General features: G+C 44.3%; 2 protein-coding genes across 2 annotated transcripts; both read left to right on the forward strand.

Annotated features, from left to right (window-relative positions):
- The first annotated feature begins 39,089 nt into the window (after positions 1–39,089).
- Positions 39,090–167,676, forward strand: LOC141141324 (uncharacterized). Its single transcript, XM_073628997.1, has 6 exons — positions 39,090–39,228; positions 43,915–44,055; positions 55,935–56,075; positions 101,260–101,397; positions 154,299–154,460; positions 166,746–167,676. Exons 1-6 carry the CDS (start codon positions 39,159–39,161, stop codon positions 166,769–166,771), a joined length of 678 nt encoding a protein of 225 aa, XP_073485098.1. The 5' UTR covers positions 39,090–39,158; the 3' UTR covers positions 166,772–167,676.
- A 31,569-nt stretch (positions 167,677–199,245) lies between these two features.
- LOC141141325 (WAP four-disulfide core domain protein 12-like) lies at positions 199,246–217,725 on the forward strand. Its single transcript, XM_073628998.1, has 3 exons — positions 199,246–199,341; positions 206,061–206,213; positions 217,627–217,725. The coding sequence occupies exons 1-3, from the start codon at positions 199,272–199,274 to the stop codon at positions 217,644–217,646; spliced, it is 243 nt and encodes an 80-aa protein (XP_073485099.1). The 5' UTR covers positions 199,246–199,271; the 3' UTR covers positions 217,647–217,725.
- The last annotated feature ends 39,360 nt before the right edge of the window (positions 217,726–257,085 follow it).

A 257,085-nucleotide genomic window follows, 5' to 3' on the forward strand; every position in this document is an offset into this window, starting at 1 on the left:
TAAATTAAATCAAATAACACTGTCTCTCTGTCTATCTATCTCTCTCTCAATGCCGGAACACACACTACACAGGGCCGCCGTGCTGGCGGCCTTATATAGTGTAGGGCGTGTACTAAATCCCCTGAGCCATAATTGGCCAAAGCCTCCTTGGCTTTGGCCAATTACGGCTCTCTGTTCAGACGGCACTGTGATTGGCCAAGCATGTGGGTCATAGTGCATGCTTGGCCAATCATCAGCCAGCAATGCACTGCGCAGTGAATTATGGGCCGTGACGTGCCAAACGAATTTGGCGCGAACGGCCCATATCGTTCGCAATTTTGCGAACAGACGATGTTCGAGTCCAACATGGGTTCGACTCGAACACGAAGCTCATCCCTATAAACAATAAACAGATCTACATACAACTCAATATTAGAAGATACCAGTTGAATGTAAAATTATATTTAATATGTAATTCAGCTCTAACTGTAAATATTTAATGTCTAACATTGCAGAATAGCAGACATTACTCATACTCCGATGAAATGTCTTTGTTGGCTGAACATGCTAACAAAACAATAATATGAATGACATTATAAATAACCACTACAGCATAGTTAGAATACTTCTACTATTCGTCTGTCGCACATAAAATGTACAACCACGCTAATTCACAATCATGCATTGCTTCCCTAATTGGGATATATAATGGCCATTTTTTTGTATTTTTTTAAATCTCTTTATTAATTTCTATTACAAAACATTCTACAACTTACATTTCTTACATTTCTCTTCTTTTTTTTCCCCTTCCTTTCCCAATCTTCAGTTTATCCACTCTCACAGGAGCTACCATATACTTTTTATTAATAATCATTACATTGATAAAAAACAATTAAACATAAAAACATTCATTCTTCCCCTTAAACCCTTTGGCTCAGTTTCCACTATTGCAACCCCAAAGTCACGCGATTTACAGTGTGACCTTGCAATGCGATTTTTGATGCAATGTCACATGACCGGTGAAAACCATGTGAGAACAAGTCGCACCGAAGTCGGAACAAAGTAGTGCAAAAACTTTGTTTTGAGTGGCACCAATTAGAACGGGAAACATTGAAATAGATGGGTTTGGACTTGTCATGTGACTTCACATGTGTCAAGTCGCACAACAACTCGCAGTAGTGGAAACAGAGCCTTAGGATAGTGGCCTATTCTCTAAGTGAAGCTGTTCGAAACAAAATAACACCAAGAGGGACAGCAAAGTGTACCAATCTGATGACTGTATAGATCACTTTATACTGTGCTTATCCAGTTCCTTTTTATCATTTCTCAAAGCCATGATTTTAACAATGTTGTCCCCTGACACATGTCTCTCCAAATGCTATTACCACATACCTAAAATCTAACAACTGTAAAGACACATCACCTACCCCTGCCTCTGTGATTTTTCAGCTGTCTGCATGCAAGCACACATGTCCACTGCTACAAAAAGCAATTATACTTGGTAATAGGTTCTCCTTCAGTCAGGTTGCATTTTCCCAGTTTCCCATCTTTCCCGATTTCTGATTGCAGCTACTTCCTCTTCCAGGTCATGATTTTTTTGAAGCCACGGTTACAATGCTGTTTAACTACCACATGTCTGTCACTCTGATACTCCCACCAAAAGCTTGCACAACATGTCTGTTAACTTAAAGAAAGTTCCGTTCACACATATGCACATTGGATCTGTGTTTCCCCACTAGGGATGAGCTTCAAGTTAGAGTCGAACTCATGTTCGACACGAACATCAGCTGTTCGCCAGTCCTCCGAACGGCGAACAATTTGCGGTGTTCGCAGCAAATTCAAAAGCCGCGGAACACCCTTTAAAAGTCTATGGGAGAAACCAAAGTGCTAATTTTAAAGTCTTATATGCATGGTATTGTCATAAAAAGTGTTTGGGGACCTGGGTCCTGCCCCAGGGGACATGGATCATTTCCAAAAAAAGTTTTAAAAATGGCCGTTTTTTCGGGAGCAGTGATTTTAATAATGCTTAAAGTGAAACAATAAAAGTGTAATATTCTTTTAAATTTTGTACCTGGGGGGTGTCTATAGTATGCCTGTAAAGGGCGCATGTTTCCCATGTTTAGAACAGTCTGACAGCAAAATGACATTTCAAATGAAAAAAGTAATTTAAAACTACTCGCGGCTATTAATGAATTGCCGGTCCGACAATACACATAAAAGGTCATTGATAAAAACGGCATGGGAATTCCCCACAGGGGAACACCGAACCAAAATTAAAAAAAAAAAAGACACGGGGGGTCCCCCTACATTCCATACCAGGCCCTTCAGGTCTGGTATGGATTTTAAGGGGAACCCCGCACCAAAATAAAAAAAAATGGTGGGGGGGAAGAGAGAGTGCCCCCCCCTCCTGAACCGTACCAGGCCACATGCCCTCAACATTGGGAGGGTGCTTTGGGATAGCCCCCCCAAAACACCTTGTCCCCATGTTGATGGGGACAAGGGCCGCATCCCCAGAACCCTTGCCCGGTGGTTGTGGGGGTCTGCGGGTGGGGGGCTTATAGGAATCTGGAAGCCCCCTTTAACAAGGGGACCCCCAGATCCCGGGCCTCCCCCCTGTGTGAAATGGTAAGGGAGTACCCCTACCATTTCACAAAAAAACTGTCAAAAATGTTAAAAATGACAAGAGACAGTTTTTGACAATTCCTTTATTTAAATGCTTCTTTTTTCTTCTATCTTCTTTCTTCTATCTTCTATCTTCCTTCGGTTTCTTCCTCCTTCTTCTTCTGGTTCTTCTGGTTCTTCTGGCTGCTCCGCATCCATGATGGCATGGAGGGAGGCTCCTGCTGTGTGACGCTTCTCCTCTTCTGACGGTTCTTAAATAATGGGGGGTGGGGCCACCCATGACCCCGCCCCCCTCTGACGCACGGGGACTTGACAGGGACTTCCCTGTGGCATTCCCGTGATGTCAGAAGGGGCAGGGTCACCCGTTACGTAACCCCACCCCTTCTGACATCACGGGGAATGCCACAGGGAAGTCCCGTCAAGTCCCCATGCTTCAGAGGGGGCGGGGTCACCGGGTGGCTCTGCCCCTGTTATTTAAGAACAGTCAGAAGAGGAGAAGCGTCACACAGCGGGAGCCTCCCTCCATGCCATCATGGATGCAGAGGCCCGAGGAGAAGAGGAGAAGAAGACGCCACGGAGGAAGATGCTGGACGAGAACACCGGAGGAAGAACCAGAAGAACCAGAAGAAGAAGATGGAGGAAGAAACCGAAAGAAGATAGACGATAGAAGAAGCATTTAAATAAAGGAATTGTCAAAAACTGTCTCTTGTCATTTTTAACATCTTTTAAAATTTTTTTGTGAAATGGTAGGGGTAAAAGTACCCCCTTACCATTTCACACAGGGGGGAGGGCCGGGATCTGGGGGTCCCCTTCTTAAAGGGGGCTTCCAGTTTCCGATAAGCCCCCTGCCCGCAGACCCCCACAACCACCACGCAAAGGTTGTGGGGATGAGGCCCTTGTCCCCATCAACATGGGGACAAGGTGTTTTGGGGGCTACCCCAAAGCACCCTCCCATTGTTGAGGGCATGTGGCCTGGTATGGTTCAGGAGGGGGGCGCTCTCTCGTCCCCCCTCTTTTCCTGCGACCTGCCAGGTTGCATGCTCGGATAAGGGTCTGGTATGGATTTTTGGGGGGACCCCACGTCATTTTTTTAAAAAATTTTGGCGCGGGGGGTTCCCCTTAAAATCCATACCAGACCTGAAGGGCCTGTTATGGAATTTAGGGAGGCCCCCACGTCATTTATTTTTTTTTTTTAATTTTGGTTCGGGGTTCCCCTGCGGGGAATTTCCATGCCGTTTTTATTAATGACCTTTTATGTGTATTGTCGGACCGGCAATTCATTAATAGCCGCAAGCATTTTTAAATGACTTTTTTTCCTTTAAAATGTCATTTTGCTGTCAGACTGTTCTAAACACGGGAAACATGCGCCCCTTTACAGGCATACTATAGACACCCCCAGGTACGAAATTTAAAGGAATATTACACTTTTATTGTTTCACTTTAAGCATTATTAAAATCACTGCTCCCAAAAAAACTGACGTTTTTAAAACTTTTTTTTGCATTGTTCCATGTCCCCTGGGGCAGGACCCAGGTCCCCAAACACTTTTTATGACAGTAACTTGCATATTAGCACTTATGATTATTCATGTTCATGTCCCATAGACTTTAACAGTGTTTACGTGTTCGAACAAATTTTATGCCTGTTCGCAAGTTCTGGTGCGAACTGAACAGGGGGGTGTTCGGCTCATCCCTAGTGATTACTGACAGCATGCTGAACCATCTCAAAATTGGTTAATTTTTGCTTGGTAAGAGGCTGCAATTAGTGGTGGTGGGGAAATGTTAAGGCTGATTATTGTCCTTGCCCATGGGAAAAAAATGTCACTGTAACGAGCCCCTGCTCGCTCGGTTCCACTCTCCCGACACTCCTCTGTGACTATTGAAACAGATTGCAACGTCTGATGATTCGGTCATCCGATGCTCCGGGAATTGGGCAGGCTGTATGTAAGTTCAACCAGGAATCTCTTTTATTGAAAGGAATACAGGCTCTTTCATACAGTAAAAGAGGAGGTGCATACCTCCTGCTCATATTACTCTGAACATACACCTGTGAAAAGAAACCTAATTAACATGGGCTAATTAACTAATCCCTTTAGATAGCCTAGATGACTCAGTCATGACCTTTAGGCCAGACTGGCTGTCTTGTAGCTCAGAAAACACAATCAACATTATCACAAATCAACACAGAACTCTTCTTCACACAATAGCAGAGTCAATTAACACAAACAACAATGGGGATCTAATGACTCTTAGATCCCATACTAGACTTATTTACAATAAACACATTCTAGCAGGCAACAGACAGACAGGTGGCTGGAATTTTACATCAGCATCTCCTAACAGTATTTGTCCCAGCATTATGAATCAGCCACTATTTCTAATATGGCAAATCCAGGGTCCCCAGAGTCTGTGTCTCTTGGGGGGGATATGGACCTGAATCCAAAGTAACACCACCTCAAGGGTCCTCAGGCATACAGCTCCCAAAGAGCACTGGTGGTGCAATGGTGGTGGGACCCTCCGACACATAAATACTACATTTAGACTTAATTAATGAAAGGACCTAAGTCAGGAGTTATACTCAACAACATAGGGAGGACATTCAACATGACATGGCATGCTTGGGATTGGAACCGTCAACCCCAGTGCTGCTAGGTAGAAGTGCTAACCATTTATCCACTGTGCTGCCACATGGATGTGAGGAGGCATCTCTGTGCTTTCAAACAGTCCTATGTCTCAGGGGTGCCATGAGTTAATCAATGCAGATGTACTGTGGAAGGCCAGAGAGCCATTGAACAATCTGTTTCCAGCATATGCCATGTGTTTTGAAGGCTCGGTATGGGTGATTACTGACAGCATGCTGAACCATCTCGAAATTGGTTCATTTTTGTTGGTAAGAGGCTGCAATTAGTGGTGGTGGGGAAATGTTAAGGCTGATTATTGTCCTTGCCCATGGGAAAAATATGTCATAATTTGCAATGGTGGTGGAACCTGCCGATACATAAATACTACATTTAGACATAATTAATGGAAGGACCTGAGTCAGGAGTTATACACAACAACATAGGGAGGGTAGACAACTTTTCAACATGACGTGGCATGTTTGCGATTGGAACCATTAACCCCAGTGCTGTTAGACAGAATTGCTAACCACTTAGCCACTGTGCTGCCACATGGATGTGAGGAGGCATCTCTGTGCTTTCAAACAGTCCTATGTCTCAGGGGTGCCATGAGTTAATCAATGCAGATGTACTGTGGAAGGCAGTGGTGTTGTTAGGTGGGTGTGGGGGATGCGGGCCGCACCTGGGTGACACCCGCCAGAGGGGTGACACCCGTAGGTAGCGGCGCGCATTGCTAACACTGCCTGGTGCCCGCTCAGGTCTTGGGCTGTGTCCCTCAGCACAGCGGACTGAAGCCGCCTCCCCCTCCTCTCTGTTTTTTCCTCACACAAGAGGAGGAGGAGCCCGAGGGACACACATGGCTGTGTGTATCTGTCCGCGCTGTTCTGAGGTCTGTAAACTTTATGTATATGTGGGTGCAGGGGGTGTCTATACTAATGGGGGCTCTGCACTGAGGGGGGTGTCTATACTAATGGGGGCTCTGCACTGAGGGGGTGTCTATACTAATGGGGGCTCTGCACTGAGGGGGTGTCTATACTGAGGGGGAGGCGTCTATACTAATGGGGGCTCTGCACTGAGGGGGGTGTCTATACTAATGGGGGCTCTGCACTGAGGGGGGTGTCTATACTAATGGGGGCTCTGCACTGAGGGGGGGTGTCTATACTAATGGGGGCTCTGCACTGAGGGGGGTGTCTATACTAACGGGGGCTCTGCACTGAGGGGGGATGTCTATACTAATGGGGCTCTGCACTGAGGGGGTCTATACTAATGGGGGCTCTGCACTGAGGGGGGTGTCTATACTAACGGGGCTCTGCTCTGAGGGGGGTGTCTATACTAATGGGGGCTCTGCACTGAGGGGGGTGTCTATACTATTGGGGGCTCTGCACTGAGGGGGGGTGTCTATACTAAATGGGGGCTCTGCACTGAGGGGGGGTGTCTATACTAAATGGGGGCTCTGCACTGAGGGGGGTGTCTATACTAATAGGGGCTCTGCACTGAGGGGGGTGTCTATACTAATGGGGGCTCTGCACTGAGGGGGGTGTCTATACTAATGGGGGCTCTGCACTGAGGGGGGGTGTCTATACTAATGGGGGCTCTGCACTGAGGGGGGTGTCTATACTAACGGGGGCTCTGCACTGAGGGGGGATGTCTATACTAATGGGGCTCTGCACTGAGGGGGTCTATACTAATGGGGGCTCTGCACTGAGGGGGGTGTCTATACTAACGGGGCTCTGCTCTGAGGGGGGTGTCTATACTAATGGGGGCTCTGCACTGAGGGGGGTGTCTATACTATTGGGGGCTCTGCACTGAGGGGGGGTGTCTATACTAAATGGGGGCTCTGCACTGAGGGGGGGTGTCTATACTAAATGGGGGCTCTGCACTGAGGGGGGTGTCTATACTAATAGGGGCTCTGCACTGAGGGGGGTGTCTATACTAATGGGGGCTCTGCACTGAGGGGGGTGTCTATACTAATGGGGGCTCTGCACTGAGGGGGGATTCTATACTAATGGGGGGTTCTGCACTGAGGGGGTGTCTATACTAATGGGGGCTCTGCACTGAGGGGGGTGCCTATACTAATGGGGGGCTCTGCACTGAGGGGGGATTCTATACCAATGGGGGGCTCTGCACTGAGGGGGGATTCTATACTAATAGGGGCTCTGCACTGAGGGGGGGTGTCTATACTAATTTGGGCTCTGCACTGAGGGGGGTGTCTATACTAATTGGGGCTCTGCACTGAGGGGGGTGTCTATACTAATGGGGCTCTGCACTGAGGGGGGTGTCTATACTAATGGGGGCTCTGCTCTGAGGGGGGGGTGTCTATACTAATGGGAGCTCTACACTGAGGGGGAGTGTCTATACTAATGGGGGCTCTGCACTGAGGGGGGATTCTATACTAATGGGGGCTCTGCCCTGAGGGGGGATTCTATACTAATAGGGGCTCTGCACTGAGGGGGGATTCTATATTAATGGGGGGTCTACACTGAGAGGGGGATTCCATACTGATGGGGTCAGCACTGAGGGGAGTGTATGTACTGATGGGGGGTCTGCATTGAGGTGGGAGGTTGATACTGATGTAGGGGGTCTGCAGACTCTCCACTGAGGGAGGGTGTCTGTACTGATGGGGGTCTGCAATATGGGAGGAGAGTCTGTACTGAGGGAGGGGGTCAGTACTTCGTGGGGGGTCTATACTGAGGAAAGGGGGTCTGCACTGAGCGGGGGTCTATATTGATGGAAGGGGGTCTGTACTTAGGGAAGGGAGCTATATTGATGGAGTGGGGTCTGTAGTTAGTTGGGGGGGTCTGTACTGAGGTAGTTGGTGGAGGAGGGGGTGACACCAATTTTTTCGGCACCGGGTAACACCAATCCTAGTGACGCCAATGGTGGAAGGCCAGAGTGCCATCGAACATAGGCGTGCACACAGGGTGTGCCGGATGTGCCTGGGCACACCCTAATCACCCCATGTGCATTAGTATTATTCAGGATCAGCACCAGGTGGGTAGTTGGGGGTGCCAGTGGCCAGTGTAAATGCCCCCATTATATTAAAGTCTAGGTTCAATAGGGTGTACTGTAATGTGCTCTCAATCAACTGTCTCCCACCTGTGACAGCAGGTGGCGTTAATGTGTGTTTGAACTTTGGGGTGCACACCCTAATGCAATAGGCTGTGCACACCTATGCCATTGAACAACCTGTTTCCAGCATATGCCATGTGTTTTGAAGACTCGGTATGGGTGATTATTGACAGCATGCTGAAACATCTCGAAATTGGTTTGTTTTTTCTTAGTAAGAGGCTGCAATTAGTGGTGGTGGGGAAATGTTAAGGGTGATTATAGTCCTTGCCCATGTAAAGAATATGTCACGATTTGCAATGGTGGTGGAACCCTCCGACACATAAATACTGCATTTCTTTGGACATGTATACCTATAGGTGGTGAAATAACATCAGTGAGGAGTAATACTTCTTGATTTGTTCTGTAATATTTGATTGTTCTTGGTGGGTGAGTGTAGAATGTTGATGAAGTGATGTTACCCTCAGAATTTTGGGAATGACGTTTTGATTTCTGATGTTGGCCTCAAATTATGATCATTTGTAAATTCTAAACATCACACAAAATTGTGACTCATTTTAAATTTTTATCTGCAATGGTATTGTTTGTGGATTATAAAGACACCTGTGTGAGTTTGGGGTATAAAGATTGTTGTGAGATGAAGAGTAACAAGTGAAAGTGACAGAGAAAAATACATTTTACCAAAACATCAAAACATTCCACATTCTAGTATTCTTAAATCAAAATATTTTAAGTAGAAGCAACAATGTTGCAAAGTAAAATTTATTTCACAGAAAGATACATTTCATCTCAACATTAAAAGTTTTTTTGTGAAAGTTAGAATTGTTCCATTAGAATCAATGGCTAATACTTGATTTGGACTAGAATAGAGCAGATCTTCACTTCAAAAAAATGCTCTCTAATTAGCTCTCATTTTGGTATGTACTATAGCACCTGCTAAAAAAGACACTTGAAATGAGAGTTATTTTCAGGTCTGAGCATGCTCAGTTGTGTTGGCACCTAGTTTTCCAAAACAGGGAATTTTTCACTTCTCAGACTTTTAAAGATATTTCAGTGTAGAAATCACTTTTTCACACAGATTATAATATAAATAATATAATGCATATTTCAGTACCATTTAGGCAATTATATCTTGCTCTAAACATTATTTCCATGTGCAATTCTCCAGCTTTTAGCAGAGTAAGGATTTGGGTGCTATTTCATTTCAGGGAACTATAGTAAATTAGATTTTGGGAGTAATTTCTCACCGGGAGGCTCCCGCTGTGTGATGCTTCTTGTCTTCTGACAGTTCTTAAATAACGGACGGGGGGCCACCCGGTGACACCGCCCCCTCTGACGCATGGGGACTTGATGGGGACTTCCCTGTGGCATTCCCCCGTGATGTCAGAGGGGGTGGGGTCACCGGGTGGCCCCGCCCTCCGTTATTTAAGAACCGTCAGAAGACGAGAAGCGTCACACAGCGGGAGCCTCCCATCATGGTGGATGTGGAGCGGCCCGATAAGAAGGGAAGAAGAAGCCGTGGAGGAAGATGCCGGGCGAGAACACTGGCGGAAAAACCAGAAGAACCAGAATAAGAAGAAGATGGAGGAAGAAACTGAAGGAAGATAGAAGATAGAAGAAAGAAGATAGAAGAAAGAAGAAGCATTTAAATAAAGGAATTGTCAAAAACTGTCTCTTGCCTTTTTTAACATTTTTGACACTTTTTTTGTGAAATGGTAGGGGTTCCCCCTTACCATTTCACACGGGGGGCGGGATCTGGGGGTCCCCTTGTTAAACCAGGCAAGGGTTGTGGGGATGAAGCCCTTGTCCCCATCAACATGGGGACAAGGTGTTTTGGGGGGCTACCCCAAAGCACCCTCCCAATGTTGAGGGCATGTGGCCTGGTACGGTTCAGGAGGGGGGCGCTCTCTTGTCCCCCCTCTTTTCCTGCAGCCTGCCAGGTTGCGTGCTCGGATAAGGGTCTGGTATGGATTTTTGGGGGGACCCCACGTCATTTTTTTTTTATTTTGGCCGGGGTTCCCCTTAATATCCATACCAGACCTGAAAGGCCTGGTATGGAATTTAGGGGGACCCCCACCTCATTTTTTAAAAAATTTTGGTTCGGGGTTCCCCTGTGGGGAATTCCCATGCCGTTTTTATCAATGACCTTTTATGTGTATTGTCGGACCGGCAATTCATTAATAGCCACAAGTAGTTTTAAATGATTTTGTTTCCTTTGAAATGTCATTTTGCTGTCAGACTGTTCTAAACATGGGAAACATGCGCCCCTTTACAGGCATACTATAGACACCCCCAGGTACGAAATTTAAAGGAATATTCAACATTTAAAGGAATGTTGAAAAAAGGAGGGGTGTGGAGGCGCCAACTGTGGTAGCTTGTTTATGCAAAAATAAAATCCAAGCCGGAAACAAGATAACAGCACATCCCAGGACAATTTCCATCTCAAAGAAACACCTCCACCCTGCGAACTAATAAGTGTAATTGTTACACTAACTTTTATTTTTGCATAAACAAGCTACCACAGTTGGCGCCTCCACACCCCTCCTTTTTTCAACATTGATTATCAACAGAGGTAATGGACACCCTCTGAGGATGGCTGCCTCCTCATTCTAGAATTTACCTGCCTTATTTTAATGTGCTATTATAGCTACCATTGTACTATTTACCTTAGACATCACATGTTGCGGAGCGTCGGAAACCCCCCCTTTTGTTTCTCTCTTAAATTGTTATCAGCAATGGTATTGTTTGTGGATTATAAAGACACCTGTGTGAGTTTGGGGTAAAGATTGTTGTGAGATGAAGAGTAACAAGTGAAAGTGACAGAGAAAAATACATTTTACCAAAACATCAAAACATTCCACATTCTAGTATGCTTAAAATCAAAATATTTTAAGTAGAAGCAACAATGTTGCAAAGTAAAATTTATTTCACAGAAAGATACATTTCATCTCAACATTAAAAGTTTTTTTTGGTGAAAGTTAGAATTGTTCCATTAGAATCAATGGCTAATACTTGATTTGGACTAGAATAGAGCAGATTTTCACTTCAAAAAAATGCTCTCTAATTAGCTCTCATTTTGGTATTTACTATAGCGCCGGCTAAAAAAGACACTTAAGTTAAAATGAGAGTTATTTTCAGGTCTGAGCATGCTCAGTTGTGTTGGCACCTAGTTGTCCAAAACAGGGAATTTTTCACTTCTCAGACTTTTAAAGATATTTCAGTGTAGAAATCACTTTTTCACACAGTTTAAAAGCAGATTATCTTTAAATAATATACTGCATATTTCAGTACCATTTAGGCAATTATATCTTGCTCTAAACATTATTTCCATGTGCAATTCTCCAGCTTTTAGCAGAGTAAGGATTTGGGCACTATTTAGTTTCAGGAAACTATAGTAAATTTGATTTTGGGAATATTTTCTCACCAGGGCTATAGTGCATACTGTTTTAGTGCTAATTAGCGCTAATAACGCTAATTAGCGCTAATTCATGCAAATTTGCGCAAATTAGCGCCGAGGCACTATAGTTAATTACTCCCACAGTGTCACAGCTAAAATTTATGGTGATAGACGGTATTTCTAAAACCAGACATGGAGGCGATAGGGAAATGGCTCTGAGAAAGAGAGAAGTCAGCTGGATCCATTGATTGGATACACTCCAGCTGAAGGGGTTAAACTACGACTTTGACTTATACCTATTTCTTTGAATAAACAATATTCTTAAATGGTGATGAATGTTTTTATATGTTCTCATATAGCATATTCTCTTTAGATAAAATTGTTTTCTTTGATAAAATTACTCTTTTTGATAGATTGTTTTATGTGTTGCCGACTGTTGGTATGATCCGGTGCAGAGTGCATGCACGGGGTTACTCATATGCACATCGGCAGTCACTATTTTATATGTGGTATGGTGTCCATGTGTATAGTTATGTGCATGTGGTGACATATGCACATGCATACATATGGACAGCCATGTCACTTGTTAACATAATTATTGTAATTTTATTTTTTATTTTTATTATTTCATGTTTTCCTAGGATTCCTGATTATCACATTCCATATGGTGTGAGCTTCTTTGATCTCTACCCGTGACTTTTGAATCCAGTATCACAGAAAGAATTTGTATTTAAAATTGATGATTTATCTTGATGTCTTTGGGGGTCATTTACTATAGCACCAAAAAAACTATACTGCAGTACCAAAAAATAACTCTCAAAAAAGGCCAGAAAGACTTCAACTCTCAGAAAGTCAGCGCTAATGGAAATAGAAAGCAGCGCTATTGCCGGCAATAATGCCTGTCAGATCACATATGCTGGAATAGTGGAAGTCAATGGGGCTCCAACCTGCAAAATTCTCACTGAAGGCTTATATGCAAGTTCTTTGCCATAAAAAGTGTTTGGGGACCTGTGTCCTGCCCCAGGGGACATGTATCAATGCAAATTTTTTTTTTTTAAAACGGACGTTTTTCGTGGGCAGTGATTTTAATAATGCTTAGCGTGAAACAATAAAAGTGTAACATTCCTTTAAATTTCGTACCTGGGGGATGTCTATAGTATGCCTGTAAAGGGGCGCATGTTTCCCGTGTTTAGAACAGTCTGACAGCAAAATGACATTTCAAAGGAAAAAAAGTCATTTAAAATTACTCGCGGCTATTAATGAATTGCCGGTTCGACAATACACATAAAGTTCAATGATAAAAACGGCATGGGAATTCCCCACAGGGGAACCCCAAACCAAAATTAAAAAAAAAAAATGGCGTGGGGGTCCCCCTGAATTCCATACCAGGCCCTTCAGGTCTGGTATGGATATTAAGGGGAACCCTGGCCAAATTTTTAAAAAAATGGCGTGGGGACCCCCTCAAAATCTATACCAGACCCTTTAGGTCTGGTATGGATTTTGAGGGGAACCCCGCACCAAAATAAACAAAAATGGCATGGGGTCCCCCAAAAATCCATACCAGACCCTTATCCAAGCACACAACCTGGCAGGTCGCAGGAAAAGAGGGGGGGACGAGAGAGCGCCCACCCTCCTGAACCTTACCAGGCCACATGCCCTCAACATTGGGAGAGTGCTTTGGGGTAGCCCCCCAAAACACCTTGTCCCCATGTTGATGGAGACAAGGGCCTCATCCCAACAACCCTTGCCCAGTGGTTGTGGGGGTCTGCGGGCGGGGGGCTTATCGGAATCTGGAAGCCCCGTTTAACAAGGGGACCCCCAGATCCCGGCCCCCCCTGTGTGAAATGGTAAGGGGGTACAAAAGTACCCCTGCCATTCTGCCATTTCACAAAATAAGTGTAAAAAATTTTAAAAATGACAAGAGACAGTTTTTGACAATTCCTTTATTTAAATGCTTCTTCTTTCTTCTATCTTCCTTTGGTTTCTTCCTCCATCTTCTTCTTCTTCTGGTTATTCCTCCGGTGTTCTTGTCTGGTGACCCCGCCCCCTCTGACACACGGGGACTTGACGGAGACTTCCCTGTGGCATTCCCCGTGACATCAGAGGGGGGCGGGGTCATCGGGTGTTCCCGTCCTCCGTTATTTAAGAACCATCAGAAGACGAGAAGCGTCACACAGTGGGAGCCTCCCATCATGGTGGATGTGAATCGGCCCGAGAAGAAGGGAAGAAGATGCCGCGGAGAAAGATGCCGGACAAGAACACCAGAGGAAAAACCAGAAGAACCAGAAGAAGAAGATGGAGGAAGAAACCGAAGGAAGATAGAAGATAGAAGACAGAAGATAGAAGAAAGAAGAAGCATTTAAATAAAGTAATTGTCAAAAACTGTCTCTTGTCATTTTTAACATTTTTGACACTTTTTTGTGAAATGATAGGGGTACTTTTGTACCCCCTTACCATTTCACACGGGGGGCAGAATCTGGGGTTCCCCTTGTTAAAGGGGGCTTACAGATTTCGATAAGCCCCCCGCCCGCAGACCCCCACAACCACCAGGCAAGGGCTGTGGGGATGAAGCCCTTGTCCCCATCAACATGGGGACAAGGTGTTTTGGGGGGCTATCCCAAAGCACCCTCCCAATGTTGAGGGTTTGTGGCCTGGTACGGTTCAGGAGGAAGGGCGCTCTCTCGTCACCCCCTCTTTTCCTGTGGCCTGCCAGGTTGCGTGCTTGGATAAGAGTCTGGTATGGATTTTTGAGGGGTCCCCACGCCATTTTTTTAAAATTGTGGCACAGGGTTCCCCTTAAAATCCATACCAGACGTGAAGGGTCTGGTATAGATTTTGAGGGGGACCCCACGCCATTTAAAAAAAAAAAAATTGGCCAGGGTCCCCCTTAATATGCATACCAGACCTGAAGGGCCTGGTATGGAATTTGGGGGGACCCCCTTTTATTTTTCTTTTAAATTTTGGTTTGGGGTTTCCCTTAATATTCATACCAGACCCAAAGGGCCTAGTAATGGTCTATGGGGGTATCCCTGGCCATTTTTATCAATGAACTTTTATGTGTATTGTCGGGACCGACAATTCATTAATAGCCGGTATCTTGCTGAGAAAGTTCCCCCGGCGGATAAGGACCCCCCTGTACTGCGCATGCGCTGTGCTTGCACAGTACAAAAAACTACGGAGCCGCCGAAAGTCTCAGAAGTTGAACAGCTGATCGTCAACTCTACACGGCGCCTGCGCACCACATTCTGCCTTGAGTAAAGGCAGAGTTCAAGCCCCACCATCCAAGTGGACATAGAGTTAGAATAAAAATATGCTGAACGAAGCAAGGCCGTGCCCGAAGCGTGGCGAGCGAAGCGAGCCCGTGAGGGGCCCTGTTACAGGCGCCCTGTACAGCTGACTCACAGGTGTTCAGCTTCAGCTATTTTCGGTGTCTCGTACTGAGCAAGCGCTGCGCCTGCGCAGTACAGGGGTGTCGTTATCCACCGGGGGGAACTTTCTCTGCAGAACATCGGCACTAGCGCTAGCACTTTTAAATGACTTTTTTCTTCCTTTAGAAATGTAATTTTGCTGTCAGACTGTTCTAAACACGGGAAACACGCGCCACTTTACAGGCATACTATAGACACCCCCCAGGTATGAAATTAAAGGAATATTACACTTTTATTGTTTCACTTTAAGCATTATTAAAATCACTGCTCCTGAAAAAAATGCCATTTTTAAAACTTTTTTTGTATTGATGCATGTCCCCTGGGGCAGGACCCAGGTCCCCAAACCCTTGTTATGACAATAACTTGCATATTAACCTTTAAAATTAGCACTTTCGATTATTCATGTTCGTGTCCCATAGACTTTAACGGTGTTCGCACAAATTTTTTGTCTGTTCGCATGTTCTGCTGCCAACCTAACAGGGGGGATGTTCGGCCCATCCCTAGTTATCATTGAGAATCATGGGGTACAACTTGTCAAGGAACTGGGAGGGCCAAAGTTTCCCAACTGTGAAACAAGTCATATATATTTTAATAGAAAGGAGCTCTCATTTATACTTGCATTTACATCAGCAGAACAAATGCAGGAAGTGATGTATGCACATGGGCCAGAAGCAAATGTGTGGGGATGCCAAACAAATCAATGAACCCCACCCACCCCAAATCTAACTACCACATCCACCCCACATTGATTAAGCACAAGTACATATCATACCCTTATCCGGAAAATGAGCAGCACCTTCTCTTTGCTAAAGAGGGACCTCGCCATGTCCACCTAGATGGAGATCCTGACCAGCACAGGAACTTCCGGGTGATTAAAATGACTTATTTCTGGGTCAGAGGGCGAAACCACACTCTTTTGATCGCTGCTGCGAATATTTGATCGCACCCATGATTAGAATTTTATTATTTTTGTTTATTTGCAGATATGTAAATTTGTATTTCTACTTATGATATTTAACCACTTGCTTACTGGGCACTTAAACCCCCCTCCTGCCCAGACCAATTTTCTGCTTTCAGCGCTGTCGCACTTTGAATGACAATTGCGCGGTCATACAACATTGTATGCAAATGAAATTTTTATCATTTTTTTCCCACAAATAGAGCTTTCTTTTGGTGGTATTTAATCACAGCTGGGATTTTTATTTTTTGCTAAACAAACAAAAAAAGATGGAAAATTTTGAAAAAAAAAAATCATGTTTCATAGTTTGTTATAAAATTTTGCAAACAGGTAATTTTTCTCCTTCATTGATATGCACTAATGAGGCAGCACTGGTGGGCACTGATAGGCTGCACTGATAGGCACAATTAAGGGGGCTTGATAGGCACAGTTAAAGCGGCACTGATAGGCACAGTTAAGGCAGCAGTGATGGGGACAGATAAGGCGGAACTGATGGGCACAGATAAGGTGGCACTGATGGGCACTGATGGGCGCTGATGGGTGGCATTGATGGGTGGCATGGATGGGTGGCACGGATAGGTACCACTGATGGGGGCACTGATGGGGGGCACTGATAGGCACTTATGGGCACTGGTAGGTGACACTGATGGGCACTGATAAGTGGCACTGATGTGCAGCACTGTTGTTGTGGCAATCATGTGGGCGCTGATGGGTGGCACTGTGGGCACTGATGGGTGACGCTGGTGGGCACTGGTAGGTGGCAGATGATCGCTGTGATCGGGACTGATGTCCCTCTCTCAGCCGCCGGTGATCGTTTTTTTTTTTCCTCCTCACGCTGTCAGCGCGAGGAGAAAAAATAGCTGATTACCGGCTCTGTTTACATCACATGATCAGCTGTCATTGGCTGACAGCTAATCATGTGGTAAGGGGTCGGGATCAACCCCTTACTCTAAACTGTGATCAGGCGAGTCTCATAGACTCGCTGATCACCGAGTGCACCCTGCAGGGGGCGCGCAGGCTGCTCGTGCATGGGACAACGTCAATAGACGTTGTCCCGGCAATGTAGGTCTGCGCTGTTGCCGTCATTTGGCAATAGCGCGGATCTGAAGTGGTTAAAGGCATTCAATAAGAAATGGTGTCCCTGGGTTAGCAGCAGGTGAAAGACAAAAACAAAAGGCCCAGTTTGAGCTCTGGTTCACACTGACACAGAGAGGAAATCGTTCAGCTGAAATCACACAATTTCATTCCCACATGTCAGTCCCGACTGCAGGGGGAATTTCAGAGAAATCTGTGCAGGTTTCTGCACTGATATCAATACAAATTGCACCCCAAAGTCGCACCAATTAAAACAGTGCAATTGTCACCACTTTGACATGTCAAATCGCACCAATGTGAACTAAAGCTGACACATACAACACTGCCCATCTACCAGCTGAATTCATTACCTGCAATTCTCCACAGCTGTTATATATAAAGATTCCACCTTTATCATTTACTTGCAGGTGTGCAGAAGCCTAGGTTTACATTGGAGCGATTTGTCATGCAATTTGAGAGAGATAAAATCATATGACTATTAGCAGCAATGGCACTGTTCCAATCAATTTGACACCAATTTTGTGGCGCCGCACCAATTTGCTAAAATAGTTCCTGCACTACTTTTGCCGATTTCAGGTGCGACTTCAATAGACATTTGTGTATGAAGCCACACGGATGTCTATCAAGTAGCACCTGAAATCACGCTGACCTTGCTACTTTATAATCGTGCTACTTCAAGTGAAGTAGCACGATTTCAAAGTAGCATCAATGTGAACCAGGGCAAAGAGATTCGTTTTTTGGTGCACAAAAACATTTTGAAATAAAATAAGAGATATTGCACTTTCCCAAAACCACCACCGACAAAAACTAAAGAGAAAGAAAAGTAGAAGAAAAAAAAAAAAAAAAAAACAGATCTCAATAATGTACTTTTATTTTACCAGCAGAAAATAAATAAATAAACGTACAATTCATTTACTAGCTTCAAAACTATTTGGACAGGATTTATGTTGCTACATTTAACATTGGGATTTTAAGGGCCCTGCTCATAGGAGCTTACAATCTAAAATTTGACAAAACCTTAGAGTGGACACAGCTTTAATTTCAGTGTATAATGGGGAACACATCACATTTTTATCTGCAAGATTATAGAAACATACTTAACAGTCATTCTTACAAAGCATTCCAACAGAATATTACAAAAGACTTATTCAAAACACCCACCACCAGCCCACAATCCACACATACATACATTGGTGACCATGTTCTGCTGGAAACTACATTTCGGTGTACACGATTAACCACTTCAATACCAGGCACTTAGACACCTTCCCGCCCAGGCCAATGTTCAGCTTTCAGCGCTGTTGCAATTTGAATGACAATTGCGCGGTCATGCTACACTGTACCCAAACAAATGTTTTATCATTTTGTTCCCACAAATAGAGCTTTCTTTTGGTGGTATTTGATCACCTCTGCAGTTTTTATTTTTTGCGCAACGAATAAAAAAAGACAGAAAATTTCGAAAAAAAAACAAGTTTTTCTTTGTTTCTGTTAAAATTTTTTGTAAATAAGTACGTTTTCTTCTTCAATGATGGGCACTGATATGGCTGCACTGATACAGCGGCACTGATGGGCACCAATGAGGTGGCACCAATGAGGTGGCACTGACGGGCACTGATGATGGGCACTGATAGGTGGCACTGGTATGCGGCACTGATGGGCACTCATATGTGGCACCGATGGGCACTCATTGCAGCACTGATGGGCACTCGTAGGTGGCATTGATTGGTACATATGAGTGGCACTGATGGGTACTTATGGGTGGCACTGACAGGTGGCACCGATGGGCACTGACAGGTGGCACTGAACACACTGATTGGTGGCTCTGATAAAACATATTGGGGGCATTGCTGGGCAGATCTGGAACATAATGGTGCCAATTAGTGCCCATTTGTGGGCACTGATTGGGCACATGTGGATGGCCATGGGGTACATACCTGGCCATCCACATGTTGCCCCTTCCCTGGTGGTCCTAGTGGCGATCCCTGGTGGTCCAGTGTGGTGATCTGTGGGGGGGCTGCGCTGATAAACAATCAGCGCAGACCCCCCCGTCAGGAGAGACGCCGATCGGCTCTACTTGCGTCTGTCAGATGCGAGTGAGGAAAAGCCGATCAATGGCTCTTCCTATTGACAGCATGATCAGCCATGATTGGACACGGCTGATCACGTGGTAAAGAGCCTCCGCCGGAGGCTCTTTACCAAGATCAGTGTAGCGGTGTGTCAGCCTGACACACCGCTCCACAGATGGGTGCGCGGTGGCATGTTATCCTGCTGGACGTCATATGATGCTCAGTCAGGATAACTGAACCACCGCCCGGCCGTCATCTGCTATGGGCCGGGCGGGAAGTGGTTAAACAACAAGATCAAAAAGAGTAGGTCAGAAGATGCTTCCAAACGATGTTTGCATGATCAGACAGGAACAATACACACACATTGACAGCATGGCCACATAAACCCACTTTTGATTGAAAAAATGCACAAGAATTTCATCAAATATCCCTAGTTGGGCATTTGTCAATATGCACAATATCATTCCTTCTCCCCCACAAATCACAGCAAAAAACCTGACCTTCTGAGGCCAAACGAACCCCCCCTACTGCAGGCCTTTATATAAGAGAGGTTGTATTGTTAGCACACTGACACACCCAATAGAAGTACACGCCCACCAGTATCTTTCAATCTGTCTCTTCATGTATGTCTAAAGTGATTGCACCTGATGAGCAGGAACACATAATACTTTCTTACATTAGAACCTATTTCGACAGGAGACAAATAAAATGCCAGCATGTCTTTGGATTGTGGTGAGAAACCCACACAGGGAGAACATATAAACTTCAACACAAGGATTAGCATGTTGGGGAATTGAACCAACACCCCAGGTGCTGCTAGACAGAACTGCTACCCACTTAGCCACCAGGCAGACCCACACATGTTCTCTGCATCTCTGTGGTGTGAACCAGCCCTAAGTCCATAGCCATGCTTAGTGTCACAAGCAATATACAATATATTGGCCTAAGTATTGGGAAGCCTGCCTTTAAACGCACATGAACTGTAATGGCATCCCAGTATTAGTATTGGGTTCAAAACTCATTTGGCCCACCCTTTGCAGCTATAACAGCTTCAACTCTTCTGGGAAGGCTGTCCACAAGGTTTAGGAGTGTGTCTATGGGAATGTTTGACCATTCTTCCAAGTGCATTTGTGAGGTCAGTCACTGATGTTGGACGAGAAGGGCTGACCTACAGTCTCCTCTCTAATTCATCCCCAAGGTATTCTGTTGAGGTCAGGACTCTGTCCAGGCCAGTCAAGTTCCTCCACCCCAAAATCACTCATCCATGTCTTTATGGACCTTGCTTTGTGCACTGGTCCAAATGATTTGGTGGAGGGGGGATTATGGTGCGGGGTTGTTTTTCAGGGGTTGGGCTTGGCCTCTTAGTTCCAGTGAAGGGAACTCTTAAGGCGTCAGCATATCAAGACATTTTGGACAATTTCATGCTCCCAACTTTGTGGGAACAGTTTGGGGAAAGCCCCTTCCTGTTCCAACATGACTGAACACCAGTGAACAAAGCAAGCTCCATAAAGACATGGCTGAGCAAGTTTGGGGTGGAGAAACTTGACTGGCCTGCACAGAGTCCTGGCCTCAACCCGATAGAACACCCTTTGGCTGAATTAGAGTAGAGACTGCGAGCCAGGCCTTCTCATCCAACATCAGTGCCTGACCTCACAAATGCACTTCTGGAAGGATGATCAAACATTCCCATAGGCACACTAAACCTTGTGGACAGCCTTCCCAGAAGCTGTTCTAGCTGCAAAGGGTGGGCCAAATCAAATTTTAACCCTACGGACTAAGACTGGGCTGCCATTAAAGTTCATGTGTGTGTAAAGCCAGGCGTCCCAATACTTTTGGCTAAATAGTGTATCTGGAAAAGACTTAAAATGGTGGTGGAACCCTCCTACACATAAATACTATATTTAGACATAGTTATAGGATCTGGGAGATGAAACTTCTCTACATGAAGCAACATGTTCAGGATTTGAACCCAGACCCTCAGGGATACTATGCAGAAGTTCTAACCTCTAAGCCACGGAGCTGCCACTTCTGAGACCCTCCTACACATAACTACACATAAAAACACATAAATACTGCATTTCTTTGGACATACAGGTGATGGAATTACATTATTCAAGAGTTATTCTTCTTGATTTAGTCTGTGATATTTGGTGTTTTTTTTTTGTGGGTGAGAGTAGAATATTACCCTCAATTTTTGGGGAATTACATTTTGCTTTCTGATGTTGGTACACAGATCACATTTTTTGGGCTCAAATTATGAATATTTGGAAGTAATAAAAAGCACAAAAAAATTGTCATTCATTTTAAATTTGCATCAGCAATGGTATTGTTTGTGGATTATAAAGACACCTGTGTGAGTTTGGGGTAAAGATTGTTGTGAGATTGAGAGTAACAATGAAAGTGACAGAGAAAAATATATTTTACCAAAACATCAAAACATTCCATGTTCTAGTATTCTTAAAATCAAAATATTTTAAGTAGAAGCAACAATGTTGCAAAGGAAAATTTATTTCACAGAAAGATGTGTTCCCTCTGGAATGTACAGGATAAAAAAAATGTATCACCAGTATAGGTAGAATCTTTGGATATGCCGTACATGCCCCCAGAGGATTCAGACTGCAGGCTCTCTAGTATAGATTTAGCCTTGAGATTTTGAAAATCAAAATTGTCCAGAGAGTCTATGCCATCATGAGCCTCAAGGTGGGCAGGCACAGGTGTATCAGTGGTAGTAAAAAAGTGTTTTTTTAACAAAATATTGAGAACAAACCTGTTGATGTCTTAAATGGTAAAAAAGACATCAAAATGAATAGTGGGACAAGTGGGTAACTTGTTCTTTGTCTTTGGAATCATGGGTCCCCCTCCTTGTTTTCCTTTTCTGTCTCTGGAATCCTGGGTCAAAGAGGAGTTTTTTGATGGGACGATGCTAGAATCTTCTTTGAAAAAAAAACAGATGACACGGAGGCGCGTGATGAAAGTGAAGAGCCAACACCAGCTACATCTGACAGTTCTAATGATGAATCAGAGTGATCCAGGGAGCTGAAGCTCACATGTCTGTGAATGTTACGTCTGCGTCTCTGTCTGTTTTGGGGTGCGGCCTCTCAGCTTTCTTGTATGAGTAGACTTCCCCCTGCTCATAGTCTTGCAAATCACAGAGATATTTATGTCTCTTGGTGTCCATGAGTTCAGCTTCCAATTTATCTGTACGAGCCGTAAGGTCATCTAACAAAGTAGCATAAGAGCTCAATTGTTGTATTGGAAGAAGAGATTCCTTCAAGGACTGAATTTCAATGGAGATGGTTCTGAGCAGTGCCTCCTCATGTGAGACAATTAGACTAATTAGCTCAAGTGAGCATTTGGAAAGTATCGTGTTCCACTCTGTGAGAAAAGATTCTGAATATAGTGTGGAGGGGATATTTTTTTATTCTCAACCCTCTGGGAATCATTGATTCATTGATGTATTGTAAACCAGTAAGATCCCACCAGATCCTGATTTCCTTGCTGGATAATGTTTCTGTTTTTGCAAACTTGATTTGATTGTAGCCGTATTAGTGCAATTGTGACAGAGAAAACTGAGTACTGTCCGTGATACTTTTTTTATTTGCACTAACATACAATTTTTCAGGACAAGCTTTCGGGGTATGTCCCCTTCTTCAAGGTCCAAGCAGTACTGATTCACAAATTTTTAAGCAGAATCTGCTTAAAAATTTGTGAATCAGTACTGCTTGGACCTTGAAGAAGGGGACATACCCCGAAAGCTTGTCCTGAAAAATTGTATGTTAGTGCAAATAAAAAAAGTATCACGGACAGTACTCAATTTTCTCTGTTTTTGCAAACAAATTTTGCAAACAAGTAATTTTTCTCCTCCACTGATCCACGCCAATGAGGAGGCACTGATAGGTGGCACTGATGAGGAGGCACTGATGAGGCTGCACTGAACTAATGGGCACTGATAGGCACTGATAGGGGGCACTGATGAGGAGGCACTGATGAGGCTGCACTGATATGCGGAACTAATAGGCACTGATAGTCAGCATTGATGGGCACTGATAGGGGGCACTGATGGGCACTTATTGTCAGAAACCATGAATCAGACTGAGACAGAAGTACAGTTGAATCACACTTGTTTAATAATAATAAAAAAAGGTAAACAGAGTAAATTAATCAAAACATAGACAGAGTTCAGGAACCAGAACGAATAGTTAGACAAGCCAAAACGTCAGGGAGCCAGAGATGAGCATAGTAGAACAGCAAGCAGGATCTGAAGCCAGAAGGAATGTCAGCCAAGCAAGCCTTTAATTACTTCAGCACCGGAGGGATTAACCTCTTTTCCGACCAGAGCACTTTTTGCAATTCGGCACTGCGTCGCTTTAACTGACAATTATGCAGTCATGTCAATTTTGTTTACCCACAAATAGAGCTTTCTTTTGGTGGTATTTGATCACCTTTGCGGTTTTTATTTTTTGCGCTATAAACAAAAAAAAGCGAAATTTTGAAAAAAACGCATTATTTTTTACTTTTTGCTACAATAAATATCCCCAAAAATATATTAAAAAACAATTTTTTTTCCCTCAGTTCAGGCCGATATGTATTCTTCTACATATTTCTGGTACAAAAAATTGCAATAAGCAAATATTGATTTTTTACAGTGTCTACAAAATAGGGGATAGTTTTATGGCATTTTTATTTTTATTTTTTTTATTCTGCAATTTTTATCGGGACTGTGACATTATGGCAGACACGTCGGACACTATTTTGGGACCATTGTCATTTATACAGCAATCAGTGCTATAAAAATGCATTGATTACTGTGTAAATGACACTGGCAGTGAAGGGGTTAACCACTAGGGGGCGATAAGGGGTTAAGTGAGTCCTAGGGAGTGATTCTAATTGTGGGGGAGGGGCTACTACTGACATGACAGCGATCACTGCTCTCGATGACAGAGAGTAGTGATCTCTGTCCTATCACTAGGCAGAACAGGGAAATGCTTTGTTTGCAAAAGCATCTCCCCGTTCTATCTCTCTGTGACACGGGCACCCGGCGGACATCAAGTCCGTGGGACCCACGGTCACAGGGAACATGGCGGGCATGTGCCGCCTGTGCCGCGTGCGCGCCTGCAGCACGGCTTCTTAAAGGGGGCATACCTGTACACCCTCTTGCCCACCAGCACCATTCTGCCAATGTATATTGGTGTGCGCTGGTCGGGAAGCAGTTAACAGGAACACAGGATAGCGTCTCTAGAGATGTGACCAAGGAGAAGGAAGAGATCATCTGGACTGGATGGCCTAAGTAGGCAGGACTGATGAGCAGGATATCATCAACAGGTGAGTCACTGTGGAGATGTAGGAGCTGGCAATTAGCTGACAGTTGAGCGGCCAGCTTTGAGAAGGAAGGGCTGAGCCCAGCCCTGACACTTATCGACAAGAAGAGGTTTATCTGTATAGTCCCCTCCTCTGAGTTTCAAAAATATTTCTCTTTGCTCAGCTGTTACCACCCTAGGATAATGAGTACAATAAATACTATGTGTACCATATGTATGCATACACATTTTCTTTTAATTTCTTCTTTATAGCTGACAGAGTTTTAGATCTCCGCCATATTGTGAAATATACATATTTATTTATTATTATGAGACTTTATTACGTGTACAGTTATTGCTAACACTTCATTTTTATGTTTTTTGATTATTTAATGTCATTTTTTTAACCATCCACAGAATAAGCCTACAGTGGAGTGAGATACATCGATGACAGACCAACACTATCATCCTGAGCCCTTGGTGTTCACATGGAATTTATTTTCACAGATAACCCCATAGCTAATATAAATGATAAAGTGTTATCCAGTATCATACCAGATTTGTGCTTTTATCTATATAATTATCTCACTGAAACAGTCAAACTTCTGAACTACTCAAGCACCATGAGCAGCTTTTCAGAACCCGATGGTCAACTTGAAATGTTTAAGAAACTGTCCACCCAAAAGAGTATTTAAACTGCCTGTTTGGCTTAATCACTGATGGCTTCATATTAATTGGGGAGCCCAGTTGTGAGATCTCCAGTCCCTGACTCCTTTCAAGCCCTTCTCTAGGGGCAGAGTCATAAACTCAGCACAGGGATAGTGGAAACCCCTAATAATGGACACAACAGGTGTACATACCCAGGAACTTAGTCCAGACATGGTGAGATCCCCTCATAATGAGCACAGCAGGTGTGCAGACCTAGGAACTCTGAACATAGATGGTAGGAACCCCTCATAATGGGCACAGCAAGTGTGCAGATCCAGATGCTATGTGCACAGATGGTAGGAACCCCCAATAACAGGCACAACAGGTATCCTATGCATCCATTGGTTTTATAATTTTCAATAAAGGAATCTTATCATCATTTTTGTGTAGGTGTGCAGCTGATCCAAAGTCTTCCGTTCTATGTCCTATGCACTAGTTAAGTCCCTGGCTCCTTCTGCCCAATGGAGTCTAAATTCTTGATGTCATCAAGACAGATGCAGAGTCCATAACCTTCCACAGGGCATGAACATGCCAAAGGACAGTCCATTGCAGCACTGGCACTGTCTACTGTGGATGCGGAGGATCGGGTAAATAAAAGTGGATTTATTCTCCCCTAAACTAAACACGCAGTTAACGCTTGTGAGAGCAGCTCCAGTGCAAAGGATAATTCAGATATTAATAACATAAATAAAGTGTGACACTACTAATATATATTAAAACATATTGGTGCAATCCCAAAGTACAAAACTCCAACTGAGTTACATATACCTGTGAACATAAATGTGTCCAAACCAAGAAACGTTATGAAAAATTATGAAGAAAAAAAACAAATGTGAGAAACGTTAAAATAATGAAAATACGGAAATGCCAATAAATACATAAAAATGCTCCATCAAAGTGTCCAAAAAGCTTAAATGAGCCCCAAAAACTGTGATCTGATTGTTGTAAAAGTGCACAGTACAAGATCTATATCAAAGTCCACCACAAATTCTTGCACAATTCCAGACTTCCAAGTGCTCTTCAATGGGATCTTCCCATGCATCAAAACAGAATTCTTACGTTACAGGAGGTCTACGACTGTTTGGTTCTTTTAAAGAGTTACATTTACCAGCTCCTTTTAAAGTAGAACTAAAGGCAAAACCTTTTTTTCATTTTGAATAGAGTAAGGGAAGGTTATAACCCCTGTCAGAATTTTTTCCGCCATCTGTGTTCCATTGCAGAGACTTCCCTTCACTTTCTGCCCGATAGGGATGAGCCCGGTATTCGAGTCCAGTTGAGTCATTTTCTCGCAAACACACCGAACATATGGGGCATTTGCGGAAAATTTGAGCACAGCAAAATGCCCCATATTGCACAGTGAGATCGCAGTGCATTGACATCTGATGATTGGCCAAAGCATGACCTGCATACTTTAGCCAATCACAGTGTGCTCTGCTGCGAGAGCCATAATTGCCCAAAGTCCGCACGCCACACTATATAAGGCTGCTTACATAGTGACCTTGTATACTGTGTGGACAGAGATAGATTGAGCTAGATTAGGCAGTAGGGATGAGCTGAACACCCCCCTGTTTGGTTCGCACTGGAACATGCGAACAGGAAAAAGGTTTGTTCGAACATGCGTACACCGTTAAAGTCTATGGGACACGAACATGAATAATCAAAAGTGCTAATTTTAAAGGCTTATATGCAAGTTATTGTCATAAAAAGTGTTTGGGGACCTAGGTCCTGTCCCAGGGGACATGGATCAATGCAAAAAAAAGTTTTAAAAACGTCTTTTTCAGGAGCAGTGATTTTAATAATGCTTAAAGTAAAACAATAAAAGTGTAATATCCCTTTAAATTTCGTAGCTGGGGGGTGTCTATAGTATGCCTGTAAAGGGGTGCATGTTTCCCGTGTTTAGAACAGTCTGACAGCAAAATGACATTTCAAAGGAAAAAAAGTCATTTAAAACTACTCGCGGCTATTGCATTGCCGGTCCGACAATACACATAAAAGTTCATTGATAAAAACGGCATGGGAATTCCCCACAGGGGAACCCCGAACCAAAATTAAAAAAAAAATGACCTGGGGGTCCCCCTCAATTCCATACCAGACCCTCCAGGTCTGGTATGGATTTTAAGGGGAACCCCGCGCCAAAATTAAAAAAAAAAACGGCGTGGGTCCCCCCAAAAATCCATACCAGACCCTTATCCGAGCACGCAACCTGGCAGGCCACAGGAAAAGAGGGGGGGACGAGAGAGTGCCCCCCCTCCTGAACCGTACCAGGCCACATGCCCTCAACATTGGGAGGGTGCTTTGGGGTGGCCCCCAAAACACCTTGTCCCCATGTTGATGAGGACAAGGGCCTCATCCCCACAACCCTGGCCGGTGGTTGTGGGGGTCTGCGGGTGGGGGGCCTATCGGAATCTGGAAGCCACCTTTAACAAGGGGACCCCCAGATCCCGGCCCCCCCTGTGTGAAATGCTAAGGGGGTACAAAAGTACCCCTACCATTTCACTAAAAAACTGTCAAAAATGTTAAAAATGACAAGAGACAGTTTTTGACAATTCCTTATTTAAATGCTTCTTCTTTCTTCTATCTTCCTTCATCTTCTTTTTCTTCTTCTTCTGGTTCTTCTGGCTCTTCTGGTTCTTCCACCGGTGTGCTCATCCAGCATCCCCTCCGCGGCATCTTCTATCTTCTTCTCCTCGGGCTGCTCCGCACCCATGGCATGGGGGGAGGCTCCCGCTCTTCTTCTTCTCTTCTTCTCTTCTTCATCTTCTTCTCCGGGCTGCTCTGCATCCATGCTGGCATGGTGGGAGGCTCCTGCTGTGTGACGCGACTCCTCTTCTGACGGTTCTTAAATAATGGGGGGTGGGGCCACCCGGTGACCCCGCCCCCTCTGACGTATGGTGACTTGACGGGACTTCCCTATGACGTCACTGGGAATGCCACAGGGAAGTCCCATCATGTCCCGTGCGTCAGAGGGAGGCGGGGTCACCGGGTTGCCCGCCCCTGTTAGTTAAGAACCATCAGAAGAGGAGACGCGTCACACAGCAGGAGCCTCCCACCATGCCAGCATGGGTGTGGAGCGACCCGGAGAAGAAGATGAAGAAGAAAGAAGAGAAGAAGAGAAGAAGATGAAGAAGAGAAGAAGAAGAAGAGAAGAGCTATTTGACAGGGATCTATTAGGCAGGCAGGTTAGTTAGTGGCGTGCACGCAGTGTATTTAATATATAGTTTAATATATATGCATTTAGTGTAGACTAGTGTAGTGTAGTGTAGACCCCCCAGATCTACAGCGACTGCACTTCCAAGAGCACTTGTAGTGAAAAGTGGATTTTCCTTTAGTAAATAACCCCCTATATATTCAGTATAGACTCTATATTGAGTCAGTGCTGGCAGTGTATTTAGCCCCGGAGGATTTGGCAGTTCAATGGCCAGAGGACTTTTTACAATTTGGCACTGTGCTGTTTTAACTAGTAATTGCGCGGTCATGCAATGTTGTATCCAAATGAAATTTGCGTCAATTTTTCCCCACAAATAGAGCTTTCTTTTGATGGTATTTGATTGCCTCTGCGATTTCTATTTTTTGCGATATAAATGGAAAAATGGAAAAAGACCAAAAAATTTTTCTACTTTTTGTTATAAAATTTTTTTAATAAACTAAATTTTAGTCATACATTTAGGCCAAAATGTATTCCGCCACATGTCTTTGGTTTGCGCAAAAGTTATAGTGTCTACAAACTAGGGTACATTTTCTGGAATTTACACAGCTTTTAGTTTATGACTGCCTATCTCATTTCTTGAGGTGCTAAAATGGCAAGGCAGTACAACCCCCCCAAAAAATGACCCCATTTTGGAAGTAGACAGACACCCCAAGGAAATTGCTGAGAGGCATGTTGAGCCTATTGAATATTTCAATATATATCACTAAATGATATATTGCTCACACATGGCATGTTTATATGTGGAATTACACCCCAAAATACATTCTACTGCTTCTCCTGAGTATGGGGATACCTCATGTGTGAGACTTTTTGGGAGCCTAGCCGCGTACAGGACCCCGAAAACCAATCACCGCCTTCAGGATTTCTAAGGGTTTCAATTTTTTATTTCACTCCTCACTACCTATCACAGTTTCGAAGGCCATAAAATGCCAAGATAGCACAACCCCCCCCAAATGACCCCATTTTGGAAAGTAGACACCCCAAGCTATTTGATTAGAGGCATGTTGAGTCCATGGAATATTTTATATTTTGCCACAAGTTGTGGGAAATGAAATTTTTTTTTGCACAAAGTTGTCACTAAATGATCTATTGCTCAAACATGCCATGGGCATATGTGAAATTACACCCCAAAATACATTCTGTTGCTTCTCCTGAGTACGGGGATACCACATGTTTGAGACTTTTTGGGAGCCTAGCTGTGTACAAAACCAATCACCACCTTCAGTATTTCTAATGCCGAGTACACACGGTCGGAATTTCCAACAGAAAAAGTCCAATGGGAGCTTTTCATCGTATATTCTGACCATGTGTATGCCCCATCTGACTTTTTACGTCGAAAATTCAGATGGACTTAGATAGAGAACATGTTCTATATTTTTCCGACAGAACAAATTCCTATCGGGAAAACTGCTCGTTTGTATGCTGTTCCGACGTACCAAAAATGACGCATGCTCTGAAGCAAGTACGAGACGGAAGCGCTCAGTGTGGTAAAACTAGCGTTTGTAATGGAGATACCACATTCTTCACACTGCAAATTCTGTGATGTTTTAATGCAGCGCATTCTTTTGTTCTTTAGAATGCTAGAATAATGAAGTTGTTTTGCTGCTGATAGATATTCACACAGAGTTCTCAAAAACTTATTTCTTTATTATTTCTCGTGATCTCATGAATAATCTTTTATTTTTTAAAAGCCAGATCTCCATAATAATGTTTAGAATATTTTTTTATAGTCATCTTTTTTGTATTTGTTTTATTTCATCAAGATCTCCTTTTATTTGGATTATTGAAAAATGATCACAAACTGAACAGCAGTTAAAACAATCTGAAAAGCACGAGTCTGAAAAGCGCAAATCGTCTCTCACCAAACTTCTACTAACACGAGATAAACACAAGATTAGCAGAAGGAGCCCAAAGGGTGGCGCACTGGGTATTGAACTTCCATTTTATAGTCCCCTCGTAGGTGTTGTACGTCACCACGTTCTTGATGGTCAGAATTTAGTGTGACTGTGTGCACGCAAAACAGCTTAAGCGGAATTCCGTCAGAATTCCGTTGGAAAAACCTTCAGAGTTTATTTTGACGGGAAAACTGGTCTTGTGTACAGGGCATAAGGGTGTAATTTTTTTATTTCACTCCTCACTACCTATCACAGTTTTGAACATCATAAAATGCCAAGATACCCCAAGCTATTTGATGAGAGGCATGTTGAGTCCAGGGAAAATGAAAAATTTTTTTTTGTTGCACAAAGTTGTGACATTACACCCCAAAATACATTCTGCTGCTTCTCCTGAGTACGGGGATACCACATATGTGAGACTTTTTGGGAACCTAGCCCTGTACAGGACCCCGAGAACCAATCACCGCCTTCAGGTTTTCTAAGGGTGTAAAATGCTGATTTCACTTCCTCACTACCTATCACAGTTTCGGAGGCCCTGAAATGTCAAGATAGCACAAAACTCCCCCAAATGACCCCATTTTGAAAAGAAGACACTTCAAGCTATTTGCTGAGAGGCATGTGGAGTCCATGGAATATTTGATATTTTGCCACAAGTTTCGGGAAAATGTAATTTTTTTCTTTTTTTACACAAAGTTGTCACTAAATGATATATTGTTCAAACGTGGCATGGTTATATGTGGAATTACACCCCAATACATTCTGCTGCTTCTCCTGTATACGTGGATACCGCATGTGTGAGACTTTTTTGGAGCCTAGCCACGTACAGGACCCCAAAAACCAAGCACCGCCTTCAGGCTTTCTAAAGGTGTAAAATTGTGATTTTACTCCTCACTACCTATCACAGTTACGGAGGCCCTGAAATGATAGCACAACCCCCCCAAATGACCCCATTTTGGAAAGTAGACACCCCAAGGTATTTGCTAAGAGGCATGGTGAGTATTTTGCAGATCTCATTTATTTTTGAAAATGAAGAAAGAAAAGAAAAATGTATTTTTTTTTCTTTTTTCAATTTTCAAAACTTTGTGACAAAAAACGAGATCTGCAAAATACTCAACATGCCTCTCAGCAGATAGCTTGGGGTATCTACTTTCCAAGATGGGGTCATTTGGGGGGGGTTTGCTATGTGGGCATTTCATGTCCTCCGAAACAGTGATAGGCAGTGAGGAGTGAAATAAAAAATGTACGCCCTTAGAAAGCCTGAAGGCGGTGATTGGTTTCGGGCCCCGTACGCGGTTAGACTGCCAAAAAGTTCCACACATGTCGTATCTCCATACTCAGGAGAAGCAGCAGAATGTATTTTGGGGTGTAATTCCACATATAACCATGCCATGTCTGAACAATATATCATTTAGTGACAATGTTGTGTAAAAAAAAAATTGTAATTGTCCCGAAACTTGTGGCAAAATATAAAATATTCCATGGACTCAACATGCCTCTCAGCAAATAGCATGAAGGGTCTTCTTTCCAAAATGGGGTCATTTGGGGGGGGGTTGTGCTATCTAGTCATTTCATGGCCTCCGAAACTGTGATAGGTAGTGAGATAGTGAAATCACCATTTTACGCCCTTAGAAATCCTGAGGGCGGTGATTGGTTTTCGGGGGCCTGTTCGTGGCTAGGCTCCCAAAAAGTCTCACATGTGATATCCCCGTACTCAGGAGAAGCAGCATAATGTATTTTGGGGTGTAATTTCACATATGCCCATGGCATGTTTGAGCAATAGATCTTTTAGTGACAACTTTGTGCAAAAAAAAAAATTTCATTTCCCACAACTTGTGGCAAAATATAAAATATTCCATGGACTCAACATGCCTCTAATCAAATAGCTTGGGGTGTCTACTTTCCAAAATGGGGTCATTTGGGGGAAGCTATCTTGGCATTTTATGGCCTTCAAAACTGTGATAGGTAGTGAGGAGTGAAAAAAATTTTCACTCTAATGCCCTGTACACACGGTCGGACATTGATCGGACATTCCGACAACAAAATCCATGGATTTTATCTGACAGATGTTGGCTCAAACTTGTCTTGCATACACACGGTCACACAAAGATGTCAGAAAATCCGATCGTTCTGAACGCGGTGATGTAAAACACGTACGTCGGGACTATAAACAGGGCAGTAGCCAATAGCTTTCATTTCTTAATTTATTCTGAGCATGCGTGGCACTTTGTGCGTCGGATTTGTGTACACACAATCGGAATTTCTGACAACGGATTTTGTTGTCGGGAAATTTTATAGCAAGCTCTCAAACTTTGTGTGTCGTAAATTCCTATGAAAAATGTGTGATGGAGCCTACACACGGTCGGAATTTCCGACAACAAGGTCCTATCACACATTTTCCATCGGAAAATCCTATCGTGTGTACAAGGCATTAGCAATCCTGAAGGCGGTGATTAGGGATGAGCTTCGTGTTCGAGTCGAACCCATGTTCGACTCGAACATCGGCTGTTTGATCGTTCGCCGAATTGCGAACGATATGGGTCGTTCGCGCTAAATTCGTGTGGCGCGTCACGGCCCATAATTCACTGCGGCATCGCAGTGCATTGCTGGCTGATGATTGGCCAAGCATGCACTATGACCCGCATGCTTGGCCAATCACAGCGCCGTCAGTAGAGAGAGCTGTAATTGGCCAAAGCCAGGGTGGCTTTGGCCAATTATGGCTCAGGGGATTTAGTACACACCCCACACTATATAAGGCCGCCTGCACGGCGGCCCTGTGTAGTGTGTGTTCCGGTATGCTGAGAGATAGAGAGAGAGAGAGACAGTGTCATTTGATTTGAGTTAGATAGATTAGGCAGAACAGTCAGTCAGTAAGCTGCACTTACAGTGTATTGTGTATATATATGCATCCCAGGTGTTGCATATATATATATATACACTGTATTCAGTTTAGCTAGATCCGTTCCTGTTATCTTCTATCTAGACTATTTACATTTAGTGCAGTGCGTCCTGCTCACAGTGTTCAGCTAGATCCGTTCCTGCTATTTACATTTAGTGCAGTGCGTCCTGCTCACAGTGTTCAGCTAGATCCGTTCCTGTTATCTTCTAGACTATTTACATTTAGTGCAGTGCGTCCTGCTCACAGTGTTCGGCTAGATCCGTTCCTGCAATTTACATTTAGTGCAGTGCGTCCTGCTCACAGTGTTCAGCTAGATCCGTTCCTGCTATTTACATTTAGTGCAGTGCGTCCTGCTCACAGTGTTCAGCTAGATCCGTTCCTGCTATTTACATTTAGTGCAGTGCGTCCTGCTCACAGTGTTCAGCTAGATCCGTTCCTGTTATCTTCTAGACTATTTACATTTAGTGCAGTGTGTCCTGCTCACAGTGTTCAGCTAGATCCGTTCCTGCTATTTACATTTAGTGCAGTGCGTCCTGCTCACAGTGTTCAGCTAGATCCGTTCCTGCTATTTACATTTAGTGCAGTGCGTCCTGCTCACAGTGTTCAGCTAGATCCGTTCCTGCTATTTACATTTAGTGCAGTGCGTCCTGCTCACAGTGTTCAGCTAGATCCGTTCCTGTTATCTTCTAGACTATTTACATTTAGTGCAGTGTGTCCTGCTCACAGTGTTCAGCTAGATCCGTTCCTGTTATCTTCTAGACTATTTACATTTAGTGCAGTGCGTCCTGCTCACAGTGTTCAGCTAGATCCGTTCCTGTTATCTTCTAGACTATTTACATTTAGTGCAGTGCGTCCTGCTCACAGTGTTCAGCTAGATCCGTTCCTGTTATCTTCCTACTGACAGGCAGGCTTGTCTGGTTACAGTATATAAAGCTACCTGAAGAAAATTACAGGTGTTCTATTTGATCCTATTAGTACCACGGTCAGGCAGCTAGACTATTTACATTTAGTACAGTGCGTCCTGCTCACAGTGTTCAGCTAGATCCGTTCCTGTTATCTTCCTACTGACAGGCAGGCTTGTCTGGTTACAGTATATAAAGCTACCTGAAGAAAATTACAGGTGTTCTATCCCAGCTTAGTGCAGCTACAGGCCATTAGTATGTCTGGAAGGCCAAGAAGGAGAGGCAGACAGTCACAAGCCAATAAGAGAGGGCAAGCAGGCTCTGTGTCTAGTGCTGGTCGTGGAGACGGTGCATCCTCATCAGCACGTGGCCATGGGACACGCTTGGCCTTTTTTTCGGCAGCTGGCCGTGTTGAGCCGCAACATGCGGAAGACTTGGTCGAGTGGATGACCAAGCCGTCCTCATCCTCCTCATCCTCTCTCACCCATGCCCAGGGTGCTTTGTCTGGCAAAGCAGCGGCCTCTTCCCTCAGCTCAATGTCATCAGTGACTCCTTCCCTAGCTCCACCATGTCCTCATGAGGATTCCCTCGAACTGTTTGACCACAGTGTTGGGTACATGCTCCAGGAGGATGCCCAGCGTTTGGAAGGCTCTGATGACGATACTGAGCTCGATGAAGGCAGTAACATGAGCACGGACAGAGGGGGTGCCCAAGAAGGACAGCAATCTGGCAGTCATGCTCCCCCTGCTGCAGCATACTGCCAGGTTTGCTCCAGTGATGAGGAGGGAGGGGATGATGAGGTCACTGACTCAACGTGGGTGCCTGATAGGAGAGAGGAGGAGGAGGAGGAGGAGGAGGAGGAGGCTTTCCAATCCTTGTTCCACAAAAAAACCCAAATTTTCAAAAAACATTTTTCATTGGGACAAAAAAGTGAGGTGAAATCTTCTGAAGAGGAGGAAAGACAGCAAAACAAATGTCACAGGGGTGATAACCCTTCCCTATGTTTTCCAAAAAGCTTAGAAAAGATTTTTTGGCTGGAGCTAAACACGTTAAAAATGTTCAAAATTACAAAGAGATTCTACTTAACAACAAACCTACAGTCCCTGTCTTGTTTGCACAGCCTGTATACTGCTGTTCAGAGTATATAGGGCCTGGTGGCCCCACACCTTTCCTTATTTTAATTTGGGTGCGGGGTTCCCCTTAATATCCATACAAGACCCAAAGGGCCTGGTAATGGACTGGGGGGTACCCATGCCGTTTGTCTCACTGATTTTCATCCATATTGCCATGACCCGACATGACATTAAACCCGCAAGCAGTTTTAAATGAGATTTTTTCCTTTAAAAATGACATTTGGTGCAGGGACTGTTCTAAACACGGGAAACACGCGTCACTTTACAGGCATACTATAGACACCCCCCAGGTACGATATTTAAAGGAATATTTCACTTTTTTTTTTTTTACTTTAAGCATCATTAAAATCACTGCTCCCGAAAAAACGGCCGTTTTTAAAAGTTTTTTTTGCATTGATACATGTCCCCTGGGGTAGGACCCGGGTCCCCAAACCCTTTTTAGGACAATACCATGCAAATTAGCCTTTAAAATGAGCACTTTTGATTTCGAACGTTCGAGTCCCATAGACGTCAATGGGGTTCTAACGTTCGTGCGAACTTTCGGTCCGTTCGCGGGTTCTGGTGCGAACCGAACCGGGGGGTGTTCGGCTCATCCCTAGCGGTGATCAGCAGAATGTATTTTGGGGTGTAATTTCACATATAACCATGGCACGCATGAGCAATATATCATTTAGTGACAACTTTGTGTAATTTTTTTTTTGTCATTTTTCAATCACTTGTGGCAAAAAAAAAAAATATTCAATAGGCTCAACATGCCTCTCAGCAATTTTCTTGGGGTGTCTACTTTCCAAAATGGGGTCATTTGGGGGGGTTAGCACTGCCCTGCCATTTTAGCTCCTCAAGAAATGAGATAGGCAATCATAAACAAAAAGCTGCATAAATTCCAGAAAATGTACCCTAGTTTGTAGACGCTATAACTTTTGTTCAAACCAATAGATATATGCTTATTGACTTTTTTTTACCAAAGACATGTGGCTGAATACATCTTGGCCTAAATGTATGACTATAATTGAGTTTATTAACTTTTTTTATAACAAAAAGTGGAGAATATAATTTTTTTTCAAATATTTTGGTCTTTTTCCCCTTATATCGCAAAAAATAAAAATCGCAGAGGCAATCAAATACCATCAAAAAAAGCTCTATTTGTGGGAAAAAAATCACGCAAATTTCATTTGGGTACAACATTGCATGACCGCGCAATTACCAGTTAAAGCAGTGCAGTGCCAAATTGTAAAAAGTGCTCTGGTCATTGAGCAGCCAATTCCTCTGGGCTGAAGTGCAGAGCGGGTACAAGGCAGGGGCAGAAGGGGCAGATGCCCTGGGCGGTACAATTTGCAGGAGAGAGAGGGGTGCAGGTGAAGTGTCGGCAGTGTGTTTCACAGTAAGCACTAGCCGGTGCCGCTAATAGCTGTGCCTGGACTGCAGTCCTCTGTACCTGTCCCTGTAACAATGTGCCAAGTACGCTCCTTCACCCGGCACAAGCCTAGACAGAGACAGACCGCACTAGCCCTACCCCGTCAGCACTTCACTCCCCTATCAAGACGCTTCATAGTCCCGTCCCGGCAGCGTGACGTCACTCACGGCCGGAGGCAGCATGGGAGGAGCTTAGGGAGCTGCTGCTTAGGCTGCAACTAGGAGGTGGAGGAGCCGCCGAGGAGGAACCAGGTCAGCAAAGTGTGTATATGATTCCACCAAATTAAGCACTAAACAGAACGATTGTCAAATGCCATCTGCAGATTAATAAATGAACTGTCTGGATCAGATGAGGGGAGGAGGCTGGGGGGGGATAATTACCAATGCTACCCATTTTTAATTTTGGTAATATGCAGCATGGAGGGGGTTAATGTACTGCCACTGGTCACTGATGCATTCGTGACTGACCAGGTGCAGTACATTAACCCCCCCCCATGCTGCATATTACAGAAATTAAAAATAGCAATGGTAATTAACCCCCCCCCCCCAGCCTCCTCCCCCCATTCGGATCCAGACAGTTCATTTATTAATCTGCAGCAGGTTCATAAACAAACTGTCTGGATCCGATTGGGGGGGGGGAGGCTGGGGGGAGGTTAATTATCAATGCTATTTTTAATTTCTGTAATATGCAGCATGGGGGGGAGGAGGGTTAATGTACTGCACCTGGTCACTGAATCTGGCATCAGGTGATGGTGGTAAATGACAGGGGGCATCTGGCAGCAGGTGATGGTGGCAAATAACACGTGGCATCTGGCAGCAGGTGACAGCGATAAGTGACACGTTGCATCTGGATCTGGCAGCAGGTGATGGTGGTGAATGACACGTGACATCTGGCAGCAGGTGACAATGGCGAATGTCACCTGGCATCTGGCAGCAGGTGACGGTGGGAAATGACCCCTGGCATCTGGCAGCAGGTGATGGTGGCAAATGACCCCTGGCATCTGGCAGCAGGTGACGGTGGCAAATGACCCCTGGCATCTGGCAGCAGGTGACGGTGGCAAATGACCCCTGGCATCTGGCAGCAGGTGACGGTGGTAAGTGACATGTTGCTCTGAGCCCTGTGCTGATAATTAATACAGGGCTCTTTACAGAGGGAATGATCACTTTTTTCACACAGGAAACATAGTTGATTCCCACTGACACTGACTCTTTCTTTACACCTGGGAGGGGGGGGCAGGGCGCAGTTTGCCAGCTTCGCCCTGGGCACCAAATTACCTTGTCCCGGCACTGCTGAAGTGGTTAATATGTGATATGAAAGCGCTGATGTGGCTCTTGAAAAAATATGTAAATATGGACGCTCTACGCCTTGAAAATATTGCAGACTAAGAAACCAAACCAAACCAGTTCCTATTCCTAACATCAAATATAAACTGCACTAAGTGCAATAATAATCAAACAAAAAATAGTGAACATATAGTGATGACAGCAGTACTCATTTATATCTGAATACCCCAAGATCCACCCTCAGAATAAGCATGCAATGTGTTGCACTGTTAAAAATCCATAAAAAAAAAAAAATCAAAGAGATCATTTTAGCAATTCCCCTGTGAATTATAGAAAAAGTTCATATTAAATAAACATTCCAAAAATCCACTTTGAAATTTCTATTCCTTTCACCACTTTCATCAGTTCCAGTGCTCCTGGCCACCACCACGTCAATCAGCTTGCCAGTACATTAACCAGCAATACAAAGTCTAATATGGCTTTACGCTGCCCAAAGAGGGATGAATGGCTCTCTCCCTTGTGTTTCTCCTAAGTGGCCACATGCACTAGAAGCGGATCTCATATGCAGGAGAAGAAAGAAAAAGAATCCATATAGCATAGCAGTTTTCAGATCGTTTTATTAAGAAAAAAATAGTCACGTCAAGTGAAGGATTAACATCAAGCATTAAAACCAATAACCCCTGGCCATCCAAGCCAGCTTGATGATGTCACAGTGTAGCTCCAGCCTTGTGTGTTTTGTCCTATAGAACGTCTTCTGAGGGATGCCTCCTTCACACCTGGACTCCATAATAGTTTATACCCCACCACTGGTTAATCTTTTACAGGAGAGTGATGTCATCATTGGATTTAATAATAGGTGAAACCAGGAATGCCACAAACGTATGTGGCAATAATAACATCTCTGCCAAATATACCAGCACCAATCCTTTTATTATTATTTACTGGGGAATGGGAGTGGAAAGACATAAAATAAGTAAAATCTAATATAAAAGAGCTGGCATGGCTGCTGGGAAAAATAAATGATAAATATTATGTAAATATGCACGCTCTTTGCCTCAAAATATTAAAAAATTATTGCAGACTAAAGAAACCAAACCAGTTTCCATTCCTGTCCTGATTCTTTCCTCCCATTTGACTTTCTGATATAAATACCAGAGGTGGAGCTACGACACAGATATTCACTCAGGTAAGCAGCCATGAGACCGTTCACTGTTGGGGCCCTCTTCATCCTCTTGGGGATTATCCTGCTTCAAGTAGCTTTTTCCGGTAAGTGGGTTAGTGATGGAGAGGAGATTGGACACATTGTTCTTTAGAAATTAGCTTTCCAGCCATGGCCAACTCGTCAGCTTTATTTGTTCTTGATATGTGGTTAGGAGTATCTAGTACAGGCTTTCATCTTTCTTGAAATTTGTATTTAAAATGTATATTTGTTAAGAGCATCTGATAAAGCCAACACATTTCACAAAGTGCTTCCTCTTCCTCCGGGCTAGAACTTATAATACAATCTTGATTACATAAATTGAGGATGAATTTTGGCTAGCTCGTCCTATTGTTAATGTGACCAGTCGGTTAGATCAAGCCCAAACAAGTTGGTGATGTACATGTTCTTTCCATATAAATATTTTAAATTAAGTCAAGCAAGAGGTTATACTAGGTGCTCCTAACCACATACCAAGAAAATGTCCATCAGTTGAGCAATATGATTATTGTGACTAGGGATGAGCTCAAGGTTCAGTCTGTACACAAGAGTTTGGTATGGATTTCCTGGAGGATGTAATGGTCACACAGAGGGCTCAGATCGCCGAGCCCCTGCAGGAGCGGGAACATGTTATATGTTCCACCTTAAAAAACATTTTCCTTTGTAAATGTCAGCCAAAGCTGTCAAAGCTATGTGACCACTGTGACAGCCAATCACATGGTCATGTAATCGGCTGGTCCTTCCTGCTCCCTTGATATAAAGACCCTGTTAAAGGGACGCTGGGGCTGGGTGGGATTAAATGGAGAAAAAGTAAACTGGCAAGTATAAAGTTTGTTTGCATCTCCAAGATCAATTTCTCCTGCTTTTAAATAAAACAAATGCAAGAGGCTCGTGTAAATTGGGACTGTGCTGTCATCTACAAAGGTTTTTGAGAATTAATGACTTTTTAAGGTTTTTGAGATTAATGACTCACAGTAGAAGTAGCTACAGAGGTCAATCATGGCTTGTTTTAAAGCTCTTTTACTGACTGTTAAAAATATGTAAATACAATAATGTCCATAGTCTGGGCACGGGTTGAGTCTTGTACCCTACCAGGCAGGACTGTGTTATGTGGCAGAGCTGTGTCAGAAATGCCACATAACACAGTCCTGCCTGGTAGGGTACAAAGAGATGTTTTATTACTTAGAATAAACTAAAATAACTGAAACTAAAAATAATGCTTGAGAACATAAAGGGAGAAAAGAACCTGGGAATTGTCTGGTTAACACAGAGATGCGAAAGGCTACAAGATTCAGGGAACCGGAACATTCCCTAACATTCGATCCTATGAGTAAAAAGCCTCAAGAACATTTAGTAAGAGAAACTGTAAGAAAAATGTAAGAGGAAATAGCCTAACACTATAGGCCTAGAAATTTTGACTAGAAGGGAAAAAAATATGAGGGAGACCTCCTCACTGTGTACATTGTGTATGAGCTGCAGATTCAGCCACTGTTTGGAAGGTTCTGTGAATGGACGAACAAATGGGTTTTCAGTCGAGCAGAATTTCCGCCTACAGTAGGAAATGAAACATTTAGCAGAAATTTACTACAACTGTGTGAAAGCTTTCTGCTCAGGGCTCCTGGTTGTCAGAGAGCTAGCACTAGCCGGAATCCCAATAATCAGTAACTCATCCCCCCCAATACATTCAGAGGTGGGCACAGTGTGAAAAAAAATGGTGTGGAGTCCCACTCCTTTCAGGTCTGGTATGGATTTTAGGGGGAACCCTATAAAAAAGAACAGAAACAAAACTGATGTGAAGTCCCCGACAGTTAATACTAGGCCATTCATGTCTTTAAATGGAATTCCATTAAAAAATGGTGTGGGCCCCTCCAAAATGACATACTGAACCCTTTGGTCTGATTATGGAACTTGAGTGGAACCATGCAAAAAAAAAAAAATTTATACTAGACTCTTCAGGTCTGATATTGATTTTAAAGGGCACCCCATGAAAAATTACAAAGCAAAAAAATGTGTGGTGTACCCCCCAAATTCCATCCCAGACCCTTAGTGTTTGTTATGGATGGCACGTGTATGTCCTGCAAGGTTGGCTCTACAAACTGTTTTAATTCAATGTATCCAAACCCTGTTTCCTACAACCTTGTCCTGTTTTTAGATGGTGCATGGACTTCCACATATATACTTAAAGGATAGACGTGTTTGAGGAGGGGGGCAGCATTGGCACCCCTTTCTGCAACTACAGATGTCATATTTCCGTTATCACACAGCCACTATCACATTTGGATATTATTATTATTATTCAGGATTTATATAGTGCCAACAGTTTATGCAGCACTTTACAATATAAAAGGGAGACAATACAGTTATAATACAATAAAATACAAGAGGATTAAGAGGGCCCTGCTCAGAAGAGCTTACAATCTAATAGGGTAGGGCAGGTGGTACAAAATTACAAAAGGTTGTAACTGTGGGGAATGAGCTGGTGGAAGTGGTAGGAGATTAGTTGGAGATGTGATGGGTTTTCCTGAAGAGATGAGTTTTCAGGGATTGCCTGAAGGTAGCAAGAGGAGGGGATAGCCGGATAGATGGAGGTAGCGAATTCCAGAGGATGGGAGAGGCTCTGGAGAAATCCTGGAGACGAGCATGGGAGGAGGAGATGAGAGAGCTTGAAAGCAGAAGGTCTTGAGAAGAGTGGAGAGGTTGATTTGGGTGATATTTGGAGACAAGATTAGTGATGTAGCTCGGGGCAGAGTTGTGAATGGCTTTGTATGTTGTGGTTAGAATTTTGAATTTAATTCGCTGGGTGATTGGGAGCCAGTGCAGGGATTGGAGTAGAGAGTTGGCAGACACTGAGCGGTTGGTAAGGTGGATAAATCTGGCAGCAGCATTCATGATAGACTGAAGAGGGGATAGCTTATGGAGAGGTAAGCCGATGAGAAGGGAGTTGCAATAGTCAAGGCGAGAGATAACGAGGGAGTGAATGAGGAGCTTGGTGGTTTCATTTGTTAAAAAGGGGTGAATTTTAGAGATGTTACAGAGGTGAATTCTACAAACTTTTGACAACGATTGGATTTGAGGCTGAAATGACAAGTCAGAGTCTAGGATTACACCTAGTAACCTGGCATGAGGGGAGGGACTGATGGTTGCATTGTTGATTTTGATGGAAAAGTCATGGAGGGGTGCACGGGCGGGGGGGGGGGGGGAATATTAATAGCTCTGTTTTAGAGAGATTTAGTTTAAGGAAGTGGTGTGACATCCATGCTGATATGTCAGTTAGTAAGTTAGTAATGCGAGAGGAGACTGAAGGAGTGAGGTGAGGAGTAGACAGATAGATTTGGGTGTCATCAGCATATAAGTGGTATTGGAAGCCGTGGGCAGTTATTAAGTGACCGAGGGAGAAGGTGTAGATAGAGAAGAGAAGGGGTCCAAGAACCAAGCCTTGGGGGACCCCCACAGAAAGGGGCAATGGAGAGGAGGAGACAGAGTAGTAGGTGACACTGAAGGAGCGCTGTGATAAATAGGCAGAGAACCAGGATAGAGCAGAATCTTGGAGGCCAAGGGAATTGTAGCTTATTGAGAAGGAGCGGGTGGTCAACAGTATCAAAGGCCACAGAGAGGTCAAGTAGTAGGAGTATGGAGTACTGGCTGTTGGTTTTAGCAGTTAGTAAATCGTTAGTGAGTTTTAGTAAGGCAGTTTCCGTGGAGTGCTGCGAGCGAAAGCCAGACTGTAAGGGGTCAAGAAGGTTATTTTCATTGAGGTAGGAGCTAAGACGGTTGTAGACTAAGCGTTCTAGAAGTTTAGAGGTGAATGGGAGCAATGAGATGGGTCTTAAGTTGTTCAGGTCGGTAGGGTCCAGTGAGGGCTTTTTAAGATTGGGAGTGATCTGCGCATGTTTTAGAGGGGAGGGGAAGATGCCACTAGAGAGGGAGAGATTGAAGATGTGGGTGAGGGAGCATAGGATAGAAGAAGAGGGTGACCGTAGTAGTTGTGAGGGAACAGGATCCAAAGGACAATTGGTTAGGTGGGCATCCAAGAAAATTTTTGTAACCTCTTCCGTAGTAGCCAATTCAAAAGAGGAGAGTGTTGAATGTGCTGCTAGGCAAGGTATGTTGGGTGGGGAAGACGTACGCACAGTGGAGATGTCCTCACGAATTGCATCGATCTTGTCTTTGAAGTGATTGGCAATCTCTTGGGCAGTGAGTGAGTTAGTGGGTAGAGGGGGTGGTGGACGAAGCAGAGAGTTAAAGGTTGAGAAGAGAATAGAAAACATGTGCAGCTGGAGAACATTACTGACTGCCCATCTCTGTCTTCTTCACAGATAAACCTGGAAGCTGCCCAAATATAAAACCAGTACAGTAGGTGAATGAGTCTGGCCGAACCATTCTTGATAGACTGAAGGGGCAATAGACTGTGTAAAGGTAGAGTAGGTCATCGAGGGTGGAGTTTCAATAGTTGAGGTGAGAGATAACAAGGGAGTGAAACCAAATATACTATCGGTAAGATGGTCAGGTGTCCCCAAACTTTACGACATATAATGTATACTGTGTTGAAGGAGCTTTTACAGTGCGTGTTTTTGAATGTTAGCGCATCATGTTCAGGTGATTTTTTGGTTGTGTTCTGTCCCAAGGGAATAATGAAATTCTTTATACAATTGCATGAAGTGCTCAAATCTTGAATGTTATAAATGTTATACACAATGTATTCCTATATAATTGGAGAAAAGCGCTGAACATCAAAACATTTCCTTTGTGTGCAGATAAAGAAGGAAAATGTAAATATTCTGAAACCTTTGCACCGTGCAGAATATTACAAAGAGGGTGCCAAGGAGATGGATCCTGTCGAGGCAGGGAGAAGTGCTGCCAAGCTGAATGTACGATGGAATGTGTTGGTCCTGAATGTAAGTGGTTCCAGATATTTTCTTTGTTTATACATCATATTTAGTAATAAATATATATGAGCAAAGCTAGCAGTTCATGCTGGAGACATTTCAGCAAAAATTGGGACATTTCACTCTATTGGAGAAATTAATTAAAGTCATTTGGGAAGGTAGAAAGGGGGAAGGGGGGAATAGTTGTTTTCAAGGGTTTAATTAGCTTTACCTAACTCCTTCTGCCTCGTACACATGATCGGATTGTTAGCCACCAAATCGGTGGAATTTTGTCCAAAGGGTGTTGGCTCCAACTTGTCTTGCATACACACGGCCACACAAATGTTGGCCAACAATTACAAACGTAGTGACGTACTACGTTGTTTTTCAGCTCTTTAGCGCCACACTTTGGGCTCCTTCTGCTAATTTCGTGTTATGTCGCGTACACATGATCGGAAGTTTGGCCAGCAAAAGACCGATGAGAGCTTTTGGTCAGAGAATGCGACCATGTGTATGCTCCATCGGACTTTTGCTGGCCGAATTCCAGCCAGCAAAAGACCAAGAGCATGTTCTCAATTTTTCGGTCAGAAAAAAGTTCCTATCCGAAAATGCGATTGTCTGTAGCAATTCCGATGAGCAAAATTCCTACACATGCTCAGACACAATTCAACTCAAGCTTAGAAGCATTGAACTTCATTTTCTTGACTCGTCGTATTGTTGTACAGTACGTCACCGCGTTCTTGATGGTCAAAAGTTCAGCGAACTTTTGTGTGACCATGTGTATGCAAGGCAAGCTTGAGCGGAATCCCGTCAGAAAAGCCGACATATCTTTTTCGACCAAAATCCTGATCGTGTGTACTCGGCATTAGTAGAAGTTTGGGGAATGTTAATTTGCGCTTTTCATTTTGTGCTTTTCAGTTCATTTTTGAACGGACGTTCGTCAACCAGACATGTTGCGGAATCGGAGGAGATAACGTGTTATTTATTATTGGCCTTGAAGTTATTGCTTGTTATTTTTCAGGTTGAATAATGATTTGATTTGGTATATTTTCCATATTTTTGGATGCATAGAATGCACTTTTTGGTTAAGTTCTATTGGCAGATAGCATGTCTATTTTTTTTTTTTTCAATGCACAATAAAAAAATTGTGGAGAATAATACTTGGCTATGTGTTTTACTTCAAATGACAGTTTGGGAGTAGGCAGTTACATTTATAAAATACAATGTAAAATTGACAAGGAACACCAACATAGTTGTATCTTTGATCTTAAAAACTACGGGATAATGGTGTTGTGGTAACTTGCACCAAAAAAAAAAAAAAAAAAATAACAAGCATAATAATATTATTCTTGATATCACTAGAAAAAAAAGCCTTTGAAACATCATTTGCAATAATTCAGTATCACCAGATATATCAGTATCACCAGCAAAGCAGCTTCATTATTATCCCATTAAAGAAGAAGAGAATGTGCGCTGCATTTGGAGATTTCATAATTTGCCGCATCACGAATGTTAATTCTCCATTACGAACGCTAGTTTACAAGACCAACCGCTTCTGAGCATGCGTGTTTGTATTTTTGTCCAACGGACTTGTGTACACACGATCGGACAATCCGACAACAAACATTTGTTGGCGGAAAATTTGAGAGCCTGCTAGCCAACGTTTGTTGGCGGAAAGTCCGAAACCAATTTTTTCGATTGAGCATGCACGCGGTCGGACTTACCGCCAACAGCCTGTCATCCAACATTTCCTGTCGGAAAGTCCGATCGAGTGTACGGGCCTTTCTAATTATCCTGGACCTGTTCTTGAACAACAAAAATGCATGCTCATTAACTACCTACCGACCCGCCCGCCTGCAGTAATTTTAGTGAGGGCAGGGCAGCATGCACAGGCATCATCACGTACCTGTACATCAGCACCTTCTTCCAGGTTCAAGGCTGGATTTTTGTCAGCAGGTTTCAGCCAATGATTCACAACTGAGACCTGCTGATCAGCTGTGTCCAATCACAGCCCAGAGCCCTGTATTGACAAACGCTCAGGGCTCTTTACAGAGGTAACAAGCTCTCTGTTTCTTCTCACGGCAAAGGAGCGAGCAGGAACAAGCTGATTTTTAGTAAAAAGCACTCTCGGTTACCCATATTAACACTTGTTAGGCACACACTTACCCCCTTGATTACCCCGAGATGTTAATGCCTTCCCAGCCAGTGTCATTAGTACAGTTACAGTGTATAGTATGATCACTGATTACTGTATTAGTGGGACTGGAGATGTTAGTTAGTCAGTTAGTCTACCTCCTGACCAGTGTTAGTTAGTGTCAGATTGCTCACCGTACTATCACAGTCCCACTATAAGTCAGGGATCACCGCCATTACTAGTATTAAAAAAAAAAACATGTAGTAGAATATATACTTTGTCCTAAATTTATAAAGAAATTAGATTTTTTTTTAAATTCTTTTATTGAATATGTTTTATAGCAAAAAGTAAAAATATTGTTTGTTTTTTTTTCAAAGCTTTGTTTTTTCTGTTTGTTTGATTAAAACAAATGTTAAAATGTTAAAATGTTAAAATGTTAGATTCAACTTTTAAATAAGTTGCTTATATTTTATATTGCTTTGCCAAATTATTGCTTCATATAAGAAAGATGACACGGAGTCAGGTATGTCTGTATCACAGTTCTCAGCATAAAGGACTGCCGCTCTTTAATCTTCCAAAGGCCTTTTATAGACAATTACACAAACAATAGCATCAGCACAGCCCCCCCACACAGGGCAAGGGTAAACAACAACAGGAGTCACCTGGGCTACGAATACAAGCTTCAACACCATGGCAATACAGTTACAAGAAAACAAAAGCAGCTACAATTGAGTTCAACAGCCAAAAAGTTACATTTAAACACAGATTTACATGTAGGCATCATATTAAGTGAGAACTCTAAATTAAATCCCTGACCTTATCAATTTCCCCCTTTGACATCATCCTCTCCTTCCCCCTGGGTCCTCATGAATAAGTTCTAGTCAGTTTTTCCCCAGAGTCCTTTCCCTGACCGCGAGTTGTCAGAGGGGTAGAACCCATCTCCCTAGGTATTACTAACATCTTAAATTCAAGAAGAGGAGTTTAGCAGGAGTGGGTGATGTCAATACACATTGATCAGTATGCCCTGTCTATTCTCCTAATTTTCCTATTTATTTTCCTGTATACACATATATTCGTGATTGTACTTGTGTCCTTTAACAGTGTAATTACCTACATCATAATACTTATTCATCTCATATCCTGAATCATTTGCTACTTTAGGATCATCTACAACCCATTTAAAATTTGCTGTTTCCTCTACCTCTATTACATTAATACCAGGAGTCCATGCATGTATTTGTAAAACAACAATCTGCAACAAACAATATGTAAGTAAATATTTCATCATGTTGTTTTCTCGGGTTGTTTCTTGCAATGTGATGCGTGTATCCAGGTAGGCTTTCCTTCCAGCTTTACTGAGGTGGCCGTGGTCAGAAGCACTTGATAAGGACCTTCAAACCTTGGCTCCAATGTCTTTCTGGTGTGTTTCTTTACATATACATAATCCCCTGGTAGCAGCGTATGTGTACCTGTTATTGAATTAGGGTCTGGAAGAGAAGAATACACACTTTTGTGGATCTTAGTTAGACGTTGTTGTAATTGTATTACATATGCAGTCAAACTATCACATTGCAATTGCATACTCTGTGGAAAGTATAAACCTAATCTAGGTGCACTACAAAAAAGTATTTCGTATGGGGATAATCCCGTTTTCCCTGTAGGGGTGTACCTTATAGAGAATAAAGCCAAAGGCAAACATTCAGGCCATGGCTTGTTTAACTCCTGCATGGCTTTTTGTATTTTTAACTTTATTGTCCCATTTACTCTCTCCACCGATCCCGAACTCTGTGGGTGGTAAGGGGTGTGAAAACTTTGTTGAACCCCTAACATGGTCATTACATTCTGCATGATTTCTCCTGTAAAGTGTGTTCCCCTATCTGATTCTATGGTTTCAGGAAGACCAAACCTAGGTATTAACTCAGTGATCAGTTTCTTAGCTGTGGCTTTAGCTGTAGCCGATTTTACTGGATAACTTTCGGGCCAACCTGAGAATAAATCGATACACACGAGAACAAATTCAAAGGGGCCGCTCTTGGGCATTTGTATGTAGTCAATTTTCAGTCTCTGGAAGGGGTATTGGGCCCGGACCTGGTGTTTTCGTGGGGTTTTTACTCTCTGTCCTGGATTATTCAGGAGACAGATTTGGCAGGCTGCACAGTAGTTTCTCGCAGTACTACTGAATCCAGGGGCGAGCCATCCTTGGTTCACAATCCTATACATGGAATTGGAACTGACGTGTGTGGGTAGGTGAACTGCCACTGCCATTGCTGGGTACAGAGAGGCAGGCAGGCATATTTTGCCCCCTTCCCTCCATACATTGTCAAGGTCTGGTGCTGCTCCCATACTGACCCACTTATCTTTCTCGCTCTCCCCTGCTTGCTCCTGTAATTTACTCAGCTGCTGCCATGTTGGTTCTGGGATACTCACCTCTACCGCTGCTAAGGTCTCAGGGCTTCCTTCCCCTAGAGCTGCCTGTTTTGCAGTCAAATCTGCAAATGCATTTCCTTTTGCCTCAATTGTTTTTGCGCTCGTGTGTGCCGCTATTTTCATGATGGCCACTCATTTAACCTTTTGAAGATTGTTCAGGACTCTCTTAATCCCTTCTCCATGTTTTACAGGAGTACCTGCTGCTGTCAGATAACCTCTAGCCTTCCATATATGGCCATAATCGTGTGCTACGCCATAAGCGTAAGCAGAGTCAGTGTAAATATTCCCTTCTCGTCCTTTTAAGTATTCTAGGGCTTGTTCTAAAGCTTTTAATTCTGCCTCTTGTGCTGACATGTGGGCTGGTAAGGGCTGTGCGTCAATTACCTGTGTATCAGTCACTACGGCATAACCTGTGTGATATTTACCCTTGTCATCAGCAAACCTGCTACCATCTATGTACAAAGTGTGCTCAGCGTTTAAAATTGGTGTATCTATAACATGTGGGAATCCCATTGTCTCCTGTTCCATGAGCTGAAAACAATCGTGTTCATTTACTTCCTCAAACAGAAGAGTGTCAGTGTGCTCATCTCCTTCCTTATTAGCACTATTATTCCCCCTTGCCAAATCTGATGACTGAAGAGGCAAAAAGGTAGCCAAATTTAAGGTTGTACAGCGCTGAAAAGTGACATTTGGGGGTAAAAGTAAAGTACACTGTAACCTTAATTGCCTAGCCATGGAAATGTGTTTGGGCTGAACTTGAGACAAAATTGCATGTATGTCATGTGTGGTATGCACTACAACTGGATTGTCTAGAACAATTTCTGATGACTTATCTATGATAATTGACACTGCAGCTACCGCCCGTACACAGGACGGTGAACCTCTGGACACTGGATCTAATGCTGCTGAAAAGTAAGCGATTGGTCTTTGTTTTACATGTGCCTGTGTCAGTACACCTGTGGCGTGTCCAGCGATCTCAGCAACGTATAGATTGAATCTCTTAGTATAATTCGGAATACCAATGGCCGGGGCAGAAATCAATAGCTTTTTCAAAGTGACAAACGACTCATAAGCTACTTCTGTAAGCACATACGGTACAATTTTCAAACAATCGTATAATGGCTGCATCAAAGCGCTAGCATGTGGTATCCATTGTCTACAATATGACACAATACCCAAAAACATACGCAATTGTTTGAAATTCCGTGGGGGTAACATTCCCTTTATCACTTGAACCCTCTCCTCAGTGAGATGTCTTGTACCCTGTGATATACAATGTCCCAGAAAGATAACCTTTTCCTGACACATTTGTAACTTTTTCCTATTAACCTTGCAACCTTTTTCTGCTAGAAATCGCAACAAATTAAGGGTGGTGGCCAAACAAGTTTCTTTGTCAGGGCAGCATAACAATAAATCATCCACATATTGCAGCAATACACAAGAATCTGGTGGTACCCATTCTCCCAACACCGTTTGCAATGCTTGCGAATACAAGGTAGGTGAGTGCGCCATACCCTGAGGTAGGCGTGTCCAGGTCAGTTGCCGATTTTTTATTGAAAATGCGAACCATAGTTGGCATTCTTCAGCAAGTGCGACAGAAAAGAAAGCATTTGCTAAATCTATAACCGTAAAGTACATACTAGTTGAGGGTATTTGTGACAGTAACGTATGTGGATTGGGTACTACAGGTGTCATTGGGGCTAGTATTTTGTTGATTGCTCTGAGGTCTTGGACCATCCTATACTTGACCGGACTACCGGCTATCGTTTTCTTTTTTACCGGGTACAAAGGAGTATTTGCCGGCGATTTTACTTCTTTTAAAACTCCACTTTTTAAGAAGGATTGGACCTGCATTTCAATGGCCGCCTCTTGGGGTGCACTGAGTGGATACTGTTTTTGTTGGGGTAGCACTGCTCCTGGAATCAGCTGTAGGGTAACCGGAGGTACGGGCAAAAGTCCAACATCAGCTGGATGCTTTTCCCATAGTTCTTCCGGAAGAGATGACAAGACCTGATCCAAATCTGGAGGTGATGGACCAGACAGTTCTGATTCCTCCTCCAGGTATTGTATCAGGTTACACATCTCCATGTGTTCTTGATCATCGTTTATAGCTAAGGTGACAGTACCATCTGGGTGATAGGTAATATTAGCTCCTATTTTCTGCAAAATGTCAGCTCCTAGCAAATTAGTGGGGGCTCCTCTAGATACCAGAAAACGTGAAAGGAACATATGGTTCCCTATTTTAACTTTTAAGGGTTTTGTGAGCGGCGCGTCGGCTAAAATGCCATCATATCCAGTTATCAATAAAGTGTCAGGTGATTCTTGCTCAGGGAGTAGTTCAGAATCAGAAAGTAACGAACGTGAAGCGCCTGTATCTATTAGACAAGAGATTTTCTTATTACCAACCGTTATAGTAGTCTTAAGCATCTTAGTTTTGGATCTTTCTAAAACTGGGGCGAGTCATGCTCGTGGACCATCTCCCTGCCGTCTGACTTCATCATTATTGTTGTCCCTAAACCAGTTCCTTCTCTGATTAACTTGGTAATCAACAGCCTCCTTTCCCTCATCTCTTATTCTCTTTCTGCAGTGGCGTCTGATGTGGCCAGTCTTGTTACAGTAATAACAATTAAGGGGTTTGCGCTAGGAACCTTTGCTTGGTTCTTGGGAATCTACAACCGTATTGATTGCCGGATGTCTTCGACTTTTGTTTTCTGCTAAATCTGCTTCTATACCTTGTGCCTTTTGTAACAACGACCCTCTATCTCTAATTGCCCTCCACTCTGGTGTGCAGGCTTTCAGTCTTTCACTTATCTGTGGAATTAATCCTTCCATAAACTGTCTGTTGAAGGTTCGGATTGTAATTGGCAGTGCTAAATCCATTCCTTCATCTGCCATCATACTTTCCATTGATAAGTAAAAGTCTGATACTGTCTGCCCTGGCAGTTGTTTCATGGGTGACGTGGATCCTCTCTCTTGGTGTTTTGCCTGACAAAAAGCTTCTAATCTTACAAGAAAGGGCACTCGTGAGTCTATATGTCTAACATGTCCAGCTGCCAGATTGCCATCTCCATCAGCTACTTCTGGCGGTCTATGTGGACCTATTTCTGTCATAAACTGATTGAACATAGTTAAAGTCATTTTATGTCTACACAAGTCTTCCCCGTCCTGCCAAGTTGCTCTATGTGTATTCATTAACTGAGTCACAAATCTACTAAAAGCAGCCGGCTTGGCTACTGGGTCTGGGGCATTCTGAATTAGAGCCATGAGTGTGTCTGCCGACCATGGTTTCCAGGTATGTACGGCCACATTGCGATTAACCACGGCTGGCGCATTTGGATGGTCTGGGTCCCCGTGTTGGAGATTTGGTAATGTTACTGTTCGTGTGGTGACGTGTACTGGGGCTAAAGGTTCTGGGTGAGGTTTTTGCGCCCCACAACGTACACATTCTTGTGCCCATTCGGGGTTTTGTGATCCACAAATCTGGCAAACCCATCCTCTACCCTCAAGTACAGGATATAACCCTGATTTGTGTGAATTTTTCTCTATATCAGTGTATGGGGGTGGGATGGTTGAAGTAATTTTATTTAAGCTTTCAACATTTTTTGTTCTTCTATCTTTCATGTCCCAACCATTACAATCTGGATTATATTTCCACCCCTCTTCTTTCGCTCTATTTGAAACCTTAATTAAGCATTGAATCTGACGCATCCATTGCTTCTCTAACACCTCCCCTTGTCTGTCCCTTTTTATCTCATTCCATACATCCGGGTCTAAACCCGCTGCTCCTTTCACCTTAAATTTACGAAGGACATCCTTTAAGTCCCGTGCTTCATCTTCCCCACAGATGTTTTTAATTATCTGTGGCACCGTGTAATGTGCTACAATTCCCTGACGGGGTTTTGTGTTCCTCTGGCCCATTCTGACAGTCCAGCCTAGGTGGCGTGTGGGACACTTAGTGTACAATATAAAACACTTAACCAAGTTACACTAGTTCCTCGTTGCCTTTTCCTCCTAGGATGCCAGAATACTAAAAACCTCTCCTAAATGAGATTCTTGAAACCGAATTACTTTATATGCTAGTCAACTGACAAAATATTGTGATCAGACTGACGACTACAACATATACAAGCATTCCTTGAAGTGACCAGGTATCCGACTAGATCTCCGGGCTTTATAGAGACCTCATTCCCCTCCCGTATCTGGGAATCCCTCTCATACACTCTTATCCCTGCTTTATGGAGCAGACAGGGCTTATACGTTCAACCCGTCTATGGTTTATGAGTTAGATGTGAGGTTAAGCATAAGCGTCAGACCCCAAAGCTCACAAGCCCTCAAGTTCCCAATCGTGTGAGGTAAGGTGCATTCTGTTGCTTAGTTCGGCAATCCCCTTCTAACTCATACCATCCTTGACAAGGCTCATTCACTTTCTCAACAAGACAGACAAGACAAACACAGATAACAACAACAAACAAATAATTCCAGCAATATAAACTAAAATATGCAGTAATTCTAGACTCACCACTAGAGAGGCTGGTGTTTTAAAACCAGGAGAACCGTAACTGACAGAACGGATAGGCACAAATCAGGGGAGCACAGAATATAAGAAAAATAAAGCTTTTTCTTACCTGGCCAGGTTTTTTTGATCTGTGGTTCCCGGAATGCCTATTCCTTTTTGTTCCGTCAGCCGCGTAGCTCAGCCACCTCTTGTAGTATCTTGGTGTGTCCCTGTTCGGGCGCCAAAATGTTAGATTCAACTTTTAAATAAGTTGCTTATAGTTTATATTGCTTTGCCAAATTATTGCTTCATATAAGAAAGAGGACACGGAGTCAGGTATGTCTGTATCACAGTTCTCAGCATAAAGGACTGCCGCTCTTTAATCTTCCAAAGGCCTTTTATAGACAATTACACAAACAATAGCATCAGCACAGCCCCCCCACACAGGGCAAGGGTAAACAACAACAGGAGTCACCTGGGCTACGAATACAAGCTTCAACACCATGGCAATACAGTTACAAGAAAACAAAAGCAGCTACAATTGAGTTCAACAGCCAAAAAGTTACATTTAAACACAGATTTACATGTAGGCATCATATTAAGTGAGAACTCTAAATTAAATCCCTGACCTTATCAGTGATCAAATACCATCAGAAGAAATCTTTATTTGTGTGCAAAAAAAAATCTAAATTTCATTTGAGTATAGTGTTGAATGGCTGTGCAATTACCAGTTAAAGTAGCGCAGTGCTAAATAGTCATGGTTATGAAGCGGGTAAAACCTTCCGGAGCTAAAAGGGAACATGATGTTGGACATTAAGGAACACTAATACGACCAGAACAATCTTTAAAAATATCCCCACCACTGGAAAATATATATAATTGTATAGATGTCCAGTAGGTTGAATTCATAGATGTATAGCACAGCCCTAACCCATAATAAAATAACATTGAGTATAAGTCAATATTTTTTGACTTTCTAAAAAATTCTAATAAAATACAGTTTTGTCATAAGTTTAGGCCAAAATGTATTCTGCTACATGTTTTTGGTAAAAAAAAAATCTCAATAACTGTATATTAATTGGTTTGTGTGAAAGTTATAGAGTCTACAAACTATGGTATATGTATTTGAAAATTGATCTCAATTCTTGAGGCCCAAAAATGCCAGGACAGCACAAACACACCCAAACGACCCTTTTTTGAAAATAAAGAAATTGAATATTTTTTTTTTTATAATTTTTTTTCACATACTGTCATCAGTGAAGTACAGTGTCATCATATGACTGGTGTGGTGAGGATCGGGGACACTGACTGGTGACAGTATGTAAAAAAAAAAAAAAAACATGAAATCATTTTTTTATTACATTTTTTAAACTTTTTTAAATTTTATAACATTCTTTTCATTTTTTTTTAAAGTCACATCATTTTATCAGAGTAGTTCTATGTCACCCTAGTAGCACAGTACTACTCTGGGGGGGGGTTACACTTTGCTGTCACAGTGAAGATCATTGTAACAGCAACATTTTCAACTGTCATAAATGGGTTAACTATTCATGACAGCTGTGATTACTAGTGATCTGTAATTGGCTACAGCTAATCACATGATTCTATGATTGGCCCATGTACCATGTGATAGCTTTTGGGCCAATCAAAGCAACAGCTTTGTTGACATTGTGAGGTGGCCGGCTACCGGGATCTGCAATTCGCTGTGTCCGGTGGAGCACAGCATCCTCCTAGACCCATGCGGGCAAAATGATTTACATGTACTACGGCTGGTCGGCTAGTGGATAATGTTGCTTTCAAACCCGCATAAAAATAACAGCAAAAAAGCATGCGGTCCCAAGAAAAGCAATACCAGACCCTTATTATGCAGCCTGGCAGGTCAAGAAACAGACAAGCATACCCACAAAGGGATTGATACTACCGCATCTGAATCTGCTGGAGAAATCTGATCACTTTTAAGCTAAATTATAATATATTATTTTTTTGTTTCAATTGAATTTTCAATAATCTATGTTGAAGCAGTTTGTATTGATTGATCAAACTCATGGGTGGTAGGGTAGTTGGTTTCAGACAACCTCCTTAGGTCGTATGTTTGATTCCCAGTAAATCAAAAATGATGGAAAAGTTGACTGAAAGTTGCCACGTGTATGTCCTGCAAGCTTGGCTCTACAAACTGCTTTAATTCAATGTGTCCAAACCCTGTTTCCTACAACCTTGTCCTGTTTTTAGATGGTGCATGGACTTCCACATATACACTTAAAGGATAGACATGTTTTAGGAGGGGGGCAGCATTGGCACCCCTTTCTGCAGCTACAGATGTCATATTTCCGTTATCACACAGCCACTATCACATTTGGATAGCAACACGTGCAGCTGGAGAACGTTACTGACTGCCCGTATCTGTCTTCTTCACAGATAAACCTGGAAGCTGCCCAAATATAAAACCAGTACAGTAGGTGAATGAGTCTGGTAGAACCATTCATGATAGACTGAAGGGGCAATAGCCTGTGTAGAGGTAGAGTAGGTCATCGAGGGTGGAGTTTCAATAGTTGAGGTGAGAGATAACAAGGGAGTGAAACCAAATATACTATCGGTATGATGGTCAGGTGTCCCCAAGCTTTGGGACATATAGCGTATACTGTGTTGAAGGAGCTTTTACAGTGCGTGTTTTTGAATGTTAGCACATCATGTTCAGGAAATTTTTTGGTTGTGTTCTGTCTCAAGGGAATAATGAAATTCTCTATACAATTGCATGAAGTGCTCAAACCTTGAATGTTATAAATGTTATACACAATGTATTCCTATATAATTGGAGAAAAGTGCTGAACATCAAAACATTTCCTTTGTGTGCAGATAAAGAAGCAAAATGTAAATATTATGATACCTTTGCACCGTGCAGAATATTACAAAGAGGGTTCCAAGAAGATCCATCCTGTCCAGGCAAGGAGAAGTGCTGCCAAGTTGAATGTGCGATGAAATGTGTTGGTCCTAATTGTAAGTGGTTTCAGATATTTTCTTTGTTTATACATCATATTTAGTAATAAATATATATGAGCAAAGCTAGCAGTTCATGCTGGAGACATTTCAGCAAAAATTGGGACAGAAGTTTCACTCTATTGGAGAAATTAATTAAAGTCATTTTGAGAAGATTGAAAGGGGGAAGGGGGGAATAGTTATTTTTAAGGGTTTAATTAGCTTTAGCTAGCTCCTTCTACCTCGTACACACGATCACGAGCATGTTCTCAGTTTTTCGGTCGAAAAAAGTTCCTATCCGAAAATGCGATCGTTTGTAGCAATTCCAATGCGCAAAATTCCTACGCATGCTCGGAAACAATTGGACGCATGCTCAGAAGCATTGACTTTCATTTTCTCGGCTTGTCGTAGTGTTGTACAGTACGTCACCGCGTTCTTGACAGTCGAAAGTTCAGCGAACTTTTGTGTGACCATGTGTATGCAAGGCAAGCTTGAGTGGAATCCCATCGGAAAAGCCATCATAACTTTTTCCGACCAAAATCCCGATCGTGTGTATGCGGCCTTAGTAGAAGTTTGGTGAGTGTTGATTCGCGCTTTTCTTTTTGCGTTTTTCATTTCGTGCTTTTCAGTTCGTTTCTGAACGACCGTTCGTCAACCAGACATGTTGCGGAATAATAATGATTTGATTTGTTATATTTTCTCTATTTTTGGATGCATAGAATGCACTTTTTGGTTAAGTTCTATTGGCAGATAGCATGTCTATTTTTTTTTTTTTTAATGCACAATAAAACAAAATTGTGTAGAATAATACTTGGTTATGTGTTTTACTTCAAATGACAGTTTGGGAGTAGGCAGTTACATTTTAAAAAATACAATGTAAAATTGACAAGGGACACCAACATAGTTGTATCTTTGATCTTAAAAACTACAGGATAATAGTGTTGTGGTAACTTGCACAAATAAAAAAAAAAAAAAAGCAAAATAATATTACTCTTGATATCACTAGAAAAAAAAGCCTTTGAAACATCGTTTGCAATAACTCCATCAGTATCACCAGCAAAGCAGCTTCATTATTATCCCATTAAAGAAGAAGAGAATTGTGCGCTGCATTTGGAGATTTCATAATTTAATTTGCCACATCACAAATGTTAATTCTCCATTACAAAGATAGTTTACAAGACTGACCGCTTCTGTTTCCGAGCATGCGTGTTTGTACTTTGGACTTTTGTCCGACAGACTTGTGTACACACGATCGCAAAATCCGGCAATACACATTTGTTGGTGGAAAATTTGAAAACCTGCTAGCCAACATTTGTTGGCAGAAAGTCCGACAACAATTGTCCGATCGTGCATTCACACGGTCGGATTGTCCGCCAAAAGCCTGACATCCAACATTTCCCGTCAGAATGTCCGATCGAGTGTACGGGCCTTTCAAGTTATCCTGGACCTGTTCTTGAACAACAAAAATGCGTGCTCATTAACTACCTACCGACCCGCCTGCCTGCAGTAATTTTAGTGGGGGTGGGGCGACATGCACAGGCATCGTCACGTACCTGTACATCAGCACCTTCTTCCAAGTTCAGGGCTGGATTTTTGTCAGCAGGTTTCAGCCAATGATTCACAACTGAGACCTGCTGATCGGCTGTGTCCAATCACAGCCCAGAGCCCTATGTTGACAAACACTCAGGGCTCTGTACAGAGGGAACAAGCTCTCTGTTTCTTCTCACTGCAAAGGAGCGAGCAGGAACAAGCTGATTTTTAGTAAAAAGCACTCCACATTACCCACATTAACACTTGTTAGGCACACACTTACCCCCTTGATTACCCCGAGATGTTAACGCCTTCCCAGCCAGTGTCATTAGTACAGTGAGAGTGTATAGTATGATCACTGATTACTGTATTAGTGTGACTGGAGATGTTAGTTAGTTAGTTAGTCTACCTCCTGACCAGTGTCAGTTAGTGTCAGATTTCCCACCGTACTATCACAGTCCCACTATAAGTCAGGGATCACCACCATTACTAGTATTAAAAAAAAACATGTAGTAGAATACATTTTGTACTAAATTTATAAAGAAATTAGAATTTTTTTTTAATTCTTTTATTGAATATGTTTTATAGCAAAAAGTAAAAATATTGTTTTTTTTTTTTTTTTTTTCCAAAGCTTTTTTTTTTGTGTTTATTTGATTTAAAAAAAAAATCTAATGGTGGTCAAATACCATCACAAGAAAGCTTTATTTGTGTGCAAAAAAAAAATATCTAAATTTCATTTGAGTATAGTGTTGAATGGCTGTGCAATTACCAGTTAAAGTAGCGCAGTGCTAAATAGTTATGGTTATGAAGCGGGTAAAACCTTCCGGAGCTAAAAGGGAATATGATGTTGGACATTGAGGAACACTAATACGAACACTCTTTAAAAATAGCCCCACCACTGGAAAATATATATAATTGTATAGATGTCCAGTAGGTTGAATTCATAGATGTATAACACAGCCCTAACCTGTAATAAAATAACATTGAGTATAAAATTGGACATCCTCCATATACAAAAACTATAATAATATTTACATTATTTGTATAACCACTTGAGCTCCGGAAGATTTTACCTTCTTCACGATTAGGGATGAGCCGAACACCCCCCTGTTCGGTTCGCACCAGAACATGCGAACAGGAAAAAAGTTCGTTCGAACATGCGAACACCGTTAAAGTCTATGGGACACGAACATGAATAATCAAAAGTGCTAATTTTCAAGGCTTATATGCAAGTTATTGTCATAAAAAGTGTTTGGGGACCTGGGTCCTGCCCCAGGGGACATGGATCAATGCAAAAAAAAGTTTTAAAAACGGCCGTTTTTTCAGGAGCAGTGATTTTAATAATGCTTAAAGTCAAACAATAAAAGTGTAATATCCCTTTAAATTTCGTACCTGGGGGGTGTCTATAGTGTGCCTGTAAAGGGGCGCATGTTTCCTGTGTTTAGAACAGTCTGACAGCAAAATGACATTTTGAAGGAAAAAACTCATTTAAAACTACCCGCGGCTATTGCATTGCCGACAATACACATAGAAGTTCATTGATAAAAAACGGCATGGGAATTCCCCAAAGGGGAACCCCGAACCAAAATTAAAAAAAAAAAATGACGTGGGGGTCCCCCTAAATTCCATACCAGGCCCTTCAGGTCTGGTATGGATATTAAGGGGAACCCCAGCCAAAATTTAAAAAAAAAATGACGTGGGGTTCCCCCTAAATTCCATACCAGACCCTTCAGGTCTGGTATGGATTTTAAGGGGAACCCCGCGCCAAAAAAAAAAAAAAAAAACGGCGTGGGGTCCCCCCAAAAATCCATACCAGACCCTTATCCGAGCACGCAACCTGGCAGGCCGCAGGAAAAGAGGGGGGGACGAGAGTGCGGCCCCCCCTCCCTCCTGAACCGTACCAGGCCACATGCCCTCAACATTGGGAGGGTGCTTTGGGGTAGCCCCCCAAAACACCTTGTCCCCATGTTGATGAGGACAAGGGCCTCATCCCCACAACCCTGGCCGGTGGTTGTGGGGGTCTGCGGGCGGGGGCTTATCGGAATCTGGAAGCCCCCTTTAACAAGGTGACCCCCAGATCCCGGCCCCCCCCCTGTGTGAAATGGTAAGGGGGTACATAAGTACCCCTACCATTTCACGAAAAAAGTGTCAAAAATGTTAAAAATGACAAGAGACAGTTTTTGACAATTCCTTTATTTAAATGCTTCTTCTTTCTTCTATCTTGCTTCATCTTCTGGTTCTTCTGGCTCTTCTGGTTCTTCTGGCTCTTCTGGTTCTTCTGGTTCTTCCTCCGGCGTTCTCGTCCAGCATCTCCTCCGCGGCGTCTTCTGTCTTCTTCTCCTCGGGCCGCTCCGCACCCATGGCATGGGGGGGAGGCTCCCGCTCTTCTCTTCTCTTCTTCTCTTCTTCTTTTCTTCTTTTCTTCTTTTCTTCTCTTCTTCTTCATTTTCTTCTCCGGGCCGCTCCGCAATCCATGCTGGCATGGAGGGAGGCTCCCGCTGTGTGACGGCGCTCCTCGTCTGACAGTTCTTAAATAACAGAGGGGGGCGGGGCCACCCGGTGACCCCGCCCCCCTCTGACGCACGGTGACTTGACGGGACTTCCCTGTGACGTCACGGGGAATGCCACAGGGAAGTCCCGTCAAGTCACCGTGCGTCAGAGGGGGGCGGGGTCACCGGGTGGCCCCGCCCCCCTCTGTTATTTAAGAACTGTCAGACGAGGAGCGCCGTCACACAGCGGGAGCCTCCCTCCATGCCAGCATGGATTGCGGAGCGGCCCGGAGAAGAAAATGAATAGGAAGAAGAGAAGAAGAGAAGAAAAGAAGAAAAGAAGAAAAGAAGAGAAGAAGAGAAGAGCGGGAGCCTCCCCCCCATGCCATGGGTGCGGAGCGGCCCGAGGAGAAGAAGACAGAAGACGCCGCGGAGGAGATGCTGGACGAGAACGCCGGAGGAAGAACCAGAAGAACCAGAAGAGCCAGAAGAACCAGAAGATGAAGCAAGATAGAAGAAAGAAGAAGCATTTAAATAAAGGAATTGTCAAAAACTGTCTCTTGTCATTTTTAACATTTTTGACACTTTTTTCGTGAAATGGTAGGGGTACTTATGTACCCCCTTACCATTTCACACAGGGGGGGGGCCGGGATCTGGGGGTCACCTTGTTAAAGGGGGCTTCCAGATTCCGATAAGCCCCCCGCCCGCAGACCCCCACAACCACCGGCCAGGGTTGTGGGGATGAGGCCCTTGTCCTCATCAACATGGGGACAAGGTGTTTTGGGGGGCTACCCCAAAGCACCCTCCCAATGTTGAGGGCATGTGGCCTGGTACGGTTCAGGAGGGAGGGGGGGCCGCACTCTTGTCCCCCCCTCTTTTCCTGCGGCCTGCCAGGTTGCGTGCTCGGATAAGGGTCTGGTATGGATTTTTGGGGGGACCCCACGCCGTTTTTTTTTTTTTTTTTGGCGCGGGGTTCCCCTTAAAATCCATACCAGACCTGAAGGGTCTGGTATGGAATTTAGGGGGAACCCCACGTCATTTTTTTTTTTAAATTTTGGCCGGGGTTCCCCTTAATATCCATACCAGACCTGAAGGGCCTGGTATGGAATTTAGGGGGACCCCCACGTCATTTTTTTTTTTTAATTTTGGTTCGGGGTTCCCCTTTGGGGAATTCCCATGCCGTTTTTATCAATGAACTTCTATGTGTATTGTCGGCAATGCAATAGCCGCGGGTAGTTTTAAATGAGTTTTTTCCTTCAAAATGTCATTTTGCTGTCAGACTGTTCTAAACACAGGAAACATGCGCCCCTTTACAGGCACACTATAGACACCCCCCAGGTACGAAATTTAAAGGGATATTACACTTTTATTGATTGACTTTAAGTATTATTAAAATCACTGCTCCTGAAAAAACGGCCGTTTTTAAAACTTTTTTTTGCATTGATCCATGTCCCCTGGGGCAGGACCCAGGTCCCCAAACACTTTTTATGACAATAACTTGCATATTAGCCTTTAAAATTAGCACTTTTGATTTCTCCCATAGACTTTTAAAGGGTGTTCCGCGGCATTCGAATTTGCCGCGAACACCCCAAATTGTTCGCTGTTCGGTGAACTTGCGAACAGCCAATGTTCGAGTCGAACATGAGTTCGACTCGAACTCGAAGCTCATCCCTATTCACGATAAGAGCATTTTCCTTATTTAGTACTGCACTGCTTTAACTGATAATTGCGTGACCATGCAATACTGTACCCAAATTTAATTTGTATAATTTTCTTCACACAAATAGAGCTTTCTTTTGGTGGTATTTGATCACCACTGGGTTTTTATTTTTTATTATATAAAAGAAAGACATTTTTTAATTTTGTAACATTCTTTTCATTTTTTTTTTTTTTTAAAGTCACATAATTTTATCAGAGTAGTTCTGTGTCACCATACTAACGCAGTACTACTCTGGGGGGGGGTTACACTTTGCTGTTACAGTGGAGATCATTGTAACAGCAACATTTTCAACTGTCATAAACGGGTTAACTATTCATGACAGCTGTGATTAGACATGTGCACACTGAAATATTTCGTTTTGGAATTTCGTTTTCGTCCGAAAAATAAAATTTAGTTACTCCCGAAATTCGTTTTTATTTATTTAGTTTTTCGTAAAAAATTGCATTAGTCCGAAAATCCAAATTAAGGTCGAATCTGTCATTGAAGGCTTATGGTGTCTGTCAACACCGTATAGTTTACCTGCTCTGTCGAATCTTCTTATAACTTTCAACAGACACCATAAGCCAAAGTACGTGTGTACTTAGTTCTAGCTATTTTACTGCTCCTCCTCTTTGGTTACAATCAGCCAATAACATTCATCATCATCATCATTATTTTTACTAATCTTTTCTCCCCTACGTCGAATCTTTTCTCTCTACGTCGAATCTTTTCTCTCTATGTCGAATCTTTTCTCTCTATGTCGAATCTTTTCTCTCTATGTCGAATAATCTTGGACTAATAGAGCTAAGGTTAGGCACATTCGACCACAGGTTTGATGGACACAGATTGTTATTGTCATCATCATGTTGAATCTCCGAAAATAAAGCATTTGTTTATGTTGGATCTTTCGTTTTTCAGATTCTGCACTTTCGTTATCGTTTGTTAAAACAATAACGAAAATACCTGAAATTTGGACGAAAATGCATTCGGACAAAAACGAATGCACATGTCTAGTCATTACTAGTGATCTGTAATTGGCTACAGCTAATCACATGGTACAGGGTTCTGTGATTGGCCCATGTACCATATGATAGCTTTTGGGCCAATCAAATCAACAGCTTTGTTGACATTGTGAGGCGGCCGGCTACCGGGATCTGCAATTCGCTGTGTCCGCTGGAGCACAGCGCCCTCCTAGACCCATGCAGGCAAAATGCTTTACATGTACTACGGCTGGTCGGCTAGTGGATATTGTTGCTTTCAAACCCACATAAAAACAACAGCAAAAAAGCATGCGGTCCCATGAAAAGCAATACCAGACCCTTATTATGCAGCCTGGCAGGTCAAGAAACAGACAAGCATACCCACAAGAGATTGATACTACCGAATCTGAATCTGCTGGAGAAATCTGATCACTTTTAAGCTAAATTATAATATATTATTTTTTTGTTTCAATTGAATTTTCAATAACCTATGTTGAAGCAGGTTGTATTGATTGATCAAACTCATGGGTGATAGGGTAGTTGGTTTCAGACAACCTCCTCAGGTGGTGTGTTTGATTCCCAATCAATCAAAAATTATGGAAAAGTTGACTGAAAGTTGCCACATGTATGTCCTGCAAGGTTGGCTCTACAAACTGCTTTAACTCTATGTGTCCAAACCCTGTTTCCTACAACCTTGTCCTGTTTTTAGATGGTACATGGACTTCCACATATACACTTAAAGGATAGACGTGTTTGAGGAGGGGGGCAGCATTGGCACCCCTTTCTGCAACTACAGATGTCATATTTCCGTTATCACACAGCCACTATAACATTTGGATAGCAACACGTGCAGCTGGAGAATGTTACTGACTGCCCGTCTCTGTCTTCTTCACAGATAAACCTGGAAGCTGCCCAAATATAAAATCAGTACAGTAGGTGAATGAGTCTGGCAGAACCATTCATGATAGACTGAAGGGGCAATAGCCTGTGCAGAAGTAGAGTAGGTCATCGAGGGTGGCATTTCAATAGTTGAGGTGAGAGATAACAAGGGAGTCAAACAAAATGAGCCACTTTACAGGCATACTATAGACACCCCCCAGGTACGAAATTTAAAGGGAATATTACATTTTTATTGTTTCACTTTAAGCATTATTAAAATCACTGCTCCAGAAAAAACAGCCATTTTTAAAACCTTTTTGCCATTGATACATGTCTCCTGGGACAGGACCCGGGTTCCTAAACACTTTTTATGACAATAACTTGCATATTAATGTTTAAAATTAGCACTTTTGATTATTCATGTTCGTGTCCCATAGACTTTAACGGTGTTCGCACAAATTTTTTGTCTGTTCACATGTTCTGCTGCAAACCAAACAGGGGAGATGTTCGGCCCATCCCTAGTTATCATTGAGAATCATGGGGTACAACTTGTCAAGCAACTCGGAGGTCCAAAGTCGCCCAACTGTGAAACAAGTCATATATATTTTAATAGAAAGGAGCTCTCATTTATACTTGCATTTACATCAGCAGAACAAATGCAGGAAGTGATGTATGCACATGGGCCAGAAGCAAATGTGTGCAGATGCCAAAGAAATCAATGAACCCCACCCACACCAAATCTAACTACCACATCCACCCCCACATTAAGCACAAGTACATATCATACCCTTATCCAGAAAATGAGCAGCACCTCCTCTTTGCTAAAGAGGGAACTCGCCATGTCCACCTAGATGGAGATCCTGACCAGCACAGGAACTTCTGGGTGATAACAATGATTTATTTCTGGGTCAGAATACGAAACCACACTCTTTTGATTCTTGCTGCGAATATTTGATCGCAACCACTATTAGAATTTTATTATTTTTGTTTATTTGCAGATATGCAAATTTGTATTTCTACTTATGATATTTAAAGGCGTTCGATAAGAAATGGTGTCCCTTGGTTAGCAACAGGTGAAAGACAAAAGGCCCAGTTTGAGCTCTGGTTCACACTGACAGAGGGAGGAAATCGTTCAGCTGAAATCATACACTTTCATTCCCGCATGTCAGTCCCGACTGCAGGGGGAATTTCAGAGACATCTGTGCAGGTTTCTGCACTGATATCAATACAAACTGCACCCCAAAGTTGCACCAATTAAAACAGTGCAATTGTCACCACTTTGACATGTCAAATCGCACCAATGTGAACTAAAGCTGACACATACAACACTGCCTATCCACCAGCTGAATTCATTACCTGCAATACTCCACAGCTGTTATATATAAAGATTCCACCTTTATCATTTACTTGCCGGTGTGCAGAAGCCTAGGTTTACATTTTAGCGATTTGTCATGCAATTTGAGAGATCAAATCACATGACTATTGGCAGCAATGGCACTGTTCCAATCGACGCAACACGGATTTTGTGGTGCCGCACCAATTTGCTAAAGTAGTTCCTGCACTACTTTTGCCGATTTCAGGTGCGACTTCAATAGACATCTGTGTATGAAGCCACACGGATGTCTATCAAGTCGCACCTGAAATCACACTGACCTTGCTACTTTGAAATTGTGCTACTTCAAGTGATGTAGCACGATTTCAAAGTAGCATCAATGTGAACCAGGGCAAAGAGATTAGTTTTTTGGTGCACAAAAACATTTTGAAATAAAATATAAGAGATATTGCACTTTCCCAAAACCACCGCCCACAAAAACTAAAGAGAAAGAAAAGTAGAAGAAAAGAAAAACACCACAACAAAGCTCAATAATGTACTTTTATTTTACCAGCAGAAAAACAAAAACAAAAAAAATTTACATTCATTTACTAGCTTCAAAAAAATTTGGACAGGATATATGGTGCTACATTTAGCAATGGGATTTTAAGGGCCCTGCTCATAGGAGCTTACAATCTAAAATTTGACAAAACCTTAGAGTGGACACAGCTTTAATTTCAGTGTATAATGGGCAACACATCACATTTTTATCTGCAAGATTATAGAAACATACATAACAGTCATTCTTACAAATCATTCCAACATAATATTAAAAGACTTATTCAAAACACCCACCACTAGGGATGAGCCGAACACCCCCCTGTTCGGTTTGCACCAGAACATGCGAACAGGAAAAAAGTTCGTTCGCACACACTAACACCGTTAAAGTCTATGGGACACAAGCATGAATAATCAAAAGTGCTAATTTTAGAGGCTTATATGCAAGTTATTGTCATAAAAAGTGTTTGGGGACCTGGGTCCTGCCCCAGGGGACATGGATCAATGCAAAAAAAAGTTTTAAAAAAACAGCTGTTTTTTCAGGAGCAGTGATTTTAATAATGCTTAAAGTCAAACAATAAAAGTGTAATATCCCTTTAAATTTCATAGCTGGGGGGTGTCTATAGTATGCCGGTAAAGGGGCGCATGTTTCCCGTGTTTAGAACAGTCTGACAGCAAAATGACATTTCGAAGGAAAAAACCCATTTAAAACTACTCGCGGCTATTGCATTGCCGACAATACACATAGAAGTTCATTGATAAAAACGGCATAGAAATTCCCCACAGGGGAACCCCGAACCAAAATTAAAAAAAAAAAAAAATGACGTGGGAGTCCCCTTAAATTCCATACCAGGCCTTTCAGGTCTGGTATGGATATTAAGGGGAACCCCGGCCAAAATTAAAAAAAAAATGATGTGGGGTTCCCCCTAAATTCCATACCAGACCCTCTGGTATGGATTTTAAGGGGAACCCCGCGCCAAAAAAAAAAAAAAATGGTGTGGGGTCCCCCCAAAAATCCATACCAGACCCTTATCCGAGCACGCAACCTGGCAGGCCTCAGGAAAAGAGGGGGATGAGAGTGCACCCCCCCTCCTGAACCGTACCAGGCCACATGCCCTCAACATTGGGAGGGTGCTTTGGGGTAGCCCCCCAAAACACCTTGTCCCCATGTTGATGAGGAAAAGGGCCTCATCCCCACAACCCTGGCCGGTGGTTGTGGGGGTCTGTGGGCGGGGGGCTTATCGGAATCTGGAAGCCCCCTTTAACAAAGGGACCCCAGATCCTGCCCCCCCGTGTGAAATGGTAAGGGGGTACTTACCCCTACCATTTCACTAAAAAACTGTCAAAAATGTTAAAAATGACAAGAGACAGTTTTTGACAATTCCTTTATTTAAATGCTTCTTCTTTCTTCTATCTTCCTTCATCTTCTTCTTCTGGTTCTTCTGACTCTTCTGGTTCTTCCTCCGGCATTCTCGTCCAGCATCTCCTCCACAGCGTCTTCTATCTTCTTCTCCTCGGGCCGCTCCCATGGCATGGGGGGAGGCTCCTGCTCTTCTCCTCTTCTTTTCTTCTCTTCTTCATTTTCTTCTCCGGGCCGCTCCGCACCCATGCTGGCATGGAGGGAGTCTCCTGCTGTGTGACGGCATCTCCTCGTCTGACGGTTCTTAAATAACGGGGGTGGGGCCACCCGGTGACCCCGCCCCCCTCTGACGCACGGTGACTTGACGGGACTTCCTTGTGATGTCATGGGGAATGCCACAGGGAAGTCCTGTCATGTCCCGTGCGTCAGAGGGGGGCGGGGTCACCGGGTGGCCCTGCCCCCTGTTATTTAAGAACCATCAGACGAGGAGACGCCATCACACAGCGGGAGCCTCCCTCCATGCCAGGATGGATGCGGAGTGGCCCGGAGAAGAAAATGAAGAAGAGAAGAAGAGAAGAAGGAGGAAGAGAAGAAGATGAAGAAGAAGATGAAGAGAAGAGCGGGAGCCTCCCCCCATGCCATGGGTGCGGAGCGGCCCAAGGAGAAGAAGATAGAAGACGCTGCGGAGGAGATGCTGGATGAGAATGCCGGAGGAAGAACCAGAAGAACCAGAAGAAGATGAAGGAAGATAGAAGAAAGAAGAAGCATTTAAATAAAGGAATTGTCAAAAACTGTCTCTTGTCATTTTTAACATTTTTGACACTTTTTTCGTGAAATGGTAGGGGTACTTATGTACCCCCTTACCATTTCACACAGGGGGGGGCCGGGATCTGGGGGTCCCCTTGTTAAAGGGGGCTTCCAGATTCCGATAAGCCCCCCGCCCGAAGACCCCCACAACCACCGGCCAAAGTTGTGGGGATGAGGCCCTTATCCTCATCAATATGGGGACAAGGTGTTTTGGGGGGCTACCCCAAAGCACCCTCCCAATGTTGAGGGCATGTGGCCTGATACGGTTCAGGAGGGGGGGCCGCACTCTCGTCCCCCCTCTTTTCCTGCGGCCTGCCAGGTTGCGTGCTCGGATAAGGGTCTGGTATGGATTTTTGGGGGGACCCCATGCCGTTTTTTGTTTTTTTTTGGTGCGGGGTTCACCTTAAAATTCATACTAGACCTGAAGGGTCTGGTATGGAATTTAGGGGGAACCCCACCTCATTTTTTTTTTAAATTTTGGCCAGGGTTCCCCTTAATATCCATACCAGACCTGAAGGGCCTGGTATGGAATTTAGGGGGACTCCCACGTCATTTTTTTTTTAATTTTGGTTCGGGGTTCCCCTGTGGGGAATTCCCATGCCGTTTTTATCAATGAACTTCTATGTGTATTGTCGGCAATGCAATAGCCGCGAGTAGTTTTAAATGGTTTTTTTCCTTCGAAATGTCATTTTGCTGTCAGACTGTTCTAAACACGGGAAACATGCGCCCCTTTACAGGCATACTATAGACACCCCCCAGCTATGAAATTTAAAGGGATATTACACTTTTATTGTTTGACTTTAAACATTATTAAAATCACTGCTCCTGAAAAAACGGCCGTTTTTAAAACTTTTTTTTGCATTGATCCATGTTCCCTGGGGCAGGACCCGGGTCCCCAAACACTTTTTATGACAATAACTTGCATATAAGCCTTTAAAATTAGCACTTTTGATTTCTCCCATAGACTTTTAAAGGGTGTTCCGCGGCATTCGAATTTGCCGCGAACACCCCAAATTGTTCGCTGTTCAGTGAACTTGCGAACAGCCAATGTTCGAGTCGAACATGAGTTCGACTCGAACTCGAAGCTCATCCCTACCCACCACCAGCCCACAATCCACACATACATATATTGGTAACCATGTTCTACTGGAAGCTGCATTTTGGTGTACATGATTAAACAAGATCAAAAAGAGTAGGTTAGCAGATGCTTCCAAACAATGTTTGCATGATCAGACAGGAACAATACACACACAACATTGACAGCATGGCCACATAAACCCACTTTGATTGAAAAAGTGCACAAGAATTTCATCAAATCTCCCAATATCATTCCTTCTCCCTCACAAATCACAGCAAAAAATCTGACCTTCTCAGGCTAAACAAACCGCCCCCCCCCCACTGCAGGCCTTTATATAAGAGAGGTTGTATTGTTAGCACACTGACACACCCAATAGAACTACACACCCACCAGTATCTTTCAATCTGTCGCTTCATGTATGTCTAAAGTGATTGCACCTGATGAGCAGGAACACATAATAGTATTCGCAATTGTGTTAGCCCTTGGCTATGTGCATCAAATCTCCAACTACAGGACAAAGATCAAAGTCCATTTGCATCCACATAAACAAAGCAACAGTTTTCTAAGCATATTTACCCGTGCAGTGTAAACCCTAAAATTTGAAATGTCCAAGTCCCTGGGCATTATTAGTGCTAATAAACATTAACATCAGTCCCTGGCTGCAATGAGCTTCCAATATAAAGTCCAAAATGAACTTTCTTACATTAGAACCTATTTCGACAGGAGACAAATGAAATGCCAGCATTTCTTTGGATTGTGGTGAGAAACCCACACAGGGAGAACATATAAACTTCAACACAAGGATTAGCATGTTGGGGATTGGAACCAACATCCCAGGTGCTGCTAGACAGAACTGCTACCCACTTAGCCACCAGGCAGCCCCACACATGTTCTCTGCATCTCTGTGGTGTGAACCAGTGGTAAGTCCATAGCCATGCTCAGTGTCACAAGCAATGTACAAACAATATATTGGCCTAAGTATTGGGACACCTGCCTTTAAATGCACATGAACTGTAATGGCATCCCAGTATTAGTATTGGGTTCAAAACTCATTTGGCCCACCCTTTGCAGCTATAACAGCTTCAACTCTTCTTGTCCACAAGGTTTAGGAGTGTGTCTATGGGAATGTTTGACCATTCATCCAAGTGCATTTGTGAGGTCAGGCACTGATGTTGGACGAGAAGGCCTGACCTACAGTCTCCTCTCTAGTTCATCCCCAAGGTGTTCTGTTGTGTTGAGGTCAGGACTCTGTCCAGGCCAGTCAAGTTCCTCCACCCCAAACTCACTCATCCATGTCTTTATGGACCTTGCTTTGTGCACTGGTCCAAATGATTTGGTGGAGGGGGATTATGATGTGGGGTTGTTATTCAGGGGTTGGGCTTGGCCTCTTAGTTCCAGTTAAGGGAACTCTTAAGGCGTCAGCATAGCAAGACATTTTGGACAATTTCATGCTCCCAACTTTGTGGGAACAGTCTGGGGAAAGCACCTTCCTGTTCCAACATAACTGCACACCAGTGCACAAAGCAAGGTCCATTAAGACATGGATGAGCAAGTTTGGGGTGGAAAAACTTGGCTGGCCTGCACAGAGTCCTGGCCTCAACCCGATAGAACACCCTTTGGCTGAATTAGAGTAGAGACTGCAAGCCAGGCCTTCTCATCCAACATCAGTGCCTGGCCTCACAAATGCACTTCTGGAAGAATGATCAAACATTCCCATAGGCACACTAAACCTTGTGGACAGCCTTCCCAGATGCTGTTCTAGCTGCAAAGGGTGGGCCAAATCAAATTTTAACCCTACGGACTAAGACTGGGCTGCCATTAAAGTTCATGTGTGTGTAAAGTCAGGCGTCCCAATACTTTTGGCTAAATAGTGTATCTGGAAAAGACTTACAATGGTGGTTGAACCCTCCTACACATAAATACTACATTTATGCCGCGTACACACGGTCGGACTTTTCGTCTACAAAAGTCCGACAGCCTGTCCGACAGACTTCCGGCAGACTTGCGGCGGACTTGTGGCAGACTTTCTAACGAACGGACTTGCCTACACACGACCACACAAAAGTCCGACGGATTCGTACGTGATGACGTACACCAGACTAAAATAAGGAAGTTCATAGCCAGTAGCCAATAGCTGCCCTAGCGTCGGTTTTTGTCCGTCGGACTAGCACACAGACGAGCGGATTTCGGGGTCCGTCGTAGTTACGACGTAAAGATTTGAAGCATGTTTCAAATCTAAAGTCCGTCGGATTTGAGGCTAAAAAAGTCCGTTGAAAGTCCGGAGAAGCCCACACACGATCGGATTACCAGCAAGCTTTAGTCCGTCAGCGTCCGTTGGACTTTTGTAGACGAAAAGTCCGACCGTGTGTACGCGGCATTAGACATAGTTATAGGACCTGGGAGATGAGACAACTTCTCTACATGAAGCAACATGGTTGGGATTTGAACCCAGACACTCAGGAGTGCTAAGCAGAAGTTCTAACCTCTAAGCCACAAAGCTGCCACATGTGAGAACCTCCTACACATAACTACACATAAAAACACATAAATACTGCATTTCTTTGGACATACAAGTGATGAAATTACATTACTCAAGAGTTATTCTTCTAGATTTATTCTGTGATATTTGGTGTTTTTTTTGTGGGTGAGAGTAGAATATTACCCTCAAATTTTTGGGAATTACATTTTGATTTCTGATGTTGGTACACATATCACATTTTTTGGGGCTCAAATTATGAATATTTGGAAATAATAAAAAGCACAAAAAAAAATGTGATTCATTTTAAATTTGCATAAGCAATGGTATTGTTTGTGGATTATAAAGACACCTGTGTGAGTTTGGGGTAAAGATTGTTGTGAGATGTGACAGAGAAAAATATATTTTACCAAAACATCAAAACATTCCACATTGTAGTATTCTTGAAATCAAAATATTTTAAGTAGAAGCAACAATGTTGCAAAGGAAAATTTATTTCACAGAAAGATACATTTCATCTCAACATTAAACCTTTTTTTTTTGTGAAAGTTAGAATTGTTCCATTAGAATCAATGGCTGAAACTTCATTTTGACTAAATTAGAGTAGATTTCCATAAAAAAAACAAAAATGCTCTCTAATTAGCTCTCATTTTGGTATTTACTATAGCGCCGGCTAAAAAGGACACTTGAGTTAAAATTAGAGTTATTTTCAGGTCTGAGCATGCTCAGTTGTGTTGGCACCTAGTTGTCCAAAACGGGGAATTTTTCACTTCTCAGACTTTTAAAGATATTTCCTGGACCTCCCCATGTCAGCCTACTATGGATCAGCTCCCTCTGACCCCTCCAGGACCACCTCTTTTCTAGCCCATAAAGGGCGGCTGGCTGCCCACACCAGTGTTCTTTTTTCGTCCTTGCTCCGGACGCCTTTTAAAGTTTATTTTTATTTATTTTTTTCGTGTCCATCCATCCTGTCGGGTTCAGCCTCTCCCAATTCAGAAGACCCCCCCATATAGGCTGTAAATCTCCTGAGGAGGTGGGTTCCCATGGTGCTGGGATTGTATAGTACAGTATAAATGACTGTGTATTACTGGCAAAGGTCACTGGCAGTATAAATGACTGTAAATACCTTCGTTAGGCCGGTGCTGGCACTCTCTCCTTCCATGTTTTTGTGTGTTCATGGTTTGGCTCACTGGGTCTTGTAGTTCACCTCCTCCACATGTACTCCTTTCAGGAAGCTCAGAGTTGTGCAGGTGAGGTCAGAGGTAGCTTCCTCTTTGGGTTGTCTAGCAAACACCAGAATGCTCACTGTTGATTCTGTCCTCTAGGCTAATCTCAGCCTCCAGCTGGTCAATCTGCTTCTCTGCTCTGCTCTAGTAAGCCTCCTTCCAGGTCTCTCATTACTTTCTGCTGTATTTACTTGTCTGTCAGAGTATTTTTATTATCCTGTACCTTCTAGGACTGGGGAATTATGCTTGCCTGCCTAGCTGCCTTAAGCACCGAAGATTTGGATGGAGAAGTTTATTTTAATTGTAGTTATTTATTTTTTTTAAAGAGAGCACATTCTCTGTGTTTTACAGAGAGAAGGGCCCACTGTGAGATAAACTCCCGCAAAGAGGTTCCAAATCAGCATTCCAGCCTCAAAAGAGTAAAGAAGGGACTAGACATGACAAATCGCAGAGTCGCATGCAGCTGGATAGATGCCTTTTGTCACAGCATTCCAGATCTCCCTCGTTCTTACCTCACTTTAGTCGCTTGGACCCAAGCCAAGAGAGGTCAAGACATCAGACGGCTCAGGACAATGATGCGAAAGCACGCCAGGTTAAATCCTACATTAAGCACGCAGTCAAGGAAGGGTTAAAGAGTGTTTCAAGGAATCCTGCTCAACCTGCTGTATCTTCACCATCTGCAGATTCAGATCATGTGTTTTCAGTGCGTTTTAACTCTGAAGTCGATAGTGATTCGGATCCATCTGAGGCTGAGATGGTCTAGGAATCGCATACGTTTGATTTTTGCACTGGTTCATCCCTTGGTGGAGGCCGTTAAGGAAAGAATTTTTCACTTCCAAATAAACAGTAAAGATACTACCCATATTTAAAGAGCTCGTTACCCTACTTCCCATTTCATTTCTGAAATTAAAAAAGTAATTAACGATGAGTGGGGGGGGGGCTGAGAAGCTCAATGTGCATAATGGTGTATCGAAGCTGTACCCGTTGGGACACTACGCCTAAGGTGGATGCTTCATTACATATATTCGCCCGCCACATTACGCTTCCGCTGGAGTATTTGGTCTCTTTTAGGAATCCTATGGATCGCAAAGTAAACGCAGACCTAAAAGGTCATATAGTTTGGACAGCAACCTGCAGACCGGCAGTAGCACTCACTCCTGTGGCAGCAGCACTTGGGCTGGGTTAGCACCTGTGCTTTTTTTGGTGCTTTTTGCGGATTTGCACTACTGTCCGTTTATCATGGTCTCCTATGGGACACATTCTGTGGAATGCACTGGGAGTGCATGGGTGTGAATCCAGCCTTAGAGTGTGGGTAGCAGAGCTGGTGGATGGATGTTTGGATGAAAGTCTGGGAAGTGGCAGTTCTTCTCCTTGCAGACTGCTGTAGAGTTGTGGCTGTCGACCAGGTCAAGATGACCGCAAAGATAATGGCTGTTTAAGACACAGCAGCCCTTTCGATTTAACAAGAGATCCAAAGAAGGATTCAGAGAGGCCAGGGCTTACAGACAGTTTTTCAGAGAGTGGAGAGGAGCTGGTTCAACCTTCCAAGCCCAGGGCCATCAAAGCTCCTGGGGCTGTTAACACTGCTGCATCCCCAGAGTTGTGCGATTTACACTGCGATTTTACTGTGCGATTTGTGATGCGATATCATTCGACCTGTGAAAACCATGTTAGAACAAATCGCGCAGATGTGGGAACAAAATAGTGCAAAAAACCTTTTTTGGAGTTGCTGCGACTTAAGTCGCACCAATTAGAATGGGGACCATTGAAATACATGGGTTTTGACTTGTCATGCAACTTTGCTTGTGTCAGGTCCTAAGGCTTCAAATAAGTCCTTCTGAAGCTGTCTCCGCTTAACCCTCTCAAGTAGGAGCAAGACTAGCCCAATTCAGGGGGGGGTTGGGCGGACAAATGACGTGATGCCTGGATTGTAGCCATCATTCGATCACGTTATCGTCTCGAGTTCAGAACAAGGCTCCTTCAGACCTTGTTCATAGAAACTGGACTTCCTAGGGATTTGGAAAGGAGGCAATGTTTGCAAGGATATATAGGGGAGCTGTTGGCAGCAAGGGCCATCCTTCCTGTTCCAAGGCACGAATTGGGTCAAAGAGTATGTTCCACCTCTGTTTTTGGTCCCAGAGGCTTCAGGGGGTTTCAGACCAGTTTTTGACCTCAAAGTCCTGAATTCTTACATGAAGGTTCCACCATTCAAAATGGAGTCTTTGGAACAATGTTTCGGTTGTGGAGTCAGGAGACTGGATGATTTCCATTGATCTGGTGGATGCGTATCTTCATATCTCTATAGATGCATCTCACCATCGCTTTCTCAGGCCTTTCATGGAAAGCTTTCATTTTCATTTTTAATCTCTCCCATTTGGTTTCTGCACGACTCCGAGAACCTTTTTTTAAAGCTACTGTCTGCTGTCGTTGCGACTCTCAGGGTCAAGGCAGTGCAAATATTTCATTATCTAAATGACATGCTACTTCTGGGTCTGTCAAATGAGCTCCTTCTAGTTCATGTGAATTCACCTGCAAAACACTAACTCGTTTCGGTTGGCTGATCAACTTTCGGAAGAGCCAGATGCATCTGACCCAAATGTTGGAGTATTTGGGAGTACAATTCAACACGGATCAGGGTCGTGTTTCTCTACCTCAGAGGAAGGTCCAGGGGATCCAGTCTCTGACAAAGCAGTGATGGCCAGGCCTTCTATGATGCTGAAGGAATCCATGCAGTATCTGGGGGTTTTATCAGCCACAGGTCCAGTAGTCCCATGGGTCATGTGGCGCAGAAGGTTTCAATGCAACTTCTTCAGTGGGATCATCTGCCAATTCCGATAATCTGGTCCCTGGTTAGTGGTCAGTAGCTCGCAATTCCGTTGAAGACTTCAGAACAATAGTGGTGTCGACCAATGCGAGTCTGGCAGGGCACACTGCCTGGGACAGCAGGTTCAAGGCCAATGGTACCTTTGTGGGGCGAAGAGTTAAAATTTCCTGGGATTGGATGCTGTCAGATGCGCTCTTAGTGTTCCAACCTATGTTGCGAGGTCGAGCTGTCAAGATTCTTTTGGACAACAAAACTACGGTGGCTTATGTGTCTCATCAAGGGAGCACAAGAAGTCACCCTCTCCTTCAGGTGGCATGTCAATCTTCCTCTGCACATAGAAGAATCTCAGCTCTCTTACAGCATCTTAACTCCCAGGGCCTGGCAATGTTTTAGCAGATCGCTTAAGTCGAGGCTTTGGGGATCACAACAAATGGGGCCTCAACCCCAAGTACCCACGCAAGATCTTCAGGATCTGGGGGACGCCTTCGATAGATCTTATGGCATTGGAGAATTGTCAACTGCTTTGCTTCTTCACCCAGACCTAGCATCCAAAGGCATTGGGTCAGGGTGCTCTGTCCAGGTCTTGAAACTTCCCCTTGGTGTATGTGTTCCAGCTGCTTCCATTGGCTCTCAATATCCTGCTGAAGATTCCGCGAGAAAGGGTCACAGCAATAGTAGTCCTACCTTACTGGCTCAGGGAGCTGTGGTTCCCTCTGGCTTGGAGGAAAAAGTTGGGCTCACCAATCCTTCTGCCTCCTTGTCAAAATCTCCTTCTGCAGAGTGGGGCCTGACACCCGAACCGCAGGAGGATAAAGTTAATGACATTATTACAGGATCGGCAGAACGAATGTAACCTATCACCGAATCTGGAATACTATGGAAAGGGGTTGGGACCGTGGATCTCCTTCAGTATCTAACATTTGGAGTTTCTGCAGAGTAGTCTCCAAGGGTTAGCTTATTATTCCCTGAAGGGTCAAATCCCTGCCTTGTCGGCGAAGTCGTGTACAAGATATGCTCTACATCCGTTGGTGATCTGATTTTTTTAGGTGCAGCCATAGAAATCAGACCTCCATTCAAATCGTTTTTTCCAAAAGAGGACTTAACACTAGTCTTGAACATTGCTGGTTCCTCCGCTTTGATCAAGCTTTCTCTTGTTCATTATTTCTTTTAACAGTTTTTTTTGTTTTACTAGCCGTGGCCTCGGCCAGAAGAGACTCCAAGTTGTGCGCCTTCTCATCTAAAGAACCATGTTGTTGGGTGCTCCCAGACAAGGTAATCCTTAGGCCGATACCGAGCTTTCTACCTAAGGTGGCCACATAATTTCATATGAACTGGAAGGTCTTTCTCCCAGCCTTTCCGGCGGATACAGCTGATGATGAGTGGAGTAGGTTAGACCTGGTCTTTGCGGTTTCAACCTACCTGAAATGGACTAAAAGCTTTGGCAAACAAGATCAGCTGTAGGTTTTCCCAATGGGGCCTAAAAGGGTATGCCAGCAACATCCAGAGTTGGGTCTTCCTGGTTTGTCAAGACCATGCATATTGCATACAAAACGCTGGGCCTTCTCCTTCAGGGATCAAAGCACATTCGACGAGAGGTATGGCAGCATCCTGGGCATACGCAAAGGTCGCCCCTGAGGTAGTTTGCGGAGCAGCAAGCTGGAGCGTGCCCAACACCTTTTTTATTAGGCATTACAAGCTTAATATGGCTTGTCCGCCTGAGGAAACATTTGGCTCTACAGTATTATGGCGGCTGTTGCCCATAAAAAAATTTTGAGTAGCATTGCATTGAGGGTTTGGCTTATTTTTTATTTTGTCTTCCCTCCCTTCTTAATATTGCTTGATACATCCCATAGTAGGCTGACATGGGGAGGTCCAGGAATAAGGAAAATTGTTTCCTTTCCTGGATCCTCCCCATGTTAGCCGGAGGATTCCCACCCAGTTTTTCCGTCGCGAGGCGCGGTTTTTTTGAACACTGGTGTGGGCAGCCAGCTGCCCTTTATGGGCTAGAAAAGAGGTGGTCCTGGAGGGATGGAGCTGACCCATAGTAGGCTGACTTGGGGAGGATCCAGGAAAAGAAAATTACGGTAAGTATGGACAACAATTTTCCTTATTCAGTGTAGAAATCACTTTTTCACACAGTTTAAAAGCAGATTATCTTTTTTTTTTTTTTTAAATTCTTTTTATTGCTTTTTCAAGACAAACAATACAAATACAACTTAACGACTAAAAGAGAAAGAAAAATCTCTGGTGCTTATACAGAATCTCCTACACATCGCAAGACAAGATATTATAATTTGTGTTATTTATCTTATGATGAGTTAACCTATGGCTCGCTTCTTCTTGTGTTTATTTAGAGGTCACTTAAGACGTCAAGTCCTCCCTCCAATCGTAACCAATAAATTCTCACTGTTCCCCCCCATCATATTATTTGAAGTCTCAAACAGCTGTTTCCACATCTTCCAACCATGTACGCCAGACTCTATCGTACTTCATCGGGCATCCTCTGTTGAAGTATGTGTCTTTATATAAAGGAAGGTTATTATTGACCAGACTTTTCCATTGTGTCAATGAAGGGGGGGAGGGCTTTTTCCACCGCATGGCAATGTTTTTCCGGGCATAAAATAGCAATAACCCGACCAGTGTACGTTTTGCCACCGTTGGTACAAGTGTTTCAATTAACCCCAATAGACAGATTTCCATGGCATGTGGCAATGTAGTCGATGCGACTCTATTTACCGTGTCAAGTACCTCACTCCAATATCGCTGGATTTTAGGGCAGTGCCAAAAAATATAAGAGAAATCTCCTGGGGAGATTCCACATCTCCAACACTCCGATGGACATGTAGGGTTCATTTGATGGAGTCTATGTGGAGTAAAGTACGCTCTATGCACTATTTTAAATTGGATCAGCCGATCCCGCATAGAAACTAAGGAGCGGAAGGGGAGATCCCAAACATCATCCCAATCATCATTGTCCAGCGAGGGTATATCAAGCTGCCAGCGAGACCAGAGCTTATCTAGAGGTGGGAGAGACACATAGACCAAATGCTCATAAAGCTGTGAGGTAGGTTTCTCTGCACACTTAGTTCTGAGTGTCTTCTCTAGTCCTGACTGGACAACGATGCAGGAGGCGCGTGGAAACTGCGCAGCAAAAGCATGTGACAATTGGAGATAGCGAAATTGGTAATGATGAGGTATGTTATACATGGACGAAAGGTGTGAAAAGGGAGATAATGACATTTGTGACACTATGTGAGAAATTATTTTTATACCATACTTAGTCCATGCAAAGGGGTCCGGAAGTTTGTAGATGTGTGGCAAAGTAGGGTTCAGCCAGATCGGGGTGTTAGGAGAGATCTCGGTTGATTTGTATTTTTCTATATCTAGACCCGCCCGCCAAGCCCGCAGGGTGGTACGCATAGAGGGTGTCAAATGATATGGGGCTCGAGGGCCTCTGAATATCAGGAATTGCAAGGCTTCGAAAGAGCCCACTATCGTGGCCTCCAGGGCTGTGGAAGAATTAGTTTTGTCAGGGTGCAGCCACCAGGCCACTGTCACCAGTTGGGTGGCTAGAAAATATTTGTAACAATCAGGAAATGCCATACCACCCTGCGTTGTCGGCCGCATCAAAGTCGACAGCCGATACCTGGGCGGCGAGGAGCCCCAGATAAAGGATGAGAACAATTGATTCATTGTATTAAAAAACGATTTAGGTATCCACTGAGGGGAGTGGCGGAACAAATACGTGAATTTGGGGATAATTTTCATTTTGAGGAGATTCACTCGTCCCCAAACTGATAAAGGTAAATTACTCCATGTTTTAAGTTTTGCCTTAGTGTCTACGAGTATAGGGGTAAGGTTAAGTGAGATGAAGTCTGCTGCTTGTGTGGATATATGGGCCCCCAGGTACTTAAAAGTTTCCACCCATTTTAGTGAACAGTCTGGGGAGGAAGTAGTTTTGGCCGCCTGGTCTATCGGAAAAAGTATGGATTTGGACCAGTTGACCTTCAGTCCGGTGACTCCTGCAAAGGTGTCTAACACATTCAGAACACCCTGTAAGGATGGGCCAGCATCATTGAGGAACAGTAGCATGTCATCCGCGTACAGGGCCAGCCTCTCCTCCAGCAAGCCAATACGGAGACCTTTAATATGCGGGGACGTACGGAGCGCCTCCGCCACTGGTTCAATAGCTAAGGCAAATAAAGCCGGAGAGAGAGGACAGCCCTGCCGGGTCCCCCTGGTGAGCCCAAAAGGGGCCGATAGTCCACCCCCCAATCTTACCGATGAAGTGGGGCATTTATACAATATCTGGAGCCATTGAATAAACAACAAGGGGAATCCCATTCTACGTAATGTTTCCCAAAGAAAAGGCCACTCTACGGTGTCAAAAGCCTTTTCTATGTCAAGTGAGGCTATAGTTCTCGTACCCGTGTTGTGATGTTGGGCATGTATGTTGGTGTATAACCTTCTGAGGTTGACATCAGTGGATCTACGGGGCATGAAGCCAGTTTGGTCCGAATCAACGACTGAAGGCAGTAGGGGATATAGTCGTAGAGCAAGTAGTTTGACCAAAATGTTAAAGTCGTTATTTAACAAGGCAATTGGCCGGTACGAGGCGCAGGAGGTTGGGTCTTTAGAGGGTTTGTGTATTAGAGTCAGATATGCAAGATACATTGAGTCGGGCAGTTTGCCATCCTTCAGGCATTTATTATATAGCTGGGCCAACAGGGGTGCCAGAAGGTCTCCATGCGACTTATAAAAGTCAATTAGAAGGCCATCCGGCCCCGGCGCCTTACCCGTGGGGAAGGATTGGATGGCATTTAGAACTTCTAGGGTCGTAAATGGCCTAACTAGTGTCTCACGCTCCTGATCCGACAGCCAGCCCAGCGCCAAGGGGTCTAATAGGTCCCGTAGCCGCCCAGGCTGAAAGTCGGAGGGCAGGGTGGAGGTATACAACTTTTCGTAAAAAGCAGTAAACGTTTGCAAAACCTCAGAGGGTGAAGTCACCATGTCCCCATCAGCAGTCTGCAGAGTGGAGACAAGTGTGAGTGGTTGGTCGTTCTGTGCCAATAGGGCCAGCAGGCGACCATTTTTGTCACCTTGTTCAAAAGTTCTTTGTCTGCCCCTATGAGTTTCAAGTCGTGTAACCTCTGCCAAGTGAAGATTTAGTTCTCTCTGAGCTGCCATAAGTGAGTCAAAATGAGATGGTGTGGGGTCTGAGCTATAAGTAGAGGTGTGATTTGTCACCGACTGTTGCAGTAGTTGGGTCTCCTTTAATTGTTTCTTTTTAATATGGGCAATAGATGAGATATATTGTCCCCTCGTATACGCTTTAAACGCATCCCAAGTGATTTCAGAGGAGGAGGATCCAGTGTTCCGCTCCCAGAAATCAGCTAGCAGGGGGGGTATATTCTCAGTTAAGTCTGGATGGGAGACCCAATGAGCCCCTAGTCTCCACAGTGCAGCACTCCGGGATGCAGGAGAGCGAAGCGTCACCACCAAGGGGCTGTGATCAGACAATCCACTTGGCAAATAAGATGCCTCTAATACATCCGCCAACAATGGGGTGTTAGAAAAGGCCAGGTCTATACGTGATGCAGTTTTGTGGGATGCTGAGAAACATGAATAGGCTCTGGTTGTAGGGTGCTTCCACCTCCAAATCTCCTCTAGGGCTACTGCCTGAGCCCAACCAGAAAGATCTGTGCAATGATGCTTTGGTGGGGCAGGTCTATCTAGATCCGGGGACATGATAGCATTAAAGTCTCCCATAATTAAGATTTTCCCAGGGCAAAAGGGTGCAATCTTTTCCATAACCGCATATAATATTACAGGTGAGAAAGGCGGGGGGATATACATATTAATGACAATGTACCTGTGAGACCATAGTGTAAATACAATAATAACAAATTTACCCTGTGGGTCCGTGCACACCTCTTCAATCACACATGGGAAGTTCTTGTGTATAAGAATCGACACCCCTCTTGCATACGTAGAGTATGTGGCATGTATAGCCCTCTGTATCCACGGTTTTTTCAATGTCAGGATTTTGCTGCCCATTAGATGGGTCTCTTGAAGAAGAATGAGTTGGGGGGATTGGGACTTCAGGTACTGAAAAAGGAGAGCTCGCTTGAATTTTGATCCAAGGCCTCTCACATTCCAGGAAAGGATCGGCACGGGGATTAGCCATTTACATTAAAAGGTGGGAAACAACTGGGATGAATGAGAGAGCGGACCATGAACAGCAAAATCCTCGACATAGCACACCATGTGTTAGCAGCTGTTATATTTATCCAATATCGTGCACCAAAAAGGAAAAAAAGTAAGAAAACCTTTAGAACATTTTTAAACAAACCCAAGCACAATGTGCCTTTCCTACTATGCCCCATCTCTCTTCCGAAACGAGGGAGAAGGATGGGGATAGTTTTACCCCTAAACAAGAAACCTTGTAACTGTAGTGGCAACCTACAACTCAGTGCACTACACTATCATGCCAGTCCAGAAACCCTTGAACTTGACTCGTATGGTCACGTCCTGGACCAGGATGAGGGGGGTCGCTGTAGCTGGCAAATGTCCTCGTCTGAACCTGAGCGAGGGGGAGGGGGGGTGTCAAGGCAAAACAAACAGGGACGGATCACCGTTTGGGAGTCAATGACAAGAAAGTCTGTATGAAATTTACTGGAGCTCCTCAGACAGGAGGCACTAGTTTCAGTTCCATTCGCAAAAGATGTATAGTAGAGGGTGAGGATGATGACTTGGTGTCTCAGTGCAGAAAGATGTGGTGGCTGAGAATGAGTTGTGCTGGAAGTCCACATGGGGTAGAAGGAGGATCATTGTAGGAATTTGAGGTACTTATCTGAACCCAACAGATCGTGTATTCAACACCGGTTCAATTCCCATTATGACACTAATGGGTGTCTAACCATGCCGCAGCAGCCTCAGGGGTATCAAAGAAACGGGTGTTGTCCCCATCCGTGATCCTCAATCTGCTGGGGTATAAAAGGCCAAAACGTATTCCCTTCTCTCGGAGTCGACGTCTGACATCTGTGAAAGATTTGCGGCGCTGCTGTACCTCTTGAGAGTAATCAGGAAAGAAAGATAACCTGGTATTTTCATATTTGATTTCCGGCATGGTTCGGGCCGCCGCCAGGATACGGTCTCGATCACGGTAGTTCAGTAACCGTAACAGGAAGGGACGTGGAGGGGCCCCCGGTCTCGGAGGAAGTGGCGGGACCCTGTGCACTCTTTCCACTACAAAAGGTGGGCGACAGATCCCCCAGATTAAACAGGGTGGATAATAATTGCTCAGTGAATTCAGCTGGCCTGAGACCTTCCGCTCTCTCAGGCAAGCCAAGGATGCGAATATTGTTGCGCCGAAGGCGGTTCTCGGTGTCTATGGCTCGTTCTTGTAGCGCCTTCACTTGGAGCTGTAGGGCCCTCACCTCTCTGGAATCTGACCGGACCACATCCTCCACCGTGGAGACTCTGTCCTCCACCTCAGCAATACGGGAGCGGAATTTATCCATATCTTGGCGGATAAGACTGACATCTACAGTTAGGAAGTCTATTTTAGCAGTTAGGGTTTCTTTACATGCCGTAATAGCCGCCAGGATCTCTGCTCCCGTGGGGGACTCCGCAGCCGCTGATTCCACCGCCGCCTTCGCATTCGCCGACATTTCCGCTGCCGGCAAGCGCCTGGTCACTGATGGAGCGGTAGGAGAAGCCTTGTTTTTTTTTGAATGAGAGTAACGGGTCCTAGGAGGGCCCATCCGCAACGTGTTCTGCTCTGGATACGGGCTGTGTGGTTGGTGAGAGGCAGCAGACAGGCACCAGAACACAGTGGGCAGGATAGAGGATACACAGGGTCAGGGCTTGCAGGGCACAGGTTCTGCAGGTATAGTGATTTGGGGAAGGCAGCACAGCACTGTTGGGACACGGCACCTGTATATGGGGGATGCTTTAAACACCATAGGCCTGGAAGATGGTAGCAGGCCTCAGCACCTCCGTCTCCTGGGGTCTCCGGGTCCCCACACCGATCGACAGGCTCCCGGGGACCACCTCGGCAGATGTGGATGTAGCGGCCGCCTCCCGCCCCGCCGATCGCGGAAATCCAGGCCGGGGATGCTGGAGGCTCCGTAGGCCTCAAAACGGTGGCCGGCCGCGGCGTCCGGAACGAATCCTCCGGCGGTTATCCGGCCTTCCTCCCACCTCAGACACCTCCCAGGGACCTCCGCTACAAATGTTGATGGAGCAGCTGTCCGCTGCTCCTCCGATTTCGGCACTTTAGCCTGGGGCTGTTGGAGGCCTAGCAGGCCTCAAGATGGCGGCCGGCTGCTGCTGTGTGGAGCCGGTCGCGGCCCCGTACACGCTCGATCGGCCGGCCGAGCTCCACAATTTCCCCAAGGGCTGGTATATAGGATGTCTGGGGGTAACTGGGTGAGATTTCGAGGCTCCCCAGGCTGTGTGTTATTCAGGATGCTGATGGATTTAGTCAGGATCGCGGAGCTCCTCAGTAACGCGTCCTGCCTTCTCTACATCCAGAAAAGCAGATTATCTTTAAATAATATACCGCATATTTCAGTACCATTTAGGCAATTATATCATGCTCTAAACATTATTTCCATGTGCACTACTCCAGGTTTTAGCAGAGTAAGGGTTTGGGCGCTATTTGGTTTCAGGGAACTATAGTAAACTCGATTTTGGGAGTATTTTCTCACCAGAGCTATAGTGAATACCGTTTTAGTGCTAATTAGCGCTAATTCGCGGTAATTAGCGCCGCAGCTCTATAGTAAATGACCCCATAGTGTCTGTAACAACCCATGATATATTAATCCCACTCTTCCCTTATCTCAATTTTCCCCTCCTCCTCCCCCCTCTCCAACCCCCATCTCCATATCAATATTTTAGTCCTTTCTTCTTATTTCTTCAATTTTTTTTTTAGAAAGTCTATTGATCTTTTCACCAAGATTTATTAGGTGTTTCAAAGTATTTTCTAGGCCAATACGGCAAGTTAACATCAGGGAGCCGGAGAATCTTTAAAAATTCAGGTAGATCCTCCATGTCTCTGAATGTTGCTGTTAATCCTTCATATTGTGCTTGAAGCTGAAATGGAAATTTCCATCTGTATTGAATATCTCTTTTTTGAAGATAATCCAGGAGGGGTTTCAGTGCTCTTCTCAAATTCAATGTATGTTTAGAGAGGTCCTGAAATAATGTTATTTGTGTCCCTTCATACTGTATATTTTTACTTTGTCAGGAGGCTAACCTGATCTTCTCTTTTATTTGAAAATAATGTATCCTGCATATTACCTCTCTTGGTCTAGTGGGATCTGTTTTTCTAGGCCCCATTACTCTATGAGCTTGATCAAATATTATTTCCGTTGTAGATGAATTTTGTATTCATTAAATATAGTCTGTAATGTTGGTATCAAATCCTTTGGGCTCACCGCTTCCGGTAGACATCTAACCCTTATGTTATTAATCCTATTTCTATTTTCTTGATCATCTATAATATTTATGGTTTGTTTTAAGTTTTGATCTTGCTCCTGTATTTTTTCTTCTGCTTCTGCCATTTTTGTTCCATCGCCGCCATTCTCATATCTCTTTTATCTTCTTTTTCTTGGGTGTGTTGTACAGAAATCTTGAGTTCCTGTAGTTCTTTTTTATGAGGTTTCTAACCTATATACATATTGATCCATATCTTCCCTAGTGGGTAGAGAGCAAATATAAGCTTTCATATAACATTTCTCCTTTTCCATCTCATCTGTTTCTGTTGTTGATCGGTGTGTGTGTGTGTGTGTGTGTATATATATATATATATATATATATATATATATATATATATATATATATATATATAATATAATTTTTTTTTTTTTTTTTTTTTTTTTTTTTTTTCACTCACCCAGACTTTGGGGTTCAAGATTTTGCAATTTTAATGTACTTTCACATACTATCCCACAAACAGTAATGGTTCTTTATTTCCTTTTTCTTTTGTTTGCCTCAGATTATCTGGATCATCTGGGTTACCTATTGTTTTCCATGTCCCTTATTTTTGCTTTATCATTAGCAGTCAATCATGATCCAGGGTTTTTTCTAGTCATCTCTGCTGTTCTCCACGAGGTTTACTAGGAACTCTTGTCTGCTGCCGCTCTCTGCCGAACTCCGCCAATCCCTCCCAATAAGACGGGTGTATGAGTGGGTGTATAAGCCCCATAGCAACAGGTTCCCGAAGTGAGCCTAGAGCTCCCCCATGCCGGACGATAACTCCGCAGAATTCCGCAGTCTGGCAACTCTCCCCTCTGAGCCCCTGACTTTGCCAGGCACCACCTCCGATCCCAATGCAATGAGAGCTTCCGATTGCCAGTCCGGGGATCCAGGGATGTTCAACAGCCAGACACCAGCTTCCCAGTTGTCATGCAAAGGGATCTCTCACCACCCAAGTGGATATAAGGTAGAGCCAGGCATAAGGCCGGATATGAAGCCTGGTATGAGCCGAGTATAGGCAAAGCGAATCCAGGTCTGCCAATGATCCTATGAGATCCGATGTTTAGCTTCTCAGCCTTATCTTACATGCTCTGTTGCGGCGTGCTGTCTCAACGCGTGGCTATCTTGGTTAACAGCAGCAGCTCCTCCCCCACCTTCTCATGCAAGCAGCATGGGACTTGTAGTTTTGCAACAGCTGGAGGTCCGCTAATTGCAAATCCCTGTAATAGTGGATGCTCTACATCTCATAGAAGATCATTGCAGACAAAGAAACCAAACCGGTTCCCATTCCTGTCCTACCATTTTCCTCATGTTAGGGTTTCTGATATAAATTCCAGAGCTGGAGCTACGACACAGATATTCACTCAGGTAAGCAGCCATGAGACCTTCCACAGTTGGAGCTCTCTTCATCCTCCTGGGGATCATCCTGCTTCAAGTAGCTTTTGCCGGTAAGTGGTTCAGTCATGGAGAGGAGATTGGACACATTGGGGTTTGAATTACTAAAGACAAATAGACTGTGCACTATGCAAAGGGCAGTTGCAGAGGGCAACTGGAGCTCTGGGACCAGACAGCTGGATCAAGCTTATAATGCGTTGGACATATTTGATGATCTTACATAAACATTTTAAAATTAATTTCCAGCAAGAGTTTGTACTAGGTATCTATAGCCACAGAAGTTGTCCATCTCTTGAACTATATGGCTATTGTAGCTAGGGATGAGCTTAAGATTTGGTCTGAACATAAGAGTTTGTTATGAATTTCCTGGTGGACCTAATGATTATGTGTTTTTTTTTTTTTTCTTTTAATGTTTTTTATGTGTAGAAACCCCATTAAAATCCATGCCAGGACCATGGAGTCTGATGTGGAATTTAAGGGGTATCCCATGAAATTTTTTTTTGCGGGGGGTGGACTGTACGCATTTTTCTTTCGTGCATGCATATGTTACATTTACAAAGAAAAAAATATACAGTTTAAAGTGTCAGCAAATGATTTTCATTATCAGCTTAAAACAGACGGAAAAAACCAAGACCCCACCCGAAGATTACACAAATATTTTGGGGGCCTTTGGAAGGTTTTTTGTGCCCTTTTTTTTTTTTCCCTTTTTAAATCTGAAGAGAAATTTAGATCCATATTTTCTTTATAAATGTCACTGCTATAAAAAAATATGACCACTGTGACAGCCAATTAGAGTGGTTATGTGATCGACATGTCCTTCCTGCCCCCTGGGATGTACAGACCCTGTTAAAGGAACACTTGGACAGGGTAGGAAAGGTTTAAAGAGAAGAAAGTGATTTGGTAAGTATAGATTTAGTTTTTCCTCCTGGGATAAATTTCTCCAGGAGGCTTGTGTGAATCGGGGTTTAAGCCTCATACACACGATTGGACTTTTGTCCCAAGGCGTGTGCCTGGATTTTGTCTTGCATACAAACTGCAAGGAATTTTCGGCCAACAAACACAAATGTAATAACATACTACGTGTTTTTTCAGCTCTTTAGCGCCACACTTTGGGCTCCTTCTGCTAATTTTGTGTTAGTAGAAGTTTGGTGAGTGTTGATTTGTGCTTTTCATTTTGCGCTTTTCAGTTTGTTTCTGAATGGCCGTTCGTCAACCAGCCATGTTGCGGAATCGGAGGACATGACGCGTTATTTATTATTGGTCTTGGAGTTATTGCTTCGACCCAAGTGCAGTCCAGGAACAGGAGGAGGAGGATTTCTTGGACCAAAAATTGGTTGCCTTTTTAACTGTGACCAATTATGCCATATGCCTTTGCTGCCGGAGCTCTAGGAGAATAATCCAGATGATTTTCGGAATTATCTCCGGATGACGGACCCCTGCTTTCACCAACTCTTGGCATTGTTGACCCCCTATATTAAGAAGCAGGACACATGCATGAGGCTTTTATTTTATTTTTTGGTTGAATAATAATGATTTGATTTGTTATATTTTCTATATTTTTGGATGCATAGAATGCACTTTTTGGTTAAGTTCTATTGGCAGATAGCATGTCTAATTTTATTTGTTTTCTTTTTTTAATGCACAATAAAAAAAAAAAGTGTGGAGAATAATACTTGGCAATGTGTTTTTTACATCAAATGACAGTTTGGGAGTAAGCAGTTACATTTTAAAAAAAATACAATGTAAAATTGACAAAGGAACACCAACATAGTTGTATCTTTGATCTTAAAAACTATGGGATAATGGTGTTGTGGTAACTTGCCCAAAAAATTAAAAAAAAAAAAAAAAAAAGCACAGTAATATTATTCTTTATCACTAGAAAAAAAAAAGCCTTTGAAAATTCGTATGCAATAACTCCATCAGTATCACCAGCAAAGCAGTTTCATTATTATCCCATTAAATAAGAGAATGTGCACTGCATTTTGAGATTTCATAATTTGCTGCGTCACGAATGTGAATTCTCAATTACGTCCTTGCTTCCGAGCATGCATGTTTGTACTTTGGATTTTTGTCCGACAGACTCGTGTACACATGCTTGGAAAATCCGACAACAGACATTTGTCCGCAGAAAATTTTAAAACCTGCCATCCAACATTTGTCCGCGGAAAATCTGACAACAATTGTCCGACGGAGCGTATAAACGGTCGGATTTTCCGCCAACAGCCTGACATCACACATTTCCCGTCGGAAAATCAGATCTTGTGTATGCGGCTTAACGGTCTGTGCTGTGATCTTTGAAGGTGTTTGAGAACTAATGACTTCACAGTACAAGCAGCTACAGAGGTCAGTCATGGTTTGTTTTAAAGTAGTTGTAAACCCTTACAAACCACTTTTCACAACAGGTAAGCCTAAAATAAGGCTTACCTGTAGCTACCGTGGAAATCTCCTAAACCTGCATGGTTTAGGAGATATCCCCTGTATCAGCATGTCCCAACGTCATCAGCACATGTGCACTGAAGCAACGGCACGCTTCAGCTGACGTGCCATTACCGGTGGCTCGGGAGTGACGTCATCGCGGCTCCAGCCAATTACAGCGCCGGAACCCGCTGAAGGGGATTCGATCTAAGGTGAGTATTTCATAATGAGCTAGTATGCTATGCATACTAGCTCATTATGCCTTTGTCTTGCTGTTTGTTTTTTTTTTTTCTTTTTTTGTGTGTTTACAACCACTTTAAAGCTCTTTTACTGATTGTTAAGAATTTGTTAAATTAGACATGTGCAAAATGAAAAAAATAGTTTAGTGTAGTTTTGTTTCGATTAGTTATTTACATAAATTTGTCTAGTTAAATTCGTTTAACCCGTTTCATTCGTTTTCGGAATTTGTTTTTGTTTATTCATATTCAAAACAATTAGAATTTTCAGAATTCAAATTTGAATAGATTTGAATAGTATTCAATTCAATTTCTAAAAGTTTTCGAATTTGAATCGTTTTCAAATTCGAAAACTATTCTATTTGAAATTCGAATTTCCGACGATGATTGTATTCTTTCTAATCTATTCTATTCTGTTGTTTTTTTTCTATACTATTTTATGTTCTATTCTATTCAAATTTGAATTGATTCTATTTGAATTTTGGGAAATGGCTATATTATTTCTATTCTATTCTTTTTGTAATTCTATTAGTTTCTATTCTATTATAGTCTGTTCTATTCTTTTTTTCTATTCTTTTATTTTCTATGTTGTTCTGTTTTACTCTATTATATTCTATTCTTTTATTTTCTGTTATATTTTTTTTTTTTCTATCCTATTATATTTTTTTCTATTCTATCCCTCCTTTTTTCTATTCTATTTTATTCTCTTTGGAAATTTGAAAACTATTCAGATTGGAAAACTTTTCGAATTTAAAAAATATTCGACTTCCAAAACTATTCGAAATTGATTTGAAAACTATTCGAATTTGAATTCCGTCCAAAATTTTTTTTTTCATTATTTTGGATTCATTTCTATTCGGCACTATTGTAATCTGGGAATTCAAATACATCCAAATTTCAGAAAAATGAAAATTTGCCCGAATTTTAATTCGGAATGAAACGAACTGCACATGTCTATTGTTAATACTTTAAAGGCCATAGTCTGAACACAGGTTGGGTAATGTGTCCTGCTAGGCTGTGTAGCAGAGCTGTGTATCTCTCAGAGTTGAATGGACAAACCTTTTGACAGGTGTAATGCAAGGTGCAAGTAAACTGGGAATCCCCCACCCTGCACACCCAGCACACAGATTTTTCAAAGGCTCTGCAGAGTCATTGAACAGTCCATGACTTTGTTTTGTTTTTTTTTTTGGTATTTATTGAGGGTAATAACTTGGATAGAGATGGAAAGTTATGGAATGCCCACTTAACTTCAACAACTTCAGGGACAACTTCCTATATACAGTCTCTATTTACAGGTCCTCTTCTTCCTCCAGCACTAGGGATGGGCTGAACACCCCCCCCCCCCCCCCCTCCCTGTTCGGTTTGCACCAGAACATGCAAAAAACTAGTTCGAACACGCAAACACCGTTAAAGTCTATGGGACACGAACATGAAAAATCAAAAGTGCTAATCTTAAAGGCTTCTATGCATGGTATTGTCTTAAAAAGTGTTTGGGGACCTGGGTCCTGCCCCAGGGGACATGTATCAATCCAAAAAAAAGTTTTAAAAATGGCCGTTTTTTCGGGAGCAGTGATTTTGATAATGCTTAAAGTGAAACAATAAAAGTGTAATATTCCTTTAAATTTCCTACCTGGGGGGGGTGTCTATAGTATGCCTGTAAAGTGGTGCATGTTTCCCGTGTTTTAGAACAGTCTGACAGCAAAATGACATTTCTAAAGGAAAAAAGTCATTTAAAACTACTCGCGGCTATAATGAATTGTTGGTCCGATAATACACATAAAAGTTAATTGATAAAAAAAGGCATGGGATTCCCCCACACGTGAACCCCGAACCAAAATTAAAAAAAAAAAAATGAATGCGGGTACCCCCAAATTCCATACCAAGCCCTTCAAGTCTGCTATGGATATTAAGGGGAACCCACGCCAAAATTTTTTTTAAAATGGCGTGGGGTCCCCCAAAAATCTATACCAGACCCTTATCCGAGCACGCAACCTGGCACACAACCACCGGTCAAGGGTTGTGGTGATGAGGCCCTTCTCCCCATCAACATGGGGACAAGGTGCTTTGGGAGGCCACCCCAAAGCACCCTCCCAATGTTGAGGGCATGTGGCCTGGTATGGTTCAGGAGGGTGGGGGTGCTCTCTTGTCCTGCTCTCTTGTCCCCCCTCTTTTCCTGCGGCCTGCCAGGTTGTGTGCTCGGATCTTTGGTGTGGGCCTTTTTTGAGACGAGTGCATCAGATCGCACCGCAACATATGTCCCAAGCGTATCTCGCTTGGGCACCACATGCTTGACCAAACACATGTTGACCTGCCATGCAGTTCGTTGGCAAGCGTATCTAAAAGACCCACACCAAAGAACAAAGAGGACCTCTCCTTGCTCCTCATCAGCTGAGATCTCCAACCCCACTATACTTTCAGTCCTCTGAGACCTGCACTGAGAGGAATGAAGGTGTAGAATTAGGTGTGTCACAGCCAAGTACTTGTGGGCAATCTGCTTTTGGTACACCAATGTCAGATTGTACCAGGCAAATTTCCCTGCCCCAGCTGCTTCACCGCCGAAAGAAGTTCGCTCCCAGCCATGCCAGTGGTTGAATGCTAGCTTGGCAAAATTGCTAGCACTTCAACTGCTACCTTCTCAGTTGGTAGACTCTGCCCCCTCCTGTGAGTTTGTGGAATGTGCGGTTCCTCAGTGGCAGGTACCCAAACGCCACTTTTTCTCATGGAAGGCGATTCCGGCTCTCTACCGGCATGTGGAAGGCAATGTCTTGGCCTCGCTGGACAGGGCGGTCAGCGGTAAGGTGCATATTACCGCTGACTCGTGGTCCAGCAGGCATGGACAGGGACGTTACCTAAGTTTCACGGTGCATTGGGTCACTCTGCTGGCAGCTGGGAAGGATGCAGGACAAGGTGCAGTAGTGTTGGAGGTTGTTTCGGCACCACGCCTCCAAAATGCCACTACTAATGATTGCGACACACCTCTCTCCTCCACCCCCTCCTCTTCTTATTCCTCCATGGCCCCTTCCTGTGCTTTGTCCTCGGAACCAGTGGTGCTCCGTAGGCATTCAAGGGGCTACACAAGTACGCAGGCCAAAAGATGCCATGCGGTGCTTGAGCTGGTGTGCTTGGGGGACAGGAGCCACACTGGGGCAGAGGTTCTGTCAGCTCTGCAGGGGCAGGTTCAGAGGTGGTTGACGACACGCCAACTTAAGGCAGGAATGGTGGTTTGCAACCAATAATAGCACCAACCTCCTCTCCGCCCTCCGACAGGGACAACTGACCCATGTGCCCTGTTTGGCTCATGTCCTTAACTTGGTGGTGCAGCGGTTCTTGGGCAGGTACCCGGGCTTACAGGATGTCCTGAGGCAGGTCAGGAAAGTCTGTGTACATTTCTGCTGGTCCTATAATGCCAGTGCTCGGCTGGCAGACCTCCAAAAAGTTTAACCTGCCCAAGAACCGCCTAATCTGTGACATGCCCACCAGGTGGAACTCTGTGCGACTATAGCACCAGGACAGGGTCAGGGGAGCTTGTTTTTTTTTCCCCACGCCAGTGGGCCATGATCATGGATGCATGCACTGTCCTGTCACCATTTGAGGAGGCCACGAGGATGGTGAGCAGTGACAGTGCATGCATCAGTGACACTGTCCCCCTTGTCCACCTGTTGGAGCACACGCTGCATTGAATAATGGAGAGGGCACTTGAGGCAGAACAGAGGCAGGAAGAGGAGGACTTCCCTAGGTTTTAAGGCCCCTTTATCCAGACAGTGTTCCTGCGTGCCCACCGATCACACAGGAAGAGGAGGAGGATTGTGTCAGTATGGAGGTGGAGCCTGCCACTCAGCATCAGCAGCAGTCTTTAAGGGATCAGTCCCAAGAAACACATGGACTTGTACGTGGCTGGGAGGAGGTGGCTGTGGACCATGTCGTCCTTAGTGACCCAGAGGACTCCAGACCGAATGCCTCAGCAAACCTACGCTGCATGGCCTCCCTGATCCTGCAAAGCCTGCGTAAGGATCCTCGTATTCGTGGTATCAAGAAGAAGGACCAATACTGGCTGGCAACCCTCCTTGATCCACGTTACAAGGGTAAGGTTGCAGACCTTATCTTGCCGTCGCAGAGGGAGCAGAGGATGAAACATCTTCGGGAGGCCTTGTAGAAAGGTCTGTGCAACGCGTTCCCAGAGACTGGGAGGTTACAAACTCCTGTTTCTGGACGTGTTGCTGAGGCTTCAGTCAGTCAAAGAAGGAGCGGTGGAGAAGGTGGCCGTCTAAATGATGCGTTCAGACAATTTTTTAGTCCACAGCCCCAATGTATGATCAGTTCCAGCAACCATCGCCAGCGTCTGTTTTACATGGTGCAGGAATACCTAGGGGCAAGATCTGACTTGGACACCTTTCCCAAATCCTCTGGGTTACTGGGTCTTGAGGATGGATCACTGGCCAGAGCTTGCACAGTATGCAATTGAGCTACTGGCCTGTCCTGCATCCAGCGTTCTTTCGGAACTCACATTCAGTGCTGCTGGAGGCTTTGTAACTGATCACAGGGTGCGTCTGTCCACCAACTTGGTCGATCGACTGACCTTCATAAAAATGAATCAGTCTTGGATCACCACCAACTACCAAGCACCTGATGCTGATGTAACCGAATAATTTTTTTTGAAATATCAGATCCCTTCAAAGACTGCCTATGCTGATGCTGAGTGACTATCCTGTTATGCTGAGTAATTATCCTCTTCCTCAATGATCATGCTGATAGCTTGTACGAACACTTTTGGTTCTGGGTGCCGCCACCAGTGCCTAAGGTCCAATTTTTAAGCCCCTTTTTAACAAGGGCATGTAATTACAATTTTTGATGCAATTCTTTGCAGCAGGGCTAGTCCTCCAACTAGAGTATCTGTGAGGGGTTGCATTGTTGTGGCACCAGTGCCTAAGGCCCAATTTTTCAGCCCCTGTTCAACAGGAACATGTAATTAGAATTCTTGATCTAATATTTTACAGCAGGGCCCTGTGAGGGCTTACGGTGTTGAGGCCACAACAACAGCTAAGGCCCAAATTTCTGCTGAGTATATAGGGCAGGCCCCTACTTTCAAACATGCAACTTACAAACGACTCCTACTTGCAAATGGAAGGAGACAACAGGAAGTGAGATGAAATCTACCCCATAGGAAGGGAAATTCTCTCCTGTAAGAGTTAATATGGGAAAAACTTTTCTCCTTTCCACTGATGCTTTATCACCAATCCTTGTTTCACTAAAAACCCCAAATTTTCCAAACACATTTGTCATTGGGACAAAAAGTGAGGTGAAATCTTCTGAAGAGGAGCACAGACAGCAAAACAAATGTCACAGGGGTGATAACCCTTCCCTAAGTTTTCCAAAAAGCTTAAAAACAGATTTTTTTGGCTGGAGCTACACTTTAAAAATGTACCAGTTCAAAATTACAAACAGATTCTCCTTAACAACAAACCTACAGTCCCTGTCTTGTTTGCACCGCCTGTATACTGCTGTTCAGAGTATGTAGGGCCTGGGGGCCCCACGCCTTTCCTTTTTTTTATTTGGGTGCGGGGTTCCCCTTAATATCCATACAGAACCCAAAGGGCCTGGTAATGGATTGGAGGGTACCCATGCCGTTTGTCTCGCTGATTTTCATCCATATTGCCAGGAGCCGACATTACATTAAAGCCGCAAGCAGTTTTAAATGACTTTTTTTCCTTTTAAAAATGTCATTTTGTGCAGGGACTGTTCTAAGCACAGGAAACACGCGCCACTTTACAGGCATACTATAGACACCCCCCCAGGTACGATATTTAAAGGAATATTTCACTTTTTTCCTTTTACTTTAAGCATCATTAAAATCACTGCTCCCAAAAAAGGCAGTTTTTAAAAGTTTTTTTTTTGCATTGATAGATGTCCCCTGGGGCAGGACCCGGGTCCCCAAACCCTTTTTAGGACAATACCATGCAAATTAGCCTTTAAAATTAGCACTTTTGATTTCAAACGTTCGAGTCCCATAGACGTTCAATGGGGTTCTAACGTTCGTGCAAATTTTCGGTCCGTTCACAGGTTCTGGTGCGAACCAAATTGGGGGTGTTCGGCTCATCCCTACTCCTCATCAGTGCCCATAAGTGCTGCCTCATCAATGCCCACCAGTTCAGCCTATCAGTTCCACCTCATCAGCGCACATCAGTGAAGATGAAAAATTACTTAGTTACAAAATTTACTGACAGAAAAAAAAGTAAAAAAACTATTTTTTTTCAAAATTTTTGGTCTGCTGTTTTTTTTTATAAAAAAAAAAAAAAAAAAAGTGATTACATACCAAGCAAAAGAAAGCTGTATTTGTGTGAAGAAAAGGATAAAAAAACTTGTTTGGGTACAGTGTAGTATGACCGTGCAATTGTCATTCAAAGTGCGACAGCGCTGAAAGCTGAAAAATGGCCTGGGCAGGAAGGGGGTGTTCGTGCCTGGTAGGCAAGTGGTTAAAGTGAAATCATAAAATTGAGAAATAACAATAAAAATGAAAAATTAATTTTAAATTTAGTGCCTGGGGATCCCCTAAGTCTGCCAGCAAAGTGGTGCATCTGTACCGTTTATAGAATCTGCAGCAGCAATAATGACATTTATAAAGCCAAAAAATGACATTTTCCCTGCAAGCTTTCATTATTTTATAAACAATGGCTTGGGGAGCCAGTCTGTATGATGAGGCCACAATTTAGTGCATTGGGAATTTTTTTTTTTTTTGTTGAATTCTGGTGTCTGTTTCAAAGTAACAGGTGCGGAAAAATGGACTTCACACCATAACCCTATAGAGCAGGGGTCTCAAACTCGTGGCCCTCCAGCTGTTGTGAAACTACAAGTCCCATGAGGCATTGCAAGACTGACAGTTACAAGCATGAATCCCACAGGCAGAGGCATGATGGGACTTGTAGTTTCACAACAGCTGGAGGGCAACCAGTTTAAGACCCCTGCTATAGAGGTACTGTTGATGAATCAAGTAATGGCTGTGCATCATCAAGGAGCAAGTGGCTGATGCTGTGTTCAAATAACTCAGCTGACACCTTCATGCCTGATGCTGGGACTATGGCAGTAGTAGCTGTGAACAAGGAGACAGATTAAGCCACTCTGGCAGCTGCCCTCATCTCTGCTTGAGTGACAGAGCATGAGGAGGATGATGATGGCTTAGTAAGCCAGTCCACCACCTCCTCTGCATGCTGTGGCTGGATCACCAAACAGAGGAAATTATGTCCTGCCTGAGAACTGACCACATCCACCTTTTGTATATGGACACATATGCTGGTGACCCACTCACAGTGCTATAGGAATGTCTGCCTCTCCTTGTTGGCCTCCCAGACATGATGGAGGGGCTTATTAACAAAATGTAACAAAGATGGGGAAATGTGTGCGTGGATGCACTTTAATGGAAAGTGGTGTTTGGTGCACTTTAACTTCAGTACTCACTACGCAGACACACTCCACTGACACACTACAATATACTGCAGTAAAACGGCACTGACGCAATGGAGTATACTGCATTAAACGTTCAGTAATGCACAGCAATATACTGCACTGAAATATAATGCGTTAAACATGCACTAACGCACTGAAATACACTACATTAAACGTTCACTAATGAACTAAAATATACTGCAGTAAACGTGCACCAACGCACTGAAGTATACGGTGTTAACCACTTACCCACTGGGCACTTAAACCCCCTTCCTAACCAGACCAATTTTCAGCTTTCGGTGCTCACATTTTGAATTACAATTACTCAGTCATGCAACACTGTACGTATATGAAATTTTTGTCCTTTTTTTCACATAAATGGAACTCTCTTTTGGTGGTATTTAATCACCGCTGAGTTTTTTATTTTTTGCGCTATAAAAGAAAAAAGACCGAAAATTCTGTAAAAAAAAAAAAAAAAAAAAAAAGCCTTTTTCTTCGTTTCGGTTATAAACATTGCAAATTAGTAATTTTTCTTCATATATTTTGGCCAAAATTTATACTGCTACATATCTTTGGTAAAAATAACCCAAATTTGTGTGTATTATTTGGTCTTTGTGAAAGTTATAGAGTCCACAAGGTATGGTGCCAATCTCTGAAAATTGATCACACCTGATGCACTGATGGCACCCTCAAGGGCTTCGACAGCCTCCTGTCTCCATCTTCAACCCGACTGCCCCTGCTGGCATGACTCATACCTATTTATGGGGTGGTCTGCTCCCTGTCAGCCCTTTACTGGGGATTGGCTGAGGTCCCCATAAATATTCCAAGCAGCTCCTCCTAGCCTCCACCCACTATGTCTATACCATTCTCCAATATTTCAGAAAACAGGGTGAGGCACCAGAGAGGCTGCTAGGATGAGTCATCCAGCCCTGAGTCACTGAACGCTGACCCAGGTTTACAACTTAGGCTTAGCCCTCAGGTAAATTTAAATTTTCTTACACTAACAGCTACACTAACAACCTAGCACACTAGAGGGTGCTACACTGGTAAAACAGATCTCTTAAATTGGGTACAAATGGATCAAAATGTTGGCAAGTTCAGCAGGAATCAGCTGTATTTCGCTCTGTGTGTAGCCCTTTCTGTTCAACAGAAGCAGATCATTAGATGAGCTTCTGTCTAATGGTCCTGCTGGAAAAAACAGCATTCAAGCAGCTGCTGCAGCCAATGGATCTGCAATGTTGATCAGTGTATTTTGACAGGGAAGGAGTCCCCAGACTGTCAGAATACAATAGCATATAGGGGAGTATGCAGGAATCTGTACGTGGTGTGTTTTTTTTGTTTTTTGTTTTTTTTGTTTTTTGTTTTTTTTTTTCGTTCAGCCCGCTGGTTGAATGAAAAAAAAAAAAAAAAAAGCACCATGTATACCAGCTTTATCCCTTTGTTAAATGCTCTTAGAGCTTAGGTGCATTTAGATGCATTTATACGCATCAACAATTTTTTACTGCTCCTCTCCTGAACGCGCTGGGCCTTGGGTTTTTTTCTGCCTCTAAACGCTCCAAAAAAAAAAAAAAGTCAAAGGCCCCTAAAAAGGGGCATTTTTGATGCCTAGTGTGCATGAGGCCCTAAAGTTCTATTTCTCCTGGGGGGAAAAAAAAGAGATGTGTAATACTTAGAATAAACTTTAGTAACTGAAAATTAAGTAATGCTTGAGAGAAAAAAAAAATCTTAAGGCTTAAGTGAGAAAAACATCTGGGAATTGACTGGTTAACAAAGAGACACAAACGGCTCCAAGACTTGGTTTCTCCGTGCAACTCGACATCACACAGAATGGGGGGAAAATTACAGTTCATTCTGTCACAAATGAAAAGAAAGAAACTGGAAAATAATATTTTAATTGCAGATTATATTACATTGTACTCCCCCCCATCTTCCTCCAAATTACCACCATCTGTACAATTCTTTCCTTAACCCATTCTGTTCTCACCCCTGTACAACCCTCTATAGAGCAGAGTAATTTTTACATTTCTGCTGTTTGATCGGCAATATCCTTATCATTACAATAAAACAGGCAGTGCAGTGCCACACACATACATAGATGCACCTTAATAAAAAATTATAAATTATATCAAGTGCAATATCAAAAACAGGTAAGTAAAAAGTCCCAAAAACACTTCCAGTGCCAAAGTAAGGAGGTTCATTTTACACCAACTTATTAAATTGCTCCAATTTCTCTTGTGTATCAGAGAAAACCCCAACCACCACCTTCTTGTGAAGCAAAGACTGGCTAGATATTTTTTCTACAACAAATACAGTATAAATCGCATGTGTTAAAATATGGATCCTTCCAGGTATGTTCACCAGCCTCAAGCCTCTTCCGCTCAATGGCACACAGGTTCAGTCCTAGGACCCCCTGAGAATGTCCGATTGGATGAAACACATAGGAGCGGAGACTTGGTGCTGATGTCACACCACTGCACAATCCTGGGTCGGCAGCAACTGTCCGTATGAGTTGGGTTGCTTTTAAAGTTGTATTTTACTGGTTTGTGATTGTGCTTTGCTTTTGCGGTGAATTCTGCTGTGCGAGATGGGAACTAGTTGTTTCTCTGGAAACCCAGATCCTGGATCTAGAAAATCAGGTGGCAACACTATGAACCATCAACAACCTGGAAAGGAGCTTGGACATTACCCAGCAGGTGCTGGCGGGGGCCAGTATAGAGGTGGGGGTGGAGAAAAAGCATGAGGTCTAACCACTATCCACATCAGACCTTTATCATGCAGCCTGGCAGACCAGGAAAGGAACATGCATACCCACATGAGATTGATACTACTGGGATTGAACCTGCTGTAAGAATCTGATCACTTTTATCAAAATTACAATAATCTTTTATTGTTTTTAATGGTATTTTCAGAAACCTATGCTGAAGCGGTTTGTATTGATGGATTAAACTTTTGGGTGGTAGGGTGGTTGGTTTCAGACAACCTCTTCAGATCGTATGTCTGATTCCCAGTCAATCAATAATGATGGAAAAGTTGACTGAAAGTTGCCACATGTATGGTCTGCTTAAGTTGGGCTGTCTTTGGATGGTATATGGACTTCCATATATGACCTAAAGGATGAAAGTATATGAGCAGGGGGACAACATTGGCACCCCTTTCCACAATTGCAGATGTCATATTTCTGTCCTCATGCAACCCTTATCACATTTAGGTAGCAACATGTGCAGCTGGAGAATGTTACCGACTGCCCATCTCTGTCTTCTTTACAGAAAAAATTTGAAGCTGCCACATGTACATGTAAGATGTACAGCTGTTAAAAAATACATGTAAAATTGATGAGGATTGTCTTCACGATCAGAAGTGTTGCAATACATGTGGATACAATTGCGAGGACCCTGTGCCAAGTACCAACAATTTCAAATATATTATTATTTGGGATTTGTATAGAGGCAATGATTTGTGCAGCTCTTTACAAAATAAAGGGAGACAATACAGTTACAATACAATGGGAGGAGGTGATGAGGGAGCTAGATAGCAGGAGGTCTTGGGAGGAGTGGAGAGAATGGTTTGGGTTATTTTTTAAGAGGACATTGGTAATGTAGCTTGGTACAGAGTTGTGACTTGGTTTGTATGCTCTTGTTATTTTTTTAAATTTTATTAGATGGGCAACCAGAAGCCAGTGGAGGGTTTAAAATGGAGGGGTGAAGGACACTGAGTGAAGGTCAGTGGAGGGATTGGCAGAGAGGGGTGGAGGCCATTGAATGGAGGTTGGGGGTATGAATTTTAAGTAGAATCCAATAAAAAATGTTGTGAGGGTACCCCCTAAATGTAATACCTGGTCCTTAAGTCTGATATGGATCTTAAAGTGGTTGTTAAGCCACTCTAACCTGTATACACCATCAGCACTGCCCCCTATTATAGAATCCCCCTCTGTGTGTGATCTATAAAAATAAATGCTGCAAATACCTCATTTCACAGCCGAGATTGTGATCACATGATTGGCCAGCTTTCTCCTTTTCTCCTCTGAGAGATGCAGCAGGCGGGGCTGAGATTCCTCTGTTGTCAGTTTGGAGGGGAGGAGGAGAGGAGGAGGAGAGAGTGGGCTGGTCATGTGATCGCAATCAGGGCTGTAAAATTAGGTATTTACAACATTTATATTTATAAATCGTTCACAGAGGGGGACACTGCAATAGGAGGCAGTGCTGATGATGTATACAGGTCAGTGTTATGAGAGCAGCAACACACAGACAGAGAGAGGAGGGGGGAGGAGGACACAGGAGCAGAGAGGAGAGCAGATAACAGGCTGCTGATGACAGAGGCACATAAACTGACCACAGTGTCTGGTCCCAGCAGCCATGATACACCATTGTCAGTTTACAGAGGGAAGAAACTGGCAGGATTAGCCAGGTTTTTTAGGTGTTACAGGGGGCCAAATGACACAGGACAAGCACTGTGTCATATAACATGCTTTAAAGGAGCAGGATCCATTTTTTTAACAAACGCAGGGGTCCCACCAAAATCTATATCAGACCCTTACCATGCAGCCTGGAAGGCCAGGAAGGAGATGAGCATACCCACAAGAGATTGATGCTGCCACAATTGAACCTGCTGCAAGAATCATTTTTTTGTTATTTTAATGGAAGTTTCTATAAATTATGTTGAAGCAGTTCATATTGATGGATCAGACGCATGGGTGGCAGGGTGCTTGGTTTAAAACAACCTCTTCTGACCATATGTTTGATTCCCAGTCAATCAAAAATTATGTAAAGTTTGTGTATGGTCTACTTAAGGTGGGCTCAGCAAACTGCTTTAATTCAATGTGTTCCTGCTTCCTACAATCTTGTCCTGTTTTTTGATGGTATATGGGCTTCCAAAGCTTGATTTAAAGGATATGCATGTATGAGCAGGGGGGCAGCATTGGCACATAGGAATTGTATGAGAACAGAAATATGCCAATTAGATTCAGATCGCAGTGTGTGCATCTGGAGAATGTTACTGACTGCCAGTCTCTGTCTTCTTCACAGTTAAACCTGGAAGCTGCCCAAATAGACCATCAGTATGTCCAACAAATATTCAAAATGGATGCAATACTGACCAGGATTGTTCAGGGAATCGCAAGTGCTATCACATATGTGGATACAGATGCACTGAACCTGTGCCAGGTACCAACAATTTCAAATGTATTATTATTATTCAGGATTCATATAAAGCCAATAGTTTGTGAAGCACTTTACAATATAAGAGGAGACAGTACAGTTACAATGCAATACAAGACAAGAAGGTTAGGAGGGCCCTACACATAACAGCTTACATTCTAATGAAGCGAGGAACGTGATACAAAAACATAATAACTGTGTGAAGGATAAACTGATAAAAATAGGAGAAAGTAAAAGTTCAGTTGTTAGGTTGAGGTGGGATAGGCTTCCCTAAAGAGATGAGTTTTCAGGGATCTACCAAAGGCGGACAGAGTAGGAGACAGTTGGACAGATTGATGGAGAGAGTTCCAGGGGAGGAGTCTCTAGAAAAGCCATGGAGGTGACCATGGGAGGAGGTGATGAGAGATCTAGAGAGCAGGAGGTCTTGGGAGGAGAGCAGAGGAGAGGACGATTTGGGTGACATTTTGAGAAAACATTGGTACTGTAGCTTGGGGCAGAGTTGTAAATGGCTTTCTATGTTCCAATATGGGAAAGTCTCCCCCAGTGGGGTTTTTCTGCACCAAAATTGCATTAATTTGAGAAATGTTTCTTTTTTTTTTATTGAAAAAGTAACAACACAGCATAAACATTTAAAATATGAGCTCTGGTTGGAGATGTATAACACCATTCAAAATTCTACAATAATATATATCCATACAACAGTACATGATATTTAGTCAAACATCTGGTATGCAAATCCCAACGCGTTTCAACATGCGTGGTCAAAGTCTTCCTCAGGGATTAATTTGCTGTCAAAAAATATATATGCATTGTTTGTTAACGCACAAAATATATATGCATAAAATTCCTTTTATTCACAAGTAGAATTAGAATTACAATTTATGATGTATGGTTACCAATGAATGGCTGTTCGCTCGTTCATCTAAAACCATTATGGGCCGTTCATGCCAAAATTCGAGCAGCGTGTAACGGCCCATAATGCACTGCGGGAGCGCAGTGCATTGCTGTATGATGATTGGCCAGAGCATGCACCACGACCTGCATGCTTTGGCCAATCACAGCACCCTCAGCTAAGAGAGCCATAATTGACCAAAGGCAGGGTGCCTTTGGCCAATCATGGCTCAGGGGGACTAAGTCCACGCCCCACACTATATAAAGCCACCTGCACGTTGTAGCTATATCTCACTGCAGGCCATTCCTGGTGTACTGTTTCTAATATACTTCTGACAGGCTGGTTATTCATTTAGCTGCAATGTATTTAATATATATCTCTCTCTCTCTATATATATATATATATATATATATATATATATATATATATATATATATATATATATATATATATATATATATATATATATATATATATATATATATATATATATATATAGAATCTCCACTGTATCCAGTTTATTTATATCTGACTGCAGGCTGTTCCTGGTGTACTGTTTATAATATACATCAGGCGGTGTACACAGTATGCAGTGCTGTGCACCAATAGTGCAGTTGCTCATACTTTTCTGGTGGTCAATACAGTACACCCATAGTTATTACACTTCTTTTGAGTACACCCATAGTTATTACACTTCTTTTGGTGTGCACAGTACCTTGCACCCCTAGTGCAGTTGCTACTACTTTCCTGGTGATGTACACAATACATACAGTGTAACCATAGTTGTTATTAAACGTCTGGTTTACACAGTACTGTGAACCCCTAGTGCAGTTGCTACTACTTTCCTGCTGGTGTACACAATACATACAGTGTAACCATAGTTGTTATTAAACGTCTGGTTTACACAGTACTGTGAACCCCTAGTGCAGTTGCTACTACTTTCCTGGTGATGTACACAATACATACAGTGTAACCATAGTTGTTATTAAACGTCTGGTTTACACAGTACTGTGAACCCCTAGTGCAGTTGCTACTACTTTCCTGCTGGTGTACACAATACATACAGTGCACCTGTAGTTGTTATTACACTTCATTTGGTGTACACAGTACCCCTAGTGCATTTGCTACTGCTTTCCTGGTGGTGTACACAGTACACAATACAGTGTAGTGTTTCTTTGCTAAACAAAATTTACAGCATGTCCGGAAGGCCACCAAGGAGCAGCAGACGCTCACAGGCCACTAAAAGAGGGCAAGCAAGCTCTGTGTCTACAGTCGACAGTGCTGCTCGTGGACACAGTGCATCCTCAGCATGTGGCTGTGGGGCACTCTTGTCCTTTTTTTTCTGCAGCTGGCCGTGTTATTGAGCCACAACATGCAGAAGAGTTGGTGGAATGGATAACAAAGCCGTCCTCATCCTCTGTCACCCAGGCTCTGAGTAGTTTGCCTGCCAATGCAGCTGCCAAAGCAGCCTATTCCATCGGCTCCATGACAACAGTCACTCCTTCCCTAGCCCCACCATCATGCACGGAGGAGTCTGCCGAACTATTCGACCACAGTGTTGGGTACATGCTGCAGAAGGATGCGCAGAGATTTGAAGGCCTCCGATGATGGTTCCCAGGTTGAAGAGAGGAGTAACGTCAGCCTAGAGAGATGGGCTGCCCAGGAAGGTCAAGAAACTGGCAGTCATGGTCCTCCAGCTGCATCATACTGCCAGGTTTGCTCCAGTGACAAGGAGGGAGGGGATGATGAGGTCACTGACTCAACTTGGGTGCCTGATAGAAGAGAGGAGGAAGAGGATGAGGCATATCTCCAATGAGGTAGGATGCCCTCCAGGGGGCAGTTTAAGGGCAGCCACCCTATTGCATCACACCGCAGAGCTAAGCAGGTGCAGGGCGCTTCTGACTCCCCACATATTTTGAAAAGTTCTTTGGTGTGGGCCTTTTTTGGGACATGTTTGCAGCAGATAGCAGATACGTCACTTCCGGTTACGGAGCCAGGGAGCTTGGAACGCAGCTGGACTGCACGCTGCGAGATGGCTCTTCCTGGATATCGTTTACACACATGGTGTAGCACTGTTTTTAGCATTTTTAGGACTTCCTTACATCTCAAGGCCCCCTTTATCCAGATACTAGTATTCCTGCAGGTCCGCCGATCACACAGGAAGAAAAAGAGGAGGAGGAGGATTGTGTCAGCATGGAGGTAGAGGATAACACTCACTCAGCATCAGCAGCAGTCTTCAAGGAATCGTTTTCAGTCTTCAGAAACCCATGGAGTTGTATGTGGCTGGGAGGAGGTGGTTGAAGATCATGTGATCCTTAGTGACCCAGAGGACTCAGAATCTAATGCCTCTGCAAACCTACGCTGCATGGCCTCCCTGATCCTGCAAAGTCTGCAAAACGGCCCTAGGATTCGTGGTATCAAGGAGAGGGATCATTACTGGCTGGCAACCCTTCTTGATCCACGTTACAAGGGTAAGGTTGCAGAACTTTTCCAGCCTTCGCAGAGGGAGCAGAGGATGAAACATCTTTGGGAGGCCTTGCAGAAAGGTTTGTGCAATGCGTTTCCAGAGCCTGGAAGGTTACAATCTCCTGGTGCTGGGCAACATGTTGCTGAGGCTTCGTTCAGTCACAGAAAGAGCGGTGGAGAAGGTGGCCGGCTGACCGATGCCTTCAGGCAATTCTTCAGTCCTCAGCGCCCAGGTCTGATCGGTTCCAGCAACCATCACCAGCATCTGAATTAGGAATATCTAGGGCAAGATCAGACTTGGAGACCTTTCCAGCAGAACATCCACTGGGTTACTGGGTCTTGAGGATGGACCACTGGCCAGAGCTTGCTCAATATGCAATTGAGCTACTGGACTGTCCTGCATCCAGCGTTCTTTCTGAACGCACATTCAGTGCTGCTGGAGGCTTTGTAATCAGAGTGCACCTGCACACAGACTCTGTTTATCGGCTCACGTTCATAAAAACGAATCGGTCTTGGATCACCAGCTACCAAGCACCTGATGCTGATGTAACCAAATGATTTTTCTATGGATGTGGGATCCCTTGAAGACTGCATATGCTGAGTGACTATCCTATTATGCTGAGTGACTATCCTATTCCTCCTCAATTTTCATGATGATAGTTTCTAAGAATATTTTCGGTTCAGGGCACCACCACCACTACCTAAGGCCCAATTTTTCTGTCCTTGTTTCACAGGGGCGGGTAATTACAATTTTTGATCAAATATTTAACAGCAGGGCTTGTTCCTGCGCTCAACAAGAGTATCTGTGAGGGGTTGCAGTGTTGTGGCACCACCACCACCGCCTAAAGCCCAATTTTTCTGCCCCTGTTTAACAGGGGCACGTAATTGTGACGAAAATATAAGCGTAGGATAGTTTTGCCTAACTAGATGTGGTGTGATCTGTAGAAGTAGTGTAATTGTAGATGTAGTTTAATTCTGGGTTATTAGAAATATAGTATTCTATGTCAGTCATGCACATATGTTCTTTCATTAGCATTTGAAAAGGACAGAGATAGTTTTTTTTTCTAGGATCTAAGTGACACCTAGATGCCAATAAAAGCTCCCATTAGAGTAAACATAGATTGCCACCTTCCTGAGGCTCAAAGAAAACAGCTAGTCATCTTGGCCACACGGATCTGCAGGGGGCATTCACAAGGCTCCGGACAGTCTGTAAGCTTTGATTAATATCAAGAGATCTAAGGAACCTATTTTATCTCTCATAAAAGCTAAAATATTAACGGCAGAGAGATGAAAATAATTCCTTTTGATCGTACACCTGATGGGTTACGTGTACATGTAACTCTATATGTTTAGCAGGTGTGGAATCCTAGAGAACCACACAAAACCGTTATATGGCGCCTGATTGCGGCAGGCAGGCAGTGATTGGTACTGTTGCGATCGGCATGATGCGCTGGTATCGGAAATCCTATCCATGACCCAGCAATCAACGCTATTCTAAGCCAATTCCACTCTGGTAAATTCATAACACAAAACCTCTTGTGGGCTGAGACAGGAACACCCCCCCAGGGTTGATTGGCCAAGGGCTAAAGTCCACCCCACATCCATATTTCAATAAATTGGGTAGCCTGAGATATGGACATTGTTCTTCCACGAAGCCAGTTCGAAACTGGGGAGTTCCCACATGTTCCAGTATGCTTCTACAAGATAGACTTGGGTAAAGTTTATTTCTGTTTTTATCCCTTTTTATTTTCATAGCAAATTGCCAATTGTGTGTCTTTCTGCATTTTTTTTGTATCTTTTTTGGTAAATCCTTTCTTTGTATATCTTATATGCACTGCCCACTTTCGGGATATTAAATGATAAAATTAATAAGTGACTTCTGTGTACTAAGCTAGGACTCATATCTCTGGAGAGGTTGTTGTATTTTAGTGCCTAAGTACTCGGTTTAAGTTACGTACCAATTGATATGCAATTGCACTGTGTGTTGGCAGATTGCATGCAGATTGTAAGCAAACAGATCTTCCAGACAGAGATCTGTGTGTGTGGTGGCTCAGCAGACCAGTCTGCGGACAAACTGTTGGGTGGTGGCAGGCTATCGTTTATTGTATGTCTGGTGTGTGGGTGTGGGGACAGTGGGAAGAGTGATTAACACCGGGGTTCAAGCTTGCAGGATAGCTGGAGGAACCCTAGAAGTGTGTAGTAATTGCTGGACTGCTCCCCAACCCTTAGAGTGCACCAGATTGTATGTAAGATTTGTATCTGCCTGTGTGTGGTCAGCTAGCTGGATTGGAGTGGAGTCTCCCTCTAGTGGTGGCCAAAGGTAGTGCAGGCTGTGAAAGTACCACAGCCGGTCTTATATGCGCAGTATAAGTTCCCCCTTATTCCCTTAGTTCCTCATATCCCCCGGTCACGGAACGCACGTCGCGGTTAGTTAGTAGCCGTGGGCGTGTGAATTTGTGACAGTAATTACAATTTTTGATCTAATATTTCACAGCAGGGCCTGTTTCTGCGCTCAACAAAAGTATCTGTGAGGCTTTACAGTGTTGTGCCACCACCGCCTAAGGCCCTATTTTTCTTCCCCTGTTTAACAGGGGCATCTAATTACAATTCTTGATATAATATTTCACAGCAGGGCCCGTTCCAGCGCCCACCAAGAGTAACTATGAGGGCTTACAGCGTTCTAGTACCACCAACACCTAAGGCCCAATTTTCCGTTGTATAGGGCAGGCTGTATAGTATATACAGGCGGTCCCCTATTTTCAAACATCCATCTTACAAACGACTCCTAGTTACAAACGGAGGGAGACAACAGGAAGTGAGAGGAAATCTACCCCTAGTAAGGGAAATTCTCTCCTGTAAGAGTTAATATGGGAAAAAGGTGTCTCCCCACTGATGTTTTATCACCAATCCTTGTTTCCTTAATAACCCAAAATTTTCAAAATCCAATTATCATTGGGACAGAATGTGAGGTGAAATCTTCTGAACAGGGGCACAGACAACAAAACAAATGTTACAGGGGTTATGATAACCCTTCCCTATGTTATCCAAAAAGCTTAAAAATAGATTTTTTGGCTGGAGCTACACTTAGAAAATACACCTGTTCCAAATTACAAACAGATTCAACTTTAGAACAAACCTACAGTCCCTATCTTGTTTGTAACCCGGGGGACCACCTGTATACTGCTGCTGTTCAGAGTATATAGGGCCTGGGGGCCCCACACTTTTTTTTTTTTTTTTTAATTTGGGTGCGGGGTTCACCTTAATATCCATACCAGACAGTCCAGACCCAAAGGGCCTGGTAATGGGCTGGAGGGGTACATTACATTACAGCCGCAAGCAGTTTTAAATTACTTTTTTTTTTTTCCCTTTAGAAATGTCATTTTGTGCAGGGACTGTTCTAAACACGGGAAAAATGCGCCACTTTACAGGCATACTGTAGACACCCCCCAGGCACGACACTAAGGAATATTACACTTTTAGTGTTTCACTTTAAGCATTATTAAAATCACTGCTCCCGAAAAAACGTCTGTTTTTATAACTTTATTTTTTGCATTGATACAGGGTCCCCGGGTCCCCAAACACTTTTTATGACAATAACTTGCATATTAGCCTTTAAAATTAGTTTGATTTTTAATGTTCCATTCCTATAGACTTTAATGGGGTTCGCACAAATTTTTGGTCTGTTCGCATGTTCTGCAGCGAACCAAACCGGGGGGTGTCCCTACTAGTCAGTATGTATAATTATCCCAAAGGAAATTGAAGTGATGTAAGGGGTCATAATATAAGGGCCATATGATGAAAAAAAAGGGCCAACAAAAGTAGATTTTGAATAACAGTGTGTTGAATGTGTGTGAGGGTGAAAAAGTTTTCTAAAAAACTGAAGGATTAAAAGTGTATCAATTATATCCTAAAACTATACTCATTGTATTAAACATTTCTCTATAAAGCTGTATTCCAATAGTTGTTAAAGATATAGTATACCTTATAGCGGAAATCGCAATAGCCAAACTGCAAAGCATTATAATTGATGTCGGATTGAAATTGGCATAGCCCCTATGCAACCACATGGGGGCCCGGTAAGTGTGAAAAATGTCTGTTAAAGAAGATTTAAAGACGTAAATCAGAAAAGTGATAAATTAAATGGAAACCACTGTCTGTTTATAGAAGACAGAAAGAAGAAATGCATATGTGCGCCAATGCAGCTGGTCGCCGCATGCATTGTATAAAAACACTAACCTGTATTAAATGCATGCAGTTTGTATATGGACCATCTCCTCCAAGCGCTGGGGATTAATAGATCCTCAGACTATTGGGATTTATATGAGTGTGCCAGATTAGGCACAATTAGCGGCAGGTGCAAGGCGATACCTCCCACCCATCACCGGATGCACAAACCACGTTCCGGAAGGGGAAGCCCTGACCGCCGAGGCCACTTCCGCCACAACAACGAGACGTAATGACGTCACGCGTGCGGGAGACCGACATCCGGAAAAGTGATCTAGTATGCCGCCGGCAGGGGGGTGGCTCCACCCCGCGGGCGGAAAGGAAAATTCCACCCGCCTAAGGGAGCATATGCTCCCCACTGCTGGCTAGGCACTAGAGCCGGAATCGCCACAAGGAGAGACAGGACAGCCAGAGGGCACAGGGATCTGAAAAACAAAATAGAGAACACAAACAAATGAAATCAAACTTTTCTGTGCCAAGTAATATTGGGGCTGATTTACGAAGCATTTGCGCCATGAGTTGCGGCGCACGCCGGTGCGCAAAGGACATTTTTGTATTTAAAACATTTTGCGTCGGTAAAACAGCGCAATTCCCCATTTACTATTCTCTTTGCGGCGCACGTGAGGAGGCGATCGGTACGCCACTATAGACATGGCGCACGGCATCTTTAACTTAAAATTTAAACAAGCTGGAAGTGCCAATATTATGGGAGTGATTTGGGGTGATGTGAGGAAGTATAGTAATAACTGGCCCTTAGGGCCAGTTCACACCATAGAAACGCAGTCCGGATGCATTCCAGGTGCTTTTCTTCATGCGCGTTTTTGATGCGTTCGAGTGCATTTTTGGTGCGTTTTTAATGCAGTCCAGTGCTTTCTTGCCCCCTCTTTTTTTCTTAACCTTAAATAAGGACAAGTGTGTTGCAGTGCATTTTTGGTGCATGTAGGTGCGTTTGGTGCATTTTTTATGTGTTTTGTGGTACGTTTTTGATGCAGTCAAGTGCTTCCCCCCCTCTTTTTTCTTAACCTTAAATAAGGACAAGTGTGTTGCAGTGCATTTTTGGTGCATTTAGGTGTTTTCCAGTGCGTTTTTGATGCGTCTTACAGCTTTCCAGTACAGTTCAGTGCAGAAAAAATGCAGCATGTTCTACTTTTTTACTGGAACGCACTGGAACTGCAAGCACTGGTGTGAACTATGCCATTGAAAACCATATAACCGACTTTCCACTGCATTGGTGTGAACTGGCCCTTAAGCAATTTGGCATATTTAAAGGCATTTCTCCTTGTTTCATTTTTGGGGTTGTCCAATTGGTGACATTGATATGTCCCTTAGCATGGGAACTGGGCCCTCATACCCATTTTAAGGCCAATAACTAGAAGATAAGCCAGCCAAGTGGGGACTAGTAAAATTACCAAGTCACTTCCCTTAGGCTGGCCATACACTATACAATTTTCTTATTCAATTTCCTTTAGATTTACTTTCAACTATGTAGTACAAGGGCCTGCCTGATTGCATACAAATTGAAAGGGCTTAGGTGTGACCTCATATTATATGGTTTTGGTAAATCTAAAGGAAAGTTGAACAAGAAAATTGTATAGTGTATGGCCAGCCTTAGACTGCAATGGTATTTGTTGTATAACTTTTGCACGTGTAAGGCTCTTTAGTTGCCCCCCTGGACGGGGGGGTGTTTTGTCCCATCTGTAATTTTGGTGCATGCTGGATGATGTGCTTAATTTTGGACAGGGAGGTGGATTATTTTGTGCCAGCTGCATTTGAGTTGTTCTAGGCATGCTCAGGGACTTTGTTTTTTTTTCCTGTGCCTTTTGGTGTGTGAAATGCATTTGGGTTGTTCTGGGCATGCTCAGGGACTTTGTTTAATTTTTTTGGTGGTGCTTTTTGTGTGTGAACAGCACTAGGATGTTTCCGGGCATGCGCAGAGTGTATTTTTTGGGTTAGTAATTTAAGGACATCCTTAACAGGTGTACTCACTTTGAAGTTCTCTGTACATTGGGTGAGCTTGCATTTTGTGTGTTTCATGGACTGTGCATGTGTTTGCAATTGCCTCATTAGCACACAAACCTATGTTGTATAAGGCTCGGTTCACACTGGGGCGACTTGGGATCCGACTTGTACGGACTCAAGTCGCCCCAAGTCGCCCCAGAAATAGTTTTGATGGGAGTTAACGCTAGTGTCTTAATAGACACTACTGAAGTCGCTCCGACTTCAGAGCGTACTCCCTGTATTACTTTGATCCGACTTGGTAGGCGACCTGTACCATAGAAATCAATGGAAGTCGCCTCCAAGTCGGATCTCTCTGTAAAGTCAAGCGACTTTGCAGGGAAAACCCCTCCCTCCCAGAGAGCTGATTGGCCACAGGCGAAGTCGCCTGTCATGGAGGCGACTTCAAGTCGCCTCGTAATTTGCCGAAGTCGCGTCGGAGTTGCGTCGAAGTCGCGTCGAGGTCGCGTCGAAGCCGCCGTGCAAAGTCGCGCTAAAGTCGTGTTGCCCATGTGTGAACCGACCCTAAAGCTTGCAGATAGCATTCTTTACTTTGCCCTGAAAAGAGCCAAGATTATGTGTGTTGGGGGACGGCAAGAGAGTACGTTTGAGTGTCCTTATCGAGTTTCTAACATGTATTTTCTCTTTGTATTTTGTTTGTTATGTTGTTGCAAAACAGATGTGTTTTTATGCAATATATTAATTTTTTTGGTGGTGGTTATTTTACCATGAAATCTTTTTTTATGTTTGCAATGTTTGTTGTTTTTACGTTCACTTTGATTTAACTGTCTGTGCTGCATTATTTTTAAAGTTCTTTCTCAAGATGTTATGCCTAATGTTGTTTTAATCCTTAATAGATGTCTATTCGTGGGTGCGCTCCTTTTTAACTCCTGTTAATTTACACTGCAAAAGGGTCAAACCTCAAACCTATTCTGTTAGTGTCTCAGAGTAACATACATGTGTGTATTTTGCTTTCCTTGCTTCTTTTCCAAGTCCTGTGTGATTGTTGTGTGTGTTTTTTTGTTTTTTTGTTTTTTGGGCCAATAAAATTGTTTCAAATTTTTAGTTTTATGTGTGTTCTTTTTATGCAACGGATTTCCCAGCTGCAGCTTAACTAGGCTGATTGGCATGTCTTAGACAAATCCCTCTTTTATTTTATTTTTTTTTTTTTTTTTTTTAGTTTTAAGTTACTTTCCTGGTGTACTTCATGGTAGCACATGCATGGATTGTGCATATGCTGCCAAGAAAGTGACCAGGAAAGTAACATTTCAGAGTGGTAAGTAATCAAATTTTCTTTTTGAGCAGTGTTTTTCAGCCTCAGTCCTCAAGTACCCCCCGACAGGTTATGTTTAGGAAATCTATCTTATCTAAAATAGCTGTCCAAAATACAAAGCCACTGTATTGACTTAGATTTAAAGCACCTGTGGAAGATGAAGGAAAACCTGCAAACATGGCCTGTTGGGGGGGGGTACTTGAGGACAGGGTTGAGAAGCACTAAACTAAAATCAATCTCAAGACAATCCTATTCTAATTGTGGACATTTGAGGGAAATCAAGATTTTTTTTGTTTGTTTGTTTGTTTTTTTTTTTTTTTTTTTATATATTTTAGGTTGGGGTTTGTGTCCCTTTTCTTAAAATTGCCTTTGCTTCCTGTCACATAGCCAAACAGGAAGTGAGAGTAAAATCCTAGCAATATTTTTCATTGGGGACACTCAGGTCAATCTAGTGTCTCCATTATGCAAATTGTACTCTAGCACTTTGTTGTGTACACCCCAAATTATTAGGTATTTTGGGGTTTATTAAAGGCAAATCCTTTCTGCAATACAAGTGTAGTTCATGAAAATCAGAGGGGAAGCACTGGTGATTTTATCATCCATTTCTTTTCTTTAGTGCCGGTTCACACAGGGGCGGCACGACTTGCAGGTCGCCTCAGCGAGGCGACCTGCAAACGACTTCCGAGGCGACTTGCAAAACGACTTCTGCATAGAAGTCTATGCAAGTCACCCCAAGTCGCCCCCAAAGTAGTACAGGAACCTTTTTCTAAGTCGGAGCGACTTGCGTCGCTCCTATTAGAACGGTTCCGTAGCACAGAACGGGAGGCGACTTGTCAGGCGACTAGGTCGCCTGACAAGTCGCCCCTATGTGAACCGAGCCTTTCTTTTCCTTGCATGTCCCCCTCAGATCTCCAGCAACTGCACTTGTAGTGCAAAGTGGATTTACCTTTTAGTAAATAAACCCCAAGATACATAATAATTTGGAATGTACATGGCAAAATGCTAGAGTGCAATTTCCCGAATGGGGAAACTATTTAGATTGACCTGTGTGTCCCCAAGGACATACATTGGTGGGGTTTTACTCTCGCTTCCTGGTTGGCTATGTGACAGGAAGTGAATGATTTTGAATGAGAAATTGGCAAAATTTGGGAGGTGTCTTCACCCTATCAGGGATGTAGACATCTGACAAAACTTCTAATCCCTCTACAGTCTATCCCCAAGCAAAAATAAGAAACGATTTTAATTAGTTTAACTTTGCAAAGACACATTTCCTAAGTTCAATTGTGATGCATGTTAACGGCCCATTTAGACCTTTAATAGAAAGTCATCAGTTGCCTTTGACTCTAAACATTATTTTTGGCCAGTCCTAGAAATCTGCATCTGCTTTTCTATTAACCACTTGGTGTCTGTGCTATAGCCAAATGACGGCCACAGCGTGGACCTGAATTTCTGGGAGGCTCTCATAGGACGGGCTCCCCATGTGCTCCCTGCAGGGCATGCAGCGCGCACTGAGACTCAGGTGATCACAGATCGAAGTAAGGACTGATTCTGGCCCCTTACCACGTGATTAGCTGTCAGCCAATGACAGCTGATCACATGATGTAAACTAAAGCTCGGTAATTGTTTATTTTTTTTTTCTCCTCACGCTGACAGCATGAGGATAAAAATAAAAGCTGATCACCAGCTTTGGTGCAAGGGACTCCCCACTGAGCTGGCAGTTGATAGGTCTGTCTCTGTACACTGTGCAGGGACGGACCTGTCAGAGTGCCGATCTCCTCTACGGTCCATCATCATCCGATCCCCCATAGAGTCCGTTGTCACCTGATCCGATGACGGATGGAAAAATAGGTGTTTCCTCCTTTACACTTTTTCGAATTGGAGTAGGTCGGATGTCAGCAGACATGTCACCACTGACATCCGACCCTCCATAGAGGTCTATGGAGTGTCCGTTCAGGTCCGCAGGTCCAAGGCCTTTGGCCCCTTTCACACTGGGGCGGTGCGGGCGTCAGCGGTAAAACAGCGCTACTTTTAGCACCGCTTTACCGGCGGTATTCATCCGCTAGCGGTTTTAACCCCCGCTAGTGGCTGAAAAGGGGTTTATATAAATCCGCCTGCAAAACTCCACCGCAGCGGCGTTTTGCCGGCGGTATAGCCACGCTGTCCCATTGATTTCAATGGGCAGGAACGGTTTATACACCGCTCCAAAGGTGCTGCTGGGGTGTTTTTAGGCACTACAGTGCTAAAAATAGCATCTGAAAAATGCCCTAAAGAAGCGGCTCCATTCACTCCAGTGAGGGCTTTCACACTGGAGCGGTGCGCTGGCAGGGCGTCACAAAAAGTCCTGCCAGCAGCTTCTTTTGAGCAGTGAACTCACCGGTCCTCCCCATTGAAATGAATGGGGCAGCACTGTGATACTGCCGGCAAAATGCCGCTCCAGAAGCATTTTGCAGGTGTATTTAACCCCTTGTCGGCCGCTAGCAGGGGGGTTAAAACTGCCCCGCTAGCAGCTGAATAATGCTGCTAAAACGACAGTAAAGCGGCGCTAAAAATAGCGCCTCTTTACCGCAGATGCCCCCCACCCACTGACCCAGTGTGAAAGGGGCCTTACTGTTTTGCTAGTGTATCGCTCCAGTGTGAAAGCCCGATTTCACAATGGAGTGAATGGAGCCACTTCTTTAGGGCGTTTTTCAGGCGCTATTTTTAGCGCCTGAAAAACGCGCCAGTGTGAAAGGGGCCTCATCCTTTCACATGGACGGATAGAATTGTGCTTTTAGCTGCGTTTTTTACTGCAGCTAAACGCACACAATGCTTTCCTATGGCCCCATTCACACACTGCGTTTTGATTACATGTGGTTTGGTGCGCATTGAAAAAATAGAATTGACTGCATCCAGGAGCGATTTAGCGCAGCTATCCACACATAACCGCAGGTAATCGCACTGCACTGTGTCAGCTGCAGATAGCAGCGCCGAGTTTGCTCGCTCATCGGGAAAGGAAAAAATGTTTAGCGACAAGCAGCACTGCCAGGCACTGTGATATGAATCTTGAGGGAGAACTCCACGCCAAATTTTAAATAAAAAACCGGCATGGGTTCCCCTCCAAAAGCAAACCAGGCCCTTCGGCCTGTTATGGATTTTAAGGGGAACCCCCTACGCCGAAAAAACGGCATGGGGGTCCCCCCAAAATCCATACCAGACTCTTATCCGAGAACGTAGGCCAGCCAGTCAGGAAAGGGGGTGGGGACGAGCGAGCGCCCCCCCCCCTCCTGAACCGTACCAGGCCGCATGCCTTCAACATGGGGGATGGGTACTTTGGGGAAGGGGGAGCGCTGCGGCCACCACCCCCAAGCACCTTGTCCCCATGTTGATGAGGACAAGGGCCTCTTCCCGAAAACCCTGGCCTTTGGTTGTTGGGGTCTGCGGGCGGGGGGGCTTATCAGAATCCGGGAGCCCCCTTTAATAAGGGGGCTCCCAGATCCCGGCCTCCCACCCTACGTGAATGAGTATGGGGTACATGGTACCCCTACCCATTCACCTGGGTGAGAAGTGTCAAGAAAAAAACACACTATACAGGTTTTTAAATTAATCTATTAGGCAGCTCCAGGGGTCTTCTTCCGCGCTGTCCACATCTTCTCCCCGTGTCTGGTTCTTCTCCACGCTGTCTGGCCTCTTCTCCCATGTCCGGTATCTTCTGCCAGCCTCCCCCACTATCTTCTTCCAGCTCTTTTGCTAGCGGGGGCCCGGTCTTCTGCCGCTGTTCGGTTCTTCCCCGGTATCTTCTGCCGGCCTCCCCCGCTATCTTCCCCCAGCTCTTTTGCTAGCGGGGGCCTGGTCTCTTATGATGGCATAGTCCCATCATGCCCCGGAACTATGCCGTCATAAGAGGCGGGGTCACCCGGTGACCACGCCCCATGCCTATATAAGTCGCCGCACACCTCGCAGACGGCATTACAGCGGGAGAGAGCATCGTGTCAACATCAGAAGAAAAGAGGGGAGAAGACAACGACGACATGGAAGAAGAAGATCGGGCCCCCGCTAACAAAAAAGCTGGAAGAAGATAGCGGGGGATCCAGAAGAGGATACCGGAGAAGAACCAGACAGTGACAGAAGATCTGGACAGAGGCAGAAGCCCAGCCCGTGCTAGCAAAAGAGCTGGAAGAAGATAGTGGGGGAGGCCAGCAGAAGATACCAGGGAAGAACCAGACAGCGGCAGAAGACCGGGCCCCCGCTAGCAAAAGAGCTGGAAGAAGATAGCGGGGGAGGCTGGCAGAAGATACCGGACACTGGGAGAAGAGGCTGGACAGGGCGGAGAAGAACCGGACACCGGGAGAAGATGCAGAGAGTGCAGAAGAAGACCCCCGGAGATGCCTAATAAATTAATTTAAAAACCTGTGTAGTGTGTTTTTTTTTTTTTTTTTCTTGACACTTCTCCCCCAGGTGAATGGGTAGGGGTACCATGTACCCCATACTCATTCACGTAGGGTGGGGGGCCGGGATCTGGGGGCCCCCTTATTAAAGGGGACTCCCAGATTCTGATAAGCCCCCCGCCCGCAGACCCCGACAACCAACGGCCAGGGTTGTTGGGAAGAGGCTCTTGTCCTCATCAACATGGGGACAAGGTGTTGCCCATGTTGAGGGCATGCGGCCTGGTATGGTTCAGGAGGGGGGCGCTCGCTCATCCCCAACCCCTTTCCTGACCGGCCGGGCTGCATGCTCGGATAAGGGTCTGGTATGGATTTTGGGGGACCCCCCACGCCGTTTTTCTGGCGTAGGGGGTCCCCTTACAATCCATACCAGAACGAAGGGCCTGGCAAGCACCCTGAGGGGGAACCCATGCCGTTTTTTCTCGCGCTGCTTTAATAGGAAGATGTGTTTTTCCTATTGCAGCGAGCGCCAGATGAACAAGAGCGATCCCATCGCGCTGGAGACCTTTTCACGTGTAGGTACTCCTGTGTGCGCGCCGGTTGACACGCTGAATTAAGGATCTATCCAGCGCACCAATTAAGGTCTGAACCAGCGCAGTGCATTTATCTTAGTAAATGACCCCCATGGTGTTGATGCTGGTTACTGACAGATTTGAGGTGAGAGTTCTGTGAGCTCATTTTCTGTTGGATATAAATCACAGATGCGCTTGAAGTTTAGAATTGGATATATTGAAGAGAGGGTCTTCATACTGATATATTTACCTGCATCTGTATATGGACTCCTGTCATTTCTTGTTTCACTTTTCACCATTTTTTGAAGACCCACGGTCTCCTTGTTTTCTCTGAACTTTATTATTATATATATTTTTATATATTGATTTTTACATTAACTTTCACATTATTGTCAGCTTCTTGAAGCTGAGTGCTGATTCACCATTGCACAAGATCACTTTATATTCATTAATCCTTTTGGCTTGTCATAGTTATACAGTAGGAATGTCTTTTGTTCTGGGGATCATTGTGTGCGTCCGGCTCTCCTGTGGGCCCCTTCCTCAGCTCTCGGGATGAGACACCAGTTCTCATGTTCACATAGTCTAGACTTATTTGACATGTAAGTACCTAGTGGGATGAGTTTATTTCTCCCCTCTTTTATATATATAGTCTCCCTCATGTTTGGGTGTAACTTTGGACCATATTATTTATTTATGCTTTTTTACAGACATTGGTGCACTCGTCCTTGATGATGTGGTAGGAAACCATGAAACGTGCGTTGGGCCAACTTTTTTAGATGGATTTATTTTATCTACTCAGTAGCTACCCCACCATGTTGCTTTTCAAGCCATTATTTACTATGGACAATTGACTGATACCTCAATATGTCATCTCTAAGTTGCTATGATTGTTTTTTCTTTTTTTTGTTTTTTTTTTTAAAGAATTTATTAAATTAATAAAAGTATTGTTACAAAAGTTTTCCCTTGCAGGGAAATCAAAAGAATATATAATAGTATACATGGAAGCATCATCTATCAAACAAATTTAAGGTAATAAACATCTCTAAGGCAGATCTACATCTAAGCCAGAAGATAAATTCTGAGGGGGTCAAGAATGTTATAGGGGCGTGGAGCACCTGGATAAAAAGAAAAAAAAAATGAATAATCCACCATCAGCCTTGACATCCCAACACCCCATATGGGTTCAGACTGTGTCAGGGCTTCAAGGACTTCTGGTCTTCGGGTGTTGCACAGGTCGAGGTGCATTCATGGGGAATGATGTACCACCTAAAGACTCCCTTTGGAAACTAGGAGTAGAATTGCCTTCAGGGACAAAAATGGATCTGTTCCAAAGATCTCTATACAAACACGAAATGGGTGATAAAAACATATTACTCTGAGGCAGAACCAAACTCCTCCCCTCAACCCACCATCAGGTGCTGGTGGGAAAAGTGGATACAGAGATGGAAATAAAGAAAGAGAAAAAGAAAGATAGAAAGATTAAGGTAGAGAGGTGAGGGGGTCCATGAGAAGTGGAGGGGGAAGGGTGTCTGCTTCAAGTAGAGCTGGAGTAAGAAGTGAGGCTTCCATATGAAGAGTCTTCCAAAGTTATGGGTGAGGCAGGAATTAAAGGGACACACCAATATAATGGGCCCAGGGTTCCCATGTTCTTTTACATTTTTCAAGTTTATCAATGATAATATTGGAATTTTTTTCTTGGTAAATGATCCAGGAAACTTTCTGTTTAGTTAAGTGGAATGAGACCTTTGGGGACTTCCAGGCCCGAGCTAACGTTAGTTTAGCTCCAATGAAGATAAAGTGGATTAGAATTTGGTCAGATTTAGGGAGTTTGAGGATTTTTTTGTTTTAAAAGGGCTATTGTCGGGTTTTGGGGGATCGTATTGCCCGTGACTTTGCAGATTAGACTGAAAATTTTGTTCCAATAGCCTCTGATCACTCCCAAAATATATGGAGGAGAGATCCCAGGTGCCCATATCCCCTGAAACATAGGGGAGAGGACCGTGGGTAAAATTTAGCTAGGCGAGTTGGGACCAGGTACCAGGAAATGACCTTGAGGTCTGCTTCAACTAGGGAGACGTTCAGGATCCCCTTGTAGGCGCATGCTAGGTGAGAGTGCCAGGTGACTAGATCCCATTCGAATCCGATGTCACACTCCCAACTCAGCATATATGTCGCTTTCTCCCGTGGTTCAGCTAAGGATGAGTAAATTAGGGAGATTCCCCCTCTCATGTCCATGGCCGAGGAGCACTACTGTTCATAAGGGGTGATAGCTACGGGGATTGGTTCTTGGGAGGAGATCGATTGTAGAAAGTGGCTTATTTGGTGGAAGCGGAATTTTTCTGAAGGGGGTATTTCCAATTTTGAAGTACAGTCAATCATTTTAAGGGGCCATTCGAGTTAAAAAAGTGTCCTATTCGATGTAGGCCTTTATCGAGCCACCACTGAAATGCCTTTATGTCCATCCCAGGTGGGAATAGGGGGTTGTTAAAGATGTGTGCTAGGGGGTGCTACTTGGATGTTATGAAATTCAATTTATGTAAAGAGTCGCATAGTGCGAAAGAGTGCGAAAGGGTAGGAGATAGGATTGGAGGCCTAGATTTGGGGGGGTGCCAGAGAAGATAGTCAATAGTAAAGTTAGGTTTAGCGTGTCTTTCCATCTCTATCCATTCAGGTTTAGGACCTCTACAGTAAATGGCTGATATTTGGCTAAAATGTGCTGCCTGGTAGTACCACCAGAGATTGGGCAGTGCTAATCCTCCTTTTTTTTTCTGGGTCTGAAGAGGGTCTTTTTAGGAAGACTGTGGTTTGATTTACCCCAGGTAAATTGGACTGGGGGAATCCGTGGTGGAGCAGGATCTGGGGGTTTTGGTAGATCATAAGCTCAATAATAGCATGCAATGCCAAGTTGCGGTTTCCAAAGCGAGCAAAGTCCTTTCTTGTATTAAGAGAGGTATGGACACTAGAGAGAGAGAGATAATTTGCCCCTGTTCGAATCATTAGTAAGACCTCATCTGGAATATGCAGTTCAGTTTTGGGCACCAGTTCTCAAAAAGGATATCGGGGAACTGGAAAAAGTGAAGAGAAGGGCAACCAAACTGATAAGAGGCATGGAGGAGCTCAGCTATGAGGAAAGATTAGAGAAACTGAATGTATTCACTCTTGAGAAGAGGAGAATAAGGGGGGATATGATCAACATGTTCAAATATATAAGGGGTCCATATAGTGAACTTGGTGTTGAGTTATTCTCTTTACGGTCAACCCAGAGGACCGTTGACTGTAAAGGGGCACTCTTTACGTCTAGAGGAAAAGAGATTTCATCTCCAAATACGGAAAGGTTTCTTCAGAGCTGTGAAAATGTGGAATAGACTCCCGCCAGAGGTGGTTCTGGCCAGCTCAGTAGATTGCTTTAAGAAAGGCCTGGATACTTTCCTAAATGTACATAATATAACTGGGTACTAACATTTATAGGTAAAGTTGATCCAGGGAAAATCTGATTTGCCTCTTGGGGGATCAGGAAGGAATTTTTTCCCCTGCTGTAGCTAATTGGAGCTTGCTCTGCTGGGGTTTTTTGCCTTCCTCTGGATCAACTGAGGGTATAAAATTGGGTATATTGGATTGCACGATATTTTTATTGTATTTCTTTATTGTTTTTAAGGTTGAACAGGATGTACTTGTGTCTTTTTTCAACCTGACTAACTATGTAACTATGGATTATCGATGATTGTAGATCATGGATATGGAGTTTGGGGACAGGTATAGGAAGAGAGCGTAAGAGATATAATATCCATGGGAGGAAGGTCATTTTAATGGCATTTATTCGCCCTAGCCATGACAATTTATGTAGCGACCATTGGTCAAGATCAGACTTGAGCTTTCTGTACATGGGTGGGTAGTTATATTTATATAGTTGGTCTATATTGGGAGTTAAGTGGACGCCTAGGTATGGAATGGAGGTCGTGCTCCAGACAAGAGGAAAATGGTCTCGTAAACTGTCTACTAAGGACGGGGGGGGGTAGAGATGTTGAGGGCAACCGATTTAGACATATTAACTAGCAAGCCCGAGATCTGTCTGAAATTTTGAAGGAGTGTTAGGACATTAGGAGTGGAGACGAGAAGGGATGTGATGAAGAGGAGGACGTCGTCCGCGAAAAGAGCGCATTTGTGCGTTGAATGGCCACATTTGACACCATGAATGTCTGGGTGATTTCTAATGGCAATTGCTAGAGTCTCTATACCTATGGCAAAAAGGGGGGGGATAGTGGACATCCTTGCCTCGTTCCTTTGGTGATGGGGAAGGGATCCAAGAGGTGTCCTTGTATTCTGATCTGAGCCTGGGAATAAAGGGCTGCGAGAAGATTGATGAAGTGTGAGGATTGATGAAGTGTAAGCCAAAACCCCATCTTTCTAAAGTGCTAAATAAATACGGCCACGTGACAGAGTCAAAGGCCTTTTGAAGATCGATGGATAATAGATAGCCTTCTTGTGCTGGATTGCCATCCCAGTTTGATTTCAACAGGGAAATGATGTCCACCGCCCTCCTTATCTGGTCCGGGCCCTGTCTCCCTGGTATGAAGCCTACTTGGTCTTTATGTACATAGGACCCTATGAAGGAACCTAGTCTATTGGAAAGAATTTTCATTATAATTTTTAAATCGTTGTTGATTAAAGATATGGGTCTATAATTGCTTGGCTCTGGTCCTTTCCCAGTTTAGGGATGACCGAGATGTATGTTAAATTTGCTGCTGCATCTAAAGGAGAATCCTTGTTGAGGGAATTAAAGAACCGGACCAGATAAGGAGACTACACTTCGCCAAAGGTCTTGTAGTACTGTGTTTAGAAACCATCCGGGTCCGGGGCCGAACCTCTTTTAATGTCTTTTATGACCTCTTTGACTTCATCTTCGGAAATGGGGGCTTCCATTAAAGAGCGATGTGATTCAGAGATTTTGGGGAGGGGGACGTTATTAAGGAAAGAATTGAGTGTGTGCGTACTGCTGGGATTAGGGCTTGAGTATAGGTTTGAGTAGAATGAGTGGAATGCTTGCAGTATAAGTTTGGAGTTTTGGGTTAGAGAACCGGACATTGATTTAATTTTGGGCAAGGCTTGAATTCCATGTTTAGGTGAGAGCTTTGATGCGAGATGGGGGCCAAATTTGTCAGAGTGAAGATAGAATCTACCACTCACCCATCTTAAATGTTTTTCTGCACTTGAGGTGAGGGCCGTGTTTAGTTCAATCCTAGCTGCGTCTAAGTGAGCCAGAGAGGAGGGTGAGGGGTGTTTTTTGTGTGACTTACATATGGATTGGAAGTTCTTTTGTAGGTTTTTAAGATCTATTTGTTTTTCACATTTTAAGCGTGATGCCGATTGTATAAGGTTACCCCTTACTACTGCCTTATGGGCTCCCCATAACAAGCTCAGGGAAATATCTGGTGTATCGTTAATGCGGAAGTATTTCTTAATATCTCTTTCGATCATAGTGCAGTGTTAAGGCGCCACTGTGGGGGCTCGCTTGGTTTAAGAAGCCAATAATTTTAAGTGAGACTAAGGAATGGTCCGACCAGGGGACTTCACTTATGGAGGCCTGAGATGCTAATTGGATGTCTAAAGTATGTAGGAAGATATGATCTAATCGAGCATAAGTCCTATGGGGATCCGAGAAATGAGTATAGTCTCTAGCATTAGGATGTAATTCCCTCCACGTGTCTATCATACCTAGTGAGTGTAAGAGCCGAGCAATGCGGAGGCTCTGCTTGGGGGGTCGTTTGAGCTGGGAATTGCCTCCTGCTGATTTGTCAAGTATGTGAGGAAAAGCAACATTTGAGTCATCTCCCATGATCACCTTGCCTTCCAGGTGAGGGGAGAGAAAAGCTAGCATGGAAGAGAAAAAGGAGGCCTGGCCTTTATTTGGGGCATAATACGAAATGATGGAGAATAGTGTCCCATTTATATGTCCTTTTACTAGTATGTACCTTCCTTCACTATCTTTGATAGTTTGGGAGAGATTAAAGGGGGTGCGTTTGGATATGAGGACAGCTACTCCTCTTTTTTTATCATCCGCGTTGGCTAGGAAGAAGGTGGGGTAATTATGGTGCATGAAGGATGGATTAAAGCTCTTCAGGAAGTGGGTCTCCTGGATAAGAATGATGTCAAGCCCCTTAGAGTGGTAGTTATGAAAGGCCTTACGCCTTTTAACTGGAGAATTTAGGCCTTGTGCATTGTGGGACACTATTTTGAGGGACGTCTGTGTGGGAGGTTTGTCAGCCGTGGACATGAGGGGGAGAGACGTATATGTAAAACTATTTCTTACCCGGTCCAGGTGAATAAATCCATCTGGCTGGGGATTTCGAGTCAAGCTTTAGGACCAAGTATACCAGACATGACCAGCTCTACTTGAAGGCACCTGGGGTGGGGAGAAAAAAGAGCAGAGGAAGTGAAGACAGACCAGGAAGAAAAGAGAGAAAAGAAGAGAATGAGAGAGACTAAGTCCAGCATCCAAATATCCTGGACTCTTTGATTGCAGGACTGGGTGGCCAGAACCTGCTCCGAATCCCAATAATTTGTGGGGTTCGGTAAAAGGGCAGTCCTAAATAGGGTTGCAGACCTGATGTCACCAAGGGATTAAAACTCCTCTAGGTCACAGCAGGTGGAGTGGCAATCGGCCCCGCTTCGGCCGCAGGGCACCCTGAAAAACAAATTTGGGGGAGAGCAAAAACAACATATAATGTAAGTGAACTTCAAACTAAAGTAAGACCAAACCAATAAAGGGAAAGCCCAGCATTTTGATTAACCGTTTGGCCATATGATGAGGAATCAGAAGAAGGGGAGAGGGAAAGGAGGGGTAGGGAGAGGGTCAAGGGGGTAGGGGAAAGGGGGCTGGAAAGAAGGGAGGTGGGGTAGGGTATTGCATATATGTATTTGGGATTGTCCCGAACCATATTGTCCTCATCAAACACAAAGGTGAAATTTTGCGGCCTTCATGGAATGATGGGAGACGTAGAGGAATGTTCCATGGGGTAAAGTGACAGGGGGTAGTGGGTAGGGATGGTACTGCAGGACACGGTTGTGGAAACTTGGGGAGAGCAGATCCAGCAAGTCTTCAAAGAGACCAGGTGTGTAGGAGAAGCTTCTACACCAACAAGGGTTCCGGTTGAGATGGAAAGATTGAGAACAGTACCCCAGGGGTTAGTCGGTCCCAGTGATCATCTTGGGGGAAAGGAGTCGCGCTGCCTCTTTGGCTGCTGTTTCACCCACAATGGGGTAAGGGGGCTGTTTGGTGGCCTCTTGGAGGAGTTCGGTCGGTTCTCTGTTTGGTGAGGAGACAGTGCCTGAGAGATGGGGGTAGAGAAGGAAGCGCCACCTGAGTGTAGTATTAACAAATGATTTTTAATGACACCAGGTAAAAACACACTTACAGGATAAAAACATATAAAAGGCTCATCTGTATAGGTATGTGGTCCTCGGTGTTCCCTCTGATCCTGTGGTGGTGATGCTGCAGGGATGCTGGGCTGTAGAAGGTGGATTACCAGCCAGGAGCTCCTTCTGTGGCCATCAGGAAGAGACTAGGGGCCGGCGTGGAGTGCACGTGAAGCGTGCATGACGTCACAGGTCGTCTGTCTGCTTCCGGGTTCGGTATCCAGGGGAGGGATCGTCCAGGGAGGAGGGCTAGCAGAGAGGTTGCGAGAAGGCTACGCGCTCGGAGCCACTGCTCCTTCAATAGGCCTCCTGAGAGATGAGCCAGAGTTGAAGAAGCATGTGTTCGCCAGTTTCGAAATTTGAGAAACTGTAGGCTTTTTCTCTATACTGGAATTGCAGGCGAAAGGGGAAGGCCCATCTATATTTTATCATCTTCTGTGAGAGAATGTCGAGAAGAGGTCTGAGGGATCGCCTTTTCTGAATCATGGTTGGGGAAATGTCAGCAAAAATTTGGATTTTGTTACCAAGTAAAGTAATATTGTCCCTGTAGCGAGACCTTTTCATTATTTCTTCTTTTACCCCATAAAAGTGTGGCTTAACCACTATATCCCTGGGGAGACCATCTTGGTGGGGGAGTTGGCGCACTTTGGGTAGGACCCTACTGCTGCCATACTTTTACAGTGCTGATTTTATCAATTCATGTGAGTGTATCTCTTTTTTAATAAATTTGGTACTTGTTTTACGGAATCACACTATGTGGCCTTTTTTCCTTCCTACTTTACAACACTGCCACCCGCTTCCCAACATCATCTTGAGGGACCCACTAGCATCCGGTCTGACTTTGGACTTCTATCCTTACTACTCTTCTGGAACATCCATCATCACCCACCACCCAAGCCTGATTTGACCCAGTTGGGCGTGCGCCCTCTTGGGTCTACGTAATCTGGTAAGCCTCCCTATTGTTGGTGGTGGTACGTCTTCTTCTGTGTTCACCCCAGATGCCACATATTTGATATGTTCCTTACACGAAGTCACTGAAATTTCATCGACCATTTTACGAGTCTTATATGCATGAAGGACTTTTTTTCTAGTTTTTTTTTTTTTTCCCGATACCTTTTAACATTGGTTGGACATTGTTGTTATGTTGAACTTTTAGCACTACACATTTTTTCTGTTTTGCTGTTATATGCCTATATCATATTGGTCGTGTTAGCTGCTTGTTCCTCTTCTTTGGCAGCGCAGAATTATTTGGTACCCTTTCTTATGATGTCTTTTTGATTAACCACTTCCCGCCCGCCCTATAGCGGATTGACGTCCTGGAAGGGGTTGTGTTATCCTGACTGGACGTCATATGACGTCCAGCAGGATAACATGCCACAGCGCGCCCCCCGGGGGCGCGCATCGCGGCGATCGGTGGAGCGGTGTGTCAGTCTGACACACCGCTACACTGATCTTGGTAAAAAGCCTCCGGCGGTGGCTCTTTACCACGTGATCAGCCGTGTCCAATCACGGCTGATCACGCTGTCAATAGGAAGAGCCTTTGATCGGCTCTTCCTCACTCGCGTCTGACAGACGCAAGTAGAGGAGAGCCGATCGGCGGCTCTCCTGGCAGGGGGGGTCTGCGCTGATTGTTTATCAGCGCAGCCCCCCCGCAGATCACCCCACTGGACTACCAGGGATGCCACTAGGACCACCAGGGAAGGGGCAACGTGGATGGCCAGGTATGTACCCATGGCCATCCACATGTGCCCAATTTGTGCCAATCAGTGCCCACAAATGGGCACTGATTGGCACTATTATGCCAAAGATCTGCCCAGCAATGCCCAGATCTGCCCAGCAATGCTATATCAGTGCCACCTGTCTTTGCCCATCTGTGCCACCTGTCATTGCCCATCGGTGCCACCTGTCAGTGCCCATCGGTGCCACCTGCCAGTGCCCATCTGTGCCCATCAGTGCCCACCTATCATTGCCCATCAGTGCCACACATAAGTACCCATCAGTGCCACCCATATATGCCAATCAATGCCACCTACGAGTGCCCATCAGTGCCGCCTATGTGTGCCCATCGGTGCCATCTATGAGTGCCCATCAGTGCCGCATACCAGTGCCACCTATCAGTGCCCATCAGTGCCACCTATCAGTGACAATCAGTGCCGCCTATCAGTGCCCATCATCAGTGCCCGTTAGTGCCACCTCATCAGTGCCACCTCATTGGTGCCACCTCATCGGTGCCCATCAGTGCCGCCGTATCAGTGCCCATCAGTGCAGCTATATCAGTGCCCATTATTGAAGGAGAAAGCGTACTTATTTACAAAAAAATTTAACAGAAACAAAGAAAAACTTGTTTTTTTTCAAAATTTTCGGTCTTTTTTTATTTGTTGCTCAAAAAATAAAAACCGCAGAGGTGATCAAATACCACCAAAAGAAAGCTCTATTTGTGGGAACAAAATGATAAAAAATTGTTTGGGTACAGTGTAGCATGACCGCGCAATTGTCATTCAAATTGCAACAGCGCTGAAAGGTGAAAATTGGGCTGGGCGGGAAGGTGTCTAAGTGCCTGGTATTGAAGTGGTTAAAGATTTGATGGTGTCAGAAATATCAATGTTAGATTCAGGTATTCCTCTGACACGGAAGTTATAGCGTCTGCTCCTGTTCTCTAAATCGTCTATTTTGGAAAGAGCAGTTTCAAGTTGCTCTTGCAAAGACTGGATGCATGTCGTGTTCTGGTTAGTGCGTGCTGCAGATTCATCCACAGCCTGTTCAATAGCATCCATTCTTGCCCCTAGGCTCTGAAGGTCTGCTTTTATTGAGGAAGTAATTTGCATTGCATTTTGTGCTAGTCCAGCAGCCAGCATGTCAGAGAAGCTGCTTAGTAGCTGAGCCATTTCTGGGGGGGTAATTGTGCAGTATTGGAGAGGCCTATGGGGAATTAGCCAGGCTGTTAGGAGAATTAATCAGGGGAGACTATGGGTTACCGTTCTGCATTTTGCCCAGGAGTGATTTTGTGGAGGCTGGAGATGCCATAAAGCCCTGGGAGCCCTGGATGTTACTCAGTTACAGAGGCAGGCATGGAGAGGGACAGAGGATTCGCTGAGCCTTGCTGGATGTGTCCCCGCATGGAGAAGCTGTGGCTGCCATCTTGGGAGACTCAGGGGTAGCCAGGCTGAAATTCAATTGCTGGTTAACGTCCTTTTTCGGATGGGCTCCCGACATTCAAGCGGGTGCCCTGGACTATCTGGAGAATGGAGCCGGTCTTTCAGAGGGGATCCGCGTGATGAGGTTGTTATACTGTGCGCTGGAGGGCCGGAGCGGTGCAGAGCCCCTGGCTCGCTATGATTGTTTTTATGAATATCTGGTAAATAATATGTGATCATTATGCCTATTTTCTATGTATGTACTCCTAATGCCATGTCATGCTTTTTAATGATTAAAACATGTCTTGTTACATTGACTCATCTTTTAGCCATGCTAGCTCTACATCATTTAAAGTCCCAAACCCTCCCCTTTATTTCGCAAGTAGGTATGTCCAAGTTTCTCTGTGTACCCTATAGTGTATGTTCGGGTTGCTATTATGAAAGTGGGTAATTTTATTAATATTTGAGAGTATGATGTGGATATGGGTTGTTTGGATAGCAATTCTTTGTAGGTCAGTATGTTGTTTTGTAACCACGGTTGGCTTTTTAAATTAGGTATTGTATACTCATAAATCTGTAATGGAAGCTCAGTACATTTCTCTAATGTATCAGGGGATACTATTGAATGTAGTTTGTTCTATGCTTTTAGCGTTACGTCTATGGAGGGAAATGCCCTATAGCATAGTTTCAGATGAGTCAGATGCGATAGTAAAAGAGAAGGTAGGTGTCTGTTGCCTGCCACATGTTTTTCAATGTGAACCCATAGTTAATCGAAGTGTGAATCTGGTCTAAAAGGGCCGAAAAGTAGTCATTTTGAAGATTGGGGAAGTTTACCCCTCCTTTAAGTCTGTTTCAATAGTAGTGGAAATGAAATTCTAGCCAACTTTTTTTCCAAAGGAATTGTCGAAATAATTATTCTGTAACCGTAAAGAAGTGTTTCGGTATTGTTATTGGTATGGTTCTAAAATGATAGATGATTTTAGATAACAGTAGCATTTTCATAGCTGCTATTTTCCCCATCTAGGACAACTCATGACTGGATATATGCTGCAAGTCTTTCTTTATTGTATCTAGAAATTTAGGGAAGTTTGAGTCATAAGTGGAGCTTGATGTATGATAGTGTTACCCCTAGATATGATAGGTTGTTAGTGACCCATTGGAAGGGAAATTTTACTTTAAGTTGGTCTACTAGTTTTCGTGTCAAACCTGTGGGCATAATAGTTGATTTATTTGTATTTAGCTTGTAATAGGATGCCAGTCCAAATTTATCCAATAATGCTTGTACATTTTCCAGTGAAGATACCAGATTAGTTTGTGTTAAAAAACAACATCATCGGTAAATAGTCTTATTTTGTGGCAATATCCGACTACCTCAATGCCTGAAATTGAGTTGCAAGATCTAATGGCTTCTGCCAGAGGCTCCATTAATAAAGAAAATATTAGGGGTGAAAGAGGGCAGCCCTGGCGGGTGCCAATAGTAGTGCAAAATTTATCTGATAGGACGTTGGATGTAAACACTTTGGCTGAAGGCTTTGTATAAAGGGCTGTTATCGCTGTGTAAATAAAGCCATGAAGGCCAAACTTCTTGAGAGTCGCACTTAAATACCCCCAGTGTACTCTATCAAATGCCTTTTCGGCATCAAGCGTCAGAATTACAGTTGGGGTATTGCGAGTTTCTGCTATATGTATAAGATTATAAAGCCGGCGAGTACCATCAGGGGCCTGTTGACCCTTCACAAAGCCCACTTGGTCTGCTTTGACCAGTTGCGGAGTAATTGCAGCCAGTCGACTAGCAATGATTTTTGCATAGATTTTTAAATTGGTGTTTAACAAAGAAATTGGTCTGAAACTTTGTGGGCTATCCGGCTTCTTTTTCTGGTTTAGGCAGAGCAATGATTGTGGCTTGAAGCCTCTCCTCTGGAAAAGAAGTAGTTGTGGCCGCATGGTTTACCAGGGTTTTTAAATGTGGTATAAGAATGGATGAGAACGTTTGGTAATATTCTGCTGTAAAACCGTCACTACCAGGAGATTTATGTGCTGGAAGAGTTTTAATGGTGTCTAGAATTTCTTTGTCCAGTATTGGGGAGTTGAGAGATGTCAGTGCTTCTACATTGAACGAGGGCAGATGAACTGTGCTCAGGAAAGTATTTATATTGGGTTCATTTGGTTGTGGGGTGTTTGGATCAGACTCCAAATCATAAAGGTTGCAATAGTATTTTTGGAAAGCGTTGGCTATCTTAGATGGGTGATACACTACTTTTTCCTGTGTGTGGATCTGTATTAGAGCCTAAATTAGAATGTTGTTGTCTTTTACGCAGGTAATTGGCCAAAAGTCTACCCGCTTTGTTGCCATGCTCATATTAAGTGGCCTTAAAGCGTTTTAAAGAGGATTTATGATCCGCTAAGAGGGCTAGCTGCAGTTGTTGCCTGCAGTCTAGGTGTTCTGATTTTGTAGTGGGTGTAGGGTTTTGTTTGTTTTGTAATTCTAAGGCATTAAGGTTTGCGAGGAGAGTGGTAATTGCTTTGGCCTTCTGCTTCTTTTACCTGGCTGCAGCCTGAATTAATAAACCTCTACTGTAAGCATTGTGTGCACACCATAGCGACATATATATTCAGGATTATCATTAACATCAAAATATTCATTAAGTAGCTTGGTTAGCCTCTCCTTATGGAGTGGGTGAGATAATATTGAAATATTATTTCTCTATAGGTAGGCTGGGTTGTAGGAATTTTGTTCCTTTAACCACTACAGCCCCAGAAGATTTGGCTGCTGAATGACCAGGCCTTTTTTTGCGATTAGGCACTGCATCGCTTTAACTGACAATCGCGCGGTCGTGCAGCACTGTACCCAAACAAAATTGACGTCCTTTTTTTCACACACATAGAGCTTTCTTTTGGTGGTATTTGATCATCACTGCAGTTTTTATTTTTTGCGCTATAAACAAAAAAGAGCAACAATTTTGAAAAAAACACAATATTTTGTACTTTTTGTTCTCATAAATATCCCCTTTTTTTTTTTTTTTAAAAAGCTAATTTTTTCTCAGTTTAGGCTGATATGTATTCTTCGACATATTTTTGGTAAAAAAATCACAATAAGCGTATACTGTTTGGTTTGCGCAAAAGTTATAGCGTCTACAAAAAAAGGGATATATTTATAACATTTTTATTATTTAATTTTTTTTTACAATTATTTTATTTTTTTTTTACTAGTAATGGCGGTGATCTGCAATTTTTATAGGGACTGCAACATTATGGCGGACACATCGGACACTTTTGACACATTTTTGGGACCATTGGCATTTATACAGCGATCAGTGCTATAAAAATGCACAACTGCAAAAATGTCACCCTGCAGGGAAGGGGTTAACACTAGGGGGTGATCAAGGGGTTAACTGTGTTCCCTGACTGTGTGTTCTATCTGTAGGGGGAGGGGACTGACTAGAGGAAATGACACATCGTGGTTCCTAGCTATTAGGAACTCATGATCTGTCTCTCCAAACAGAACAGGGATTTGTGTGTTTACACACACACGTCCCTGTTCTGCCTCTCGTGCCCGTGATCGCTCGCGGCCATCGGTCATCGTGACCACCGGTCAGGAGCATCGGCACCCCCGCGATGCTGTGTGCGTACCTGCTATCCCGCCTAAAGGGACCTATGTATAGCTACAAGGGTTCGCGGGATCATGCCGACCTGCGGCAGTATAATGACGACTTCTGGTCAGCAAGCGGTTAAGGTAATAGTCACCGGGGAATGGTCTGACCAGGTTATTGTATGTATGGTCACCTCCAAGGTCCTTTGTAGAAGAGTAAGATCAAACAGAAATAAGTAAATCCTCGAGTACAAGTTGTGAGGTGCTGAAAAGTAGGTATAATCCTTTTCAGTGGAGTTGATACATCTCCATGAATCGTATAGATTTGCATTCATAGAAAAGATTTCATCTCATATCTATGAGGTCCCTGAGGGGTGGAGGAGTCCATGACCTTATCCCCTACACAATTGAAATCTCTGCATATAAGTAATGAGCCTTTCTTATGTTTGATTATTCTCTTGTGAAGAGACTTTAAAAATCGTGCCTGACCCATATTTGGAGCATACAGGTTTACTATGGTATACATCACATTGTTCACTTCGCAGACCAATATGATGTATCTGCCTTTTGGAGTCCAGAACGACTTCATGGGGTTGGAATGCCACTGATTTGTTAATTGCAATTATTGTACCTTGTTTTTTGACTCAGGCACAGGTATGAAAAATGTGAGGAAATGATTTATTAGAGCATTTGGGCTGCTTGTCCTGGGAGAAGTGCGTCTCTTGAATGCATACTATGTCCCCTCTAAAGTGGAGTTCCACCCAAAAATGGAACTTCTGCTTTTCCGGTTCCCCCCTCCATCGGTGTCACATTTGGCACCTTTCAGGGGGAAGGGGGGGGCAGATACCTGTCTAATACAGGTATTTTGCTCCCACTTCCGGGTATTTACACCACTTCCAGTCCCCCCGCCCCCCGCTGTATTCTGGGAGACACACAGGTCCCAGAAAACAGCAGGGACCAGTAAGATAGCGCAGCGCGAGTTGCGCATGCATAGTAGGGGACCAGGGAGTGAAGCCGCAAGGATGGCGCCGGCAGCACCCGACAGCCGAGGGACAGATCGGCTTCGGGTGCCGACATCGCGGGCGCCCTGGACAGGTAAGTGTGCATATTTTAAAAGTCAGCAGCTGCAGTATTTGTAGTTGCTGACTTTAAAATAAAAAAATTGGTGGAAATCCGCTTTAAGCCCTTTTGCTTCTTGCCACATAGATCTTCTTTTAAATGGGCTGTTAAGTCCATGTGCATTAAGAGACATTACATAGTTAGTGAGGTTGAAAAAAGACACAAGTCCATAAAGTCCAACCCATGTGTGTGATTATATGTCAGTATTACATTATATAGGTATATCCTGTATGTTGCAGTCATTCAGGTGCTTATCTAATAGTTTATTGACACTATCGATGCCCCCCGCTGAGATCACCTCCTGTGGATGGGAATTACCGTAAAGAACCCTCTACGTAGTTTAAGGTTAAACCTCTTTTCTTCTAATTTTAATGAGTGGCCACGTGTCTTGTTAAACTCCCTTCTGCGAAAAAGTTTTATCCCTATTGTGGGGTTACCAGTACAGTATTTATAAATTGAAATCATATCCCCTCTCAAGCGTCTCTTCTCTAGAGAGAATAAGTTCAGTGCTCACAACCTTTCCTCATAACTAAGATCCTCCAGACCCTTTATTAGCTTTGTTGCCCTTCTTTGTACTCGCTCCATTTCTAGTACAATCTTCCTGAGGACTGGTGCCCAGAACTGGACAGCATACTCTAGGTGAGGCCGGACCAGAGTCTTGTAGAGCGGGAGAATTATTGTTTTATCTCTGGAGTTGATCCCCTTTTTAATGCATGCCAATATTCTGTTTGCTTTGTTAGCAGCAGCTTGGCATTGCATGCCATTGCTGAGCCTATCATCTACTAACATTGTAGAGTTAGTGTTACGTGTGGCTTAATGCTTGTAATAGGAAGGTGCAATTTTGTGCAATTACTTGTAGATGACAGCAAAGGATAAGAGTTGAGATGCAGGATGTTGACTATGCTGTATGAGCTGCCTTGTTCTGAGTGTGCTGCTAGATTCCATTGAAGAAGTTCATCATATCTGGCTGGTACATGTAAAACATAAAAAAACTACATAAAAAAAGAACAGAACAACATATAAAAAGAGTGAGACATCACATTGGGCGAAAAATTTTTCTTCTGCACTATAGGGGTCTTTACTCCGTCAGATCCAACACAGTCATCCAGAGTAGAAGGGAATTAAGTGTGAGGTGGTTTTCCCTTGTGGTTGCTTGGTAATGGATGCTATCACCCAAGTATTATGAGTGGAAGAATTAATGGGGCCTTCCTCTTCATCTGGGAGAAGCTTCCACTATCAAGCCGTTCTCCAAATTGGTAATGGCATAAGTTTTGCTTTCTCTGTTGATGAGAATTTTTGTTGGGAATCCCCATGTATATGGGATCTTGTGATTTTGAAAAAGTTTGGTCAATGTGTCAAGATTTTTGCGTGCCATCATAGTATGTTGCGAGATGTCAGAGTAAACAGATATATCTGTATATGGGTTAGGTAGTGGAGAATTCTTTCTGGTATATCTCATCAAGTCCTCTTTACACATGAAAAAAGTGAATACGTGCTATGACGTCTCTTGTTACTTTTTCCAGTAAATGTTTTGGTTTAGGTAGGAGATGAGCCCGATCTACAATCACCTCCCTCTCAGGGGTATCTGGTAGTAATGCAGAAATAAATTGCTGGACAAATTTTCTGAGGTCAGCAGGCAAGACAGATTCAGCCACTCCTCTCAGCTTAACGTTATTTCTTCTCAAGCGATCCTCTAAGTCTGCCATTTTACTTTTAATAGCCTGTATATCTTCCTCTGCACCATTATATGCAGGGCCATCTTTAAGGCAGGGCAAAAGGGGCAGCTGCCCTGGGCCCCGTCATTGTTGTGGGCCCCAAAGCAGCTACATCATAGGTTAGCATGGGTTTTGGGATGCAAAGGTATACTGACAGGGTGGATAAAGATGTAGTTCAATGGGTTGCTCTATGCGCTACAAATGCGGAAGAAAGTCCCAAACCCTTTTTCAAAATCACACGGTGCCAAGGCACATGTCAGCAGATGCATGAGGGTGTCATTAACAATTAATGGCACTGCTGTGTATCTGTTAAAGGGCAGTACATTTCTGTGGTGTCAGGAAAGCGATTTTGCATGCGTTCCAGAGACACACAAATAGGAACGCACGCTAAATGTTTCAGTTACATTGGTAGTTAGTGTAAATCTCATTACATTGGTTCTTGGTGTAGAATCCTTTCATTCACACTAATGGCCAGTGTGAATGTCCCCCTTACATTGGTGGTCAGTGTAAATCCCTCCTTACATTGGTGGTTACTGTGAATGCTTCTATTACATTATTGGTCAGTGTAAACCCATATTATATTAGTGGTCAGTGTAAACCCCTATTACATTGGTGGCCAGTGTTGAAACTCCTCTTTATATTGGTAGTCGGTAAAAAAAAAAAATCAGCATTGCCATTGGTCACACCCTCCCCTCCCCCCAGCGCTGCCACTGACCCCATGAGTCCTAAGATCCATAGGAGTTTTCTGTCTATTAATGGGTCCCTCACCCCCCCCCCCCAGTCCATGGTGTGCAAGCAGTGAGGAGATGATGTGCTGTAACCTCTAGCAACCATTCAGTAAGCAGTAATGATGTGGAGTAACCTCTAGCAACCAATCCGTGAGCAGTATTGATGTACAGTAATCTCTAGCAACCAATCAACAAGCAGAAATCATGTGCTATAACCTCTAGCAACTAATCAATGAGCCATAATGTGTGCTGTAACCTCTAGCAACCAGTCAGTGAGTCAGCTCATTATGGGCCGCAGCAAATTCCCCCATTTTATCTTCGGTGTGACTCACTCTCTATCCCCTATAGCAGCGACTTCTGCCTTTATTTGGGTTGTGCATTCCATCAGGTCCCTGTATAATGAGCCCCTTAAAGTCACTAACATGTCCTTCATCATCGTGTCAGTTAGTGGCTGGCCCAGGGTGGGGAAATCATGCATTTGTTATATGAACTCTCTTGTAATGTCTTGTGACATGTCAAGTCCCCCCAGCTCACCTGGATATTTGTGCTTTGACGATCGCTTCTGTGAAGCCTTCTGTCGGCTCTGTACAGGGGATGCTCCCAGCGATGATCTGCTGCTGTTCCCTGGGGATGATGCCTGGTAATGCTGGCTGTCTGTGGAGGATATACCGCAGCCTTGACCGCACCGAGATTCGTAGGCCGCGGCACAATTTTGAGGCCTAGGTGTGCTGGCTGTGTCAAAGAAATCAGTCAGTTTTTTAGGTCTGCGCTCAGATTTCCTCTTGCTCATTTTGTAAGCAGATGATAGCTGGGTGGATGAGTGGTGGATATCACCTCACAGTGCCTTCTGGCGTCGCTTCTAGCCATTGGATTGTGCTGGATTCACCCGGAGCTCTCTCCTCATGCTGCCATCTCCTTAGCTACCGGCCACTCCTAGGGTTGCCTAGGTTTTGTTCAAGTCAAACCCGAACACTTTAGCAGCGCACAGCAATTTTTTTTTTTTTTTATAGTAAAAACTATACATACTGTATATTTTGCAATTAAATAACATTTCCAATCATATGAAGTTAATCACAAGAGTCCCCCATTACATCGGGGTCCACAGAGTTCACCTTATACATCTGATTCCACAGAGTTCCCCTTATTATCTAATTTCGCAGAGTTCCCCTACACTGTAGGGGGGGCTCTGCGGACTCTGATGTAAGGGAGAACTCTGGGGACTCTAACATAAGGGATGCTCTGGGAATCCTGATTTAAGGGGGAACACTGAAAACTCTGATGTAAGGGGGGGACACTGTGGCCTCTGTTGTAATGGAGAACTCTGATGTAAGGGGTGCTCTGAGAACCCTGATTTACCTTAGTGTACTCACTCAAAGGCAGGAGAGAAAAGGGGGGTGACAGTCACAGACAGGGATGGATGGTGAGCTCACTCACCCCTTGGCAGTTAGCACCGCTCATTTAGATGTATCTGAAATTCTGAGGCACAGTGACAGGGAATGGAGTGTGGGCAGACACAGATGGATAGGGGCGGGAGGGAGAGGAGTAGATATCCTCTCCCCTCTGTGTGTGTGTGTTTGGGGGATGTTGTGAATGTTGGCTTTGGACAGTGTGAAAGAAAGTGTAACAGACACTCTTGGCCTACACAACTGCAGCCAGCAACCCTACTGGGAAGTAGGAATGAGCCGAACACCCCCCTGTTCGGTTCGCACCAGAACATGCGAACAGGAAAAAAGTTCGTTCGAACACGCGAACACCGTTAAAGTCTATGGGACACGAACATGAATAATCAAAAGTGCTAATTTTAAAGGCTAATATGCAAGTTATTGTCATAAAAAGTGTTTGGGGACCTGGGTCCTGCCCCAGGGGACATGGATCAATGCAAAAAAAAGTTTTAAAAATGGCCGTTTTTTCAGGAGCAGTGATTTTAATAATGCTTAAAGTCAAACAATAAAAGTGTAATATCCCTTTAAATTTCGTACTTGGGGGGTGTCTATAGTATGCCTGTAAAGGGGCGCATGTTTCCTGTGTTTAGAACAGTCTGACAGCAAAATGACATTTTGAAGGAAAAAACTCATTTAAAACTACCCGCGGCTATTGCATTGCCGACAATACACATAGAAGTTCATTGATAAAAACGGCATGGGAATTCCCCAAAGGGGAACCCCGAACCAAAATTAAAAAAAAAAAATGACATGGGAGTCCCCCTAAATTCCATATCAGGCCCTTCAGGTCTGGTATGGATATTAAGGGGAACCCCGGCCAAAATTAAAAAAAAAAAAATGACATGGGGTTCCCCCTAAATTCCATACCAGACCCTTCAGGTCTGGTATGGATTTTAAGGGGAACCCAGCGCCAAAAAAAAAAAAAAAAAAAAAAAAACGGCGTGGGGTCCCCCCAAAAATCCATACCAGACCCTTATCCGAGCACGCAACCTGGCAGGCCGCAGGAAAAGAGGGGGGGACGAGAGTGCGCCCCCCCCCTCCTGAACCGTACCAGGCCACATGCCCTCAGCATTGGGAGGGTGCTTTGGGGTAGCCCCCCAAAACACCTTGTCCCCATGTTGATGAGGACAAGGGCCTCATCCCCACAACCCTGGCCGGTGGTTGTGGGGGTCTGCGGGTGGGGGGCTTATCGGAATCTGGAAGCCCCCTTTAACAAGGGGACCCCCAGATCCCGGCCCCCCCCTGTGTGAAATGGTAAGGGGGTACAAAAGTACCCCTACCATTTCACTAAAAAACTGTCAAAAATGTTAAAAATGACGAGACAGTTTTTGACAATTCCTTTATTTAAATACTTCTTCTTTCTTCTATCTTCCTTCATCTTCTGGTTCTTCTGGTTCTTCTGGCTCTTCTGGTTCTTCCTCCGGCGTTCTCGTCCAGCATCTCCTCCGCAGCGTCTTCTATCTTCTTCTCCTCGGGCCGCTCCGCACCCATGGCATGGGGGGAGGCTCCCACTCCTGTCTTCTTCTTCATCTTCTTCTCTTCTTCATTTTCTTCACCGGGCCGCTCCGCATCCATGCTGGCATGGAGGGAGGCTCCCTCTGTGTGACGGCGCTCTTCGTCTGACAGTTCTTAAATAACGGGGGGCGGGGCCACCCGGTGACCCCGCCCCCCTCTGACGCACGGGACATGACGGGACTTCCCTGTGGCATTCCCCATGACGTCACAGGGAAGTCCCGTCAAGTCACCGTGCGTCAGAGGGGGGCGGGGTCATCGGGTGGCCCCACCCCCGTTATTTAAGAACTGTCAGACGAGGAGCGTCGTCACACAGCGGGAGCCTCCCGCCGTGCTAGCATGTGTGAGGAGCGGCCCGGAGAAGAAAATGAAGAAGAGAGGAAGATGAAGAAGAAGAGAAGAGCGGGAGCCTCCCCCCATGCCATGGGTGCGGAGCGGCCCGAGGAGAAGAAGATAGAAGACACCGCGGAGGAGATGCTGGATGAGAACGCCGGAGGAAGAGCCAGAAGAGCCAGAAGAGCCAGAAGAGCCAGAAGAGCCAGAAGAGCCAGAAGAAGCAGAAGATGAAGGAAGATAGAAGAAAGAAGAAGTATTTAAATAAAGGAATTGTCAAAAACTGTCTCTTGTCATTTTTAACATTTTTGACAGTTTTTTAGTGAAATGGTACTTTTGTACCCCCTTACCATTTCACACAGGGGGGGGCCGGGATCTGGGGGTCCCCTTGTTAAAGGGGGCTTCCAGATTCCGATAAGCCCCCCACCCGCAGACCCCCACAACCACCGGCCAGGGTTGTGGGGATGAGGCCCTTGTCCTCATCAACATGGGGACAAGGTGTTTTGGGGGGCTACCCCAAAGAAGGTGTTTGGGGGGCTACCCCAAAGCACCCTCCCAATGTTGAGGGCATGTGGCCTGGTACGGTTCAGGAGGGGGGGGCCGCACTCTCGTCCCCCCCTCTTTTCCTGCGGCCTGCCAAGTTGCGTGCTCGGATAAGGGTCTGGTATGGATTTTTGGGGGGACCCCACGCCGTTTTTTTTTTTTTTTTTTTTTTTTGGCGCGGGGTTCCCCTTAAAATCCATACCAGACCTGAAGGGTCTGGTATGGAATTTAGGGGGAACCCCACGTCTTTTTTTTTTAATTTTGGCCGGGGTTCCCCTTAATATCCATACCAGACCTGAAGGGCCTGGTATGGAATTTAGGGGGACTCCCACGTCATTTTTTTTTTTTAATTTTGGTTCGGGGTTCCCCTTTGGGGAATTCCCATGCCGTTTTTATCAATGAACTTCTATGTGTATTGTGGCAATGCAATAGCCGCGGGTAGTTTTAAATGAGTTTTTTCCTTCAAAATGTCATTTTGCTGTCAGACTGTTCTAAACACAGGAAACATGCACCCCTTTACAGGCATACTATAGACACCCCCCAGGTACGAAATTTAAAGGGATATTACACTTTTATTGTTTGACTTTAAGCATTATTAAAATCACTGCTCCTGAAAAAACGGCCGTTTTTAAAACTTTTTTTTGCATTGATCCATGTCCCCTGGGGCAGGACCTGGGTCCCCAAACACTTTTTATGACAATAACTTGCATATTAGCCTTTAAAATTAGCACTTTTGATTTCTCCCATAGACTTTTAAAGGGTGTTCCGCGGCATTCGAATTTGCCGCGAACACCCCAAATTGTTCGCTGTTCGGCGAACTTGCGAACAGCCAATGTTCGAGTCGAACATGAGTTCGACTCGAACTCGAAGCTCATCCCTACTGGGAAGCTATAGTCCAGTCTGAATAATGTGTCCCGGTTTCAGGTGGTCTGGTGGACGCATGATTCCAAACCCAGACTGTCTGGGTGAATCCAGGACAGGTGGCAACCCTAGCCACGCTCCCCCCCCCCCCCACACTCAGTGACAGTATTGACTGTCAGCACACATTGAGAACAACACTGGAAACAACATTGGGCAGTATACATCCACCCACAATGTTGATTTGTGGCAGAAGACCTGGAGACCACAAAAATGATCTAATGGACCATCAGTGGCCCACGGACCACTGGTTAGAGACTGCTGGTGTAGGGGATGTCTTTTTAAAGTTTATTTGCTCATAGAATTTTAACAGGTGAGGGTTTGGGGTGGTATGGGATACTCCAAACACTTTAAGGAGAAGTCCAGCCTGAGCTTGTTTGGCTGGGCTTCTCCTCTAGGTCACAGGATTGCTATTAATTTTGCACTCCTGCGATCCGTTCTCAACAGAGAGCGGTCTGAAGTCTGCTCACTGCTGATGTCACACAGATCAGTCCAGGCACTGCATCATCCTGACTCTAGGAGTCTGGATCCGCCAGGTGCCTGGACTGATCGCCTTCTCAGGCCGAGACAGCCACTCCCTGCCCCTCCACAGCTCAGCGCTCCAGTGAGCGTGGAGGAGCAGAGAAGGAGAGCTGCTGATTGATAGTCAGCAGCTCTCCACTCTGGGATCTGTGAGAACTGGGCCATCGGCAATGTTCGATGGCTCGGTTCTCAGTGCAGAGCAGCTGGGGGACAGATGCAGCATCGGACCCATGTTGCATCCACCTAGGTAAGTATGAAAAAAAATAAAAACCCATACTTCTCTTTTAAGCACAATAGACCTAGGACAATCTTCTCTTTAGCAAAATAGCTCAGTCTATTTATCATGGCTGGGTACTATAAGGTGAATGCACACTGAAGCAGTCTGTAGTCTAATGGCTGGGAACCATGAGGTAGTTTTCAGAACAAGTCTCAGAATAAACTACAGCTGGCACCTCAGAAGTAGAACAGCACACAGTCACTAAGTCTTGTCAGGCTACATTTAGCCAGGGTTTGGCTGAAGTACAATAAATATGCAGGCTGTTCAATTGACTTTCCAGCCTTCCATGTTCTGGAAGCCTCCACAATGAAGGCCTCTTGAGCCACCTCCCTAGGGAAAGAGAGCCTTGACTGATGGGGGCATGGTCAGGTGCCGGACAAGGGGAACAATTGGTTGAAACATGGGGATGGGATAGGCCTGAGCTCAGGGAACGTGTGCCCCAGGGATTTCTGGGTCTTTCAGAAGAGTCGGTTGGAAGAGCTGCCCACCCTCCCACCCCCTTTTTTCTCCTGTTATAGTATGTCACAGCTTGCTGTGGTTTCTTGACCTTGCCAGCAGTTAAAGTTGCCGTAATGGGCTATGCCCTTAATGGAAAATTAGAAGTAGGCGGTCTGTCCAGCACTTATGGTAACGACAGGCCCCACTTCCCCCTTTTTGGAGTTGAGTGCTCACAGTACGACTGTGACTGGCACTGGTTAAATGTGTTCACATGTTACGTGTTGGAATTTAATAAAGCTGTGGCCTTGCCCTTTCCAACCCAATGGTTGTAAGTGTCTTATTTAATGGGGTAAAGGGCAAGGGTGGTGGGGGATTTGATCCCATTGTGTTACGTTAATTGAGACCTAGGCCCATTGCGCCTCAGCAGTCATGCAGGGGGAAACAATCAAACCCGCAGCCTGTGAAATCTAGAAAACAGCCCATAGAAATCAGCTGCTCCGATGATTACAGAGGAGTCACAAAGAACTACATTTACTTAATACCCTAGCAGCTTATCCAGGAGGGTGCCAGACCAACTACACAACAGTGTTCCAAAGGACACTTTCCTCTGTATTCCAGTTCTGGTGACAACTGTAAATTTTTGCATTTACCATCAAATTCTGTCTCAGTTACATGGTGGATGAATAATAAAGTCAAAAGGCTTGCAGCACCTAAAACCAATATAGGGATTTTGGTATTATATACCCCCCCTGCTAGCTCTTAACCACTTCCCATCCGGACCAATTCTGTTACTTCACTCCTACATGTAAAAATAATAATTTCTTTGCTAGAAAATTACTTGGAACCCCCAAACATTATAAATGTTTTTTTTTTTCAGCAGAGACCCTAGGGAATAAAATGGCTGTCATTGCAATTTTTTATGTCACGTGGTATTTGCGCAGCAATTTTTCAAATCCTTTTTAAAAAAAAAAAGGTTTAATAAAAAAAAAAAAAGAAACACGCAAGTTAGCCCAATTATTTTGTATAATGTGAAAGATGATATTATGCCAAGTAAATACATACTTAACATGTCATGCTTGAAAATTGCGCACACTTGTGGAATGGCGCCAAACTTCGTTACTTGAAAATCTCCATAGGCAACACAGGTTACCTGTTTAGAGTTACAAAGGAGGTCTTGGGATAGAATTGTTGCTCTTGCTACAACTTTCGTGGCGATACCTCACATGTGTGGATTGAACGCCGTTGACATATGTGGGTGCGACGTACATATGCATTCGCTTCTGCGTGCGAGCTTGCGGGGACAGCGGCACTTTAGTTTTATTTTTATTTTTTTTATTGTTTATTATTTCTTTTTTTTTTATTTTTACACTTTCCTTTGAAATATTTTTTTTTTGATCACTTTTATTTCTATTTCAAGGAATGTAAACATCCCTTGTAATAGGAATAGGGCATGACAGGTCCTCTTTATGGAGAGATGTGGGATCAATAAGACCCCACATAACTCCTCCCAGCTGGGAAGCCTGAAACAATAAAAAAAAAAAAACAGGGCAATCTCCGCTTTCCAGCCAAGTACACGGTGTAGTGTCACATATGGTGACCCATCACATTTGGCTACCCGCTGGAGTGCGCATGCGCGACACCGCCATATGCGTTCCAACACTTTTACGACACACTAAAACCGTCAGATAGTGTGACGGAACTGACGCTGAACTGCGCTTGCGCAGTTATTATGTGGCTCCACCCCTAAGTCCAGGTTCAAGCCCCACCATCCAAGTGGACACAGAGTTAGATAATAATTATGCCGAGCGAAGCAAGGCCATTCCCGAAGCGTGGTGAGAGAAGCGAGCGCGGCGAGGGGCTCTGTTGCAAAGTGGTGTCTTACAATAAATAATTATACAGAAGAAGAGCTTGTCTGTAACGTCACTTCCGTGACATTATCTCACGGTTTCACTGCTCCGTATTGTCATAAAAACTTTTGGAACGCATATCGGCAAGTTACGCATGCGCAGTGTGAAATTTCTAAGCAGATCATCGCTTCCGTAGCCAAATGTGATGGGTCGCCATATGTAATGAAACAACGGCAGTATTTACAACTGCCAGGCCGGGCGTGATGTCATAACGTTGTGCCCGGGCCTCTGGGAGTAATAGAGATGAACAGGGGCCATCTGTTCCTCAGATATCTCTATGGTCAACTTCCGGCGCCTGTGGATTCCTTCTCTGGCTCGCTGATCGCACAGGCGAGCCGGTAGAAGCACCGGAGGGCCGGCGAGGGGGGGGGGGGGACGTTCCCTTCCTCTGCCTGTAAGAACAATCAAGCGGCTGAACTGCTGCTGCTATGAATGTTCTTACAGTGCAGGGAATCGCTGGCTGAAAAGAACGATGCTGGGTGCAGGCATCAACTTGGTATAACCACTGAAACGGGAAGACGTCCATGTACGCCCTCCCGGCAGGAAGTGGTTTATAACCCTCATAGACTCCGATAGGGAGATTTTGCATGGCAAAGTGTATCTCTACCTCCTCCCAAAAGACTTCCACACCTGGACTTCTTAAATAGTTTATACCCCATCTTGATAAATCCTACCATCATTGGATTTAGTGACAGGTGATACCAGGAATGCAGTGAACATGTGTGGTAATAATAGAATTTCCGCCCAATGTACCAACACCAATCCACCAATTATTTTTGACATGCGGAAAGACAGTAAGTGGAAAGCCATAACATAATTAATATGTGTATTTACATTTACTCAATAAAATATCATGCAATAAAAAAATAATTAATATGTGATCTGAAAGAGCTGGCGTGGCTGCTGCTGGGAATAATAAACTATAAATATTATGTAAATATGGATGCTCTACAAGTCATAAAGAATATTGTAAACTAATGCCCCGTACACACGGTCGGACATTGATCGGACATTCCGACAACAAAATCCTAGGATTTTTTCCGACGGATGTTGGCTCAAACTTGTTTTGCATACACGCGGTCGCACAAAGTTGTCGGAATTTCCAATCGCCAAGAATGCGGTGACGTTAACCACGTATGACAAGACTAGAAAAGGCCATTTCAGAACCAAGCGCGGCACCCTTTGGGCGCCTTTTGTGTTAGTAAAAGTTTGGTGAGAGACGATTCGTGCTTTTTCAGACTCGTGGCTTTCAGAACGTTTTCTGCGGTTCAGTTTGTGCTTGTTGGTTTGTATCTGCTCTTCAGTGCGTGCAAGCAAGCTACGCGTGACTTGGATTAGTCATTGTGTTCTTGTTCGTTCGTTGCTGTTTTTCAGGTCACTCTTCACAGGCCTTGCTGTTCTTCAGTGCGTTCTGTTACTTCGTTCTGAGCAGCCGACCGTTTTCTAGCCATGTTGAGTATACGTACTCCTCGTAGAGTTCGTGCTGTGCGGGGGCTTGGTGTTGGGGTCCTGACCTTGACACAAGTCCAGTCCATGAACAGGGTGGGGAGGAGTTCATGGACCAAGAATTGGTTGCTTCAGCGTGACCAGTTCTCTCATATGCCTTTGCTCCGTGAGATCCGTGAGAATAATCCTGATGATTTCAGGAACTTTCTCCAGATGACGGACCCCTAATTTCACCGTTTGTTGGCTTCGCTGACCCCCTATATCAGCAGGCAGGATACCTGCATGAGGCAAGCCATCACTCTGGAGCAGAGGCTCGTGGCTACCCTGCGGTACTTGGCGACGGGGAGAAGCCTGCAGGACTTGAAGTCTCCCCCCAGGCTCTGGGAATCATTATCCCGGAGACCTGTTCTGCCATCATCCAGGTCCTGCAGAAGGAGTATTGAAGGTAAGATTTGTATCCTTTAATATCACATTTTATTGTATTTAATGTTTGATAATATATTGTATTTCTTTCCTCATTCCCTAATTACCATGATTGTAATATGTTGTGAATGTCCCCTTTGTCCTCATTCATGCTGGAATTTAATTTTTTTTTTCTCCTTCATACATATTTGCCTTCACTTACCTCCCCAGCATGGTCTCCTGCCCCTATATTCACCTCATGTAGTCATTTAACAATGTATTTTATCAGCTCCATAGTAGTGCTTTACCCTAAATACCCCCTAAAATGTTTAGAAATCTGATTTGTGCATTAAATTCAGGCAGAGTGCCTGAGGCTTTTTTTTGTAGTGTCCCCAAATCATTTTTATTAACCCTCCCTCCCCCCAACTGCTAAGTCAGTTGATCCCAATTCTCTATCTATCCTCAATCATCTATCTGCTGACTGCCAAACCACAAAAGAGGTGGGTATACACACTATATCCACCTCTTTTGTGGTCAGATGTATGGATGAATTCCCCAAGGCAGGTAGTGCAAGGGCCTGCCTGAATACTTTCAAATGGTACTGTTTAAAGTTTTTGTATCCATTTATTATCTTGCTAGGTAATAGCAGAATGTCCAAATGTGCTCAAATGTGTACAGTGTGTATTTATATCTTTGTATTCAGACACTTCTTACCTGTCCAGTGGTCTGCCAATAGTGTAACTAAGGAGGGGCTGTTCCAAAAAATACCCATTATTTAGGAATTCATCTCTCAATGAAGTGGAGAGGGTTACCTGTCTAAGATCCCCCCCCCCTATAATGTTAGAAATGGTCCATGGGGGGGGGGGGATATGATAGGTGTACCTTATACTTTGATGTTGTAAAATTCCCCTTAATAAATGTTATCTGGATGTTGGCCAAGAATGTTTGTCTAATCTACTTTCCATGTTTGTGCAAAAATACTAATTTATTTTTGTTCTCCTCAACAGTTTCCTTCCACGCCACAGGAATGGCAGACTGTGGCCTCCCACTTTGCCCAGCGGTGGGACTTTCCTATCTGCGGAGGGGCAATTGATGGGCAACACGTCCACATCGTCCCACCACCCAACTCGGGGTCATACTATTATAATTACAAGGGGTTCAATAGTATTGTGATGTTGGCGGTGGTGACGGCTAATTACGAGTTCCTGTATGTGGACGTGGGGAAGAATGGCCGGATGTCCAATGGTGGAGTCATTGCCCAGACAGAGTTTTACAGGCGTCTCCAGAATGGCAGCTTGGACTTGCCACCTCCAGAAGAGAATGTGGAAGGACTCTCATTTGTCTTCGTTGCGGATGAAGCATTTGCGCTGGGGGCCCATCTTATGCGGCCATTCCCGATGAGGACCCTCACCCCGGACCAGAGGGTTTTTAATTACCAGCTGGCCAGAGCCAGAAGAGTGGAGGAGAACACATTTGGAATCATGGCCAGCCGGTTCCGCCTATTTCTTACACCCATCCATATGGCAGAGTATAAACTGAATCATATAATCCTGGCATGCTGTGTTCTACATAACTTTTTACGGCAACATTCTGCCAACTATTATGGAAAAAAATCCTGCGAGCCACAATTATCCAGTGCCTTAATGGAAATTCAACCAAACAGCTACCCGGCTGCAGGCGCAGATCACGTATTCATGACCGTGCGATAAATGATATATGAAAAAAATGCGCCGCGCCCAGGGGTGTAACTGAATAACTGTAAATCTAAGTACAAATCATAGATAATAAAGCGTGCAAATCAAATAGAGCCTAAAGCTCTGATCACTTACTAAGATCACCTGCTGTGTGAGTCCTATGACCAAACACACTAAAAAATAACTAGTGCAATAAAACACAAAGTGCAATGTGCATAGAAAAACGTAATAAGATAAATATACAATCCACAGTGATTAAAATATAATCATTCCTAATAAGGTGTATATGCTAAAAAATGTTACACATATGTAGATCCACTGTGATTAAAATGAAAAAGAAAAAAAATTAAATAAAACAATATATATATTCGTAAAACACAAACAGAGTAAATCAATCACATGCATGGGCGAATTGAAACTATAATCGCCTTAATAAAAGTGTTCAAATCACATCCGTGAAAGAATCTTCCAATCCAGTAACATAAAGTGACCAAGTTCAAATAAAAGTCAGTGTAATGGTGATGGTTCAAAGAAAAAGTTCCGGTTTTGAATCAAACGTGCCCAAAGAAAAACATGCTGTGAAGTGCCTTGGTGACCCCCAATGTGATTGCGCTCACCTTGGAGCGTGTGACACAGGTTTTAATTGTGTCAATACACGCTTTTGGAGCCACCCCTGGGCTCAGTATTAGGTACAGCTGATTCCCACACTAGATTCTTTATGGCTCCACTCACATCAGACCATATAAAAGAAAAAGGCTAATATAGTATAATACCGTAGGATACTTTTATTAAAATCACATCCAATCCCCACATGGGGTACTCACATTTATAAGGTGCTCATGTGCACCAAACATAACATAGGAAAAAACGGCTGTGCGGCGTGCTGCGGGGTGTGAGAGCTCCACAACCCAGCTCTGTGCTGATCGCTCCGTCCTGGCCCCTCCCCTACGCGTCTTCGACACAGGGAGTCACGTGTCTTCATCAGGGGGATATGATTGGACGGGCGCTCTACAGTTTAAATACCCTACCGGCGGCCATTTTGCGTAAGACCGCGGACATTAATATGCTGGGCTCCACTCCTCCTAGTGAATTTAAAGCCATTAACAGTGGCCATTTTGCGTGGGACCACAGACATGTATACAATGGGCTCCGCTTTGAATACTCACAGCACAAAAATAATGCATCTATACGAACTCCAAATATAACTATATCCTGTAATAAAAATATCCTGTAATAAAAATACCCAGGACGGAGCTAGGAAGGGATTGGAAACTCACACCGCTCAGCATACCCTCAAACTAAATAAATACTAGTAAACATGGAAATGACTGTAATGATGATTAATAAATAATATGCAGGCATAGTGCAGACATGGTGATTAAATGTATAAATGTATAACCTACCCTTTAGATAAACTCCATAAGAATATATGCTGGGAAACAACTACCCGTATCATCATAATAAAAACAATAAAAAAATTTTTAATAAAATAAAATTGGGTTTTAGGGCAAACTAAAAAAGATCAGAGCTTTAGGCTCTATTTGATTTGCACGCTTTATTATCTATGATTTGTACTTAGATTTACAGTTATTCAGTTACACCCCTGGGCGCGGCACATTTTTTTCATATATCATTCTGCCAACTATGCTGGCTCAGTTGGGCCTGAGGCCGGAATTATAAATGAAACAACCCTGACGGCGCTTGAAAGTGGCCATCCTGGCTTGCCCTCCCTGTGTGCCCGTGATGTCCGGCTAAGATACCTTGAGTTCTTTGCGGGTAGGGGGGCCATCAATATGCCAAACAATTTGTGAAACCTTGATTAAATAATAAAAATTTAAGCAAATCTTTGGTGACATTTACTGCTTGTGTTTGTTTTAGCTGACCCTGACCGAAATGTGGTGAGTCGTGAAAATGGCGTGATTGTGTAACCTTATACAAAGCACTGTTGGTTGTTATTTACTAAAGGCAAATACACTTTGCACTACAAGTGCACTTGAAAATGCACTTAAACTGCACTTGTAGTGCAAAGTGGATTTGCCCTTAGGAAATAACACCCATTGTCACAGAAAGCAGCAATTACATCACCACAAAAGTGTTGTAGCGTTGAGACAAAAATACACACATTCTTGATTAACAATCTTTTTAATACCTGCACAATCACACGTGCATTAAGAAAAGGTTTTTAAAACAAACCAACATGTTTGTTGTATAACAATTTTTGGGGTGGCATTATCAAAAATAGAAATGTCCATTTAAGATAAAACGGGCATGTGTAAAACCAACAAGAAAGACACAAATCTTGAACTTACAAAGTTCACATATGGTAAAACTTGAAGGCAATAGCAGACATGAGTATTTTGGAACTGTGTTTGATATTGCGTTCAGATGGGGTGAAGTCACCCCAGGAAAAGCCAAATTTTGAAGATGCACACCAATTTACGAATGTCAACATGTGCTAGCTGCCATCACGGGGGATCAAGGGACGTGTTTTGGGGGAGCAACCCCTTCCTCTCAGCTAGTTTATTATTGAGGAAGGGGTTGCACCCCCAAAACGCGTCCATTGATCTCCCGTGATGGCAGATAGCACATGTTGGCACACTGTGTGCATCCTCAAAATTTGGCTTTTCTAAAAATCGCTAAAACATTTTTAACATTGTAGCGTACAAAAAAACAAAGGGATTTGGAGGGGTTTTAAACTCTCCCCAAAGCATCAATGATGTTATTTTTTTGAATAACATCATTGATGTTTTTCTTGATGTTTTCCAAAGCTAAATTACACCCCACGATCTCCCCGATCAGGATCTGTGCACTTTCAGAGGTGAAATGCCCTGGGTCCACAACATCACGATCACCTAAAAAGAGAGAAAACAAAAAAAAAAAAAGGTATTATAAATATGCCAGCATCCATTTCTTACCTGAGTCTGTGGTCGCAGACACTCACCTGTTGTGGTGCCAATTTCCACCACGTCTTCTTCCTCCTCCTGCTCTTCTTGGGTTGGGGGTATTTCCCCTTCTTCCCGAGGTGGGGGGGTCTGTGGTCTCCTCGGATGAGGGGTGTCCTCCGAGTCTTTTCTCCCCTATGTAAAACAAAAATGGTATAATTAGCACACAGATATTTGATGGCCGAAATATAAAGATGAAACATTGCTTGGAAGTGGGGTACAATTGTCTATTTTGGCAGAGTTCCAAGATGTAGCATTTTTATTGTCCGTTGTCAAGCTTCAAGACTTTACCTGTCTTGTACAAGCTTCACAGATGGAGACCCCCCTATAGTATACACTGGAGCACCTGTGTTGACCCCCTAATAAAAATGGTGTTCTTGTGTCCCACACTAGTGCTCCAGCGTCCAGATGTGAAAACAGCTGCTGAGTGTCCTCTCCTTACACAGAATCTAGTTTGCATTTCATTCTAGTCACAAACCCATCTACACAACCAAATATTTTTCATACAAATAGACCCTAGAAAATGTGGGCAAATGCATATGGCCTAAACAATGGTGTTTTATAGGCCAAAAGAAAAATGTTTGATAGGAACGAATAATGGGCCCATGAACATGAAAGTTGCCATTTTAAACTGTACAACACTTAAGAAAAGCACATGGAGCAGCACGAACGTAATAAAGACAAAAGGAATAGAAACACAGCACAACTACTTACTTTTTTGCAGCACTCTCCGGATCTTTCTGTACTACTCGGGCTCTCTTAATTTCAGGTCCGACCACCAACTCCTGAGCTGATCTTTCGATCGTCGTACCCCGAAATTCTGGTGCAGACTTTTGACCACTTTCGCCATGATCTTGGCCTTTCTGATATTGGGGTTGGGGTAAGGTCTATACTTTCCATCATAGTCAGCCTTCTTCAGGATGTTGACCATCTCCAACGTCTCCCCAAAGGACATATTTGAGGCCTTAAATCGTCTCCTCCTGGATCGGGACGTTTCCGCATCCGGGCTTTCCTCCTCCTCCTCATTGCTATAATTAGCACGCACCTGCTCTGACTCCACCATGTGCACTTCACCCACTGCGCCGAACAAAAAGGGGCGGGGAATAGACTAGAAAGAACGTCAGGGGCGGGCGGAGTTATACGCATGCGCAGTGTGTATAAAGCGTAACACGCGTGCGTAGTACGTACGATCTGTGAGCGGAGGAAGGAGTATCAGAGGCGCCGATCGTAATAACGAATGTAAGAGCCAAACTTGGGCCTGTACTGCTTCTAGATTGAGGCCTATATTGTAAGAAGATTAGGAGAGTTTTGGCTGACATTAGGGTTTGCCTTGTGTCTTGCAGTGAAAATGGATATCTTGAATGATACCGACTTCATGGCAATATTCATTGACATGTTCAGGGAGCTGCCTTGTCTGTGGGAGATAACCCACCCCCATTATAAGAACCAAACAAAGAGGAAGGCAGCGCTGGATCAACTGTTGGAAATTGTGAAGCAGGTGATCCCCACGGCAGACATCACCTATTTGAAGATCCTAATTGGTGGCCTGAGGAGCACATATGTAAGGGAGCGCAAGAAAGTCCAGGATTCGCAGAGATCCGGAGCAGCAGATGACATCTATGTCCCCAGGATATGGTACTATGACAGGCTGCATTTTCTGGCAGGTCAGACTGAGCCCGGGTCATCACTCTCCAGTCTTCCTTCAACGCTTCCTTCCCCCCCAGCTGAGGCTTCTGATGCCCAACCTGGGCCTTCCATGCAGCAACATGTGGAGGAGCCCAACTTGAGCCAGGTATAGCATTCTTCGAAATATTTCTGGTTGTCCAATCAATGATGTTAACTAGATGTTAGTTTGGAGTACTAATTTATGATTGTGATTGATGATGCAAAACATTAAACCATGTCCCTTTTTCATACACAGGGAAGTCTCAGCCAGGAGGTGGCCGGGCTGAGCAGGCTGCCTGATATGCAGGTCCCTCCCATCCACCTGCAAAGAGAAAGTGGCAGGAAGAGGAGTACCCTAGAGGAGGTTGCCATAGGCCTCTTTTGGAAGGCTACAGAGGCTCTGGGAGCACCACACACTGTGGAGGAGGACCTTGCTGGCATAATTGCCTGTAAAATGCAACGGATGGAGGAGAGCCAACAACTCATGTGTGAGTCATTAATGTTGGAAGCTCTCAATAAGGGATTGAGGGCCCAAATAACATCTACTACCCACATTTGTGACCTCACACATGGTCCTCCTCCTCCTCCATGTCCTACTCCTCGTCCTCCTCCTCCATGTCCTACTCCTTCTCCTCCTCCTCCTCCAGGTCCTACTAGTCCTCCTCCTCCTCCAGGTCATACTCCTCCTCCTGCCACATCTCCAACAGCAGAGCCACAGCCAGGAAGGAAGTGTGGAAGGAAGACCAGAAAGTGATGACCCTGGATCCAGTCTGGTCTGGCAAAAGATCTAGCCTCTTGTAATACCACAGCCTGGGGACACAGATGTCATCTGCTGCTTTCCGGATCTCTGGGACTTCTGGACCAGGCTGCACTCCCTTACATATGGACTCCTCAGGCCACCAATTTTGATGTTCAAGAATTGATGTCTGCCCTGGGGGTCCAAGGCTTCGCTAATTTCTGCTGTTTCTCCAGCGTTGCCTCCCTCTTTGTTTGGTTCTGAGCCCTTAATAAAGGATTTTTGGTTTCAATTATACTTGCCTATGTGTGTTTTCCTTCAAAAAGGACAGTTTGTTTGTGAGGATTCAGGTACATTTCAAATATACAATGTGAAATTAACAAGGGACACCAACACCAAACAATCTCCTTGAGATTAAATAATACAAGATAATAATGGTGTTGTGGTAACTTGACACACAAAACACACACAAAAATATTCTGGAGTAAAGCTAAAAATAAAATAAAACAAAGATCAGCCTTTGGAAAAAAATACAAACCTAAAATAAAATAAAAAATCTCCTTTAGGAAAAAAAAAAAAAAAAAATATTTTTGTCAGATGTGACAAATCAAAATATATTAAGGGAATCCCTATAAATAATAAAGAAATAAGTTTGTGAGAAGTCTGTGTGAATATGAGCAGCAAAACTACTTCATTCTGCTCACATTATAAAGAGGAAGAGAGTGCGCTGTATTAAACCATTTTTAACATTACACCGTGACGAAAGTGTTGTATCCATTGCGAATGCTAAGTTTACCAGACCGAGCTGTTCCGTCTCGGAACTTCTTCTGAGCATGCGTGGCACTTTGTGCGTCGGAACAGGCCACACGCGGTCAGAATTGACGTGATCGGATCTTGTTGTCGGAAAATTTTATAGCCTGCTCTCAAACTTTGTGTGTCGGAAAATCTGATGGAAAATGTCTGATGGAGCCCACACGGTCGGAATTTCCGACAACACGCTCCGATCGGACATTTTCCATCGGAAAATCCAACCGTGTGTACGGGGCATAAGACACCAAACTGGTTCCTATTTCTGTCCTCTCGTTAGAGTTTCTGATATAAATGCCAGAGATGGAGCTACAACACACATAATCACTCCGGTAAGCAACCATGAGACCATCCACAGTTTGGGCCCTCTCCGTCCTCCTGGGGATCATCCTGCTTCAAGTAGTGTCTTCCAGTAAGTAGTTTAGTGATGGGAAGGTGGACACATTGCTTTCTATAGCTGAGTTCTCTAGCCTCAGCGAACATGTGTGCCTCATTCAGTAAGTGGCAACCAGGCACCATAAATGGTTAGATGAGCATATGAAATCCAACCGTCTAAAAGCATAGCATCCAAGGAATTTTCATTACTATGCATTTTTCTTGCTAGTATGTTGTTTGTGCAGAAAAAGGGGCAACAATCATTTTCATATATTATACTGTGAATATTAGTTCTAATAGTAGGTGGTAGTTTCAGCTGAAATGTTTTACATAATGTAACATTTTTTCTAGTAGGACTACATGGTTATGATGTAATTTCCTGTTCCTCTATGCTCCTGTTATTTCCAAAAAGCAAGAAGGGCTCAGTCATGTGTCCAACATGACCGTACTAAACCTTTCCATCCTTTACAGCCAAAGAAACTGCCAACTTATTGTAGCATTAGCTTGATCCGGGTACGTGTCCCCTTTACATTGGCAGTCAGTGTCTGTGTCATTTGTGGTCATTGTGCCCCTTTTATGGCCAGTATGTTCCATGTGTACCCCCTTGCTGCTCAGTAGTGTCAGTGTTGCCCCTTTTTTGCTAGCGGTCAGTGGGATCATCATTACTCACAAGAACAGCAGCAGAGAAGTAAACTGTGTTTACACGTGTGATCACTGTCATTGGCTATCACAGCAATCACAAGGCACAGAGCCACTCTGTCTAGCTCTGTGCCTTTGGCCTGTGGTCCACGACGGGCACACAAATTCAAGAATGAATAAACATGCAGCTGATCAGGGAAGTAGTTTACCATCTGTTAAAGTGAACTAACATCTAAATGAATAATAAATGTAAACAGGCAGGCTCACAGAAGAGACATGTAAATGTCTCTTCTGCAATAAAACTTTTTTTTTTTTTACTTAAATACACATGTACAGTTTAATTTACATTTCTGGCACAGTGCCAATCAAGATGCCCAAAAACCAGCACCAGGAAGAAGCCAGAGAGAAGATGCCAATGAGAGATCTTGCGGTCATTGGACTGTTGGAGCAGAGGTAAGTTTTGAGGTCTTTAGTTCTTCTTTAGGCAGCAGAATCCTGTGCTTACTGTGTCTGGTCTATTGATCTTTTAGAGCTCACTCAACATAAATCACTTTTCGGTAGAACCACCATCTCAGCATGGAAGAGAGATAGAAATAGGTCCTCTGCTGTCCTAACTTCCACCCGTAACAAGCCTCGTTTTTTACATTTGCTTCCTGGTTATGTGTCCCAGCTCCTGCTGACTTACTCTTAACACTTCCAGTGGGCGAGCACAATGTCAGGACTTGGGGAATCCCTGTGGGGTGACATGACCCGAGTGGGTGCCCAACATTAGTGACACCGCTGCATGTGAATGAATTGATGGCAAAAATATGTTTCTGTTTCTTTCAGATGAAAAAAGGGGACAGTGTCCTCATTTTAGGAATCCCAATCCCTACGCGTTCTTCCCATGTAGAAAATTGAACACAACTGCTTGCAAGACAGATGAACACTGTGGAGGTCAGCAGAAGTGCTGCAAAGAGTACTGTGTCCACAAATGCAGGGACCCTGTGGGTGAGTCAACCTTACTTGCAAAATTTTAATGAAGGCCCCTGTGCAGCACCTGGAGGTTTCAGATGGGGCAGTCCATGGGTTCTAATCCTTCCCCACTACATCCAAACTAGAAAAAAGTAATTGGCTTGGTATACACTTTAACATAAAGTTTGTCTAAGGGTGCACACAACCATTTGTTGGCATTTTTGTGCCTAGCATACACTTCTCAGCAATACCCCATACCCCGGGAGCCACAGGTGCTGCATACAGCTTGAATAACAAGTGAATGGCTCAATGTGGCACTTGCGGCTCCCCGGGAGTAGGGAAGCACCCGGTGCATGAACCTTAAAGTGGAACCCTAGTCAGAAAATGAAGTCCTGCTAGATCACTTCAGGCTGGCCCCTTTTGCAAGTATACAATTATATACTTGCAAAAGTATAAGCCGTTAATAAATCTAAATATGGATATTCTGTTAACCTATATCAATTGCATCTAATTGTACCAATTTATGGACAGCAACTTATTTGTTTGTTTTAAACAAATAAAAAGGAAGGAATGGCGCAAAGACGGGTACAAGCACTGTGTTATGGGGTTAATATCAATACATGGGGGTGTAAGGATGTTAGAGTGCTGCTTTAAGATATGTTATACAAGAAGAAATGTATTTTGCTTTCTTATGCAGAAAATTAGAAGTGCAAAGATGATTTGCGAGCTATCTACTTGAACAGGATGTACGTGTGGTTAGCCTGACATTTTAATATAGACAATGAATAACAAAGTTATAACATGTTAGAAGTTGGGTGTCTGTCTGGAGCCTAGCATACGTGGTCACATATATATATAAACTTATATCTAGATATAGCCTGAGGGATATCTATAGGCAGAATATGCAATTTATGACGTTTTATGCTTATTTTTTCATAAAGTCTATGCTTCAATCTCATTGGCTGATAATAAGAGGGAGGTTTTTCTCTCTCTCTCTCTCTCTCTCTCTCTCTCTCTCTGTAAGTGTATAAGATATATGCAAACCCAGTAAATCATTGTAATTTTGATTCACCATCCCATGTGTGTGTGTGTGTGTGTCTGGATTACCCGATCGATCAGAGAGTTCTATCCATACACCCATAGGTCCAACCTGGGTTCAAAGGAGAAATAGGGGCGGCTTAACAGAAATGGTACCAGAAGTGGTGGCGATCGACTGCAAGGTGAGTGGAAACTTTGTAAATTTATTTTACGAAGCCTTTTCACTTATCCTAGCACGATTGACCCCTATTGTTTTTTTTTTTAATTTGATAATCTCGAGGATTGCTAGGTTGGCTCTCCTGGGATAAAGAGGTAGCATAATCTCGAGGATTGCTAGGTTGGCTCTCCTGGGATAAAGAAGTCGCATAGTTTTAATGGTTAAATGATGTCCCGCTAGGCTGGCCGGACTTATAGGATTATAGAGAGCATTTGATGCTTTCTTAAAATACAGGACGGGTGTATGGAGAAGAAGGGGAAATTGTGTGCACACAATTTAACGTTGTTTCTTTGTGAATATATTGCTCTGTATTTTGTTGTGATCATATGCATGTGTGAATATATACTTCAACATAAGGGAGTTGATTTACTATTTGGTTTGATCTTGATAAGTGATATACATAAAGTTATAGAGTTATATCAGTGTTTTTGTGTTTGTTGTGTGTTAAACAAATGTCACAAAGGTGTTCTGAGTGTATTACCATCTTAAACTGAGAAAGAGACCTTTATTAAGAGAAGGTACTCCAAGGGTTCAAATGTTGAGATTCAATATACAAAATAATTTTGTATTTGAAGAAGGTTCAACAGTAAGAGGAGTAATACGTATTATAAGTATCATTGTGACATTAAGGATATTGTGAAATAATTATGGGAAATAAATTAGGGAAGGAAGTTCCCGAAGGTGAGCGGGACCAACCTTCCCCCTATGATTTTGTAAAAGACACTTGTGGGGCAAATTGTGTCGATCCTTTTTGGGGAAATGTACAAACTCGTGCACATCAGTTGTATCTTTCAGGCTTGGGGTCATTGGGACCGTGTTCCCTGGAAGATTGGGAGGAGGTAATGAAAATTTGTGGGACGCATAATCGACACAATTACCCCCCGGGTGACACTGGGATTGTAAATATATGATGAAATGTTGTAAAATGTACTAAGGGAAAGACAGGGAGAAAGAAGTGAGGGAAGCAAAGAGGCTAGAGAAAAAAAAAATCAGAAGAACTAGCTATAGCATTACAAGAAGTAGAGTCTGTGGGTCAGATAATCCTTCGTTCTGCAAACAAAGAGAAGGAACCCTTTAAGGCCCTTCCTTTGATCACGATCGGTAATACTCAGGTTCAGATCCCCCTCCCTGTCGGCTAATATAAGGGACACCTGCCCTAAACCTAGAAAGGATCCCAGAGCTGCTGCAGCTTTTCTAAAAAGCTATTGTACAGGAGCTAGGATTCGTGCAGAAGATCTCCAAATCATTATTCAAGCAGAATACCCTGAAACCACGGTTGAATTTGATGTAGTGGCAGCTTTTATCACAGCAGATCCCTATGACAAACCTGAAGGGTGGGATATTTTTTGGGGCCAACTAGGACTAGCTTGGCAGAAAGCATACAAGTGTACACACTATGTTGTCTTGCAAACAAAATCCAGGGGAAGATTTTTACTCATTTTTGGTTTGTCTACATAAAATATATCACTCACTGATTGTAGGTTTATCTCTTCAGAATGTACAGAGGGTTGCTCAATGGGTATTAATGGAACTGATGTCCAACATAAAGTGACTCCTCCATTACAAGTTAGTACATTACAGGACGAACCTGTTACAACTATGTGTTTTGCTGTTTTGACTGACTGACCTTTCCCTAATGGGAAGAGACTTAATGTCTGCTTTAAGAATCAATATAAGATTTGACCAAGAAGGTGGATTGACAGCAAAGTCTCCACTATGTGACTTGATTAATCCTAAATATCACAACTTCAGGGGACATTACATGCTTCTACCTAGAACACTAGAAAATCACACAATTTGGGCTAAGGACAAAACCTCTGTAGGACATCTTAATCGTACACCTTACTCTCCTACTTTCAAACCCAACACAATATCACACTTCCAAAAACAATATCCCCTTACAGAAGAAAAACTGCAGGGCATTTCACCATTGATTGAAGAATACAAAAAGGAAGGCATACTAAATGAAATAGTTAGTTCATGGAACACATTTTTTTTTTTTAGTGTACCGGTTGGGGAGGACGCACAAAGGATCTTTGGTTTTGTTTGGGGCCGGGTCAATTGGACACGGCTCCCACAAGAATTTGTTGACAGCCCAGCAGCCTTCTCTTTGGTATTGAAATGATCCCTTGACGACTGGACACCTCCTCAGGGTTCCATACTGCTTCAATATGTAGATGACCTACTGCTGTGTAGTGAGAGCCAGGGACGCTGTGAGTCCAACTATGAGCATCGCCTCGCCTCAGAAGGTCATTTGGTGCCTTGCAAAAAGATCCGATGATGCAGGTCGCAGGTTGAGTATTTGGGGTGTATAATCAAACAAGGGGAACGTTTGGTGTCACCGGCTCGGGTCAAAGTACTTACATGCCTCAGTCTCCCGAAGGAGAAGGCCGTGCTTCTCTCCTTCCTCGGCTCGATTGTCTACTGCAGACAATGGATACCTGATTGCTCACACTGGGATTCGATCCTTAGAGCAGCTACGTTGTTGGGCTCTCCAAAAATGATTAATTGGACTGAAGAAATGCTACAAGCATTTACCACCCTCACTGCGTCCCTCTCAAGGGCATCTGCATTGGGTCTTACCCGTGCAGGTTCAGGGGATGCCCTCTTGCCTTCAAGCTCTCGGGGCTTGTGCAATGGCTGTAAAGGAGGCATCCAAATTAACATTGGGAGGGCAGACAACATTATACACAACACATTCGGTAGTTCACCTTATGCAGAACATGAGTACTCAGCACATGACAGCACAACGTACAAGTGGCTATGAAGTTATACTCTTTAGCACACAACATCTTGACATCAAATCATGCTCAGAGACAACACCACAAGTCAGGTTTCTACACTCTCTCTTGTATCTTTCAGAAACTGATCCTATTCTTCAACATGACTGTAATCAACAGCTTTTAGAATCTACTTCTCCACATTCTGATTTAACCACTTGAGCCCTGGACCATTATGCTGCCTAAGGACCAGAGGTCTTTTTCCAATTTGGCACTGCGTCGCTTTAACTTTTAATTGCGCGGTCATGCAATGCTGTACCCAAACGAAATTTGCGTCCTTTTCTTCCCACAAATAGAGCATTCTTTTGATGGCATTTGATCACCTCTGCGGTTTTTATTTTTTGCGCTATAAACGGAAAAAGACCGAAAATTTTGAAAAAAAATTATATTTTCTACTTTTTGTTATAAAAAAAATCCAATAAACTCAATTTTAGTCATACATTTAGGCCAAAATTTATTCGGCCACATGTCTTTGGTAAAAAAAATGTCAATAAGGGTATATTTATTGGTTTGCGCAAAAGTTATAGCGTTTACAAACTAGGGTACATTTTCTGGAATTTACACAGCTTTTAGTTTATGACTGCCTATGTCATTTCTTGAGGTGCTAAAATGGCAGGGCAGTACAAAACCCCCCCAAATGACCCCATTTTGGAAAGTAGACACCCCAAGGAAATTGCTGAGAGGCATGTTGAACCCATTGAATATTTATTTTTTTTGTCCCAAGTGATTGAATAATGACAAAAAAAAAAAAATATATTTACAAAAAGTTGTCACTAAATGATATATTGCTCACACAGGCCATGGGCCTATGTGGAATTGCACCCCAAAATACATTCAGCTGCTTCTCCTGAGTATGGGGATACCACATGTGTGGGACTTTTTTGGAGCCTAGCCGCGTATGGGGCCCCGAAAACCAATCACCGCCTTCAGGATTTCTAAGGGCATAAATTTTTGATTTCACTCCTCACTACCTATCACAGTTTTGAAGCCCATAAAATGCCCAGATGGCACAAAACCCCCCCAAATGACCCCATTTTGGAAAGTAGACACCCCAAACTATTTGCTGAGAGGCATGTTGAGTCCATGGAATATTTTATATTTTGACACAAGTTGCGGGAAAGTAACACTTTTTTTTTTTTTGCACAAAGTTGTCACTAAATGATATATTGCTCAAACATGCCATGGGCATATGTGGAATTACACCCCAAAATATATTCTTCTGCTTCTCCTGAGTACGGGGATACCACATGTGTGGGACTTTTTGGGAGCCTAGCCGCATACGGGACCCCGAAAACCAAGCACCGGCTTCAGGATTTCTAAGGGCGTAAAGTTGTGATTCCACTCCTCACTACCTATCACAGTTTTGAAGGCCATAAAATGCCAAGATGACACAAAACCCCCCCAAATGACCCCATTTTGGAAAGTAGACACCCCAAGCTATTTGCTGAGAGGCATGGTGAGTATTTTGCAGCTCTCATTTGTTTTTGAAAATGAAGAAAGACAAGAAAAATGTATTTTTTTTTTCTTTTTTCAATTTTCGAAAGTTTGTGACAAAAAGTGAGGTCTGCAAAATACTCACTATACCTCTCAGCAAATAGCTTGGGGTGTCTATTTTCCAAAATGTAGTCATTTGGGGGGGTTGTGCCATCTGGGCATTCCATGGCCTCCGAAACTGTGCTAGGCAGTGAAGAGTGAAATCAAAAATTTACGCCCTTAGAAAGCCTGAAGGCGGTGCTTGGTTTTCGGGGTCCCGTACGCAGCTAGGCTCCCAAAAAGTCTCACACACGTGGTATCCCCGTACTTAGGAGAAGCAACAGAATGTATTTTGGGGTGTAATTTCACATATTCCCATGGCATGTTTGAGCAATATATCATTTAGTGACAACTTTGTGCAAAAAAAAAAAAAAAAAAAAGATTTGTCTCTTTCCCGCAACTTGTGTCACAATATAAAATATTCCATGGACTCGACATGCCTCTCAGCAAATAGCTTGGGGTGTCTACTTTCCAAAATGGGGTCATTTGGGGGGGGGGTTGAACTGTCCTGGCATTTTATGCACAACATTTAGAAGCTTATGTCACACATCACCCACTCTTCTAACCACATGAAGACAAAGCCCTTTCTGACACTTTTTGATTACATGAAAAAATATTTTTATTTTTGCAAGAAAATTACTTTGAACCCCCAAACATTATATATTTTTTTAAAGCAAATGCCCTACATATTGAAATGGTGGGTGTTTCATATTTTTTTTTCACACAGTATTTGCGCAGTGATTTTTCAAACGCATTTTTTGGGGAAAAAACACACTTTTTAAAATTTTAATGCACTAAAACACACTATATTGCCCAAATGTTTGATGAAATAAAAAAGATGATCTTAGGCCGAGTACATGGATATCAAACATGACATGCTTTAAAATTGCGCACAAACGCGCAGCGGCGACAAAATAAATACATTTTTAAAAGCCTTTAAAAGCCTTTACAGGTTACCACTTTAGATTTACAGAGGAGGTCTACTGCTAAAATTACTGCCCTCATTCTGTCCTTCGCGGTGATACCTCACATGCATGGTGCAATTGCTGTTTACATTTGACGCCAGACCGACGCTTGCATTCGCCTTTGCGCGAGAGCAGGGAGGGACAGGGGTGCTTTTTTTTTTTTTCTTTATTATTTTTTTGCTTTTTTATCTTATTTTTAAACTGTACCTTTCATTTTTATTTTTTTTAAATTAATTTTATTGTTATCTCAGGGAATGTAAATATCCCCTATGATAGCAATAGGTAGTGACAGGTACTCTTTTTTTTAAAAATTGGGCTCTATTAGACCCTAGATCTCTCCTCTGCCCTCAAAGCATCTGACCACACCAAGATCGGTGTGATAAAATGCTTTCCCAATTTCCCAATGGCGGCGAAATCTAAGTCATGAAATGCTCGTAGCTTCCAGTTTCTTAGGCCATAGAGATGTTTGGAGCCATTCTGGTCTCTGATCAGCTCTATGGTCAGCTGGCTAAATCACCGGCTGCATTTTCAGGTTCCCTGTTGGGACAGGAAAGCCAGAGAAAAACATGGAAGACAGTGGGGGGGGGCATTCCCTCCCACTGCTTGCAAAAGCAGTCTAGAGGCTAATTAGCCACTAGGATTGCTTTTACATGAAAGCCGACCGCTGGCTGAAAAGAATGATACCAAGATGATACCTAAACCTGCAGGCATCATTCTGGTATAACCACTCAAAGTCCAGCAACATACCAGTACGTTGCTGGTCCTTGTTAGGCATATATTGTAAACTTTTTTTTCATGCAGCCTGTGGGCTGAATGAAAAAAAGATATTTATCGGTGGGTATGCCCACCATTAGAATACCTCCCTTCATCCACCCACTTCTAATGATGGGCATACATGCACCATTTATATATGCCGAAGCATGGGGGCATCCTCCCGCAAAAGGCAGGAGCAAATTGCTCCTCCACCCACTGCTGCCCCCACGCTTCGGCATATATGCTGAAGTATGTAACTGTGGTGGTGAAATCACCTCCGACAGCGCTGGAGTCACGGCTTTATATATCGTGGGAGCAAACGCTGTTGCTGTCAAGATAAATAAATCCGCGCTGCAACTGAATGGCGTACCTGCTAAGCAAATGATGGTTAACAATAAAACAAAGTAACATTACAGTATAACAGTAAGACTTACCATACCTGCAAAGCAAATACAAAAAAAAAAAACATAGTAAAAAATAAAACATTTAACGCAACCTGTGCCTAAAATATATATATATGCCGAAGCATGGGGGCATCCTCCCGCAAAAGGCAGGAGCAAATTGCTCCTCCACCCACTGCTGCCCCCACGCTTCGGCATATATGCTGAAGTATGTAACTGTGGTGGTGAAATCACCTCCGACAGCGCTGGAGTCACGGCTTTATATATCGTGGGAGCAAACGCTGTTGCTGTCAAGATAAATAAATCCGCGCTGCAACTGAATGGCGTACCTGAAAACAATAAAATGGTTACCAACAAAACACAGTAAACGGTAAAGTATAAAAAATCTGAAAAGCAAACATGGTAAAACATAATAACAATAAAACATTGCAGAATAGAATAGAGTAAAAAAGAGCAGAACAATAGAGAGAGAGAGAACAATAAAACAACAACTATTTTTGGTTTTTTATTTTATATATTTTTTTGTGTTTTTATTTTTTTTCATTTTTTTTTAGTAACTTTTAACTTTTGTAACTCGTTCCAGGTTTGGGTCTCTCAAAATGCAATGGCATCTTGGGAGACCCTGTGTTAGTGTGCCTAGTCTGTGCAGTGCTGAACCCTACGCTAATACTCAACTAATGTATGGTAGCGTTCAAAGCATTCACCCATGCAAAGACCAGGATTGCCAGGACAGGAGGGACAATAAGACCGGGTGTCACGCCTAAATCCGCGCTTGCTGCAGACACGACATCTTTTTTGGGGGGCTCGTTGGGTAGGGGTACTCGGGATGGCATAAAGAAAATGCCGCTCATGCAGCCGGCTTACTGCATTTGGTTGGGGAAGGTGAGGTAGAGCACCGTCTGGAAACAGAAGGGCTCTGACGATCTCTTCCTGGAATTTAAGGAAGGATCCAGTCTGTCCTGAAGCTCTGTATAGCACATGAGCGTTCAGCAAAGCCAATTGAAATAAATAAACAGACACTTTTTTGTACCAGCGTCTGGCCTTACGGGCAACTAGGTACGGCGCCAACAACTGGTCGTTGAGGTCCACCCCTCCCATATTAAGGTTGTATTCGTGGACACAGAGGGGTTTCTCCACAACACCAGTCGCCGTAGGAATTTGGGTCATCGTGTCTGCATGAAGGGAGGTGAGAACGAAAACATTCTTCTTATCCCTCCACTTCATAGCGAGCAAATTATTATACTTCAAGCAGGCTCTCTCCCCCAGCCTAAGACGGGAATCTACAAGCCGCTGGGGAAAGCCCCGGCGATTAGGTCGCACGGTGCCACATGCTCCAATCTGCTGATCAAACAAGTGACTAAAAAGTGGCACGCACGTGTAATAATTGTCCACGTACAAGTGGTACTCCTTTCCGAATAAGGGTGACACCAAGTCCCACACTATCTTGCCAGCGCTTCCTATGTAGTCAGGGCAGTTTGTCGGCTCTACGTGACTATCTTTGCCCTCGTAAACCATAAAACTATATGTATAGCCTGTGGCCCTGTCACAGAGCTTATACATCTTGACCCCGTATCTGGCACGCTTGCTGGGAAGGTACTGTTTGAATGACAAGCGGCCAGAAAATTTAATCAGGGACTCATCAATGCAGACAACTTGATGGGGGGTAAACAAGTCTGCAAAACGTTGGTTGAAGTGGTTTACGAGGGGCCGAATTTTGTAGAGCCGATCGTATGCAGGGTCTCCACGAGGACGACAGAGTTCATTGTCGTTGAAGTGCATGAACCGCAAAATCTGCTCGTATCGTGCCCTAGCCATGGAAGCAGAGAACAAGGGTGAATGGTAAATTGGGTCAGTGGACCAATATGACCGCAACTTACTCTTTTTATTCAACCCCATGAGGAGGGAAAGGCCCAGAAAGGTCTTAAATTCGAAAACCGTAATTGGTCTCCAATCTCTGGCAAGGGAGGACTGGGGATTAGCGGCGATGTGTTGACCAGCGTATAAATTGCTTTGGTCCACAATAGATCTATAGAGATCTTCGGTGAAAAACAGTGAATAAAAATCCAGTGGCGTAAAGTCAACTGTTTCCACCTGAATTCCGGGTTGGCCAGTGAAAGGGGGAAGTACAGGTGCTGCAGAAGTGGTGGGTTCCCATTGGCCAATGCAGTAGGAAGGGCACTATGGGCACGATGGGCCTGTCTTTGTCTTCTTGGTGGCAGCGGGACACTACTAGTGCTTGCCACCTCGCCAGCTTGAACTGCACTTATGGGACTCGCCACGTCACCACGTGATACTGCAGTGCTGGATGTACGACCAGGGTGTACTAGGCCGCTGGTGCTTGCCAGTTCACCAGAAGGAATAGCGGCGCTAGTACTTCTCTGCTCCATACGAGAGCCCTGCGGTTCTTGCACTTCAAGGACAGAAGAAGATTGGGGTCTGGTACGCCTGACCTTAGCAGGGACCACAACTCTGTCGTCAGAGCTATCTGTCATGGAGCCGCTGTCCTCTACAGGTTCGTATTCTGAGCCTGAACTTGACAGATGAGTGACTTCCTCTTCACTATCTGTCATACTCAGAAACGTGTAGGCCTCTTCACTAGTGTACCTTCGATTTGCCATTTTGGGCTCTAAATTTAGGGGTACACTAGTGAGACTCACAGGCAAAAAAGCTCCTGACTGTCAGCGACTGTATCAAAACGCTACCAAAAAACTGTTAGCGATCGCAGGGATCAGGCCTGACTCTGCGAACGCTGCAGTTATGTGTGCTTAGTGTTTTGTAAGTGTCAGTTAACGATCGATACTGCACTTGGGTGGGCTGGGCTGGGCTGGGCCGAGGAGCAAAACGCAGGTGCTAGCAGGTATCTGGGCTGATCCCGCTAACACTGCGTTTCAGGGAACCCTAAACTGCTGGGGAGTATAGATCTGATCGGATCAGATATCGATCCGCTCAGATACTATAGCACTAAGGGAGGTGTATGCTGCGTGCGTGGGTTTTAGCGGTACTGGCGCTAACCTGACGCTGCCTGGGGCGACGCAGACCTAAGCTGACCCTAAAAATGTAATTTATATCACCGCCGGGCAATTAGGGGGTTAAACCTTTATAGGGTAATAAACGGCGGGTGCCCTAAAACTGTAATAAACTGTAATAAACTACAAAAAACAAACTAGCTAACCAGCGTCACCCGTAACACTTATACGGTGATCGCTGGTGAAAGGGTTAACTAGGGGGCAATCAGGGGGTTAAAACCTTTAGCAGGTAGTATATGGGGGTCCCTGTCGCTATAAAACACTGACAGCGAACCTATATACTTACCTCCCTAACTAGCGTCACCTGTGTCACTAATACAGCGATCAGAAAAACGATCGCTTAGCGACACTGGTGACGGGGGGGTAATCAAGGGGTTAACTTTTATTAGGGGGGGTTAGGGGGGTACCCTGGACCTAAGGGGGGGTACCCTAGACCTAAAGGGGGCTAACCTAACTGCCCTAACACTTTGTTTGTAACTGACACAAACTGACACCAATGCAAAAAAAAAAAAAAAATGCTATTGGTGTCAGAGTGACAGGGGGTACAGGGGGGTGATCGGGGGGTGATGGGGGGTGACAAGTGTGCCTGGCGTGTTCTACTGTTAGTGTAGTGTTGTGCAGACTTACTTGATGTCTTCTCTCCTCGGCGCCGGATCAAAAAGACCGACTCGAGGAGGAATGACATCACTTCCTTTCCCTCTGTTTACATTACAGAGGGAAAGGAAGCATTCTCATTCGCCGAGAGCGATCGGGAGGGGGTGGCCAACAATGGATGGCCTCCCCCTCACCTCTCATCGCCCGGGAAGAAATGGCAACCGCCTCGGGCACCGGGGGGGGGACCGATCGGACCCCCCACCCGCGGAAGGCAAATCACGTGATTTTGCCTGCCCGTGCCACCCTGCCGACGTAAATCGGCGTGAGGCGGTCGTCAAGTGGTTAAAAGACACCCCAACCCTTATTACCTACATGTGTTTGTAGACGATAGCTGTACACGTCCTGACGATCACACATACAAGACTGGTTACTCTGTTGTCAGGCTCCCAGACAATATCTTAGAAAGTAAACCACTGCAAGTAACTTCAGCGCAACTCCTCTTTGAAGGACAGGATGTGAATGTTTACACAGATAGCACGTGGACGCTTTATTGAAACACTCCTTCTTCCTTGCCACGTTAATGTAATTAAGATTCGTGGGCACTCATATGATAAAACTGAAATAGCAAAAGGGAATGCACTCGCTGATAGGTTGATTTGATAGGTATTCAATGGAAACTACACATCCCTTATCATCCCCAAAGTGCAGGAGGAGTAGTAGAAAAGATGAACAGAAATATTAAAGATAAACTAAAGAAAGCGACAGGAGGAACTTTGAGAAACTGGTTAGATTTTCTTCCCACAATACTTTTCCAAATCCGTACCTCACCCCATTCTAGAAACGGCTTATCCCCTTATGAGATATTAATGGGAAAACCAACACAGAGGAAATAGATAGAAATAGGAGAGGAACCTAATCTATATTCTTTACAGGAAGAGTACGTGAAAAACCTGGTAAGTAGCTTTACAGAAAATTATGACAAGGTAGCTGTCACCTTTCCTCCTCTCTCCACAGAACCAACATATCCTTTTATACCCTGAGACAGGGTGTTGATCAAGCAACTAGCAGCAAGAAGATCTTCCAAAGATCTTTTGAAGTATTGAAAGTTGCAAGAACAGCAGTCTTGACTGACCAGAGCCCACAATGGATCCACAAATCAAGGATAAAGAAAGCCCCTGATCACTGAAAACTATACATGACCACAGATGAAACAATGGAACTCTAATTCTCTCAATAACAGGAACCCCCTACAGACTCTGGTTCCCCCCCTGTTCCCCAAATGGGTGAAGTGACTTGCCAGATTCTTTTTCCCCCTTTCCCCCCACTAAAAGAAACTTATCAATCGGCTTTTTCAATGACATGTATAATATGTTCTTTTGTTTCTATGCTTTACACAAAACATAGATGGTATAATGAATAATATTGGTGATCAATACAGACTTTTCGTCTGTTATGATCAAAGGAGGGAATGTAAGGATGTTAGAGTGCTGCTTTAAGATATGTTATACAAGAAGAAATGTATTTTGCTTTCTTATGCAGAAAATTAGAAGTGCAAAGATGATTTGCGAGCTATCTACTTGAACAGGATGTACGTGTGGTTAGCCTGACATTTTAATATAGACAATGAATAACAAAGTTATAACATGTTAGAAGTTGGGTGTCTGGAACATTGGCAGATTGCCTAGCATACGTGGTCACATATATATATAAACTTATATCTAGATATAGCCTGAGGGATATCTATAGGCAGAATATGCAATTTATGACGTTTTATGCTTATTTTTTCATAAAGTCTATGCTTCAATCTCATTGGCTGATAATAAGAGGGAGGTTTTTCTCTCTCTCTCTGTAAGTGTATAAGATATATGCAAACCCAGTAAATCATTGTAATTTTGATTCACCATCCCATGTGTGTGTCTGGATTACCCGATCGATCAGAGAGTTCTATCCATACACCCATAGGTCCAACCCGGGTTCAAAGGAGAAATAGGGGTGGCTTAAGTATAAGCCGTTAATAAATCTAAATATGGATATTCTGTTAACCTATATCAATTGCATCTAATTGTACCAATTTATGGACAGCAACTTATTTGTTTGTTTTAAACAAATAAAAAGGAAGGAATGGCGCAAAGACGGGTACAAGCACTGTGTTATGGGGCTAATAACAATACATGGGGGACCACGTGTTAAAAAAAGAAGGGCTATGTACACAATATAATCTATAGTAGAATAGATCAGCCTAAAAAGAACAAAGTCCCGGTATAAAACAAGAAGTCCCTAGAACAGTAAAACCGTAGCACTGATGGCAGCTCCCTTGAGAGTGAAGCAGACTCTGGAAGGCAAGGTAAAAGAACAAAAAGGGGCGCCTACTAAGTGCAATATGTGTAAAACGACGGTTTATTAATAGTATAATCAGCCAAATGGCTACTCGCATGACAGTAGTGGGAAATAAGCATGGGTGTATCTCAGTAAGGGGTGTGCAGTCACTCTGTAGTCCGGGGATACATCCTGAGTGAGGTCCCAGTGCGCTGAACTGCTCCTAGATGAGATGAGGGGATCCGGAGGATGGAGCCAACCGACCTGCATTCTCCTAGGCAGGGGGAGCGTATCAGCCGGCCTGTGATGGTCCCTGCCGGTGTTCTGCCAAGAAAGTTCCCCTCGGCGGATAAGGACCCCACTCTACTGTGCAGGCGCAGCGCTTGCGCAGTAGGAGCCGGCGGAAATAGCTGAAGCCGAAAAGAATAGAAATCAGCTGTACACGGCGCCTGTAAGAGGGCCACTCGCGGGCTCGCCACGCTTCGCTCGCCACGCTTCGGGCACGGCCTCGCTTCGCTCGGCACTTTTTTATTCTCCCTCTAGGTCCACTTGGATGGTGGGGCTTCAACCTGGACCTAGGGCGCAGGCGCCGTGTACAGCTGATTGAAGTTTTTCAGCTTCGGCTATTTTCGGCGGCTCCTAGTCGTTCGTACTGCGCAAGCGCTGCGCCTGCTCAGTGCAGGGGGGTCCTTATCCGCCGGGGGAACTTTCTCTGCAAGACACCGGCCTGTGTGTTGCTCAGCGGCGATGTGCGTGTCAGCCTGGAACGCACTCGTTCCGGAACCGGAAGTGATGTCGGGGCATTTCAGATGACGCATTTCAAAGCTTCCACTTTTTCCTCAGATCTGATTGGTAGTAGGGGCTATCAGTCTTATATAGACTCCCGGGATGGAGCACAGCAAAAACATAACGCTAATTGCTATTGAATAAGAGTCACTGGATTATCAGCATACACTTGATTACTGTCGGCAATGTAGTTAAATGTTAAAACACTTATGCAAATACACATGTATATCACCAAGGATTCCAATATATTTTGGAGGAACAGAGGATAAATTATGATTAAAATTTAAATTAAATTAATATAGTATCAGTTGTAACAATCAAATAGCGGTCATTAGAAATTGATGGGATAATAAATTCAACGTTTGGCTAATAAATTATGAATTCATAGAGATAAGTAAAAATATGCATATATGGAAATTATATACATATATGAAGGAAATGCGTATGTCAGATAGTAATACAATTGAGAGTAATATTGAACATAATAAAACTAATGATGATGAAAATGAAAATAATAATAGATATAAATAAAGATCAAAATAGAAATAAAAATAATAATAATAATAATAATAATAAAAATAATAAATAAAAATAATAATAAAAATAAATATAAAAAATAAACCTAAGAATAAAAATGAAAATGAAAATAAGGATACCAGAGATATAATGCAGTATGTAATATAATATATTACGATGTATGATACACTATATGCAATAGTGCCCATGAATACTAAGATTATCTGGCAATCGTGTGTATGCATCTGGGACTCATTGGTCTTCCAGATGAATCACAACATGAGAGTCAGTGAAATCAAATAGCTGTAGGTATGTACACACGAGCGCACAATTAAGTGTGCATGTATATTATATTACATACTGCATTATCTCTGGTATCCTTATTTTCATTTTCATTTTTCTTCTTTTTTTTTTATTTTTTAAAGTTCTTTTTATTTATTTCAGAAAAAGAAAAGTTACATAACAGAGCCTCTGGGCATTCCCCGGCTCAAGGTGTATAAAACATTAGGCAAGGCATATCATACCTTAACTACTGGCCTAAACTAGTTAAACAAGTTAAACAACAACAAAACAACCCCATAGCTTGCTGCTAATAATAACAGGATAAGTGTAATGCTCAGCAATTTACATAGATATGTGATATATACGACAGGCATCACCCAAGAAATAGTCTACAACAAGTGGGTGGTTATAGGCACGTGGTCAGTCAGAATGCACTGTACCTGTGTATTGTCTTGAGTATTAGTGCCAGGAAGCTAGCTGTTAGGTAATTTGGACAGGGTAAAATCCCCAATCCTCACTAAATTAATAGGTACGATGCCCGGCGGGTGTGGAGAGGCGGCTCTTTGTACATCTTGCCGCATGTATGCGTTCCTTGATCATCCGATCGAGGGCAAATACTGCTGTGCAAAATGTAAGCACATTGTTTCCCTGGAAGCCCAGGTTCTGAATCTGGGGAAGCAACTGTCAGCACTGAGAAGTCCCTCCATACTAAAGGTGAGCCAGGAACGTACATGGCAGGTGCCGGCAGGGGCCAACACAGAGGCGGGTGGAGACAAAGAGGTGCAGGCACTAGCAAAGAGTAGATGGGTGACAGTCAGGAGGGGTAGAGGGGGAAGTGCCAGGGAGGCCGTTCCAGGACTGGAGCATCCCAATAAGTACGCTCCATTGAGTGACATTGGTGAAACCAGTCAGGGACCAGCACTGCTGGAGATGAGGGACTCTCCTAGCTGCCAGGGGAAGAACTCCTCCAGTGAGAGTGGGGGGGCAGCAAAGGGAAAGGAAAGACAGATTCTGGTGGTAGGGGACTCAATTCTTAGAAGGACAGAGAGGGCAATCTGTAACCAAGACCTGAAGCGCCGAACAGTATGTTGTCTACCGGGCGCTCAGGTTCGGCACATCACGGATCTTGTGGACAGATTACTGGGAGGGGCTGGGGAAGACCCGGCTGTCATGGTGCACGTTGGCACCAATGACAAAGTCAGAGGCAGATGGAGTGTCCTAAAGAACGATTTTAGGGACTTAGGAGCTAAATTGAGGAAAAGGACCTCCAAGGTAGTGTTCTCAGGAATACTACCGGTACATCGAGCCACACCAGAAAGGCAGAGGGAGATTAGGGAAGTAAACAAGTGGCTGAAGAGCTGGTGTAGTAAGGAGGGATTTGGGTTCCTGGAGGACTGGGCCGACTTCTCAGTCGGTAACCGGTACTATAGAAGGGACGGACTGCACCTAAATGAGGAGGGTGCAGATCTGCTGGGAATGAAGATGGCCAAAAAGTTAGAGGGGTTTTTAAACTAGGCGATGGGGGGGAGGGTCCAGAGACAGTGATAGCCAACGCGGAAGATATTCCAGAGGGCATCCATATATAGTGTTGGGGGCATTAGTGGTAGGTTAACCAAAGCACAAAAACACAAGGTGAGTATAGTAGCAAGTCCTAGTTGCAATCTTGAAACACCCAATACGAGGACAATATGCGACCAGTCTAAACTATGTGGCATGTTCACCAATGCCAGGAGCATGGCGGACAAGATGGGTGAACTAGAGATACTGTTGTACAAGGAGGATTTGGATTTTGTGGGAATTTCAGAGACCTGGTTCAACAGCTCTCATGATTGGCTGGCAAACATTCAAGGGTATACCCTATACCGCAAGGATAGAGAAGGTAAAAAAGGGGGAGGGGTATGCCTATATATCAAGAATAATGTACAAGTGAGTGTGAGAGATGACATCACTGAGAGGGCTAGGGAGGAGGTGGAATCTTTATGGGTAGAGCTCCAAAGGGATGAAGTTAAGGGGAAAATAATACTGGGAGTATGCTATAGGCCCCCAAACCTGAGGGAGGAAGTGGAGACGGATCTCCTATCACAAATTGGATTAGCAGCAAGGATGGGAAGTGTTATCATAATGGGGGAATTTAATTATCCAGACATAGACTGGGCGGAGGGAACCGCGCATTCATTTAAGGCTCGCCAGTTCCTTAGTGTCTTGCAGGACAATTTTATGGGTCAGATGGTAGACGCACCAACTAGAAACAAAACATTACTAGATCTACTGATTACCAACAATACAGACCTGATAACAGATGTGGTAATACGGGGCAATTTAGGTAACAGCGATCACAGGTCAATTAGTTTCAGTATAAATCACACAAATAGGAAACATGAAGGGAACACAAAGACACTGAATTTCAAAAGAGCCAACTTCCCTAAACTACAAACCTTGCTAAAAGGCATAAATTGGGATAAAATATTAGGAACAAAGAATACGGAGGAGAGATGGGTTTGCTTTAAGAGCATATTAAATAAGGGCATTAGCCAATGTATCCCATTGGGTAATAAATTTAAAAGAGCGAACAAACATCCTGGATGGCTTAACTCCAATGTAAAAATGCATATAAAAGCAAAGGAGAAGGCCTTCAAAAAATACAAGGTTGAGGGATCATCCTCAGCATTCAGAATTTATAAAGAATGCAATAAGAAATGTAAGGGTGCAATTAGGATGGCTAAGATAGAACATGAAAGAAACATAGCGGAGGAGAGCAAAAGAAATCCCAAGAAATTCTTTAAGTATGTAAACAGTAAAAAAGGGAGGACAGACCATATTGGCCCCATAAAGAATGAGGAAGGACATCTGGTTACAAAGGATGGGGAGATGGCAAAGGTATTGAATTTATTCTTCTCCTCAGTCTTCACAAGTGAATCGGGGGGCTTTAGTAACCAAAACTGCAGTGTTTATCCTCATGACACATCACAGGAAGCACCTACATGGTTAACAGAGGACGGAATTAAAATTAGACTTGAGAAACTTAACGTTAATAAATCACCGGGACCAGATGGCTTGCATCCGAGGGTACTTAGGGAACTCAGTCAGGTGATTGCCAGACCGTTGTTCCTAATATTTACAGACAGTCTATTGACTGGAATGGTACCAGCTGATTGGAGAAAAGCCAATGTAGCACCAATATTTAAAAAGGGCCCAAAAAACATCCCTGGGAATTACAGACCAGTTAGCCTAACATCAATAGTATGTAAACTCTTGGAGGGGATGATAAGGGACTATATACAAGATTTTAGTAATAAGAACGGTTTCATTAGCAGTAATCAGCATGGATTCATGAAGAATTGTTCTTGCCAAACCAATCTATTAACCTTCTATGAGGAGGTGAGTTGCCATCTAGATAAAGGAAGGCCCGTAGACGTGGTGTATCTGGATTTTGCAAAAGCATTTGACACAGTTCCCCATAAACGTTTACTGTACAAAATAAGGTGCGTTGGCATGGACCATAGGGTGAGTACATGGATTGAAAACTGGCTACAAGGGCGTGTTCAGAGGGTGGTGATAAATGGGGAGTACTCAGAATGGTCAGGGGTGGGTAGTGGGGTTCCCCAGGGTTCTGTGCTGGGACCAATCCTATTTAATTTGTTCATAAACGACCTGGAGGATGGGATAAAGAGTTCAATCTCTGTATTTGCAGACGATACTAAGCTAAGCAGGGCAATAACTTCTCTGCAGGATGTGGAAATCTTGCAAAAAGACCTGAACAAATTAATAGGGTGGGCGACTACATGGCAAATGAGGTTCAATGTAGAAAAATGTAAAATAATGCATTTGGGTGGCAAAAATATGAAAGCAATCTATACACTGGGGGGGGGAACCTCTGGGGGAATCTAGGATGGAAAAGGACCTGGGGGTCCTAGTGGATGATAGGCTCAGCAATGGCATGCAATGCCAAGCTGCTGCTAATAAAGCAAACAGAATATTGGCATGCATTAAAAGGGGATCAACTGCAGAGATAAAACGATAATTCTCCCGCTCTACAAGACTCTGGTCCGGCCGCACCTGGAGTATGCTGTCCAGTTCTGGGCACCAGTCCTCAGGAGGGACGTACTGGAAATGGAGCGAGTACAAAGAAGGGCAACAAAGCTAATAAAGGGTCTGGAGGATCTTAGTTATGAGGAAAGGTTGCAAGCACTGAACTTATTCTCTCTGGAGAAGAGACGCTTGAGAGGGGATATGATTTCAATTTACAAATACTGTACTGGTGACCCCACAATAGGGATAAAACTTTTTCGCAGAAGAGAGTTTAATAAGACTCGTGGCCACTCATTACAATTAGAAGAAAAGAGGTTTAACCTTAAACTACGTAGAGGGTTCTTTACTGTAAGAGCGGTAAGGATGTGGAATTCCCTTCCACAGGTGGTGGTCTCAGCGGGGAGCATTGATAGCTTCAAGAAACTATTAGATAATCACCTGAATGACCGCAATATACAGGGATATGTAATGTAATACTGACACATAATCACACACATAGGTTGGACTTGATGGACTTGTGTCTTTTTTCAACCTCACCTACTATGTAACTATGTAATGCACCCCTGGGGGGACAGTCAGAGGAACCATCATCTTGTATGTAAATCAAATCAGACTGATAGTCCTACAGGGTCTTCTTGTTCTACAGTTGTCATTTCAGACTCTAGCCATATGTTCCAAACCTTTTGAAAATTTAGGGGACATCCTCTACTAGAGTATGTTTCTTTATATAAGGGTACTGCAAGGTTGACTAATGATTTCCATGCATTCAGGGTAAGGGCAGACGTGGGAGCTCTCCACTTGAGTATGATGAGTTTCCGGGCATAGAAGAGAAGCAATCCTAGTAGTGTACGAACTGCCCTCAAAGGGGCAAGAGCATGCACCAAGCCAAGCAGGCAAATCTCTACCATTTGGGGTATAGAAATTGTGGTCAGTTCAGTGATGAAGGTTGTAATTAATGACCAGTAATGCTGTACATCTGGGCATGACCAGATCATGTGTAAGAAACCTGCAGAGTCAGCTCGACAGTGCCAACACTGCAATGTGCAGTCTGGGTATATTTTGTGAAGCTTCATTTTTATTCTTATGTTTATTTTTTATATTTATTTTTATATTTATTTTTATTATTATTTTCATTTTTATTTATTATTATTATTATTATTATTATTATTATTATTATTATTATTATTATTTTTTATTTCTATTTTTATTTATATCTATTATTATTTTCATTTTCATCATCATTTAGTTTTATTATTTTCAATATTACTGTCAATTTTATTATCTTATATATATGCATATACATATGCATTTCCTTCATATATGTATATAATTTCCATATATGCATATTTTTACTTATCTCTATGAATCCATAATTTATTAGCCAAACGTTAAATTTATTATCCCATCAATTTCTAATGACCTCTATTTGATCATTACAACTGATACTATTATATTAATTTAATTTAAATTTTAATAATAATTTAACCTCTGTTCCTCCAAAATATATATATCCCGATTTGTTGGAATCCTTGGTGTATGTGCATAAGTGTTTTAACATTTAACTACATTGCTGACAGTAATCAAGTGGATGTTGATAATCCAGTGACTCTTATCGAACAGCAATTAGCGTTATGTTTTTGCTGTGCTCCGTCCCAGGAGCTTATATAAGACTGACAGCCCCTACTACCAATCAGATCTGAGGAAAAAGCGGAAGCTTTGAAACGCGTCATCTGACACACCCCGACGTCCCTTCCAGTTCTGGATCACACCGAGTGCGTTCCAGGCTGACACGCACGCTGCCGCTGAGCAGCACACAGGCCGGCAGGGACCATCACAGAAACATTATCCAGTGCTTACCAAAAAAAAATATAGATCTATATATATATATATATATATATATATATATATATATATATATATAATATATCTCAACATAGTCGCATCAATCATGAGTGAGCAGGCACAAATGTTATATTCTGCATCATGAAACATCAGTTACATTAGACAATTGAGTCTCTACCATTCTGACCATACATCACTTTTCTTAACATAGAGTAAAACAATAGATGCAAAGGAAAGAAAACGCAAGAAAAAGAGAGAGAGAAAGAGAAAAAAAGTGGGAGAGAGGGAAAGGGAGGAAAAAGGTGGGGAGGAAAAGGTAGGGTTTAGGTCTCTACTCCTTCTCTACTAGCACAGAGCCAAATTCCCTAGAACAGGTATAAAGGGACCAATAAAAACACTTTTTATTTAATTTCTCCTCTTTACCTCGCAAGGTGGCAGAAATACTGTCCATAGAGTAAATATCAGCTACTTTGGTGAGCCAGAATGAGATTGTAGGGGAGGATTGCTGCTTCCAAAGGGCTGGAATGCAGGACCACTGTGCATTTAGAAGGTGGACCAATATTGAATTTTTGTATTTATGTTTCGAGAGATCTTAGTAGCGAAGAAGTAGTCTGGGCAGGTCAGAGCCCAAGCTGGGAGTCAGTGAACTGCTTGATAATGTCTCGTACCTGGGACCAAAACCCCAAGTTTTCAGCAAGACTAGAAGATATGCAACATGGTACCCTCAGCCTCTCTGCAATGCCAACAGGTGTCCACCACGTCAGGGTAGATTTTCTTTAAGAGAGACGGGACCTTATACCAGTGCGTGAGGACCTTATAACTCAGTTCCTGCTATTTACTGGCCATCGCTGACTAATGAGCAAAGTAAAAGACATGGTCTGGCTGCTCAGCAGAAAGTGTGAGCCCCAGGACTCTTTCCCATTTCAGGAGGAAACCTAGGAATCAAGCCCTCAGTCAGACATATTAGCAATTTATAGGCTTTGGTGACCCTGTGAGCAGAGGAGACCCTGCTTTCAAACAGTGTGTTAACACGGGTTGACCACCCCTCACGGAGAACACTGCTAAGGAAATGGGTGAGTTTCTGTAGATGCCAGGGGTCACGTTGCCATCTTTAGGAGCAAGTCAAGTGAAACATATAAGAGGAGGGGGTCCCAAGTGAGGCTTTGTCTGGGACAATAAACTTACAGCTGCACTGGAGTGCCACCAGTTTTTTTTTGGATGAATCAGTAGCTTTGGGCACAGGACGAGCTTCTGCTTCAGCCAAGGGGGTGGGGAATTACTAGTTCACCTAAAATCAATAACAGGCAACAGGGGAGCTTCCAGTATAGTCTGTACCATATTCCATGGGCAAGACTAGACAAGGCAAGATTCCATAAGAAAGAATAGGCAAGGCACGGTTTCATGGACACGGCAAGGCATGGCAAGACTCCGGAGTCTATGCTAGACAAGGCAAGATTCCATGGGAAAGACTAGGCAAGGCAAGATGCCATGGACAAGGCAAAGCATGGCAAAATCCCAGAAACTATACTAGACAAGGCAAGATTCCATGGGCAAGGCTAGGCAAGACAGGATTACATGGATAAGGCAAGGCATGGCAAGATTCCAGAGACTACACTAGACAAGGCAAGATTCAATGGGCAAGGCTAGACTAGCCAAGATTCCATGGGCAGGGCTAGACAAGGCTAGATTCCATGGGAAAGGCTAGGCAAGGCAAGATTTCACAGACAAGATAAGGCAAAGAAAGGTTCAAGAGACTATGCTAGACAAGGCAAAACTCCATGTGGCCAGGATAGACAAGGCAAGATTCCACGAGAAAGGCTAGGCAAGTCAATATGCCATGGACAAGACAAGGTATGACAAGATTCCAGAGACTATGCTAGACAAGGCAATATCCCATATGAAAAGGATAGGCAAGGCAAACTTTTATGGATGAGGCAAGGCAAGATTCCATTAAAAAGCTAAGCAAGGCAAGATTTCATGGCTAAGGCAAGGTTTGGAAAGATTCCAAAGACTACGCTAGACAAGGCAAGATTTCATGGGCAAGGCTAGACAAGGCAAGATTGCATAAGAAAGACTAGGCAAGGCAAAATTGAATGGACAAGGCAAGGCATGGCAAGATTCTAGAGACTATACTAGACAAGGCAAGATTCTATGGGAAAGACTAGGCAAGGCAAGATGCCATGGACAAGGCAAAGCATGGCAAAATTCAAGAGACTATACTAGACAAGACAAAATTCCATGGGCAAGGCTAGGCAAGGCAGGATTTCATGGACAAGGCAAGGCATGGCAAGATTCTGGAGACTACGCTAGACAAGGCTAGATTCCATGGGAAAGGCTAGGCAAGGCAAGATTTTATGGACTACAGTAGACAAGGCAAGATTCCATGGGAAAGGCTAGGCAAGGCAAAATTTTATGGACTACAGTAGACAAGGCAAGATTCCATGGGAAAGGCTAGGCAAGGTAAGATGCCGCAGACAAGGCAAGACATAGAAAGATTACAGAGACTACACTAGACAAGGCAAGGCTAGACAAGGCAAGATTCCATGGGAAAAGCTATGCAAGGCAAGATTTCATGGACAAGGCAAGGCAAAGTAAGATTCAAGAGACTACGCTACACAAGGCAAGAGTCCATGTGCAAGGCTAGACAAGGCTAGTTTCCATAGGAAAGGCTAGGCAAGGCAAGATTTCAGAGACAAGGCAAAGCAAGATTAAAGAGACTACGCTAGACAAGGCAAAACTCCATGTGGCCAGGCTAGACAAGGCAATATTCCATGAAAAAGGCTAGGCAAGTCAATATGCTATGGACAATACAAAGCATGACAAGATTCCAGAGATTATGCTAGATGAGACAATATCCCATAGGAAAGATCGGCCAGGCAAAATTTAATGGACGAGGCAAGGCATGGCAAGATTCCAGAGACTACGCTGGACAAGGCAAGATTCCATTGGCAAGGCTAGATAAGTCAAGATTCCATGGGAAAGGCTAGGCAAGGCAAGATTCCATGGACAAGGCAAGGCAAGATTCCATGGACAAGGCAAGGCATTGCAAAGTTCCAGAGACTTTGCTAGACAAGGCACGATTCCATGGCCAAGACAAGGCAAGGCTAGATTTCAGACAGTACTCTAGACAAGACGATATTCCAGAGATACTGTAAGATAAAGGGCTTGTATTGCAGGAACTATTAGAGCCCAGGCCATGGCCTTTTGATGCTTAAATAAATCACCACTATCCATTCCCAAAGCTGAGTGAAGGATGAGTGGTGGCCAGACTTATTAGCCCCCAGCTGAAAAGCAAGTCTAGGAAAAGTGGTGGAGAGCCTGTAGCCAGGCTCATTAGCCCACAGCTGACAATGTCTGAGAAAGATGCAGCGGCAGCAAGTAATCATTGAGAGGAGCTTAGTGGCTTTGATCTGGAAAAGTTGCAGTAGCAACAAATAACACTGGGGGTGTCTATAGTATGCCTGTAAATGGCGCATTTTTCCCATGTTTAGAACAGCACCACAGCAAAATGACATTTCTAAAGGAAAAATTATCATTTAAACTGATTGCAGCTGTAATGAATTGTCGGGTCTCGGCAATATGGATAAAACTCATTGGAAAAAACGGCATGGGGTCCCCCCCAGTCCATTGCTAGGCCCTTTGGGTCTGGTATGAATATTAAGGGGAACACCAAATTGCGTAGGGGTCCCCCCAAAATCCACACCAGGCCCTTCAGGTCTGGTATGGAAATTAAGGGGAACCCTGTGTCAAATTATTTTTAAAAATGACGTAGGGGTCTCTCCCAAAATCCATACCAGACCCTAGTCTGGTATGGTTTTTAAGGGGAACCCTGCCCCAAAATTTAAAAAAATGGCATAGGGGTCCCCTCAAAATCCATACCAGACCCTTATCTGAGCACATAACCTGGCAGGATGCAGGAAAAGAGGGGGGAAGAGAGAGCCCCCCCCTCCTGAACCGTACCAGGCCACTCAACATGGGGAGGGTGCTTTAGGGTCTGTCCATGTCTTTTTTACCATTTTTGACACTTTTTGTGAAATGGGGGGGCTGGATCTGGGGGTCTCCTTGTTAAAGGGGGCTTCCAGATTCTGATAAGCCCCCTGCCCGCATACCCCCACAACCACCGGGCAAGGGTTGTGGGGATGAGGCCCTTGTCCCCATTAACATGGGGACAAGGTGCTTTGGGGGCTACCCCAAAGCACTCTCCCAATGTTGAGGGCATGTGGCAGGAGGGGGGCGCTTTCTCATCCCTCCGCTTTTCCTTGTGGCCTGTCAGGTTGCGTGCTCGGATAAGGGTCTGGTATGGATTTTGGGGGGGCCCTATGCAATTTTTATTTATTTTGGCACAGGGTTCCCCTTAATTTCCATACCAGACCTGAAGGGCCTGGTATGGATTTTGGGGGGACCCCCACGCAATTTTTAAAAAAAAATTTGATTTGGGGTACCCCTTAATATTCATACCAGACCCAAAGGTCCTGGTAATAGACTGAGGGGGACCCCATGCTGTTTTTTTTAAATGAGTTTTATCTATATTGCCGAGACCCGACAATTCATTACAGCCACGATCAGTTTTGAATGACTTTTTACCTTTAGAAATATCATTTTGCTGTGGTATTGTTCTAAACATGGGAAAACTGCGCTACTTTACAGGCATACTACAGACACCCCCCACACATGATATTTAAAGGAATATTTCATTTTTATAGCATTTAAGCATTAAAAAAATCACTGCTCCTGAAAAAAAAATCTGTTTTTAAAACTTTTTTTGCATTGATAAGGGCCGGGGTCCCCAAACACTTTTTATGACAATAACATGACTTACATGTAAGCCTTTCAAATGAGCACTTTTGACTTTTCATGTTCGTGTCCCATACACTTTAATGGTGTTCGTGTATTCTTCTGAATTTTTTGCCTGTTCAGATGTTCTGGTGCAAACAGAACTGGGGGGTGTTCGGCTCATCCTTACCAATAATGTCTAATTGTTTATAATCCCACCCAACTACATTCCATAGTCCTGTCCTCACCAACAGTTCCAAACAAGAGCGTGACTATCCAAAGTCCACCATAGGCACACATATTAAAAGATATTGGCAAGGTAAAAAAAACACAACATTGTGACAATAACTTGTGATGGAGAAGGAGGAGGCTGGGAACTTGTCCAGAGGAACCTTCCTAAAGGCAGGGCTGGCGCCAGCATAAGGCGGCTCAGGCAGCCTCCTTAAGGCGACTGGAGGGGGGGGCGCAGTCCTCCAGTCCTGAACAGAGAAACACACTGCTGAACTGAAGGCATGTGAGATGAGGGGGAAGTAAGACCGGGGAGGAATGGGCTTTGCACTTGCAGGGACCGTCTGTGGAAGGTAGGGCAAAGAGTGTTTGGTTTTGTCTCACACACGGTCTGTGATTGTTATAAAGCCTGCTGCATGTACATTATAAACACCTGAGGAATGTATGGGGACAGAGAAGGGGACAGAGCAAGGAAAAAAGAAAGATGGGGCAGTCATAGATGGGGACACCTGCTCTATGGGGACACTCTGTCAGGGACATGCTCCATGGGGACACCTGCTCTATGGGGACTCCTGCTCTATGGGGACTCCTGCTCTATGGGGACCCTCTGATGTAGACATGCTCCATGGGGACTCCTGCTCTATTGGGATACTCTGATGGGAACATGCTCCATGGGGACACTCTGATAGGGACAACTGATGTAAGGAGTACTCTGATGGGGACACCTGATCTAAGGGGGCACTATAATAGGGACACCTGTTGTAAGGGGTACTGTGATGGGGACACTCTGATAGGGACACCTGATGTAAGGGGTACTGTGATTGGCACACCTGATCCATAGGGGCACTCTGATCGGGACACCTGATCTATGGGGACACTCTGATAGGGTCATTGGATGTAAAGGGGTACACTTATGGGGGTACCTGATCTATGGGGGCACTCTGATAGGAACACATGATGTTAGAGGGCACACTGATGTGGTGACCTGATGTAAAGGGGCACTCTGATGGGGATGTTGAAATGCTACGGAAATTGTATGTTCCTCATTTTTCGATCTGAGTCATAGCACAATTTTGAGATTTGGACCTCGATGGAAGAAAATTTTAGTGACCTGACCTACTTGAATTTTAATTCAATGCTCCTGCACTATAAATAAATGGAGCTCAAAAAAAGTGTATGCCATATGTGGGTGAGGGTTGCATTGTGGAGTAGAGGGAGTGATGGCAGGACAGTTGGGGGGCACCAAAATGCAAATATAAGTAGACAAATATCCTTGCACCGGCCTTGCCTAAAGGCAGTGTGATTGTCCATTGTAGCCCTTTAAGAAGCCTTCCTCACCTCCTCCTCTAGCTAGTTTAGTGAATAGTTTTATGGTTCCCTACAAGTTGTAGAAACCTAAACCAAGAAAAACTTCTCCTATGCCTGACTTTGGTATAACTACGTATCATGAGCTAAGCTCTTAGTCTCTGCACCAGAGTAGCCTATAGTCAAATGTCCCCCCCCCCCCCTCAAACACTATTTTTATTACTATACATTTATATAGCTCTGACATATACCACAGTGTTGTACAGAGAACACTGAGCCATTGACATCAGTCTCTGCATCAATGGAGATAACACTCTAATGCCCCCCGCCCCCAGTCATATATTATTAATAATAATAATAATATCTTTCTGTTTACAGAAGTTGAAAATTCGAGATGAGAAGCCATGAAGCCATTGGTGGAGAGATGAGATCGGCATCAACTCATAATTGTCAGGATGTCACCCCTCACAGAAATTGCCATTGAATAAAATAAAAAATCTTCAATCCCAATATAACGATTTCAGTTTTCTTTATTAATAAGGAATCCTGACTTGTAATGCTGACTTCTCTTCACACAATACAGAGGGGTCACTGTCATACTCTTCACACTCCTCTCCTGTACATACTGCCCACTGTCATATCCTCCACACTCCTCTCCTGTACATACTGCCCACTGTCATATCCTCCACACTCATCTTCTGTACATACTGCCCACTGTCATACCCTCCACACTGCCCTCCTGTACATGCTGCCCACTGTCATACCCTCCACAATCCTCTCCTGTACATATTGCCCACTGTCATACCCTCCACTCTCCTTTTCTGTACATACTGCCCACTTTCATCCCCTTTCTTTCTCTATGTGATACTACTGGAGAGATTTCTTACCACTTTCTGTCTTGACAAGAGGAGACATTTCTCCAACAGAGATACAGCAATAGAATAACTGACAATGACTCTCCCCACTCACAATACACATGGCAAATGTATTTACTAATAGTTAGTAATAGTTCAATATTGGCTTATATTGGCTTATCTCAGAGTTCAGATTTAAAGTAGTTTTGCTGATAACAATAGGGAAATAATTTCTTTCTGTGTGCCAAACCATGGAAACAGCACTCAGAAGAGCTAGGGAATGACCACTCCAGTGCCCCAGAGTTCTGCTCCGGCATGAAGGAATGAAAATGTGTTGTACTGTCTGTGTCACACCAGGGGCCCTGTCTAGGCTCAGTGTCCCCTGCAGGAGAAGCCTGTGCAGCATGGAGCTATATGGAGGCTGTCCTGCTACACCCAGAGGGTCTGTGATGCCCACCTATATTGAACAGTGGGGAGATTTGAATGTGACCTCTGGATGAACCAGCGCTTGCCTGGGCCTTGCTGGACTCAGGTGGCATGGTAACTCTTTTCCATACCAGGGTAGTTGGGAGAGTGGGCCCTGTAACCAAAATCCTGCAGATGGTATGTATATATGGGACGGTAGAGAGTACCGGCTGGTACCAGTGACAAAAACCACTGCGTGTGGTACAGTTATCCAAGAGGTCGGGATGGTGCCCAAATTTATCCATGAAATTATAGCGAGGCAGGACTCTCCTTTCTTTGTGGAACTATGGGACAATGTGAGCAGAAGACTGGCTGCACAGGCTGACCATGCTGTTCCCTTCAATGGGCTGGGCATTGCAACTGTAGAAAATGCTGAAAATGTGACACCTGTGGTAAATGGTTTCAAGACCAAATAGATCTCTAAGGGAAAATCGCCTCCTATGCAGATCATAGTTGAACTTAGTCCCAGACCCAGTTACACAGTTGGTAAGGTTAAATAAAGACATCAGTCCATCTATTTCAACCTGTGTGTGTGTTTATGTTAATACCATTTCCTATATCCCTGTACATTGCGTTTGCTAAGATGCGCATCTAAGAGTTATTTGAAACCATCAACACCTCCTTCTGACAACACTGATTGCGGGAGGGGGTTCCACACACGTACTGCTCTAACACTAAATGACCCACTACGCAGTTTAATGTTGAACCACTTAGCCTCCAATTTCAGAGTGGCCACATGTTTTCATAAAGCAGAAGTATAGCCAAAGCTTTTTTTGGCTGTACTTCTCCTATGGATCACAGAAGTGCAGTTCATTCTGCACTCCTGTGATCCGTTTTCAGCCGACTGCCTGCTGTCTGCAGACATCACAAAGCCAGTCCAGGCTCTGAAATGATCTCGACTATATGGTTGGGATCCACCCAAAAGCCTGAACCGACACCTGGTGCAGCCTTTTAAGACTTTTTTTTAAGACTTTCCAGTGTCTTTTTATGATTTGTTATATACTGTATATACTCGAGTATAAGTCAAGATTTTCAGCCCTTTTTTTTGGGTTGAAAGTGCCCCCCTCGACTTATACTCGAGTCACTGCCGTCTGCCTACATGATCAGCGTGTCATGCAGGCAGACAGTGGCCAGCGTGTGCTATTACTATTCGGCGGCCATTCACTGTTCAAAAGCCGCGCCTCCTCCTCATCTGTGATAGGCAGAAAACTCAATTTCCCAGCAGTCAGTGTACAGCCTATCACGGACATTCTTTCATCCTTGTCCGTGGTATGAGGATGAGAGAATGTCTATGATAGGTTGACTGCTGGGAAATTGAGTTTTTTGCCTATAGTGGACGAGGAGGAGGCGCGACTTTTGAGTGAATGGCCACCGAATAGTAATAGCACACGCTGATTGGTGCAGAGCGGCACACGGAGGCATGCACAGGACACAGGTAGGATGCACACATACACAGGACACAGACACATGCACACATACACAGGACACAGGTACAGGACACAGGCACATATACACATGATGCATGCACATATACACAGGACACATGCACAGGACACAAGGAGGTATACAGCTGCAGATGTATCTTTTTCCACTTACAGTAGCTGCTGCATTTCTCACCCTCGTCTTATACTTGGGTCAATAAGTTTTTCCCCTCTTTTTGTGGTAAATTAGGGCCTCGACTTATACTCGGATGGACCTATGCTCGAGTATATACAGTATTTTGATACTTACAATGGAACTGCATAACAAGTCTCATTTTAATCTGATCGTTGGTATCCGATTTTGTATTCTTAGTAGAAGGTAAGATTCTTAGACAGTCTAGCTGGGCTTTTGCAAGTTCTTCTTTCTTATATCCCTTATCTATACATTTTTTTGGAAGGATCCATGTGTCAGGTCCCTCACTTACCAGACAGGTGAGTCCACTTGGGCAGAGGGTAGGCTCCCTTACGTATCCGACTCGGGGCCCCTGATAGTGCAGGGGGAAACCCGCGAGTACGGAGTGGTATGAGGGCCTGATATATGGATCCTGGAGAAAGGTGGTCTTTCTAGCAGCAGGTAGAACTCAGGAACGCTGGAACTGATGCTGAACAGGAACTTACTAGGCTGGTCACACACAGGCAGAGGTCGGCAACGGGCTGGCAGCAGAGGTACAAAAGGAGCAGGCAGAAGCGGGGTCAAACAAGCCGGGGTCGGGTTCAGGCAGCAGTCAGGGAGGTCCAAAAGGCAAGCCGGGTCGTAACGGGTCAAAACTTCAGAGATACGGAACACAGAGAGGATCACGGAACTTAGGCACAGAGCTGTTGATCAGGCAGCACCGAACAGGGATTGAGGCAGACCTAAATAGGCAGATTGGCGCCAAACGCCACACTCGTGCGTGCGCCGATTCGCCCGGGCACCCACGCGTCGAGCGTGCCCCCGAACACCGGCGTGCACGCCAGCACTACCAGGCACGCCCGCAGTAACGCCCATAGGCGAACGTGCCCGGACGCCACCCTGCACACCATGACCGGGCAGACCAGACACGTCGGCAACCCCAGGAACACACGCCTCAGCACGCACAGGAACACGTGCACCAATGCGCCCCGGCACCCAACCAGGTAACCTCTCTGACAGTGCCCCCTCCTCAAGGGCAGTCTCCGGATGCCCAGCTGGGCCATCTTCGAGGCATGAGAAGCTTTTAATGACTGTAGGAGCTCCCTGGCGTGCAAGTTGCTTTCTGGTTCCCAAGAGTTGTCTTCGGGCCCATAGCCCTTCCACTTTATGAGGTATTGGACTTGGTTGCGTCTTCTTCTGCAATCTAAAATTGCCTCCACCTCGTACTCCTCTTCGCTGTTAACTAGGATAGGCTTGGGTGGGCTGATACTGCAGCCAACAAAGGAATTGGGGGTGACCGGCTTCAAAAGGGACACATGGAAGACTGGATGTATCTTCAGGGCATTGGGTAGGTCAAGTTCATATGCCACGTTGTTAATTTTCCTTTTAACCAGAAAAGGACCCAAGTATTTAGGGCCTAGTTTTCTGGACGGACAGGCCAACTTTAGGTTAGTAGTGGATAACCAGACTGGGTTGCCAGGTTCCAGGACGAGCTCTCCGCGTCTCTTCCTGTCAAACATCCTCTTGTAATCTTCCTGAACTTTGGCCATGGTATTCTGCAGTAATTTGTTTATTGAAAAAAAGTCCAAGGTTTCAGATACTGCAGGGACGGAGCACTCGGGTATAGACCCAGGCAAGAAGGATGGATCGAAGCCATAATTAGCATAGAATGGTGACTGGTAGCTGAGTGCAGTGAATTATTGTAGAAGAACTCTGCGATGGGAGGCAGGGAAGCCCAGTCGTCCTGGGAGAATGCAGAGAAACAGCGGAGGTATTGCTCCAAGGTCTGATTTGTCCTTTCAGTTTGTCCATTTGACTGGGGGTGATAGGCTGAAGAAAATGACAATTTAATCTCCAAGGAGCTACAGAGGGCTTTCCAAAATCTGGAGGTGAATTGGACGCCTCTGTCAGAAACTATGTTGGTTGGTACTCCATGCAATCTGATAATTTCTTTGATAAAGATGGTAGCGGTTTCCATAGCTGAGGGGGTGCCCTTCATGGGGAGGAAGTGGGCCATTTTAGACAGCCTGTCTACCACAACGAAGATGGAAGAGAAACCTTCTGATGGGGGGAGTTCAACAATGAAGTCCATTGAAATCATGGTCCACGGCCTCTCTGGGACCGGTAAAGGTTTTAACAGACCCCATGCCCTTGCCCGGCTATTCTTGCTTCTGGCACAGGTATTACAAGACTCAACATATTCCTTGCAATCCTTAACAAGGTGAGGCTACCAGAAGGTACGTTGTACTAGATCGATTGTCTTTCGTGCGCCAAAGTGACTGGCCAATTTGTGGTCATGGCACAAGTTTAACACCCGTACTTTTAGCTCCTCAGGGACCACAATTTTGTTTTTGTACCAGAACAGCCCGTCTTTGGTACAAGCTTCAGCAGGTGATGTAATTCCCATAGAGGACCGTCTAATCTGAGAGATCAGATCTTCTTGCAACAGCAGGAAATTCCCAGAAGGGAGGATGGTGTCTGGAGGTAGGGTTTTTTTCTGAATCAAGGAACATGCGGGAGAGAGCGTCGGATTTGACTTTCTTGGATCCGGGTCTGTAGGTGATGTGGAATATGAATCGGGAAAAAAAAGTGCCCATCTGGCTTGCCGGGGTTTTAGTCTCTTAGCCGTTCTCAGATATTCCAAATTTTTATGGTCTGTGTAGACCAAAATGGGGTGAGCAGCACCCTCCAAAAGATAACACCATTCTTCCAAAGCTGCTTTAATGGTTGGAAGTTCCCGATCTCCTACGTCGTAGTTCCTTTCGGAAGAAGAAAGTTTACGTGAAGAGAACCCCACAGGGTACAGGAGCGCTTTAGCGCCTTGTCTTTGTGAAAGCACGGCTCCTACCGCAACTTCGGAAGCATCCACTTCTAATACGAAGGGTAAGGCTGGATTGGGATGTTTGAGGATAGTGGCTGAAGTAAACAAAGCCTTGAGTTTTTCAAAGGCCAATTGCGCCTTAGGGGTCCAGCAGAACCGGGTTCCCTGTCTAATGAGTTCAGCAATGGGAGTTATTATCGAAGAGAATCCTTTAATGAACTTCCTATAAAACTTGGCAAAGCCAATAAAGCGCTGTACTCCTTTTTTGTCTACAGGTGCAGGCCAATCCAAGATAGAAGATACTTTTTGCGGGTCCATCTTGATACCATCGGGAGAGATGACCAGGCCTAGAACATGAATAGATTGGAGCTCGAACTCACATTTTTCGAGTTTGGCATAAAGCCCATGTTGTCTGAGTCGGGTAAGTATGTTTCGTACGTGTTTGCGATGGTCAATCAGGGAAGCAGAGAAAACCAGAATATCGTCCAGATAGACGATGACGTATAGGTCCAGGAAGTCACGGAAGACATCGTTGACGAAGTGCTGGAAGGTGGGTGGCGCGTTACACAGGCCAGAGGGCATGACGAGGTACTCGTTATGCCCGAATCGAGTACGAAAGGCCGTCTTCCACTCGTCCCCCTCTCTTATGCGGATCAAATTGTAGGCTCCGCAGAGATCCAGCTTGGTGAAGATGGTAGCGGATCCTAATCTTTGAAATAGTTCGGGCACTAGAGGTAACGGATATCTGTTCTTTATAGTAATCTTATTTAGTTACCGGTAATCGATGGAGGGACGTAAGGAGTGATCTTTCTTTTCCACGAAAAAGATGCCCGCACCTGTTGGAGATGTGGAGGGACGAATGAATCCTTTCTTTAGGTTTTCGTCGATATAGGCTTTCAAGGTGCCCAGCTCCTGCTCAGTTAGGGGAAAAATCCTCCCGAAGGGAACTTCAGTTCTGGGTAAAAGCTCTATCGGGCAGTCATAGGGTCTGTGTACCTGCCCCCTTCTTGCTGAACACATCCAGGATATCCCGGTAGGGTTCGGGAAGATTTTGACAAGACTTGGCATCCGAGTCTAAGCAAAGGGACTGAGATGGTGTCATGGGAGTTCCCAACAAGCAGTGTTGTTTGCAATAATTGGACAAAAACTGGATCTTGCCTGTGGACCAGTCGATACTGGGATTGTGGGCCTGTAGCCAAGGCATTCCTAAGATGATTGGAAAGAGAGGAGAGGAGATGACATCCAGGCGTAAGAGTTCCTGATGTTCTGGACCAATAGTGGCCAGTAAAGGAATGGTCTCCTGGGTAACTGGTCCGGAGCTGAGGGTGGAGCCATCCGCTAAGAATACTGCCAGTCCATGGGCCTTGGGTTGGATAGGAATGTTATGGTTTTCGACGAAGGTTCGGTCAATGAAACCGCTGCATGCTCCCGAATCAATATTGACGGTACTGGGATGTTCCTTCCAGGTAGCTGTAACGTAACAGAAAGTGTTAAATGGTTACCGTATCTGGGTGAGACAGGTGCACACAAAGAAGAGGATGGCAGGCACTTACATCTCTTGTTGGGGCACGCCCTTGCAAAATGTCCGGGTTCTCCGCAATACAGGCACAGATTGAGTGTGCGTCTGCGCATCTTCTCCTCTGGGGTCAAAGAGGGACAGAGCAGTCCTGGCTGCATGGGTTCAGATGAGATAGGAGAAGCTTGATTCGGGGCACCAAGAACCCTGGGCAACATCCAAGTGGGACGTGGGTGGCCAACGGACCTCTCAGAACGTCTCTATCTAAGACGGCGGTCAATCTGGATTGACAGGTTTATGAGCTCATCCAGCGTCTGAGGTATCCCCACATGTGCCAATTCATCTTTAAGGGGGTCGGATAACCCCAGCCGGTATTGGTGATGCAAGGCCGCGTTATTCCACTCCGTATCAGAGCTCCAACGTCTAAACTCTACAGCGTAATCTTCGGCCGCTCTGCGACCTTGTTGTAGAGAGTGCAAGGCGGCTTCTGCAGTAGCCGTTAGTTGGGTGTTCTCATATAGCTGAGACATTGCTATGAAGAGATCATCCAAGGAATCCAGGGATCTGGATTTTTGCTCCAGTAAACGGTGGGCCCAGGTCTGAGGCTCGCTGGTCAGAAGTGATATAACGAACCCCACTTTAGTGGCTTCCAAAGAAAACGTATGGGGTTGTAAGGCAAAATAAAGCTCACATGCGTTGCGGAATGCCCAGAACTTGCACCGTTCTCCAGAGAACTTTTCAGGTGTAGGCACCCTGGGCTCCGGTGGGAGCATTACTACAGAGGGTGCTGCGGAAGTGTTAGCAGGTGCTGCTCCCTGAGGAGATGCTGAGAGGGCCTGGACCTGTCCTTCCAGTCTTGTATAGCCTTCCTGTAGGCTTTTAACCGCCTGGGTGAGGCCCGCTAGGTGACTGCAAAGTTCATCCATGGGGAAGGCCCTCTGCCCAGACTCAGTCATGGCTGCCTGATACTGTCAGGTCCCTCACTTACCAGACAGGTGAGTCCGCTTGGGCAGAGGGTAGGCTCCCTTATGTATCCAACTCGGGGCCCCTGATAGAGCAGACAGGAAGCCCGCAAGTACGGAGTGGTATGAGGGCCTGGTATATGGATCCTGGAGAAAGGTGGTCTTTCTAGCAGCAGGTAGAACTCAGGAACGCTGGAACTGATGCTGAGCAGGAGCTTACTAGGCTGGTCACACACAGGCAGAGGTCGGCAACGGGCTGGCAGCAGAGGTACAAAAGGAGCAGGCAGAAGCGGGGTCAAACAAGCCGGGGTCGGGTTCAGGCAGCAGTCAGGGAGGTCCAAAAGGCAAGCCGGGTCATAACGGGTCAAAACTTCAGAGATACGGAACACAGAGAGGATCACGGAACTTAGGCACAGAGCAGTTGATCAGGCAACACTGAACAGGGATTGAGGCAGACCTAAATAGGCAGATTGGCACCAAACGCCGCGCTTGTGTGCGTGCCAATTCGCCCAGGCGCCCCTGCACATGCCCAAGCGTGCCCCCGAACACCGGCGTGCACGCCAGCACTACCAGGCACGCCCACAGTAACGCCCATAGGCGAACGCCCGCACGCCCGGACGCCACCCTGCACACCATGGCCGGCCAGACCAGACACGCCAGCGCCCCCAGGAACACGCCCCCCAGCACGCACAGGAACATGTGCACCAACGCGCCTCGGCACGCACCAGCGCCCAACCAGGTAACCTCTCTGACACCATGACTCAAATAGTCTTCCTCTTTAGAACAATTCTTTTTCAAATGGTGGTAGCTCTTTGGAGTTACCAGCCAATTGCTTAAAGTGTTTTTTCAAGATAAGTGTTGAATCTGCATTACCAAACTCCAGGTTTAAAAAAACTAGCAACTCATAATCGTGAATATGGCAAAATGAAAGGCCCAAAGGGTTACTATTACAATGATCTACAAAAGATGTCATTTTTTTTTTTATAGAGAGCCATCCCATATGACAATGATGCCATCTAGTATAATATTACAGACACATGGGTTGTTGTTCCAAATAAAGAGATGTGCGCAGTAGACCATGGTTATGTTAGCATAGCAGGGTACAAAACTAATGTTCATAGCTGTTCTGCAAATCTGAAAGTAATTTTCCATCAAGCAGTTATTATCTAAACCGAAACAGGTTGCCTCTATGACAACCTGGGCTTGGGTACAGTTTAACCCACTGTCAAAGGTGAGGAAGTGTTCTTAAGCTCTCAAACCTAATTAATGAGGGACTGACATAAATAATGAATTTATATCTAGGGACAACCAACTGTATCCATTTTACAAGAAATTATGTTTTAGTGCATCTAACAGATTACAGCAAATATTTAGATGACATCATTGTCATATGGAATGGCATGGCTACCCCTTTAAAAGTGACATATTTTGAATATTATTGTAATAGTAACCCTTTGGGCCTCTCATTTTGCCATGTTCATGATTATGGGTTGCTGTTTTTTTAGACCTAGAATTGGGCCATACAGATTCATTGATTATCTTCAACAACCACTTTAAGAAATTGGCTGGTAACTCATACCTTTACGCAAAAAGCTGCCTCAATCCTAATTGGGTGCGAAATATACCAAAGAGCTAATTCCACCATTTGAAAAAGAATTGTTCTAAAGAGGAAGACTATTAAGCCAGGGGGAGATTCTTACTAAAAAAGTTCATGGATAAGGGATATAAGAAAAATTATCTTACAAAAGCCCGGCTAAATTGTCTAAGAACCTCACCTTCTACTAAGAAGATGTAGCACCCTTAGGTTTAGTCAGGGAGCTCCTCACCAAATTCCTTGTCAGGGGTAGCTACCATAGTTAAATTGTTGGAGATCCATTGACTGAAGTTTGGCCTTGTTGTACTTTTCTCTTCTACCACTAGGTGGCCGGGCACTTGGTGGTACTAGATATGAGAAGGACAACTCAACTCAGGTTATGGGTATATGGGGTATCTCAGCCAATGGGCAGAGGTTTTCTTGAATAGCTTGCCCTGCTGGGAGAGCCTATATAGTTGGGTGGAGTCAGGTGATCTATTTTCTGTGCTGTCTGGGTGGACGTGTATTGTCTACCCCGGGCTGCTAGGCTGGATATTGGGCCTATCCTGGGGGCATCTGGCTGCCAGGCTGTGTGAGGGCCTATCCAGAAGTAAGAGGGCAGCACAGGGTTGGGATTGCGGCTTGCAGTCCAACCAAAAGTGATGGTTCTGCCAGCCGGAGAAACTGTTATGGTCTGAGGTAGAAGGGAAGCTGTCGCCACTAAGGGACCAACCACCTTTACCAGGGACCACAGTGAGTAACTGAAGGAAGTACTGAAGCAGTGTTCTCACCGAACGGGCATGGTGGAGAATCAGGAAACTTCAAGTTGATCAAGTTAGTGACCCAACCAGCGGAGATGACGATTGCAGAGCAGCCTTGTTTGTCAAGCCAGGGACCGAGCCAGTCAATGGGGGTGAAGCGTGAAAGGTATCTGAAGTGCCAAGCTAGGGACCCAGCATGGAAGCGTGGGTGACGTTTGAGGGAGATACTGCTGCAAAAGCCTTGAGGAGCTCACGGGATTCAGAGTTAGTGAATCAGAGTGTCCGGTGATAGACCAGGAGCTCAAGGGGCTGAAGAACTACAAGTAGAAATGGTAGTATAGTCGAGAGAACTGTTATGTTTGAATTAGGAACTCTTAAGTACGGTAGCCATAGGGGACAGGAAACCGGCACGTGCAGAAGTGGCACCTTGCTGGGGCCTTTCCCTGTACAGCTGCCTTCCTATTGAAGGAGTCTGCCTATTGAAATTGCAGCTACTTAAAGGTGCCCTGGCCCCAACCCTTTTTCGCTTGCAAAATAAAAAAAGGACTGTTAAAAGAAATAAAACCTCTTTTGCACCCAAGAAGTGTCTGGCGCCCAATGACTTACCACCTTTTGCACCCACTATGCCTCAAAGACCACTACATATTAAAGGATGTGAGCGGTCTGTGGCCTCAAATGTTCTCATTAGACTGGAAGAGCTTAGAGATTCTGCTACAAATACAAAATTTGATACCAACGATCAGATTAAAACAAGACTTATTATGCAGTTCTATTGTAAGAATCAAAATATGAAACAAATCATGAAAAGGCACTGGAAAGTCTTTAAACAGGATCCCAAACTTGGTTCACTTACAGAAAGGCTCCCCAGTATCAAAAATAAAATGGCTCAAAGTCAGTTGACACACATCATTCAAAATAAAAATAATATTAGTTCTCTCTGATCATTTTGTGACCTTCGTGGTAAGCATCTGTGTATAAAAAGGAAGTGTATGATGTGTTCATTCATCACACACAGACAAAAGTCCTTCTTAGACATCCAGTGGAAGAACTATCATCTCAAAGAATTTTAGAATTGTTCTTCAGAATTTGTTATTTGTCTTAGGAGACCTCGTGGCCTGCTAAATGTACATCATGATATACAGTAGGCATATCAGAACAGTACTCAAAAGGTTTGGTACTCATAGGAGATTGATAAAGTCAGGAGACGTGGAGCATATTGTCCCATAACATTTTACTTTGAAATGTAAGTTCACAGAAGGTCTTAAATCAATAAAGTTTGCAGAAAGATTTCATAGGGAGACTTGTTGGATATTTACACTGAACACTCTGGCTCCAAATGATTTGAATAAGGAGCTAGCGGACCACACAATTCTGAAGTACGTAAGGTAATTTCAGTCTCCTTTTACTTCTGTGACTGCAGGCCTTCAGTGTTTTTAGATTAGAGACACTTTGCGTCTTCTGTTTAGCATAGAATGCTGCTAGTTGTAGACATAAAATACTAAACTTGGGTACATTAGTAAACACTTCCATAACTTAAACAACAGAAAATGATGCTTTGATAATAAACACACTACAGAGGTGGTGGCCCCCTCCAAGTGAAATAAACAAAACCAATAACATAATAAATATGTAGACTAAATAAAATAGCAAACTGACCAAAGATCAATCTTCCGTGCAAAAATAGAAAAAAAAAACATACGATTTTAACAAAGAGGTATAAAAACAAATGCAAAATAATGCAAAATGAGAATAAGGAAAGGAAGGGTCTTTTGCACAGAAGATTGGCTGTTGGTCAATTTGTTATTTTATTTAGTCTATACATTTACCTGTGAGGATTGTTTTTTTTTTTTTTTTTTAATTCACTTGGAGGTTGGTGGCCTGTAGTGTGTTTATTATCACTTTTTATTACTGAAGGAGTAGTGCAGCATAATTTTCTGTTGTTTTATTAAAAGTGTGGGAACACATTGGTGTGCTTTTTTAGTTGATTGTCATTTGCCAGCGCGTGAATCTTTTCTTGTCTTTTAGCTAACCTCCATTGATTCATATAGGGAATTGGTGAAAGGTCTTGTATATTTAATTCTTGTTTATATATACTATATTACCAAAGGTATTGGTATTGGGATGCCTGCCTTTACACGCACATGAAATTTAATGGCATCTCAGTCTTAGTCCGTAGGATTCAATATTGAGTTGGCCCACCCTTTGCAGCCACAACAGCTTCAACTCATCTGGGAAGGCTGTATTTACTCAGTGCAACTTACAGTATACCATCCAAGTGAAAGATATCACACCAACATGTCATTAAAAAATAAACAAAATTCAAAAACAATCACTGAGTTGGAAAAAGGATCACCCCCTTATGTCAGTATTTTGTTGGACCCCTTTTTGCTTTGATTCCAGCCTTTAGTCTGTTGGGATGTGTCTCTATTAACTTTGCACATCTAGACTTTGTAATATTTGCCCACTCTTCTTTGCAGAACTGCTCAAGTTCAGTTACATTTGATGGTGACCGTTTGTAGACTGCAGTCTTCAAATCATTCCACAGATTTTGGGGTTTAAGTCTGGGCTCTGACTAGGCCATGCAAAGACCTTTTTCTCCTTCAACCACTGTGAGCTCATTTTTGCTGTGTGTTTTGGGCCATTGTCATGTTGGAAGGTAAACCTTCCCACTGACAACTTGCTGGCAGAGAGCAGCAGATTCTTCTCAAGAATTTGATGGTAATTTGCCCCATCCATTTATCCTTATATCCTGACAAGTGCTGCAGTCCCTGCTGCAGAGAACACCCCCATAACAGGATATTACCACCTCCATCCTTTACTGTAGGAAGGGTGTTATTTGGATAGTGAGCTGTATTGGATTGGATTGGATTTGGATTTCCGCTAAACATATCGTTTGGTTTTAAGGCCAAGTAATTTGATTTTAGTAGGTGATCCTTTTTCCAACTCAGTGATTGTGTTTGATGTTGTGTTGAATTTTGTTTATTTTTTCTGACATATTGGTGTTATATCTGTTACTTAAATGTTACAGTAGTAAATATAGTTGGATAAAGCAAACACTGTGTCTGTCTTCATTTCAGGCTGCAAAGCAACAAAATGTGATTATTTTAAAGAGGGTGATTTTTGTTATACCCACTGTAAATATATATTGCATGTACAGTATATATATATATATATATATATATATATATACACACACACACACACACACATTTTACATTATAGTCTAGTAACATGAATTAGGACGAATCCAATTTTCAATCATTGTATTTGGGAATGAAATTGTTCAGTAAGTATGCAATTTAAAAAAAAAAAAAATATAGTTCTTTATTTATTTATTTATTTATTTAAGATTGCAATTCAATATACGGGTACGAGTTACTAAATAATCCAGCCCTCAGTTCCAGTTCCCTTGAGGGATTGGAAATAATAATTGGAATGCAATCTACAAAATATGCCTTTCTTTGGTTTTCCACTTTGCTTTCCATTTTTGAATAGGTTTTCTTGTAAATTGGTTGGTATGTGGTAGCGCTAAGATACCGAGATGTCGGCAATACACAGAATGCAATTCTTCCTGTCCTGAACCTATATACACAATCGGTACTGTGATGGGGTGGTTTGACAAAGAAGGAACACCTTTGAAATGCGTTAACAACCACCCACCCTCATTTCTCCATTCACATAGAGAAAGAATAGAGGGGTGGATTTTACTGGTTCCAGTGGCAGCTGGTGTTGTTTTTTGGGGGGGGCGGCAACCAACACCCCCCAGGCCGCTGGTGGAGCGACACTACCCACCCTGCGGCACTAACGCACTCCCCCACCACCACCACCAGCTTTCCTTACCTTGGATGTGGGCAGTGAGAGCGTGGCGGGCTCGGGGAAAGCTGCTCAGGTGTCCTCTCCTGGAGCAGCTTCCGCGGTGTCTCCTCTCTCCTCCTCTCGGAGCTAGGCGTCCAATAGGATCGCCAGACATTTTGGCCATTTGGGAAGCAGGTTTCATACCTACTTCTCGACTGGCCAGGAGGAGGATCAGTGTTCCAACAGCGAATTTTCATTTGCTGTTGCAACACACCTGGGTGGGCTCCAGACGCAATGCTCTGAATCCCGAGTCCACCCTACTCTAATCAGTGCTTCAAAAAAAACCTGGCCACTCTAATTCATATGCCCAGTGACCCAAAGGGGCCGGACACATGAATAGGGGGCGGCCACGGTGGCACTGGATAGATTGGATAGATTCATGCATAGCATATAGGAGGTAGCGATATAGGGGGTGGCGAGAATAGGGGGGCGACGCCCGGGAGCCCCTAATGGACAGGCCACCCCTGACTGGGTCATCACTGGCTATCATGTGATCGGGAGCTGGTCTTCTCAATTGTTATGCCCCGTACACACGGTCGGACTTTGTTCGGACATTCCGACAACAAAATCCTAGGATTTTTTCCGTCGGATGTTGGCTCAAACTTGTCTTGCATACACACGGTCACACAAAGTTGGCGGAAAATCCGATCGTTATAAACGCGGTGACGTAAAACACGTAGGTCAGGACTATAAACGGGGCAGTGGCCAATAGCTTTCATCTCTTTATTTATTCTGAGCATGCGTGGCACTTTGTCCGTCGGATTTGTGTACACACGATCGGAATTTCCGACAACGGATTTTGTTGTCGGAAAATTTTATCTCCTGCTGTCCAACTTTGTGTGTCGGAAAATCCGATGGAAAATGTCCGATGGAGCCCACACACGGTCGGAATTTCCGACAACACGCTCCGATCGGACATTTTCCATTGGAAAATCCAACCGTGTGTACGGGGCATTAGTGTGAGCCTGGGAAAAGTCAGTGATAGCTTGATCTCCATGGGGAGTGAGCACAGACGCCAGTGCACAGACACATTACCAGAGAAACGTTCACCTCCGTGACCCACTTATTTGTGTTATGGCGGCATCAGTGGGTTTAAAGGCCAATATGGTCATCTATCAACACCAAATAGCTAAAAAATATGTTTTATTTACTACAAACAGGCTAAAGACATATACTCCACACTAAAAAAAAAAAAAACTTTTATAATAAAGTTGTAATGGGAGTCATGAATGTATTTAGCTGATTTAAGCTGAAAATTAAATTGGCTTTAACCATTCCCTTCCTTCTCTTTCTTGTATACAGCAACAACTTCAGTAGATTACAACTAGAAGTAATCACATCCAGTATCACATCCAGAAGACATGAATGGCTATATATTATAATTGTTTAGGGGAGGTTGTGAATTATTACAGAACAAGTGTCTGCTATTGAAACATTATTAACTATAATGTAGACTATATAATTCCCTCGTATATGTTGTAAAGAACATACTTTTAAGCCATTTGGTGTTGGTTGTTGACTATATAGACCTTTTAAAGAATTGTTCCTTATACAAGATTTTTTTGTCTACCCTATGTCCCTTTGGAGATATTTCTGACCCAAAGACACAAGAGGAAGTGAGAGGAATCTCTAGAATGTGAGGGGCACTCCCCTCCTAGACAATTGTCACCATAACAAGAGTTGTAGTAGAAAGCCCCTTTACCTGCCTCTCCAGCAGTAGGCCCAGGGCCCTTTTTTATCTCCAGTGCCCACAATCCCCTGGACTTCTATCATTTTAAGCTCCCATTATCTCCTGGACTGTACCTGGAGGAGCAGCCATGACTGGGATAGCTAGCTGTGACCAGGTACAGGGCTCCTTATGTCAGAGTCAATGTGTGGGCCACCAAAGGGCATAAAAGCATGCAGCCCTACCCTGAGCCCCAATCACATTGGTAGATGTTGTCCAGATTGACTCCCCAGTACAGACATTCAAGTTGGTTGGCATTGCTGGACTGCTTTACCAGAAACTTCTGCTGCCGTAGCTATGTGAAGTCTGATGTTGGGTTTCAGTCCTCAACTACCTGGGCTATACTCTGCAACCAGTCCTCAGACAAAGGATAGAGACCGTATTCCCTCCCAGAGTCTGCAAGCATTTATCCTAATTGTCTCTGATTGTATCTCTGATTGTGCACCATATATTTAGTTAAACTGTATTGAGGTCAAGGTCAAGCAAACATCTTTGTGTGTCTGGTCATTGGCTGATACCAACTACACTACAATGTCCCCATGCTCTGTATGCCAGCTCTGGCGACAACTGTAAAATTTTGGATTTGCCATCAAGTTCTGTCTCAGTTACATTGCCGAGTTAAGCAGGCCAGTATCCTTAGCAGGACGAGGGGGGTGGGGGGTGGGGGGGACAGACAGACAGCAATAAAGACCTAAAAGAGTCTAACCCCCTCACACTCAGGGCTGGGACAAGGGAGGGCTGCCCTGGGCACAGCATGTATTGTAGGAATGGGGCACTGCAAGTTCCTTCTACTGCAAGGCTGACAGGAGTAGTGATAGCGTCATCACTACTTCTGTCATCCAAACACTGGAAGCAACAGGGAGATGAGGAGAGAGCTTGGAGGAGGTGCAGGCTGTGCTCTTTCTCCCCCTCCTCCTCATAAGCTCACACATAATGAAGGGGGGGGGACCATGTGGCATCTTTGCCCTGGGCACTGGATGTTCTTGTCCTGGCACTGCTCACACTCCTATGTAAAGTACAAACTTTGGCATCATAGGATTTAGTAACAGGTGATACCAGGAATGCAATGAACGTGTTAGGTAATAACAGAATTTCTGCCCAATCTGCCAACACCAATCCACCAATTATTTTGACATGAGGAAGAAGAGTAAATGTAAAGCCATAAAATAATGAATTTGTGATATAAAAGAGCTGGTGTGGCTGCTGTGAATAATAAACTATAAAGTATGTAAATATGGACACTCTATGCCTCATAGAAAGATTTCCTCCCATCAGAGTTTCTGATATAAATACCAGAGATGAAGCTACAATACAGATATTCACTCCGGTAAGCAGTCATGAGACCGTCCATGTTTGGGGCCCTCTCCATCCTCCTGGGGATCATCCTGCTTCAAGCAGCGTCTTTTGGTAAGTGGTTTGGTGATGAGGAGGTGATTGGACACATTGCCTTTTATAGCGGAGCTCTCTAGCCTCAATGAGAGGCAGCCAGGCACAATGAATGGTTAGATGGTCATGTGAAATCCCACCCTCTTAAAGCATAGCATCTGAGGAATTCTTATTACGATGCATTGTTCTTGTTAGTATGTTGTTAATGCAGAAAAAAGGCACAACAACCATTCTCATATTTTATACTGTGAGTATTAGTTCTGATAATAGATGCTAGCATCAGCTGAAATGTTTGCATAACGTAACATTCTTTTTAGTGGGACTACATGGTTATAATATCAGTTCTGTTCCTCTGTGTTCCTGTTGTTTACAACATGTCCAACATGACCATACTAAACCCTCCTATCCTTTACAGCCAAAGAAACTGACAACTTAGCATTTGCTTTATCTGAGTATGTGTCTCCTTTACATTGGCAAAATATTTTACAGCGCACACATACAAGAATGACATTTCCTGCAGGGCTAGTTAAAAACACCTGAACATATTCAAAAAATACGGGGGTTTGGTCACACTATATGGTCATATAGTGCTAAGCCCACTTACTGCGACAAAGTACCCCGAATTAGTGGGTCCTACACTAGTAATAGAATGGAAGATCCTCTGTCTCAACCATGGGAGCTGAACTCCTCTATGTGGGAGAACTGAAAGGGATACATCCTAATCACTGGTGGCCACTAAATAGGAGGTAATGAGGAGGGGGAGGGGTGCTCCAGCCCAAAAACCTGGTCAGGGCCTATTACAACATACAAGTACATATTTGGGGGGCACACCATACAATGCATTTAAATTCAAGATGGTGCTGCTGTAAGACCTATAAACAGTGCAAAATATTTTACAGCGCACACATACAAGAATGACATTTCCTGCAGGGCTAGTTAAAAACACCTGAACACATTCAAAAAATACGGGGGTTTGGTCACACTATATGGTCATATAGTGCTAAGCCCACTTACTGCGACAAAGTACCCCGAATTAGTGGGTCCTACACTAGTAATAGAATGGAAGATCCTCTGTCTCAACCATGGGAGCTGAACTCCTCTATGTGGGAGAACTGAAAGGGATACATCCTAATCACTGGTGGCCACTAAATAGGAGGTAATGAGGAGGGGGAGGGGTGCTCCAGCCCAAAAACCTGGTCAGGGCCTATTACAACATACAAGTACATATTTGGGGGGCACACCATACAATGCATTTAAATTCAAGATGGTGCTGCTGTAAGACCTATAAACAGTGCAAAATATTTTACAGCGCACACATACAAGAATGACATTTCCTGCAGGGCTAGTTAAAAACACCTGAACATATTCAAAAAATACGGGGGTTTGGTCACACTATATGGTCATATAGTGCTAAGCCCACTTACTGCGACAAAGTACCCCGAATTAGTGGGTCCTACACTAGTAATAGAATGGAAGATCCTCTGTCTCAACCATGGGAGCTGAACTCCTCTATGTGGGAGAACTGAAAGGGATACATCCTAATCACTGGTGGCCACTAAATAGGAGGTAATGAGGAGGGGGAGGGGTGCTCCAGCCCAAAAACCTGGTCAGGGCCTATTACAACATACAAGTACATATTTGGGGGGCACACCATACAATGCATTTAAATTCAAGATGGTGCTGCTGTAAGACCTATAAACAGTGCAAAATATTTTACAGCGCACACATACAAGAATGACATTTCCTGCAGGGCTAGTTAAAAACACCTGAACACCTGAACATATTCAAAAAATACGGGGGTTTGGTCACACTATATGGTCATATAGTGCTAAGCCCACTTACTGCGACAAAGTACCCCGAATTAGTGGGTCCTACACTAGTAATAGAATGGAAGATCCTCTGTCTCAACCATGGGAGCTGAACTCCTCTCCTTTACATTGGCAGTCGGTGTCCCTGTCAGTGATGGTCAATGTGCCCTCTTTGTGGTCAGTATGCCCCCTGTGTACCCCCTTGCTGCTGCTTGTGCCCCTTTTGCACTAGTGGTCAGTAGTAGAAGTGTTACCCACAGTATCAGCGGCAGAGAAGGAAGGGGTGGGCTCTTAAATGTAAACACAAGCTGTGTTTACACCTGTAATCGCTGTTATTGGCTATCACAGCGATCACAAGACCACTCTGTCTGGCTCTGTCCCTTTTGCCTGTGGTCTACGATAGGAACGCAAATTCAAAAGTGAATAAACATGCAGCTAAACAATACAGTAGATCACCATCTATTAAAGTGAACTAAAGTCTAAACTGATTAAAAAAAAAATGCTAGCAGACAGGCACGTTATTTCAGAAGACGGATGCAATGCCTTCTGCAATAAAATAAATGTTTTAGTTCTCTTTAAAGCGTTTGTTACCCTAACAAAAAAAAAAAAAATTAGATCCCGTTCTTTTACCCCCTTCAGATCCGTGCAATAGCCGAATGATGGCTACAGCGCGGATCTACTTTGCCGGGAGGCCGTCGTGCCCATCAATGCAGCCTATCGGAGCCTCATCAGGGTACATCAATGAAGGAGAAAAATTACCTGTTACCCTCCCCTCTGTAAACTGACCATGCCTCCGTCATCTGCAGCTCTCCTGTCCTCCTCTGTCCTCTCTTCCCCCTCCCCTGCCTGCCTGTAAGCTAGTGACAGTGCCCATTTACACCTGTGTTCAGAGCGCTGGACCATCCGGCTCTCCTTCCAACTGACATCAGCGGGGAAATCTCGGCCCTGCCCGCTGTGATGGGGAGAGCAGAAAGGATTGCGGGTCACGTGAGTGTCAAGCAGCGCTCTGAAAACAGGTATACACTGCTTTTTATTTTTATAAATCACAGAGACAGAAGTACTTGTTAGATAGAAGAGTGGGTTAACAACCACTTTAACCACTTTTGCTCTCTTCCTGACCAGGCCAATTTTCAGCTTTTAGCGCTGTCAGACTTTGAATGACAATTGTGAGTCATGCAACACTGTACCCATATGATATTTTTATAACTTTTTTCACACAAATAAAGATTTCTTTTGGTGGTATTTAATCACCACTGGAGTTTTTTTTATTTTTTGATAAACAAACAAAAAAAGGCAGAACATTTTGAAAAAAAAAACATTTTTCATAGTTTTTATAAAATTTTGCAAACAAGTAATTATTCTTCTTCACTGATGTGCGCTGATAAGGCTGCACTGATGGGAATTGATAGGCTGCACTGATGGGCACTAATGAGGTGGCACTGATAGGTGGCACTGATGGGCACTGATAAGTTGGCACTGGTGGGCACTGATGAGAAGGCACTGATGAGGCAGAACTCATAGGCAGCACTGATGGGCACTGATGGGTGGCACTCATAGGCGAAAATAAAGGGCACTGATACTGTAGGTGGTACTGATAGGCAGCACTGATGAGCACTGATAGGTGGCACTGATAGGCACTGGTAGGCGGCACTGATGGGCACTGATAGGCAGCACTGATAGGTGACACTTATGAGGAGGCACTGATGAGCACTGATTGACAGCACTGATAAGCATTGATTGACAGCACTGGTGGGTACTGTTGGGACTGCACTGATAATCAGTGCCCTGATTATCAGTGCCGATGTCCCTTTAACACAAGCCAATTATTGGCTCTCTTTTTTGCTCCTCATGCTGTCAGCGGGAGGAAAGAAAAGCCATAACCGCCTTGCGTTTACTTCCTTGATCAGATGTCATTGGACACAGCTGATTACATGGTAAAGGGCTACTGTAATTGGCCCTTTACCCTGATCTGTGATCAGCTGAGTCCCGCAAATCATGGAAGGAAGTCCATATATGCCCTTCCGGCAAGTTAAGCCCACGCTGTAGCCATCTTTAGGCTATAGCGCGGACGAGAAGGGGTTAAAATGCACATGTACGAGGTGGTATCAAAAAGTTTAGAGTCTAGTTTTGGAACATTGTAAGATGTATACAAAAAACTGATCTTGTGCAAAACACAACATATAAAATTAAAAATATAGTGCAGAGCGGCAATTCAACCTTGCAATACTTAACACAGTGTGCTCAATCATAATTACATGATAAAAATAACTAAATATACAAATCCCCAAATATAAAGTGGTTGTAAAGCCTAAGGTGAAAAAACTCCTGTGCTGCAGCTCCCCCCAGACCCCCCTTTTTCTTACCTGAGCCCAATCCGATCCAGCGGCTCCTCATTGGACAGATTGATAGAAGCCTTTGGCTTCTGCTGCTGTCAATTAAATCCAGTGACACAGGTGCGGAGTGCGGGAGCGAGTCCTGCTGTCTGTTTCATGGGACGCAGCAGTGGGATTCGGGAGCGAGCCCGCACGGGTGCCTCTAGGTAAAGGACCCAATGGAGAGGAGGAGCCTGGAATGCCGGCAGAACACCCATAAGAAGAGGATCGTGGCTGCTCTGTGCAAAATGATTGCACAGAGAAGGTAAGTATAGCCATGTTTGTTATTTTATTTTTATTTAAAAAAAAAATGAGGGTTTACAACCCCTTTTAAAATATATGTTATACATATATAGTGCACAAAATAATGTGAAAGTCCAATTGAATAAGCAGGAAAATTCTTCTTACAGTTACTGTACAGTTTCTTCGGCAGCAATAAATTCAAACCCTCACTTCTGTGATGAGACCCGTAGGGCATTGTCTGGGGCAAGGGCGTCATCACGTGTGACGAAATGCGCAGGGTGGAGCTGCGTGCTGATGTCACTTTATCACTTTTTTTATAGCACAGCTCTGAAATAGATTTATTGTTTTGTAACATGCTAACAGATTGCAGCATAAAGCTGCACGCACAGTCACAGGGTGCACCGTCCTTCATAAGTCGGTGTGCAAAAAGACAATGTCCTGCATACTTCAAGAGCTGTGCAACAGGTGCTATTCTGACCACGTGCGTTACCACGTCTGCTATTTCAGCATGGGCAGCAAGTTAGAACAAAGAGCAAACGTGAAATTCTGCGTGAAACTGGCAAACCTGCCATAAAGACATTTGACCAGTGGCAGCTCGTCCATTAGGGGCGCAGGGGCTGCTCGTCCATTAGGGTTACAGGGGCACCTCCCCCCCTATCCATGCATCCGGCCCCCTAATCTACATGCAGGGCACCGGAGCATGGATTCCAAAGAGGGTTTTTTTTTTTGAGGCATGTGATTTGAGCCAGAAGCTCTAGTAGGCTTAAAAAAAGGGTGGGCTCAGGGCGCAGAGCACTGTGCCCTGAGCCCACCCACTTATGTGACAATAGCAAATTAATATTTGCTATTGTCACACTGATTCTCCTCCCAGCCAATCAGGAAGCGGGTCGTGAGACCCGTTTCCCGATTGGCCAATAGGAGAAGCCATCCTATTGGCCTAGGAGGTGGAGGGAGGAGACGTGATGCCGAGGAGATGCATGAGAAGCCCGACCGTCAGAGCCAAGACACGGAAGAGACTGAGGGGGGAAGCCGCCGTCTCCACATGTCAGTCCAGGGACAGCACAGGGTGAGTGAGCTGGCGACCCCGACCCAACCGATGGAGCACCAGCCGCCACTGCATTTGACATGATATGGCAAGTTTACGGTGATGCTGCAATGAGTTATTCAAGGTGTTTTGAGTGGCATGTATGCTTCAAGAGCGAAAGAAGAGATTGAGAGATCAGGAATTCCTTCAAAGAGCTCTGTTTTAGGTTGCTCTCCGTCATCTTCCAGTGATGTTCTTGAAGCAAGAGTTCCACTCAATGCACCTTGAACAACTCACTGCAGCATCACCATAAACTTGCCAAATCATGTCAAACGTCTCTGTGACAGATTTGCCCAGTTTCACGCAGAATTTCACGTTTGCTATGTGTTCGAATTCGCTGTCCATGATGGATTAGCAGACATGGTAACACATGTGGTGAGAATAGCACCAGTTGCACAGTGCTCGATGAACACAGGAAGTTGTCTTTTGCCACATTGGCTTATGATTAAGATGCTCGGTGCTCCCCGTGACTGTGCATGCAGCCTTGCCATTTGTTGGCATGTTACAAAACTCATCTCAAAACATTTTGATACCACCTCATATAGTTAAATTTATATTGCTGGCACGGTTCCTGTGTACCTGGATGACTATACACCTATGCATGTGCGGGTGTTACATCATTCCATTCCAGACAATCAAGACACTCAAAGACCAGCATACTGGCTGGGGACCTCGCGGTCATCAGTTTATTGGAGCGGAGGTAAGTTTTGTGAACTTTTTTCCGCTTTAGGTAGCTGAATCCTGTGTTTATTGTGTATTGCTTTTTTAGAGTATAGACAGGAAATAGTAATAGAAACATGCCCGCTGCCATCCCAGCTCCAAACCATATCAAGCTTTGTTTTTACATCTGCTTCCTGCCTCGGTGTTCAGAATAATCCAGTGCCCATGGCAAAGATGCCAGATTGCGCCCCACCCCCTTCATTATGTGCAAGCTTATGAGGAGGAGGGAGAGAGAGAGCAGAGCCCCCACCTCCTCCCGGGCTCTCTCCCTGCCACTGTCAGCTCTGGGCTGACAGAAGTAGTGATGCCGCTGTCACTATTGCTGTCAGACTTATAGTAGAAGGAACTTGCGGCACCCCATCCCTAAAATACATGCTGTGCCCAGGGCAGCCATTCCTTCTGTCCACCCCTTGCCTTTAGGGTGATATGCCCTGGGTTCCTGTCCCTAGTAACTCCCCTGCATGTGACCATATGAATAAATCCATGGCAAAAATCTGTTTCTACTTCTTTCAGCTGAAGAAAGTGGACAGTGTCCTTATTACAAGAAGAATGAACTAGTCAAATGTGGTTCCTTTGACAAAATTGCCTGTGAGACAGATGAAGACTGTGGAGGCCAGCAGAAGTGCTGCAGAGAGCTCTGTACCTTCAAATGCAAGGACCCTGTGGGTAAGTCAACCTTGCTTGCTAAATTTTGATGAGGTCCAGTCCCCTGAGCAACCTCCCTGTGCAGGACCTGGATTTTAAAATGGGGTAGTCTATGGTTTCTGATCCTTCCCCACTACATCTAAAACTAGAAGAAAACTTATTGGCCTGATACACACTTTACCATAAAGTATGTCTAAGGGTTAATGCACACAGACTTGTGTCTGCATTTTGTGCCTAGCATACATTTCCCAGCAATATCCTGTACCCCGGGAGCCATAGGTACAGCCTGCCTACAGCTTGACATACAAGTGAATGACTGGATGTGGCACTTGAGGCTCCCCAGGCATGGGAAAGGACCTGGTGAATGCACCCTAAATCAAGAAAAAGAAAGATGATGAGACATGAATAAAATTCAATGCAACTTAATTTTTTTTCCTACGAACAGACAAAGCCCCACCTGGAACCTCCTCTGCCTCCTCCTCCTTCTATGATGTGTTTCACCCAAGAATGGGCTTAATGTTGCTAGTGAACCCAGTGAAATATATCAGAGGAAGAGGTCTCAGGTGGTGCTTTGTCTGTCTGGGATAATAAACTGTGTTTGATTTAAATAGAGTGTCACCAGCTTTCTTTCTTTTTTGGGATAAATCAGCAGTTTTTGGACAAGCTTCTACTCTGCTTAGGCACCCAACCAGCCAAGGGGTTGACCCAATGGAAAGGACTTGGGAACCGTGAATTTATTTTTATTAGTATGCTAAATCAAAAACAGGTAACAGGAGAGCTGCCAGTATAGTCTGTACACTTCCAGGGATGGACCAGTGCTGGGGATAGGAGTCTCTTATCTGTCACAAAACCTCCAGAAGCACTGAATGCCATTCGGAAAGCACATTGGATGCAGGGCAGCCCAGCATCTTAATTACATACTAGGCAAGTTCTGGCCAGTGGTGTATTCTCATGACCCAGTAAGTCAGTGGATCATCGACTGGAAAGCCCATCGTCCACCATGGGATGCAGACGCTGCCGATAGGATGTGGAAGCTGACAGCTCTGGGCACCGAGGACTAAAAAAAAATTGAAATGCATAATTTCTCCACCGCTCCTCTCTTGACCAACAGAAGCCTCAAAACTATGTTTTCCACCAGACTGTAACCTACCAGAGTTGGGAAAAGGCTTTACATAAGTTCCTCTTTAAGGTGTCCTCAAGACATTTCATCTTCTGCTCCCTCTGTGGGATTTGAGACTTTTCCCTTGTAACAGTGGTCAAGGAGGGTTGCCAACCAATAGTGACCCTTCTCCTTGATGCCACGTATTCTTGTGTCCTTTCGCAGGATTTGAAGAATGAGGAAGTCCATGCACCGCAAGTTTGTGGAGGCATTAGAAGAAGACTCCTCTGGGTGACTGAGGATTACAATATCTGTAACTGCCTCCTCCCAGCCACGTACTACTTCCAAGGGTTCTGGGGATGGAAAACCATCTGTTAAGGGTTGACGTATGTCTTCCCCTGCTTCAATGCCTCCAAAACTACTAGAATCCTCCTCCTCCCCCCTCCTCCTCCCTCTCCTCTTGTGTTATATGGTGTGGAAGGAATGGTATCCGCATAAAGCATGCCTTGAGAGGAAAGGAAGTCCTCCTCTTCATCCCACTGCTCTGTCTCGAGTGCCCTGTCTATAATGTCTCGCAAAGTTTGCTCCAGCAGGAACACAACAGGGATTGTGTCACTGATGCATGCATTGTTATGACTCACCATCCTTGTCGCCTCCTCAAATGGTGACAGTACAGTGCATGCATTCTTTATCAGCAGCCATTGGTGTGGGGAAATAAACCCAGCCTGAGCCTGTCGTTGTGCCATATTCACACAGGTACTCATTGAAGGCCCTCTGCTGCATTTGCAGCCACTGCAGCATTGCCAAGGTCGAGTTCCACCTTGTGGGCATGTCACAAGTCAGGCGGTTTACTGGCAGGTGGAATTCCTGCTGAATTTTAGCCAACTGAGCACTGCATACAGACTCCTTTGACCTGCTTTAGCAGATCTTCCAACCCTGGGTTGAAACATCTGCTAAAGCATGTCAGAAGAGTCTGTAGCAATTTCAGACAGTCATATGCAGTGCTCAATTGGCCGAAATTCAGCCAATTGAGCACACCACCATTTCAGGTTTGTGCCATTATAGCACACCACTATTTCTCGCTCCAGCTGGAATTGTGTGAACTACCTCTGGGCCTGCCCATGCACAGCTGCAATAATCTCTGCTTCAGTGTGGCTCCTGTCCCCTAGACAGACCAGCTGAAGCACTGCATGACACCTTTTAGCCTGACTCATTGAATAGCTCCTTGAACGCTTAGGGGGTACTTGTGGTTCATAGGACAATTTAGCAGAGGAGGGCATGGAGGAGGAGGAGGAGGGGGTGGACCAGACAAATCTTGCATCATCACCACTAGCTGTATGGAGATGTGGCGGCACAACAAGCTGCAGCACTGAGCCTTGCATCCTTCTGAGTTGCAAGCAGAGTTATCCAGTGTGCTGTGAAGAAAATATATTGTCCTTGACCATGCTTGCTGGACCACATGTCAGCAGTAACATGGACCTTGCAGCTAACTGCCTTGCCCAATGATGCCACAACATTGCTTTCCATGTGATGGCAGAGAGCTGGAATGGCCTAATGTAAAAACAAATAGTGACTGGGAACATGTCATTGTGGCACAGCACATTCTGCAAATTCATGGATGGGGCAGAATCCACCAAACAAAAAGGCAGAAGTTCTAAAGCCAGCAGCTTTGACAATCTTGAATTTAGACACTGGGTATGTGGGTGGCAGTGACTGTATGTTTTATTTCACTGCAGCAGATGGGGCAGAGAAATTTGCCTGCTATAGTCTACAGCTGCTGGTGTGCTACTGGCAGAAGTGCTGCAAGGATCTATGACACCCTGCGCTATACTACTATACCTGTCAGTGGAGGCTGCTGAGAGGTCATGAGGTATAGCGGGGGGTAGACCGGAAAGGTGAGGAGGAGCAGAATCGTGTCTCTTTTGCATGGCTTTTAGGTGCTCTTGCCAACAGGCTGAGTGGTGGGAGGTTAAATACCTTGTCAAGCATTCGATACCCAAATGGGTGGTGTTTTTGCCACGCTTGATGTACTTTTGGGCAAAGTTTGCAAACTGCAACAGTATGATTGGCTGCACATGTGCTAAAAAAGGCCCAAACAGCTGAGCGATGGGCAGTTGGCCAGGAAATAACAGCTCCACAATCTGGTGGAATAGGGTGGCTGCTCTTTACTCTTCCATGATGGCTTCCTCTTTGGGGTTGTGTTTCAACCTCACTTTCCTCCTCTGCTCTATCTGGCACCCAAGTCGCGTCAGTGACCTCATCATCATCATCTCCTCCATCCTCATTATCACTCTCCCCTCTCTACAGGCTCATATACCTACCTTCCTCAAGCTCAGAACCAACATCTGAATCAAGGCTGTGCATCATCAAGGAGCAAGTGACTGATGCTGTGTTCAAATAACTCAGCTGATTCCTTCATGCCTGATGCTGGGGCTATGGCAGGAGTAGCTGTGGACAAGGAGGTAGAATAAGACACTCTGGCAGCTACAGTGGACTGTGCACTAGTCTCTACATCGTTTAGGAGATATTCACCTTACATGCAGCCACTGACATCAACAGCGCAAGCAAACTGAAGGTCTCGCATACTTTGCCGGAACTTCAGAGCTGTGTGCCAAAACTGAGGGCTCCCATGCGCATGGGCGGGAGTGACATCATCGCGGCTCCAGTCACTCACAGCGCCGGAGCATGCAATCTTGGAAGCAAGAAAGGGGAAGATATCAGCCCTCTGAGTGGTGACTGGGCGCCGATGGAAGGGCTTTGTTCTAAGATGAGTATTTCATAATGTGCTAGTATGTGTCGCATACTAGCACAGTATGCCTTTGTCTTGCAAGTTTTTTAAATTTTTTTATCAGCAGTTTATATCTGATTTAATCAATGGAAAGTGATGTTGGATGCACTTTAACTGGAGTACTCACTACACAGACACACTCCACTGACACACTACAATATACTGTGGTATATGTGCACAAACTGAAATATACTGCGTTAAATGTGCAGTAATGCACTGAAATATACTGCGTTAAACATGCGCTAATGCACTGAAATATACTGCATTAAACGCGCAGTAAGGCACCAAAACACCAAACACCAAAATAAAAATGAATGGTCACACTACACTTATGCTGCACTATCACTAGATTTACACTAAACTGACACTAAAGTAAAAATGAATGGTCACACTAGACTTACACTGACTGAACTATCACTAGATTCAAACTAAACTGATATTCTGTCTAGTGGCAATGAACAGAGCCCTGTTCTACATATCTCTCTTCACGCCAATATCACACTGCAAATGGGCGCTTTGAGGAGAATATTTTTATACTGTGGGGTGGAACTAAGAGCAATGAGCCTTGATTGGGCACTGTCTTCATTACTTTCTCCAAATCATGGCTCTGACAAAGCTCTGTGCCCTAAGTAGGCAAAGCGTTCATTGCTTCAGCCAATCAAGGCTTCCAATGCACTGTGCGGCGGCATGGTGCATTGCGGTTATTCAAAGCGTTGAACGCCCTGATAATTCAGGTGTTGGTTGAACTCCTGCTCAGGCCAAACCATTCGCCCATCTCTATTGCCAGACAGTCTGACATAACCGATTAATCAAAGCATTGTCTAGGTGTGAATTCCCATTGTTAATTGAGTCGCCTATTGTTTCTGTCTGTTGGCTAATTTAGCTAACTAATGGAAGTTCTTATGATTAGCCTTGTGTCAACTTTAGCTCGTTATCGAAACCATTGTGTGATGTTTTGCGTAATATTTGGTTTTATTGTTTATGTGGTGACCTACTTTTGAAGTGTATAAAATCCTGTATTTCTGTTCAATAAACAGCCATTCCTTTGTATTTTACCTCAATATCTTATCTGTGTACAATGCTTTGGGTAAAGGGACTGTATTAGCTCTCTGTCTGCTGGAATGGTTTGAAGGACAGGAGGTACTGTTTGGTGGAAGCATCTAAGCAGGGTGCCAGCGTTGCGTCACAAAGATCTTAGGCTTTGGTATAAATTCTGAGCCTTTTCGCCACTCTAGCCATTAAGATATATACAGTATTTCACAAAAGTGAGTACACCCCTCACATTTTTGTAAATATTTTATTATATCTTTTCATGTGACAACACTATGGCTGGATTCACACCAGTCCGGTGCGAATTCCAGCTCCGTCCTCTGCATGAAGAGAAAAAGCAGCTGTTCAGCGCTTCCTCTCTGTTGTAGCTGCGGATCAGCTGCACAGGGAGAGGGGGAGGTGTAGTGAGGAGGAGGAGAGAATTCCTGTTCACAACAGAATGCATCTGCAAATCAGAAGGCATTCCCATAGAAGAATATATGTCTGTAATTCGCACCACACTGCCTAGAAAACGCACACGATTTTTGGGCAATGCGGAGTGTGAATGCAACGCACATATGTGTAGCAGACTGATTGAAAGTAATAGATTTTAAAATGTTCTGCAAATTGGATGCGGTGTTATGCCATGTACACACAATTGGAATTTCGGCCCGCAAAAGACCGATGAGAGTTTTTCGGCGGAAAATGCGACCATGTGTATGCTCCATCGGACTTTTGCTGGCCGAATTCCAGCCAACAACAGATTGAGAGCATGTTCTCGTTTTTCGGTCGGAAAGTTCCTATTTAAAAATGTGATTGTCTGTGACAATTCCGATGCGCAAAATTCCTACGCATGCTTGGAAACAATTCGACGCATGCTTGGAAGCATTGAACTTCATTTTCTCGGCTCGTCGTTGTGTTGTACGTCACCGCGTTCTTGACAGCTGTAATTTCAGCGAACTTTTGTGTGACCATGTGTATGCAAGGCAAACTTGAGCGGAATCCCGTCGGAAAAGCCATTATATCTTTTTCCGACGAGAAGTTAGATCGTGTGAATGCGGCATAAGCCGCATCCAATTCGCATAGGTGTGAACCCAGCCTGAAGAAATTACACTTTGCTACAATGTAAAGTAGTGAGTGTACAGCTTGTATAACAGTGTAAATTTCCTGTTGGTTAGAGTGTCGTGGTCTGGGGCTGCATGAGTGCTGCTGGCACTGGGGAGATACAGTTCATTGAGGGAACCATGAATGCCAACATGTACTGTGACACACTGAAGCAGAGCATGATCCCCTCCCTTCAGAGACTGGGCCGCAGGGCAGTATTCCAACATGATAACGACCCCAAACACACCTCCAAAATGACCACTGCCTTGCTAAAAAAGCTGAGAGTAAAGGTGATGGACTGGCCAAGAATGTCTCCAGACCTAAACCTTATTGAGCATCTGTGGGGCATCCTCAAGCAGAAGGTGGAGGAGCGCAAGGTCTCTAACATCCACCAGCTCCATGATGTCGTCATGGAGGAGTGGAAGAGGACTCCAGTGGCAACCTGTGAAGCTCTGGTGAACTCCATGCCCAAGAGGGTTAAGGTAGTGCTGGAAAATAATGGTGGCCACATAAAATATTGACACTTTGGGCCCAATTTGGACATTTTCACTTAGGGGTGTATTCACTTTTGTTGCCAGTGGTTTAGACATTAATGGCTGTGTGTTGAGTTATTTTGAGGGGACAGCACATTTACACTGTTATACAAGCTGTACACTCACTACTTTACATTGTAGCAAAGTGTCATTTCTTCAGTGTTGTCACATGAAAAGATATAATAAAAATATTTACAAAAATGTGAAGGATGTACTCACTTTTGTGAGATACTGTATGTACAGTATATATAGTTCAAACCACACTAATTAAAATGGTGCAATGAAAACAATAAGGGATGTATACATCAACTAGAAAAGGTACAATTTCTGGGGAAATTGTGAAAGTGTTCTTGCCTCTACAACTGGAGTGGGCGGAGTAACTGGGTGGGGTGGAGTGGCTTGAGTAACTGTGAAAAGTGTTAAAAAGCTTAATATTGTAAAAAGTATAAATAGTAGTAAAAAAGTTCCATCATTCGCTGAAAGAGCTGAACATTTTTTTCAAAAGTAATTTTTTTTTTCAAAAATGAATTTTTTTTAATCAAAAATGATTTTTTTTTCTTCAAAAATGATTTTTTTTTTCAAAAGTAATTTTTTTTTTCAAAGGTAATTTTTTTTTTCAAAAATGAATTTTTTTATTTCAAAAATTTTTTTTTTTTCGAAATTATTATTTTTTTTAAAGTAATTTTTTTTTCAAAAATAATTTTTTTTTTTCAAAAATATTTTTTTTTTCAAATATATTTTTTTTTCAAAAATATTTTTTTTTTCAAAAATATTTTTTTTTTCAAAAATATTTTTTTACTTTTTTCAAAAATAATTTTTTTTTTCAAAAATATTTTTTTTTTTTACATGGGGCGGTCATAATGTTTTGGCTGATCATGGGGTGGTCATAATGTTTTGGCTGATCATGGGGTGGTCATAATGTTTTGGCTGATCATGGGGTTGTCAGCTTTTGTCACTTCCCACTCTAGTTTTGAACATTTAGCCATTCATTCCTATGGGACCAATTTCGCCGCAAAAACGTCATTTCGTGGACCATTCGGCAAAACATTCCACAAAGTAATAACACACCAATCGGGAACAATCCGCTCGTTTCGGTATATTATTTGTCTCTGTAGTGTGAAAACTGTGGGAGGAGTCTACAAGCATTATCAAGTCTAGCAGATGAAGTCACATGCATTTGGGGTGTCTCAGCATCTTGTGTTTACAACCACTGTTTCCTAGCAATGCTCATGCCCTGTTTATGCTTCCCAAATACTGCTTCATCAAAACTGCCCCATCAGAATTACCCCATCAAAACTGCCCCATCATATTCCTCTATTATAAATCAGTACATGGTGTGTCTGTCCCCTCCCCCGGGCTCTGTAATCAGCTGAGATGCTCCAGCCACCTTCCCCCCTGTGTATAACAGAAGCTTTGGTAACCATGGCAACAAAACAAACACTAACAGTACACTCTGATTAATGGCTAAAATTTCCTGAAATGACCTCTAAACAAATGGCCGTATTTTAAAAACTATACATCCTACAGCGAAGATCTTTATATTGTGAGAATCACAAGACCCAGACCTAGATTTTGATGTATAGTATGTCTCTGAAATATTAAAAATGAAGGCACAGTCGCAGTTTAGAAATTGCCCTTCAAATTTGGAGGGGGCTAGAGTGTAGTTTCAATGAATGTCAATGGACGGCGTGAGTTGCAAACAAATGGTCATATTGTGAAAACTATCAGGACTATGGCTTAGCCGTGGACATGTTTAGTGGCAGCAGGGATAGCTGAACGTTTTGATATAAGATTTGTGTAGGTGGGCTTGAAAATGAGGGAGTGGCGGCAGTTTAGAAATCATGTTCTGATTTTCCAGTTTTTGTCATCTCCCACTCTAGTTTCCCCATTCATTCCTATGGGACCAATTTCGCCACAAAAACGACGATATTTTGTGAACCATTCGGCGAAACGTTCCACAAAGTAATAGCACACCATTCGGGAACAATCCGCACGTTTCGGTATATTACTTGTCTATGTAGTGTAAAAACTGTGGGAGGAGTTAGGGTGGTAAATTTGGCTATAATAATAAGAATAATATATATGTGAGATAACAGTAAGTGGTCTTGCTATGCAAGAACACTTAATTAGGGGTGAATGCCAGCAAAATCAAATGTTACTAGATTATTATCTCTTTAGGTCAAATGTTCGTTAATTATAAGAATTTGGAAAATACAGCATCATGACCACTAGATGGAGCTGATAATCATAGGAAATAAGTATTTATTTCCTATGATCATCAGCACCATCTAGTGGGCATAATAACTTGTGAAAGTACAGGGAAGGAAGAGGCTGGGGACTTGTCCCGTGGAACCTTTCTAAAGGCAAGGTGACTGACCTTTGTAGCTCTTTAAGCAGCCTTTCTAACCTCCGCCTTCTTTAGCTAGTCTAGTCAAAAGGTTTGTGGTTCCTTACAAGTTGTAGAAACTTGAACCAAGAAGAACTTCTCCTATGTCTGACTGGTATAACTATGTGCTCTTATGCCGCGTACACACGGTCGGACTTTCCGGCATACTTGGTCCGGCGGACCAGAGTGTGCCGGACAATCCGCCCGTGTGTAGGCGCCGGCGGACTTTTCCGGCGGACTTTTTCCCAAAAGCCCGCTGGACCTAGATTTGAAGAAAGTTTTAAATCTTTCCGCCGGACTCAGTTTCGGGCGGAAAGTCCGCTCGTGTGTGTGCTGGTCCGACGGAAAGCCCGCTCGTGTGTATGCTGGTCCGACGGACCAGATACGACACGAGGGCAGGGTATTGCATCTCGCGCTCGCTGCAATAGGAAAAACACATTTTCCTATTGCGGCGAGCGTGGGGCATACCAGGCCCTTAGGTCTGGTATGGATTATAAAGGGAACCCCCTACGCCGAAAAAACAGCGTGGGGTCCCCCCTAAAATCCATACCAGACCCCGATCCGAGCACGCAGCCTGGCCGGTCAGGAAAGGGGGTGGGGACGAGCGAGCGCCCCCCCCCCTCCTGAACCGTACCAGGCCGCATGCCCTCAACATGGGGGGTGGGTGCTTTGGGGGAGGGGGGCGCCCTGCGGGGCCCCCCACCCCAAAGCACCTTGTCCCCATGTTGATGAGGACAAGGGCCTCTTCCCGACAACCCTGGCCGTTGGTTGTCGGGGTCTGCGGGCGGGGGCTTATCGGAATCTGGGAGCCCCTTTAATAACGGGGCCCCCAGATCCCGGCCCCCCACCCTATGTGAATGAGTATGGGGTACATGGTACCCCTACCCATTCACCTAGGGAAAAAGTGTAAGTAATAAAACACACTACACAGGTTTTTAAAATATTTTATTAAACAGCTCCGGGGGGGGATCTTCCTCCGGCTTCGGGGGTCCCTCTGCTTCATCTTCTCCCGGCGTCCGGTTGGTTCTTCTCCCGGTGTTCCAGTTCTTCGGCCGGCTCCTCTGCTGTCTTCAGGTAGCTCTCTTGCCAGCAGAGGTCCGGACTCCTGGGCTTCTGGGCTTCTGGGCTTCTGGGCTTCTTCTCTTCTCTTCTCCAGATGTTGACACGACGCTCTCTCCGGCTGGACTGCTCTCCGAGGGCTGCGTTGTGACTTATATAGGCGGAGACCCCGCCCCCTTTTGATGTCACAGTCCCTGGGCATGCTGGAACTGTGACGTTTTAGGGGGCGTGGTCACTGGGTGATGTTGACCACGCCCCCTAAAATGTCACAGTCCCAGCATGCCCAGGGACTGTGACATCAAAAGGGGGCGGGGTCTCCGCCTATATAAGTCACAACGCAGCCCTCGGAGAGCAGTCCAGCCGGAGAGAGCGTCGTGTCAACATCTGGAGAAGAGAAGAGAAGAAGCCCAGAAGCCCAGAAGCCCAGGAGTCCGGACCTCTGCTGGCAAGAGAGCTACCTGAAGACAGCAGAGGAGCCGGCCAAAGAACTGGAACACCGGGAGAAGAACCAACCGGATGCCGGGAGAAGATGAAGTGGAGGGACCCCCGAAGCCGGAGGAAGATCCCCCCCGGAGCTGTTTAATAAAATATTTTAAAAACCTGTGTAGTGTGTTTTATTACTTACACTTTTTCCCTAGGTGAATGGGTAGGGGTACCATGTACCCCATACTCATTCACATAGGGTGGGGGGCCGGGATCTGGGGGCCCCCTTATTAAAGGGGCTCCCAGATTCCGATAAGCCCCCGCCCGCAGACCCCGACAACCAATGGCCAGGGTTGTCGGGAAGAGGCCCTTGTCCTCATCAACATGGGGACAAGGTGCTTTGGGGTGGGGTGCTTTAGGGGGACCCCACGCCGTTTTTTCGGCGTAGGGGGTTCCCTTTATAATCCATACCAGACCTAAGGGCCTGGTATGCCCCGCGACGGGGCTCGCAAGGTGTCAATCTCGCCGATAAAAGCGGCAAGATTGACATCCTTTTCTAATCTCGTCGCACCTGAGTCACGTTCAAAATGAACGGACTTGTCCGTGTGTGGGCAAGTCCGTTCATTCTGAAAGTCCGCCGTAACTCCGGCGAAAGTCCGTCGGAAAGACGGGCAGACTTAGCCCGCCGGAAAGTCCGGTCGTGTGTGGGCAAGTCCGTCCGTTTTAAAGTCCGGCGCACCTGGCGGACAAAGTCCGTCGGAAAGTGTGCCGGACCAAGTAGGATAGAAAGTCCGACCGTGTGTACGCGGCATTAGTCTCTGCACCAGTTTCTAATGTCCCACCACACTCAAACACATATTTTATAACTATATATTTATATAGCTCTGAAATATACCACAGTTCTGCACAGAGAACACTGAGCCATTGACATCAGTATTTGTACCAGAGGAGATAACACTCTAATGCCCCCCCCCCCCCTCCACAGTCATAAATTATTGTCTTTCTATTCACAGAAGTTAAAGACTCCAGATAATAAGCCGTTGAAAACATTAGTGAAAAGATGAGATCGACATCAACTCGTTGTGATGGACAGGACGTCACCCCACACAGAAAATGTCATTAAATAAAATAAAAAAATCTTCAATCCCAAAATAACGTTTTCTGTTTTATTTATTAATAAGGAATTCTGACTTGTAATGTTGAGTTCTCTTCACACAATACAGAGGGTTCAAAATTTCCAACAATGTATCAGAATTTAAAGCTGAACTATGGACCCAAAAACTTTAATTGAAGATATTCCTCAACAGCAACAGAGGATATACATTTACTTTATGTTCAAATAACACATTTTCAAATCCAGATATTACCATATAAATGTTGATGTGACATCATGTGCAGAGATCAGAGCTGTGGGAGAGGCCCAGCAGGATCCATCCACTAAAGGTAGTCTGCAAAAAATTACAGGAGGGGCGGAGACAAGACCAGTCACCCTGCACAGGGAAAGAGAGCAGCAGTGACCGGTCTTTATTACAGGAGGCTCCTGCACAGAGGTAAAGCTTCACACTGGATTATTGCACAGATCTGGAAGGAATACAGAAAGCACACCAAGATTCAAGAAGAATCCACAACCAATGCATTTAGACAATATCTTCTTTTCCCAGAGTTCAGTTTTAATCGCTTCAGCCCCGGAAGATTTTACCCCCTTCCCGACCAGAGCACTTTTTGCGATTCGGCACTGCGTCGTTTTAACTGACAATTGCGCAGTCGTGCGATGTTGCAGCCAAACAAAATTGAGGTCCTTTTTTTCCCACAAATAGAGCTTTCTTTTGGTGGTATTTGATCACCTCTGCGGTTTTTGTTTTTTGCGCTACAAACAAAAATAGAGCGACAATTTTGAAAAAAAAAGCAATATTTTTTACTTTTTGCTATAATAAATATCCCCCAAAAATATATAAAAAAACAATTTTTTTCCTCAGTTTAGGCCGATATGTGTTCTTCTACATATTCTTGGTAAAAAAAATCACAATAAGTGTATATTGATTGGTTTGCACAAAAGTTATAGCGCCTACAAAATAGGGGATAGTTTTATAGCATTTTATTATCATTCCTTTTTCTTTTTATTAGTAATGGCGGCGATCTGCGATTTTTATCGTGACTGTGACATTATGGCGGACACATCGGACACACTTGACACCATTTTGGGACCATTTTCATTTATACAGCGATCAGTGCTATAAAAATGCACTGATCACTGTGTAAATGACACTGGCAGGGAAGGGTTTAAACACTAGGGGGCGAACAAGAGGTTAAATGTGTCCTAGGGAGTGATTCTAAATGTGGGAGGAGGTGGGCTACCACTGACACGACAGCGATCACTGCTCCCAATGACAAAGAGCAGTGATCTCTGTCATGACTCAGGCAGAACGAGGAAATGCCTTGTTTACATAGGCACTTCCCTGTTCTGTGGCTCTGTGACATGATCGCCGGGAGACCGGCGGACATTGAGTCCACGGGTTCCGCGGGCACGGTCACGCTGTACGCGGCAGGTGCGAGCATGCCCGCTAGCCCCGCCAATTAAAGGGGACATACAGGTACGCCCATTTGCCCACTGCTGCCATTGTGCTGACGTATATTGGCGTGCAGCGGTCGGCAAGTGGTTAAAGTGTAATTGCTGATGAGAATAGAGAATTAATTTCTCTCTGTACAACCACTGCTCAAGTGCTGTGCATTCAAAGAACATTTCCCAGCATCCTATATCATTTATATTACCCTATATATAATATTAAAGCTAAGTGCCACTTCACATTCCACATCCCCTCCATAGTGCTCTCCTGTACATACTGCCCACTGTCATACTCTTCACACTCCTCTCCTGTACATACTGCCCACTGTCATACCTTTCACACTCCTCTCCTGTACATACTGCCCACTGTCATACCCTCCACACTCCTCTCCTGTACATACTGCCCACTGTCATACCCTCCACACTCCTCTCATGTACATACTGCCCACTGTCATACTCTTCACACTCCTCTCCTGTACATACTGCCCACTGTCATACCCTTCACACTCCTCTCCTGTACATACTGCCCACTGTCATACCCTCCACACTCCTCTCCCGTACATACTGCCCACTGTCATACCCTCCACACTCCTCTCCTGTACATACTGCCCACTGTCATACTCTTCACACTCCTCTCCTGTACATACTGCCCACTGTCATACCCTTCACACTCCTCTCCTGTACATACTGCCCACTGTCATACCCTCCACACTCCTCTCCTGTACATACTGCCCACTGTCATACCCTTCACACTCCTCTCCTGTACATACTGCCCACTGTTATACTCTTCACACTCCTCTCCTGTACATACTGCCCACTGTCATACCCTCCACACTCCTCTCCTGTACATACTGCCCACTGTCATACCCTCCACACTCCTCTCCTGTACATACTGCCCACTGTCATACCCTCCACACTCCTCTCCTCTAAATACTCACCACTGTCATACCCTCCACACTCCTCTCCTCTAAATACAAACCACTGTCATATCCTCCACACTCCTCTGCTCTAAATACAAACCACTGTCATACCCTCCACACTCCTCTCCTCTAAATACAAACCACTGTCATATCCTCCACACTCCTCTGCTCTAAATACTGCCCACTGTCATACCCTCCACACTTCTCCCCTGTACATACTACTCATTGTCATACCCTCCATACTCCTCACCTGTACATATTGCCCACTATCCTACCCTCCACACTCCTCTACTGTATATACTGTCCACTGTCATACCCTCCATGCTCCTCTCTTGTACATATTGCCCACTATCCTACCCTCCACACTCCTCTACTGTATATACTGTCCACTGTCATACCCTCCACACTCCTCTCCTGTACATACTGCCCACCATAGGTGTGCGCAGCCTGTTGCATTAGGGTGTGCACCCCAAAGCCTAAACACACACACTACATATATATATATATATATATATATATATATATATATATATATATATACACACCAGTAGATGGTGTCAGTAGGGCAGGGATTGGTGTCAGTAATTTATTTTTATTTTTTTATTATTATAACTTTTTTACAATTGTATTATTTTTTCCAATAATTTATTATTATTATTATTATTATATATTTTTTTTACAATTTATTAGGAGCCCCATTGGGGGACTTTGGTGAAATATCAAGGGTCTGAACAGCCTCACTTTTGAGACAGAGAAAGGGACTGAGGACAGAGATTTCCCAGTTCCTTTCTCTGCAGCCAAGCAGTAAGGGGAATCTGTGCAGCACAGCATGATTAGGGTGTGCCCAGGCACACCTGGCACACCCTGTACGCACGCCTATGCTGCCCACTGTCATACTCTTCACACTCCTCTCCTGTACATACTGCCCACTGTCATACCCTCCACACTCCTCTCCTCTAAATACAAACCACTGTCATACCCCCCACACTCCTCTCCTCTACATACTAACCAATGTCATACCCTCCACACTCCTCTCCTGTACATACTACCCATTGTCATACCCTCCACACTCCTCACCTGTACATACAGACCACTGTCATACCCTCCGCACTCCTCTCCTGTACATACTACCCATTGTCATATCCTCCATACTCCTCACTAGGGATGGGTGAATGGTTCGGGCCAAGCATAAGTTCAGGCCGAACTTTCGCCAAACTTTAAAGGCTTATATGCAAGTTATTGTCATAAAAAGTATTTGGGGACCTGGGTCCTGCCCCAGGGGACATGGATCAATGAAAAAAAAGTTTTAAAAACTGACGTTTTTTCGGGAGCAGTGATTTTAATAATGCTTAAAGTGAAACTATAAAAATGAAATATTCCTTTAAATATCGTGACTGGTGGGTGTCTATAGTATGCCTGTAAAGTGCAAAAAATCAGATCAGATGATCTGAAATAGGAGACAGGGTATATGGGGTATATTACTATATTCCCAGCAAGGATTTGTTGGGATTAAGAATATAAAAACAAAGGCACACTCAGCGTACATACCCAGGTGGAAAGCATACCAAGAGGCACCACCCAAAACAAGAGACACATTCAGTGTTTGCAAATCACAGACTTGGCTGGAAACTTTTGGCCTACCTCTGTTTAGTTGCACGCCAAGTATGCCGATGATCACAGCCGTCGCAGCTGTGTTTACACACTGTTGACGGCTCTGAAAACTGCCCAGGTGACGTACGCGCACTGGCAAGGGGACGTCATGACGCACGTCCAGTGACGAAGAAAGGTCACTGTGCATGTGCATCACGTGGGAAGCCCGGACCAACTGCTCCCCAAGTGCAGGACGCCGCCCCAGGGGGGCGTGATGGCGGCCTGCTCTTGGGGGACACCGACGCACAATCACGGCCAATCGGCAATGAGCAAAGCTCAAAACACCCATCAAAGAAAAAACACTAAATGAAATTGAATTAGATAACCTTATCGAACTGGTTGATGAACAGGATGGCCTAGATCTCATTCACAGAATTGACTTAGAAACACTTCTTGAGGAAAATATTACTACCAAAGGGGAGAAAAAAATAAAAATTCAGTTGAATCTCAAAAAAGAAATGCGATAAATTTCCCCCACTTGGTTCTAATGTTAACCTAGGGGCTTTTTTAGCTATGACCACTAGAGATATCAACAAACTCAATATTTGCTCCAATATGCCAAATAATATGTCTACGGGGGAAAAAGAGGCTATAACAACTCTAACTAATCAAACTCATCCTACAATAAAGCCAGCTGACAAGGGGGGCAATATTGTTATCATGACCAACTTGCAATATAAGAATATGTGCTTAAAAATACTGAACAATAAACAATGGTATAGACAAATCTCAAGATCTCTGACTGACAAATACGACAAAGAATTTTATACACTGGTGGATAACGCCTACTTAAACAATCTAATAGACAAACAGATTTGTGATTTTGTACGTACCCCCATCCCAAAATACCAACCTTTTACAGCTTACCTAAGATCCATAAAAATAAAAATAATCGGGGCGTGGCTTGGACGGGATCGGAGATGGCCGCTTGAGAGGAGAGCTCCGGCACACTGAGGACGATTTTAGCCTCCTCTACCATCACCACCAGCCAGATTAAGCCATGGGTAAGCCGAATAGATGCACCTCGGCACCCCGCTCCACCAAGGAGGCAGAGAAACAATCCGGGACACGCTAAGTAACAACATCCCGGACATATTCCGCACAAAGGCCGCAACCCTCCACGAGGAGACACAGGCCTCACAGACATCCAAGGCCTCATCCCCGGCCTCGCTTAGTTGCTCCACGATCGCGTCGGCGGACATGCACAGCGTAACATCAGCAATCCCATCCCTACTGGATCTGCAAAGAGATCTGCAGAGGGTCGCTCTGGACATAAAACATACCCTAACAACTGCCATATCAGATTTGAAAACGGACATCCAGTCAATGCATAATCTCCTATCTGAAGTGGAGGAATCATCTCAAATACAGGCAGCTGCAATCAGGCAAGTACAAAAAGCACATGATATGCATCTCCCACATATCTTTGAACTCCACAGACAAGTGGAAGACCTCGACAACAGAGGACGCAGACATAACATCAGAGTAAGGGGGGTCCCTGAGGGCATAGATCCATCTACACTGACGCAGACAGTATGCACTATATTCAATGAACTACTTGAACGGCCTGCTGATACCCCCATTGATATGGAGAGAATCCATCGTGCACTAAGACCACCCCCCCCGGGACATAGAACCCCCTCGGGACATAGTATGCTGTCTAGTAAACTTTCCGCTTAAAGAGGAGATCCTAAGAAAGGCGAGAGATAGAGGCCGCATTCTATACAATGGCGCAGACATTAAATTGTTCCAAGACCTATCTCAGATAACATTACAAAACAGACGCACACTGCGCCCCCTGCTGGAAACGCTACGGGCACGTAACATACAATACAGGTGGAAGTTCCCATTTTGCCTCGCAGCCACCACCAGAGGGCGCACCGCACTCCTCAGAACACCAGAAGACCTCCCCATGTTCTGTGAACAGCTCGACATCCCAGCAATTGAACTACCGGAATGGTACTCCTTCTACTTCCCATCGGAACCTTGGAAGGCAGTATCCTACAATACTTCACCAAAAGCACAGTGTCACAGATCCAGACGCCGAAGACTGGACCCCCACATCCCCGGGAGAACACTTTTCACGTCGAGATGTACCACCGCATGCCATGAACCGTGCTGAAACCCCACGCAGGAATTACAGAGATGACTAACCGAGTGCTCACCATACTCCAGTGTTATATACTGTGTATGCCTGACTCTCTCTATATGTAAGATGACGGAATCTCTTCAGAATCAAAATACCAACTGAGATACTGTGTTCTATCCAGAAAAGTACCCAATTGTATGACGAATACAAACACATCTCTTCAACTCCACTGGACTGAATCCCCAAAGACATACAGAGGCTAATTACCACATAAGTTTCCTAAAACCCCTTTGCTACAAGTTAACGGGAAAGGTAAAAGTTCTAATTTTTGATTGACTCAACAGCTAACCGAACCCCTACAGTGGTAAGAAATACATACCCCAAGTATAGCAAGGAAGAGGATTTTTATTAACTGCCTCGATGGAAGTGGTCCTATATAATCTCTTTTTTTTGCCGTTTTTATCTTTTCACAATTTTCCTTTTTGCGTTTTTCAGAAATTTTTTCTCTCATGTGTCTCGCTGTAACAGATAATAAACAGCCCTAGGCTGCACAATGGAGGAGGGGGGACCGGTCCATATGTTGCAGACTGACCCTCCCCCACTATGCTATGCTAACCGCTTGTGGATCCGTGGGACCCGCTTCCCTACTTTGGGGGGGCGGAACCCGGGAACCGTATCGAGAGGTAAACAGACACAGGGAATTTTCAATAGACATGGGGAGTCTTCTCATACTAATAGTCAATACAAATTACACACAGACACCCCTATGCAACTTACTCAGACCGAACCTTCATAGTAATGAAGAGACTGCATCCTGAGCAATTACTCAAAAATTCTACCACAACAAATTAATGGGGATAGGTAAAAGGTTTAGTTTTTGAAAAAATTTTAACGAACAACCTATTCCTTAAAGCGGAATTAGTTATATGATTAACTCATAGCAAACATTTAAATCCACTCCTTGAATAGATATGTTTTTTCTTGTATGTGTTTCTTTTCTTTTTCTCCGTTTGTATACTTAAAACTCTCGATGCAATATAACAGAAAACGATCAATACTAAGATGCAAAATAGTGGTGGAGGAGACGACCCCTTGATTGGGGCTGATCCCTCACCACTATGAAAGGACAGCCCTTCTTTGCTTCGAGGGACTTTCTCCCCTAATGTGGGGGGCGGGGCCCGAGAGCTGAGACGGGAAGTAATTAGACAAGAAAAACTCCCATCTAACATGGGGTATACCCTAAGGTTATAGTTAGCACTGTTGGCTATGTTTAGTTGTTTTATTTGTTTTAGTAAGATTTGAATGAGTAGAAATACATACACTTAAAGAAGTCTTGATCATAGACTCAGAATCTTAAAATTCACCTAAGTAACATATGATCTGTATAGATTAATCTTAATCATAATCAATGGGCTTACCAATGACAAATATCCCCCCTACAACAACCACGGCGTACACCAAATAGAGAACTTTATCTCAACCTCATCTCTGTATCACCCCAATGCAACACACTTGAAGACACATTAGTGTATCTTACTAGTCCTTATGTGTGCCGACACCTCTGATCACCTTTCGGGTTTATTTTCCCACCACAGTAGTCCTATTGGACACTAACTGACACTCCGGAACCCCCTGTAACTAGGTGGTTAGGTTTTCCGTTAACCACCTCAGGTAAAAATCATACACAGAGCGTGGATTATTCACGACTGTGCAAGCCGATATTTTCTCACACCCCAGGCTACAATCTGTGGGGAAATAACAGATAAACGTACGATCTGCAACCCCTTTTCCCCGTACCCCTCTGGTCATCTACCTCTTCTATAACTCCACCCACCACCCTTATTACCCGAGTTCCTCGTGAGGGCTGCTCTTCCAAACCACACATATACACCTCCCCTCTCCCTCTAGACTCTTAAAATGCTCTCAAAGCCTAGAACCAGTAAGATGCAAATCTCACTAAAATGCTTATCCCTTAATGTTAAAGGCCTAAACCTACCAGAAAAGAGGTCACAAGTCCTGGCAGCTCTAACAAAACATAAAGCACACTTTATCCTACTCCAGGAGACACATTTCAGAACTAACGCCATACCAAAATTGCAAAATCACATCTATAAACAAGTCTTTCACTCCACCAACCAGGAATCCAAAACAAAAGGAGTCTCAATTCTCATCTCCAAACAAGCCGACTTCCAAGTAACAGACACATTAGTTGATCCGGAGGGCAGATTTATATTCATAAAAGGAACATTCGCAGCCAAACCCATCACCATAGCTAACATTTACTGCCCAAACGAACACCAGGTGTCCTTTGTCAAAAAAATATGTGACCTTCTACAAAATTTCCAAACCGGTTTATTGCTATTAGGAGGCGACTTTAATGTACCATTAAATCCCAGCCTAGACACGTCCACAGGTACATCCACACTTACATACCGGGCCCTACGCCAAATGAAACTTCAATTACAAAACTTTACCCTTCATGATACCTGGCGCACTATGTACCCATCTGATAAGGACTATACATTCTATTCAGCCCCACACCAAAAATATTCTAGGATAGACTATCTATTCCTATCGCAAAATGATTTACCCTTACTCACACAGGCGACTATTGAACCAATGTTTCTATCAGACCACCACCCTATCTCAGTAACACTCACCTTCCCCGAAAAAAGAGAAATTACCAAAACATGGCGACTGAACTCCGCACTACTTCAGGACCCTGACAATTTGAACCAGCTACACTCCCGCATACAAAACTACTTCAGGGAAAACAACACCCCAGACATCACACCAATCACTATATGGGAAGCACATAAGTGTGTACTAAGGGGGGAAATCATTACACTCACATCCACTATCAAAAGGAGACGTCAGGAACAAATTAGATCTCTAATCCAGACCATAAACCGACTGGAGGCTACACACAAGCAAACAACATCACTAAACACATTACAGGAACTACTACAAACTCGCTCTGCATTACTAGACATATTAGGAAAACGTACCAGGAGGAGATATATCCTTCAACAGAAAGTGTTCTATGAACACAACAACAAGAGCGGGAGACTGCTCGCTCGGGCAGTCCAAGCAACCAAAACACCCTCTAGAATGATTCGAGATAAACATAACACTCTACTCTCCAAAAATGCAGATATAGCCAAACACTTCGAAGAATATTACTCTAAACTGTATAACATAAACCAACATATCGACCCTAAACCAAAACAGGACGACCGAAAATCCCAACTAAAAGAATTTTTAACACAGTTCTGCCCCAAACCTATCACCTCCCAACAAGCAGAATCCATGGAAAGGCCCCTGTCCTCAGAGGAACTCCAACAAGCAATCAAACAGATGAGCGTAGGCAAGAGCCCAGGCCCAGATGGTTTTCCATTAATATATTACAAAAGCTTCCAAGATATTTTGATTCCAGAAATGCTTAAATCCTTTAACTCCCTCGCAGACTCACACACATCAACGAGCAGACTACTAGAAGCGCACATAACCCTCATACCAAAGGAAGGCAAGGATCACACACAAGCCCCGAACTATAGACCGATTTCTCTACTGAATGTAGATATCAAACTATACGCCAAAATGCTGGCAAATAGGCTACTACCATTTATCCCTGGTCTCATATCCCCTGATCAAGTTGGGTTTATCCCGGGAAGAGAGGCCAGGGATAACACTATACGTACCTTAAATATACAACATTGGCTAGCCACTTCTGGAACCAAGGGCTTTCTCCTATCCCTGGATGCTGAGAAGGCGTTTGACAGGGTGGCCTGGGACTACATGCAGGAGGTCCTCAAGGGCATAGGCCTCAAGCCCCGCATGTATACACATATCAACGCACTATATACTAACCCCTCAGCCAGGGTAAGAGTCAATGGCCTCCTGTCAAATGCCTTCTCGATAAGCAACGGTACCCGCCAGGGATGCCCACTCTCCCCACTGATCTATGTCCTGACATTAGAACCCCTACTGAATAAAATACGCAACAACCCAGACATCAAAGGAATACCCATCGCACATAAAGAGTTTAAAGTAGCTGCTTTCGCGGATGACATTTTACTTACCCTCCAAGAACCTCGAATCTCCCTACCCAACTTACTGAGAGACTTAAAACACTTCGGAGAATTATCTAACCTAAAAATTAACTACACCAAATCAAATGCCTTGAATGTATCTCTCACCCCGCAAGAAGTAACCCATGTCCAACTACACTTCCCATTTCATTGGGAAAAAGAAGCCATTACATATCTAGGAATACGGATTACTGAACGAACATCAGACCTGTATAATCACAATCACGCAAAAGCACTAATTAAACTTCAAACAAACTTTAAAGAATGGACCAACTTAAACATTTCCTGGTTCGACCGCACAGCCTTAATAAAAATGATCGCTCTTCCCCGCCTCTTATACCTTATGCAAGCAATCCCTATACACTTACCCCCCTCCTTTTTTGCCAAATACAAAAGTATGTGCACAGACTTTCTTTGGAACAAAAAATCTCCACGCATAAAATATACCCGATTAACCCTCCCGAAACTTAGAGGGGGAATTGGCCTTCCTAACTTATACAAATACCACATGGCATGCCATCTAGTCAGGATTGTGGACTGGAAGATACACAATATAGAAAAAGCATGGGTGACAATAGAACACCTTTATACTCACACCTCCACTCATATTCTCCCCTGGCTTCACCCAAGACTATGGCCTCAGACCCTTAAGACACACCCCTTTATATACCCCACTCTAATGGCCTTTAATAAGGCCATAACAATGCATAAATTATCCACACATATAGGTCCTCTTACTTCCTTACGAGGAAACCCAGAATTTCCACCTGGGGAAACCCTGAAATTCCTACAAGCTGAATGGCCACATAAAGAGATAAGGGCCCACAGATTTTTTGACAAGGGCACTATACGTTCATATCAAGACATGAAATTTGAATTTCATCCAAATACGTTCCCTTTCTGGTCCTACAGACAAATAAGACATTATTTAACATCTAAAAGCGCAACCGCAATATGGACTAGAAAATTAACAACATTTGAACACCTCTGCTCAAACGACTCCCCTCAGAGACATATCATCTCTCAAATCTACTCAATGCTCCATGACAACGACACAACAAAACCTTCTGAAATCCCACGATACTCATGGGACACAAACCTACAACTCACACTGACAGAAGAAGACTGGGAAACCATATACTCTTATGCACACAAAGGGTCAATGAATGTAGCGATACAAGAAAATGGCTACAAAATCATAACAAAGTGGTATAGGACCCCATCGCGATTGCACAAATTCTCTCCATCTATACCTGATGTGTGTTGGAGATGTAAAAAAGCAGTAGGTTCCATGATACACATTTGGTGGGAGTGCGACTCCATCCAGATTTTCTGGAGGGAGGTCCACTCCATCATAGAACAAGTCTCTACATACACCTTAAACTTCACCCCTGCCCAATATCTATTGCATCATACTACACTTCCCAAACACGAATACTTTAAATCCCTGGCCATGCATATGGTCAATGCTGCAAGACTTTGCATTCCAACCCACTGGAGAACAACAGACATACCCACAATCAGGGAATGGTTACAGAAAATATCCAAGATAGCAGAAATGGAAGAACTGATTTCTATAGCTCAAGAGCGCATACAAAAATTCACAACCACTTGGGCCTGCTGGAACCACTTCAAAACGAAGGATTATTATAAATCTTTATTCCCAACATAAAGTGCAATAATTCAGATCTCCCCCTATTACTGGATTCCACAGTATTCCCACCTACCATTGTGCAGGAGGGAAGATAAAACATATAACAGAAGAGCAGCCCTCACCCCCCCCCCCACCCTTCCTCCCCACCTTCCCCACTATCCCCTTTTCTAAAAGTACACTTAATCATATTCTCCCGTTTCTTACTATTTAAACCCCCTCTTTAAACACCACACACGGAAAGTTTTCTTTGATCAAAATGTCATAAGCTGACTAAAAGGGAAATTCATACAAACACCATAACTAACCATTCGATACCAAATAAGCCCTTAGAGACACGCTATCTTGAGCAAAGCTAAACTAAGTCAAATGCTCTAAATGATATTTAAAGGAGCATCTCTATCTCAAAATCCAACTATACCGAATATAAATGCAAGACTCTCTAAGGGACAAAAATTTAAAACATATTATTCGATTTTCCATGACTTAAGATGCAAAATTATGCTTGTTTTATTTACTTGTGTGAAACATGGAAGCCTCTTCTCTTGTACTTTATACATATATAACACAGATTGTAAAAGTTGTATGTACAATTGCCTGAATAAAAATCTTTTATGGAAAAAAAAATAAATAAAATTAATCCTCTGGAATGACCAATAGTATCCGGCTGCGGGCCATAACGGAAAATTTAAGTAAATTTATTGATGAACAAATTAGACCTTATGTAACCAATTTACCTTCGTACATAAAAGATACCATGCATCTCCTCCAAAAACTAGAGGAAATGGTCATATGTCCTGATGCCCTGCTGGTGGCAGTTGATGTTGAAGCTTTATATAGCTCCATCCCCCACCATCAGTGCCATTAGTCATGCTATCTCACAATCGCATAAAGACAACCGCCCCTTTAACGAGTTCATACTTTCAGCTTTAGAACACATATTGGTGCATAATGTTTTTTCTTTTGATGGTTCCCACCACCTCCAGGTACAGGGCGTGGCTATGGGGACCTGTTGTGCCCCCCTCCTATGCCAACCTGTACCTGGGGGAGTAGGAATAGGCCATTTTGACAGATGACAACTTATCCCCTTTCACAGAAAAGATACTATCGCTACATAGACGATATCTTAATTGTCGGGGGGAGTCACCTGAATCACTTTACCAGTGTATTACAGCCATGAACCAAAATTCAAGTAATCTGAACTTCACTATGACATATAGCACCTCGGAGATCAATTTTCTAGATGTAACTATTCTTAAACAAAAAGATGACACACTGGCCAGCTCCCTGTATCGAAAAGATACAACGAGCAATACTACACTTCATGCCAGTAATGCCCACCTTTAATAAATTCTATTCCCTACAGTCAGTGTTTGCGGATCTGCTACAATTGCTCAGAGGAGGTAAAGTTTTGCGAAGAGGCAAATAAATTAAGAGATAGACTACTACTGAGACGATACTGTCCCACATGTCTTAAAAAGGCATTTAAACAGGCGGTTTCGAGATCTAGACAAGACTTGCTATTCAATACAAAAACCAAAATAAAACAAAGCATGGACCAACCTAACAACCTTAGAATTATTACACAATACACTAAACAACACAAGAAAATCAAGGCCATTATATCCAAATATTGGCATCTTTTATGTATTGACACAGTGCTGAGCCCTTTTGACCCCACCAGTCCCTCTATCACATATCGTAGAACAAAATCCCTAAAAGATGTACTCATACAAAGTGAGTTTATGGGAGAGTTTCGCAGTGATCCATGCAAGCGTCCAGGCACCTTTCGATGCGGTGGATGCAGCCACTGCCAATATATGTATACTGGAAAAAACATTAGTCTCCCCAATGGCAAGATTTTTAAACCGATACACTTTAGCAACTACAAGACAGCAGGGGTGGTCTATATGTTATTGTGTCAATGTGGTTCATTCTATATAGGCAAAACCAAGCAAGAATTCCACAAAAGAGCATATAGGCACACATTAAGTATGAAAAAATCTAATCCAGATCTCCCATTAGGCAGACATGTGAGAGATGCCCATGGAAGCAAATTTCCCCAGATAAAGTTTCTGATCCTTGACAAAATGCACCTGAGTACTCAGGGTGGTGACTGGAACAGAACCTTATTACAACGAGAAACACTCTGGATAATTAATTTAAAGGCTACCTTACCGCCTGGCCTTAACGGTACGGTTAGCTATCGTCCCTTTTTGGAGGGTTTCTCGTCTGGGGGATGGGAAGAATAGATATTTCCCCTAACATCTACCTATTATGACATTGACACCCCCATTACTTGAGTCTAATCTTTTCTTTATAATCTAGGATCTCTGCCTTATGCCCTACCACAGAATATGATGTATTTTGATACATGCTTTCAACATATCAGTTTCCCTTGAATGGGTAATACCTCTGCCTTTATCTCCTCTATATCTATCTCCTTTGCTGTCCTCTCCCCCCTCATTTTCCGTCTGAGTTTCAGCTATCTCCCTTATGTGGTCCTTTCCCTTTTCTGGGGATCTCTCACCTGGAGCACTGGGGGGGCACTCAGTGCCTTTGGCGCTGGATGCCCCTTCATTTTTTTTTTGAGCTTTGCTCATTGCCAATTGGCCGTGATTGTGCGTCGGTGTCCCCCAAGCGCAGGCCCCTGGAGCAGCGTCCTGCGCTTGGGGAACAGTTGGTCCGGGCTACCCACGTGAGGCACAGGTGCAGTGACCTGTCCTTGTCACTGGACATGTGTCATGACGTCCCCTTGCCAGTACGCATGTGCTGACATCACCTGGGCACTTATCAGAGCCGTCAGCAGCGTGTAAACACAGTTGCGATGGCTCTGATCATCGGCATACTTGGTGTGCAACTAAACAGAGGTAAGCCAAAACACTTTGAGATGTCTTGGTGTTTTGCTGACATGCTTCATATATGTTCTCACCCTCTATCCCACCATCCACTTGCATCCCTACAGGTATACTCCCTGGGCTGGATACCCATTGAAACTTTCCAGCCAAGTCTGGGATTTGCAAATACTGGATGTGTCTCTTGTTTTGGGTGGTGCCTCTTGGAATGCTTTCCACCTGGGTATGTATGCTGAGTGTGCCTTTGTTTATATATTCTTAATCCCAATAAATCCTTGCTGGGAATATAGTAATATACCCCATATACCCTGTCTCCTATTTCAGATCAACTGATCTGATTTTTTTCCTGGACCTTCGCTGAGAGATCCATGGGCCATTTGGAAGCGGTTTTTATTCATTAATTTTCTCTGATATATGGGACCTTCTCAGGTCCCATACTGCCTGGGTTACTGATATTCTTCGGCACGTTGACCTATGCTGTTCATTTTTGTGTGCTTTTATGTAATTTTATCTAATTTTGATACATATATATTGTCTGTATTAATGCCTGTTTACTGATATATGTGCTTCTCTAATAGACACCTGGCTCTGCACGTTTAAAAATCCCTGAAGAAGGGCATCAAGCAGCCGGAAACGTTGGGTTCATCCAATAAGCCTACATGTGTCTGTATAATTATCGTAATCCATACAAATGTTACTGCACACTTTTGACTTTTATAACTTAGGTCTTTTTATTTAATAGACCATTTTGTAATAAACTTTTGTTTTATATGATACAAGTATTGTTTCTGGTCACTTTCAAAGTCCCACTCACCAAGGGGGTCTCATGTTTTTCTTATATTTTTGGGATGTGGTGACCTCAAATATTTGATCCTGCAGATCTTGGAATCTTTTTTCCTTCAGGTCTGGTAAGGAAATTAAGGGAAACCCTGCGCCAAATAAAAAAAAAATGGCGTAGGGTTCCCCCTCCAAAATCCATACCAGATGGGATTTTAAGGGGAACCCTGCTCCAAAAAAAAGAAAAAATGGCGTGGGGGTCCACCCCAAAATCCATACCAGACCCTTATCTGAGCATGCAACCTGGCAGGCCGCAGGAAAAGAGGGGGGATGAGAGCGCACCCTCCCCCCATGAACCGTACCAGGCCACATGCCCTCAACATAGGGAGGGTGCTTTGGAGTAGCCCCCCAAAGCACCTTGTGCCCATGTTGATGGGGACAAGGGCCTCATCCCCAGGACCCTTGCCTGGTGGTTGTGGGGGTATGCGAGGGGGCTTATCGGAATCTGGAAGCCCTCCAATGTGAATTGGTAAGGGGTACATTGTACCCCTACCATTTATACAAAAGAAAGTGTCAAAAATAGTAAAAAAGACAGGAGACACTTAGGGGCAAGTCCTTTATTAAAGTGGTTGTAAACCCTTTACAACCACTTTAAACTACAGGCAAGCCTATATTTAGGCTTACCTGTAGCTGCATCGGATATCTCCCAAACCTGCACGGTTTAGGAGATATCCCTGTATTTGCATGTGCCGACGTCATCGACACATGCGCACTTAAGCCAACTGAAGCAATGGCACGTATGTGCCGTTGCTTCAGTTGTACTGTGCTGCTCCCGGTGGCTCATTGCGGCTCTGGTCAGTCACAGCGCCGAAGCCGCGATACCCGGAAGTAAGTCCCCGGGGAGATGTCAGCCGCCGGAGCGGTGTAGAAGGACCGCTGTGGGGGCTTCGATCTCAGGTAAGTCATTCATAATGAGCTAGTATGCTATGCAAGCATACTAGCTCATTATGCCTTTATCTTGCAGGTTTTTTTTTTTGGATATCTTAAAACGGGTTTACAACCACTTTAAAGGATAAAAAAATAAAAATGTCCATTTATCTTCTATCGTGCTGATGAGCCGAAAAAAGAAAAAAACGCAACACCTCCGCCTCCATGGGAGGCTCCCGCCGAGTGACGTTTCTTCTTGGTGACAGCTCTTATATAGCTGAGGGCGGGGCCACCAGTGATGTAAATGGGTGACCCCGCCCCCACCACGTGACATCAGAGGAAGGCGGGGTCGCCCATTTACGTTACTGAGTGGCCCCGCCCTCAGCTATATAACAGCTGTCATCGAGAAGAAGCATCACTCGGCGGGAGCCTCACATGAAGGGAAGGTTTTTATCTTTTAATAAAGGACTTGTCCCAAAGTGTCTCCTGTCTTTTTCACTATTTTTGCCACTTTTTTGTGAAATGGTAGGGGTACAATGTACCCGTTAGCAATTCATATTAGGGGGAGGCCGGAATCTGGGGGTCCCCTTGTTAAAGGGGGCTTTCAGATTCTGATAAGCCCCCCGCCCGCATACCCCCACAACCACCGGGCAAGGGTTGTGGGGATGAGGCCCTTGTCCCCATCAGTATGGGGACAAGGTGCTTTGGGGGGCTACTCCAAAGCACCCTCACCATTTTGAGGGCATGTGGCCTGGTATGGTTCAGGGGGACGCTCTCTCATCCCCCCTCTTTTCCTGCGGCCTGCCAGGTTGCGTGCTCAGATAAGGGTCTGATATGGATTTTTGGGGGGGACCCCACGCCATTTTATTTTAAATTTTGGTGCAGGATTCCCCTTAAAATCCATACCAGACCTGGTATGGATTTTGGGGGGACCCCTACGCCATTTTAAAAAAAAATTGGCGCAGGGTTCCCCTTAATTTCCATACCAGACCTGAAGAGACCAGTATGGATTTTGGGGGGACCCCAACGCAGGGCCAAAGGGCCTGGTAATGGACTGGGGGGGGCAGTCGATGATCACTGATGGCAGTCTCTGACGGTGATAGGTGAACTTTATGGGCACTGATGGGTGACAGGTGCACTTTTATAGGCATTGATGGGTGACAGGTGCACTTTTATAAGCACTGATGGACACTGATGTGGTGACTGTTGGGTGACAGGTGCAATGAGGGGGGTAGGGGCGATGTGACAGGTTCTTTTTATTGCGTGATGTACACTACAACACAGATTGATAACTCACTGATCCCTGGCTCTTCTCTCCTCACACTGAAAATGGTGCATGAGGAGGGAAGAGCTGGTAACAGCTTAATACCAGTCTGTGTTTATATTTTGTGATCGGCTGTTAATGGACCGCAGCCGATCATGTGGTAAACAGTCACCAGCCATTGGCTGTTTACCATGCTTGTTGATGAGCGGTGTTCCTGGGAACACCCCGCCAACGACATGCCTGCACAGTGTGCTCCCAATCGCGCTTTCGCTGTCTTCAAGTTGTCAGTATCATCTATGATCGGCCAAGACTTGATCACGGACAATCACATGGTAAACAGCCATGCCCAATGGCTGTTCACCCCCATCGGTGATGAGCTGGTTCTCGGGGACACGCCGCCACCGACAGTGAAGGGCTGCGCTCACCCGATCACGCACTTGCCCTGTTTGAATGGGCCAACGTCATATGATGCCCACCCAGAACGAAAGCTGCACCGCCCCTCCGTCATTTGATGGTGGGTGGGTGGCAACTGGTTAATCTAGTAGTTACATAGTTACATATAGTTACATAGTAGGTGAGGTTGAAAAAAGACACACGTCCATCCATTTCAACCTGTGTGTGTGTGCGTTTATGTTAATAGTACATTTTGTATACCCCTGTATGTTGTGATCGTTAAGATACCCATCTAATAGTTTTTTAATTATCGATGCTCCGCGCTGATACCATTGCTTGTAGAAGAGAATTCCACATCCTTACCGCTCTGACAATAAAGAACCCTCTACGCAGTTTAATGTTAAACCGCTTCTCTTCTAATTTTATTGAATGGCCGCAAATCTTTTTAAATTCCTTTTCATTGAAAATTTAGTTCCATATGCTAGGGTCAGCAGTATGGTATTTGTACATTGATATCATATCCCATTTCAAGCGTCTCTTCTCCAGAGAGAATAAGTTCAGTTTTTGCAGTCTTTTCCCATAGCTGAGGTCCTCCAGTCCCTTATAAAGCTGTGTTGCCCTTCTCTGCTCTCTCCATTTCCAGCACATCCTTCCTGAGGACATGGTGCCCAGAAATGGACGGCATACTCCAGGTGCAGCTGGATCAGAGTCTTGTAGAATGAGAGAATTATCGTTTTAACCCTGGAGTGAATCCCTTTTTTAAAGCATGCCAATATTTTGTTGGCTTTGCTTGCAGCAGCTTGGCATTGCAAGCCATTGCCGAGCCTATCATCTACTAGAACCCCCAGTAGTAGTTAATCACATTCAACTAAATCAAGAAGTGGCTTGGAGAAGCTAAGAAACATCTTCAACAATACAGAACAAGTCCAGTTGAATGTGACCAACTACTACTAGACTAAACTAAAAGTCAACCCTAAACTCATTTAGTAGCTTTAGAGCTTTAGAGTCGGGATGGGCTAAAATCATTGGCAGGTTTTTGAAGCTGTACTTTTCTTCTTTGGGAAGATTTCCTCCTACCACATTGTTTGGTGCCTGGGAAAGATGTGATGGGAAATGTAACCAATGGGGACATAGAAAACAAAAAAACTGAGAAGTAATAACCCACACTATAGATCAAATAGGTGCTGGTAGGAGGGAGGTAACAACCCACACTATGGTTACAAAAGTTGGTGGTAGGAGGAACAAGATGACTGGATTCTACCCAACTAAAATAATATGCCACACTAATGGACTGTACTTGACCTGTCTTCACTTTCTATTGTTCTTGAGTCTATGTGAGGTCAGAGGTTCTCCTCAACTACTGAGCAGTATACTGAGACCATGTCTTTACTGACATGGAGGTTCTGGAGAGATTCCCACACTGATCATGGAGGTAAGATGGGTGTGTGAACCACGTGACCTTCTTTTTAAAGAAGCCTATGATGCCTGTTTTGACTGTTTAGGGTTAACACTCAACAATAAAACACACCGATGTATAATGGCCTCACTGTATATGTTATGTATGCTAATTCTGCTTGCTCTATAAAATCTTGGGTGCGTCCAATGAGTCTGAGCTCTGACTGCAGTTTTTGGATATGTGTACATATGTGTTTGAGGGATCCTATACACATATTATGATATTAAGATGACTAATACAGAAATCACTTAGGGGTGTATTCATAACAAGCTTGTACAGCCACTTGTCCATCAAAATTACATGGTTGCATTTGGTGCAAATGGAACAAAATCAAACATTTCCAGGCTACAGATTCTGCAGTTTGAATATGTAAAGGCAAAAAAATATCACCTTATGACCACTAGAGGCTCTGAGGAGCATACTTGTTTCTTTTGATAGTCCGCACCATCTAGTGGCCGTAGTGAGGTATTTCCCACTTTCACACATTTGGATTGTATAGATTATAGCCTGAGAACATTCAATTTGGCCCCATTCACAAATTTATGGGCCCTTTCGATGGACAAACAGCTATGCCATTTTTTTTAAACACAACCCTTAATGGTCTGTGTATAAAGAACAACAAATATTATCAGGAACATCAAGTATGTAAAAGTGTGAGGATTGAACAAACAATGACTTTAAAATCAACATTACAAAGCATAAGAAAAAGGTGTATTGTGTTTGCCGTGAAGAAGAACCAATAACTGGTTACAGTGGTTAGTAATTATAATTGTTCCTGGAAATTATCACATCTCTATGGCCCAGTGTCAGCTGATGTTATATTGCCTTCATTGAGCAATCAGGACATTGCATAAAAGTAGAAATAAGTCCATTTCGACAGTCAGTGCCCTGGGCAGGGAACATTGACACTAAGTTATTCTGTATTTATGTATTTATGTATCTGGCACATTTATAATTGGTATATGATGATGGTGCATTGCTGGGCCTTATGAGTAATAGAACTGCCCTCAATATCAAGATTTTGGTGTGTTGAGGTATCTTCAAGTTGAGCCTTTGCTGTTTAGGCAATTCTGCAAGAACCCAAAATTTGACCCGTCTTATTTCTGGTATTGTGTATGACAGCTTCCCACTGTCAATATAGTTGTTAAGGACGCTGGCGGATGCATGCACCACCGAGTCCTTATCATTCAGTGACATCACTAGCCCCATTCACCAGCCATTTAAGCAAAGGAGCCGGGATAGTTAAAAGAAACAAAAAGGCATGGGTCTGCCTTCCAGCCAGAGAGGGATCTTCCCTTAGAATTGGTGTAGTATACAGACCCCCAGGATAGACTGAATATTATGATAACTGATTGATTGATGGATGAGATAGCTCAAATGGCAATGAAGGGAGAGGTTTTGATTATGGGTGACTTCAACATTAATTGGATTTCTCAAACTATTACAAGCAGGAGCAGGGACATAATGGAAGCACCGAATAGGGTTTCTCTAAAACAGTTAGTAAAAAGCCCAGTCCGAGATGACCATATTCTAGACCTAGTACTAACAAATAGGGATCAGCTGTCTGATGTTGAGGTGGGAGAGAATTTGGGTTCTAGTGATCATCAATGTCTTTGGTTTGATATTAAAACAAGAACTTAAAAATCATATACAAAAACAAAATTGGATGCTTGGAATAAACTACCAGCAAAGGTAGTGATAGTCAACAGTAAATGGCTTCAAACATGCTTAAGATATACATAGATCTATAGTCAGGCAAAAAAGTTAACGTAACAAAGAAACTATAAAAAAAATAGTATATAGTATATAAATATGTATATAGACTACACTGCCTGCACTGTATTATTTATTCTGCACTGACTGCACTGTATATATACATATACAGTATGTTTTTCTCTCTCTCTTTCTCTCTCTCTCTCTCTATATATATATTTTCACGGAACGTCCCCCACACTCCGCTTGAGTGCTTCCTCCCAGTCTGAATCTAGATATCAGATATTCCAACCGCTCCAAGCACAAAACAAGACAACACTTGTTTCGCTGCTAACATGGACTGTTTTTTTATTAGAACCAAAATTACAAGTCTTTATATACCGTTAAAGAGGAGGTTCCCCCCTCCTGCTCATATTACTTTAACAATACAACTGTAACCTAATTAACCAAATTAACATGAGCTAGTTTATTAAATCATTTACCCAGACTAGGTGACTCAGAGACATGACCTTTGGGCAGACTTGTGGTCACCGAGCTTCACACCGTAGTATAAACACAATAGCAGGAGCTAATTACAATTAACAATACAAACAGTGGTCTCCCCCCCTCCTCAGCCTAATAGGCAACAAACTATAATATGAGTAGACTGTCCGACTCCTACCCAGTTCTAGAGGCCAATGTGATCAGCTCTCTCAACCAACATGTGGAGTTTAGAATCGAACAAACCAAGAATAGTCTTTACATATATCCTGGGAGATATTGTGGATAAATATTACTGTCCCATTTTAAGCAATCCAAGACATACCCTCCCAGTCACAATTTCCAATATGGCATACACAGGGTTCCCAGAGTCTGTGTGTCCTGGGGGACAAGGACCCAAATCTAAAGTAACACCACCTCAAGGGTCCCTAGGCATGCAGCTCACAAAGCGCACCGTTCCCCCAAATTCCAGGGCCCATAATCGGTTGGCAAGAGGCTGGCATTCAGTCCCCTCCAAAAGCCTCTGTCCCAGGTGAGTCTGTCACATATACACTTCCATGCACACCACTAACTAACCTCCCAATCTATCTCAAGTTCTCCACATTAGCACACTACATACGGCCACCATGTAAGCAGCCTTATATAGTGTGCGGCGTGGACTTAGCCTCTGAGCCATGATTGGCCAAAGGCACCCTGCCTTTGGCCAATCATGGCTCTGATAGTACATTGCGCTGTGATTGGCCAAAGCATGCAGGTCAGGTGCATGTTTTGGCCAATCAGCAGCCATCAATGCACTGCCATCTTGCAGTACATTATGGGGCGCTCCACTCAAATTTGCCACGAACGCCCCATATGTTTGTTTGTTGGGGGATGTGAAAGGGGCAGTGCTTTGGGGGGTGATGTAAAGGGGGACAGTGCTGTGAGGGGGGTGGGAAAAGGGGCAGTGCTTTGGGGGATATATGAAGGGGGCAGTGCTGGGGGGAGATATATGAAGGAGATAGTGCTGTGGGGGATATATTAAGGGGCAGTGCTTTGGGGGGATGGGTGATGAAAAGGGGGACAGTACTGTGAGGGGGTGGGAAAGGGGCAGTGCTTTTGGGGATATGTGAAGGGGGCAGTGCTGGGGGGATATATGAAAAGGGCAGTGCTGTGGGGGGATATATTAAGGGGCAGTGCTTTGGGGGGGATGGGTGATGTAAAGGAGGACAGTGCTGTGAGGGGGGGTGAAAGAGACAGTGCTTTGGGGGGGATATGTGAAGGGGGCAGTGCTGGGGGGGATATATGAAGGGGGCAGTGCAGTGGGGGATATATGAAGGGGCAGTGCTTGGGGGCTGATGTAACGGGGACAGTGCTGTGAGGTCGATGTGAAAGAGACAGTGCTTTAGGGGTGATATGTGAAGGGGCAGTGTTATGGGTGGATATATGAAGGGGGCAGTGCTTTGGGGGTGATATGTGAAGGGGCAGTGTTGTTTGGGGATATATGAAGGGGGCAGTGCTTTGGGGGTGATATGTGAAGGGGCAGTGTTGTTGGGGGATATATGAAGGGGGGCGTGCTGTGGGGGGGATGTGAAGGGGGCAGTGCTGTGGGGGGATATATGAAGGGGGCAGTACTGTGAAGGGATAAATGAAGGAGGCAGTGCTGTGGGGGTGATATGTGAAGGGGCAGTGTTGTTGGGGGATATATGAAGGGGGGCGTGCTGTGGGGGGGGATGTGAAGGGGGCAGTGCTGTGGGGGGATATATGAAGGGGGCAGTACTGTGAAGGGATAAATGAAGGAGGCAGTGCTGTGGGGGGGATATATGAAGGAGCAGTGCTGTGGGGGATATATAAAGGGGACAGTGCTTTGGGATGATATGTGAAAGGGGCAGTGCTGTGAGGGGGATATATGAAGATGGCAGTGCTGTGGGCAGTATGTGAGAGGGGCAGTGCTTTGGGGGTGATATGTAAAGGGGACAGTGCTGTGGTGGGGAGCGTAATGTAAAGGGGGACCGTGCTGTGCAGGGGAAGTGAAAGGGGCAGTGCTTTGGGGGATATATGAAGGGGGCAGTGCTGTGGGGGGATATGTGAAGGAGCAGTGCTGTCAAGGGATATGTGAAGGGGACAGTGCTGTGAGGGGGATATGTGAAGGGGCAGTGCTGTGAGGGGGATATGTGAAGGGGGAAGTTCTGTGGGGGAGATGTGAAGGGGACAGTGCTGTGGGGGGATATATGAAGGGGGCAGTGCTGTGGTGCTGTGGGGGGGATATGTGAAGGGGCAGTGCTGTGGGGGGATATGTGAAGGGGGAAGTTCTGTGGGGGAGATGTGAAGGGGACAGTGCTGTGGGGGGGCATATGAGGGGGCAGTGCTGTGGGGGATGTGAAGGGGCAGTGCTGTGGGGGGATATGTGAAGGGGCAGTGCTGTGAGGGGGATGTGAAGGGGCAGTTCTGTGGGGGGATAGAAGGGGTCAGTGCTGTGGGGTGATATATGAAGGGGTCAGTGCTGTGGGGGGATATATGAAGGGGGCAGTGCTGTGTGGGGGAAGTGAAAGGGGCAGTGCTGTGGGGATGATATGTGAAAGGGGCAATGCTGTGGGGATGATATGTGAAAGGGGCAGTGCTGTGGGCATGATATGTGAAAGAGGCAGTGCTGTGGGGGATATATGAAGGGGGCAGTGCTGTGGGGTTTATATGTTAAGGGAGGCAGTGCTGTGGGGATGGTATGTGAGAGGGGCAGTGCTGTGGGGATGATATGTGAAGGGGACAGTGTTGTGGGGGATATATGAAGGGGTCAGTGCTGTGGGGCATATTTGAAGGGGTCAGTGCTGTGGGGCATATTTGAAGGGGTCAGTGCTGTGGGGGGATATATGAAGGGGTCAGTGCTGTGCCGAGGAAGTGAAAGGGGCAGTGCTGTGGGGATGATATGTGAAGGGGGCAGTGCTGTGGTGGAGAAGATGTGAAGAAGACAAGAAACTGCACACAAAATGAGGTGCTGCACAGAAAACGTAATGGAGTATAATTGACTCTTAAACACACTGAAATACAAGGTGCAGTTTCCCGCAGATGGAAATAACATAGTACAAACGCACCATGCAGTTTCCATGCAGCTGCATTTTTAAAAAGGTGCCAGGACCTTTTACCAGCAGAAAACGCAGGCACAGCACATCACTCAAATGAATGGGCTGTTGTGCCTGCACACCTGGGCTGTGATGTAAAGAATCATCGCACAAAAATGCGATTCAAACCTCAGCTGGAAGAAAATTTTACTAATCAGACCCCCATGAATTTTAATTCAATACCCCTGCCCTAGAGGCTGACAGAGGTATTTGCCTGAAGACAGGGTATGGCATAAAGATGACACTCTCTGGTAGGACATGTAGTTTGCTCTTGGATTCTATTTACTGTATCAGTTCATTCCTTCTGCACCACAGACACAATTTGTTAATACACTTCTCCTTTCATGCAGCATTTGTAAACTGATGCCGCGGAGGACTCCACCTACTCAGCAAAAGTCACCCAATCCAAGAAACACTTATACACATGCAAATAGAAAGAGGAATAGGGCTTTTTGTATTGGTGCAATATACAAAAGACAAAAATTGTATAAAATTATCCAATTTTATTAGTACAAAATGGTAAAAACATTAATAAGAACATTTTTACATGTATTTTGGCTGTTAATCCAGTTTTACTCAACATGTTTCGCTATAAATTTAGCTTCTTCAGGAGATAAATTTTACAGATACTTCACATGTAAACTACAAGAAAAATTACAATTAATTATTGAGAAATAATTACAACAAAAAAAGTGTTCAAAAAACAACATAATTTTATACACAATCAAAAATGTATGCTTACATTACTAGGTCCCCAAGAGGAAAAAAATCATCTTGTATACCTTATTGGAAAACCTTATTGGAAAACTCTGACGGGGTTTTTAATAAACAAGTGTGATTTTACTGTACTTCTGTCTCGGTCTGGTTCATGGTTTCTGACAGTAGGCCATGAATTCAGAAGATACAGTCAATCCACTTGTTGGTAATATTTTTTCCAGATTGGATGAGCAAGATCACCGCATGGATCAGTTTGCCATGGCGTTACAAACGCTCCTGAGTCGCACGGCTCACCTGGAATCCCCCACTGTGGCTGCTCCGGCACAACCTGAGTTGCAGGCTGTCCCTCTATGGGAGACGCAAAAACCCGTTGTCTTGAGTTACCCTGAGTTTGTGGCCTCCTTTAAAAGGGTATTTGACATTCCCGCATGCTCCACTTCTGCTGCCAAGTGCCTCATGTCGACTACGCCATTGAGTTCCGTACTCTGGCAGCAGAGGTTGCTTGGAACAATGAGGCCCTTGTGGCTGCTCTTTCTCATGGTCTCTCAGATTCCATCAAGAATGAGATAGCAGCCCAAGATATACCCATTGAGCTGGAGAGCTTGATCTCGTTTGCCATCCTCATTGACTCCAGACTCAAAGAAAGACTCTCTTTTAAGGAGCGCTTGTGGAAGCCTCCTGTGCATTTGCCTCCGAGCTTTGCAGTCCCACCCGTGCCTCCCTCACCTCTCATGCCTCCTGGTACCGAGTTGGTCAGTGAAGATGAACCCATGCACTTGGGCTTCACGCGTCTCTATGCGGATGAGAGAGCCTTTAGGAGGAGGGAGAGATTGTGCCTTTATTGTGGCCAGGCAGGTCACTTTTTGAAGTCTTGTCCTACCCGTCCTGGGAACACCCGAACCTTGAGGTCCTGTCATGGGCAGACCTTAGGTGGTGTTGTGTCATCCGAAGTTATCCAGAAGGATAAGCCCCTGGCTTCGGTCACCCTTTCTTGGGCTAAGTCGTCTATCGAGATACAGGCTCTAATCGACTCTGGGGCTCCAGGCCTGTTCATTGATGCTGCCTTTGTATCAAAGGACTCGATTCCACTGCAGCTGCGTGACACTCCACTTGCCATTGAGGCTCTTGACGGGAGACCTCTATAGCCTGCCCATGTGACTCATGAGACGGTTCAATTGTCCATGGCCATAGGGGCTCTTTACCATGAGATAATCCAATTCCAAGTGATTTCCTCTCCTAAGTTTCCACTGGTTATTGGTTATCCTTGGTTATAGAGGCACAACCCCTCTCTTGGCTCCATGCTGAGGTTCTCTTCTGGTCACCACAATGCAGTGAAACATGCTTCCAGAAGGTAGCTAAGATCCTGTGTACCTCTTCACTCTCTTCCCTGCCAGAGGAGTACCGTGATTTTAGCAATGTCTTTGGCAAAGGTCAAGCCGGTAGTTTGCCTCCACACCGGCCGTATGATTGCGCAATTGATCTTCAACCTGGTGCCACTCCCCCTCGTGGCCGGGTTTACCCATTGTCGGTCTTGGAGGATAAAGTCATGGAGGAGTATCTTGCAGACGCACTTTCTCTGGGTTTCATCCGCAAATCCTCATCTCCTGCTGGTGCTGGTTTCTTCTTTGTGAAGAAGAGGAACGGTGAACTGAGACCTTGTATTGATTATAGGGGTCTCAATTGTTTCACGATTAAGAATGCCTACCCAATCCCGTTGATTACAGAGTTATTTGACCACCTCAAGGGAGCAATCGTTTTAACTAAGCTTGATCTGAGAGGGGCTTACAATCTCGTGAGGATTAAGGAGGGCGACCAGTGGAAAACTGCTATTAATACCAGAACAGGCCATTATGAGTATCTTGTAATGCCTTTTGGGCTTTGTAACACCCCAGCAGTTTTCCAGGAATTTATCAACGATGTCTTCCAAGATTTGTTGCAGTTATGTGTGGTGGTTTATCTCGATGATATCCTCATATTTTCCAAGTCCCTGGAGAGCCACCACACAGATGTCTGTCGTGTGCTTCAGAAATTAAGAGAGAAAAATCTCTATTGTAAACTGGAGAAGTGTGAGTTCCATCGGGAACAGGTTAAATTCCTGGGTTATGTCATTTCCACTGCTGGTTTTTCGATGGACCCAGAGAAACTTTCGGCTGTCCTACAGTGGCCTTGACCCGTGGGGTTACGTCCTCTGCAGCATTTCCTGGGTTTTGCCAACTATTATCGGAAGTTTATTCGTAACTTCTCGTCTCTGGTCAAGCTCCTGACTGATATGACCAGATGGAACGGTAACCCACAGAGTTGGTCTCCGGAGTCCATTAATGCCTTTGAAAGTCTCAAGGCTGCCTTTGTTTCTGCTCCTGTGTTGGCACATCCTGATCCTACGTTACCTTTATCCTTGAAGTTGATGCTTCTGAGACTGGTGTTGGTGCCCTTCTGTCTCAACATCCTACCTCTGAGAATGCTATGCATCCTTGTGGCTACTTTTCAAAGAAATTGTCACCTGCCGAGTGCAATTACGAGATTAGGGACAGAGAGCTGTTGGCAATCATTTTAGCCCTGAAAGGATAAAGACATCTCCTCGTAGGTACCACTGTGTCGGTTCTTATTCTTACTGACCATAAGAATCTTACATTCTTGTCTGAGACTAAAGGCCTCTCTCCCAGAAGGGCACGATGGGCTCTTTTCTTGTCAAGTTTCAATTACATTGTCTCATTCTTACCCGGTACTAAGAATGTAAGGGCTGACGCCTTGTCACAACAATTTTCCTCCACTTCTAAGTTGGAGTTGGTTCCGATTCCTATGATTCCTCCTGATCATATTCTGGCTATGGATCGCACCAGTCTTACTTCTCCTTTGGGTGACAAATTTCTTGCTGCTCAGGTCGATGCTCCTCCAGAGAAACCCTGTGACTGCTGCTTTTTCCCAGAGTGTCTCCGTACTGCCATGCTCCAGACTTACCATTCTCCCAAGGCAGCTGGCAACCCTGGTAAGAATCAACTCATTTTGGCCATTTCCCAACAATTCTGGTGGCCTAGTCTACATGCTGATGTAACTGCCTTCATAGCTGCCTTTTAAGTGTGTGCTCAGAGTAAGACTCCACGACACCTTCCAGTGGGCCTCCTTCAACCCATACCCAATGGAGAGAGGCCCTGGACCCACCTGTCTATGGATTTCATTGTGGAGTTGCCCAACTTCCAAGGCAACACAGTTATCCTTATGATGGTTGACCGGTTCTCAAAGATGTGTCATTGTATTCCACTTAAGAAGTTGCCCACTTCTAAGGAACTGGCTTCCATTTTTGCTCGGGAGATCTTTTGCTTACATGGGCTACCCAAGGTGATTGTCTCAGACAGGGGTAGTCAGTTTGTGTCCCGGTTCTTGCGAGCCTTTTGTGCACAGCTGGGAATTCAGCTTGCTTTCTCCTTTGCGTATCACCCGCAGTCTAATGGGGCCACAGATCGAGCCAATCAGTACTTGGAGCAATTCCTGCGTTGCTATATTTCTGACCATCACAACAACCGGTCAGACCTATTACCATGGGCAGAGTTTGCTCACAACAGTGCCTTGAATTCTGCTTCCGATTGTCTCCGTTTATGGCAAATTATGGTTTCCAACCTTCTATGTTGCCTGACTCGTTTGTTCCGCAGAGTATTCCTGTGCTAGAGGAGCATCTCCGTGGTCTTCGTTCCACTTGGGCACAAGTCCAGGAGGCTTTGCGATATGCTAATGATAGGTACAGACTCCATGCTGACCGCAGACGCCTGCCTGCGTCTTCCTACCAGGTTGGGGACAGGGTCTGGCTGTCATCTCGCAACCTCCGACTTCGTGTTCCCTCACTGAAGTTCACACCTCGGTTTATTGGGCCTTTCCGTATCCTTCGCAGGATTAACCCAGTGGCTTACGAGTTGGACCTTCCCCCTAGTATGCACATCTCTAATGTGTTTCATGTTTTTTTGAAACCGTTGGTCTGCAACCGCTTTACCACCTCAGTGCCACGTCCTCACCCTATACAGGTTGAGAACCATGAGGAGTATGAGGTTTAATCCATTGTTGACTCCCGTAGGTTCCGTGGGTGCGTACAGTACCTGGTGCATTGGAAGGGTTGCAGTCTGGAGGAACGCTCCTGGGTCTCATCCTCGGCTGCACATGCTCCTGCCTTCCTCCTTGATTTCCATCTGCTCAGCTGTTGGTTAATTGCCAGCTCTCATCTCTCTCCATAGGCATGCGCAGGGGGTGTGTCGGGTGTGCCTGGGCACACCCTAATGCCCAGGCACACCCCATTTTTTTTTTCACTGTCACAATGTGTGACAACTCCAGTTTGGCACCCTGCTAACTAATAGCGCTGCCAGTGTGACTATTTCTTAGTTGAATGTAAAATTCCTGTCAGAACTGCAGCCACTGGCTGCGGAGTGAGCAAGCAGGCAGCAGCATTTTCCGATACTGTCTCTGTAGTCCTGGCTACAGAATCCCTGACAGCTGAATATCACTCCACCACCTGCTATCAGGGATGCTCTTGACTACAGAGGCAGCATCTGATAATTCCTGCCTGTTTACTCCAAAGCTGATGCCTGCAGTCCTCACAAGAGTTGGTGGTTACCAGAACCCACCCCATCCTATGCTAAGACCCCTTTCACACTGGGGCGCTTTGCAGGTGCTACAGTGCTAAAAATAGCTCCTGCAAAGCGCCCTGAAAGAGCCGCTGCTGTGTCTTCAATGCCTGCCCCGAGCGGTGCTCAGGCAGGACGGTAAAAAAAGTCCTGCTAGCAACATCTTTGAAGTGGTGAAGGAGCGGTGTGTATACTGCTCCTCCACCGCTCCTGCCCATTGAAATCAATGGGCAGCGCGGCTATACCGCCGGCAAAGCGCTGCTGCAGCAGCACTTTGCGGGTGGTTTTAACCCTTTTTCGGCCGCTAGCGGGGGGGTTAAAACCTCCCCTGCTAGCGGCTGAATACTGCCGCTAAAACGACCGTAAAGCGCTGCTAAAAATAGCGCCGTTTTACTGCCGATGCCACCCCCGCCCAAGTGTGAAAGGGGCCTTCCTGTTGCCACAAAAACAGCTTACAACTGGAAAACTGGGAGTCTATGTTCCCAGTGGGAGCATAAGAACTCCCGTGGGAGTCTATGCCAGGAAGTGGGTGCAAATACTTGTATCTGCACCCCCCTCCCCCCTGAAAGGTGCCAAATGTGACACGGGGGGGGAGTTTCGAAAAACGGAAGTTCCATTTTTGTGTAGAACTCCGCTTTAAAAAAGTCCATCCTTAGGGGGGATATACTCTTTTACTTACCTGATTCCAAGCTCTCTTTCTTCACTCCACGTCATGGCATCATCACATATCATACAGTGACATTAACCCTGTATGGTATGATGGAGAGGCTGGAGTGTGAGCCACAGCCAGTACCTTAAACAGAAGCTAAGGGGGACAGTCACAGCAATGGAGGGAGCAGAGCAAGGAATAAGGTAAAGCTGGGTACACACAGATTGAGATTTGTCCAGTTCACCAGGGACTGGATATATTTAAATCTATGTGTAGCCTTCCCTGTAAGACAGAAGCCAGTCATTAGATCAGCTTCTCTTGGACAGGCTACTGGAAACCTTGTTCTTGCAGCCAATCAGCTGCAGCACTAATCAGTGTATTCTGATGGTGGAGAGTCCCTGCTGTCAGAATATGATGTCCCAGCAGGGGGATTCCTGCATCCATATCGCTTGTGTATATGCAAGAACCTGTCAGCTAGCGATCTGAATAAAAAAAAACAATGCACATGTGCCAACTTAAAGCGGTTGTAAACCGCAGCAGTGAAAAAAAACACTTTCCCCTGTAAAGCAATTGCATATTGTGCATCACATACTGGCACATTATGAAATTCTCACCTTACAACAAAGCCCTCTGACAGGGCATACACCTTCCCCGGTTTTGTGGGCTCCGGCTGTATGAGTGGCCGAAGCCGCAATTATGTCACTCCCGCACATGCAGAGAGAATTTGAGAGGTGGTGAGGAGGGGTTGTATATCGCCTCCACACAACGTGCTTTAACCCCTTGAACTCCACTTTGCACGCAGTTGCAGACTGCTTGCAGAGTGCCGCCTTTCACTTGAATAGGTCATGGTCAGTGAGTGCTACACCTGCTGAAAGCAACAGGGAGTACAATTGCAGCTGTGGCATGTGAACAAGCCCAGCCGCTGCCTCTAAAGATAAAAGATGGTAGTGGTTGAGGGGCGGTAAAAGCTCAACAGCAGGGTTCATGCAAGTGCATGTGTGTGTGTGTGTGTGTGTGTGTGTGTGTGTGTGTGTGTGTATATATATATATATATATATATATATATATGTACGCACGCATGCATGCATGTGTGTTTGAGCCTTGGGGTGCACACCCTAATGCAATAGGCTGCGCACGCCTATGTCTCTCTCCACAGTTAACCAGCTGTTGAGGATCTGCTCATCAGTCCCACCTACTTAAAGATCTTCAGCTCACTTCATTCCTGCCTTCGCCTTGGTCACATCACAAGAAACCATTTCCTGCATTCCAGTTTAAAGACTGGCTTTGTTGACATCCCTTCTGGCTCCTTATCCTGCTTGCTGTTCCTCTACTTGGACCCCTGACTTCTCGCCTGGCTGATTACCCGATCTGGTTACTGAACTCTGGCTTGGCTGATTACCCGATCTGGTTACTGAACTCTGGCTTGGCTAATTACCCGATCTGGTTACTGAACTCTGGCTTGGCTGACTACCAGATCCAGTTACTGGACTCTGGCTATGCTTTGACTACTCTTACTCTATTTACCTTTTTATTTTTCTTAATAAACAAGTGTGATTTTACTGTACTTCTGTCTCGGTCTGGTTCATGGTTTCTGACAATAGGACAGTACCATCTAGTGGTCAAAATAGGTACTTTTCAGTACATTATACCCCTGAGGACCTTTACAAAGGAGAAGGCAAGCATCATTACAATTCAGCATCAGAGCACATCATACAAATACATCACTTGACACCAAAAAAAAAAAAAAAATATAGAAAATGTAACATTAAGCCTGCGACCAATAATGATAGAGACCAATGTGTCTACTGTCTCCATTCTCCTTTTTGAGATCAGAGACACATGAGGGTTGATTTACTAAAGGCAAATAGACTGTGCACTTTGTAAAGTAAAAATAAAAAAAGTTGCATTTTTGCTTGCATGATGGAAGTCAGCAGGGCATCTGCTCATTTACTAAGAGCCCTTTCACACTGGGGCGGTGTGGGAGCCGGCGGTAAAACGGCGTTATTTTTAGTGCCGCTTTACCGTCTTTTTAGTGGCGTTGTTCGGCCGATAGTGGGTCAGTTTTAACCCCCTGCTAGCGGCCGAGAAAGGGTTAAAACCACCGCAAAGCGCTGCTGCAACGGCGCTTTGCCAGCGGTATAGCCGCGCTGCCCCATTAATTTCAATAGGCAGGAGCGGTGAAGGAGCGCACCGCCCCTTCACCGCTCCAAAGATGCTGCTAGCAGGACTTTTTTTACCGTCCCGCCAGCGCACCGCTCCAGTGTGAAAGCCCTCAGGCTTTCACTCTGGAGTGTGAGGAGCGGCTCTTTCAGGGTGCTTTAGCGCACTCTAGCGCCTGCAAAGTGCCCCAGTGTGAAAGAGGTCTAAGCTCTGGAGCAACTTTGCAAAGTGCACAGTCTTTTTGCCTTTAGTAAATCAATCCCATGGCTTCTAATCCTGTGAATAAATGGTCTTTTGGTTTTTCCAATATAGAAAACCTCACATTCACACACCATATAATACACCACACCAATTGTCTGACATTTGGCCCAAAATTTGGGCCTAAACATGTGACCATTTGGTAGAGTCACTTTTTTTGTTGATCATAAAATTGCAAAAATTAAGTTTTCCACATGGTTTAGTTCCTCTAACTTGAGGAACAGGGCGTTCTTGTTTGTTGACATAATGACTCTTTACGAGATGATCTTTTAATGAGGAAGCTCTTTTAAGGTTAATTTGGGGTCGTATATTGACATATTTGGAAACAATATACTCAGCCACCAAGAGGTGCCAATATTTATCCATAATCTGTCACACTTGTTTGTGATGGCAAGAGTATTTGGTAATTAATCTAACATTATTTTCAGAGGTACGTTTGGATCTAGTGCAATGCAACAGTCTGTCCCTATCCTGGCCATTGGCTCTATGATAAGCTCTTTTGAGACAAGATCGACTGTAGCCTTTGGAGAGGAGTCGATCCTGTAGAGCTTTTGCTTCAGTTTCAAAATCTTTTTGGTTACTACAATTCCTCTTAAGCCTTAAATATTGGCTATATGGGCTACTTTGGATCAATGGGAAAGAGTGCGAACTAGCAGCATGGAGGATTGTGTTCCCCAATGAAGGCTTTCTACATAAAGAGGAATCCAAGCCTCCATCCATATTGGCAAAAATTTGCACATCCAAGAAGTTTATAGTATGTTGATGACATGACATGGTAAACTTTAAATTGAAGTCATTATTTTCCAAAATCTTCATAAAGTAATTTAACTCCTCCTTTGAGCCAGTCCAGATGACAAAACCGTCATCTATAAATCTATGCCAAATTAAAACTTTATTGGTGTAATTCACAATGTCATTGCGGGACAAAATTCCACTCTCCTGCTCACATTTCTCGCCTGCTCGCATCTTGCGAGTGGATTTGGAGGGCTGGCGAGCTATGGCTGCCTGGGAGTGGGGGGGTGAGCACCGCCAGCAGGCCGGTTGTATGGGAGCCGTTCTCCCAGCGATCGGAGGGGAAGAGAGAGGAGAGCCGCCGCCCGGATGATCAGAGCACCAGGAACATAACAGCTTTCATTTCAATAGCTGTGTGTTCCCCGCCGCGCATCGTCACATACAGCCCCTCCTCTTTGTCCAGGCACTTTCATAAGTGCCTGGACAGGTGATCTGTCTGTCAAAGTTTCCAGGACAAGGGGGAGGGGCTGTATTTGATGGCGTGCGGCAGGGAACACACAGATATTGAAATGAAATTTGTTATGTTCCCAGCGCTTTGATCATCCGGGCGGCGGCTATCCTCTCTTTTCCCCTACACAGGTAGGCTGCATTGGGGACACAGGCTGCATTGGGGACACAGGCTGAACTGGCGGGCACATGCTGCACTGGTGGGCACAGGCTGCACTGGCAGGCATAGGCTGCATTGTCGGATGCAGGCTGCATTAGTGGACGCAGGCTGCATTGGTGGACACAGGCTGCATTGGGGGCACAGGCTGTAACTGGCGGTCATAGGCTGCACTGGCAGACACAGGCTGCATTGGTGGACACAGGCTGCATTGGCGGGCAGTGGTGACTGTTGCTCAAAATTTTTGGGGGGGCGCAAAATTTTTTTGGAAAAAAAATCATCAAACGCTACCACTGTGCCCTCAAACGCTGCCACTGTGCCCTCAAATGCTGCTACTGTGCCATCAAACGCTTCCACTGTTCCATCAAACGCTGCCACTGTACCCCTCAAATGCTGCCATTGTGCCATCAATTGCAGCCATTATGCCCATCAAACGCTGCCACTGTGCCCTCAAACGCTGCCACTGTGCCATCAGTTGCAGCCACTGTGCCCATCAAATGCTGCCACTGTGCCCTCAAGTGCTGCCACTGTGCCATCAAACGCTGCCACTGTGCCCTCAAATGCTGCCACTGGGCCATTAATTGCAGCCACTGTACCCATCAAACGCTGCCACTGTGTCCATCAAACACTGCCACTGTGCCCTGAAACGCTGCCACTGTGTCCATGAAAAACTGCCACTGTGCCCTCAAGCGCTGCCACTGTGCCCATCAAACGCTGCCACTGTGCCATCAATTGCAGCCACTGTACCCATCAAATGCTGCCACCATTGATGGCACAGGCTGCACTGGCGGACACAGGCTGCATTGGCGGACACAGGCTGCATTGGCGGGCAGTGGCAGCTGATGCTCAAAATTTTTGGGGGAGCGCAACATTTTTTTGAAAAAAAAAATCATCAAACGCTGCCACTGTGCCCTCAAACGCTGCCACTATGCACATCAAACTCTGCCACTGTGCCCTCAAATGCTGCCACTGTGCCATCAATTGCAGCCACTGTACCCATGAAACGCTGCCACTGTGCCCCTCAAATGCTGCCACTGTGCCATCAATTGCAGCCACTGTGCCCATGAAACGCTGCCACTGTGCCATCATTTGCAGCCACTGTGCCCATCAAACGCTGCAACTGTGCCCATCAAACGCTGCCACTGTGCCCTCAAATGCTGCCACTGTGCCATCAAACGCTGCCACTGTGCCCTCAAATGCTGCCACTGTGCCTCTCAAACGCTGCCACTGTGCCATCAATTGCAGCCACTGTACCCATTAAACGCTGCCACTGTGCCCATCAAATGCTGCCACTGTGCCCTAAAACGCTGCCACTGAGCCGATCAAACGCTGCCACTGTGCCCTCAAACGCTGCCACTGTGCCATCAATTGCAGCCACTGTACCCATCAAACACTGCCACTGTGTCCTCAAACGCTGCCACTGTGCCAACAAATGCTGCCACTGTTCCATCAAACGCTGCCACTGTGCCCCTCAAATGCTGCCACTGTGCCATCAATTGCAGCCACTGTGCCCATGAAACGCTGCCACTGTGCCATCATTTGCAGCCACTGTGCCCATCAAACGCTGTAACTGTGCCCATCAAATGCTGCCACTGTGCCCTCAAATGCTGCCACTGTGCCATCAAATGCTGCCACTGTGCCCTCAAATGCTGCCACTGTGCCATCAATTGCAGCCACTGTACCCATGAAACGCTGCCACTGTGCCCATCAAATGCTGCCACTGTGCCCTAAAACGCTGCCACTGAGCCCATCAAACGCTGCCACTGTGCCCTCAAATGCTGCCACTGTACCATCAAATTCTGCCACTGTACCATCAAATGCTGCCACTGTGCCATCAAACACTGCCACTGTGTCCTCAAACGCTGCCACTGTGCCATCAAACGCTGCCACTGTGCCCATCAAATGCTGCCAGTGTGCCATCAATTGCAGCCATTATGCCCATCAAATGCTGCCACTGTGCCCTCAAACGCTGCCACTGTGCCATCAGTTGCAGCCACTGTGCCCATCAAATGCTGCCACTGTGCCCTCAAGTGCTGCCACTGTGCCATCAAACGCTGCCACTGTGCCCTCAAATGCTGCCACTGGGCCATTAATTGCAGCCACTGTACCCATCAAACGCTGCCACTGTGTCCATCAAACACTGCCACTGTGCCCTGAAACGCTGCCACTGTGTCCATGAAAAACTGCCACTGTGCCCTCAAGCGCTGCCACTGTGCCCATCAAACGCTGCCACTGTGCCATCAATTGCAGCCACTGTACCCATCAAATGCTGCCACCATTGGTGGCACAGGCTGCACTGGCGGACACAGGCTGCATTGGCGGACACAGGCTGCATTGGCGGGCAGTGGCAGCTGATGCTCAAAATTTTTGGGGGAGCGCAACATTTTTTTGAAAAAAAAAATCATCAAACGCTGCCACTGTGCCCTCAAACGCTGCCACTATGCACATCAAACTCTGCCACTGTGCCCTCAAATGCTGCCACTGTGCCATCAATTGCAGCCACTGTACCCATGAAACGCTGCCACTGTGCCCCTCAAATGCTGCCACTGTGCCATCAATTGCAGCCACTGTGCCCATGAAACGCTGCCACTGTGCCATCATTTGCAGCCACTGTGCCCATCAAACGCTGCAACTGTGCCCATCAAACGCTGCCACTGTGCCCTCAAATGCTGCCACTGTGCCATCAAACGCTGCCACTGTGCCCTCAAATGCTGCCACTGTGCCCTCAAACGCTGCCACTGTGCCATCAATTGCAGCCACTGTACCCATCAAACGCTGCCACTGTGCCCATCAAATGCTGCCACTGTGCCCTAAAACGCTGCCACTGAGCCGATCAAACGCTGCCACTGTGCCCTCAAACGCTGCCACTGTGCCATCAATTGCAGCCACTGTACCCATCAAACACTGCCACTGTGTCCTCAAACGCTGCCACTGTGCCAACAAATGCTGCCACTGTTCCATCAAACGCTGCCACTGTGCCCCTCAAATGCTGCCACTGTGCCATCAATTGCAGCCACTGTGCCCATGAAACGCTGTAACTGTGCCCATCAAATGCTGCCACTGTGCCCTCAAATGCTGCCACTGTGCCATCAAATGCTGCCACTGTGCCCTCAAATGCTGCCACTGTGCCATCAATTGCAGCCACTGTACCCATGAAACGCTGCCACTGTGCCCATCAAATGCTGCCACTGTGCCCTAAAACGCTGCCACTGAGCCCATCAAACGCTGCCACTGTGCCCTCAAATGCTGCCACTGTGCCATCAAACGCTGCCACTGTGCCCATCAAATGCTGCCAGTGTGCCCATTATACGCTGCCATACCCCGCTTACACAACCCCCCCCGCGGGAATGGATCGCGGGACGCAACTTGCCGACACCCCCCCGTGCGAGTGGATCACGGGATGGACTCACCACTGACACCGACCCACAAGCGGATCGTGAGACAGACACATTGCTGACACCCCCCGCGAGTGGATCATGAGACACAACCCCCCAGTGGATGGATCGGCGCTTACCTTGTCCGGCGTCTCCTCTCGATTCCTCTGTCCCACTTACGTCAAAGCGCTGAGCATCCAATAGGGATGCCTAGTGCTTTGGCCAATCAGGAAACAGGTCTCACTGACCTGCTTCCTGATTGGTGGGGAGGCAATGCAGTGTGAAAATAGCGAATATTCATTCGCTATGGTCACACAATTGGGTGGGATCAGGGCACACCCTTTTTTGAAGCCTATTAGAGCTTCTGGCTCTAATCAGGTGCTTCAAAAAAATACACCCCCTCCTGCCCCCACCATAGGAATCCATGCGTCTGGCATCCTGAAAGCAACCGGGCACATAGATGGGCAGCGGCAGCAGGGATAGAGGGGGCGGCGCTTGTGCGTCCACAATTCATGGGCCACCACTATTGGCGGCACAGGCTGCATTGGGGACACAGGCAGCATTGGTGGGTGCAGGCTGCATTGGTGGACGCAGGCAGGCTACATTGGTGGACGTGGGCAGGCTGCATTGGTGGACGTGGCCAGGCTGCATTGGTTGACATGGGCAGGCTTGTTGGGCACAGATAAAGTTGTTGTTAATATTTATTTTTATAACTTAATTCTACATAAAACATTTATGTGTCATTTCATGAGATAATTTATGAGGGCGCATTTAGGTGGAATTAGGGGTGGGGCAGGGTAGGGGTTGGGCGGGGCAACTGGTGGTGAGTAACCCTTGAGGCCTGGCTAGTAGCTCAGGACTTGAAATTTTGAGCCTTGATTTAGAGGGCCAGCAAGGCTGCCCATAGTATCTTTTAAGACAACTACAAGAGAAAAACAAAATCTTTTTACTAAGAAGTGTAATAGCCACATATTTTAAAAGCATATGATCAAAAGGCATTCAAATTATATATTATATTCCATTTCATAGATACAGTCATGATTTCAGTATCTACTGGCGCAATAGTAATTCTGTTATAAAATGAACATATATTATGTTGATTTAAAACATATTATAAGTAAAAATAGCTTTAAGTATACCAATTATTATTGTAATTACATTGTGTGAAATTAATGTGTAAAATGGTATACTCATATTGACATGTATGAATTTGTCATGTTAAGGAGGATCTGGGGTGAGACATAGCACAAATGGAGAGTATCTCTACCAAAGTCCAGAGGCTGGTGGTGGTCAGGGCATGCAGTAGGTGGTTAGCATTATCCAAAAACAATCCTAGGTCAACACAGGCCGTAGGCATAGCATTATCCAGAAACAGACCTAGGTCAGGGCA

Source organism: Aquarana catesbeiana, linkage group LG04 (assembly GCF_042186555.1).
Source record: "Aquarana catesbeiana isolate 2022-GZ linkage group LG04, ASM4218655v1, whole genome shotgun sequence".
In the NCBI taxonomy this organism is placed as follows: domain Eukaryota; kingdom Metazoa; phylum Chordata; class Amphibia; order Anura; family Ranidae; genus Aquarana; species Aquarana catesbeiana.

Bases quoted from the DNA above. Each gene is read 5' to 3' on its own strand.
- LOC141141324 (XM_073628997.1), top strand. From the start codon at position 39,159: ATGAGACCGTTCACTGTTGGGGCCCTCTTCATCCTCTTGGGGATTATC. The intron at 101,398-154,298 runs GTACCAACAATT...TGTTTCTTTCAG, and splicing joins ATGCACTGAACCTGTGCCAG to ATGAAAAAAGGGGACAGTGT. The intron at 154,461-166,745 runs GTGAGTCAACCT...CTCTCTCCACAG, and splicing joins CAAATGCAGGGACCCTGTGG to AACCAACATATCCTTTTATA.
- LOC141141325 (XM_073628998.1), top strand. From the start codon at position 199,272: ATGAGACCGTCCATGTTTGGGGCCCTCTCCATCCTCCTGGGGATCATC. The intron at 199,342-206,060 runs GTAAGTGGTTTG...TACTTCTTTCAG, and splicing joins GCTTCAAGCAGCGTCTTTTG to CTGAAGAAAGTGGACAGTGT. The intron at 206,214-217,626 runs GTAAGTCAACCT...TTCTATTCACAG, and splicing joins CAAATGCAAGGACCCTGTGG to AAGTTAAAGACTCCAGATAA.